Source organism: Chlorocebus sabaeus, chromosome X (genome assembly GCF_047675955.1).
Source record: "Chlorocebus sabaeus isolate Y175 chromosome X, mChlSab1.0.hap1, whole genome shotgun sequence".
Taxonomy (NCBI): domain Eukaryota; kingdom Metazoa; phylum Chordata; class Mammalia; order Primates; family Cercopithecidae; genus Chlorocebus; species Chlorocebus sabaeus.
The window spans coordinates 14,614,675-14,903,032 of record NC_132933.1 but is presented as its reverse complement, the minus strand read 5'-3'; the positions used below and the strand labels follow the sequence as shown (position 1 = coordinate 14,903,032).

General features: G+C 38.0%; 1 long non-coding RNA gene and 1 pseudogene across 1 annotated transcript; both read right to left on the bottom strand.

Annotated features, from left to right (window-relative positions):
- Positions 1-89,072: 89,072 nt before the first annotated feature.
- On the bottom strand, positions 89,073-235,362 carry LOC140710826 (uncharacterized). Its single transcript, XR_012091897.1, has 4 exons — positions 235,262-235,362; positions 160,796-160,897; positions 108,139-108,251; positions 89,073-89,711 (listed from the first exon to the last, which is right to left on the bottom strand). It is a non-coding gene; the product is annotated as an uncharacterized lncRNA (long non-coding RNA).
- Positions 213,521-216,274, bottom strand: LOC140710838 (NADH dehydrogenase [ubiquinone] 1 beta subcomplex subunit 3 pseudogene; annotated as a pseudogene).
- Positions 235,363-288,358: the final 52,996 nt, after the last annotated feature.

Sequence of the window (288,358 nt, the reverse complement as noted above, 5' to 3'; positions counted from 1 at the left end):
TTTGCACAAGAAGAATCGACCTCTTTCTTCCTGTGAACATTTCTCTTCCTTTATATTTTGCTCCATGTCTCTCTTTCTGAAACTCATCAATTATTGAATTTTACCAAATGATTTTCATCCAAAGGTGTTCCTATAGATATTAAGTTGTAATACATTTGCACATTATTTATTTCTTTTCACTGGGAAAATCTTATACTTATTTTCCCTTTCATTTTTATTTCCCTTTTTATTTTTATTTTTGTTCTTTTTTTTTTCTTTTTGTGGAGACAGAGTCTCACTCACTCTGTCACCCTGTCTGGAGTGCAATAGTGCAATCATAGCTCACTATAGCCTCGAACTCCTGGGCTCTAGTGATTCTCTTGCCTCAGCCTCTGAAGTAGCTAGGACTATAGATGCCTCCACAATGCCTAACTACTTCTTGAAATTCTTTGTAGAGATGCAGTCTCACTCTGTTGCCCTGGCTGGTCTTGAACTCCTGGCCTTAAGTGATTTTCGGTATCCTAGAATACTGAAATTACAGGCATGAACCACTACACCTGATTTATTTATTTATTTATTTATTTATTTATTTATTTATATTTTAGAGAGAGGGTCTCACTCTGTCACCATGTCACCCAGTCTGGAGTGCAGTGGGGGGATCGGAGCTCACAGGAACCTTGAACCTTCTACCTCACCACACCTTTACTATCTTTCTTTTTTAAAATATGGATTTATATTTTCTAAAATAGCGGGATAATAAGTGGAGGAAAAAAGTATGCTACTTTGATAATGGCTTTTTCCACTTAGCAAAATGCCTCTGAATGTCACTCAAGTTGTTCTGTGTGTCAATAGTCCATTCCATTTTAGTACTGAGTAGTATTCCACTCTATGGCTGTATCACAGTTTATTTATCCATTCATCCATGGAAGAACATTTGGGTTGTTTCCAGGTTTTGTAAAGCATGGATATAGCCTTTTTTGTGAGTATATTTTTATTTCTCCCAAGAATGGGACTTCTGGGTCATATGATAAGTATAGGTTTACTCTTTCCTGTAAAAGTAGATCGTAGTGTAGTTCTTGGAGGCAGAAAAAGGGTTTCCTACCTCTCCTCCAGAAGCAAACAGATGCTACTTTTACCCCTGTCCCAGAGGTCCTGGGGTTTAGAGAATTAGCTGCCCCTCTCTGAGGGTATCTCTCTCTGTCTCCTGCCATCCACCCATTTTTTCACATTTGTACCCAATGGATGCCCAAGGAAGAGTCCCGTGAGTGAATTTGAATTCTCTTGTGTTTGGGGATCCTAGTTCTTCTATACTCAGACTTTAGAAATTTATTAGAATTTCAGCTATAATTATTCTTAACATACTTCTTTTATTATTATTATTATTATACTTTAAGTTCTAGGGTACATGTGCATAACGTGCAGGTTTGTTACATATGTATACTTGTGCCATGTTGGTGTGCTGCACCCATCAACTCGTCAGCACCCATCAACTCGTCATTTACATCAGGTACAACTCCCAATGCAATCCCTCCCCCCTCCCCCCTCCCCATGATAGGCCCCGGTGTATGATGTTCCCCTTCCTGTGTCCAAGTGATCTCATTGTTCAGTTCCCACCTATAAGTGAGAACATGCGGTGTTTGGTTTTCTGTTCTTGCGATAGTTTGCTGAGAATGATGGTTTCCAGCTGCATCCATGTCCCTACAAAGGACACAAACTCATCCTTTTTTATGACTGCATAGTATTCCATGGTGTATATGTGCCACATTATGAATTGACATTTTTAAGTGTGATAATGGCATAGCAGTTTTGTTTAAAAGTTAGTCTTTATATTTTAGAGATGCACACACAAATATTTGTTAATTAAATAATATTTTGTCTAGAATTTGCTTCAAAATAATCATGATGGGTGAGTGGGCAAAATTTCCTAAGAGTCTCATTTCCTCTTGACATGTACTGTATCAACTCTTTCCCTGGAGTATGGGTGACACCTGTGAATATGAAAAGATATCACGTTCACGATGATGTTATATTATATGGATAAAATACTTTTAAGCTGTAATTGAAGTGCCTGATCAGCTGGCTCTGAGTTTTAAAAAAAAAAAGGAGATTTTCCTGGATGGGCTTCACCTAATCAGTATAGCCATGAAAAGAGACAAGAAGTAGCAGCAGGTGCTTTCCTGCTGTGTTTGAAGAAGCCAACACTTGTGTTGTGAATTGCCTATGTAGAGGGCCATGTGCCAGGGATCTAAGAGCAGACTCTAGGTGCTGATAGTGGTCCCTGCCTGACAGGCAGAAAGAAAATGGAGACTCCAGTCCTGTAACTATAAGGAATTGAGTTGTGCCAATAATTACATGAGCTTGGCAGAGGACCCCAAGCCCCACATGAGATTGCTACTCCAGGCAATACTTTGCTGCCTAGTAAGACCATAACGCAGAGAATCTAGTTACACCATTTCCAGATTTCTGACTTTCTGTGAGGTAATAAATGACCTCTAAGAGTATTAATAATTGACTATATAGTGATAGAAAACTAATACTGGAGAGCATAGCTAAAACAAAATTAGCCATGAGTTTATCATGGTAGAAACTGCGTGACAGCTACATGGGTTTCATTGGGCTATTCTCCCTACTTTTGTATATGTATTCTTTTTTTAATAAAAGATTTTTAAAATTCTCATGATGTTTTATGCTAAATGCTTCAGCTGGTGGGAGTTGGGTGATGAATAGCATGGTTTCTAAGACTGACCGCCTTCTCTGTGGAGAGTAGAGCTTTAGCCTCAGTGTGCACACGGCTTTAAAGGAAGCAGACCTGGTGCTTGCCCCGGAAACTCAGGTTGCCTGTTGCATTGCTGGTTATAATTTTAGTTTATTTTGCAACTTGTGATAACTATGAACTTTTAGTATAGGATTGTTAGAGGGGTGTGTGTGTGTGTGTATGCACGTGCATGTGTGTGTGCGTGTGTGTTTATATGCATATGTGCATGCACACATGAATGTATAAAACTGATAAACAAATAACAAAAAACTAAAGAAACTAGAAATAGAAATTGTATTTAATTTTCGGCATTGTTTACATGGTTCAGATGCTAGAACTCTACTTATACACCTATAAACTCAGTTGAATATAGGTAACAAAGTTGTCTGGTAGAAAAACAAAATAATAGAAGGGACCAGTATTTTACCTGGGTGTCTCAGTATGTTAAAGATGAAACCTTAGGCCACCTAAACTTTGCCTCTTCCTTCTATGAAGTATTACCTGTGTTAATAAATGCTAAAATATGTAACCATAGTCCCCTTGGCTTTTAATTTTTCCTTACCTAAAATAGAACTAGAACCACTGCCTTACCTACCTTATTTGGGGCTTTATGTAAAGTCACAGTAGGCAGAAAATGAAACTTCCACCTCTCCCCCTCCCTCAAGTGGAAAAATTATTTAATAGTTGTATCTAGAATTTATATCACAAACAGACAGAGTTTGTTACATTCTAAAGGAGTCAATTCACAAAAACACAAAAGAATAGAAGCTACTCTAAGCAATAATTCCTTCTCCAATAATTGTACTAAGAAGGTAAACACTTTCCATTTTGAAAAATTGCACTCCCTCCTGAGCAGCAGCAGCTTAAAGGAGTGGCTTGGGGCCTTTAGCTTCCCCCCAATATCTATCACCTTTCCCCAATTCACTGATATGAACAAATAATGTTTTTACAATGTACACCAGTTTCTATGCAAATGTAGGGTCCAATCGAGTCCCTTAGTCATCTACTTTTGACTAGAATGTTATCTCTAAATCTCTCCCAGATAAAAATTATGGAGCTGTCATTATTCTGAAAGTGTAGGCACACCAGACCAATCTGGTTCAAGTTTTATGTAACAAAGTTGTGAGTTGTTTTTCAGTTGCCATGAACTCTTAAGTCATGTAGTCTGAGTATGCCCAGATGAACCAAACATGCATTCACAGGAGGAACTTAAATTCTCAGACCTAGGAGCAGGGATTGAACTAAAAAGTGGACACCACATGGCAGGATCCAGTCAGATTGAATTCAACCAGATTGAATCCTGGTGTCATACCATGGCAGGATACAGTCAGATAATGCCTCCCAGCATTACATAATTGCAAGATCCAATCAGATCATGTCTCATTGCCCTATGCTTATAAAACCTGACCAGCCCCTAGCTCCGGGAGACACTGCTTTGGGAACTGTCCCCAGTATTCTCCTTATTTGTTGCAAGTAATAAAAATCCCCTCGTTAAATTCTCCCTGATTGTGGTTATTGGGTTAACCCCTGCCAAGTCACTGAACCCACTCATTGTGGTAACAAAAGTACACCAGGTCTCAGTCCAGTTTGACTATTAGAAAGAATATTCTGACATTGAGCCAAAGTTTACTTAGCTTTTAATTTTACCCTTTAGTTCCATTTTCCTACCCATATCAAGACTGCTGGAAACAAACAAGCTAATCTTTCTGCCTCCAAAGCTTTAGACATATCTTACCTTCAACTCTCATGTCTGTTTCAAAGAAGAATTTTCAGTTACCCTGAGTAACATGCAAGAAATGGCAAGTTTGGGCATAGATCACATGATCATTGCCTAAGAAGTTCTCAATGGGGCTAGGATGAGTGTCTGGAACAGTTAAGGTAATAATACAAACTTCAAGGAGACCCATCCATCATGTCAAGAAAATCTAAACCACAATTCTTTAGGACGCAGATTTATATTAACAACACAAATCATGTAGCTGTAAACATCTTTGCAAACCTGTTAGAGAGAGTAAGGTGAATCTCCTTGGAGGACTCTTAAGGTAGTCGTTTGAAAGTAATATGTGGCTATGACAAAAAAACCTAGAAATTTCCTGAAAGAAACAATAATCAGTTCAGGGTTATAGTGAGCTATAAATATTTCACATCATGCAGTGTCTGGAAAAAATGTCTTGACTTACCAGCACCCAGGCTCCTTTCTTATGTAACTTTCTCAACATAAATGTTCAGGCATTTTATAAATAGTTGAGACATTCAAAACTAGGGAGAGAAATTTAAAGCTAGGACTTCATGAAATTCCCAAATAGGGAAAAGGATGGCTTACATGTCTCTTTTTTACCTGTGTAAACCTGACTGTAAGATGCTAGTGAGCACTAAAAATAGAAGCAGTTTGTATTTAAAGAAAGTGAAGAGAAAACGAAAATACAAATCCTCACCTTGAAATGATGATGAAATCTGCCTTTTGTCTCCTATAGAAAAGAGCCTGAAGTTAGGAATCTCCTCTTCAGACCTGAGAGCTCATTTGTTTTAATTAAATTTGTAATTTTTAAAAGGGCCATCATGCTTAGTACCAAAACACAGGGAGTGTACAAGTCCCCAGATGATAATATATGGTCCTCTCAATTTGTAGATCATAGAAAACAAGAAGCTTGTACTGCAGGCTAGTGTCTCTCTAAATTACACATCATTTTCACACTAAGCGTAGACTAGGCAGAGAAAAACGCTGCTTCAGAGCAGATGTAAATTAAATTACGTTTAACAAATGTTTCATCTTTCTCAAATTTACCGAGCACCTACCATGAATTAAGCACCATGGTAGGCACTAAATATACAAAATTGCAATTCATATGACTAAAAGGCTCACATCATAGTAGAAGAGACGAAACCTGTAAATAAGTTCTTATAATACACTGACAGAATTGTTATGGACTGATCCAGTGTAGTGCTATAGGAACACAGAGGATATGATGCTTGAAGAACTGAGTCACTGAAGAAATGATGCTCTTGCAGACTCTTGACAAATGATTAGAATTTGGCCAGGAGAAGAAAGAACACTCCAGACAGAAAGACTAGTAGATTTGTAAATGGCACAGAGACCTGAAATAAAATTGTGTGTTGAGAAAATATAACATGTGGTTTTGTCTGACAGGTTGCGTAAGACACATAAGGGGAAAGAGATGTTCCACACCTTTTTTTAAAAAAAAAAAAGCACAACAAGCAGAAAGATGACAGTATGGTGGAGCATATTGATGAAGAAAGAGAGTAGCACAAGATGAGTGAACACAAATGGGCAGGGGACAGATCATAAAAGGGCATTTACAACCACAGTAAGGATTATGAACTTTCATGAGAGCAGTGGGAGGGTCACCTACAAATATTAAGCAGGACAGTGACACAATCAGACCTGCATTTTATAACAATGACTGGTTTCTGTGTGGAGAACAGCTGGAAGATGGCAAGAGTGAAAATGGGGAGACCTGTCAAGAATCCATGTTAATAATAAAGGCCAGAGCGTGTAAGAATCTGAACTAGAATGGTAGTAGGAATGAAAGAGTAAAAACATTAGAGTATAGTCATCAATATTTAATATGGTCAGCCATTTAAATTTTAGCCATTTAGTAAGCGTGTAATGGTATTTCATTATGGTTTTCATTTGCATTTTCCAAATAAATATGTTGAACATCATTTCATATTCTTATTGGCTATTTGTATATCTTATTTGATGATGTGTCTGTTCAAATTATTTACCCATATTTTAAATAAGATTATTTTCCTATTGTTGTTTTGAGAGTTCTGTGTACATAGGTTGGTGCTAACATAATTGTGGGTGTTGTATTATTGGAATTTGCCATTTGATATTGGAATATATTATTAAATAAATGTGGTTACGGTGTACATCATTTTAACGGGCATTTCTCAACTTTGTTTTTTTGCTAATGATTTACTACTTGCTGTTTATTTCATGTTTATTTTAGACTACGGAAATGATGTTAGACAAAAAGCAAATTAGAACAGTTTTCTTATTTGAGTTCAAAATGGGTCGTAAGGCAGCGGAGACAACTCACAACATCAACAATGTATTTGGCCCAGGAACTGCTAAAGAACGTGCAGTGCAGTGGTGGTTCAAGGAGTTCTGCAAAGGAGATCCAAGCTTTGAAGATGAAGAGCGTAGTGGCCGGCCATCAGAAGTTGACAATGAACAATTGAGAGCAATCATCAAAGCTGATCCTCTTACAACTACATGAGAAATTGCCAAAGAACTCCATGTCGACTATTCTATATTCCTTTGGCTTTTGAGGCAAATTGGAAAGGTAGAAAAGCTTGATAAGTGAGTGCCTCATGAGCTGAGTGAAAATTTAAAAAATTGTCATTTTGAAGTGTCATATTCTTTTATTCTATGCAACAACAATGAACCTTTTCTCAATTGGATTGTGACATGCGACGAAAAGTGGATTTTATATGACAACCGGCAATGACCAGCTCAGTAGTTGGACTGAGAAAAAGCTCCAAAGCACTTCCCAAAGCCTAACTTGCACCAAAAAAAGGTCATGGTCACTGTTTGGTGGTCTGCTGCCGGTCTGGGCCACTACAGCTTTCTGAATCCTAGCGAAACCATTACATCTGAGAAGCATGCTCAGCAAATCAATGAGATGCACCGGAAACTGCAACACTTGTAGTCAGCACTGGTCAACAGAAAGGGCCAATTCTTCTCCATGACAACTCCCAACCACAGGTTGCATAATCAATCTTCAAAAGTTGAATAAATTGGGCTATGAAGTTTTGCCTCATCCACCATGTTCACCTGACCTCCCGGCAACTGACTACCACTTCTTCAAGCATCTCGACAACTTTTTGCAGGGAAAACTTTTCCATAACCAGCAGGATGCAGAAAATGCTTTCTAAGATTTCCTCAAATCCCAGTGCACGGATTTTTATGCTACAGGAATAAACAAACTTATTTCTCATCAGAAAAAAAAATGTGTTGATTGTAATGATTCCTATTTTGATTAATAAAGCTATATTTGAATCTAGTTATAATGATTTAAAATTCACAGTCTGAAACTGCAGTTACTTTTGCACCAACCTAATATATTGAAGACAAGTTTTTGATTGGTTATGTGATGTTTCAAATATTTTCTCCCAGGCTTTGACTTGTCTTTTCGTTCTCTTAACAATGTCTTTTGGAAAGATTTTAAAATTATTTTGTTAAAGTCCAATCTGAGGAGAGCAAAAATACCTGGCAACCGTCAAGCAGGCGCTGGAGACAAGAACTCTCTATCAGAGGAATTTAGAAGTAATCAGACTTCCCTGTTATCTTAAGACACCTGTTTCCAGGCCTCTTTTCAACTTAAAATTTATAAGTAACTAGAATTTGTCTACATCTCTGGAATGCATGCATGCCGAAACTCACTGTGCAACCCTTGAACCTTTGTCAACATTAAGGCATCAAAATGTCTACAAGTGTAACCATTTACTGTGCAAATTACATTTCAGCTCCCACATTAAGGTCCATAAATAGCTCTAAGGAGCCGGGCGCGGTGGCTCACGCCTGTAATCCCAGCACTTTGGGAGGCCGAGGCGGGCGGATCACAAGGTCAGGAGATCAAGACCATGGTGAAACCCTGTCTCTACTAAAAATAGAAAAAATTAGCCGGGCGCAGTGGCGGGCGCCTGTAGTCCCAGCTACTCGGGAGGCTGAGGCAGGAGAATGGCGTGAACCCGGGAGGCGGAGCTTGCAGTGAGCTGAGATTGCGCCACTGCACTCCAGCCTGGGCGACAGAGCGGGACTCCGTCTCAAAAAAAAAAAAAAAAAAATAGCTCTAAGGAAAAGTTCACTGTGGCTGGCTCAGCCCTCTCGCGGAGGCGCCCCGCTGCACTTGTCTGCAGCATTCTTTCTTTCTAATAAAACTTTCCTTTTTCAAACCTATACTGTTGTCAGTAAATTCTTCTTACCAACCCACAAGTCAACCACTTTCCTATGCCAGGGTTCTGGCACAATCAATCAGTTTTTTTGTATGGACTTGATGTTTTAGTATCATGTCTGAGAAACTGTCTAACTTAAGATCACAAAGATGTCCTTTCAAGCTCTGTTCTAGAAGTTTCATAGTTTTATTTAAGGTTTACATTTAGGTTTATGGTTTATAGTTCACTTTGAGTTAATTTTTAGATATGGTATAAGGTATAAATCCAATGACTTTATTTATTTATTTTTTTGCACATGGATATCTAATTGTTCCAGTACCATTTATGGAAGAAACCATCATATCACCACAGCATGGCTTCGTATTTTTGTTAACAATCAGTTGTTTATATGAGTATGCGTTTATTTTCCAACTCTGTATTTTGTTCCATTGATATATTTGCTTACCTTTGTGGCAATACCATGCTGTATTGCTTTATAATAAATCTTGAAATCTGATAGTATCTTACAGCTTTGTTCTTTTCAAAGTTATTTAGGCTACTCTAAATTGTCAGCATTTCTGTACAAATTTTATTGGCAGCTTGTGATAGCCGCAAAATGTTTACTTGGCATTTGATAGAGTTTGTATTGAAGTATAGATGAAGTAATGAAGAAATAACACCTTGACAATATTGAGTCTTCCAATCTGTGAACATAGAATATCTTTCTATTTATATAGTTCCTTAAAAAAAAGTCTTTCATCAGTGCTTTTTTTTTTCTTAACAGGAAAAGGGATCCCAATTCAGACCCCAAGAGAGGGCTCTTGGATCTTGTGCAAGAAAGAGTTCAGGGCAAGTCTATAGAGTAAAGTGAAAACAAGCTTATTAAGAAAGTAAAGGAATAAAAGAATGGCTATTCCACAGACAGAGCAGCCCTGAGGGCTGCTGTTTGCCCATTTTTATGGTTATTGCTTGATGATATGCTAAACAACGGATGGATTATTCATGCCTCCCCTTTTTAGAACCTATAGGGTAACTTCCTGACATTGCCATGGCATTTGTAAACTGTCATGGCGCTGGTGGGAGTGTAGCAGTGAGGACGATCAGAGGTTACTCTTGTGGCCATCTTGGTTTTGTTGGGGTTTGGTTGGCTTCTTGAATGTAACCTGTTTTATCATTAAGGTCCTTATGACCCGTATCTTGTGCTGACCTCCCGTCTCATCCTGTGACTTAGAATGTCTTAACCATCTGGGAAGGCAGCCCAGCAGGTTTCAGCCTCATTTTACCCAGCTCCTATTCAAGATGGTGTTGCTCTGGTTCACATGCCTCTGACGTTTCCCCCCTCCCTTTTATAAGAGAACACTTAATCTTAAGGGTTGCAGAGGGAGGAAGATTCATATTCTGGGCCGGGCACAGTGGCTTACGCCTGTAATCCCAGCACTCTGGGAAGCCAAGGCAAGCAGATGGCGAGGTCAGGGGATCGAGACCATCCTGGCTAACACGGTGAAACCCCATCTCTACTAAAAATACAAAAACTTAGCCGGGTGTGGCGGCGGGCGCCTGCAGTCTCAGCTACTCCGGAGGCTGAGGCAGGAGAATGGCGTGAACCCGGGAGGCGGAGCTTGCAGTGAGCCAAGATCGTGCCACTGCACTCCAGCCTGGGTGACAGAGCGAGACTCCATCTCAAAAAAAAAATTTTTTTTTTTTAAATTCATATTCTGTAACTTCTTCAAGCTAAATAAGGGCAATGATATTTTTGCCTAACTATTAGGGTCTCTTGTATTCCGGGTAGAGAGGAGGTTAGTCAGAAAGGATCAATATGCTGAATCATAACTCTTGAGTTCCAACAAAAAGCGATATCTGGAAGATTAATAAGTATTCAGCTGAAGAAAATGTTGAGTAAGTTTATTCTTATTCCTATGCAAAGAGCACAATAGCAATATACTTTACAACAATAAAACAAAATAAGTAAAATCATTTCAAGTAAACTAAATTAGAGGGCTTTCCAAGAACTGAAGAACTGTGCAACTGTTGGAACCAAGCTGATATGGGGTTGCTAGGCAATTCCAATACATGCCCAGAATTAGAATACTGATCTAGATTATTACTTTACCCATCCCTCTTGTTTCTTCTGAGCAGCAGTTAGAGATCACTGCTTGGTTCACAGGAATAAGCAGGGCTAGTCTAAATTGCAGAAACATACTTAAAAACAACTAATGAGACTGGAATTCAATAACAAGTGTACCATGCTTTGTGAAACATAATTTCTCTCTCCAGTTTTTCCATTTTCACCAAAGACAAATCATGGTAAGACTGATTTGCTTTATTATACTTGGCCTGATTCTTTGTATAAAGTGCAGCAAGAATAATTATTTTTCACATAAGCTATTTTTTAAATTGGTTCTGATGGAACTCTGTTCCATAGAAGAAATCTTAGATAAGACTTTTTTAGAGCTGAGCCCAGCCATGGGTTTGTACTTTCAAATACCTATGAGTTGGGTAAATTCCACTCCTCTTGAGGTTCCAAGATAACCTGGGGCTCCCGGACATGTTAGAAAGTGACATTCTTTATTTACCACAGGTCAGAAACCCTGAACAGAGACTGTGTAGGCAAGGTATGAGGCCAGTACCCCAAGGAGCTTTAATTGGCTTTACAAGTTATATTTGAATCCTTAAAGGAAAGCATGCCATTCCAGTCAAAGCCTTGGAAAAATAACCAGTTTCTCCAATTGTGTCCTGTTGCAAAAGAAAAAAGATTCTGATTGAACTTATGCAAATAACTATATTGCCATAAGTTAAGAATACTCACAACTGGTTTCCAAATTCTAGAGAAATTAAGTAGAGAGAAACAAATATGCACTAAATTTTGTTCACAGGAGAGTACTTTACTCAATTGCTAAAAGCTGTAAATGACTTAAAAGTTTCCTTGACTTGGAAAAACAAAACAAAGGATCAGCAGCGTTTTAAGCAAAAAGTTTAAACGATCACTTCAGATTTCCTTAGTTTATGCAGTTAACTTTTGTTCTGCTTATATTCATGAACATTTCAGGTCTCTATGAGAGTTCTAAAAATTTTTTTCCCTTTATTCTGATGTTATAATCTCCAAAGTTACCAGAAATCTGCATTTAAGAACACCTGCTAGATTTCTATAGTTGATTATAAACCACCTTCTAAAGACGACCAAAACAAGGCAACAGTTGTCTGTAGCTGACAAAATGTTTTAGGGCAGCCACAGTCAAAGACACAATTGGCAAGGAAATTTGGTTATGTCTGTGGCATACAAAAATTTATGTAACAATTATAATTGTTAATAATATATACTAAGTTAAATTACAATTACAGGAGTTTCCTATAATTTTGGAAAATATACCAATAATGCATTTACACATATATAGCCCAAGGAAAGCCAAACACCATTTTCTATTTAACAATGCTTCCTGTATGATTTTTATACCAATTAAGCCAAGCATCACTTTTACATTAGTGCATTATTGATGTCAAATCCAATTCTTAATAAAACCTTATAGACAAATGTATTCAATCTTAATCAGTTTTACCATAAGGTATGATTTTCATAAACCTTTTATAACCCTTTACAAATTTTTGTAAAAGAGATCATAAGCAGATTTTTGCTTCAAGAAAAACCTGTTGTGCTCTTATTCCAATGGTTGATTTACTGAAAAACTGAATACCCTTTTAACTTTAGCCAATATGTTCACACACAGAATTTCTTTTACAATTAATTTTTTACAAAACTTCCACAACTTGCTTAAACCTTCAGCCTTATTCTAGCTTAAAACAATCCTTTAGCCATTTAATTTAGGCAAGAAAAATTCACATTCTTGTGACTTTCTATAATCTTTTACCAAAAGTACATTCTACTTTCCTCACACACCTTGTATGTAGAACTGACTTTTCAGTAGTCTCAAATACGTGTTGCACTGTTAACTCTTAGCAACTTTTCCTTTAGGTGAAAACCTTGGCAAGTAAGGGATTTTCATTATGTACTAGGTGTGGAGCCTAGGATCCAGAAAGAAGTGCAGATAAGGTCTGACTCTTTCCAGTGTTTAATTCCACGTGTCTCAGGCTTTACCTAGCTATAAAGCAGGCAAGTTGTACACTGAAGAGTCACAGTGGCATTTTATGAAGCAGTTAGGAGGCTCAATCACCTTTCAATTGTACAACATTTCTTGTATAAATTCCTTTTTTTTTTTTTTTTTTAAAGCAACCAGTCATTTTACTTTAGGACAAGAATTTACCATACAAGATCCTTTCCTATATAAAATGTCTTTTCTTTATAACCTTCGTTGCAAAGTTGGGGGGCATGGCTAATTCCACATATCCCCAGGCCTTATTTAGAATAGGATGCTTCAATGTACATTGAACAATTTTTAAAAGTCAAGGAAGCAGTTTATGACCTTAAAGCATTTAGCAAACCTAATATCTGACCTGCATCATTTAGAACAAATGTTTATTTTTTGAATACATATTTATTTTACCAATAATCTTTAAAACTGTCTTTATTTCCCAAAGATTACTTAAGTTACATGAATGAAATAAAAGGCATTACACTTTTTACTTTTGATTTAACCTCTTATTATTATTAAACCAATTAATCAAAACTCTTTCATATATAAACATCACACACATAATACATATAGATACACAGACAGAAGAAGATAAAGGACTCATCCCCTAAGCCAGGAATCGAACTCTGAACCCAGGCTGCCACTGTGACGGTGGAGACCAAGAGAAAGTACTGCCAGGCGGTTACAAGGTCAAGCTCCCAAGGACATACAAGACCTGACGGAAACCTCATCCACTTTTTTTTTTTTTTTCCAGGAACCTGCAGTTTGCTGGGCCATCTTGAAGAGCAGGCTTACAGGTGTCCTAGGCCACATTCTATCCTAAGGTACTGCTCTCCATTATAAAACCCAGAAAGACACACACAGCATGCCAAAATAGCTACAGCTGAAGACTAACCTCACAAATCCTTTTTTCCCATTAATCCAAACTTTACAGGAGACAAACAGTGATTTTTACCATTCATTCAACTAGTTTGCACACAGAGAGAGAGAGACAAAGAGAGACAGAGGCAGAGAGAAGAGAAAAGCATTACCTGAGGCAGTGTGGGGAAAGCAAGCTGCTCAGGGAGGCCAGAGAAAGACCCACCCATTGCAGTGACACTGAAAAGTTCAGGCGGCCACTTGTCGGTAGCAAAGGGATAGTTTCCAACAGTCCCGTCAGCTCTCACGTTTCCCCTTTTTGGGGAGGAAAAAGTTCCCCATGTCCCACACTCCTGTACATGCCTAACCTTATCACCCACTGCCCTCAGCAAATAGTACACGGCAGGTTAATCCAAAGAGAACAGCAGTTAACATCCCGTATTGCCAAACCCGCTCTTAGACAAAAGGGACTTTACCAATAGGGACTTTACTGAGAGGGGCCTCTAACCGCCTAAATCTTAGAAGGGACTCTAACCCTCCTAAGTTGGGCCTCTAGCCCCAAATCAGTCAAGCATCTTTGCCTTTTATTAAGAGGGGTCTTTAACCCACTCTGTTTTAGGAGACGCTCTAACTCCCCTAAGTTGGGCCTCTAACCCAATCCCATCTTTTACTCAGGTATATGCACCTTACTTACCCAAAGTCAGCCAATCAGTGCTGCAGTCTACTTCCTTTGGGTCAGGAAGTTTCCTCAGTATCGTCCCTTTTGTGGTTCTCAAGAAAGATGTTACCGGACCCCACCACTTACCCAAAGTTAGCCTTTGGGTTGGGAGTTTAGCACTGTAGTCCATTTCATGGTCGCCAGAAAGATATTACAGAAAAGGAGTCCCGATCCAAATCCCAAGAGAGGGTTCTTGGATCTGGTGCAAGAAAGAATTCAGGGCGAATCCCCAGAGTAAAGTGAAAGCAAGTTTATTAAGAAAATAAAGGAATAAAAGAATGGCTATTCCATAGACAGAGCAGTCCCGAGGACTGCTGGTTGCCCATTTTTATGATTATTGCTTGATGATACGCTAAATGAGGGGTGGATTATTCATGCCTTTCCCCTGAATTGAAGAGGGGAAACTAGAAAATTTGAGAAGGTAGTGTGACGTGGCAGTAATATTGCATTTTTACATACATCAGGTAATACCTCAGAACATCTATTATTCCATTTGGTGCTCGTGAGAACTCTGAGAGGTCAGTATTATCATTTTTTTTTTTAAGAGATGGAGTTTCACTCTGTTGCCCAGAGTGGAGTGCAGTGCCACGATTTTGGCTCACTGCAGCCTCCGCCTCCTGTTTCAAGCGATTCTCCTGCCTCAGTCTTCCGTGTAGCTGCGATTATAGGCACCCACAATCACGCCTGGCTAATTTTTGTATTTTTAGTAGAGACGGGGTTTTGCCATGTTGGCCAGGCTGGTCTCAAATTCCTGACCTCAGGTGATCCACCCGCCTCCTCCTCCCAAAGTGCTAGGATTACAGGCATGAGCCACCACGCCCAACCTATTAAATTCTTTACATATAGGAAATCAGAATTCAGACAACAACATGTTCTATCTAAGCGTACATGGCTTCGTGACTCTTCATTTAATATTCTAAGAATAACTGATCTATTTAGACATCCTGATTTATGCGTTAGGGAAGCTCTGGCTTCTTCTGTAAGTACTGGGACCGGTCTATATTATGTGGCAGTTTTGCATATTGTCCTATGGGTGTACAAGAGTTGGAATAAAAGTTTCTGGCAAACTCGTTTTGCCTTTATGTAATCAACTGAACACCAGGGAGCTGTACTTTCTCTGACACCTTGCCCCTTTAAACACGACACTGTAAGTACTGGATTCTTTGATAGCTGAGCAGATAAATGATTTCCACTAAGTTATTCCCCTGCTCTGCCACTCTATAGTTCTGACTGCACAGAAAGTTCAAGGGCGCAGAAGTGTTTATGATACATGAGGCTCTCAAACACAGAGTCTAGGGACCCCAGGGTTGGACTTGATCTTGCTAAAAGGCATAGAAAATGCCATAGCTAGTGTGCTCCACTTTCATTCAGGAAACCTCCAGATGCCTGCTGGGTGAGTTTAGGTATGATTGATGTCTTTTCTTCAGTGATACTGGCTTTAAATAGTAATCTAAGGTTGTCTTTTTTTGGCAAAACCTTCACAAATCCAACTTCTTTTGTATTCTGACCTTTTTTTTTTTTTTTTTTTTTTTAACCTTTAGGACAACACTTCTCACTGCTTTATAATAGAAATATTTGTTTCACAGTTTCTTCCTACCACTCTCCCCTATTAGGCTGTGTGCTTTCTGAGGACTGGCTCCTTGCCTTATTGATCATTGTATCATCAATGTTGAGGACAAGATTTAGAACCAGAGTGAACACTGAATGAATAATTGCTTAATGGAATTGAAGAGTAGGTTTTATATTTGTTCTAGATGCACAGCAACAAAATAATTTTTTAAAGGTTTTTCATTATTAGACTTGTTTTTCTGATTAGTTAAGCAGAAAACGGTATGAGACTTGGGTAGTAGGCAACTGTCGCTTATTCCTCTAGCTATCCTATAAGGAGGAGTAAAGTTGGCATTGTCCTTGCTGTCTCTCCAGTAGAGTTGTCTGTTGTGGGGACAAATTTCTCACAACTCACTGGACCATATAGTCAAGGTGTTCCATATGCCCACAGTATGAAAGACAAGGTCTCTGCCTTCAAACAATTTGTAGTCTCTATAGATAATAAGAAAATAGCCCAATAAGCAAACAAAACTATAATTACAGGCGGTTGTGATATGAAAGACATAGACAGGGTGGTGTTTTAGAGTGTGGTCGGGGAGAAGGGTGGCTGCTTTGGAAAGAATTCTCAGGAAAGACATCTCTGAAGATATGACATTTGTCCTGAGATCTGAATGAACAATAACAAAAACAAAACAAAACAAAAATGCCGGCCACGTGAAGAGCTGAGAAAAGAGCACTCCGGGCAGAGGAGTCAGCAAGCGCAAAGGTGTTAATGTGAGAAAGAACTTTACTTTTTTGAGTGACAGAAAGGAGGCCAGTCTGATTGAGATGATAAAAAGAGAGTTATACAATGAGATTGGAAAATTGTCAGGGGCTAGATCTTAGGAGGCCATGTACCTCATGAGAAGGAGTGGGAATTGTATTCTCAGTGTGATGGAAAAGCACGAATGGGTTTTAAGCAGAAGAATGGCATGAACTGATTTGTTTGGGAATTATCCCACGGTTCGGAGATTAGACTCTTGGATGTGAAGGGCAAGAGTGGAAGCAGAAACATCAATTACGAAGTTGATGACACCATCCACAGTGACGTGGACTATTCTGGTAGCAGTAAGTAAGGAGAGAGGTGAACGGATTCGAGGATATAACTTGAAGTAGGTTGACAAAACTTGCTGATGCATTGTATATGAGTGATTACAGAATAGAAAGAATCAAGGATAACTAATTGATTTTTGGTTTTAGCTACTGGAGGAATGATAGTGCCGCTTACTGACACATGAAAGACTGAGGAATAAGCAGACATTTGTTTGTGGAGTGGAGAATCAGGAGGTTGGGCCATATTAAGTTTGAACTGTAGTAGACAATTATGTGGATATGTTGAGAATATAACAATCTGAAGTTCAGAGAAGGGTGAAAGCTAAGGCTATAAATTTGGTATATGACTGATAGTAAAAGTTATATGCCTGGATGAGATATTTTAGGGATAAAGTATTTTTAGAGAAGAGTACCCATCAACATTGGGATCCCTCAACATTGAAAGGCTATGAAGAAGAGGATAATAATGGTAAACAAATTGAGAAGAAGTATGAAGAAAGTAGGTAGAGTATGAAGAAAATTGGAAGAGTGCAACGTTTTGAATGCGGAGAGATGAATGTGTTTTAAGAAAATGAGTTTTTAAGACAATAATAGGGAAGAGTCACTGAATTTAAAAGCATGAGGATTATTGGTTATTATAAGAAAAAGAATAGGATGCTTAAGTCAATTGCTACTAACTTCGCAAAGCAGAACAAGGCGAGGCCATCTGTTGAAAGTGTGTGGATGAGGCTCTGACAGGTTTGAGGAAAAATATAAAGGTACAAAATGGAGATGATGAAAGCAAATTTACTGGGGGAAATGTAGAATTTCCAGGCACCATATAGTGTCCATATGAGGATTGTGATGATGAATTTAAAGAGGATTTTCTCAGGCAATATTTTTCAAAGCAATATTCAGATGCTTAGTTTTCCATGTGAGAAAATGACATATTTCAGTTCAACCAAGTTTGGAATTTTATTCCTTGCTCAGAAGGATACAAGGACTAGGGTATAAGAAAGGGGGTGACTATAGTGCTTGATGATGAGATATAATCTGGGTAAAGGAGTGAGGAAGTGAAAATGGTGTTGGGACTTAAAAATGTGATGTGGTGAATGGATTGGAGATTACAATGTAGCTGAAAAATTGTTGGAGTAGGGATACAAGAGAGAGACTGATATCGAGATTTCAGATATGGTGCAGTTATGGTAATGCTAAGCATGAGTGTGTATACATGGAAAGTGGGTGACTGAGGTGAGGTGAAAGTAGAGACAACTGGAGGAAGTCAAGAAGCTGTGAATTAAGAATATTGGACATTTCATGTGTGTACTAATTGATATCACTAAATATTATAACTGGACAGAAGTGGAAATGGTGTCAGGGAACCATAGGCAAAGATTTCAGTGAATGAAAAGACACCAGGAGGTCAGTAGTTGGCGGCAACTAGGAGAGGTAGCAGGTGATTTCATTGATGGTGTGAGCTTTTAGAGAGTTGGGGAATTTGAAGAAGAAAAGAGGAGACATGATTTTGAAGTGGCAGTGAGAAATAAGACTGCCCCCAGCTCTGGGATTCCAGGATTATGAGAGGAAAAAAAAAATCACTTTTGAGAGTTGCACACCCTCATGGGACAGGCAGGTCACAATTAAAATGAAGAGGTAGAGGGGTGGTTTTGGGAAGAGGTAGAAGATATACAACAGATTGAATAAGAAATAGGTTCCCAAAAGCTTAGAAGTGATAGGTAGGGGTTTGAGTCAAATTACACAGAGCAGTATAGAAAGGAAAATAAAGATGAGTGAGGTAAGCAAGAATGTGAAGCATTATGGAATTAGTCATTATGGTTTCATATGAGCGGGTGGGCAATAGTTCAAATTATAGATCCACATACCATACTCAATTCAATGATTTGGTGATTATGTGTCTGATTGGCAAGGGGTCAGGTGTTAGAAGTGTTCTTACCAAGAATACAAAGAGATTTGAAGACCTTTGGGGTAAGTGGGCAGTCATACAAGCTTATCATGTTGTGACTTTCTGAAGAAGAAGGCCATGTGATGGGCATCCTCTCCCCCTAGTGAAATACTTGGAACTTTCAAAACACAGATTATCTGTGGGAATCTCTGTGGGACAGATTCTCTCTTTGTGCTTATGAACATGGAGAAATGGTATCTAATTTAGTACAACTGAGCTTTGTATGTTGTGCAGCTTTTGACTTCTTGGAATGTGCTTTTTTTCTGAGAATGTATGATCCATCATAAGCCAAAGTGATATGAGATAAATCCTGTGTCTTCAGACACCAATTTCCATTCCTAAGAAGTGGACTCCAATCCTGCTCAGGTAGAGTTGTCACTGGTGGCTTAAATGTATACTGCAGGGACACGTAAGTCTTGCTAAGGAAGGAAGGTTGCTCCTTACAACCATCCCATGTCTGGGTGGCAGGTATCATACCACTCTTTACAGTGGGATAATTTTTACTGAAGGAAATACAAATATTTTACCCCCAAATATATTTCTTTGACATATTTTGAGATGGCTGTTAGAGGGCCAGCAAACAGAAGTGGTCCTGTAATGCTGTCTTTTGCGGGAAAATGATTTTATCTGCAGAGAATCTATATTAAAGCGGCCATGCATTTTCTTGTCCAGATCTAGAAAAGGTTAACTGAGGGCCTGACACCTTTAAAGGTCTAAAACAAAATTTACCATCTGTTCTCTCTAAGGGCTGCTACCTGTGAGATTTCATTTACCTAACAAGACCACCTTTGCTACCCAAGTCTCCTCTTTTCTCCATCTCATAACCTCTCTTGCCATTATTATCTGATTTACCACCATAACATTTTTGACCATGCTTTGAGCTCCTGTTCTTTTTGTAAGCTCAAGATGATATATAAGTTTCTGCACCTCATTGGGTGTTTGGGTTTTCATTCTGAAGCTTCCCGTGTCGCACAAAACTATAATTAAATAAATGTATATGCTTTTTCTCCTATTAATCTGTCTTTTGTGAGTTGATTTTTCAGTGATGCTTCCCCTTTGTTCTTCACTGGTTCCTGCTCTAGGGTGCCAACTACTCTTATTCTTCTATCCATTTTTCTGTCCATCCTACTCTTACTCTCACATTCTTCTAGGAATGGGAATGGTTTTCCTTTTGGGCCATGTTGGGGCCATCTGCCAGGTTTCCTGGGGGTAGGACTGCATCTGTCTCTACCAGCTCCTGGACATCATTTGCTCATTGTGATTATTTATTTACCTTGACAGCTCTACCTCTGGTGCCCACCCTGACACTGATTTTTTTTTGAGACAGCTTTACTCTTGTTGCCCAGGCTGGAGTGCAGTGGTGTGATCTCAGCTCACTGCAACCTTTGCCTCCCGGTTTCAAGCGATTCTCCTGCCTCAGCCTCCTGAGTAGCTGGGATTACAGGCACCCACCACCACACTGGGCTAATTTTTGTATTTTTAGTAGAGATGGGGTTTCACCACGTTGGCCATGTTGGTCTCGAACTCCTGACCTTAGGTGATCCACCTGCCTTGGCCTCCCAAAATGTTGGGATTACTGGCGTGAGCCACCACGCCCGGCCCTGACATTGATTTAAGTACACTTCTTATTGAAGTAGGCACGGACAATAAAATGCACACAGGTTATAAGCATGTCATTCAATAATTTTTTCAAAAGTAAATGCACTTATTTATGCATCAATCATACCAAACACGCCACAGACCCTCTCCATGGTCCTTTCTTGTCACTACATCCCTCCCTTCAAAGTTATTACTGTCTTTAATTTTATGCCACTCTCAATGTGTATGCTGATATTTATTCTATTGCTCTAATAACAAATGCAGTGTGTCTTTCCTTTAGCTGACTTAACTATTTGAATGCCCAAATTGTGCAACAGGACCTCACCTTGACTGTAGGTGTAGTAGACTTGTGTGATTTTAGGCTTCTTGAAGTAGCCAATCTATTAATGAGTTAATGTATGTTACTACAAGAATTGTCCAAGTTTGTGTACTCTGGTTAAAAATGTTATATTAGCACATTTCTATGGTTTGATAATTTGAATAGACTCTAGATAAGCTGCTTGTGAGGATAAGATCTTCTTTTGTGCTTATTGGATATATAAATTACATTTAGATTTAAGATTTAACACCATTCTGGACCTGAGAAATACACGCTCCAATAAATTCCAAAATCATTTGTTTCCTCACATTCTCACATAACACAATGTCTCCCTTTTATCTCCCCCTGCCTCTACCAGTAAATCTCTAAACTCATCTCCTATTACTCTTGCCCTTGTTCACTCCGCTCCAACCTCAACCATGCCAGGACAACTCCCATCTCAGGTCTTTGTACTTGCTATTCCTTCTGCATGAAGTTTTCTTCTTCCAGGCACACAAATGGTTCACTCTCTCAATTCTTTAAAAAGTTTTAACTTAATTGTCTCCTTCTCTGTGAAGCCTTCCTTGGTTTTGCTATCTACTTTTCCCCTCTTCTGCAATTTAAGATTTTTTGTTTTTCCTTTCTGTACTTTCTTTTTCTCATGGGTGTTGATTAATAACATAGCATGTATTTTACTTTATCTGTCTTTCCCTACCATAATGCAAGCTCCAGGAGTGCACGAATAGGTGTCTGTTTTGTTCATCGCTTTATCTCCAACACCTAGAAGAGTCCTTGGCACATAGTACATACTCGATCTGGAGGTAGAGCCACCATCCTTGTCTCTGCAAGTGAGCCCAGTCTGACAATGAATATTAACAGGATATTCTACTAAAACTGCCATTCACTGCTGCTTCATGGTAGCTAGTTATGTACATAAATAAGTAGGTTATAACCAGTCCATAGTTCAAAAGGTGTACCATACATAAACTCTTCAAACTTAGCTATTCGCCCTTAATCTCACACCAATAATTGTTCTTTCAGTGCCTTATTGTTGGACATTTAGATTTTTTCAGTTTTTGATGCTATAAATACTGCCACAATAGACATCTTTGTGTTGTAACCTTTGCGAGACTCCTATTATATTCATTTTGGTATCCCCTCTATACCTAGAATAATTCCATGCTGATAGAAGCTATTCATAATGATTGATTAAATGAATTAAATCTGAGTGGGTAGAAATGCTCACTGTCCTACATTGATTTATTAATTCTTATTCTCAATTATCTGCCAATGCTAGGACAACCAGTCAGTAATATCTGCCAGTTATTTATTTCTTTCAACGGTAATTTTTGACCACTTATTATATGACACAAGCTATTCTAGGAACTGTGGATACAGTCATAAAGAAACAAAAATGATTTAGGTTTCTATCCCTATGGAGCTTGTAGTTAAGCAGGGAAAATGAACCTTAAACAGGCATGTGTGATGGCTAACTATATGTGTCAACCTCAGTAGGCTATTGTGCCCAGTTGATTGGTCAAACACCAGTCTTGATGTTGTTATAAAGCCATTTTTTAAATATATGGTCAACATGTAACTGTTGTAGTACTTTGGAGAAAGCAGATTACCCTCCATAATGTGGATGGGCCTCATATAATCAGTTAAAGACCTTAAGAGACAAAGACTGCGGTCTCCCAAAGAAGAAATTCTCAAGACTGCAGCAGACATCCTGCCTGTGTTTTTAGCCTGTGGGGTTTGGACTGAAGTTTCCAACATCAACTCCTATCTGAATCTCCAGCCTGACAGCCTGAAGAACACTGACTAATAGAACAGGTGTATAATTATTTAGGCATAAACTGTGGTAAGTGCCATGAATAGTATGTCTATCAATGAGTCTAATCAGGAACCTCATTTTGTTTAATTCAGGGACTGCCTTTTTGAAGAAATAAGACTTTAAAAAATATGCTAGATGCATAGACATATTGCAGGTAAAGAAGGAAGATTTATGCAAGCAGAGGGAACCCAAGATCTGGACATCCTGTGATGAGTGATTGGTTCATTTATAGTTAGAGTGTGTTAAATGAGCAGGTGAGTGCTGTGAGATGAGGCTGGAGAGACAAGCAGAGGCTAGCTGTGCAAGATCTTGTAAGGTTATGATCATGACATTCTTCCAAAGGCAGTTACTAGCTGTCTGACCCTGGAAGTCAGTTAATCTTCCTAAGCTTCTGTTTCTTGATTTATAATATGGGGGCAATAAAACCTCTCCAAGGTAAGAAGTCAATTAGATAATGTATGCAAAAAGACCTAACCCAATGCTTGGCACAGAATAAGCACTCAAGACATGAATACGGTTATTCTCTTTTCATTTAAATCCTATCCTGCCTTTAAGATGCAGTTCAGTACTCATATCTTCCATGTAGATTTTCTTAACAAGTCTGGTATGCCTTGAACTTTTTCTTTCCTGAAATCCAATTATATCAAGAGTCTTTTTGAGTTTCACCCTTATTGTTTCAAACTAGGTTAACGCCTCCAGCTTATTTCTAAGAGATCAAAGGCCAGAACTTGAGGCTATCAATTTTCTGCAGCCTCCACTCCACCATAGTAATTTGGTAAATTGGCTGGTAACGCATGCTGCTCGTTGCTTCTTTCATAGTATTTCTTTCACAGTCTCACTCAGCCTCTCTGGCCACTTTTGCAAGAGGCTCATTTGGGGTTAGAGGCACAGTTAGAGACTCGAAATGTGAGCAAAACTCGATTGGCCCATATGGGGACAGAAGCCAGTACCTTCACCTTGAGCACAGGGTGACATTTAAATGACCTTTTAGGATATGACACAAGCATTTTGGAATGTTTGTCACAGTTTTATGGCATACACCAGAAGACATCATTCAGGCTTATTTTCCATCTTTTGTTCCTTTTTTCTTTCCCCCAGAAGATCTGATTAACTATGCCTCTGATTTCATCTCTTTTCTCTGTGCCATATTTAATGGAATTGTTTTGTATTAATATCAAGGGGTGGGAGTGGGGTCCAATGAATTACATTTGGTATTCTAAACATTTAATTTGTTAACTCCTAAGCAAACTTTCAAGAAGTTAAGCTTTCTGTCTCTCAGTTGGGGAGGAGAAAGAATTTCCCTTTTAACTTACTTGTCACTTGAACATCTTCAGAACATCTTCAGGCTGTTTGTGAATGCCAAGACCAACCTGTGGGAAATCTTGAGGTTTTGCTGGCTCTCTTTCTCTCAGCAGGGTTAGGAAATATGTTTCTATATGCCTGACACTTCCTTCAGCTACTAAGAGACTTGTTTTTGTGTGTGTTAACCAGCATATTTTCAAACTTGAATGGCATACCAAGAAGCCTCGAAATAATAATTTACCTCTTTTCCTTTTTGCATATAGCAAATATTTCATACTAAGTTGAACATGGAATGTGTAAACTAGAAAATTACACAATAGCAAAATTTAAGTTGAAGAATTAGATGCACTTAAATTACTTAAAGGAATGACCTGGCTAGCAGTTGTTATTAAAGTTGCACTCCTGTTCAACATGGAATATGCTTAATAAAGTCAAGTATCTTTTTTTAGAGGAATTTTTATTTGCATTTTTTTCTACCTTGAGTAGCTCTGAATCCTCAAAGGAAGAAACATTAGGTACTATACATGGCCTCGTAAGTCAAGTAGTTACTGTTTGTTGCATTGGCTGAAAATAATACGGGATTTTCAAGCCAGAATTTAATCAGTGTTACCAGATAATTGTTCTTGTGAGAAAAGGATAAAAGGGATTTTGAGTATTTGGGATACGTTGAAAAAATAATTACATGGGAAAGAATGACTAGTTAGAGGAGTGTATAACAATGGTGTCTCAAGCCAGTGTCTATCTTTTAGGCAAAATATTAACATGGAACGGCCTCCACCTTGAGCAAATGGGGACCTTCTCAGTGAGAAGAGAGATGGATTGATCAAGAACCACATAGAGCTCTAATAACCATTGCTCTGGACAGGGAATCTGGGCACCGGAATTTGACTCCCAATTTCACTCACTTACTGCCTTGCCTAATCATAGACAGGTCACTTATGCTCTTGGAATCTTTATTTTCCCTGGAAATGATTAATATATTGAGTATCATGGGAAATAATAGATACGTGAAAACACCTAGCTTAATTAAGAGTAGGCATCTGAAGGCACTTTGGATGTCACAAGGTTGTATTACTATCATTACTATCTTTCATGCAGCTCTTTATTACCTACAAAGCACTTTGAGATAATTATCTCCTTTCACATCTAAAACTTCAGCTTATTGTCACATTTTCACATTTGTTCCCTCATGGCTATCCTGAAGGAAGGTACAAGCAAAGAATAATTTGGCTGTTATCTCAAACCTCTTGAGTTTCCTGTTTGTTTTTCTTCAACAGAGAGATAAAGATTGTTTGTGGTTATTGCAGACATGCCAATTTGGTCACTAACTTAGTTGGTCATTAATTTCCACTGTCTGCCAACCACAACTTTTATTAAAACTTACCGCTTTATGCTTTATTTATCTTTAGGGACATTCTGATATTTCTTTCCTAGTGCTGAGAGAGAAGCACTTGACCTTTTTATATGTCCAATATCATACTGGCTACCCTCTGGGAATTTCATAAATGTATGCAACATCATCTCTATTTTTATTAGTAAGAGTCTTCTGTGTGTCACTGTCTTCTCTGAGGTCATGAATAATCTATATTATATATCCTCTTCCTACAACGACCCTGTTACGCTGCCACAGCCAGGATATACTTCATGCTTTATCTGGCCTTTCTAAATCCTTAAAGGTTTGCTCACATTTATATTACCAAAATTATTCTCACACTAAAATGCTAACACCATGTCCATATCTAATCCGTGACTAAATTGTACCGTTATTGTGAATGTGCCTGGCATCTGCAATCGCTGATACAGTTTTAAAAATATGACTATCACTTTGCTCCCAATAACAATTTTAGATCTTCTGCAAGGCACATAGCTTTTCTCTATCTGCATGTTAATTATTTAATAAATCAATTTTTTGCCTCCTAAAGTAGTTTGCTTAACAGGAGCAACGTATCATATTTCCATATAAAGTGCTTATAAAAATAAGATGGAATGGAGTGTTTCCAGAGGAGAATGATTATGAGGTTGAGCTTTTCACAGCTACAGTATTAATTTATAAAATTATTTCAATATATTTCAAATTGTTAACATTGCACTGAAAGTGTTGTCAGCTACTGGCTGGAACTTGACATAAAATGTCTCATTCATAAAGCAATTTCATCTCACAAGCTTTTGTTAAAATGGTCATTTATTAAACTCAGAAAAGGGAGATATCTTTTCAGCGTATTCTTTCTTTTTATGTATTTCTTTTGACTGTGTGACCATAGATGCGGAAATGTTTTCTCGATGACATGGCATTCTACATTTATTTGCAACAGAGTAAATAATCGCCATTTTTGAAGAAAAATAAACTAGCTTGTCTGATTTGGATCTTAAATACAAAGCTCATCAGAAAATGAATTGTTTTCTTTTTCAGGACCAACAACCAGTCAATCACTTATCAGACCTTTATTGAGCACTCCAGTATTAAAGAGAAAGTGCTAGGTGCTGGTTTCTATGGGAGGCGCAACAAAGTGTGAGACATGGCATATCATAGGCACGAATCTATCTCTATGGGTCTCAGAAATGATTCATAACAAGGATTTATTTCATCATACTTCAATATTCCTTAAGTACCATATCTAAATCATTTTATTTCTGACACCCCATTCCCCTCTGTATACGTGCTTATCTAATGTTTGTGCTTCAAGTGCTTTATGTTGAAACAGCTGTTATGAAATTTTGCAAAAAGCAAAAGGGCTTTAATAAAATCAATTGTTTCTGTGTGAGAGAATGAACTTTAAAACTAGAGTAAGCACTCAGTCCAGCAATGATTTGTAAAGTAGTAGTGTTTTGCATCCAAGTCAATAATTTAGCTCATCCTTAGCTCTAGAAAGAACTGAGGGTCATCTGAGGGTTTGGCAAATCTTTGGTGGTAAGAGTTGGAATGAGAGTCTCAGGGCGAGGGACAATATAATACATAAAAGCCGAGAGGTAGACATGGTGCTGGGAGAGAAAGAGACTCATTGTGTATATTAGGAGGAAGATACATTTTTGATCAGATGATTTGGAACCTAGTCAACTGGATTCATTTACTAACACTCTTAAAATTGGAAATTCGTACTTTGAAAATCCTATTTTTTTCTCTATTTGTGTTTTACGTCAATTTAATTTTTATATTCTCACAGCGTGCATTAAAACTCTTGAATAAATGCTACCCTGCTCAGCTCTACAAAATGGATTCTTGTCAAAAACTACAGTGGAGCTTTAATGAGTGAGCCTGGAATGGTAGTGACAGTAAGAACCAGAGTGATTGACCCTTGTTGGGAAAATAAAACATGAAGGAACAAAGAAGTTAGTTAGAAGCTGACAGTAGATTCATCCCTTTCATCCTGGAGTCTGGGGCACCTTGCTTTGAAATTCAGGGGCATGTGTGTGCTTTGTTTTAAAATGAAGGCCATCTCTTACTTGTGGTAAGGTGTTCTTGGGCTCGGAGCCCAAGTTATCTCATTTACTAGGCTCTAGCCTACACAGGAAAGCCCACGTTAAATATCACTTACACTTTGGGGACAAAGTGGAGCAAAGATCTGCATATGGTTCATACATTCATTTATCGTGTAACAACCAGACAATGTGCCCTTGACTGAGAACAGCACTACTAATAGCCTGCTAGAGACTTCCAAAATCACTTATCATACACTTAATTTAACAGATATTTATCAAATGTCAGTTCTATGTCAGAACTTTTGCTGAGAACTACAGACCAGCATGAAACAAAGTCCTTTCAAAGTTGTCAGTGCAAACCTCTATGAAAATACATGTATTATTTGGGATGAAGAATATGTTTCCTATTAACTTACAGCATCTTAACATAAATGAGGTGATTAGTGCCTGGATAAAGCTGTGCCTCAGTCAAATAATATAAAAAACAAGGAAAAGCTTGTTTAATTAGCTGTGTGTGTGTGATGGAGTGGTAGGGTAGGTGGCAGAGGGAATGGTATAATCCTGAAGTAGGACCAGCTATATAATTTTTGAGGCTTGATGCAAAATGAAAATACAGGGTCCCTTGTTCAAAAATCAGAAAAAAAGTGATGTTAAAGGTATTAAACTATAAAGCTTCTCCTTTTAGAAATATTTTATTACTTATGAAACTTAATAGGGGTAATAGTGACACATGAGTAATGGCATAATCTTTAGAAATGCAAAGAATAATATTTGTTTCATAATTTTATAAATCAGTGCCATAATTTTATATATACAGTAAATAATAACATTTCATTAATGTGACATCTTGATGGAGCACAAGATTTTTCTGGTTCACTTTTCTGCAAATTAATTTATAATATCATCAAAATTTATACTTATAGCAACCTTGTTTTTAGTCAATATAATTGAAACTGCCATCAGTTACTGGTGACAAATATAAGACTGCAAATCCCCTTTGATATGTTTTAATATTGAAAAGGATTTTTCTGCTCATGCAACTGTAACTGATGCTGTTAAGAGTATTTTTAGACAAGGACAACTTTCGGGTAAGGTTTTAACAAATTATTTTAAAATGTAAATTTTAGTACATCTAGAGCTGATGATTCTCATGAAGCTATTTTTCTAAAAAGATTTAACTCTTCATACAAGTCAGTTTCATGTAAGTCAGAATTTAACTTTAAATGTAAATGTAAACAATGGCAGTTTAATGTTCATTTGACATTTCCTGCTACTCATGGAGGTTATATAATTAACCAAAAGTGACTTCATTATTTATAAAACATTCAAAATGCTTGTTTATTCATTCTACCACTCTATCTTCAATTACAAGGAAATGTTAATTTTCAAATTGTCTTCATCTTTAATATTTGGTTCATCCGAAGCTTTATATGAAAATACTTACTTTCTGTTGAATAGGATAATCTTTAAAATTAATTCTTTTCTAAGCCTGTGGATATTTCCTTTGCAAGGCTGCAACAGGTTTCAAACCCAGAAAGTGTAAACTCTGAAAAATCCAAATAACTCTCGGATATGTTTATTGTAATGTACAATGCATTTTATACTTGTTTTATAGTAATTTGCTGGCAAACTTTATTGCCTAAAACAGGCAGTTACCTGTCCCAAAATTCAAGTCAGAGAGTCACTATTCGTGTAGATGGCAGAGGGATGGGCTTTGGGGATGGATAGGTAAGTGAATGGCAACCTTGGTCCCAGTGCTGGCCTCCTATGGAGCACTCCCTCTTTTTTGGGGCTGCAGCCACTGCTACGACAACTGTAGCTTCTGCTGTTTTCACCACTATTGACTCCACCAGTCTTGACCTAGATCCTGGCCACAGCTATTCTTTCAAGGACCTGCAGTACCCTCGACTACCCTGGGTGTCATAGTGCACTGGATGAACTGCTATGTGCTATGTGCATACTACCACCTGGCATATCTTGTATGCTCACACAAATGTTCTGTTGTCCCATTAGATTTCACTTACAAACCACAAGATCAAAGATAAAATTATTCATAATTTCAAGACAGTGACAGCAGGGCATTAAACCAAGCACAGGGCCCTTCGGAGAGTGAGGCCTTGAGGAAAAAGGAAGAAAACTACCTCTCATTCTGATTACTTTGTAACAGAGAACAAACCCCACCATAACACTTCTTCGAAATATCCTGCCACAAGTAGATGAACAAGATTGCTTCCATCCACAAAAACCTCCTTAATGCTTTTGCATCGAATCCTAGTTTTCCTCCTCAGTCATATTATTTTTGCTTGAGCTTTTTACTTCTTTTCCTCCTGCTGATGGAGTTCATTCCAGTTAGTCCTTTGCTATTTTTTTCTAAAAATTTAGTTACGGTGACACTGAGAATATTTGCAGAATGTTGCAGAATGTTCATGTAAGCATGTGTATATGTGTTTTCGGACGTGTAAAGGAGAAGGAGGAGGAGGAAAGACAGAGACAGAGAGACAGAGAGAGACAGAGAGAGAGAATGAATTTCATCTCTACAGAGGCAGGGAGACCTGACTCCCCACTTAGTAGATGAGTAACCCTAAGCAAACCACTTAAATGCTATGACATTTCTTCATCTGTAAAATGGGAATAATAATGGTACCCATTTCACAAAACTCTTTTAAGAAATTAATCAGCAAATACCTCTTGAGAAACTTGTTGGTATCAGGCACTGTTCTAGGTGCTAAAAATACAACAGTAGTTTCTTTGTGGAGCTACATTCTTCTAATGAGACATACAAAATACACAATATGTAAAAAAAAAGAAAGAAAAAAGATTTAGTGTATCAGATGGGCATCGGTGCTATGAAAAAAGCCAGGAAAGGTTAGCAAGGACTGGGGTAGGGAGGAGAAGGTCATTTTAAATAGGGTGGTCCTGGATGCCTTCTCTGGTCAGGTGGTATTTGAGCAGAGGCCTGAATGGGGTAAGGGGAAAAGCCAGACAGATTCTTGGAGAACAGCATTCCAGTGAGAGAGTACAGAGAGCGCAAAGTCCAGGAAGAGGAAAGGAATTGCACAGAGAGCAGGATGGTGGGTCATGGAGGTCTCATAGGCTACTGTCAAGACATTGCCTTTTACTCTGAGTGAAATTGGGAGCCATGACAGAGTTTTGAGCCTGATAGTGACATGATGTGTTTTGAGTTTTCAAAGGATCTTTCTGGCTGCTGTGTTGAAAATAAACTGGAATTGGAAAAGGGGGACGGAAGGAGACTAGTGAGGAAGTGATGGTCATTATTTGGGTGAGAGGTGATAAGGAATAGCATTGAAGGTGGTAAAAAGTGGGCATATTCTTGGTACATGATGATAGGAGAGCTGACAGGATTTTCTGACAGACTGGATGTAGGGTATGAAAGAGTGGAATTGAGGAAACTTCACTGTGTTTGTTTTTCTTTTCCACCTGAGCAGCTTCAATAAGACAATAAATACAAAGTGCTCAGTGTTGCCTCCCTCATAGTTGGTGTCCAATCAGCTGGTAACGTACCTAGCCGATTCCCAGAACCCGTCAACCTACGTGAGGTGAGGAGAGACCAGTAAGATATTTCCTAGTCCGGACAGGCTGAAAAAAAAAAAAAAAAAAAAAAAAAGTCAACAACCAGCAGGTGGCGCCCAACTAAAGTTAAGAAAAAAAACCAGCAAGCACCAGTAGGTGGCACCGAAGGCAACCTCTATTTGCCCTTGCTGCTCATTAGCATAAGACCCTCCCACCAGCGCCATGACAGTTTAGAAATGCCATGGCAACGACCCGAAAGTAACTTTCTGTTTCCATGGCAATGACCTTTAAGAAAGTTCTAGATAACCCATCCTTTCAATTTGCATTAACCCACCCCTTAATTTGCATATAATTAAAAGTGGGTATAAGTGGATACCACTAAAGTTGACAACATCCCATATCCTGCCCACTCTGGGCACATTGCATATGAATTAGCCCTGCTCTGCAAAGAGCACTACAGTTCAATAAAATTACTGTTTAACATCACTGACTCGCCCACTAATTCTTTCCTGGCCAAAACCAAGAACCCTAGCCAGCTAAGCCCCAATTTTGGGGCTCACCTGTCCTGCACCATATGCATATAAAATGGGTCACCTTCGCTGTAATAAGCTACTTAACCCTAGCTCTTTGCTCCACCAACTTAGCTCACCAGTAAGTCTAATTCCATTTGAATTGACATTCAAGGAAAGAGATCCAGGTTGATTGTCAGGAACCCTGGGTCGTAGTCCCATATCACCACTGGCCTGTTGTGTGATCCCAGGCAAGCCCCTCAGCTGCCCAGCACCCAAGGGGTGTTTATCAACATGACAAAATCTAACAACATTTGCACTACCTAGCTCAGAGGATGGTGAGGGCAAAGTGAGGCCAAACTGCCGATCCTGATTGGTTTAAAAATGTGTTGATTATAAAAGTGTTATAGAAATGCCAGGTTTATTAAGTCAGCATATTCATTATAATGAGTATCCTGTGGAGATTTTAATTTCAGATAGTAAAGACTAGGGCTGTAACTCTTTTGGTTTCTTTGGAATAACAGACCTGAAGATACTGCGAAGCAAATATTTTAGTACTGCTCATCTACTACCTTCTATTTAAAAGTCTCACATTTTCTTTGGAGCCATTGTTAATTCACCTCCCAGCTAGTCTCCCTTTAGGCTCGGTAATCGTAGCCCAAATACTCTTTTCTTTATAGAATCTTCTCAACTCATTTTGTTGCTGTAATGCTGGATGGGAAATAGCTTTTATTCCTTTGTCCAATTTCTGTCAACTTTTAGTGGTCGCCTGGAGCACTGACTTCAGAAGGTTTCTGAGGCCTTGTCCAGGCTCCATGGTGAAGAATGTCCTGATTCAGATGTTTTGGAGGAAAAAGGGACTACATGGTCTGGATTTGACATCCCTGATCTGAGGCTTATCTTGGTTTTGCTTCTAACCTTAGAGCTCTGGCAGTATGCTAATCCAAGCTGACTGCTATGGATCTTCCTGTTCTTTTTTTATGCAACAGAAATTTTTGCTAGCAAATCTCTTGTGCATAACCTCCTTCACCTCTTTAAATTTTAACTGCTCTCTGGCATCACTCCACAGATATAATCACTTTTAACAATTTCTTTCATCTTCCTCTGGAAACTCCTTGTGCATATATAAGCTTATATTGATATTCTTTGTCTTTCCCCTTCTTAAACAATAATGGGGTCATATTGTAAGCATTTTTCGCCACTTTCTTTTTCACCTAATAATATAACTTGGAGCTTATTCCATATCAACACCCAACTGATGGACATTTAGATGTTTTGAGGTAGGTATCTCTTTAATAGTCTCTGCTTCACACATGGGGAAACCGAGGTGCACAGCATTTACATATCTTGCCCAAGGTCACCCAGCTACTTAGTTGTGAAGCCAAGATTCAAAAGTAGATCTCTCTATTTCTAGAACTCACTCTTTTAACCATTAGGCTTTACTGACATTGCTGATTGACCCTCGAAGTGGCTGTATTACTGAGTTTCTACTTGCAGAAATGATGACATACTAATGTGTGTCCATTCAAAGCACTTCCCACAGTTCCACAGCACTTCAAAGCTTCAAAGTACATTCACACACAGGATCTCATTTAATTTTAACAAACATTTGTTGAGTTTCTATTCTATGCCAGGCACCATTTTAGGCCTGAACATAAAACAATGAATACAATGAAGTTCTTGGACTCAAGGCACTTATAATGAGGTGAGAGAAACAGACTTGTACATAGACAATTATAACGTCAAACAATAAAGAATATTCTAGTTCTTTAGACCTCTCCTAATATGTGCTAGTGGTTGGTCAGTTCATTTATGAAATTGATTATGGCTGGGAGCGGTGGCTCACGCCTGTAATCCCAGTACTTTGGGAGACTGAGGTGGGTCAATCACGAGGTCAGAAGTTCCAGACCAGCCTGACCAACATGGTGAAACCCCGTCTCTACTGAAAATACAAAATTAGCCAGGCGTGGTGGCACATGCTTGTAATCCCAGCTACTCGGGAGGCTGAGGCAGGAGAATCACTTGAACCCGGGAGGCGGAGGTTGCAGTGAGCCGAGATCACGCCACTGCACTCCAGCCTGGGAGACAGAGCGAGACTCCATCTCAGAGAAAAAGAAAAGAAAACAAAAAAAATCGATGACATTGGGGAATTATAAAAAAATTAGGTACACATTTAAGTGGTTCAATGTTCATTTAAACATGTTAAATATTTAAATGTACATACTTCCTCATCTTTTGATATTTTTGAGGTCTATTGAGGATACTTTCCTACCTCTTTCTTGCATAACCTCACCCATAAAGTTTTACTGATGATTTTGTGTCAGTTTGTTTTACCTGGAACAAGAAATTAAATTAAAGTATTTGCAAAGGATTCAGGTCACAGAATGCAACATTTTAATGATTTTTCACAAATAATGGTTGCCTCACTCACACTTAATTTGACAGCAATTGTTTTAGTGAGTTCCCTTCCAAAGCAATTATCTCAGTTGTCATAGTATAGCAACTTTTTTCTTTTTACACTCCTCTTTTTTTTTCTAGTGGGTATTTACATAATATTTGACTAAATTATGTAATTATAATACAACAGGCATACACAGCTTTCGGAACAAACTGGACTGATTTTCCAAAAGCAAATAACTCACTTCAGGGGAGCAAAAGTGGGCGCTCAGTCTACTATGGGGCAGCATTGCCTAGTGACCGGCTCGAGTTCAAATCTCTGCCTAGCCACCTGCAGGCTTTGTGATTGTGAATAATTGAATCTTTCTGTGCTTCAGTGTTTTCATCAATAAAATGAAAATTATAATAGTGTTCCTGTGTGAAGTATATGAGTTAGTACTTGTAGAGTACTTGGAAGAGTACCTTACACAAACTTCTGCTGTTATTGCCATTTTCAGATGGTAATCTATTCATTGTAAATTTCCTGAGGGCACTTGTCTGTATGTTCGATAGAAGATTTGAAACACTTTAGTTGGTCTAGCAATTCACTTAAATAGAGATTGATTAGATTGAGAATATCAACAAGAAGCTTTTCCTCTATGTTTTCATCTAGTGTTAAAGTTTCAGGTCTTGTGTTTAATTCTTTTATTCATTTTGAGTTGATTTTTGTGTATGGTGTAAGATATGGGTCCAAATTCATTATTTTCTATGTGGATATCCAATTTTCCCAACCCCAGTTGTTGAAGAGAACGTCCATTCCCATTGTGTGTTCTTGGCAGCCTTGTAGAAAATCAGTTGAGCATATTGTACATGCATGGATTATTTCTGTGCTCTCTATACTGTTTCAGTGGTCTATATGTTTGTCTTTATGCTAGTATCCTATTGTTTTAATTACTGTAAATATTTATAAGATATTTTGAAATCAGAAGGTATGATGTCTCTAGTTTTGTTCTTGCCAATTAAATCTCAATCAAACTTGGGGAAAAAATAGGATCAACAAGATAAGAATGAGTTCTGCCACTGTGAGTTGAAATGGATTCTAAACTCTGATTTTGCATTAAAATTACCTGGGAGAAGCCAGGCACAGTGGCTCACGCCTATAATCCCAGCACTTTGGGAGGCCGAGGCGGGTGGATCACGAGGTCAGGAGATGAAGACCATCCTGGCTAACACGGTGAAACCCCATCTCTACTAAAAATACAAAAAAATTAGCCAGGCATGGTGGCGGACACCTGTAGTCCCAGCTACTGGGGAGGCTGAGGCAGGAGAATGGCGTGAACCCAGGAGGCAGAACTTGCGGTGAGCCAGATCACGCCACTGCACTCCAGCCTGGGCGACAGAGTGAGACTCCATCTCAAAAAAAAAAAAAAAAAAAAAGATTACCTGGGAGGCTTTGAACACATTTTTTATGTTTTCAAGTGAGAGCAAGTTTATTAAGAAAGTAAAGGAATAAAAGAATGGCTACTCCATAGGCGGAGTAGCCCCAAGGGCTTCTGGTTGTCTATTTTATGGTTATTTCTTGTTTATATGCTAAACTAGGGGTGGATTATTCATGAGTTTTCTGGGAGAGGGGAGGGCAATTCTGGGAACTTAGGGTTCCTCCTTTTTTGAGACCATATAGGGTAACTTCCTGACATTGTCATGGCATTTGTAAATTGTTATGGTGCTGGTAGCAGTGTCTTTTAGCATTCTAATGCATTATAATTAACATATAATGAGCAGTGAGGACGACCAGAGGTCACTCTCGTGGCCATCTTGGTTTTGGTGGCTTTTGACTGGCTCCTTTCTGCAACCTATTTTATCAGCAAGGCCTTTATGACATGTATCTTGTGCCGACCTCCTATCTCATCCTGTGACTTAGAATGCCTAACCTCCTGGGAATGCAGACCAGTAGGTCTCAGCCTCACTTTACCCAGCCCCTATTCAAGATGGAGTCACTCTGGTTCAAACACTTCTGATATTTGCCTCCTCCCTTATACAAGGGAATCTTTAATCCTAAGATTTGTAGAGGGAGGAAGATCCATCTTCTGTAACTTCTTCAGGCTGAATAAGGACAGTGATATTCCTACCTAACTATTAGGGTCTCTTGTATTCAGGGTAGAGAGGAGCTCTGTCAGAAACTGTCCGTATGGTGAAGGCCATTTGGAACTCCAACAAAAGGTAATATCTGGAAGATTAGTAAGTGTTCAATTTAAGAAAACATTGAATAAGCTTATCCTTCATTCCTACACAAAGAGTACAACAGCAAACATATTCCACAATAGTAAAGTAAAAAAAGGAAATCCATCCCAAGTAAACTAAAGAAGAAGGCTTTCCATGAATTGGGCGGCTGTTGGAACCAAGCTGATGTGGAATTGCTATACATGCTATACATTCCAATATGTGCCCAGAATTAGAATATTGATCCAGATTTTTACATTACCAATCCCTCTTGTTTCTTCTGATCAGCAGCCAGAGATCACTGGTTGGTTCATAGGAATAAGCAGAGTTAGTCTAAATTGCAGGAAAAAACTCAAAAACAACTGATGAGACTATAATTGAATAACAGGTATATCACAGTTTTTGAAACACAATTTTCTCTCTCCAGTGTCCCATTTTTACGAAAGACAAATCATAGTAAGACTGCTTTGCTTTATTATACTTGGCCTGATTATTTGTCTAAAGTGCAGCAAGAATAGTTGTTTTTACATAGGCCTTTAAAATCGGCTTTGATGGAACTTTGTTCCATTAAAGGAATCTCAGATAAGAGTTTTTTTTAAAGCTGAGCACAACCATGGGTTTGTACCCTCAAATACCTATGAGTTGAGTAAATTCCTCTCCTCTTGAGATCCCAAGATAACAAGGGGCTCTTAGGCCTGTTAGAAAGTGACATTCTTTACTTACCACAGGTCAGGAACCCTGTACAGGGACTGTGTAGACAAGATATGAGGCCAGTTTTCCCAAGGAGCTTGTATTGGCTCTATGCCCCACCCAAGATGGCAATTCAGGGTCTCCGGGAGTGGCCCTGGCTTCCTAGGCGATTCCAATGTGCAGCTCTAGGAGTCACTGCCTCACAGGAAGGTGTGATGGTCTTAGCACTTCATACGATTCAGCTGTGTCCCTGTATGAATCCGTTCTCATGCTGCTAATAAAGATACACCTGAAACTGAGTAATTGATAAAAGAAAGAGATTTAATGGACTCACAATCATGGTGGAAGATGAAGGAAGAGCAAAGGGACTTCTTACATGGCGGCAAGAAAGAGAGCATGTGCAGGGGAACTCCCCTTTATAAAACCATCAGATTTCATAAGACATTCACTATCACGAGAACAGCATGGGAAAGTCTTGGCCCCATGATTCAATTACCTCCCACTGGGTTCATCTCATGACATGTGGGAATTACGGGAGCTATAATTCAAGATGGGATTTGGGTGGGGCACAGCCAAACCCTGTCAGTCCCCAAGCAAATCTCATGTTAAATTGTTATCCCCATAATCCCCGCATATCAAGGGAGAGACCAGGTGGAAGTAATTGAACCATGGGGGTGGTTTCCCCAGTGCTGTTTGTGATAGTGAGTGAGTTCTCATTAGATCTGATAGTTTTATAAGAGTTTGGTATGTCCTCCTTTGTTCATTCTCCTTCCTGCCAGCTTGTGAAGGAGGTACCTTGCTTCCCCTTCACCTTCTGCCGTGATTGTAAGTTTCCTGAGGCATCCCCAACCATGCTGAACTGTGAGTCAATTAAACCTCTTTCCTTTATAAATTACCCAGTCTCAGGCAGCTCTTTATAGCAGTGTGAAAATGGACTAATACAGCACTGAGGGATGAGTGGGATTTTAATAGGCGTATGTGTTGGTAATAATTCTTTGATCTAGGTGGTACAGATTCTTTTATCTTCATGTTTTTTGATTAAGAATCTAGGTTTCCAGACACTTGGCTCAGACAGAAGCAGAGCAGGCTTTCTAAAATCAGGTCCAGTGGTCTTTCCAGGACTCCAGGCTGTCAAAGCCAGGAAGGATTGAAGCAATTAATAAAAATTCATATAAATCTGCTCTGTCTTTTCAAAGTAGAAGTAGTCATAAAATGTTTTGTGTGAATTTTGAAATGAAATAAAACATCAACCTTTTTATGTAGGTAAGATTTACATTTATATTTTCTTCCATAATGAGAAATGTTTTCTGTTATCTGGATTACAATTATAAGCTATATAAAAAGAGGGTTTTTTCTTTGAGTAAGTGTCTTATAGCATAAATATGATAAGAATTTGATAGATTTGCTTTTTTTTTTCAAATTTATGCTAGCAATTCTCAGTAAAAACCATTTCTCTTTCCACTGTTATTTTACCTAATGCATAAAGAATATAGTAAATAATGTCATATGTGAAATCCAGCTAGAGCAGTAACATACAAATTGAATAACTTGGTGGTCTACTGAAACAGCCTCTTGCCACCCCCGTATTACACACACACACACACACACACACACACACACACACACACAATCTAAACATAAAAAACTCTAGCTAACTGAACTGGAGCAATAAAAATTAAGTAAAATAGAGATTACCTCAGAAGTGCATCCAAATCATACTGCAAGAATATTAAATGTGACTATTTTAGATGTTTTTTCTTGTTTAGATGTTTACAGACAGGAAATAGTGCATTTTTCTACAACAACCCACAATAGCAAGGCTTAATTGAGTGCATTAAAATAAGCAATTTCTTTGTGGCAATATAATAGTGGGAAATCCAGCTTCTTTTCTTGAATTTAAAAATATTAATTTTTTTTCTTTTTTCTTTTCTGTGCCTCTCAACCCAGCTTTTCCTGACTCCAAGAAGAACTGGGAAGAGAAGGCTTATTGATACATTTCAAGATGTTTCGGAAGTAGAATTACAACTTTACAAAGGCTAGAATTTCCCCCTTGCTTAAAGGTGATAAGAGCTGGTTAGCTTTACAAGGGCTCTAAGAACACAGTGAATATACAGACTTTAATGTGAAAAATGGCTACAAAGTAATTGACTTGAGAATCCCAACTTCCAGTGGCAACAGTCTGAAATCAAGCTCTCCACAGGACCACACTCCCTTTAGGGCAGGGGTCCCTAACCCCTGGGCCACAGACTGGTGGTGAGCAGTGGGCGTGTGAGCATTACCACCCGAGGTCCACCTCCTGTCAGATCAGCATCGCATGAGAGTCTCATAGGAGCACCAACCCTATTGTCAGCTGTACATGCAAGAGATGTAGGCTGCATGCTCCTTATGATAATCTATCTAAAGCCCGATGATCTGATGTGGAACAGTTTCATCCCAAAACCACGCCCCCAACACTTCCACGAGTACGTGGAAAAATTGTCTTGCATGAAACAGGTCCCTGGTGCCAAAAAGGTTGGAGATTGCTGCTTCAGAGGCTCTAGAAAAGAATTTGTTCCCTGCCTCTTCCAGGTTTGGTGGCTCCAACAATTCCTTGATTTGTGGTAGCATCAATCCAATCTTGCCTCCGTCTTTGCATCACCTTCTCCTCTATGTGTTTTTCTCTTCTCTTCTGTTTCTCATAAGGACACGTGTCCACCTGGATAATCTAGGATAATCTCATTTTGAGATCCTTACGTTAATTACATCTACAAAACCCTTTCCTCAAATAAAGCAACATTCATATGTTCCAGGTATTTGGATGTGGACATATCTTTTGGGTTGGGGTCCCTATTCAACCCACCATAGTTTCTTTCAGGGGAATTAGGGCTGTACCATCTGTTCAGAAACATTAAAACAATTCAGAGGAGCATGAATGTACCTCAATATCTTATTTGCAAAATGAAGATAGGGACATAGTTTGGTTAGCTAAGGTAGCATGTTTGGCTAAAATGCCATGTTTACCAATAAAGCATCCACATGTTTAAGGTTTGCTTGTACCCAGTATAATCCCATTTCTTGAAAACCTAATAAGTGAAAAATTGGAGGTGAGGGCATAATAGAGACCATATAAAATGGCAAATACATACGTGCTTCTTTCTTTATTCTGCTTGTTAGTAGTTCAGAACTTCACAAAAACGAATATTACCACTAGCCGGCAGACATCCCCCAAACTCAAAAGTAAAGCATTGACAGACGTGACTGGCTAGTTGGGTGAGACCATTTCCAAATACTACTTGTAGGTTACTGAGTTGGTTAAGGATCAAATAAGGTTCTGCATTTGAGGTTCTTTGTAAATTGTGTAGTATCTTACAAGTGTAAAAAATTACAGTTGCTCTTTTGAAGGGGATAAGAACAAGTCTGATATCATAGATGGACACTATCAAAAAATCTTTCAGTAAGTAGAAGTTAAAGACGTTTTTGTTCAACACACCAAGCATGTTTGCACCTAGTTGGGGTGGTCATTGGGGTTTAGCGTCTGCTTATAAATCAGTCTAGCGGGTTATTTCCCTCTTCAAGAATGAATTGGGTTTGCATTAGAGATAATCTCCTTGTTCAGAAGTAGGTGAGTCAAGAGAAATTCCTTTCTTTCTTTATTTATTTCTTTATTTAGCTGATACTGATTCATTTGGTATGAAAAGACAGATGAAAATCTTAGAGGAAATGATTACAAAATGAGAGAATTTGAGATCCTAGGGAAATAAGAATCTGTCAGCAAGATTAAAAATCACTTTTAAGAAAGTGCATCTCGTATTGGAGACATATAGTTGCAAAGATTCAGAAGAAAAAAAAAATTCATCGCCAATATAATAACAGAGTTAAATGCCATACAGTAGTGGCTTTCCAACTTTTAAAAATCAAACCCCAGATTTTCCCTAAATTAATCTTACCTGGAAGCCCAATTCATAAAAGAGACTAAAATGCAGCTGCTCTGGTTGTACTCTATCAAGGTGAGGGCGGGGATGAGGGGCACAATGGACCTCTCGGGGGACTTGCCACAGTTGCAATTGTTTATTTCCTGTGTGGTTTTTTGATCAGTAGCTGTCTTCTCCACCAGAGAAGACGCCACTCCAGGCTGGGACTTTGATTTTGCTCACAATTACATCTCTGGTGCCTAACACAGTGGCTGGCACTCAGTATATACTTGTGTTAATGAATGAATGGATGATGGAGAAGACAAAAAAAGGTGAATTGAAACAATCTGGTCAGGTCGATATCTGACACATCTCAGATGGCAGTGTTGATCTTTTTTTCATCGTCTTAGCATTTATCAGCAGTACTGGCAGCCAGAAAGAACATTGCATTTTGGTGTCTGGTGCAGTTCCTAGCACATAGTAGATTTCGGTCAATGAAGTAAGTACATATTAGTTGACCAAATGAATAAGGTGCTAAATGATTGAATAAATGAATGACTGTGTTGTGATGGAATGAGGACAAGTGATTCAATTTTCTGTCTTAAAATAATTTCAAAAACAAACCCCAAACTCCATGAAGGATCCTAATGAAAGCCTCCCTCCTAGGTGTCTTTTTAAAAAGCCAAGACTACATTTAATGTAAGTTTCACTTTGTTTATACCGATTTCCTAGAACTGTATTGTCTGAAAGTGTGACACATCATAAAACAACTGGAGCCAATGGTGATGTTAAAGCCAACTTCACTCAGTACAAATTGCTGACTTACAATTATCGCTAGGAGACACTGAGTGCCCCAAATATGAACAGCTCCAAAAGAAGTATTCCTGGTTTGAAAGAATTGCGTGCCTGCAGGAAACACACAGGCTCTTTATTTGAGAAGAAGAGGTATAAATTACAGTTGCTTGAAGGAAACCCTACCTTGTGCCTTAGCTATCTGTGTAAACAATGTGCCATTTGATCTACGGTGTGTATTGTAGCAAGACATTGCCTACGGATGTACTTAAGTGAGGGCAAACCGATTTGCAGTTTATCTAGTCATCCAGAGCATTAGCAGAGTAAGACACCAAACAAAGCCTTATGCCATAGTGGTTTTCGTACAAAAATATCCAAAGCTCTAAGGAAACCATTGCAGTGTGTGTGTGTGTGTGTGTGTGTGTGTGTGTGTGTGTGTGTAGGGGAGAAGGTGGGGAGATCTGGGCAGCAACTATCATTGGAGCCTGCTGAATCTGCCCTCTGAATCTCCATATGTGAGAGCATCAGAAGGCCTTGATTAACTGTCTCAGTGGGTGGGCTTGGCCCTGGGAAGGATAAGCCAATCCATCCTTAAAGTGGTGATCTTAGCTGACTGGCTCTGAGGTGACTTCCAGGTGGCACACAGATTGGGTCCAGAATGAAAACTCAACAAATCTGGGATTTTTTTTTATATATATATATTTCAAAAACAGCCAAATTTACAAATTTATAAAGTGTTCATTATAAAAAATACAACTAACACAAAAGTATATGTAGTAAACACTGAAAATACCTTTTCATAAACCACTCTCATCAACCCTACGCATGCCGCACCCCTCGCCCCTACCACATCCTGCTTTCTTGCCCAGAGGTAAACACTAATACCTGTCTGATGTCATTGAATGTGTCCTCACAGACCATTTTCTATTGAGATACAAATATAGCAATGTGCATACACAAATTTTCAAACACATACATCACATTATACTATGCATATTTCACTATGACATGCTTTTGCCACATAACAATACACCTTTGACGGGGATATTTATAGCTCAAAACAAAAATAAACAACAACAAAGGTAACTTCAGTTAATAAGATTTTGGCTTGTATTCTTTCAGGCCTTTTTCTATACATACATATGCATATATATATACACACACACATACACACACACACACACACTTTATTGAATTTTTAAATAAAGGGTATCATGTTATATATACTATTGTATTTTTCCCTTACTAGCATATTGTGAAGATCATTTCATGTCAGTACACATAGGTCTTCCGCTTTCTTTTAAATTGCTGTTTGATTTTAATAAAATAAGACTGTGTCATGTAATTTTGCCTGTTCTTTATTGATGGGCAATTAAGTTGTCTTCCCAGGGTGTTGTTGCTTGTTAGTGTTGTTGCATTTCTTATAAACCACACTGCTGTGAATAGCCTACATATTCATTTCTATGTGCACAAGTGATATTGTTTCTATAGACAAAAGTCCTAAAGCAATGGATGTGCTCATTTGAAATCAAGAGACACGGTCAAATTGCTCAAAAAGATCTCTTTCCTCAAGTCCTTGCCAACACTAGATATTGCTAAACGTCTTAATTATTGCAAATTGAACAGGGAAAAAGGATTTCATTGTTTTTTAATTTGTATTTTCCAGATTAATAATAAGGTAGACCTGCTGGATCATTTTTAATTTGTATTTTCCACTCTAGATAGTCTACCTCCTGACTTTTGTTTCCTTCTCTAGTTTCTTCCAAATCCAGGTTATCCTATGCAATGCTTCCAGGAGAATTTTCCCAAAGCTACTTTTTTTTTTTCTTTTTTCTTTCAAAGACAGGATATCAGTCGGTCACACAGGCCGGAATGCAGTGGCATGATCACAGATCACTGCAACTGTAGTAGGAGTTATTAAGAAATTATTTTAGGCAGATAGAGAGGAAAAGAGGTCCTTGGAAGGTTTTTTCACAGCTCCAAAAAAACCCCAAAAAACCTTTCTTGTCTAGCATGAGAGCCCTGGCTTTTAGACCCGGGCTAGCAGTCTTTAATATGCAAATACAAGCCATTAGAAACTGGGTCCACCCAACATGGGATTCCCACTGTTGTCCTCTTGCCCTTGCCCCCACGTGTGCCTGACAGCATGGCCACCCCTGCATATCTCCACGTGTGTAGAACCTCAGGGGCCCTGCATTTGCATATTAAAGGATTGGGGTGGGAGGGCCAGGTTTTTCATGGGCTACGCGAACAACATGCCTGGTCAAACCAATCCCCTTGAGCCCTATGTAAATCAGACACCGCCTCCAGCCATGGCATAAAACTGGCTGGGATCCTTCAAATGTGGGGTCTCCTCTTTAGGCTTTGGAGCCTCCCTCCCTCTGTCTCTGTACCAGGGAGCATCTTCCTTCTGCCTTCTCCCTTCTTGCCTATTAAACTCTCGGCTCCTTAAACCCACTCCACGTGTGTCCGTGTCATCTTACCTAATTCGACTCGAGATGAAGAACCTGGTGTTCCTCCACTCATGGGAGCAGTATCACAACCTCCAGCTCCTGGGCTCAAGCTATCCTCCTGCCTCAGCCTCCCAAGTGGCTGAAGCTACAGGAATGCACCACTCTGCCTGGCAATTTTTTTTTTGTCGAGATGGAGTCTTGCCTTGTTGCCTAGGCTGGTGTTGAACTCCTGGCCTCAAGCAATCCTCCTGCCTTGGCCTCCCAACCCAAAGCTACTTTTCATCACTTCACTTTCCTGATCAAAAACCTTTACTTAAAATTTCCAGATATTTAGTGAATTTCTGCTGTGAGCCATGAGCTCTGCTAGCCCACTGGGAAGAGGAGTACTGGTTCATAACCCATCATCTGCATGGTGGCGCAGGAAGCTCTTCTTTCTCTTCATACATGAGGTATTCAACTAGCTCCTAGTTAATAAACCTCCAAACTCCCTTTTAAACAACTTTGGAATAATCCGCTCCATACTTTAGTTCTGTAAAAGCCAAGTTCATTTTTGCTTAGGTATCGAGGGTGTAGCAGTATCCAACTTAACAAGAATGATTAGGAAATTTTGTCTTAATATTTGCAGAAGTGAAATTAAGCCTCTCTCTCTGAGACTCTCAGCACAACACTGCTTCCCTCCTACTCCTGTTTGAGGATTGCTGCTGTCGCTTGTCCACGCCAGCTTCTCTGTCTTCATTCAGTGGAGCTTCTCCCAGACGCTAATGTCATTCAATGGGAATTCAAATAGTAGAATCTCCCCTGATCCTGTAGAACTTCCTAGGTGGGGTGTCTCTGGCAATACCAGGATCCAAGTCCTGTGGATGGACTGAGTCTTTGAAACCCTTCATTTTGGTCTCAAAGAGAATCATAAACCTTTTGTTAACTGCATAATCACCCCGCCTTCCCCCCCAGTGCCTTTTGAGCTGTCATCAGTGTACTTTGGCAACAGTGATGGGAATAAAACTGCGTTTCAAGAGTGAAATTCTAAAATGTGTTGTTTTTCTGCCATTTCTAATTCTAGAAAAATAATAATACTTCTTTTTAATTTTTAATAAAACATCTTAGGTGATAATGTTAATGATATATAGTCTGAACTAAGGGAGGGGAAACATTGACTTCAATGGAGCTGCTTCCCAGTAATTGGTACTTCATAAGTGTCATCTGTGCCTTTGTGACAGAGACGGTGAAATTTATCAAAAAGGTAAATGCTTAAAGAAATGGAATTGGCACTTGGCTTTCTAGCTGTCTCTTTTGAAGTATACTTCAAAAGTTTTAATAGGTAGAAACTGTTTGAATTTGGCTCCTATTTGCTCTAAATTTACTGATATAGTCATTTTTTATGCAGTATACAGATGCTTGTTACTTGAGCTCAATAGTCATTACCACCAACAACCAAAGTTTGTTTCACAAACCTATTTATTTTGTGTGTCAGTTGGAGGATAGGCAACTCCAGAACTGTATAATTCTCTGATCCTCAGCAACTACTAAAGCTAGTAATTAATGATAAAAAACCAGATGTATCAAAAAGAATCACATTCATTCCACAAATAGTACACTAAGATGTTTATAAACACCCACCCAGACCAAGCCAGTAATACATTATATTTCTGTTTTCTTTGCAGACAAAGCCTCAGATTTCTACAACAAAAAGTCTAAAAGCTCAGTGATAAAAATTAATATGAAGTCAGAAGATTTAAGGCTTAATTAGAATTCTGATCCAAAACGGCAGACTGTGTGAACTGCTGTTGCTAAACTGTACTGTGTAAACATTGCATACTGATAGAATTTGCTTGTCAACTCCACTGGCATTTCTGTGCAGTAAGCTTGTCTTTCTGTCAGCGGAGTGCATCATGGGAAAAGATCAGCATCTCAAAGGAATGTGATCTGCATGTATAAAGAGGAGAGAAAAAAACCCTCAAAGAAAAAGAGGTTTTGCTTGTTTTTCTGTTGTGTTCAAAGGTTAAAAAGAAGGTCTTCTACCAATGTGCATTTTGGTTTCAGGATAGTGAGGGTTTTTCTTTCCAAGAATTAAAAGATGAACTTTTTTTTTCTTTTTTTAATTTGAGGGAAAGTATCATTTGTAACTTTGGCTAAGCAGAGCAAGCCATGGAAAGAAGACTGCAGAGAAGGAAAAGAATTTTAAAATATGTTGAGCTTTTTCCTAATCCTTCCTGTGGAACTCTTTGTTTGCTTGTATCTACTACCTCAGCCAATTTATCTAAATCAAGATGCATTAAAAAAAACAAAACAAAACAAAACAAAAAAAACCCTAAGCAGCAACATAGTGCAGGCAATGTAAGAAACATAGGAGCTGGATCGGATAGAGAGCTGTTCAAATCCTGACTCTGCCACTAGATCACCTCTCTGCACCTTAGTTTCTCATCAATTAAATACTGCGTAATCAAAGCCACATCACATCCATATGAGGGTTAAATGATATAATGTTTGTGAAAGTCCTGGTACTCAATGATTAAGAAATGTTTATTAAATTATTTGAGACAGTTTATAATTTAATAAGTTTTTCTTTCCAATGACATTCTAAAGTCATTGTGATTCTCTGCTATATTGTCGGTTGAGTTGTTTCATAAGCTTCTATGACCAGGGATCATGTCCGTGTAATTCTTTGTTCTCAGCTCTGCAGTATGCATAGGGTCTTTCATAAATGCTTTTTGCTTGCCACGCTCAATAAACAAATTTCTGCTTCCTGCTGGTCCTCTGATCCTTGTTTCCCCTTTTACTTTCAGTTGACACATAATGATTGTACATATTTATGGGATACAGGGCAACCTTTGGTACATGTATACAATATGTATTGATCAAATCAGGGTAGTTAACATATCCATCACTGCAAACATTAATCACTTTTTGTGTTGGCAACATTCCAAATACTTTCTTCTAGCTTTTTGAAAATATATAATAAATTATTGTTAACTATATTTACAGTGTTATGAAACACTAGACCTCATTCCTCCTACCTCTGATCCTTTGACCAGTATACTCTCAGTGTTGTTTGTCTGTTGGGTTCAGAGAGTGTCTGTTGCGGACAGTTTTGGACAGGCTTATTTACAGTTAATTGTGAGGAATTTATTTCAACACAAACACTGGAGAAGAGGAGAAAGGGAGGAAGGTGGTTGGTACATATTGGGCATTCAAATATTTGTAGAAAGTACTAGGTGCATGTGGGATGCAAATATAGTCAAAAAGAATGAGGCAAAGAGAAAAGGGGGTAAAAACGAGGCAAAGAGAAAAAGGGGTAACAATAGCTAACATTTGCTATAATTATTGAATGTTTGGTACTTTCAGATGAGAAAACTGAGGCTTAAAGAAGTCAATTAAATTACCCAGGTAACTGATAGATCCATAATATTTTATCTGAAGCCCTTGGGAACAGGTATGTTTCAGGATCCAAAAATTGTTGGATTTTAGAAAGATATATGGTACATGTATCACATATTATACGAAATCATTAGCAGGATTGGTGGCAATACCACCTCATCAAATACATTAATATTAATGCATTGAAATATATGAATATTCACACCTAATGAAATAAATAAAGATTATAAATAGTTCCATACTAGTTCAGGTCAATTCAGGTTTTACTGTCAAATAAGTTACAAAATACCCTTATTTTTCAAAACCTTTTTTAAACTTTGGAATTGCAAATAAGGACTGCAGGCCTGTGGTAAATGGTAGAGAATAATGAATAATGAGTGAGAGCCCAGGTGTGTCAGACTCCAGAGAAGGACTATTGCCATGCTGCCTTAGTTTTCCACTGCTGCTAGACAAGTTACCACAAATTAAGCAGCTTAAGGAATGCAATGTCTTATCTTACAGTTCTAGAGAACAGAAATCTAAAATGGGTCACACTGGGCTAAAGTCAAGATGTCAGCATTGCTGCATTTCTTCTGGAGACTCTAAAGGGGAATAAATTTTCTTACCTTTTCTAGCTTTTAGAGGCCGCCCACATTCCTTGGCTTATGGCCCCTTTCTTCCATCTTTAAAGCCAATGATGGTAGGCTAAGTCCTTACCTCTTATCACTCTGCCCTTCTCTTCTGACATCCTCTTTCATATTTAAAGTGCCCTTGTAACTACCTTGTACTTACCCAGATCATTCGGGATGTATTAGAGCACTCCAGTGGGATGGGTGTGTATATATATATATATATGTATATTCCACTGGGTCTCTCTTTCTGTCTCTCTCTATTACATATATTATATATATGTATATATAGATATATATACATATATGTATATATTAGAGATATTATATATCTCTGTTACATATATATGTTATATATATGTAATATATATAATATATAATATACTATATATATATAAAAATATATGCAATAGAGAGAGAGAGAGCGAGACAGGGACAGAAACAGAGATTTATTTAAGGAATTGTCTCACATGATTGTGGAGACTAGCGAGTCCAAAATCCGAAGTCACCAGTAGGCTGGAGAGTCAGGGAAGATTTGGTGTTGCAGTTCAAGTCTGAAGGCCCTCTGCTGAAGAGTTCCTTTTTGCTTGGTGCTTGGGAGAAATTAGTCTTTCGTTCTATTCAGGTTTTCAAATGGTAGATGAAGCCCAATCAGATGATGCAGAGCAATCCACTTTACTCAAAGTCCATCAATTTAAATATTAATCTTATCTAAAAAGCCCTTACAGAAACATCTAGAATAATGTTTGACCAAATAACATTTGGCAAATAAGCAAAGTTGACACATACCATCGCACAGGTAATCTCTTCATCTCAAAGTCAGTGGATTAGCAGCCTTATTTCCATCTGCAGCATTCATTTTCCATAGCCATGTAATCTATCATATTCTCATTTCCAGGGATTAGGACGTGAACATCTTTGGGGGCCATTATTCTGCCTACCACAGTGTGGTTGCACAAGTTGTACACAGCACAATTCCAAGGGGGCACCATTCACCTAGATTGCAATTTGAACAGTACCCCCAAAGCCATGCAATCTGGAGGTCCTGTTGTAGAACCTACTTGCCTAAACACAGCCATTGCACATCCTGTCTACCAGGGAAGAAGTGTACTCAAACGTTTTCCAGCTTCTGGCAAACAGCGTGATGATGGCTTCTGTATCAATGTATCAGTAAGCTCCACAGGAGATGAGAGGGAGCCAGTGTGGGAATGTAGGGAATGTAGGGAATCACCCTGTGGAACATAGGGGCAGAGTTGTTAGGTTTGCAATTCCAAGTTTTCCTGAGGATTAAGCTGAGATAGTCTCTAGTAGGCTTTTATAACTCAAATAGGATTGTCTCCTCTGGATAACCTTTGAGTGTTTTGTGGAGGGGAGATGAAAAAGCTGCATTCCTGATCACAGGAAGCCTGGTGTGAGGCTTCAAATGAACAGTTTTCAGTTCAACCTCTGAGGCAGGGAATTCTTGGGTCTGGTGTGGCTGAACAGGTGATGAATATTATTTTAATAGCTATGGGGCCAACAGATCTATGACATCTTTCTGCAGAAAAGTATTTTTCAGGAGAGCCAAAAAAAATCCTAGAGTATCTTATATTTTCAATGTTTTTTTTTCCATAGATGTCAGAAAAACAAATACCTTTTAAATAGTCAAATTAGCAGAGAGATGGACCTTTACCACAATTTACTCTATTGCCCTCTCCCCAAACTAAGCTAATAAAACAGACAAGAGAGGAGAGAAAAATCAGAAAGTCTTTTCTAATATGCCAGGGCCATTAATTCAAACTGTTTCAGGAAACCGAGGAGGGAAAGATCCCTCTTTTGTGGCTGATGTGAAAAATCTCATTTATCATTGTTTGCAAAAGCTCAATGAGGCAAACCTCTATCTCTCAACCCTTCCAATTCCTACAGTACATAGCCACGCTCTAGATGTTTCATTGATGTAAAGACAGTCATTACTACAGATAGTTAAGTAAATTGGTAAAAATTCTGCTGTCAGTGTATAATCACTATGTAGTTCTTTGTAATGTCCTCAGCAACTTCTGTTTCTGGCATCCTATTGCTCAGGGCAGGGGCAACAGTCTGGTTTTGATGTTGATTGACTTTTATTAGGAGACAGGAAGTTTGATCTAGATTAAAACAGTGCCTGTGAACATGGAGAACATGAAGAAAGGTCAGCAGGTTAGGTGAGCAAATTGCCACCAAATGGAGGATGTGACCTCAATTTTTCCATTAACAGAGAGGACCCAGAGTTGACAAGTTCTTGGGGACACAGTATTTGTTCAAAACAGAAAAATACAAAAAGGAAATATTTGACAGTTCTTGAAGCTCATGTGTCTTTGTCTGAATGCCCATTGGGTTATTTGTTAATGGGATTAGCCTACATTCTGTCAGATCTCTTGACTCCACAGCCCATGCTCATTCTGTTATGTCACATTATTAAATTATGCTCAGTATCTCCTGCTTAATGTGTAATACATTTTAGAATGGAGAGAGGACAATCTGGCTAAATTTTATAAAGATCTGAAGCAAAAATGAAAACAAATTATTGCTTGAAAGTTGAAGGCTTTGGTTGACAGACAAACCAACATAGAGAAGACCTTACTATATTTTGTTTATAAACACAATTTAATATTTTAATCTTTCCAGATTTTTTTCAGTTGTCAGGTAATCATAGCCTAAGGCAGGGGTCAGTAAAAGTTTTCTGTAAAAGGCCAGATAGCAAATATTTTAGGCTTTGCGGGATAGATAGTCTCTGTTGTAACCACTCAACTCTGCTTCTGTAGCATAAAAGCAGCCATAGACACTGTGTAAATGAGTGTTACATTAAACTTTATTGACAAAATGCTGGAGGGCCATATTTGGCCTGTAGGCAGTGCAATTTTGATAATAAGCTATACAAATTAGAGAGACAATGAAGGTCAGTCACCCAATCTGGTTCGAGATGGGAACAGCTGTCTAAACCATTGTTTCCTATATGTTTTCAACAATACTGGAGTTCTTAAGACCTTTATTTTGTCTCCCTGCTGTTCTGCACTCTGCTAGCATGCCACAGGATCCTTTGGGAGAGAGGAAAAAAATTGGAGGATGGGTGGGTCATTGATTAAGGTGTCTAGGATGCTTGAAAGAGATAGAATGATTTAGCAAAAGTTGCCTTATGTGCATGGGTATAAATCATCCAACAGTTTTAGCTCTTATTTTCTGACAAACAGAAACAAATGACCTAACCAAGACAAAATAAATACATGTTCTTTTCATCATTTGGGGGCATGGAGGGCAGGATCCAGCAAACACTAGGCTCAGTCCTCCTAAAGAAAGCAAGCTTTTGAACTGTGAAGCTTAATTGTGGTTACTCCTCCTTCTTTACTTAGGAAACATGCTCCCCTCTCTCAATATCTCTCAGTTTTAAGTCAATGTAGTTCCAAGGGCCAGATTTTAATCTTAAATGTCAAGTATACTTACAAATGACACGTGCATATATAAATATCAAATGAACCATGTAGTTCCTCATATCCTCTTCTACTGAAGTGTAGAAGACACCATGCAGGAGACTCAAGAATCAAGGATTTCAATTCTTAATGGAGTTCGTTCTTGTGCTAGAGGCATAGCTATTTAGTTAGCTGTTATATTCACTTGACAGCTTCGCAATGAAATTGTAACATTTTTCAGAATTGAAGCTAATGAACCACATTCTTGTTTATAAGAAGTTACATACAGAGTGCAAACCCTCTTGGTGAATTTTTTGAAAGAAAATGGGATCAACACAAAAAAATAATTTTTGAGGAAATTGCCTGTGTGGTCAATATTTTGAAATGCCCTTTGTATTACTTAGTCATGTGACTGGAACACCTTTGCCTTCTTGTCAGGAAGTCTTCCCTGCTTGCGCAATGGGAAGCCATGGCCCCTATTTATATTTTCACAATTTACCTTTTCCTGGAAATGGATCCCTTTTCTCCAAACTCAATTTTTTGAGCTTTTAATAAATATTCAGAAGTTCTATAATATGTGCTGAGTTTCCTGCACATGCGTGGATTCCTTTCTTTATCCATTTAGTAAATACTTATTGAGTGTCTATCATGTTTTAGGTGCTGGATATAAACAGCAACGAATTCAGAGAGCTTACATTCCAGTTCAGGAGACAGATCTTTTTAACAATTAATCATCCTAGTAAATAAATAATTATAAATTGCAGCAAGAGCTATGAAGGAAAAGCACATTGTGCTCTTAGAGCTCAAGATGGGCAGAACTGACCTAGTCTGAGATCATGGAAGACGTTTCTAAGGAAGTGATCATTTGGGCTAAGACTGGAAAAATGAGTAGAGGTCCACTAGACAGAGTGGGAGTCAGAGTATTCCAGGTAGAGAGAACACTAGATTCTAAGGCCTTGAAGGGGGAAAGAACACAGAACGCTACAAATAGACTAATGTGTCCTAATCTAGGAAGGGAGCAGGACAGGGACACAAGAGTCATTTATTCATCAAATGTTCTGGGAGACTACTGTGTATTGGAACTAATCTAGGTACTGGGGACACAAAATGACAAAAAAAAAAAAAAAAAAAAAAAAGAAAGAAAGAAAAGAAAAGAAAAAAGAAGAAAATCCCTGCCTTCACAGAGTTTACATTTTAGTTGGTGAGGAGACTATAAATATATAACAAGGAATTAATTCGATTTTTTATGGTGATAAATGCTAATATGGTTTGGCTCTGTGTCCAGCCTCCACCAAATCTCATCTAGAACTGTAATCCCCACATGTCAAGGGAGGGCTCTTGTGGAAAGGGATTGGATCACGGGGGCGGTTTCCCCTCTGCTGTTCTCATGATAGTGAGTGAGTTCTCATGAGATCTGATGGCTTAAAAGTGTTTGGCAGTTTCCTCTCACTCGCTCTGTCTCCTGCCGCCACGTAAGTCATACCTTGCTTCCCCCTTCACCTTCTGCCATGATTGTAAGTTTCCTGAGGCCTCCCCAGCCATGTGGAACTGTGAGTCAACTAAATCTCTTTTCTGTATAAATTACCCAGTCTCAGGCAGCTCTTTATAGCGGTGTGAAAATGGACTAACACAAACGCTCTGAAGAAAATGAAACCGGATGTTCAGTGAAGGTCTAACTCCGGAGATGCCATTTGATTAAATATTGATTGATATGAAGGAGCCATTCAGATGAAGATCTGAGGGAGGAAAATTCTAGGTGGCAGAATTAGCCTGTAAGAACATACCTAGTGTGTTTTTAAGACTATATTTTATTTAGTGTTCAAAACCAATTCAACAGGCAACTTGTGCTAAGTTCATGGCTACTACCCGTCAGGGTAGGATTTAAACCCAAGTCTATCTATGCCTTCCCTTTTTCCATCATAGAATAACACCTCTTTAGAGGGTATTAAACCATGTTCATGTGCACAGGTCATTTGATCAAATCATCATTTAATCATTTCAGCTATTTATTTAATAATTTCATTTATGTATTTAATCATTTCAGTCAAAAGAGTCACATCTGAGAGTGAACATAACCTTCAGTATGTATCCTAGGTGAAACCCCAAGCTGTTGCTGATAAAGGTGTTCTCACCTTTCTCTGTTGGAAAAGACTCCTGTGAATCTCAGTATGAGGAGAGCCCATGCTTATTGTAGAGTCTGTGGTATGTTTGGGAATCATTGTACAATGTAGAGAAAGTCCCAGGCTAATAGGAGACTCGGGTTTTATGCTCTTACTTCCATTCAATTAGTTGTACAAACCTAAGCAAGTTACATCTTCTCTCTGAGTTCCAGTTTTTTCATCTGTAAAATGGGAATGTTAAAAATGGCTTTTTTTTTTTTACACGTCTCAGACTTCTGAAAATCCAATTAACATGTTACCTCTTCCTTCAAAATATATCCAGAATCCAACAATTTCCCACCATCTTCACTGCTACCATAACCACTTCTTTTCTGGATTATTGCAATAGCATCCTAACTGGTGTCTCTGTGTCCTTGCCACTCCAGCCCTGAATGCCATTCTGAATGGAACAACCAGAGTGATCCTGCTAAAAGCAAGTCAAATGTTAGTGGAACTTATTACTCTCCTTATTCCCCCAGTGACTCATTCATTCACTTGGAATTAAAGCCAAAATGTTAATGTTTACGTGCCCCACCATGATGTGCCTGCCCACATTACCACTCTGACCTCCTCATCTGGTCCTCTCAGATACTCTTGCTCTAGCCTTGCAGGTTTTCTTGGTATTCTTCAACCACACTAGGCACAATTTCAACTCTGAGATTTTTGCTTGCTGTTGCCTCTGTCAGGAATAATGTTTATGCAGAGAGCTGCATAGCCCACACCCATACTTCTTTCAAGACTCTGCTCAAATGCTACCTTGTCAATGACGTTTACAGTGACTATTCTATTTAAAATGGCAACCACTCTTTTCCACATTTCAGACTCCCTTATCCTGCTGTACTTTTTCTTTTCTCCTTTACATAACACTACTCATTGTTTAAATGTACTTATTTATAGAATGATCATATAACATTTTGCAAAAACTGGTATATTTTTGAAAATGAAAGTGGGTACTATTAAATTATATCAGGACAATAGATATAAACATGGACTCAGTAATTTATAATGATTTTTACAATGTTATGTTTCCCTTTGCTGGTTTTCACAAGAAAAATGATCATTGAATGTTTTGTTGTTTACTTATTTATCTCATGTGCCAATAACAATGCCTGACATAGTAGATTATCAATAAATATTCTTGAGTGAATGAATAAATAAAAATAGGTATAAAAGATGTTCATGGCTAGGCACGGTGGATCACGCCTGTAATCCCAGCACTTTGGGAGGCCGAGGCGGGCGGATCATGAGGTCAGGAGTTCCAGACGAGCCTGGCCAACATGGTGAAACCCCTTCTCTACTAAAAATACAAAAAAATTAGCTGGGCATGGTGGTGCGCACCTGTAATCCCAGCTACTGGGGAAGCTGAGGTAGGAGAATGACTTGAACCCAGGAGGCAGAGGTTGCAGTGAGCCGAGATCGTGCCATTGCACTACAGCCTGGGTGACAGGATTGAAACTTCATTTCAAAAAAAAAAGAAAAAAGAAAAGAAAAGGTACACTATCTGTTAGTTGAGGAGTAGACAAGAAGCATGGAAGAATTGAGAGACTTCCTACAAAGGATGAGCTGCATGGAGTGGAAGTGGCATCTGGTAAGAAGATGGTAAGAGTTAAATTAATGGTTGAAGTAAATTAACCCCTGTCAGGCTATACAAAATTCTTGACAACAATTGGAAATAGCCATTTCTGTACTTGTACACACTATGCATCCACTCATCACTCCATCTACTCTATTTATTGACCTGTTCTTGAATGAATTTTTGGCAGAAACCAACATACAATGTGCTATTGTCAAAGTCAATGAATGAACTGAATCCAAATGCAAAATGGTTTAAATTCTATTTTGCTTACTCTGTAGTTTTGGAAACGCTTAGATAACAAGAGTGTGCAGTTTACTTATAAAGCCAAAGGAAAATCAATAGATAAGCTTTCATTCTTCCTTTTTCAGTTGATGATATCGATGGGAATGAATAAGCCAGAGTCTTTGCTTTTAACCAAATTTAAAAACAATAAAGCCTTATTGGGCAGGACTTTGTGGGCCTTTTGTCTTCCTCCCTGGTTTGGTAAATCAGGTTTGGTTGAGTTGGTTTTCCATGCATCCCACCCCAACAACATTTGGAATTTATTTTTCATTTATAATGTTTTTCTTATATTCCAAGGATGTATCATAGAACAAAGGCAACAAAGTTTATTGGGTTCAGATAGATCACAAAAAAAGACATCCAATTTTCTATTTAGGCGTTTAGCAAATCATAGGAGAAATCAATATGCAAAGAAGTAAAACCTTTACAATTCCAGTAATGGAAAAGAGAGAAAGACTGTTTTCTACTTTCTTTTGACTTCTTTTATGATATTTCAGCCTTCTGATAGCCTTAAGAAACTGGCCTCTAGTTCAGATTAATGTTCAGCTTTTGTGGTTTGTATTACCCAGGGTTGCAAAGTCAACTATTTTGTTTAAATATTTTAAAAGTACCGAATTAGAAGTACAAAGCCTAAGCAGAACCAGGCACATAGAAGAAACTGAATATATGTTTTAATTTAATGTGAGATGGTTGATATATTCTGTAAGCATATTCATCTGTCAATCTGACGCTAGTTAGCCTCCTAATATCTGAGTAGCTAAAGAAGAGATATAAATGTGTGAATATCACAGTCATAGACTCAAATATGCTAAAACATAACTTACTTCATTTTTATGTTAGTGAAAGCATTTTTTTTCCTAGTGCTTAATCTACCTTACTAGCAGTAGAAAACAATGACCACCACCATAGCAACAGGAATAAAATCTTTAATTTAGCTGCTTCCAGGTAAACTCAGTCCAAATCTGTGATGTATTTATTAATACAAATTAATAATCTATCCATTTTTAGATTTAAAACATCTCACATTTTTTTCTCCCTTCTTCATCTTTTTGCAGTTTCTTTTAGGCTTGTGAGCATGATGATAATATTGGTGGGAACTTGGCTTACGCTGCTGTTATATGAGGTTTTTGAGGAAAGGGTCTCAAAATGCGCTCTTCTTGATTCTTATCTGTGTTGATCCTATTGGGCAATCCTACTCCAGTTGATCTTCTCTTGTATATCCATTAGGAAGGCCTTTGCCTTAAAGTAACAAAAAACCAGTAGTTCCTTAGAAAAAGGATATTTACTATTTAGTAATAAGAAAATCTAGACACAGATGGCCTCTGGGTTGGTCTGGAAGCTCAACGACCCAGACTCTTATTATTTTTCTTTTCTACCATTCTTTGCATGTTGCTTTTTTCAATTTTGCCCTGCTCACCTAATGATCACAAAACGGTTGCTGCACATCCCAACATCACATAATCTTTCCTAGGCAGAAAGAAATGTAGAAGAACCACCATCAGTAGCTCTCTTCTTGCATATGCCTCTTTTATCAAGAAAGCAGCGAGAACTCAAAAACTTCCACTTAGGTCTTCTGGGCCAGATCTGAGTCACAGGTTATCACTGGCTGTGAAGAAGGTAAGGAAAGTAATGTTTTGGGCTTTACACTCTCTATAATGGGAGATAAGCCAGGGAGATAGAGTTGAGAATGGCATTTTGAGCGGCCAGCCTTCAATTTCTGCATTATTGGTCTGGTTTTTGGAATAGGAAATGTACAGCACTTCCTGAGAGTGTGATTGAGATGATCTGTGAGAGAATGATGCGGTTGAATCAGTGTAAATTTTTTGATGCCTGTGGAGGACCTTTTGTGTACAGGAAATGCTATTTGCAGTTACTTGGTTTTAAATTAATTTATTAAAAAACCACTTAAAAAGTTGTTATTTTTCTTACTTTTAAATGTAATTTAAAACTCTTAGTCTATTCTATAAATCCCGTGTATTTTATCAATCCCTTGCAAGGCAGCCTTTGATTAATGTTGGATTAACTCAAGTTGAACAGACTAAACTCTGCTTAATTAAAAGAACTTCTAAGTGTAAACCCAGATTCCTCAACTATTTTTAGCATTTCAGAGTACATTTTAAAGTCTGATATATCAACAAAGAAACACTGGACTGAAATTGAACTTTAGACAGAATGGACTTAACAGACAATTATAGAACATTCTACTCAGCAACTGCAGAATATACATTCTTCTTATCAGCTTACGGAACATTCTCCAAGACCACAAAACAAGTCTTAATGAATTTTTTAAAATTTGAAATCATACCAAGTATCTTCTCAGACCACAGCAGAATAAACTAGAAATCAATTCTAAGAGGAATTCTCGAAACTGTAGAAATACATGGAAATTAGACAACGTACTCCTGAATGATCTTTAGGTCAACAATGACATTAACATGAAAATGTAAACAACTTCTGAAGCAGAGGAAAATGGAAACACAACATATCAAAATATCTGATTTTCTTTTTAAGCACTTCAGTACCTGACCAGGCAAACTTATGATCCCAACAAACAGAAATTGTAAATTGCTTGAACAACTCTTAAATATTTAATGATTTAAACTTGTAAATATAAAGAATCTCAAGTTTTCTCTTAAATATTCTAACACACTAAAAAGTAAATTTGGTCAAAATATTTTACATCCTTTAATGAAAAAATGACAAACTAATAAAATATTTTAAATGAGAATCTGTTCTCTCTGTTTAAACTGTTACTCTAAAATATGTCATATTCTCTTAAACATCAAAAGCACATTTAATACCAACTGCACACACATTATTCTGAATTTCACATATTGGTATTCATACTATGGACTTTGTTCACTCCATTACATCTGTTTTTTATTCCAAACCTCCCTAAGATTTTTAAGGATACTTAGTAGCACATCATCAGGCCAGGCAAGCTGGTTTTGTCATTACAAGGCAACTGAGATCACTTATGAGGCAGAGATTTGAGGGTAGGAAGCAGTACAGAGTCAACAGCATTCCAGGGAGATTCTATTTGTGTGCAGTTGTGTAAACTGAGCTTCTTGTTTTTGTCACTGTGGTGAGAGGAAATCCAGAGACCATATCTTTTAGCTAGGGTTGGTTTCTTGTAAGATTAAGTTGTACCCTTATTTACATCATTCTTCCACCATCATTATCATCATTTGAATAGATGAGAGTCTTCAAACCCCTCATTCCCCAAATTCATAGCTAATGTCCTTGAACTGATTTCTACTACCTGAGTGAATTCAGGATTTTTTTTTCTACTTTCCCATCTGAGCTGCCATTCTTACGGAGATTGTTATGGCATCTGATTGGATTTTGCATACTTCTTTTACCATTGTCTCCATGATCATAACCATGTATGGCCATTTCTACTCTGGCATGTGGTCATTATGTAACTACCTCTTCAACTGATTCTAAAGAGGGAGTCCTGGTTGCTGGGTTGGATGGAACTGTCCTTATCACTGCATCCATTGTTGCTTGTTTTTTCATCATAGCCATGGGACATTGGACATACCCACTATTTTTATCTGCCAACTTTTATTCTCCATTAGACACCCATGGAAACTCTGGTGCTGCCAAACTTGCAGGGGTGTTAATAGACCCTCTTTTTGCCTAAGTCTCCCGTATACATGATATCCTATGCACTTCGTCATAATAGGCAGGTACCTCTCTCCAAGTCTTGCTCTTCTTTCTTTCCCCAACCCGAATTCTGTGAAGGATGGTGACAAATCTTTGGCTTTCCCCTCTAAAATGCCCTTCTACTCTCCTCAGCTCAAATAGTGGGGGTGAAACAGTAAAGAGAATGCTGCGTGTCTGAATCTCTTGCCTTTTGAACTTAGAGGCTGGACATTTTAATTTCTTTGTTTTTCTGGACCAATATGTCAACTTTCTTCTGGGTTAGTTTTAGCTCCATTTCTCACAGAAGAATTTGTGTGTCAGGCAGGGGGGTGGTATATGGGAGAAGAAAAGTACATCAGTTAAAGACTCATATAATTACTTGGCAAGCCATAGGGGAAGATAGAAGAATTTTTGTCACATCTTCTAAGTAGGCCTATGATTTAATAGCTAAAGCAGCTATAAGGGGATCTTACAGTTTAGGATGAGAGTATCTTGCAGATTTATTGGAACCGAGACCAGTAGCTTCTCTAAATGTAGCTGATTCCTATTCTTCCATGAGTTCTCCATATAAATGCCACTTCACTGAGGCAGTCTTCCCTGACCCCTCTGGCCAGGCAAGGTTCCCCTCTTATATATTCTCAAATTTATCTTGATTTCTCTTTTAGCACAAATTGCACATTTTGTTTTAAAGTTTACCTTAACCAGTAGGCTGTGATTTCTTAGGGTACCTGGACCTTGCGACTCTTCTTTATAGCTCTCCTCTCCAGTGCCTGATACTATATTTGGCCCTGAGTATCTGCTGAACAAATATTGAATGTATGAATAATTATTAAGTTTTTTTTGTGAGTGAAATACAGTAAACATGAACAGTGGATTGTCATGTCTTGAAAGCATGAGCTTGGGCAGTGGACTTTTGGTTACCACATTGAATTCTTGAACTTGCTGGGCAACTTTAATTTTCACCAAGTTTTTCAAAGGTCGTGGGATTTAAGAGGAAGGCATGGTCTCAGGAGATGTGGGCATGTCTTGGCATACACAGAATGTAGCATCCTCACTTTCCAGGAAGGATGACTTTTTTTTTTTATTTCTGTCAATCAAAAACACGTTATCTTCAGTGTTTAGCCAAATAGATTGAATGGAGTGATTTTACTGATCTGTTGAAATTTGTTAGTTGAGAAAGACTTTTATGAACTCTAAATGGGAACTGAGATGAATCTAAAGCTTCCTTTCATTTTGTAAAGCAGGGGAATCTTCCTAGACTTATTTTCTCCCTGACATTCTTTTATATAACGCATTTGAGCAGACTAAAGATGAAACAGAGACTTTTTCATGTCTTTTGACCCTGAGACATTTATATGAGAGAGGCTTTTAAAACATGAATATTTTTGGCTCTAACAACTGCCCCTTTGAAATGGCATGAAACACAGTGTTTAGAACTGCAAATATCACTGACATTTCTAAGTGCGAACAATGTTTAATAGCATGGCAGAAAATTTATTGCTTCTGCAAGAACATAGATATTCTTTCAAAGTTGATGGTATTTAAGAGTTAAACAAGTAAGTGGAAAACTCACTACAGACTAGTCTATGTAACCAGAGGTAGGTATAATAATTAGGAGGATTGCGAAACTCTTAATGCTTCAGTAAATATGCCAAATATCTGGGGCAGCCTTCTGTTCTCTGAGCCCAGATTGCTGCTTTGTAGGTATGTATCAATCTTCACTACTTACTATGTTCAACCTTTCTGAATTTGTGATCAGGATCCATCTGTTCGACTACATTTATTAGTGTGTTTTCTTATGACATAAATCCTTCAAAAATTGTCATCTCCAAGTAGGGTCATGATACCTGCTGGGTTATGTTGTTCAACACAATAATAGTATAATAGTCTTTAACCACAGAACACAGAAAGTAAAACATGCAAAACAAAAAGTTGTGTACTTCTACCAAGGCCAGGGCTGCCTTGGGAGTAAGCAGTGGTGCTCCTGACAGATTTGTCGGAAGGGATGGTAATTATGAAAGATGGTTGTGGCTCGGGAGTAGCAGCCTAACCCTTCACTCAGAAAAAGGAGTTGGGGCATGTGAGCTCACTAAGCATTTCTGAGGCTTCCATCCTGGTGATATGCTTGCTTGGTGTCCAGCCACAGAAAATAAAGTGGAGAGAAAAATGATTGCTTGCAAATGGCAGTGCAGTGGGAGCCAACAGCCAGGGACTGCTACTGTTTTCATTAAGGAAAGAATTTGGTGATCCCTTAAAGATAGGAAAAGTACTTTTTAAAATTTGGACAGATTTTAATTTTGAAAGATGCGATGCTCTATCACCCACTACATTTTTCAGCTCACTGCAACCTCTGCCTACTGCCTACTGCGTTCAAGCGATTCTCCTGCTTCAGCCTCCTGAGTAGTTGGGATTACAGGCATCTGCCACCATGCTCAGCTAATTTTTGTATTTTTAGAAGAGACGAGGTTTCACCATGTTGGTCAGACACAGGCATGAGCCACGGCGCCCAGCTGGGAAAATAATTTCTACTTTTAAAATGACTTGAATATCTCCTTGAGGCCGGCTGTCCAAGAGGCAAGCATTTCCAGCAGTCCAATCTCACTTAAAAAGGCATAAAAAATCAAACCTGGAAAGGACAGTTCTTTTATCATATAGATTAATTTTTTTTCAACAAACATCTTTTGAGTGCTTATAGATAAGCAAACTAGGGCTCAGAAGGGTTGATGACTTAGCCAAGTTCATACAATCAGTCCCATATTTCTTCTTTTATATTTTATACATATCAACTTTCATGTCACTGTTTACAAGTATTTTAAAATTTCTGTTACATCTTTTTTGTTTGTGCTATTAATTTACTCATCAATATTACTGTTATTTTGTATGGGTATGGATTGATCTCATGTTTAACAAAAGCTCACTGTATTCTCTCACATTTCATATCTTCTATTGTGATGATTTTCTTTTTACCTTAAGTTCATACTTTAGTAGTCATTTGATGAAGCTGCATATATGAATGTGCATGTATATACACACACATACATATATATGTATACATATAACAGGTTTACGATTCCTTCTCCTATTTTGCAAATGAATATTCATACTATTTATTCATATTAATTCATCCTTTCATTTATTTATTTCATCCAACAGTTATCTTTATGCATGTGCCTACTCTAGGGTGAATATAGTTTTACTTGCTAGTGAAACAATGGTTAATAAAAATTACCATAATCGTTTTTCTTATATAACTTAACCTCTAATGGAGAAGGCAAACAGTAAAGAAATTATCACATAAATATATAAGTGCAAACTGACAAGAGAGAATAACAAAGGACTTAACATAAATCCAAGAGAGAGGATAGGGAAATGTGGTCTGGCAAGACCTCTTTGAGAAAAATAAGTTTAAGTTGAAAACTAAAATTAGGCTGGGTGCTCATGCCTGCAATCCCAGCACTTTGAGAGGCCAAGGGCGGGGATCAACTCAGGTCAGGAGTTCGAGACCAGCCTGACCAACATGGTGAAACCCCATCTCTACTAAAAATACAAAAATTAGCTGGGCATGGTGGTGTGTGCCTGTAATCCCAGCTACTTGGGAGGCTGAGGGAGGAGAATCGTTTGAACCCGGGAGGTGGAGGTTGCAGTGAGCCAAGATTGCACCGTTGCACTCCAGCCTGGGAGACGAAGCAAGACTCCATCTCAAAAAAAAAAAAAAAAAAAAATCCTTGACTCAGAAGTGGCGTATATACTTCCATTGGCAATCCAATGGCTAGAACTAATCACGTGGCCACTGCACATGCTGCAGAATCTTCTCAGATACAACCTGTCAGTGCCAAAGATGGCCAGGAACACCACCGTAGGGAACAAGTTGGGTTTAGTATTCATGAAGCAGGAGAGAATGCACACCATAGGAACCATGAGGCCTCTCAGGAAGAGGGCATTCAATATGCCTTATTATAAGTTTAAGGATTAAGTTAGGTGATATGGAGAAGGGTTTAAGGAAGTATGACTTTCCTCTGGATTGGGTGTGTTAGAAGGCAGGCAGGGGTAATTTTATGGTTGGGTACCTTAGTAAATCTAATCTAGGAGTGAAGGCTAGAACCAGCTAAGGCTGCAATTAGTGAAGAAGCAGTAATCACTTACGTTGGTCAGGATCAGTGGACGCTTGACCATTTTTGTGACTTCCACAATGTTCATAATTTGTTTGTATTTAAAGGTGACTATGGCATGGTCTTTTCTCTTGACCCATCATGATCACATCACAGAGTGGCCTTGTTTGATGTTGATGTTCTATGATATTGCTCATGGTCAAAAGGAGAACATCAAGACCTTTCTGTGAGTGACAAGCCAGCTCCTAGCAACACCCAGGCCAAGCTGATAGGACCAGGATAGCTCACGGAGTCAGGGCTGCCATTCTGTTTCTCTAACTCTGTACTGTGAAGGGCAGAACAAATTTTTGTGAACAGCTATTACCTCTTACATAGTAACTAGGAATTTAAAATGATGTACATCTGGCCAGCAGGTTTTGTGAATTTCTTCAGTAATACTCAGCTTACCCTGTAAAATTCTGTTTTATGTCTTTCCCTATCACACCTCTTGCTAGACGCTAAAGTCTTCAGTGAATGAGGGAGAGGAACAAGGAGTTGGTGAATGATTGCCATAAAGAGGGGGAAGGACCAGCGTAACTGGAAGACATGAGCCTCTAAGGCACTGGTTTTGTATTTTCCATAAGTGAAGTAGATGGGAATAATTGTCTGGAAGTGATGCTTGAGAAATATAGAGTGAAGGGAAGGCAGTGTCCTCACAGAACAGCCAGGTTCAAATGAGGTTTTGGTGGTGAAACTATCAGTTGACAAGTGGCTTGGGAGCTTCTATTTAAAATGTGTCCCACTGATCAGCAGCATTGTCATCACCTGGGAGCTAAGTAGAAGTGCAGAATTTCAGGTTCAATCCCACACCTACATCAGAATCTGCATTTAACAAGGCATCCAGGTAATTCAAATGCACATTACTGATGGTTTAGAATTTAGAGGAACTCACCAACATAGATTGGGAGTTCCAAAGGTCACAGTGGAAGGCTTTGGGGGTAGGAATAGAGGCAAGAAGATTGAACAGAGTCATAGAACGACAAGAACACATACTTTCTTTATCCCTTCAGGCTGCCTTTCAACCTCCACACTTGTCTCCAACTCTCAGATATGACAGATCTTTCCCATGTCACTGCACTGAACACACTTATTTTAAGCAGTTTGTCCACAATGATTGATTACAAAGGTGTTATATTTTCCCTCCTAATTTTCCCTACTTTCTCAATTTCTGATAATGTTCATGCTACTTTTATAATAGGACAAAATAGTATAAAATATGTATTAAGGAAATATGGAAGTGAAAAGGGGTTAAAATGTTAGGCTGTGCCACGATTTGCTATTCTTCAAGAACTGACCTGTCAGTTGTTACCTGTCAGCTGACCCTTTTACAACGTCCCATTGTTTAGAAATCAGTACTCTCTCTAGAGATAATAATGAGAACTGTGGTGTCAACTGAAGTTTCAGAATTTTTCTCCTGGCTGTGACTTTTCCTATGTGATTTGGCTACCTCCCTGATGCAGACCCCGTCTGAGCAAACCTCTGTTAATCATGTGGTCAGGGATAACTCACTGATTCTGCCAGGGTGTGGGAGGGCTTAGTAAAAGCAATTTCTCTATATATTTTTTCTTTTTTTAAGACGGAGTTTTGCTCTTGTTGCCCAGGCTGGAGTGCAATGGCGCCATCTCTGCTCACCGCAACCTCCGCCTCCCGGGTTCAAGTGATTCTCCTGCCACAGCCTCTCGAGTAGCTGGGATTACAGGCATGTGCCACCATGCCTGGCTAATTCTGTATTTTTTAGTCGAGATGGGGTTTCTCCATGTTGGTCAGGCTGGTCTTGAACTCCCAACCTCAGGTGATCCGACAGCCTCAGCCTCCCAAAATGCTGGGATTATAGGCGTGAGCCACCGCACCTGGCCAGCAATTTCTATATCTACAGAAGGAGATGGTCACTTTTGCGACCATCCATGAAAAAATAACTGTTGGAAAACTTTTGCAAAGCCATCCGTGAAACACAATTGTTTAGAGATGCTCATATAATACTTTTATTCTCAGATGCTTTCAGTTATTGGAGCCATGCACCTACTGCCAATTGGAGTCTTTTCATACTATTCAGAAAGCCATTTCCTTATCCTGTAGCTCAAAATATATTTAGCCATCCTATGACTCAGAGTTACAGTTCCCTTCATCAGTTCCACCTCTTCTGCCGGAAGCAGCTGAACTTCTTTATAATTATAGAGTTTTCTATCATCCAGCTTGCAGAACTGAAAGAGAATCTTATCTCTTGACCCTTTCTCATACCTGACTTGTTCAAATACAGCACTATGAACCTGCCAATGGCACAAAGTTTCTAACTTAAGTAGAAGTAAAGTGTGACTTTTCTTGTGGAGCGATGATTGTTAATCAGGCCAGATCTTGCAAGATTCTTGTAATGGGGATAAATAAAAATTGGGATAAATCCATATGTGACGAGAAAGACAGTATCAGGTAAAATGCTGGTATAAGACAGAGCTAGCTAGAGTTGACAAGATTATCTATTTCCATTGTTTACATCATTCACTGTTAAATACCCAGTGTCTTTCATTGGACAAATAATATTTCCCCCAAAATTATTTCTTTTTAATCCATGTGTGTAAGAATAATCAATAGTTATACTAACTTTGTTTAATACACGTTAATTCTGAAAAGAGTCGTGAACTGTGCTCCTACTTTTGTAATAAAAAATGTTTCTCTTACCAGTGTTTTTTAACATGTGGTCTAAAAATGTGTGTCTATGGCTGGGCTGGGCGTGGTGACTCACACCTGTAATCCCAGCAGTTTGGGAGGCCGAGGTGGGTGGAACACGAGGTCAGCCATTCGAGACCAGCCTGGGCAACAGAGTGAAACCCCGTCTCTACTAAAAGTACAAAAAATTAGCTGGGCGTGGTGGCAGGCACCTGTAATCCCAGCTACTCAGGAGGCTGAGGCAGAAGAATCACTTGAACCCAGGAGGCGGAGGTTGTGGTGAGCCGAGATTGCGCCACTGCACTCCAGTCTGGGCGACAGTGGGAGACTCCATTTCAAAAAAAAAAAAAAGGGTGTCTATGATAGCAGTCACTTGGGGTGCCTGTTAAAGATGCAGATTCCTGGGTTTTAACTCAAATCTACTTAAACAGATTTTCCAGAAGAGGCCTGGTTATCTGTATATTTATTAAACACCTTGAGTAGTTTTTGTTTTTGTTTTTTTGAGACAGGGTCTCACTCTGTCATCCAGGCTGGAGTGCAGTGATACAATCACTGCTCACTGCAGCCTCGACCTCCCCAGGCTCAGGTGATCCTCCCACCTCAGCCTCCTGAGTAGCTGGGACAGCAGGTGCGTGCCACCATGCCTTGCTAATTTTTGTATTTTTTTGTAGAGATGGGTTTTGTCATGTTTCCCAAGCTGGTCTTGAACTCCTGGACTCAAGTGATCAGCCTGCCTTTGCCTCCCAAAGTGTGGGATTACAGGCATGAGCCACTGCGTCCCACCACCTTGAGTAATTCTTAAAGTGCTTGAGAACTTATTAAGCACCTTGAGTAACTCTTATTATCAAGTTAGTTTAGACCAAGTGTGGTGGCTCACTCCCGTAATACCAGCACTTTGAGAAGCCGAGGAGGGCGGATCATGAGGTCAGGAGTTTGAGACCAGCCCGGCCAACATGGTGAAACCCTGTCTCTACTAAAAATACAAAAATTAACTGGGTGTGGTGGCGGGCGCTTGTAATCCCAGGCCCTTGGGAGGCTGAGGCGGGAGTATCGTTTGAACCTGGGAGGCAGAGGTTGCAGTGAGCCAAGATTGTGCCATTGCACTCCAGTAGTCTGGGCGACAGGGCGAGGCTCTATCTCAACAACAACAACAACAACAACAAAAAAAAAAAAAAGAGAGAGAGAGAGAGAGAGAAAAAAAAAAAGAATGGTGGTGGTTTCTTGTTAGATATGCAAATTCTTGGGTCTCACTGACTCTGGGAGTGGGGCTCATCAACAGGGAACCACAGAATTTTTACTGAAGAACTGTATCTTTAGCACTGACTGTTTACCTGATCCCAAAAGATAATTTCTTAAGTGCATCAGAAGTTCAGAAATATTTTCAGAAGGACTCTTCAATTTGAAAATGAAATATTTAAAAGCTTGGAAGTATATTAAATTATATAAATGCTGGTGAATTTTACAGCCTAATAAACCCACACTTCAGAAATAGGTTGAGAAAGTATTTTAAAACATTGATAATATCTACATGGGAATTACAGAAAAATTAAGTAGAAGAACTAATGCAGTATAATCATATAATAATTATGACAACAGCTATTTTTCCAGCCCTTTACATTTTAGAGAAAGATTTACAAAGAATAATTTTACATAAGTCATCTTATTTTATCTTATGGCTACTGTGAAGCCTGTCTGCGTAGATCAGGTTTCATAGTTCAAGAAGTTGGCGTTCAAGATGCAAAAGATAAGTGGCAGTCAGGAATAGAATTTGTCCTTTTTGCCTGAAGCTTCTTCTAATCTACCTATGACCCAGTTCCCTGCTGTTGCTGTAGTTGCTTTCCCATAGCCCAGGGACTGTGCTGCTTGACAGTTGTCTTAGGAACTACTAAGCATGGTGTCTTACAGTCAAACAACCATAACCAGGGAACTTCTAACTTTAGGGATATCCCATGCTTATATAGCATAGCATTGCTGAGGCCAAAGAAAAGAGGTTCTGCTATTCTAGGTCCTCAGATAAGATAGCCTGGAAGAATTTTTCTTCATGTGATTCTACTTCCAAAGAATCCCCACCTTCATTTCTTCAAGCAGGAAATGTTCTGAGAGGAAGTCTGGCTTCACCACCAAATAATTATTATAAACTTGGTGTTTTGTGGACTCCTCTCAAATGGTTACTCGGAATTCAATCTTGTGTTGTCTTTTTCTATATATTCTCTGCAAGGAATGGTGGCAGTTGGTGGGGCAGAGACACGTAGACAGTGACTTGGACATGACTCAACTGACTTGTTATTTTGTCTACTATTAATGCTCTTTAGAAAAAAATAGAAATTTTGTGCACAGTATTAGAATATGACAGAAAACAGAGTTGTATTACCTTGCCAGATCTTCTGTCTTACATTTCAGAAACAGCACCACCTGTCTATATATTTTGGCTGCATTTAAAAGGTAATAACTGTTTCTTTATTGGAAAAAAAACAGCAATAACCTTGGGAAAAGAGTGTAGAAAAATGTTTGAGAGAAGAATGCTGTATACCTCACATAAATATGTCTAAGAAAATGTTTGGGCTGGGCATGGTGGCTCATGCCTGTAATCCCAGCACTTTGGTAGGATGAGGTAGGTGGATCGCCAGAAGTCAGGAGTTCGAGACCAGCTTGGCCAATGTGGTGAAACCCCATCTCTACTAAAAATGCAAAACAAACAAACAAACAAACAAAAAATTAGCTGGACCTGGTGGTGGGTGCCTACTTGGGAGGCTACTCGGGAGGTAGGAGAATTGCTTAAACCCAGGTGACGGAGGTTACAGTGAGCCGAGATAGCGCCACTACGCTCCCGCCTGGGCAACAGAGCAAGACTCTGTCTCACCAAAAAAAAAAAAAAAAAAAAAAAAAAGAAAATGTTTGCTTCTTGACTAGATACTACATGTTTCTACCCGCAGAATTCCTCAATTGGGTATGTACAGCCTTTCTACTTATGAACAGGTCACAGGCTCCTAAAGGCTTTTCTCAAGGCCATTTGTTTCTAAGTTCAAAGTTACACTATAAAAGTGACTGCTATTAGCAATTATTTGTGGTATCTGATGTCACTCTTGCTTTGGAATAACAATAGTTTTATTCTAAGTATTAAAATGGGTACAGTCATCCCTTGGTATTGAGGTAGATTGGTTCCAGGACCCCCTTGGTTACCAAAATACAGGGATGTTCAACTCCCTGATATAAAATGGTGCAGAATTTGTGTATAACCTATGCACATGTTTTCATACATTTTAAATTACCTCTAGATTATTTGCAATACACAATACAATGTGAAGACTATGTAAGTAGTCGTTATACTTTATGATTTAGATAATAATGACAAGAGAAAAAGTCTGTATACGTTAAGTATTTTCAATCCTCAGTTGGCTGAGCCTACAGATGCGGAAGCCACGGATAAGGAGGACTGGCTATTTCCTATAAGTAGATGTCCGTGAGGTTTTCTCAGGTGTTTGTGGGCAAGAGAATAATGTAGACGGAGAAATCCAGGAGTGACTTGTAAGTAATTAAATGCGTCGTTCTCAGATTGAGTTAGTTTTCTCATTTGTGGCTTAACCCTTTTCCAAAAGGGGAAGAAAAGGCAGAAATGTGTTGCAGTCACAGCTTTCCATTCCAGAAGCTCCTCTGAGCAGTGTTAGAAGTAACACTCACTAGGCAGGTTCAGGCTTGACAGAAGAGGGAGTGGGAATCGAAGAAATAGGGGAAAGATGCAGCTGTGTGGAGGCAAAGGCAGGGGTAATTTTTCACCCATGCAATGACAAGTAGTCAAACACTGGTTTAATTTGAGTTGGCTTTGTGAGGACAAAACCTGTTTGGCCCTAAGTAAAAACCTCTCCGTTTTGAAAAACATTTTTTGGGTTACTGCTACAGATCAGGAAACAAAACAACAATTTGAGGTTGAGAGAGAATTATTATAGGAGAAAATGTTTAAATTTTTATTTTATGACAAGTATATGATTAAATGTGCTGACATTGTTTGTGAAAGTTGCCTCAGCTCAAGAAAAATATTAGGTACCTTAACAGAATATAAGAAAACATGGCTTAGATTTAGATATTGCAACACATAAAATGAAAGAGCAGGAGTGTTTCCATGAAATGCTGCTAGGCAAATTCCTCTTGCCCAAAGTAATATTATAGAGGGCTGAGTAAGCTATGATAATTTTCAGTGCTGATTATATCAGCATAGAAAAGCAATCTATTGTGACGTTGAATTCTTGCAGTTAATTACTTATCCTTCCTTAGTAACTAATATTTTTATTTTAAGAATTGATTTTCAATACTTACATTGTGAATATTTGATAGGTGCATGAGTTATGGGTTTAATTACCTTCATGACTCTTGAGAGCTGAATGCATGCATTGGAATAAAAACTGTGATTATTTATCACATAGAATATACAGAAGCCTTTCTATTTATGAACAGGTTACAAGTTCTTAAAGGCTGGTTTTTTTTGTTTTCTTTTTTTCTTTTTTTTTGAGACAGAGTCTCGCTCTGTTGCCCAGGCTGGAGTGCAGTGCTGCCATCTCGGCTCACTGCAAGCTCTACCTCCTGGGTTCATGCCATTCTCCTGCCTCAGCCTCTCAAGTTAGCTGGGACTATAGGGGCCCGCCACCACGCCTGGTTAATTTTTTGTATTTTTAGTAGAGATGGGGTTTCACCGTGTTAACCAGGATGGTCTTGATCTCCTGACCTTATGATCCGCCCCCTCTTGGCCTCCCAAAGTGCTGGGATTACAGGCATGAGCCACCGCACCTGGCCAAAGGCTATTCTTAAGGTCTTTTGTTTCTATGTTCAAAGCTGCACTATAAAAATGACTGCTGGCCGGGTGTGGTGGCTCACACCTGTAATCCCAGCAGTTTGGGAGGCCAAGGGGGTGGATCTCTTGAGGTCGGGAGTTCAAGACCAGCCTGACCAACATGGAGAAACTCCATCTCTACTAAAAATACAAAAATTAGCCCGGTGTGGTGGTGCGCACCTGTAATCTCAGCAACTTGGGAGGCTGAGGCAGGAGAATCACTTGAACTTGGGAGGCAGAGGTTGTGGTGAGCTGAGATCACGCCACTGCACTCCAGCCTGGGCAAAAAGAGTGAAACTCTGTCTCAAAAAAGACAAAAAAAAAAAAAAAGAAAAAAAAGAAAGAAAGGAAAAAGAAAGACTGCTAATGACATTTACTGGTGGCATGCAGTTTTACCCCTTTTTTCCGGCTCATGGCTGCTTCACATCTATGCAGTTTGGTAATTCAAAACTTTGTTAGTAGTTTCTGTAACATGGCAGGAAGCACTGGATAGTGTGAGACCCAAATGCTTGTCCTGGTACCACTAGGGACTAGATTTGTAACTTTGAACAGGTACTTCTATCTCATTGGCTCTCAGTTGATCCTCTGTATTCTGAGGGATCCAGACTAGTTAATTTTGATTCAGGTTCTAGTTGAACTCCTCCTTAGGCTATAGATTAAAGCTAAATCACACACATATATGTCACACTGTCTATACTGAAATATTTTAATGAAATTACAGACAGCATAAAAACTATGCAGTGGCATGGTTTTTCTTCTCCCTTTTTGTATCCTTTTTTGACAAATAGTTTTCCAGTTATTTCTTGGTGTACTGGTCAACCCCCACTCCTCACTCCCACTACCCTGCAACTAAAAACAGGCGGATATTCTGCTTAATGGTATTTATAACTGTAATTAAAGCACACTCCAAGGATGAGAGAAAAAATAAATAGTAATTGTTTAGAAAGACAGGATCTACCTGGATGAATTTACTTAGCCCTTTGCAGAACTTCCTATCTCTGGATTAGAGTGTATCAACTGACATAGTATTTTACAGTAAACAAAGAATTCCCTAGAATTAAAATTGTGCTAAAAATTATGGATTAGAAATCACACTGAAGTTTGTATGCATACACTTTACATCATACTTGGTGCTATGGACTGAATGTTCGTGTCCTTCCAAAATTCATAGATTGAAATCCTAATTCCAAATGTGGCGGTATTTGGAGGGAAATCTTTGGGAGGCAATTAGATTGTGAGAATAGAGCTCTGATCATGGGATTAGTGTTCTTATAAGAGAAAGCTTGTCTCCTGTCTCTGCTTTTTGTCATGGAAGGATAAAAGTAGAAGACAGCCAGCTGTCTTCAAACCGGGAAATGGGCCCTCCGCAGACACCAAATTCACTGGCACCTTGATTTAGACCACCCAGCCTCCAGAACTGTGAGAAATAGATGTTGGTTGTTTTACCCAGTCTATGGCATTCTGTTATATTAACCTAAATGCTATGAATCTTGGTATCTCCATATTAAAACAGTGGTTATATCACAGAAGGTAGTATTATTTGGATTGCACACAACTTTTTAATGGAAAGAATACTTTATTGGAATAAATTAAGTACAGCAGCTGACATCCGCATAAGTAAACATAATAGATTGTGTTCCCTGAAAACAAACTCTGAGATGGAGAGTTAGGAGCAGGTTTATTGTTAAGTCCTCTGGGGCCATCTACTTGCAAGGAGGTGAGCAAGGAGTAGAGGGAGAAGCTGGCCTCAGTTGAATAGGGGGAGAAGCTGATCTCAGGCAACCTTACAGAGAGTTCGGAAGCAGAGATAGACTTCAGAGTTGTTCCAAATTGAGGTAAGGGGGCTAAAGCTTTCCATGTCTTTTTCAGCCAGCCATTAGCCATGAGACAATCCTTGGGGGGAGGCATGAGCTGAGGTTGAGGCAATGGCGTTCAGTCAAAAAGGATGACTAGGGAGGGACTCAGCTGTCAGCTATTAGCATATGATGAATCTATCTGTCCTCCTTTTTCACCCTAATAGCATATAAGCCAAGAAAATATAGGTGGAGCACAACAGTATTCACTCTGTATCCTGCTCTTTTTTTTTTTTTTTTTTTGAGACAGAATCTCGCTCTGTCGCCCAGGCTGGAGTGCAGTGGCACGACTTCAGCTCACTGCAACCTCCGACTCCTGGGTTCAAGCCATTCTCCTGCCTCAGCCTCCCCAGTAGCTGGGATTACTGGCACGTGCCACCGTGCCTGGCTAATTTTTTGTATTTTTTTAGTAGAGATGGGGTTTCACCATGTTGACCAGGCTGATCTTGAACTCCTGACCTTGTGATCTGCCCGCCTCGGCCTCCCAAAGTGCTGGGATTACAGGCGTGAGCCACTGCGCCCGGCCTACCTTGCTCTTTACAGTGTCCCTTATAGTAAGTTTGCTCCACCCAGGAAAGTTTGTCCAGAAATCTGGTTGGCCATACTTATCTTACTTCCTGGAGAGCATTCTCGACATCAAGAAATGTTGGAATGGTTTCTCATCTCCACAACTGACATTTTGGGCGAAACAGTTCTTTGTTGTTGTTGTCCAGAGCATTTAAAAATGCTTAGTGGCATTCCAGTGTCTACTCATTAGATACAAGCAACACGCCAACAATATTACTGAGACAGCCAAATGCCTCGGTGGATAAAAAGGGGTCCCTGGAGAATTTGGACCTGCCTCACAAGTGTTTACATCGAGGCTTTTGTGCAGATGAGGGAACCTGCCCGGGGCTTGTCTGGGCATGCCCATAGTGGACTGGAGCCCAACATGGGCACTGGGGGAAGTGGGTGGAGCCACAGTTTATGTGCACCTGATGCAGGGGAGGAGCCTACTCTCTTCGGCTCCTGTGGTGACCTGGGATTCAATCTGTGAGGTGGAGGGCCTGTTAGGAGGACATCATCTCACTTTGTTGAGGTCGTTTTTTTTTTTTTCCTTTTTGCCCAATAAAATCCTGCTCTACTCACCCTTCAAGGTATCCACATGCCTAATTTTTCCGGGTTGTGTAATAAGAACCCAGGTTTTAGCTGAACTAAGGAGCAAAGTACCACAACATTATGACAATAAAAATGACTTCAGAGATTGCCAAATATTTCTTGGAGAGAAACATTTCTTGATGTCGAGAACCACTTAGGATCACTGAACTTCAAAGATGATTGAATCTCTAGGTAAGTCTGTTATGCCAAGTCCAAGGACCTAGTTAGGAAAACCCGGCACTCCAACACATGAGGTGGAGACGTATGATTGTATATTCTAAATATTTTTGATTCCTGGACTCCACTGAGCCCTGACAGACTGCAGAATGGCCACCCATTGTCTATTAAGAGCTAGCACTACCTCTGTCCCAGAAGACACTGCAGAGCCCTTCTCATCTCCTGGTTATCAGGCTGATAAGTAGGGCTATGTTACAGCTTAATCCAACTGGACATGCAATGAGTATGATAATAGAGGTATGACACTATACCTCAAAGAAACTACAAGAAGTAGCCAGAATGTACAAACAGGAGCTGAACAAATACCTGTGTGACTAGATGTTGAAGATGCTTGACTAAGGAGATTAGATCATAAAACTAGACAAGGAAGAGTTATTGACTTGGGAGCACTCTTCCAGAACACTGAATTTAATATCTATCTTAGTCCTTTCCAGCTGCTATGACAAAATATCAGAAACTGAGTGACTGATAAACAACACAATTTATTGCTCACAAGTTCTGGAGGGTGGGAAGGCCAAGGCCAAGGCAAATCTGGCATCTGGTAAGGGCCTGTTTCCTGATTCATAGATGATACCTTCTAGCTGTCTCCTCACTTGGTGAAAAACAGGAGGGCCTATTTCTGAGCCTCTTTTATAAGGACACTAATCCCATTCACAAGGGCTACACTCTCACAATCTAACCAGTTCCCAAAGGCCCCACACATTGGTGGTTAGGTTTTCAACATATGAATTTTGGGGAGCTCTGAAATTCAGTCCATGGTGACACCCTAGCAAGAACTTCAGGGAATGGTGTCAACTCACTGCTTGGGCGCCCCCTAGAAACATGGAGAAAGCAATGGTCCATTCTGAATAGTTTTTATAACGTTATGATAGACAGCAGACAAAAGCATTAAAAGGCTTAGGAAGGTGGAAATGCAGGAATGGATAGATGAGACAAGCAAGACCTACCAGAGGATTCTATCTCATGACAAGGCTATCAGGAATATGCCGGTGAGATAGGTAACGGCGTCATTCAAAAGTTCAGTGGTGGTTTTCCTCTGTAGACTATCACTGATTGTAAGAGAGGTTGTCATGGAGCTTGTTGATAGTAATGGGGAAGATGGGGTCATGATTCAATAGTGGCCAAATGGGAGACTTAATAACCAGAAGCCACGGAGTCAAAATTACTATAATAAACAGCCATGTCCTAGTGGCGACCAAGAGGACTTGACCTCCAATGAGTATGAAGAAGACTAACAGAATATAATGTCCCTAGGCATCACTAGGAGCAACGAATGTACATATATATATATATTTGATCTGATATATATAATATATATATAATCAAATAAAGGAAAGGATAATTGGTAGGAGGCTGAGAACATTACCTCAATAAAAACTCATGCTACCTTGTTATTGAATTAGAGCCAGATTTCAGACATATAATCTACTGGCTGAAGAGTTGGCTAGATATCTGGAAAGAAGAAACCTGTAACACTATGGCAAGCATATACTGTGAGATTTCCTCTGATTCTTCCCTAAAGGGAGCTCTGGCCATTTACTCTGGTAACTGTACACTAGGAAAAAAGGAATCATGAGACACTTAAAGGACTCCTGGGCACAAGTTCTGATTTAATATTGATACCCAGAAACCCATATCATCATCATATCCCCTTTATTAGAAAGGGGGGCACATGGGGCCAGGTGATAAACAGGCACCTGGTCAAAATCTGGCTCATAGTGGGTCCCACAGGCCCATAGACTCACTTGATAATTACTTCTTCAGTCCCCAACAATATAATTAGTACTGACATACTTCGCATTTGGAGTGTCTTCCATGCTGAGTTACTGGCCCATGGGGTAAAAGATTTCAAAGTCAAGATCAAATGTAGACTTTTGAATCTTCCTTCTTCCCATCCAATCTAGTAAATGAAAAACAATATTACAACCCAGGAGGAGGATACAGCAGATTAGTGCTAATCTTAAAGATCTAAAGGATATAGAGTGGTTGGAACCTATTATATTTCCATTTAATTGGGCGATCAGGCTCCTGCAGAAACAAGATACATTCTGAACAACGACTGAAGACTACTGCAAGCTCAACCAAGTAGCAGCCACAATTAATGCTGCTGTGTCGGCTGCGGTATCTTTGGTATTTCAGAGGGGAAAAAAGGCCAGATTGATGTTAAATTGCTCTAGCATAGACGTATCATATGGTACACCCATAGCACAAGGCTATAAAGGATTGTTATCCAACTTTTCTGTGCACAAAAATAGGCAGAGTGCTTCATTAAATGCAGATTTCTTGGTCCAAAAGTTTTGGAGCATGTGGGAGGTGAAGCCTAAGATTGTGCATTTTAACGAGAAGCCCAGGTGATTCTAATACGGGTGTCCTCAGGCCACACATTGGAATATTGACCTAAAAGCAAGCTCTGAGACTTCACTTAGGGGATATCACTTGACCCCATTGCTAATTTCCTCATCTGCTGAGTAAGGCTCATAATTCCTCCCCTGCCTACCTCAGAGAATTGTTGCCAATATTCTTAGACAACTACTTGGTTAAGTTTCTGGAAGCCCATTGTTATTTATTATGATCCATTCAGTTTTTATAGGCACCTGGCTGATGAATTTAAATGGGGATATGCAGCTGGGCGCGGTGGCTCACTCCTGTTAATCCCTCACTTTGGGAGGGTGAGGTGGGTGGATCACCTGAGGTCAGGAGTTCGAGACCAGCCTGACCAATGTGGTAAAACCCCACCTCTACTAAAAATACAAAAATTAGCCAGATGTGGTTGCGCATGCCTGTAGTCCCAGCTACTTGGGAGGCTGGCCAGGAGAATTGCTCCAACCCGGTAGGCAGAGGTTGCACTGAGCCAAGATCATGCCATTACACTCCAGCCTGGGCAACAGAGCGAGACCTCATCTAAAAAACTAAATAAATAAATGGGGGTATGCTGGGGACCACCACCCTTGCATTTTTTAAGTCTTTGAGAGTGACACCAATTTGTCATTTCTTGCATGAAATGAAATATTAATTTTTTTTTTTAAGAGACGGAGTCTTGCTCTGTTGCCCAGGCTGGAGTGCAGTGGTGCCATCTCGGCTCACTGCAACCTCCGCCTCCTGGGTTCATGCCATTCTCCTGCCTCGGCCTCCCGAGTAGCTGGGACTACAGGCGCCCGCCACCACGCCTGGCTAATTTTTGGATTTTTAGTAGAAATGGGGCTTCACCGTGTTAGCCAGGATGGTCTTGATCTCCTAACCTCGTGATTCGCCCGCCTCGGCCTCCCAAAGTGCTGGGATTACAGGCGTGAGCCACCGCGCCTGGCCTTGAAATATTGTTTTTAATTTACTATTTTGGAGAGTAGGCTCCAGTGGTTGTGGGCAATTAGCAGTGAATGATGCAGCTGTCAGTTATCTGCAGGTGGTATTTCCAGTAGTTGTGGGATGGGAATGTAGAGGCCAAAAGGGAAAGCTTCCCCTTCACCCTCTGAAAGTTCACCGAAACACCAATTCACAAAAGGCAGATTAATTGGAGAAAAGGTATACAGATTTATATAATGTGTACACACCAGAGCCTTTAGAATGAATACTCAAAGATACAAGAAAAAGTATCCATTTTTATGCTTCAATTCAACACAGTATGTGTAACTGAGCAGCTTAGTAGCTTCACCTCAAACCATGTTATAAAACATTTTTCTCCTTTCCTCTTTCCTTCTCCTCCCTCCCCTCAGTTTCAAGATGTAGCTCTGAGATATACTTTACAGCCTCCAAATGTTTTCTTTACCTTCCATTTTCCACTTTATGCCCCCATGCCTTATGCATACCCATTTACCTGGATGCTTGTTAAGCACACACCATACTCACTTGTCTGGTCGTATATTTCCTTACAAGCTTCACAGGTCAGATCCTAATATGGACCAGACACCTCCAGAATTCTCTCTCCAATAAAAGATTACTTGAAGGCCAGAACCCACTCTCGGCTAGAGATTAGCTGCAAGATTGACTGTGATTAATCTGTAACCTCTCTGGGCCACGATGGCCCCTTCACCAGATGAAACAATAATTCAAGATGAGCCATCGGAGCAAGTCACATTGCCTGGCACCTCCTATCCCTGCCTTGCCTCTTCTGCATTCCAAACCCTCAAAAAAAAATACTCCTGCATTCCTTCCACAAATTGAAGAGTGGAATTGTTTTCTGCCCTTCCCCTTGCTGGGACAGATAATAAGGTCTCACCCTTTTTTTTTTTTTTTTTTTTTTTTATCATACCTTGTTATTATTTTGGTTTATTTCTACAAGTGGCAAGCAGCCGGACGCTTTTGCTGGTTACATATGGACAGCCATGTAGAAATAGGATTGGACTAAAAGATATGAGCTAATGATAATGGACTGAGTGGGGAAACTCCGCAGGACTTATCTTTCTAGACTCTTCTTAGCCTCTCTGAGAATACATTCCTTCCTTCTGGGTGTGCGGCGGGGCCTTCTCTGGAACGAGGTTCTTTGACCTGCAGTAAAACAAGGTAGGTCAAATGATTTCTTTATGGCTAGTTTTTACACAGAGAAGTAGAAAGAAAGAGTAATATTTTTGGGTTTTATGTCTGGCTTTAAGGAAAAGGGGTTCTGGTTTCTATGATCCACCTTGGGGAGGAGGGATTCTAGTTTCTACAGCTAGCATTTGGGAGAATGGGACTGAGATACAGGAGGGTAGAAGGTCAGAGAAAAACTTCTGCTTCTGAGGCTATCATTTTGGAGTATTGTTTTCTGAGGCCCAACAGGTTTAAGAACGCTTTAAGAGGAGCTCTGGATGGAGAACCATAGTATCCACCAAAGTAACCAGTAGGGCACATCAATGTGTGTATGCATTTATACATGCGTGCATACGCATGCGCCTACAGGTGCTTGTGTTTTAAGAGGAGACTTTTCTTCTATCTGTGCAATCAAGATGTCACAGCCTTCAGAGTGGTTCTGAGATTCGATATAGTTTAGGTCACAGGTTATGGCACAAGGAGTGCTGCCCTTGAGAGATCGAGGAATATGCAGTTCTTACTCTCAAAGGGCCACTTCGCAATAACACGGCTACTGTAAGTCCTTGTCCACTTTCACAACTCTGGTAGCTGAGGACCAAACTCTGCTGTTTGCTTTGATTTCTGGTGTAAATTGCTTGGCAGTTTCACTAGTATTATCTCAGTTGATCTTGGCAACCATTCTCTCAGGTAGGGAGAGAAGGAATTATGAGCTTCATTCAGCAGATGAGGAAATGAGGACTCAGAAAGGTCAAATGATTTGTGCCAGGTCGAGTTTCAGAGCTTGCTTTTAGGTCAAGGTTTCAATGTGTGTGGCCTGAGAGGGCACCTGAGTGAGAATCACCTGAGCTTCTTATTAAAATGTGCATTCTCTTTTTTTGAGATGGAGTTTCATTCCTGCTGCCCAAGCTGGAGTGCAGTGGCAAAATCTTGGCTCACTGCAACCTCCAACTCCCAGGTTCAAGTGATTCTCCTGCCTCAGCCTCTCAAGTAGCTGAGATTACAGGCATGTGCTACCACGCCTGGCTAATTTTGTATTTTTAGTAGAGATGAGCATGTTGGTCAGGCTGGTCTTGAACTCCCGACCTCAGGTGATCCACCCGCCTCGGCTTCCCAAAGTGCTGGGATTAAAGGAGTGAGCCACTGTGCCCAGCCAAAATGTGCATTCTTAGGCCTCGCCTTCCATATGCCAACTCCAAAACTTTTGGACCAGGAAATCTGCAAGGAAATCTGCACTGATATAAAGCATCCTACCATTCTGTGCACAGCAAAATCAGAGAACAATCCCTCTATGTTTGTTCTATGATTTGAATGTTCTTCCCCTCCAAAACTCAAGTTGAAACTTAATCTCCAATGGGTCCGTACTGAGAGGTGCATTCTTTAAGAAGTGATTGGGTAATGAGATCTCTGCCTCAATGAATGGATTAATCCATTCATGGATTAATGGATTCATGTGTTAATAAATTAATGGGTTATCACAAAAGTGGACTAGTGGCTTTACAAGAAAAAGAAGAGGCCAGGCGCAGTGGCTCATGCCTGTTATCCCAGCACTTTGGGAGGCAGAGGCAGGCAGATCACAAGGTCAGGAGTTTGAGACCAGCCTGACCAACATGGCGAAACCCCATCTCTACTAAAAATACAACTCTCCTGCCTCAGCCTCCTGAGTAGCTGGGCTAATTTGCCGGGCGTGGTGGCACCTGCCTGTAATCCCAGCTACTCAGGAGGCTGAGGCAGGAGAATTGCTTGAACCAGGGAAGCGGAGGTTGCAGTGAGCTGAGATTGTGCCACTGCACCCCAGCCTGGGCGACAAAGCGAGACTCCATCAAGAAAAAAACAAAAAAGAAAGAGAAAGAAAGAAAAAAAGAAAGAGAGAGAGAGGGAGAGAGAGAGAGGAAGGAAGAAAGGAAGGAAGGGGAAGGAAGGAAGGAAGGAAGGAAGGAAGGAAGGAAGGAAGGAAGGAAGGAAGGAAGGAAGGGAGGGAGGGAGGGAGGGAGGGAGGGAAGAAGGAGAGAACTGAGCTGGTATATTTAGCCTTCTCACCATAGAACGCCATGCAACACCTCAGTGTTCTGCAGAGCGTTCCCACCAGCAAGAAGGCCTTACCCAGGTGCATCCACTTGGCCTTGGTCTTCTGTGCCTCCATAACTGTAAGAAATAAATTTCTTTTCTTTATAAATTACTCAGTTTCAAGTACTCTGTTACAAGCAACAGCAAGCGGGCCAAGACACCTCACTACTCAAAATTTTTAGATATCATCTGAGAGCATGTTGGGAATGCAGAATCTCAGGCCTCCCTTTGAATTACTAAATCAGATCTGCATTTTTACAAGACTTCAAGGCTGCTTTTATGCAAACCTAAATTTTAGAGCCATTGTTCTATGGTAGTGCTTCTCCAGCTTCAGAGTGTGTGAGAATCAGCTGCGGTGCTTGTTCAAAGTTTGCTGGGCCCTCTCCTCAGTTTCTGAATGTGAGCATCTGGAGTGGGGCTGGAGAATTCACGTTTCTAACAAGTTACCAGGTGATGCTGATGCCATTAGGACAGAGACCACATTTTAAGAACTGCTGCTCCAGGACAGAGATTTTCAAATAGGAGTACTCATTAGAGTCACCTAGGGAGTTCTTAAAAGTAGCTAGATGCTGGCCGGGTACAGTGGCTCACACCTGTAATTCCAGCACTTTGGGAGGCCAAGACAGGTGGATCACCTGAGGCCAGGAGTTCGAGACCAGCCTGGCTAACATGGTGAAACCCCGTTTCTATTTAAAATACAAAAAATTAGCTGGGTGTGTTGGCGCGCGCCTGTAATCCTAGTTACTCAGGAGGCTGAGGCAAGAGAATCACTTGAACCTGGGAGGCGGAGGTTGCAGTGAGCTGAGATCGCACCTTTGCACTCCAGCTTGGGCAACGAGAGCGAAACTCTGTCTCAAAACAAAAACAAAAACAAAACAAAACAAAAAAACATAGCTTGATGCCTAGGCTGCACTCAGTGAATTAGATAACTGGAGATGGGGCACAGGCATCTAGATTTTTAAAAACTTCTAGGTGATTTTTATGTGCAGCAGAGTTAAAAACTTAAGTTCTGTGGAAGCAGGACTTCATTGTAAGACCATGTGCGTTCCACTATGCCCTGCTGCCTATCTGCAAAACAGAAGCTGTGCAACCACCTCAAAGTGAAAAATATGAATTCAATTTATTGGTGTGTGAATATGGAATTCTTGTATGAAGGCCGCTCATCACCCCACATTGTTAGAAGTATGAAGTAGAAGGTTAGCTTTCTATTAGGTCTCTGTTTTCTCTTTCTGGTTCGTTGTTTGACCATCTAACTTCCCACCTACAACTTGGATAAACTGTCAGTGCAATACATCTTGTTCCTTACATTGTATTATTGTATTTTCGATTATTTTGTCTGATGACTTTGGCTTTAGTCCCGGACAGCCTGTTGGAGTGTTTAAATGAAAGCGTGTAGGTGTGCATTTAATGTAATGCAGGACTGCCCTCTCACCCCCTCCTCAGCCTCATCATTTGCTGTTAAATAAAATTCATAATTCAAGGTCCTCAATTCCAAATTATTTGAAGAATTTCAATTGGTGATTACATTCAGAATTTGATTGACTCTAACAATGCACATATTCTCCTATGTTGATCCATAAAAATGTGTGTTGGCTGTGCACGGTAGTGCATGCCTGTATTCCCAGCACTTTGGGAGGCAGAGGCGGGCGGATGACAAGGTCAGGAGATTGAGACCATCCTGGCTAACATGGTGAAACTGCATCTCTACTAAAAATTCAAAAAGTTAGCTGGGCGTGGTGGCATGCACCTGTAGTCCCAGATACTCGGGAGGAAAGAGAATCACTTGAACCCAGGAGGCGGAGGTTGCAGAGATTGCGCCACTGCACTCCAGCCTGGGCGACAGAGTGAGACTCCGTCTCAAAAAAAAAAAAAAAAAAAAAAATAGTGTGTCTACAGTTTTTCCGTAATATTTTTGTATGTTATCCTAAGAGTTCCCAAATAATTTTGTAGAATGGGAAGACTTTCCTCAGAAGCACTGAGATCACAGGACCATATGCATGTATGCATGTGTGTTGGGGTGTGGAGATAGGGAAAGGGGGCAGGAAGAAGTGTAGATTAGGAGTGCAAGAGGCCATGAGGTGACAGGTGGAGACAACGATGACCCCATTGCCAGAGAAGGGTCAGAGAAGAGATGCTGCTGCAGTTGCTCTACAACTGCGAGATATTATTGAAAGCCCAAGTGAAAAAAGAAAAGAAAGAAAGAAACAAACAAAAACATATAAGAAAAAAAAATACAAGAAAGCCCAAGTGGGGGAGATCTAATAGCAGCCACTGGCTTAGAGAGCTACCGGTAAGACTTTGACACCTGCTGGCATTCTACTACCTGAAAACCCTGACTCCCAGTCAATAGGCAGTGACAGTGTTTGCTACATGCACCAGAAGTCATGTAACTGCAAAGTCTGACCTGTAGCTAGTAATCTTTCTGCATGTGGGTGAAGCTGGATAATTAACTTCCTTTTTTGAGACTTGGGAAGAGCTTGAGTAGGCTATCATGAGACTCTCCTGAGCATAGTGGCTACTGCAGAAGAGCTCTTAGTTTTGATTTTCATTAAGATAAGAATGCTGTGTCAAAGCCAGGCAACTCTCTCTTCCTCACTGTTTCAAGAGATCTGGAGAATTGCAACATTACTGTCACTGCATAATGAATGCCACTATCTTTCCCACTTGCATTTTAAGGGGTGACGAAAAGAATCCGGGGATATTATTTAATGCCGAAATGTCCTGTATTCTGGCTAGTATGACAACAACAACAACAACAAAAAGACAAAGACTAGATGTATTTTTCTGTGATCTCCAGTCTTTGCATCTATGATTCTATTACTGGTGGCCACTGTGGTCCTTTCAGACTAAACAGGATTGGATTACCATGCAAGATTGTTCTCAGAAAGAAAACCTTTTTGAAACATACTATTTAATTTTGGGAGCATAATTGCAACAAATATGATTATCCAGTCATCAGTTTCTGGTTTCATTATGGACCACATGAAAGCCAGATGTGTACACGCACACAAAGATCTCTGGAGACTGATTTATTGTGGCAGTTCAACTGTTTATGGCTTGTACTTTGCGGAGCACTTGAAGGGATTTTCTTCAGAGGAAATTGACTCAATGCATTTGAACATGTTTTTGCTTGTGATTGGTTATGTAGTAGGGATTTCAAGCTCAATTTGGATAAGAATCTTACTCTTTGAATTACTTCTTTAATCTGCCATTCAACTACATCTTGCTTGCAATCCTGAGCGTCCTCCCACTTACCTCTTCAATCATTTTTATCAATAAATACTTTAGAAAAACATTGGATTTTTGTTGAGCCGTGTTTATAATTTTTCATTTTCTGGTTTCCTCAGCTATAAAATGAGATTGATGAAAATGCATATATATGAATGTGGCTGATGTATGTTCTATAAATATAATAAATAGCTAAAGCAATGTCAGTTTCAAAAAGCAATCCTTAGAAAATATTCAAATAGACTCACTACATTTTTTTTCCCTACAATGTCAAATTGTGATTTCCTGGAGGATAGAGTCTATGCCTTCTGTATCATTGGTACACATAGGGGCACTGGATAAAATAGTTTGCACAAAAGTCACTCTGGAAATACAACGAACGCATCTGTGCAACCTAATCTAAATCAATTTATTGGTCAAACAGTTGTCAGGGTTTTTGGGTATATATCAGCAACTTTAGAAAATTAGAGGTACCTGAGAGCTATACGTCTCCCCTTGCTACCAGGTGGTATGTTATAATGAGAGCAAGTCTCTTGCCACATTCTGGCACATAGGCAAACACTCATTAGTGAGCAGGCACAAACACTGTTGCACAACCTATTTCTGTAAATGGTTCCTACTCTCTGTCCCTCTGGGAGTCCTAGGCGCTTAGGAAAAGCACTTTGCGTGAAAGGTTTTTTTCGAGACAAAGACACAATATTATGAAGGCAGAGTCAGTAAGCATGTTAGTAGGCTCAGCTGACAGAATTCCTCATACAGCAGCAGCCTATAGATCACAAGGAACAGAGTTCTAGAATGAGGGTGCTACTTCTAATGTGCAAAGTTGCTGGTCTTTCCAGATTATCCAATTTTCTTCAGAAAAGTCTTGAGGTAAACTCTTTCTAGACAACCATAAATCCTCACGCTAACTAACCAACTCTGGTGCAGATTTAGAAAGCTGCATCTGGAAGGCTTGTCATCGAGACTTTTGGAGTGAGGGCTTCTGAGATGGCCTAGATGGGATCCTTCAGATGCTAACTAATCACATCTGGAGTGCACATTCCTGATTAGGACAATTCAAATGTAACTGTCAGAACATAGTATTTAGGAGAAAATTAATTCACATGCTGCCTATGCTGAAATTTCTAAAATTGAATGATAAAAAACATACAAATTCTTCTCATCCTTTGTCTCAAATATAGTCCGGAATCACTTAATGATGGGAATACATTCTGAGAATTGTGTCATTGACTAATTGTGTTGTTTTGCGAGCATTATAGCGTGAACTTACAAAAACCTAGGTGGTATAGCCTAGAACACATCATCTCCAGCTCCATTATATCATTTGACCACCATTGTATATGTGGTCCATTGTTGACTGAAATGTCCTTATGTGGTGCATGACTGTATCCTCTGAAGCAACCCTGTTCTTAGGATGGTGGATTCTGATGGTTTCTGTCTTTATAATTTGGGGAGAGGAGTCTGAGAACAAGTCTAAAGATGCCAGACTTCTTTCCCTGTCCTGATGTGGGTTTGTTTGGGATCCACTCTTCTTGACTCTTTTTGAAGCCAGTGTCTTATTGGCTCCTTGTGAGTTGCAGTTTTGTTCGTTGGACACATTGCAAAACCAAAGCAAATTGCCTCAGTGATGCAGATTAAAAGACCAAAGTGCCGGACAGAGAGTGAATAATATTATCTACAAGATGCATTTCTGTACTCTAACCAAGTTGTCTGTGGTCCCAGAAATGTCGACGAGAGGTCTGCGAACTCTGGTTCTAGAGTCAAATCGGCACTTCAGCTTTTCTTTACTTTGCAAAGAAAGTTTATTAGAACACGGCCATGTCTGTTCATATATATATTGTCTAGTTCTGCTTTCACATTATGACAGCAGAGTGGAATAGTCGAGACAGAGATGGTACATGTCTTCCAATGCGAAATATATTTATTATTTGACTTTACAGAAAAAAGTTTGCTGACTCCTGCTACAGATTGTAGTGAGGCAGTAAAAATATGCACTTGTGTCTCAATTTTGTCATCTTTAAATAAAGGTAGTAAGATTACTTATCTCATAGGGTGTTGTAATGATAAGTGTTCATTAAATGTTAGCTGTTACAGGAAAGCACATAAACAAACTGTGCTCAATATTCTCAGTGAATAGTTCTCTGGGAGACTCCTTCTTACGTGTGTCTGCAGAATTTTCTTCATCTTCCTCTGCAGTACTACAGGGAAAGACCATTGGTGTCACTCAGGAAGACTTCCCACCATCTCCATCAGGCACTGGAAGTCCCCTGCCTACCAACAGACCTATGAGTGCCATTTGATATGATCTGAATGTTTGTGTCCCTCCAAAATTCATAGGTTGAAGCCTGCCCTCCAAGGTAATGTCATTAAGAGGTGTGGCCTTGGCTGGGCACCATGGCTCATGCCTGTAATCCCAGCACTTTGGGATACCGAGGTGGGTGGATCACAAGGTCAGGAGTTCGAGACCAGCCTGGCCACTATACTGAAACCCTGTCTCTACCAGAAATACAAAATTTAGCCAGGCATGGTGGCAGGTGCCTATAGTCCCAGCTACTCGGGAGGCTGAGGCAGGAGAATCACTTGAACCTGGGAGGCAGAGGTTGTGGTGAGTCGAGACTGTGCCACTGCACTCCAGACAGAGCAAGACTCCGTCTCAAAAAAAAAAAAAAAAAAAAAAAGAAAAGAAAAAGAGGTGTGGCTTTTGGGATCTGATTAGGTCATGATGGCTCTGCCCTCATGAATGTGACTAGTGCCCTTATAAAAAGGCTTACGGGGGTATATACCCAAAGGATTATAAATCATGCTGCTATAAAGACACATGCACACGTATACTTATTGCGGCACTATTCACAATAGCAAAGACTTGGAATCAACCCAAATATCCATCAGTGACAGACTGGATTAAGAAAATGTGGCACATATACACCATGGAATACTATGCAGCCATAAAAAAGGATGAGTTCGTATCCTTTGTAGGGACATGGATGCAGCTGGAAACCATCATTCTCAGCAAACTATCACAAGAACAGAAAACCAAACCCCGCATGTTCTCACTCATAGGTGGGAGTTGAACAATGAGATCACTTGGACACACGAAGGGGAACATCACACACCGGGTCCTATTTTGGGGAGGGGGGAGGGAGGAGGGATAGCATTAGGAGATATACCTAATGTAAATGACGAGCTAATGGGTGCAGCACACCAACATGGCACATGGATCCATATGTAACAAACCTGCACGCTGTGCACATGTACCCTAGAAATTAAAGTATAACTTAAAAAAAAAAAAAAAAGAAAAAGGGCTTACAGGAGTCTGTTAGCCTCTTCTGCCATGTGATGATTCAGCAAGGTGTCATTTACGAAGTAAAGCAGGAGCCTTGACCAGACACCAAATCTGCTGGCACCTTGATCTCGGGCTTTCCAGCTTCCAGAACTGTGAGGAATAGATTTTTATTGTTCTGTATTACCCAATCTGAGCTATTTTTTGTTATGGCAGTCCAAATGGACTAAGACACCATTCACAGGCTTTCTGTCTTTCCCAAGGCTGCACTGCAAAAGCATCTACTTTTATTGTGCCATCTTTCTCTATTACTTTTTCTCTTCTACCTGCTGATTCTGTTCCAACGGTAATTTACAACCTAGTTCATGGTTTGATGAAATGGGTCAGTAGTGCTGATATGGTTTAGATCTGTGTCCCCACTCAAATCTCAAATTGTAAACCCCATTGTTGGATGTGGGGCCCGGTGGGATCTGATTGGATCACGGAGGTGGATCCTTCTTGAATGGCTTAGCACCATCCCCTTGGTGCTGTTTTTGTGACAGAGATCTGGTTGTTTAAAAGTGTGTGGCACCCCCTCCACTCACTTTCTCTCTTGCTCCTGCTCTCTCACCATGGGATGTGGCTGCTCCCTCTTTGCCTTCTGCCATGACTGGAAGCTTCCTGAAGACTCCTTAGAAGAACCCACTATGCTTCCTGTACAGAACCCTGAGTCAATTAAACCGTTTTTTAAAAAATAAATTATCCAGTTTCAGATATTTCTTTATAGCAACGTGAGAACAGCCTAATACAAACGCAACACAATTTTGACCTGTGGCAGATTAGAAATGTGTTAGAAGTTGTGGTTTCTTTATACAGGTATTTTAGATCTAGACACTGTGTTGGGAGGGCAGGCGGGGGGAGTTCAATGCACCTAGTCAGGAGTTTGAACCTCCTTTTGATAGGGAATTCCAGCTTGTGGATGGTGCAGACCTATTTCTGGAGCTGGGGCAAGAGTGTAGTAATCAGAAAAGAAACGCTCTCTACATATGTTGGCTTCCACAGGTAAAAGGCCAGTGGATGAACAGGGAGACGCGGCCAGTCTGTGTTACCGGGCACATGAATAAGCTTGCACAAGATTTGCTTGACTCTTCTCATGTTATCAGACCTCGTTACAGTCCAGACCAGTGGCCACAGCTCAACAGCAAGCTTGCAATTTTAGCAGACTTCATTTTCCAGTTTCAGCCAGTGCTTGAAAAATATTCGTAACTCAGAGAGATGTGCAATTTCATGAAGGATTACAGGTTCTGTATACCAGCTCTTAAAAAAAAAGTGGTTAGTCAGTGAAAGTCAAGACACTGAGATGGAGAGCAACTGAAGAGGTAGGAACTAAGCTGTTGATACTTTTGTAGGAAAAGCAAGTTTTTGAAGACCAGCCATATTGCAATGCATTGATAAGTTTTATTTAAACAGCATATGCTCTGCCGACCCATGAGTTGTCAGGGTTCCCATTCTCCTGTATTAGAGCAGTAAAAGGGATGCGGACTCAGAGAATCTTAAAAACAAAAATCAACCTATTTATTTCTTCACACTGTCCCCTCCCCCACAGACTTCACACAACAGAATTTTATTGCTAAAGATAATTACTGTGTTCTTTCCAACCCTGCAGTCTATTCCCGGTGAAAAATCACTGGCCTCTGGCTGGGTCTGAGTCTTTTATTTTTCCTTTTGGAGGTACTTATCCCCAGTGAGGCCAGGGGAATTATGCTAAGAATAGTAATATCCAGAAAATAAAGGGCCATTAAAGCCTTTTTTAGGTGTGACCAATAGGTAGCATCTGGTCAAGAACAGACCCTCTGCAAAATTCCAGCCTAGGCTACATTTGTAATCTTCGTACAAGGAGTTGGCAGAAAAATAGAGATCCTAATTTTAGCTGTTTAATCATTTCAGGAGATCAATTTATATAAAACTAGCCCACAAAAAGAAAAGTCCAGGAATTATAAAGAGGATGCTTATTTATTTTATTTTATATTTCACAGACCTTAGTTCTCCAGAAAAGGTAATTAACCAGAAAGTATAATTCTGATTATACTTTCATGGGCGGCCTGGAGGCGGATGTTGCTTTCCTGGCTGCACAGTCTGGTACTCTTAAGATGCACACTTAAGCCTCTTTTGGCAGCTTCTCTTCCTCACTGCAGTTTGCCACTATTTTATGACTGCTCTTCTTTTCCATATGCTGCTTACCTTGCCACTAAATTCTGTGTGGGCGAGAAAATCCATGCTTAAAATAAGTAATAGGGATTAATTTTTTAGCTGAAAGATCAGTCTCAGATAAATCTTTGGTTCTTTATCACAGCTCTGTTGCTAACTATAGTGACTCGTTTCCTAACTCCATTTTTTTTTTTGCATTGCAAAGCAATTTAACGGCACTGAAGCAGTTTGAAAAAGAAAAAAATAACGTTCTACTCTTAATCCCATGATCCAAAACAACTTCTTTTATTCATATTCTCTTCCAGATAATGCCCACAAGCACATATCTTTTTTACAGTTGTAAACATTGTGTGCATACAACTGTGTATTCTGTTTTTTATGCTATAGATTATGTTTTACACATTTTGGCCAATTGCTAGTCATGACAAATATATTTGACAACTGTGAAAATTCTGTGGAGTGGATGGGATACAGTATCCTTAACGGTTTCTTTATGATTGGTATAAAATATTTTCCTCCTCTTTTCTCTTCTTCCCTTCACCTTCTTCCTCTTCCTCCTTCTCCTCCCACCCCAAACCTCTTCCCTTCTCTTCCCTCATCCTCCTCCTTCCATCCACCTGTTCTTCCTTTCGCCCTCCTCCTCTTTCTTATTTTCCATCTTCTTTCCCTCTTCTTCTGTATCCTTCTCCTTTTCCTCTTCCTTATCCTCCTCCTGATTGTTTCTGCTCCTCCCTGTTATTAGAGATATAATAAAGAACTTTACATGTATATTATATATGGATATATATACTTATCCATAATTCATATATATGTTTATATATGTGTATGTGTATATATATGTCCTTATATATATATCCATCAGCCAAGAACATAGGTTTCCTTTTTTCCATAGAGATGAACATATATGAGATATTACTAGGAGAGAAAAAGAAACTTGAATTTTGTAACAGTCACCTAGATACAAAAACAACAGGAATGCATACAAATTAACTTGAGAAATGCTAAAGTAAATAATAAAATGTAAGTATTGAATTATTTGAAATTTTAAGTTTCCTAAAAACGGTTCCTATAATAAACAGAATATCGTGGCTGGGCGTGATTGCTCATGCCTGTAATCCCAGCACTTTGGGAGGCCAAGGCGGGCAGATCACCTGAGGTAAGGAGTTCGAGACCAGCCTGACCAACATGGTGAAACCCCGTTTCTACTAAAAATACAAAAATTAGCTAGGCGTGGTGGTGCCTGCCTGTAATCCCAGCTACTCAGGAGGCTGAGGCAGGAGAATCGCTTGAATCCGGGAGGCGGAGGTTGCAGTGAGCCGAGATCGTGCCTCTGCACTCCAGCCTGGGTGACAGAGAAAGACTCCGTCTCAAAATAAATAAATAAATAAGTAAATATAAAAATAAATAAAAGAATATTGCAACTGATACAAAATTTGCTGTATTTGAAACACACTTCACCCTGTAATATTTATAAACAAAATTCTGAAGGTTGACAGTACCCAAAGTACTTTAAAAAGTGCATTTTACAAGTGTATCAACATTTAAAAATATCATTAATAAAATATACACAGAACATGCTGTAAAGTGAGTCCGAAATGAACTGCAAAATACATGCAGCATATTTTATTATTTCAAGTGTTCTAAACGTAGACAGAATTAGGTTTTAGGATTTGAATCTTCATTTCCTAAGAAGTTCTTAGGTTTTCTGCTTCACTATTTCAACTTTTCAACTTGAAGTGTTCTTTGTAGTTGCTTCTGATACTTTTCACCTTTTGGGGGCCCTGACAAAGTATGTGGCACAGAATGAACAGTGGCTCCACGTGGTGTTATAGAGAAAAAATTTAAAAGAGAAAAAGAACCCAACTCTTTCTACTGAAGTTCCAAAGAAAGTTCCATATGTTCCTGATGAAGATTTAAGTTTTTCCTATAATAATTATCTTGTTCTTTCTCCCATTTCAAAATAGACTGACAGGTTTCATAGCAAGCAGCTTCTTCCTAATGCCATCCCAAACTCCTTGTCTGTAATGAAACTCTGCAGGGCTTCTTTTACAATGATTAGGGCATACATGCGTTTCCGCATTACTACTTGAAAACTGAGTTACTAAGAACACACTTTCTATTCACATCCAGCATTCGCAAAGACCCTGTAACCATCAACATCCCTTATGATGGTTCGAAGCTCTGGAGGAGTAGAGTGGCTTTAGTGGGTCTACTTTTCTTTTACATTCGGTTTCTTCCGTCCCCAGTACACTTAACTCCATTCATTACATTTTAAAGCAGCAAGTCCCTTAAAAATACACTTAGCCTGACAAATATTGGGAAAAACCTATTGTTAGTATCCCAACGTTAAATTATCATCATTCTTCTTTTATTTATTTATTTATTTATTTATTTATTTATTGAGACGGAGTTTCACTCTTGTCGCCCAGGCTGGAGTGCAATGGCACAATCTCGGCTCACTGCAACCTCCTCCGCCTCCCGGATTCAAGCTTTTCTTCTGCCTCAGCCTTCCGAGTAGCTGGGATTACAAGCCTGTGCCACCACGCCCAGCTAATTTTTGTATATTTAGTAGAGATGGGGTTTCACCATGTTGGCCAGGCTGGTCTTGAACTTCTGACCTCAGGTGATCCACCCGCCTTGGCCTCCTAAAGTATTGGGATTACAGGCATGAGCAATCACGCCCAGCCACGATATTCTGTTTATTATAGGAACCGTTTTTAGGAAACTTAAAATTTCAAATAATTCAATACTTACATTTTATTATTTACTTTAGCATTTCTCAAGTTAATTTGTATGCATATCCTGTTGTTTTTGCCCGGCCGCATCATTCTTCTTATTCTTCACAGCATCCCCTTTATAGTGAAACAATGAACACATTTGTGAACCATTCATTCAACTGACTTTTTCCTTGGCTGTCCACTGGTTTAGGTTTTGCAATATTTTACCTGAAGAAGAGTTTTGAATAACAGCATTGGCATACAACATCTTCAGGTGTTTGAATGTCTTTCTTTTTAAAAGTTGCATCCCTCACACCTGCATCTTGGGGTTTACAGTTTGCTATCAGGTTAGCCGAATATATTTTCTTATCTTACTAGTTCTTCAGGTTTAGTTCACAGCCTTATTAGGAAGCAAATTATCCTTGAATTTGGTATTCTCTGGAAAATCTGCTTGAAAAATACCTGAAGGTATTGGTTCCGAATGACCTCTAAGAGGAGTGGAGTGTTTTTCTTCAAAGTCATTTTGAATGTACTATATTTTTAATGAAAATAATAACAGGACCATCATTAATTATCTGCTAATTATCCATGATCTCAAAAATTGCCATCACCTCTTAAAATCATCTACCATTTTCTTAATATGGGCTTTATTTAACCTGCATCCTCTTTTGTGGAAACTTGCAAGTTCTGTTGTCCTGAAGTCCAATAGCGATTGCAATGATACGAACAAGTGTTTCTGACGTTCATGCCAAATGGCATCACACTCTTGGAACACTGTTTAGCCGGCAATGTCTGCAGTGACTTTTGAAGTGCATGGCAATCACCTTCTTCTTACTTAGTTATTTTGATTCTTCGCAGCTGGCCTGCTGCTCACTGCAGAGGCCTGCCATTTGTTCGGGGTACGGCAGCCTTGAAGTAGTAGCCCAGATTGAGACACTCAATGTGACCTTGGTCTTAAGGATAATGTTGGGCAGGCCTCAGTGAGCAAAGGAGCACTGAAGAAAGATATGGAGAAGCAGCACTGAGTTCCTGGGAGCTTAACTGAAACCCCAAAGTGGCCCAGGTGGAAGCCAAAGTAGAGAGATTACTGCAGCAGAGGTGGAAGCTGATGTTCCTTCCCGCTTCCTTTGCCCCCTATTGCCAAGCCAAATACTGCATGATAGTCCCCTTTGCCACTTGCTCCAACTAGGCATGACAGAATGACCTTTCTCTTCAGTATGATTCTTTTGCCCATTTGTCCTCTAGGCTTCCTACCACTTAGAAGATCATTTAATACTTACACGCATCAAGCTAGCTCTCTCTAATGCTTTATTTCTCAGATGATCAGAGAGACCTTCCCTGACCAATAAAAACTAAAATAAGCCTCAATGTTTTCCTGATAATTCAAGTGTTTTCCTACTCAGTGTAGCACAGGAGCTTAGTCTCTGCAGTCAGATTGCTTGGTTTGATTCACAGTTGCTCTACTTATAAGCTATTTAATCTTGGGTGAGTTGCTTAATATAGATGCACCTCAAGTTTCTCCTCTGTAAACTGATGTCTACTCTTCGCAACAGTTCCCAACACAAACCTACTCAATAAACTTAGGCTGGTATACTGAGACTCTCACTGCAGTTTGTAATTATACATTTAAGGGTTATTTGTTCATTTTTTCATTCTCTCACTACAGAGCAGGGATTGTGTGTCTGTTATTTGTCGCCGCATACCTACCACACAGCACAGCACCTGTCACATAGGCACTTAATAAACATTTTATTAATGAATCACTCTTATAGCCTTTCGAAGTTGAACAACTGCATTTTATTGCAGTTTTATAACAATTTCACTTAATTATTTTACTTTTATGTACCTTACTTGATTATTTTTAGTTACATCCTTTTTTTTTTTTTTTTTGAGACAGAGTCTTGCTTTGTTGCCCAGGCTGGAGTGCAGAGGCACGATCTCTGCCACTGCAACATCTGCCTCCCGGGTTCAAGCAATTCTCTGCCTCAGCCTCCCGAGTAGCTGGTGTTACAGGCACCCACCACCACACCTGGCTAACTTTTTTGTATTTTTAGTAGAGAAGGGGTTTCACCATCTTGGCCAGGCTGGTCTTGAACTCCTGACCTGGTGATCCACGCACCTCGGCCTCCCAAAGTGCTGGGATTATAGGCGTGAACCACAGTTCCTGGCCAATCTTTTTATTTTCAAATGTTCTGCAAATGTTGTATCTCAGTCATTGTATAAATTCTTTTTGTTTGTGCCTATATATTGTGTATATATAATATACACAAATGTATATAAAGTCTATCATATACAAATGCCATTTTAAAAAATAACAGTAACATGGCAACAAATATGCCTAAATCCAATTTAAGAAATATTACCAGTGCATTTGAAGCTTCTTGCATGTTTGTTCCCAATCTCAGATGCCCCCACTCTCCACCCTGAGATACTGTTTTGAATTACTAATTATACTCATATCACCTGATAGATGTTTATCACAAATGTCTGTATCTTTTCACTGTGGAGTTTTATTTCATTGAATGACTATTCCACTACCTATTTATCTTTTGTACTCTTTATGGACATCTAGGTTGCCATGCATTTTTTTCATTACAAACAGTGCTGCTACGAACGTTCTTGTACATGTTTCCTGATACACATATGCCAAAGCTTCTCTGGCATATACCTAAAACTGGAATTGTGTGCTTTTTGTGTATGCTACCTTAAACTTAAGTAGCTTGTTTTTCTTTTTGTGATGTCTACCTTCATTGATAAATAATGCTCGTATCAATTATTTTTCTACCAGTCTGCAAAAATAGTGATATTTTAATTTTATCATTGTTAATTTCTAGTCTCAGAGTTGCAATATTTCTTTCCAAGGATCCTTGCTTTCTTTTAGTGAGAAATAGTATTTCAAGACCATTCTCTGGGTACTCAGAATGTTGCCCTTATGTTGTTGCTCTTACGTTGATTGTTGTTTTTAGGACATTTCAGTGGACAGAGCTAGGATATATTATTTAAGGTAATTCACATTATGAGTTCACACTGATCTTCTAGTTAAAATTCAGGATTATTCAAGTTTCAGTTAACCATTTTGATCTGTATTTCCTTTTGCTCGTTGTATTAGTCTGTTCTCACACCGCTAATAAAACATACCCAAGACTGGGCAATTTATAAACAAAAGAGGTTTAACAGCCTCACAGTTCCACATGGCTGGGGAGACCTCACAATCATGGTGGAGAGGCAAGTCACATCTAACGTAAATGGTGACAGGCAAAGAGAGAGCTTGTGCAGGGAAACACCCCTTTATAAAACCACCAGATCTCGTGAGACTTATTTACTATCACAAGAACAGTATGGGAAAGCCCTGCCCCCACGATTCAATTACTTCCCACTGGGTCCCTCCCACGACATGTGAGAATTATGGGGCTACAATTCAAGATGAGATTTGGGTGGGGACACAGCCAAATCCTTTTACTCATTTTGAAAATTCCACTTCCCAGTGACACTGACATACTTGTTTGTTTTATCCCATGATACATATACTTGATTCTCAGAATAGCAATCTACAAGTACCTTTATTAATATGATTTCTCAAAGTTTAATTTAATTATATATGTACTATATATAAATACTCAAAAAGACATTATATATTTATGTGTCTTTTATATTTTATATATGTATATTTATATATATACACATATACATGTATATTATATATATATATTTCCTTTTGAGTCATTTTTTTATTTAAAGTCCCTTGCAATGATTCTTTTGTGTGCTGTTTTGCTACCAACTTATATATAGATTCATGTGTTTCATTTTGCTTTCAAATTTTAGAAACTGCCTTCTTTGGATTTAACTTTTTAAATTATGTAAAATAATTATGTAAAGTGAAATCTACACATTAAGATATATTCATAAAAATATAATTTACATTTCTGTATCCTCCATCTTATTCCTTTTCTCCTTAGACACTTTTTCAGTTTTCAGTTTACACTTTCATTAAAAAGATATAAACTATGGCCGGGTGTGGTGACTCACACCTGTAGTCCCAGCTCTATGGGAGGCTGAGGTAGGTGGATCATCTGTGGTCAGAATTCAAGACCAGCCTGACCAACATGGAGAAACCCTGACTCTACTAAAAATACAAAATTAGCGAGGCATGGTGGCAGGCACCTGTAATCCCAGCTACTCGGGAGGCTGAGGCCAGAGAATCACTTGAACCTGGGAGGCGGAGGTTTCAGTGAGCCGAGATCGTGCCATTACACTCCAGCTTGGGCAACAAGAGAGAAACTCCCTCTTAAAAAAAAATATATATATATATAAACGAATGCACACAAATAAGTTCCCTAGTATCCCCCAAAGGTGAAAAATGACTGTTTTTAAAATACCAGTATGAACCCATGGCTTTGAACATATCGTATGGGTGTTAATCCATTGAAATTATTATTTTAATTGAAGCCCCAATTTTTCTATCTTTAGTCAGTGAAAGCCTCTTTAAGTTGGTGCCTGAGGTGGTTTTTTTTTTTTTTTTTTTTGGCACAACCTCAGTTATCTTTGACATCATCCTTGATTTCTGCTATGACCAAGATGCTGCTCCCCCTTTTTCTTAGTTGAACAGTGGCATAATATGCACTTTTATTTACCTAATATAAATGTAATATAGTTTACTCAAATAGTATCCTATTGATGAACATTTTGATTGAGCCCAACTTTTTCCTATTATATATAATGCTGCAATGAATAACCTTGCACTTAGCCTTTCATATTTTTGCCAATGTATCTTTCCTAGAAGTGTGATCTCTTAGTCAAAGGGTACATTGATATATAATTTTATGCACAATGTTTTTTAAAAACACCATTCTAGCAAGTGTAACCCATTTATTATCTTGTTGACCATACTGTTAGAATAGACTTTCTCATGATAGATGACCAATTTCACCTTTGGCCCTAGTGAAAATAGGGAAAACAGTTTAATCAGTCTTTCTTGACAGTCAGCAGGATTTGACTGATGTTGTGTGGAAGATTTGCTCACTGGCTTTGTTTATCAAAATTCTTTCCATCTAGGCTAATCAGGTCAACCTTGAGGCTAAAGCATGACTTTAATACTCACTGGGAACTTGGGTGAATAGGGTATGTGAAATGTTACCACAGAGGCTACATACCCTGTGTGGGTATGCGGTTTTTAGAGAGAAGATCAAGCCCCACAGCCAGTATGTTTGCAAATTTAAAAACAAAACAAAACAAACAAACAAACAAACACTTCTTAGGCACTTAACAAATGAACCCTTGCTGTTTCCTCTCAACTTGTTCCCTTTGCTTTTGCTTTTCCCAAATCCCCATGGACAATATCCCACCTCTCTCTCATTCATTCATTCATTCATTCATTCATTCAACAATATTTATTGAGATAATTTCTATGCATGTTTACACTGGGATGTTATTTTTTCTCAGGGTTCATGTTACTTATTGCAGAGAATTCTAAAGCTTTTGCTTATGATCTTTTTCAACATTAACTTTAGATACAGAGTATTTGTCAACGGATTGCTGAGGGCCTCCCTCACCCCTCACCCCACCATAATACTGGGGCAGCAAAATGCAGGCTGCCTGCATTACTGTTTACTTGGAAATGGCTTCTCTCTTGTTTGTGTGAGAGTGTATCTCTTTATGTGGCTCACACTAATCTGGGCACTCAGTATTACCAGTGGCCAAGAAAAGGTTGTGGATAAGAATTTTCTGAGGTGAAATTTCTCAGGACTGCTTCTTGTTACAGAGAAGCCTTTATTGTATCTCTAACAATTTTTACTATTTATTCATGAGGAAACAGAGGCTGAGAAAAGTTTAATAACTTGCCTAAAATTACACAGTTAAGTGACTTGTAGAGCGTGGATTCAAATTCAGGTCTCTTTGACTCTAAATCCCATGATTTTCAATATTTTAGTAAACTGACTCCTTGAAGTCAGTTTGGCTTGTGTTTGGTTGCTGTTTTACATGCTAACCAAGATCTAACTGGTCCTACGGATTGAATAAATGAACTGTTTGTCTTGGAGAACAAGGCTCAGCTGCAGAATAGGGCTTTTCCAAAGCCATTTGATACTGGGTGGACGTTCAAGGCAGAATTACGTGTTATCCTCATTGGGGAGGTTGCAGGGCTAGGTACGAATTTTGACCCCGTGCTTTCCAGCTAGCAAAATCACAGTTACAAATATTTTACTTTCAGCCAGCCCCTGAGGCTTGATTTCCTTTGTGGCCTGATCTGTGAGGTCATCTCCAAGTAATCAATTCTGCTTTTTCCATTTCTTCTCTTGGAGCTAGGTAAAGGTCTTACACACATATACTCTGCTGGGGTAAACTAGAAATAGCTAAAGGAATGGTGTTTATTAAGTAAAAGGAACACTGTCACAAAACCTTATTTCTCTGTTATAGAAATAGCTGGCCGGGCGCGGTGGCTCAAGCCTGTAATCCCAGCACTTTGGGAGGCCGAGATGGGCGGATCACGAGGTCAGGAGATCGAGACCATCCTGGCTAACACGGTGAAACCCTGTCTCTACTAAAAAAAATACAAAAAACTAGCCGGGTGAGGTGGCGGGCGCCTGTAGTCCCAGCTACTCGGGAGGCTGAGGCAGGAGAATGGCGTGAACCGTGAACCCGGGAGGCGGAGCTTGCAATGAGCTGAGATCTGGCCACTGCACTCCAGCCTGGGTGACAGAGCGAGACTCCGTCTCAAAAAAAAAAAAAAAAAAAAAAAAGAAATAGCTAAGCTTTGAAGGTCAACCAAATTTTTATCACATACAGAGTTCAAACATATTTATGCTTGAGTTTCTTCATTAGTTCCTTCATTAGTAAAACAAACACAAAATTACATATTAAGTAATTCTAATAAGCACTTATAAAGTGCTTCATTGATTTATTTATCAAATATTCAATGTTCATTGTAAGCTCTTAGAGTGATGCTATATTAGTTTGCTAGGGCTACCATAACAAAGTACTACAAATCGGGTAACTTAGAACAACAGTAATTTATTTTTTCGCAGCTCCAGAGGCCAGAAATCCAAAATCAAGATGTTTTCAGGGTTGTGCTCCTTCAGGAGATGGTAGAGTACCCTTCCTTGTCTCTTCTTAGCTTCTGGTCACATTGTGAAGTAGTGGAAGTTAGGACTTTAATGTATCTTTTTTAGGGGGGACACCATTCAAACTATAACAGATGCCAAGATGAATAAAATACAGTCCTTAATTTCAAAATGATTCCTATATAGTAGGAGAGATTGGCTGTACAGAAATAATTGCTCTATAAAGCATCAGGCAGAAGTTTTAAGTGAAGGACCATGACAATTTCAAGGGGGAGAGATCGCCTTAAATGGGGCAAATATGGAAGGCAACATTGGACGTCCCAAGTATATAACATAGAGAACTATTTCCAGTGTAATGTAGATTTTTTTTTTTTTTTTTTTTTACACGGAGCTTCATTCTTGTTGCCCAGGCTGGAGTGCAATGGCACGATCTCAGCTCACTGCAACCTCCCAAGTAGCTGAGATTACAGGCATGCTCCACCACACCTGGCTAATTTTTTGTATTTTTAGTAGAGACGAGGTTTTTCTGTGTTGGTCAGGCTGGTCTTGAAATCCCGACCCCAGGTGATCTGCCTGCCTCTGCCTCCCAAAGTTCTGGAATTACAGGCGTGAGCCACTGCGCCTGGCCTAGAAAATGTTTTAAAAGAGATTGCAATAAATTTCTTTTTTTGTTGTTTAGTCCATAGCTGGTATATCTCTGAACACCCTTGTCCCCACAATAGTCCCTCTCTAGTTCTCTTACTCTGCCTTATTTTTCTTAATACTAAACACAATCTGACATAGTATGTATTACTTGTTTATTTATCTACCTGTGGTAAAATGTAAGACATATGAAAACAGGGCTCTTAGGAAAAGTCAAACCATTTTTCCCTACTCTTTTACACAGTCACTCACAGTCAACACAGAGGACTCCACCTCTAGTCGTCAAAATGTGTGTGAGAATTTCCCCCACACACCAAGAAATTCTCCAGGGGATACCAGCTGTATGTTCTATAATTTAACTTAATTCTGACGCTATCTACCTTGAGGTAGTGTCAGATCCCACATGTTAAGGGCTCAGTCCCATAAGACTGCTCCCACTTCAGACATCAATAGCAAGCTGCTGATGTCGTCTATAGTTCTGGCCGGCCAGCTGTAAACTGGGGTTCCCAAAACTCCTCCCAAGGTTCAACCAATTTTCTCATAGAACTCAGAAAAACACTTTGCTTACACTGACCGATTTATCATAAACGATATCGCAAAGGATACAAATGAAGTGATGCATGTAACAAGGCATGTGAGAAGGGGTATAGAGCTTCCATGCCTGCTCTGGGCAGCCACCCACTTCCATGTGTCCAAAACCATCCAAAACCTCATCTAAGCCATTCAAAGCCATTCAAAACCTCATCTAAACCCTGTCTGTCTGGCTTTTTATGGAGGCTTCGATACTTAGGCATGACTGGCTACATCTTTGGCCACTGAGGATCAATTCAACATTTAGTTTAGCTCCTCTTCCTCCCCGGGGCTGGGGGTCGGGTAGGGCTGAAAGTCCCAACTCTCTAATCATGCCTTGATGATCTTTCTGGTGACCCTCTAGCCACCTGTCATTTCATTAGCATACAAAAGATATTCTTATCACTTCAGAGATTCTAAGAGTCTTGGGAAGTATGTTCCAGAAATCAAGGGCAGAGATGAATTATATATGTCTTATTACAACACAATATTGTAAGGGCCCTTGTCTATCTTATATACTGTAGCATCTCTAGTGACTCTGCCAGTGCCTGGCACATAGTAGGTGCTAATAAATGATCAGTGACTGGACAAATGAATGATTAAGTGCATTGCTTAAAATGGAAACTTGTTTGATTGTTTATTTCACTTCCTTTTCTTGAGAAGGATCAGGGGGTACAGTCGCTATTGGACCCTAACAATTACCTATAGTGGTGAGCGTGTGTCCTTACGCTGTACCAAATTTCAGGATTTAAATTAAGGCTGCTAAGAAATTAACGTTTTAAAGAAGATGATAGGCCCTTCCATGGTGGCCAGACACTGTCCTGCTAGGTACAAGGAGAAACAGAATTTGGCTGCCAGGACTAATTTGTGTAATTTCATTTCTTTTTTGCGTCTTGGCCCTCCTTTGTAGGTGAAAAGCCTACATTGCAGCAAACGCCTGCAATTTACACAGCATGACAGTCAGAAAGAATTGCTTGACCAGAAAGCTCTGCAGTACAACACAAATGGAGGGGTTTGCTGCACTGCAGTGCCGGCTCTTTCATTTCACTTTCAGACAATGACACAATTATAAGCAATTACTTATTAGATGTTTGAAAACTATTGTAAAAAGCCAGCACCATTTGCCAAAAGTAATTTAACGAAATTGGGCATAATTGCACCCTGAACTAAATTTTTCTGATTTGCCCACAGTTAGATGACTCCACGGAAATTATGTAGCAAATGAATGAATAAAATCACATGGATGGAATCTTTACCCATTTGATGGAAATGCATGATTTGGAGACAGAAGTCACAAATCTTTGATTGTTTACGGTGAGATCTTTGACAAATGTGTAAGAAATAAACTAGTTGCTTGATAAAATACAAAACAGTATTATAAAAGAAAATAAGATGTCTTAAGGATCTAGAGCCCATTTGATGTTTTGACTGAGAGTCGAAAACAATTACAAATTTCAAATGTTAATTAATGACTGTCTCACATAGTTAATAAATATGAATAAAGGAATAAAGCAAGTTTTCACCAATTTGGATGAGGAAGGGTCTTCTAAATTTGTTAAAACTCTAATTCATAAGACAATATTGAATAAATGGAGTTTCTTTACTTTCTCATACACATGGTAGCTACATAGACCAAATATTTCCTCTTCCATAAGGCACATTATTTTCTCTGAATAAATGAGAATAATTTATAATGAAATACTTGAATTGTTTGTAAATTGCTGCATGATTAAAGTATGTTTTCTTTTCTTTTCTTTTTTTTGGAGATGGAGTCTCGCTCTGTTGCCCAGACTGGAGTGCAGTGGCATTATCTCAGCTCACTGCAACCTCTGCCTCCTGGGTTCAAGTGATTCTCTTGCCTGAGCCTCCTGAGGAGCTGGGATTACAGGTGTGCACCACCATGCCCGGCTTATCATTATTTTGTATTTTTAGTAGAGATGGGGTTTCACCATGTTGGCCAGGCTGGTCTCGAACTCCTGACCTCAGGTGGTCTGCTCCCCTCAGTCTCCCAAAACGCTGGGATTATAGGCATGAGACACTGCACCCAGCCTAACGTAGGTTTTCTGATGGAGTTTAAATATTCTTCTTCACTTTTGTTCATTAATACATTATTGGTTTAGCAATCCTATCCCTGTGTTTTATTTTCTTTTTTATCAAATGAATTTACTTTTTTAGTAAACACTTGTTTGTTATTTCTTTTTAAAAAATCAAGCAATACAAAGATGTACAACAAAGCGGGGGAGTCACCTCAAAGCCCATTACCTGGAAACAATCATAATTAACATTGGTGAATATCATTTCATATACCTCTTTTTGTAAATACACAAAGGGCTGAATGTCTGGGTAGTTTTATAAAAGTGATACTACACTGTATCTGTTTTGAATTTTAAAGGAGTACATAAATAACTTGAATTTAGTAGAAGAAAAAGAGGTCAGAGTAAAATGGGAAAAATGTTGAAATTAATAAGAATTATTCAAGCTTTTTTGTTTTGTAAGCTCTGTAAAAAAATTTAGATAGTACTTGTTATTTTATTAGTTATTTTGATTTTGACAAAGCTATTAGCATTTAAATTGACTTCTAAAATCCTAACTCTCCCGACTGCTTAATTTTAATTCTCTGTTCCAAAACATTCAGTGCCTGCCATTAGTTCTTTGGCCACAACTTCTCCATCTTTAAGTTCTATATTTTGATTAATCTGTTGGTTGAACTGATGGCATCACCAAGTAATTTTTTCAGATAGGGCTCATGGAGTCCTTTGAATGCAGGCATACTTGAAAAAGATTGTGTTTATATGCAAAGGACAACTTGACTAATGGGTATAGAATTATATGCCATGATTTTTCACCCTCTCAGGATTGCAGACTGCTTTTCTTCTCGCATTGAGTGTCACACTTCTTTTTACCATAACTTCTTTAGTTATCTCTTGTCTGGTTAGATTTCGTCATCAATTAGTTTATATAAGAGCTCTTTATTACCAAGATACCTTTATGTTGAATGTTGCTGTGGAGAAGTCTGAAGCCAGATTAATATACCTATTTTTCCTTTTGTAAGTGCCTTTTCCTCCTTGTCTCCATGCCTGAAGAATTCCTGAAGGCAGTAGGCAATGGCTACTACTCTCAAGAGTTCAGTCCTGACTTTTTTTTTTTCTTTTGAGACTGAGTTTTGCTCTTGTTGGCCAGGCTGGAGTGCAGTGGCATAATCGCAGCTCGCTGCAACCTCTGCCTCCCAGGTTCAAGTGATTCTCCTGCCTCAGGCCTCCCAAGTAGCTGGGGTTACAGGTGTTCACCACCATGTCTGGCTAATTTTTTTGTATTTTTAGTAGAGATGGGGATTTCATCATGTTGGCCAGGTTGGTCTCGAACTCCTGACCTCAGGTGATCTTCCTGCCTCAGCCTCCCAAAGTGCAGGGATTACAGGCATGAGCCACCACGCCCGGCCTAGTCCTGACTTTTCTCTGGGCTGTTCATCCATCCTTTTAGTCTGATTTTGACCACAGGATGGGTATTGGAAAGAATTTTCAGGCTTTTATCAACATCTTTTTTTCTTTAATACTACCTATGTGGGGTTACAGTTGGGTCAAATTCTTTGCTATGTCACACTAGAATATCAGGATTTTTTTTTTTCCATCGGCTCTCATTTTTAAAAGTGCTTGGCAAAAGGCTGTATCCCTATGTTAATTAGATGCTGGTATGGTCACAACCCTTCGCGTTTTTATTGTTTAAAACATTTTTGTTGCTGTTTTTCATTGCATAAAATAATTTTTCTTCATTCTTCTGACTCATCTGGAAATAGAACACAGTAATGATTGTCTGAGATTTTCCGTTATTTTATTTTGAAGTTTTTCAAATATATAGCAAAGATGAAAGAAGTTAGCAGTGAATAATCATATCTGCTTGATCATCAATGTCTAGTCGAGAAACAGAAACTACATCAGAATTTTCAACAGGGAAGTTTAATATGAAGAATTGATAACAAAGTAAAAGGTGATTAACTGTGGGCAGTATCCCACTTTTTACAGTAGCAGGTAGCAATAAAAATGCCAGTACGAGCTGAAACTGTGCAAAACAATCTTAATATATGGGGAGTTATGATTGTTCTATGACATTTATAATTGTTTGTCAAAATATTTTAAGACTTTCTGTTATAAATTTATAGCAGGGTAAAAAATAGCAAAACTGATCTTTAGTATACTGTGATTTAAAACAATAGAAACATGGAGAGTTAAAGCATTTTATTTATTTATTTATTTATTTATTTATTTATTTATTTTGAGACGGAGTCTCACTCTATCGCCTAGGCTACAGTGCAGTGGCACGATCTTGGCTCACTGCAACCTCTGCCGCCCAGGTTCAAGCAATTCTCCTGCCTCAGCCTCCTAAGTAGCTGGGATTACAGGCACCTGCCACCGCGCCTGGCTAATTTTTGTATTTTTAGTAGAGACGGGGTGTCACCATCTTGGCCAGGCTGATCTTGAATTCCTGACCTCGTGATCCACCTGCCTCAGCCTCCCAAAATGCTGGGATTACAGGCGTGAGGCACCACGCCTGGCCAAAGTATTTTATTTCTTTGTAAAAATTTATAAAGGATGGTTTAAATAGTGCTTGCCTTCTTATAGAGAGAGCATTTGCAAATTGCTATGCTCCTTTGTAAGTTTGCATCATCTTTCAATACTGTATCCTTTTCACTTTCAACGTTGTCAAATATCTTCAAGATTTCCTTTAATGTGTATTTTTTTTTTTTTTGCTGGTATCACTTTCTCTGGAACATCTTCATTTTTTTGGTCACAACTACTCATGTTCATGTTCATAATTTAGTTCCTGTGGCTGCATTTCTAGGGTCTCTTGAATGGCATGGCAGCAGTATCAATATTCCTGTGGTTGGCTATTTCTTCTATAACTTCATGTATTTTTAATTCCAATTTCACATATAGCAATATTAAATTTTGTTCTTTTTCTTTCTCTTTTTCTTTTTCTTGAGACAGAGTTTCGCCCTTATTGCCCAGGCTGGAGTGCAATGGTACAATCTCGACTCACTGCAACTTCCACCTCCCAGGTTCAAGCGATCCTTCTGCCTCAGCCTCCCAAGTAGCTGGGATTACAGGTGCATGCCACTACACCTGGCTAATTTTGTATTTTTAGTAAAGACAGGGTTTCACCATGTTGACCAGGCTGGTCTCGAACTCCTGACCTCAGATGATCCACCCGCCTCGGCCTCCCAAAGTGCTGAGATTACAGGCATGAGCCACCATGCCTGGCTTTGCTGCACTTTCATCTTTGTTGACCATTTCTCCTTTGATATCACATTTTTAAAAATGTCACATAAGTTCATATTACTGGGAAAGAAGGATTCAACACAACAACATGCTTTGTTGTCTGTGCATGAACTGAATAACAGATGTGCACTGATCAATCATTGACAGATTTTCAAAGAAGTGACAAGATTGGTCAGTAATAACAACATGCATTTGTTACTTGTGGATTGAAGAACTACTAGCAAAGTTTATATTTTATGCAGTTACTTACAGTTCTTAAACACTTGTAAGTAAAATTCAGACTGTTGTTGGGGAACTCATTTATTTAATTAGACGGTAGTATATTACATCCCTACAAAGTAAGGGCTGTTTGTACTAGCAAAGGTGAAAAAATATTTCTAATGTATAACAGAAGTTGAAGTTGCAAAATGAGGCTACCACCCGAAGTCTGAAGGAAAATTGAACCAGGAAGAAACTTTAACTAAAAGGAAGCTGAGCTCCCTACAAGCTGAGATTCAGATATTTGAGACGTTATAACTGTGAAAAGGAGGGTAACTTCAGCTGCTGTGGATAAAGAAGAAGATGCCCCAGAACCATGAGAGAAGTTTATCCCTATGGTAAAAAAGGGAGTTGCGGCTGGGCGTAGTGGCTTACGCCTGTAATCCCAACACTTTGGGAGTCCGAGGCAGGGGGATCACAAGGTCAGGAGATCGAGACCATCTTGGCTAACATGGTGAAACCTCGTCTCTACTAAAAATACAAAAAAAATTAGCCGGGCGTGGTGGCGGGCACCTGTAGTACCAGCTACTTGGGAGGCTGAGGCAGGAGAATGGCGTGAACCCAGGAGGCAGAGCTTGCAGTGAGCCGAGATTGCACCACTGCACTCCAGCCTGGGTGACTGAGCAAGACTCCGTCTCAGAAAAAAAAAAAAAAAAAAGGGAGTTGCTGGAGGCAAGAACAGCTTGCCACCATGGTGAACACTACAGGAATCAGCCGTATCTGAACTACTCATAGCTGCAGACACAAATTACAAACAGGAAAAAACAAAAAAGCAAAGGAAGTTCTTTATTTTACATCCAGGCTTGCAGTCACCCTCCAGGACCCACTACTGTCAGAGAAAGACAACAAGGATCCCACTGGCAAAGGAGAGATTTAGTTGCAGAGGCCAGAGTAGAATCACAAAATTGGGCCAGGAAGAGTGGGCCTGGGACTATGAAACAATAAATTACTGGCACACCCATTTCCCAGATTCTACCATTAACATTTTGTTATAGTTGTTTTATCACATACCTATCCAATGGCCCATCCCTTTATCCATGCCTCGATTCCTCTTATTTTTGATGGATTTTAGATAGCAATATACTTCCTTCTAAATACTTTAGCGTGCATAGTTAAGAATTCGATATTTGATTTTTTCACTTTTATGTAAAATGTGTGTAAAATAAAATGTATAAATTTATTGATTTTTGCAAAATTCATATTTCTGTATAATCTTAATCCTATTAGCATATAATATACATCCATTGTCCCCAAAAGTTCCTTCATGCCTTTTTCCTAGTCAATCCCCTCCTCTACCTCCTCTACCCCCCCGCAACGTCTGGGGACAAATGTTTTGATTTTTTTTTCTGCTATAGATTAATTTTGCCTTTTGTGGAACTCCAAAGAGATGGAATCAAAGGGTATGTACTCTTCTGTGTCTGAATTATTTCTCTCAGCATGATTCTGAAATGTATCCATATTGTTGGTCAATATCAATTGTTCATCCCTTTAGTATTCCATTGTATGGATATGACAGTGATTTTTTATTCATTCTCATATTAATAAACACCAGGGCTATTTCCAATTTTTGGCTATTGTGAATAAAGCTACTAGAAACATTTTAATGTAATTTTTCTGACTTTTAAAAATGAGGTTAAATCTGTGTATGTGTGCATGTTTTCTTACAACAACACTTTGTATGTGAGTGGGAATGAAGTGGCCTGTATTCTAATGCAGGGACCATCATCTTTATTCTAAAATTTATTTTTAAAAATCATAATTTTTTTCTACGCCTACCTATTAGGCTAGGAGACAGCAGTTGAACACAATCAATAGCAACTGGCTGAAGCAATGCTGTCCCTCACAAACTGATATGTCTCCATAGACGTTGCCTCATTTTGTTATTACTTCTCACTTGCTTTTATTATTTTCCTGTTCAGTGTGTTATCAAACATACAGAACAACTATTGACAGACACATGCATGGAAACTTTCTCTTTCTATTCCTTATTTTAATGCTTCTAATAGTCATTCCCATACAATTATATACAAAATATCATGGAATTTACTCTTAAAATAGTAATTGTAGTATTTTTGTGTTGAAAAATACTTCATAATGACAGTCTTAAAATTTTGATTAACGTGGTGCATGCTCAAGCATTTTTCTTTGGCAAACAATTTAATCAAAATAGGGAAGTTTTGTCTATTTTCATTTTATAGACTGTTGGAAATTCATCAGTGATCTCTCGATAAAATTTTAAAATATGTGTTAAAGGGTGTAGAGAAGAATGAAATGAAGTAGCTAACCATCTCCATGGTAACAGAGAATGCAATGGTGGGTGGCGGGAAAGCTCAGTAGTAATGAATGCAATACTATTTCTTAATGTTGGGAATATGATCTATGCTTTTAAATAAAAGTTTATAAAAATTATTTGGATCATTTTTACTTGACATTTCTTTCTCATTTTGTTTCTGACTTGCACTAAATATGACACAGTTGCATTACAGTGTTTGTTTTAGCATATGGGCTAATGACAACTATCAAATGTATTGAGTACCAAGTATTGAATACCAAATATAACATTCAATAACTTCAGTAGTTTTCAATTCAGAACACATTGTCTCAGAAAAACAGGATTATAAAGGGGTTCGACTCTGAATCATACCTTAATTTAGATCTGCATAACATTTCACCTGGGCCACATACAACAGTCTTCTGTTTTCTCATTCACTATTGTCTCCTTCTAAACAGCCTCCAGAAGAGTCTTCTGAGTCAGTCCTGTGCAAAAACACAAATACTAGCTCCTCATTGCGGAAAGTAAGTCCTAGGCTTTTTGCATTTTGGCCCTTCCTACTACTGCAGCCCTAACTTCCATCATAGCTGTGTGCTGCAGGTTTTCTTGCTCCTGCCAGTTCAAGATCTTTACTCTTTCAGAACACATTGCACTTTTTGCCCTCTCTGCCTTTGCATGTCTTGTTCCCTGCATCCTAGGTGGGTTTGCCTATTCTCTTTTCTGGGCCTTACTTTGGCTTGGATGAAATATTCCTTGTAAAAAGAAAATAAATCTTGGGGCCCCTAAATCACTGAGCTAAAGGGAAAAGTCAAGCTGGGAACTGGTTAGGGCAAACCTACCTCCCATTCTATTCAAAGTCATCCCTCTGAGGCTCACCTGAGACAAATGCATATCTGATTGCTTCCTCTTCCCTATTGTTTATGAAAAATGCAGATTCACGGAGCCAGGCTAAATTGTGTATTCACTGGATGGCTGACCAAGGACTCAAAACAATGCAATCTTTTGTCTTTTATCTACTTCTAACCTGGAAACCCCCACTTCGAGTTGTCTGGTCTTACTGGACTAAACCAATGTACATCTTACATGTATTGATTGGTGTCTCGTGTCTCCCTAAAATGTATAAAAGTAAACTGTGCCCAGGAGCACACTGGCCACACATCTCAGTGAAATGGGAGAGTTCTCTGATCTCCCTCTCAGGATGTGTGACAGGCGTGTGGCTCCTCTGGCTGCCATGCATGTTCAAACCCCTCGTGGGAAGGGGAACACACAGACGGGCAGGTGCAGAAGCTGGGGCAAGCACCCCTGGGCTCTAGACCCATGGCAGCATCCAGGGGTGGGTGCCTGTGAAGCCCAAAGCCCAAGTGGGTATGTATTACAGTGTGCTCTTTTAGCTTTGCCATCCATGGATGGCTTAAGCATTAAACAGCTTAATGGACCCTCTGTCTTTTCACAAGGGCAGAGAGCCAGTGTGACAGCTTTCTGTATCCCAAACTCTTGTCTGGCATCCAGGAAAAATCAGGTCACACATGGATTTGAAGGATGGTGAATGTGGGGGTTTTATTGAGTGGGCAGGGTGGCTTTCAGTGGGATGGATGGGGAGCTGAAAGGGAGATGGAGTGGGAAGATGATCTTCCCCTGGAGATTTGCTGTCCCCAGCTGAACTCCTCTCAATGTTCAGATGCTCCTTCTCTTCTCTCCTTCTCTGCCATTCTTCTGTTTTTCTGTTCCTCTGCTCGTCTGATTGTGGAGCCTAGGGTTTGGCATTTATATAGGTACAGCATAGCGGGGTGTGGCAGGTCAAAAGGCAACTTTTAGGCATGAAAACAGGAATGCCTGTTCCCATTTAGGGCCATGAGTTTCCAGGCTTGAGGGTGGGGCTTTTGCTGGGGAACCACCCTCTTCTACCCAGTATTTTCCTGTCTCCTGTCTGTATCATCAGGACTTCCTGAGGCTGTGTCATGGGTGTGAAAATAGATTTAGAAACTTAGAAACCTTTAGAAACTTAGAGACCTATAGACTTTAAAAACTTAGAAACCTTTAGACTTTTAGACTTAGAAACTTAGAAGCTTAGAAAAGCCACACCAGGTGGCTATCTAAAAGCACCCACCCAATGACCAGGTGGCCATCTAAAGCACTCGCCCGATGTCCGTGTGGCTATCTAAAACACCCACCCAAATTCCTGGAATTCAAACAGAAGAACAAGTCCGGGAAATACCCCGCGCGGGTTCAAACCAGGTTCAAACCAACCAATTAAAGTAAGACATCTCGCTCAGGCCATAACCTGCTCCAATCATCTTGCGCCTCAAGCTTTGTAAAATTTTGTGGTTTTTTGCCTTTATAAACTGTCTGTAACAAGCATTCGGGGTCCTGTGGCCAACTTCGGACATAGGACCCTAGCGCGCTAGCAATAAATCTTTCCACTGTGACTTCCGTGTCGAGTGGTCTCTCGTGACGACCCCTGCCCAGGAAGGAATCTAAAAACTAGGTTCCTACAGGTGCATCCTTAATCTTGGCAAAATTAATTTTCAAAATTGACTGAGACCTGTCTCAGCTATTTGGGGTTCATATTTGGTAACCACAAAGGGATTCTGAGTATAGGTGCCCCTGATCTTTGACAAACCTTCTACTGGTACTTGGTACCAGCTTGAGCTATCTTTATGGCTAAAACCAATAGGACAATTTGCTGAGGCCTGAAAGCCACCCCTCCAAAGAATCCCTGATCTCCAAAAATTTGGTTGCGACCTAAAGTTTATTTGGCTGCACAACTTCTTTTCTGAAGATTTACTTGCTTTCACCAAGAAAGGCAAGTTTTCCTGCTTCCATGACAATGGAAGGCAGATACTTCCTTTATGGAGTTTGACCTTGCTGTCAGCACAGAAGATGAGTTTGAGTTTTTTCCTGCTTCTAGGATGATAGACAGCAGCCTTCAGCCTGAGACCCATCACTAGGTAAGTAGCTCAGCAGGGGTTTTGTCTTGTCTAAAGTTAAGATTAACAATGAGCTAGTCTTAATTTCTCCTTACCATTAGAGTGCTCAGTAATCATATACATTTTGTGATACTTTGTGTTTTGATTAACTTTTTTTTTTTTTTGCTGTTATTTGTTTCTGTTTTTGTTTTTGTTTTTTTCATTGGGAAACAATCCAACTTGATCAAATCTAAAGGAAAGTTCCAAATTATGAGGAACAAGGCCTCTGAAGTGGCTGAATTCCCACAAAAGGTAGGGAGGGCTTGGGAAGAAAAATGGCCAGCAAAAGAAAAAGAAAATAAAGAGTTTTGATTTTGAGAACTTAAGGGGCTTTATGTACATAACAAGGCCACCTTTTTGCTAGCCAGGCCAAACTGAAAGAGTAAGGCTGTCGCCCCATGCTGCAGTTTCATAGCTAAGGTTCTGCCTTCTTTTTTTTTCCACCACAACAGCCCGGGTTTGCTTCCTAAATCAAGCCCTTTCTGGTTTGATACTTGTTACTTTTGAAACATCAGCAATTTTTCCTAGCTAAAATACGGTAATGAGATTTAGAAAGTTTTTTTAAAGGAGCTCAAGGGTTAAAAGTCAGCTTAATTAAAAGCTAACATCCGAGATGTATGTGTGTGTATGTGTGCACAAGTGCATTTGTATTAAAAGGTCTTTATTTTTTCTTCTGTTAGAAACAGATAATCGGTGCCATAAAGACAAGACAAAGGATCTCTCAGCAAGGCAATCTTTACTTTCTGCAGAAAGGGTGCCCCTCGCAGATCAAACAATGGTGAGAGCACACCTGAACAAAGGAAAAGCAGACATATTTATCCTTTACACATTTGGGTCAGCCTTACTGCTGTGTCCTGCATCCACTGGCTGGAACTGGACCTCAGTCTTAAACTGACACCTAATTTGCTAATAACCTAAAACTTTCCTAAACAGGCAGGTAAGTGCAAGGGAGAACAAAAAAGAAAAGGAAGTTGCTTACGAAAGGTTTAAGGAAGCAGTAACTTTTCAAATAAGGAAAGGGCATAAACCATGAGCTAAGACTTGCCTGGGCCTGTCCAGACATGCCTGAGTAAGCCAAAGCAACTAACTGGGCTAAAGTGTAAGAACTAGTAGTAGATAGGAGGTTTTAGAGTAAGGAGCTATTATTCCTAGTGTCTATTATTTTATTTTTAAACCAAGATGAGGTTTGAAGAGAAACTTTTCTATTTTCTACATCTTCTCTCCTAGGACCTTGTCTTTGCTGAGCAAAAGATTTTTTTTCTTCTCAGATGACTATACTGTTTTCTTCATTTACTTCTGCTGTCTCTCCTTTGTTTTGCTACCCTCTGCTGCATGATGGACATAAAATAGTTTACAATTGCCTGGGTTCCTTAAAGAAAACGGAGAAGATGCCACACTCCCTTTTGGGGAGAAACCTCTGTTTTTTCCCAAGAGTGTAAACAGACAAGTTCATCTCAGATCTTAAGTTGCTTGCTTTTGTATTGTGTTACTTGATTTTTTGACTAAAACAGTTATTACAACAGAGGCTACTCTTGGATTATTAAGGAAGAAAGTAACTTGGACACTTAGAAATGTCTTTGTTTAAAAAAAAAAAAAGTGCACTGTAAAAACATTGCTTGGTCTAGCCTCATAGTAATTCTCTTTTTTTGGAGATCTAGGATTCAGTGTGGGCTCTGCCCAGAGCTCAGAGATCCAGTTAAAAGCTAGGTAGTCCCTATCTAAATAAAAAACTGGTCTCCTCATACAATCCTATAATATATTTCTATAATTTGGTGTTTGATTTGGCATCCATCTTTAATCTCCCTCTAACACCACCAGACTCTTTCTCTCTGTGCTTTGAGATGTAAATTTCACTATCTGATTTTTTTTACCTAAGGGTTCCTTTAATATGCAAATTTAGGGCTATCTAGCTGACAATTGCCTAGGGCAATAAAATAGGTTATGAAGAAATTGTAAGTCTAAAATAGGAGGAAAAAATAAAGGTCTTATGAATTTATAAGATCTACTTCTGTCTACATGTCTAATACATCTATGTATTTATGTGTCATGTATATGACATTTCACTACTAAAAATGTATAAAAGAGCTCTAATTAATTGGCTTAACAAAGGCACTTAAATCTAATGCTTTTCAGAAAAACAGAAACTTTAAGCCAAATGCTTTTTCAAGTTCATGTGACTTAAGCAAATCTTCAATAAAAAAGTTGGTTTTAAAAATTTTAGCGAAATTAAATTAGAAATGGCTTTGGAATTGTCAACATACATGATTTATCTCTGCTAGATGTCAAAATCTGGCATAAGGTTTCTAAAGCTATGAATGCAGCTCAAATGAGAATTATCTTTGTTTATGTAAAATTTAATAAGTAAGGAATTTAATATTGTTTGGTTAATGAAAATAGCTAAATCGTGAGCTATTGGCAAAACAAACAAACAAAAAAATGACCCTTTATCTAATCTTAATGTTCTTACTCAGGAAAACTTGAAATTCACAGGTTATAAAAATGGTTAAAAAGGAAATTAAATGAGAACTATCACAGTTTTCATAAGTAATCTAGGTAAACTATTAAAAAATCAATTAATTACACAAATGTAATAAAATAAGTGCTTATAGATAATCTTGTCATATAATTTAAAATCCAAAGTTGTATTAAGCTAAATAATAGATATTTATTAAATGTCTGGGTCATTTCCAATTTTTTTAATTATAGGAAAACATTTTTCTGTAAAAAAGAAATGTGATCTTAAAGGAAAATACTTTTTGTCTAATTCAAAGCTTATTTAAAAGTTATTTATGAAATTAGGTAATCAGTGAATAAGAACAATGTGAAGGAAATTATGAAGAGGCATTTTTGGCACAAAAGGTTAAAAGGAAAATAATTTTATCTGAGAAAGAATCTTGTATGGTAAATTTTTGTTCTAAAATAAAGTAACTGGTTATTTAAGAAAAAGGAAGGCTGGGCATGGTGGTTCATGCTTGTAATTCCAGCACTTTGCGAGGCCGAGGTGGATGGAACACCTGAAGTCAGGAGTTCGAGACCAGCCTGGCCAACATGGCAAAACCCTGTCTCTACTAAAAATACAAAAATGAGCCAGGCGTGGTGGCACGTGCCTGTAGTCCCAGTTACTCTGGATGCTGAGGCGGGAGAATTGCTTATACATTGGAGGCGGAGGTTGCAGGGAGCCGAGATGGCGCCACTGCATGACTCTAGCTTGGGCGACAGAGCAAGACTCTATCTCAAAGGAGAAAAGAAAGAGGAAGGGATAAAACAGGAAGTCCAAGCTGTCATAAATGACTTGTATACAGTTGTCTATAATTAAAGGGAAATTATTTATAATAGTGTTTCTAGATTTAGGTTATGTTATAAAAAGACACTAAAAAATTCATTAGAACAATAAAATTTTCTTAAGGGATTGATTTACTCTTAATAAATTATTTTAATTTTTTTAACCCGAAGTTTAACTTTTATCATATCTCACCATTTTCGGCTTACTCTCCCCTTTTAAAAGGTGCAAAATAATAACTGTCTCTTTCAACTCATTTTCAGCTCATATAAGTTTTTTTCTTCTCTTGTGTTCTGTCTGTTGTGGCCTGATGCTAAAAATGTTTTTTGTTGTTGTTGTTGTTTTTGTTTTGTTTTGTTTTGAGGTGGGGTCTCACTCTGTCACCCAGGCTGGAGTGCAGTGGCACAATCTTGGCTCACTGCAACCTTCCCCTTCCAGGTTCAAGCAATTTTCCTGCCACCACGCCTGGCTAATTTTTGTATTTTTAGTAGAGACAGGGTTTCACCGTGTTGGCCAGGCTGGTCTCGAACTCCTGACCTCAAGTGATCCACCTGTTTCAGCCTCCCAAAGTGCTAGGATTACAGGCATGAGCCCCCCCATGCCAGGCCAAAAATTTTTTCTTAAAGGTCTAAAAAAGTGTTTTCTTCCAACATAATATTCTGTCCACTGCAGATGGTCTTTTATTTTGCTTGCTGGTAGCTGGCCTAAGCGATTTTACATTTTATTGAAATAATTCCTATGTCATTATTATAAGCTTTGGGATTGCTTAGAAAAAAAAAATTTTTTTTTTACTTAAGGTTATTATATCTGTGTAACTTTCTGTATGTGCTTTTAAAGTCCTTGTGCCATTGAGTTTTAGGGCTTTGACTCCTGGGTCTAAAAAGGACACCAAGTCATGCTATATCTTAAACACTGACAGCAATTATAGCCTTATCTTCAGGCCCAGTAGAAGATGCTAATCAAAGTAAACTGCGTTCATGAGATGCAGGGCCAGAAATTAAAACTCTTCAACTCCTCAAGGCCCAAGGACTATTGTGGAAGAGGTGGGCATGTGAGATTGTAAGGACTGATATTAAGAGAAAAGTAGTTCAGTTTATCTAGGAATTAACCATTAATATCAAAGGCACACTTAAAGCAAAACCAGCATCTAGGTTGCTTTGTCAGTTTAACTAGATTTTCTTGGAGCATTAACTCACTCCTTAATGCAAAATTATAAAAGTTACAAGGTTTATAGAAATTCTATTTTGTAGTCAAGATGATTAAACTTTTATCATTAAATTTCAAAAAAACAAATTTAATTTGCCACATCCTGTTTTTATTAGGGCTTATTGTTTGGGATATTAAGTCTCCTCTCTCAAAGAATAAAGATGTTCACCTTTATTTTTGAAATCTTTGAGTTATTGCTTTGGTTAAATGAATGACTTATTTTACAATGACCCATGACCCTCTTTCGTGATATCAAGCATTTTAAACTTTTTATGTTTGACAAACTTTCCAAAGTCAAATTCTGACTTGATTCCTCATTAATTTTTTGATATGAGTCCTCTGAAGTTCAAAAGAGACATATTTGCCTTATTTGGTATAAAAATCATACAAGAAGCATTGTCAAATATAAAATGGTGCTTGACTTTCTTTGGGCTGTATTTATATAAATGTTATTGATATGTGTTCCAAAATTATGGGAAACTTATAATTCTGATATAACTTGTGTATGTTATTAATTATAATTTTTATATTAAATTGTTGTATGCTACAGAAGTAACCAAAATTTCCTTTTCAATTGTGGTTTTAATAATGGCTGTCCTGGCCAGGCATGGTGGCTCACGCTTATAATCCCAGCACTTTGCAGGCTGAGGCAGGTGGATCATGAGGTCAGGAGTTCAAGACCAGCTTGGACAAGATGGTGAAATGCCATCTCTACTACAAATACAAAAATTAGCCGGGTGTGGTGGCACAGGCCTGTAATCCCAACTACTCGGGAGGCTGAAGTAGAGAATCGCTTAAACCTGGGAGGCAGAGGTTGCAGTGAGCCGAGATCATGTCATTGCACTCCAGCCTGGGCAACAAGAGTGAAACTCCATCTCAAATAAATAAATAAAACATAAAAAAGAAAAAAAGCAACAATTACAATAGCATCTTTCTTTATTTGTCCTGAAATGACTACTTTAATAATCAATTGTTTCCTTGCTTTAAGGGTTGTGTCCACACACTACATATATTTTCAAATATAACTGTTAAATTATTGAATAAAGCCTGCAACTCTCTGGATTTATACCTTAAAACAATTCATATGCTTATACATTATTATTATTGACACATTGTATGGGGGCATTTTGATATCATGTTGTCATATAAATTAATCAGTTGTTATGGAAGTTATGAACAATAATTTTGTACTTTTCTGATAAATTGCTCTCCAAATAAGGTGTCCAAGGCCAAAACATTTGTTAAGAAATAGAACAGTATGTCTTAACTAGGTAATTTTTGTAGAAAGTCCCTTTGACATTGTTTAAAAAGATGTTCTTGATCTTGAATTTTCTTCCTAAAGTATCTAATTCCTGTTGATAAATGTAGCCCCACTTTACGAGATTGTTTGCATTTACCTTAAATCTTCATAACAAAATGTTACTTGAAAAGCTAATGTGCAACTTATTTTGGACATATATGTCTCATTTAAAAATATTTTAGCAGGTGAAGTTGAATAAAATATAACGCTGGGTACAGATAATTCATATTTTATTGATGTAAAAATGGGCTGTCTACGTATACTCAGAACAGTACATACTGTAATGTAAGCAAATGCATCATCTTAATAGAAATTTCTAAAGAGGCTTAGCTTAGTGTTTAGTATAGGTTAGCAGTTGAAGATAACTTAAGGAAGAGGGATTTTATGTATATCGATCTTTGAGTCTGGGACTCTGTTCTAAAGTATTTGCTTTATTTTTGAATTTTTAATCAATTATGAGATGAATCATCAACTCTATGCTTCAAGGCCTTTACTCTATAGAAGATGTTAATTATACAGTACATTTGTGCAATTTAAACCTCTATGTCTTCTTTGTGCTATGTGAAATTTATCTTTATAATTTGCTGTGTCTGTCTATGCAAACCAGTAGAGAAATTTTTGCTCAGACTATTATGTGCATCCAGTCAGCCCAGAAGAGTTATTATCATCACCTCTTCAGTGAAAAATATTGTGGCTACCTGCCAGCTACTTTATGATTTTTATTTCACTAGATTATACAAACATCTACTGAGTACCTAAGATATCCCAGGTTCCGCTGAGGATCAAAGGTGAACAAGACAATGTTGCTGCCGTCAAGATTTCACACTCAAGCAAGGGAGATGAGAAATTGGTCAAAATTATTCTATCAGAAATAAGGTGCTAGAATATACCTTTGAATGACCTACAAGGTGCTACAGAGGTTTGAAGAAGGGAGTAGCTGCATCAGGAAGGCTTTGTAAATGAGATATTCCTTCAAGGACAGACTGAGCACAGGAAGGCATTGCAGACAGTGGGAATTTTAGCAAAAGCACTGATGGTGAAGTGGAACACTTGTTGTATACAGGTTGAACACACCAAATCTGTAATACTCCAAAATCTGAAACTTTTTGAGCACCAACACGGTGCTCAAAGAAAATGCTTTTTGGATTTCAGATATTTGAATTAGGTATTCTTGACTGGTAAATACAATGGAAATATTCCAAAATCCAAAAGAAATTAAAAAATCGAAACACTTCTGGTCCCAAGCATTTAAGATAAGGGATAATCAACATGTATTCCTCTGTGTTTGGCTCTGTACTGGGCCTTTACAATTGCTTGCTCATTTAATCCACACAGCCACCCTGTAATGTGCATGATACTATTTCTATTTTGCAGATAGCACCAAGGCCCAGAGCTGGTAAATAAGTGGCAGAGCTGGTATTGAACTCAGGCTGGGGTGACATCAAAGACCATGTTCTTTCCTCACAGGGGTGAGAGAAAGCACCATCTGTTTGGGAAAAAGGAGTGGAGTTACTTAGAAATAGAATGCTGGAAAGGTAGCAAAACAAAAAAGATGATCGGTGGAGTTGATGTAGAACCAAATGTGCTCTAGTAGACACTAACAAGTATTCTCGACAACGTCCCATGGCCAAATATGTATGGAAAATATTGCATGCTACATTCTAGCGCTGCCATGTAGAGGTTGTACACTACATGAATGAATGTCATATAATAGGCTACAACGGGAATATTTACCTCTAGACTTGTACAGTGAACAACTTGCACAAACATATGTTGCCAATCAGCTCTATCTTATTTTTTTGGAAATTCACAAATCACATTAGGATGTGAAAAAACTTTAGAAAGTCTTATAGTAATGAAATACATGTAACCCACTAAATCTCAACATTATTTGACCACAGGAGGGAAATTGCTTTAGTGTCCAATAATAGCTCATGGAATACTAGCATTCTATGAAACACAGTTTGGAAAATGCTAGGCTAGCCAGTCATACTTGACAAGTCAGTATAAAGTGGAGTGACTTGACCACATAGCCTTTGTCTGGAAATTGTGCCAAAGACACTCACTTAGTCTGGATGATGTGACTTCAATTTTCTAATGGTATCCATTTTCCTTCACCAAATTTTTTTTTTGAAATGGAGTCTCACTCTGTTGCCCAGGCTGGAGTGCAGTGGTGTGATCTCAGCTCACTGAAAACTCTACCTCCCAGGTTCAAGCAATTCTCCTGCCTCAGCCTCCTGAGTAGCTGGGATTACAGGCACGCACCACCACGACCAGCTAATTTTTGTATTTTTAGTAGAGACGGGGTTTCACCATGTTGGTCTGGCTGGTCTTGAAATCCTGACCTCATGATCCGCCCACCTCAGCCTCCCAAAGTGCTGGGATTACAGGTGTGAGCCGCTAATGCCTGGCCCGTTCCTTCACCAATTCTAAGTTCAGACGAACAGGATTGTCATGAGCAGAGCTTGTGTGCTTGGTGAAAATGGCTGTGGGTGTAATGAAATATTTATTCCCCAAGCATTGGGGTGGTTTGATGGGACCTGGGGCAGCTGGGTCCCTGGGCCAGTCATTTTCTGCCCAAGTAGCCTCATCTATTTACCTCAGTATGCTGTACAAACATTATTTTTAAGGTATGCTACAATGCGGCAAAGGTTGAGAAGCAATGATTTTGAAAATGCCAAGTTACTTGTTAAGGACTCCAGTCTAGATTTATAAGATAGCTTTTTCTTGTCCCATTCTGTTTAGCAACTCCAGAAATAGTAACTGGTACAACTAGTGTTAGAAAAAAACATCATTATTACAAAATATACTACAAGGAAAGAAGAATTAGATATTTGAGAATTATCTTTTTTTGTTATTTTGCTTATCTAGTTGGGAACATCACATTAATCTGTTTTCCCCTCATGATTAAAACTTTTTGGGGCCGGGCGCGGTGGCTCAAGCCTGTAATCCCAGCACTTTGGGAGGCCGAGATGGGCGGATCACGAGGTCAGGAGATCGAGACCATCCTGGCTAACACGGTGAAACCCCGTCTCTACTAAAAAATACAAAAAACTAGCCGGGCGAGGTGGCGGGCGCCTGTAGTCCCAGCTACTCGGGAGACTGAGGCAGGAGAATGGCGTAAACCCCGGGAGGCGGAGCTTGCAGTGAGCTGAGATCCGGCCACTGCACTCCAGCCTGGGCGACAGAGCGAGACTCCGTCTCAAAAAAAAAAAAAAAAAAAAAACTTTTTGGGATAACAGCAATTATTCATTTATGTGCAAATATCTAGGAGATGAGCAATGTGAATCTATAACAGTAAAGGAGGCATTCAGGATGAGGTGGCAGAATTCCTTAAATAGTCATACTTCATTTCAATTGAAAAACTGCACAACTGAAAGAATGACAAAAATGCTATTGTTAAAGTAAAAAAAAAAAAAAAAAAAACAACTTTGGAAAGTTATGAATGTCTAAAATTTCCTGCAGTTATTTTTGCAAAGATTGATTCATATTCAGATTAGCTTCCTGCCAGATGGAAGAAACACACAGTAAATCAGCTTTTGCAGGAGAGAAATCAAAAAGAAGCATAAGCTGCTATTTAAAAGGGTTTCTTCCTTTTTTGCCATATTAATAGCACATTAACCCTTAGGGAGTGTTATCGCAAGAAGCTAAACCATGGAGGTTTCATTCCATCCTTCAGGAAGAATAAATCTTTTTCAGCCCACTAGGTTGGGGGAAAATAGCTCCTTGGATTGCACACTCAAAAAAGGGTTTTGTTTAATGATGGTCAGGTCTCATGCGCTCCAAGGCAGAAATGAAAGAGTAAATGTATGGAAATAGGGAATGAATTCCTCCTCTTGCACCCAGTGAAACCCCGCTTTAGGTAATTGCTCCTGGGATGCATTAAGGATACAGTAGATGAGATGGATCAATGTCCTTGGGGGTCTTCTAAACCAGGTGTGTGTTGTTTTGGGGGGTGGGGAGTGGTGCTGGTGGAGCCCATACAGTACCTTTAAGGAGCTCCCTTTATTATTCTGGCCATGTGATCCAAGTGCATGAGAACGCAATCATACCACATGGTTGTACCAGTGCTGGAGACTAGGTTTTCTCTCTGAACCAGGAGTCACTCTTCCTACTTAGTTCTCTCTTTGTCCTTCCTTCTCATCTTCAACTTGTTCTTGTCCTCGTGACTTTGCCTCACAATTTCAACTCTATGCCCTTTTTGTTTCACATGTGATCTAAGCATTCCTTGTGATAATACTCTGCTCTCCACTGTAGTTGAATAAAATAATCTGGACTCTGACCCTCTAGACTTGATCCATCCTCCAGTGTCCTCTTTCCCCTATATGCTGACTTCATGGGGACAGCTTTTCACCTCTCCTGTTTCAGCCTTGACACTTTGATGATAATAGTAGCAGTGTAGCTATAACATGTGTTTACTGAGCACCTACTGTGTGCCAATCTTCTCAACCGCCCTATGAGAGAGGTATTATTACTATTCCAATTTTACAGCTGAGGAAATTAGGCATAGATAAGAAAACTGCTCAAAGATGACAGAGCTTGTAATTGACAGAACTTAGCTTCTGATGCACATGAGTCTGAATTCAAAGCCACTCTTAACCACTAGGCTATATCAGAGTCTTAAACTAAAATGCACCAATTAATCACCTGGGAATCTTGTTAAAATGCAGATTCTGATCCAAATGGTCTGGAATGAGACTTGAGAATTTTCATTGTTTTACTAGCTCCCAGGAGACGCCAATGTTGTTGGTTTAATGTACCAGACTTTGAAGAGCAAGAAACTATATAGGGTGCAGCATTTCAAGAAAACAGATGCTTTGGAAATCTCTTCCACCGAAATTTCCAGAAGAAATGCTACAAATTCACTATACCACACCTGTGCATTTTTCGTGGTATTTGAGGGATGAGAATGCTGGCTCTTCCATGCAATACCAAAAGCTGCCACCATTTAGTGAGTGCTTTCTCACTTGCAGTCACTGTTGTAAGTGCATTTCAGAAACCAACTCACTTAATACCTACAACAGACTTATGCAAAAAGTCATACAACTAATACAATAGATGGAACTGGATTCATACCTAAAGAATCTAGCTCTAGAGTCCACATATAACCAATATACGCTTCTTAGGTATAGCAGAGTGGTCTGAGATCAGCTTGGGGCAGTGGTTGACAGTGGGCTTTGACATTAGTTTTGAGTCTGGATTCATTACTTCTTAGGTGTGTAACCTTGGATATGTTCTTAACATTATTCTGTTCATTTTAATTTCTACCACTTCTGGTGTCTGGTCTAACACGTAAGGAGCTTGGAAGTCGTTACTCCTTCCTATCAACATGTAAAGAGCTGAACAAAAGGGAAAATCAACAACTATTCTTAGGTTTTTAGATTCATCAGAGAAGTGAGGTCACAGGGTAAATTGCCGCCCCCAGAATTGGAGACAGAAGCAGGCAGACAAAGGGAATCACAGCTTACTAGAGCAGAGACCCCAAAGCATAAACCTCCACAAGAACCAATGCCATAGTAAGAAAACATCAACTGTAATTGGTGAATGCTGGAGGCTCAGAGTGGACAAATCTGAAAGTTAAAAACTTCAGTTATATGGTTGCCCTTACACTTCGTGAGTTTTTACCTTTTGGAGCTCTATTGGGTCTTCATAATGAGCATCAGAAGCATCCCCTCATGCTTTAGAAAAAGAACCATTCTGAAATACACCAAAGCATTTTGTTCTTCTTCACAAGGAATGTCCTTAGGAGAAACTACAGTATTTTACAAGAGTCTAACCTGCTGGGATTATTTCAAAACCTAACCTACTTGTGGGAAGGAAAATACCCAATTCCAGCTCCCTCTAGCCTTTCATGTGAGGAAAGGGAGATGCTCAGCTCTCACCACTATAAACATTCCGTCCTATCTAAGCAGGAAGAAGCTGAGAAGTACTGGCTAAGTTCACAGTCTAGGGGTACAGGTTCACCAAAAGACAAAGTTAATCATAAAGCTATAGAACACTTCACACGCCACCTTCAAACACACACCACTACATTATTCAGAGCCTATTTATTGCAGTTTCTCTCACCCAGTACACTATGTTCATCCTTCAACAAAACATTACAAGAATATTACTGGCGAAACATACAGTTTGAAGAGATTGAACAAACATCAGAACAAAATTTAAATATAGCAGGAATGGTGACATTATCAGACCAGTACTTTTTTTGAAAATACTTATTATTGTACTAAGAGCTTTAATGGGAAAAGTAGACAATATGCAAGAACAGCTAGATAATGTAAGCAGAGAGACAGAAATTCTGAGAAAGCATTTAAAAGAAATGCTAGCGGCCGGGCGCGGTGGCTCAAGCCTGTAATCCCAGAGGCCGAGACAGGCAGATCACGAGGTCAGGAGATCGAGACCATCCCGGCTAACACGGTGAAATCCCGTCTCTACCAAAAAATACAAAAACACTAGCCAGGCGAGGTGGCGGGCGCCTGTAGTCCCAGCTACTTGGGAGGCTGAGGCAGGAGAATGGCGTAAACCCGGGAGGCGGAGCTTGCAGTGAGCTGAGATCCGGCCACTGCCCTGCAGCCTGGGCGACAGAGCGAGACTCCATCTCAAAAAAAAAAAAAAAAAAAAAAAAGAAATGCTAGCGATCAAAGATACTGCAACAGAAATGAAGAATGCCTGTGACGGGCACATTAGTAGACTGGACGCAGCTGAGGAAAGAATCTCTGAGCTTGAGGGTATGTAATAGACACTTTCAAAACTAAAAAGAAAAAAGAAAAAAATACTGAAAAACAACCCCCAGAACAGAATATCCAGGAACTGTGGGGCAACTACGAGAGGTATAACATACACATAATGAGGATCTCAGAAGGAAAAGAAAGAGAGACAGGGACAGAAGAAATGTGTGACAGAATAATAACTGAGAATTTCCCCAAGTTAATGTCAGACACCAAACCACATATCCAGTAAGCTTGGAGAACCAAGCAGGATAAAAGCCAAAAATAAAAATTAAAACAAAAGTACACATAGGTATACTTTTTTTTTTTTTTTTGAGACAGGGTCTTACTCTGTCACCCAGGCTGGAGTGCAGTGGCACCATCTTGGCTCACTGCAAACTCCGCCTCCTGGGTTCAAGCGATTCTCCTGCCTCAGCCTCCCGAGTAATTGGGATTACAGGTGCCCACTCCATGCCTGGCTAATTTTTGTATTTTTACTAGAGATGAGGTTTCACCATGTTGACCAGGTTGGTCTCAAACTCTTGACCTCAGGTGATCCACCCGCCTTGGCCTCCCAAAGTGCTGGGATTATAGGCATGAGCCACCATGTCCAGGCATGCATACCATTTTCAAACTGCAGAAAATCAAAGATAAGAAAAGAGTCTTGAGACAAGCCATAATAAACAAAAAACATCTATATAGGATCAAAGACAAGAATTACACTTGACTTCTCAGAAACCAGGCAAGCAAGAAGAGAGTGGAGTGAAATATTTAAAGTTTTGATAGAAAAACAACTTCATCAACCTAGAATTTTGAATCCTATAAAATTATCCTTCACAAGTGAAAGAGAAATAAAGACTTTCTTAAACAAACAATAATTTAGAGAATTTGTTGCCAGAAGACTTGCTTTGAAAGAAATGTTAAAAGTTATTCAGAGAGAAGGAAAATAATACAGATCAGACACTTGGATTCACATAAAGAAATTAGAGAATGAATAAGTAAAAGTAAAATAAAAGCTTTTATTTTTCTTATTTGTAATTGATATAACATATAATGGTTTGTTTAAAACATAATAGCAACAATGTATTTAAGTGTATATACTTGTGTATTTATATGCTTATGTATAAGTAAAATAAATGATAGCAATGTTGCAAAGAACGAGATGGAGGAATTCGGATTATTTTGTTATTTTAAGTTACTGTCATTACCCATGAAGTGGTATAGTGTTATTTGAAAGTGGACCTGGATTGGTTGTAAACATATATTGCAACTTTAGGGGAACCACTAAGAAAAGATTAAGAAGGACTATAACTAACATATTAATAAAGGAGAGAAAATGAAATCATAAAAATATTCAGTTATAACTACAAAAGGCAGAAAAAGTGTGGGAGACAAAAATAGAAACAGAACATGGGCAACAAATAGAAAACAGTTGCAAATGTGTGAAATATTACCCACCTGTATCAATAATCATTTAAACATCAATGGTCTAAATATAGCAATTAAAAGACAGATATTGTCATAGTGTATCAAAAAACAAAACCCAGCCATATGCTTTTTACAAGAAACTCACTTTAAATATAAAGACACTTGTAGGTTAAAAGTAAACAGATATAGAAAGATATACCGGCCAGGCGCGGTGGCTCATGCCTGTAATCCCAGCACTTTGGGAGACGGAGGTGGGCAGATCACCTGAGGTGAGGAGTTCGAGACCAGCCTGGCCAATGTGGTGAAATCCTGTCTCTACTAACAATACAAAAAAAAAAAAATAGCCAGGCATGGTGGTGGGTGAAACACTGTCTCTACTAACAATACAAAAAAAAATTAGCCAGGCATGGTGGCGGGCACCTGTAATCCCATCTACTTGGGAGGCTGAGGCAGGAGAATCGCTTGAACCCAGGAGGCGGAGGTTGCAGTGAGCCGAGAATGCACCACTGCACTCCATCCTGGGTGACAAGAGTGAAACTCCATCTCAAAAAATAATAATAATAATAAAATAAAATAAATAAAAATAAAGATATGCCATGCTACCACTAATCAAAAGAAAGTGGGACTATCTTTATTAATTTCAGACAGAGCAGACAACAGGGCAAGGTAAGGTATCACGGATAAATTGAATAATTATATAATGATAACGGAGTCAATTATCCAAGAAGACGTAACGATATGCTATGGTCTGAATGTTTGTGTCCCTGACCCACCCTCCCCCAACACACAATTTAAATGTTATAATCCTAATCCCCAAATAGAGGGTATTAGGAAGTGTGGCCTTTGGTGAGTGATTAGATCAGGAGGACTGAGGTGTCATAAATGGGAATAGCGACCTTATGAGAAGACCCCAGTGAGATTCCTTCCCCCTTCCACCACTTGAAGACACAGTTAAAAGTCAGGGGCCAACAAAACAGGAAGAGGCCCTCTCTGGACACTGAATTTATCAGCACCTTGATCTTGGACTTCCCAGTCTCCAGATGTATGAGATTAATGCCTGCTTATAAACCATCCAATGCATGCTTTTTTGTTATAGCAGCCTGAATGGACTAAGACACAATCCTTAACGTGTATGCACCTACAAACAGAGCATCAAAAGGCATGATTCAACAACTGATAGAGTTACAGCAAGAAATAGATAAATTCAATGTTATACTCAGAGACATTTTTTCTTTTCTATAAAACAGGAATAATACTAGTGCCTACTCAATAGAATTTGTGTGAAGATTCAATGAGTTAATGGGTGTAAGGGCCTTAGAATAATACCTGACACATTCTAAAAGCTTGAACAATGCTGACCATTATTGTTACTATTACTATTCTTATTATAGTCTACACGGAACCATTGTTTATTTTTATGTTTGACACACAAATCACTATACTAATCTCTCATCTTTGCTTTTCTTCTGGAAATCTAGTAAAAAGGGAGGAAGAAAGAGGAGTACAGAGATGTTATAAAACATAGATCACAGAGAGAAGCCATTTATTTTTCCACCACTACCCTTGACATGACTGCTGCCGAACTGAAGGAAGAAAGAACATTGCGGAGGGAAGAGATCAATAAAAATTATTCTTTTCCACCTTCTTTCCCTGCTGTTGGAATTCAATCTTTAGGCTAACATTATGGCAAGATTTACGATGCAGAGGAAATGGGATTCTTCCCTAGTACCTCACTCATGTTGCCCTTTGTCCAGTCTTGGCAGAAATACTGCAGAGTAGTAGTTGAGGTGCCACATGAATTCAGGAGGAAATTAGAAAGGTGACAAATCCCAAATCTCATGACAAACTGTAATTCACAGAGTTGGAGGAGGGGCCAGGTAGAAGGTGATTTAATCATGGGAACCGACTTCCTTTCTGCTGTCCTTGTGATAGTGAGTGACTTCTCACAAGATCTGGTTGTTGTAAAAGTGTGTAGCACCTCCCCCTGTCTCTTATTTTCCTGCCGGCCATGTGAAGATGCACCTCCTTCCTCTTCACCTTCTGCCATGATTGTAAGTTTTCTGAGGACTCCCCAGCTATGCCTCCTGTACTGCTTGTAGAACTGTGCATCAATTAAACCCCTTTTCATTATACACTACCCAGTCTCAGGTATGTTGTTATAGTAGTACAAGAACTAACTAATACAGATGGTAAATATAAATTTGAAGTAAGAAAGATGAAAAAAAGAGAGGTACAATATATATTTGTTTATAATAAAGACAGTATTTTGTTACTCTTAGGGAAACAAAATTCACGCCTGGAGGAAGATTTTGTTATTGTTATTGCTGTTGTTGTTCTCTAATTTTTGTGTATGAAGTTTCATTTTATAGATAGCAGTGCCCTTGTGATAAGAAGTAGGGAGGAGCTAACACTTATTGAGCACCTACTATGGGAAAGATGCCTAAGTTTAGCCATCCCCTGAACAAACCAGCAAGGTAAAGTTTGTCCATTTCATAGATGACAAAACTGAAGTGCATCCAGGTTTAAGTCAATTGCTAAAACATGCATAGTAAGTAAATTGCGTATCTGGGATTCAAATCCAAACCTGTCTGATTTCCAAACTCTGATGTTCCCATACTACCTACATTTTAAAAAATATGTGCCCCAAAGAGAAATATAGAGTTCCCCTAGAAAGCCAGTGGGTGATATAAGTTGCACTTCTTCATACATGATCAGCCATAGAATATGAGTTCTGGTCCCTGGTGCCTGGAGACTTCAGTACCTCTCAGAGCTCATCTCCATTCTGAACTCTTCAGGAATATCAGGTTGACTCCTTTGAGACCATACAGATTGATACAGCAAAAAGAACGTGGAGTTGGAATCAGACAGTCCTGAATTCCAGTCATAGTTTCATAATTTCCTCGTCTACAACTTTGGGCAAGTTTCTTGGGCTCTCTGAGCTTCAAACCCCTCCTTATAATTCTCTTTTCTAACTTCCTTCTTCCTAATCTCACGTGGGGTGCGTAAGAGGCATCTTCTTCTTATCTTTGGTCAGTTCCCTTGTGTGAGTTAAATATTGCCACAATAATTAGGTGTAACAATCCTCCAAATTCTATGGCTTATAGTTGTCTATTATTTTCATCAATCTGTTAATTGGCTGATGTCTCTGCTTCAGTGGTACAGCAGCTGGGGATATTTATCTCCAGATCTGTTTTTCTTGGGCTCAGACTGAAAAGTGAACAGCTATTGCAGGGATTTTCTTCTCATGGTCATTGCAGAGGCATAGGAGGGCAAGCAGAAACATGAAGACTCCTCTTAAGTTATTGAATGAGAACTGGCATACTGTTATTTATGCCCTATTCTATTGGCCAGTGCCATACACAGGGCCAAACCCCAAGTTAAGGGAGACAATGTACATTTTCTGCTCATCAGTGGCATGGCCAAAGTGTAGTTGTAGGGGAGGGTGAAGAATTGGGGTTGACAAGTCAATCCCTCTTAGAAACTACGACTACTAAGTTTCTAAGTAGTTTCCTTTATCATTCTCAGACTTACTATTCTATTGTACCAGGAATAGAATTCTTTAATTTCCTGACTTCCTACTTAAAAGCTTTCTGTATCCACATTTACCAACCATTTTCTCTTTTCTTTCGGTCCCGGATATGCCATTCAACCTGTGTTTTGAATTGTATTCCCTTCTTGCTGCTCTGGAAATTATCAGTTATCTTCACTGCCTCCCATATACTCAACTTACACTTCTCTGTTGTCCTCATCTTTTGAAACACTGTAGTTCCTGCCCACTTCACTTAAACAAAATATAATTAAAAACAAACAAAAAAGTTTATTTGATCCAACACCTTGCCTTTAGCAATTCCCCTACACTTCTCTTTCCTCAGTCAAGATTCCAGTTACGCCATTTTCCTAAATTTCATTTATTCCTCAATATATTTAAATCTGGCTTCTGCTCCCCTCAATTTGCTGATAATGTTCTCTAAAATATCACTGTAGATCATTCCTTTCCTGAAATGCTCTTACCGTGCTTTACATGATTTTACACTTTTCCTGTGCTCTTCTTACATCATTGTATGTTGTTCCTCGATTTCTTTCACTGAATTCTTTCCCATGTTTGATTTTTAAAATGTTGTTTCCTAGGGTCTTCATCTGATTCATTACATTTTCTACAAATTATCTAAGGTTTTCCCTTGGTTTTAATTATGTGTAAATGCCTCCAAAGCCTTTATCTCTTTTTTTCTTTTCTTTCTTTTTTTTTAAATTTTTATTTATTATTATTATTTTTTAGATGGAATCTCGTTCTGTTGCCCAGGCTGGAGTGCAATGGCATAATCTCGGCTCACCACAACCTCTCCCTCCTGGGTTCAAGTGATTCTCCTGCCTCAGCCTCCCGAGTAGCTGGGACTATAGGCGTGCACCACCATGCCCGGCTAATTTTTGTATTTTTAGTAGAGACAGGTTTTCACTATGTTGACCAGCCTGGTCTCGAACTCCTGACCTCATGATCCACCCGCCTCTGCTTCCCAAAGTGCTGGGATACAGGCATGAGCCATGGTGCCTGGTCTGCCTTTATCTTAATTTAAGATAACTCTCTTGACCTCCAGATACCTCCAAAACAGATATCACACAGATATAAACCCAACCTGCTCAGTTATAAATCCACTAACTCCTACGCAATACACACAAACTCTTTTAGTTCATATAGAATTAATATTGCCAGCTATTCTCACCCAGTCTTCCAAGTAGAACCTTACACTTATCCTTGCTTCTTCTTTTGTCATCTTTACATGTCCAACTAACCACCAAGTCAGATTGAAGTGAAACAGATTCTTCACTACCACTGTCATTTGTTGCTTTATTGTTTCGCTTGGTCGTTTGGGGCAGGAATCATTTCAGTAGCTTCCTAGTTGGCCTTTTTTTCTTTGTCCTTTAGGGGTAACACTTTTTTAAATAATCAAGTGCCTACCACAATACTTAATACACCAAGCTTAGGTGCTCAGTGTTAGTTTAGTCTCTCCTGCTCTCTCATCCGTAAAGCAAACCCATAGAAGTGGGTTTGGCACAAAATGAAACTCATCTGATGACTCAATGAGTTGATTCTTCTTTTAAGGTTTTTCTTTGAGCCTTAATATGTAAGGGTTCATTCTCTAAGATCCTTCTGCGTTTCTTTTAGTTCATAGACAATTAGTATTGCCATTAATTATATAATTAACAGAAATACTAATTATCAAATTATAATCCATTAATTATAATTCTTATAAATTAATTATATTCAACATTCAAAACAATATTGCTATGTTTCTAAGCCACCATGGTTTTCTTCTTCAAGGTCACCCAAGATGCTGCAGAAACATCTCTGTTTTGTTGCAGCCAATCAACAAACAGTGTAATCAACTCCCTTCAAACAAACATCAAGGATATTTTATACAGCATGCTCCTTTGCATCTCTCTGTGTAGAACTCAATCACACCTGCTGCAAGGCAGACTGGGAAATGGCAGCAAATAACATTGTCATCTTCATTTTCTCAAATGAAAAAATATTTGGGAAGCCAGACCGTAGTTTTACCTGTGGGTGGTAATGTACCCAGCTTGCACCTGGGGTTCTGTGACTAAGGAAGAAGAAAAGAAATATTGAGAGGCAACCAGCAATCTCTGTATATGCCCAGTACCTTGCAAGGTATCTGGCCTATTGACAGGGCCCAGCAAATGTTCAAAGATGGAAGGTTTCTTAATGTACTTTATAAAAATAACTGATCCTTATTTGCCAAAAGTGTCTTTGAACCACCAGCCTTCCCTTTGTGGCTTTTAAATCTGACCTTTCTTCCATATGTTGCTACTTATGAGGTCTTAGCTTACTTTCCAAAAGGGTTTTGTTTTAGTTTGTTTTCAAAGTGAAAATTAGGCTTGTTTCTGGAATCTCTGACCTTCCACTTACTTTTTGCCTGGATCTCACTGTACTCACAGTTTTTCCACTTCTCTTTCTCTAGTCCTGCTCTCAGGATAGGATATGATGAACACCATCAGCATGATTAAGCTTAGAGTACGACTTCACTCAGAGTTAATGTTTTAATAGGCTCCAAAGCCTTTAATTAAAGACATCCTCCAATAGCAGAATTTCAGGACTATATAACTGGTTAATGGAGGTGTTTGTGGATGGGATTGGGACTACTCTGAAGTCACAGCCTTCCCCCTGGCATGCTCCCATTCTCAGGATGGGTCTGTATCTTGTTACGGCACTACTATTATAAACAGTGATTATTTAACAGTCTTTTCTTCTGTTTGGAACTGCAAGGTACATTGCACTGGTAGCTCAAGTGACTTCTGCTATCATGTTCAGATGGAGTTCAGTTTCCTTCAGTGGCTCCCAAATTGTTATTTTAATTAGTCAATTCATATGCCTATTACTATTGGTAGATTACAATAAAATATCTTGTTGACTAAATAAATTCTGAAACAAATTGGACTCAGAAAGTAAATTTGTTTATAAATCTAGACTAAATTTGAATTAATTTGAAAAATGATGTTTAGGACAACAACATGAATTTTGAATATATAATAATGAAATTAAACAATCTTGAACAAAGGTGATGTTAGAAAAAAATAGGTTACATGAAAAAATAATGACTAGCGGATAAAATTTATGAAAGACATGCTGCTAATTTTGACTACTGATCTAAAATTTGAAATGGCAGCAAATAACATTATCTTCATTTTCTCAAATGAAAAAGTAATTGAGGAGCCAGTTTAATTTATAAAGCATGCTGAGATTATGTCTAGTAGACTGCTTATATTGTTTTCTTAGAAATCAGGAGAAAAGGTCTCCTCGGTTAAATATTTAAAGGAATTAATGCCACTGTTGGCTCTGTATGCTATTTTACCATTAAGTTTTTATGAAAGTCTCTTCTTTTGTTCCATCCTTGGCCTTTTCTTATTGGCAGAGGTTGAAAAGAAAGTCTTTATTTAAGAAGAAAGGCTACATAAAAGAGAATCTAGATGCAGTATTAGGCAAAATATATCCTTGAGTTCCTTCCTTTTGTTAAAAAATGACTGATGAAGTATTAATTTCAGATTTACAGTGCTTCAATTGGCATTACCTGGGGATAAACCCTCAAAGTGAAGAGTAACAAGAAAAAAAATACTCAAACCATTACATAGATTTGATGCCACATAATTTTAGGTCAGTAAATTTCTCATTATTTTTATATGTTAGCCAGATACATGTGGATTTGAATCTCAACATTGCTACTTATTCTAAGTGGTTTGGGCTAAATCTTTGATCACAGTTCCCCATTTGTAATATAAAAATGGTCTGACTTAACTTATGAAGATGTTCTGATGGTTAAATTTGATACTTTCTGGAAAATATAGGTATTCCTTAAATACTAACCCCCTTAAAGCTCCTGTCTTCAACCAGGCCTTCCTTTCCTCATAGATAAGCAATATTCTTGATATTTAAACAAATAAATGTGATCTTATATAGTTAAAAACATGTTATCGGCCGGGCGCGGTGGCTCAAGCCTGTAATCCCAGCACTTTGGGAGGCCGAGACGGGTGGATCACGAGGTCAGGAGATCGAGGCCATCCTGGCTAACACGGTGAAACCCCGTCTCTACTAAAAAATACAAAAAAAAAACTAGCCGGGCGAGGTGGCGGGCGCCTGTAGTCCCAGCTACTCGGGAGGCTGAGGCAGGAGAATGGCGTAAACCCGGGAGGCGGAGCTTGCAGTGAGCTGAGATCCGGCCACTGCACTCTAGCCTGGGCGACAGAGCTAGACTCCGTCTCAAAAAAAAAAAAAACAAAACAACAACAACAACAAAAAAAAAAACATGTTATCCACATCAAACTAGGTCTTTCGGCAGTCAACTCACTTTCTAGTGATATATACAACATTCAAACGTATCTTTAGTTGCTCTTTGAAAATTCATTTCGAGTCATTCTCTGCACAAGTAAACCAGTTTTATTACTTCAAAACTGTAACATTTTTAGCAGAAAGCAGAGAGTAAAATTATGTAACCAAGTTTCTTCACCTGCTTTACATATTTTTTTGTGTGTATTCCCATCTCTTCTTTTTCCCTTGGACTGCAAAGATACATGTATTATAAGAATTGATGATGCCCCCAACTCACCATGATTTCATTTTTTCAGTCTTTTTTTTCCCCCTCTGCGTTTTGGTTTGGATAGTTTCTATTTCTATCCCTTCTAGTTTACTGCTCTTTTTTCTGTAGTTTCTAATCAATTATTAATGCCACCCAGTGTATCTTTTATTACATAGATTGCACTTTCAATTCTGGAAGTTCCATTTGGTTCTTATTTCTAGTTTTTTCTCTACTATTCTCAAAGGCATAGGATTACCTATATAATCTAATGTTACAACTTAAACTTTAGTTTCAATTATTTTGTACTCTTATTGGAATTGGTTACTCTTCTTTGAGTACTGATCTTAGTAATTGTTTTACCAAGAGAGCCTCTTAGACCTCCCTTGTTAGTACAAATCCTCTCTGGAAGAAGTACTGCTTCTTCATATTATCCATCAGTGCTGTAATAATACACGTTTGGATGCAATTTTATTAATGTCTGTCTTGTGTAGTAGATTGTACATTCCATTTGGGTATGCAATTACATTTATTTTTGACCAGAGATATATCTTCAATACGTAGCACATTATAGTGCCTGGCATATTGTTGGCACTCAAATATTTCAACAATGCTGCCAAGAAACTGCAACACCTAAAAATGTATACTCAGCTGATGTCCATGTGAAGCCTTCAGATTTTTTTTGAAAAAGCTCCAGAGTTAATGGTGAACAGCCTCAAATGGAATGATCATGACCATCATGGATCATGAGGTCTGATTTTATACTTTTTCAGAGCTTGAAAACTGTAATTTGTAAAAGTCCTATAAGGCATATATCCAATTTATTCACTGATTTTGCTGTTTGTGAAGTACATTTCTCTCAATTAAAAAAGCAGACAGCTATAACAAACCGTATAATGTATGTATAATCACATTTTCATGTAGTCTTTTGAGAATACACAGAATTTTAACTTTCTCTCATGTTAAACTAGGAAAAGTAAAACTTTCTGCTCAGGAAATCGAGAAAGGTATTATGCTACTTAATTAGTTTTTGTTTTAGTTGACCAAGCTAAATTTTAGACTTTAGAACTGCCAGTATAGACCATGATGTACCATGCCATTACATTACATCATACAATGCCATTAAAACCATCAGTATTACCACCACCCCACCAGCACTGCAATGTACTGAATATCTGTTAATGCTCAGGTCAGTACTGTATCCGTGTATGCTATTTGGAATCATTAGAAAACTCCTACATGGTTGGTATTATCTCCATTTTGTAGTCTTGGACAGTGAGACATAGAGTGGCTGGTAACTTGCCCAAGATCATGCAGCTAACAAGTGTCCAAGTTGGTATTTCAATCTATCAATAAAGATCAGAAGAATTAGGTTTTATTTAACCTGGTAGCATGTACATAACGTAAAATTTACCATTTAAACCAACTTAAAATGTGAAATTTAGTCATATTTAGCACATCACAATATTGTGCAACCATCACTACTATCTAGTTCTAGAAAATATTCATCACTTTAAAAGGAAACCATATACCTATTAATCAGTCATTCCCCATTTCCCTATCTGATTTTTGAGTATTAATTTTGTACACTGAAATTTTTTTATTTTTATAGATTAAGGGGTATATGTGCAGGCTTGTTACATGGATATATTGTGTAATGATGAGGTTTGGGTTTCTAGTGTACCTATCACCTGAATAGGAAACATTGTATCCACTAGGTAATTCTCAATCCTCATCCCTTTCCCTCACTCCCTTTGGAGTCTCCAAGTGTCTATTATTTCCATGTTTAAGTTCACATGTACACACTGTTTAGCTTCCACTTGTAAGTGAGAACATGCAGAATTTGATTTTCTGTTTCTGAGTTATTTCACTTATGATAGTGGCCTCCAGTTCCATCCATGTTGCTGTGAAAGACATGCTTTTATTATTTTTTTTATGGCTACATTGTATTCCATGGTGTACATGTACTACCTTTTTTTTTTTTTTGAGACCGAGTCTTGGAGTCTTGCTCTGTCGCCCAGGCTGGAGTGCAGTGGTGCGATCTTGGCTCACTGCAAGCTCTGCCTCCCAGGTTCACACCATTCTCCTGTGTCAGCCTCCCGAGTAGCTGGGACTACAGGTGCCCGCCACCACACCCGGCTAATTTTTTGTATTTTTAGTAGAGATGGGGTTTCACTGTGTTAGCCAGGATGGTCTCGATCTCCTGACCTTGTGATCTGCCCGCCTCAGTCTCCCAAAATGCCACATTTTTTATACAGGTATCTGTTGACAGGCACGACTTTGATATTATGAATAGTGCTGAAATAAACATAGGGGTGCATGCATCTTTTTGGAGAATGATTTTTTTTGGGGGATAGATACCCAAGAGTAAGGGGGATTGCAGGGTTGAATAGTGGTTCTCCTTTTAGTTCTTTATGAAATCTCCATACTGTTTTCCATGGGAATTGTACTAATTTACATTCCAACCAAGAGTGTATATGTGTTCCCTTTACTCCACATCCCCACCAGCATCTATTGTTTTTCATTTATTCATAATAGCCATTCTGACTGGTGTGAGATGGTATCTTATGGTGGTTTTAATTTGCATTTCTCTGATGATTACTGATGTGAAGTATTTTTTATGTGTTTGTTGGTCATTTGTATGTCTTCTTTTCAAAACTGTCTGCTCACGTCTTTTGCCTACTTTTAAATGGGGCTACTTAGGTTTTTCTTGTTAAGTTGTTTGAGTTCCTTATAGATTCTGGATATTAGTTCTTTGTTGGATACATAGTTTACAAATATTCTCTTTCATTCTATAGGTTATCTGTTTACTTTGTTGATTATTTCTTTTGTTAAGTTTTTAGTTTAATTAAGTCCCATGTGTCTATTTTTTGTTTTTGTTGCATTTGCTTTTGAGGTTTTAGCCATAAATTTTTTGCCTAGGCCAATGTCCAGAAAAAATTTTCCTACATTTCCTTAAATTTTTCTAAGTTTAGGTCTTAAGTTTAAGTCCTCAATCAATCCTGAGTTAATTTTTTTTATATGGTGAGAGATATGGTTCTAATTCTATGCAACTGCATAGGGCCATCCAATTTTCCCAGCACCATTTAAGAAATAGGTATCCTGCAACTTTTCTGCAGTCGTTTATTTATTGTAATACATTTTGGTGGAAATTTTAAAGGATTCTTTAGATAAAAGATCATGTCACCTGTGAAGAGAGATTGCCTTACTTCTTCCTTTTCCATTTGGATGACTTTATTTCTGTTTCTTGTGTAATTGCTCTTGTTAGAACTATCAATACAGCGTTGAAAAGCAGTGGGAAAAAATGGTTATCCTTGTCTTGTTCCTAGTCTTAGGGAGACTGCTTTCAGTATTTCACTATGAGTATGGTATTAGGTTTGAGTTTCCCCCAGATGCTCTTTATCGTGTTGAGAAAGTTCCTTTCTATTCCTAATTTGCTGAATTTTATCTTAATCATGAAATCGTGCTGGATATTGTCACATGTTTTCTCTGTATCAGTTGAGACTCATGTGTATGTTTTTCATCTATTCAACTACGGTGGTTTATTACATTACTTGATTTTCATATTTTACCCATTTTTTAATTGGATCATATTTTGAAACTTGCTTTCCTTCTTGGGATACATTCCACTTGGTCATGTTGCATAATTCTTTTAATATGCTGCATTTTTTGGTTTGCTAGTATTTTGTTGAGGAAATTTGAATTTATATGTAAAGGAACACTGGCCTGTAGTTTTAATCTATTGTGATGTCTTTGTTTGGTTTTAGTATGAGAATAATGATGGCTTCATAGAATGAGTTAAAAGGTGTTCCCCCTCTTATTTTTTGAAAGAGTTTGACAAGGACCGGTATTTATACTTTAAATTTTGGAAGAATATTTACCAATAAATTCATGTGGTTTTGGGCTTTTCTTTCTTTTATGTTGTTTTCTTACAGATTCAATTTCCTTATATGTTGTGGTTCTATTCACACTTTCTATTTCTTCTTGAGTTTATTTTGATAGGTTATGTGTTTCTAGGATTTTGAGTCTTCTCGCATTTTCTTTTAGGTGGCTGTAATAATGGTTTATCAATTTATTAATCTCTCCTACGAATAAACATTTTTCTCTATTATGTTTCTTTTTTCTATTTCACTGATCTCTGCCCTCATCTTTATTATTTCCTTCTTTCTGCAATTATCGGGCTTCATTTGTTTTTCTCTTTCAAGTCCCTTAAAGAGGAAAGTTAAGTTATTGATTTGAGATCTTTCTTTTAAAAAATATTCATCCACATCTATAAATTTCCCTCTGTGAACTGCTTTTGGTGTATCCCATAAACTTTGGTATGTTGTATTTTTATTTTTGTCTCAAAATATATTCCAATTTCTCATGTAATTTATTCTTTGACCCACTGGTTATTTTAAAATATGTTATTTAATTTCCATATATTTCTGAATTTTCCAGTTTTTTTTTTTCTGTTATTGAAAGACAGCTTGTATGATTTCAAACTTTTTAAGTTTATTGAAACTACTTTTGTGGTCTAACATAGTCTATCCTGGAGAATGTTCTGCATGCACTTGAGGAAAATGTATGTATTTTGATGTTGAGTGGAGTGTTCTGTATATTTCTGTCAGGTCTAATTGGTTTACAGTGTTAATTTAGTAATGTATTTCCTTATTGGTCCCTTATCTGCTTGTTCTACCTATTATTGAAAATGGAGTATTGATGTCTTTACATATTATTGTAAAGCTGTTTATTTCTCCTTTCATTTCTGTTATTTTTTCCCTCATATATTTTGAGCTTATTGTTACATGTGTACATATTTATAATTGCTGTATCTTCTTGAAGGATAGACCCTTTTACTAGTATGTAATGCCCTTCTTTGTTTCCTGTTGTAATTTCGGGCTTAAATTGCATTTTGTCTAATAATAGTATATCTATCCCATGTCTCTTTCGGTTACTATATGGAGGGAATATCTTTTTCTTTCTTTTTTTTTTTTACTTTAAACTTATTTGGGTCTTTGAATCTAAAGTGAGTATCTTGTAGACAGCATGCAGACAGACTTCTTAAAAAATCCATTCTTCAAATCTCTTTTAATTGGAGAGTGTATCATGTTTATATTTAAAGTAATTTCTAAGGAAGGACATACTTCTATTATCTTGCTAATTGTTTCCTGTACATCTTAAAACTTTTTTATTAATTAAGTCCTCTATTACTGCTTTCCTTTGTGTTTAATCAATTTTTGTAGTTTACCATTTTGATTCTCTTCTCATTTCCTGTTCTGTACACTTTTACTTATTTTCTTAGTGGTTAGCTTGAGAATTACAATTAACATATTAAACTAATAGCAACCTAGTTTGAATTAATAGCAATTTGGTATCAATATTATATAAATCTCTGTTTCTGTTCATCTCCATCTCTTGCCCTTTATTTTGTTATTATCATAGATTATGTTTGTACCTTGTGTGCACATTAATATAGATTTATAATGATTGTTTTGTGCATTTATCTTTTAAACCAGGAAATGAATAGAGGAGTTGAAAACCAAAAATATGAGAATTCTGGTATTTACATTTACCTATAGTTAGTTTTACTAGTGTTCTTTATTTCTTTATATGGCTTTGATTTGCTATCTAATGAGCTTTAATTTAAACCTGATGAACTTCCTTTAGCATTTTTTGTGGGGTAGTTCTATTAGTGATGAACTCCTTCAGTTTTCGTTTATCTGGGAATGTATTAATTTCCCCTTCTTTTTTTTTTTTTTTCTGAGATGGAGTTTCACTCTTGTCGCCCAGGTTGGAGCGCAATGGCACAATCTTGGCTTACTGTAACCTCCGCCTCCTAGGTTCAAGTGAGTCTCCTGACCCAACCTCCTGAGTAGCTCGGATTATAGGCACACGCCACCATGCCCAGCTAATTTTTGTATATTTAGTAGAGACAGGGTTTCGCCATGTTGGCCAGGCTGGTCTCAAACTCCTGACCTCAGGTAATCCGCCTGCCTCAGCCTCCCACAGTGCTGGGATTACAGGCGTGAGTCACTGCACCCAACCTCTCCTTCATTTTTAAAGTATAGTTTTGATCAAAATAGAATTATTGAACGATAATTTTTCTTTCAGAACTTTAAACATGTTGTTGTCTTCTGGCCTCCATGGTTTCTTTCTTTTCTTTTCTTTTCTTTAACTTTTACGTTAAGTTCTGGGGTACATGTGCAGGATGTGTTGGCTTGTTACATAGGTAAATGTGTGCCATGGTGGTTTGCTGCACAGATCATCCCATCACCTAGGTATTAAGTCCACCATCAATTAGCTATTCCTCCTGATGCTCTACTTCTCTCCACTCCTGGCAACAGACCCCAGTGTGTGTTGTTTCCCCCCATGTGTCCATGTGTTCTCATTGTTCGGCTCCTACTTATAAGTGAGAACATGTACTGTTTGGTTTTCTGTTCCTGTGTTAGTTTGCTGAGGATAACAGCTTCCATCTCCATCCATATCCCTGCAAAAGACATGCTCTCATTCCTTTTTATGGCTGCATAGTATTCCATGGTGAATATATATCACCTTTTCTTTATTCAGTCTATAACTGATGGGCATTTGGGTTGATTCCATGTCTTTGCTATTGTGAATAGTGCTGCAGTGAACATAAGTGTGCATGTATCTTTATAATAGAATGGTTTATATTCCTTTGGGTATATACCCAGTAATGGGATTGCTGGGTCAAATGGTATTTCTGGATCTAAATATTTGAGAAATCACCAGTCTGTCTTCCACACTATGGGTGAACTAATTTAGACTCCCGCCAAGAGTGTAAAAGTGTTTCTTATCCTCCACAATCTCAAGAGTATCTGTTGTTTCTTGACTTTTTAATAATTGCCATTCTGACTGGCATGAGACAGCATCTTATTTTTGTTTTAATTTGCATTTCTCTAATGATCAGTGATGTTGAGCTTTTTTTCATATGTTTGTGGGCTGCATGACTGTCTTCTTTTGAGAAATGCCTGTTCATGTCCTTTGCCAACTTCTTAATGAGACTATTTGTTCTCTTCTTGTATATTTGTTTAAGTTCCTTGTAGACTTTGTATATCAGACCTTCGTCAGATGAATAGATTGCAAAATTTTCTCTCCTATTCTGTAGGTTGTCTGTTCATGCTGATGATAGTTTCTTTTGCTGTGCAGAAGCTCCTTAGTTTAATTAGATCCCATTTGTCAATTTTTGCTTTTATGTTGCAATTGTTTTTGGTGTTTGAATCATGAAATCTTTGCCCCTGCCTATGTCCTGAACGTTGTTGCTTAGATTTTCTTCTAAGGTTTTTATAGTTTTGGGGTTTACATTTAAGTCTTTAATCCATCTTGAGTTAACTTTTGTATAGGGTGTAAGAAAGGGGCCCAGTTACAATTTTCTGCATAAGGCTAGCCAGCTTTTACATCACCATTTATTAAATAGGGAGTCCTTTCCTCATTGTTTGGTTTTGTCAGGTTTGTTGAAGATCAGATGGTTGTAGGTGTGCCATCTTATTTCCGGTTTATCTATTCTGTTCCATTGGTCTACGTGACTGTTTTTTGTACCAGTATCATGCTGTTTTGGTTACCGTAGTCTTCGGTGTTTTTTTGTTTTTTTGTTTTTTTTCCTTCCTTCCTTCCTTCCTTCCTTCCTTCCTTCCTTCCTTCCTTCCTTCCTTCCTTCCTTCCTTCCTTCCTTCCTTCTTCCCTCCCTCCCTCCCTTCCTCCCTCCCTCCCTTCCTTTCTTCCTTTCTTCCTTCTTTTCTTTTTGAGACAGAGTCTCACTCTGTAGCCAGGCTAGAGTCCAGTGGCACGATCTCGGCTCACTGCAACCTCTGCCTCCTGGGTTCAAGTGATTCTCCTGCCTCAGCCTCCCGAGTAGCTGGGACTACAGGTGCGTGCCACCATGCCCAGTTAATTTTTGTATTTTTAGTAGAGACAGGGTTTCGCCATGTTGGCCAGGATGGTCTCAATCTCTTGACCTCATCATCCACCTGCCTCAGCCTCCCAAAGCGCTGGGATTACAGATGTAAGCCACCACGCCCAGCCTACTGTAGCCTTGTAGTATAGTTTGAAGTCGGGTAGCATGATGCCTCCAGCTTTGTTCGTTTTGCTTAAGATTGTTTTGTCTGTTTGGGCTCTTTTTTGGTTCCATATGAATTTCAAAATAGTTTTTTCTAGTTCTGTGAAGAATGTCAATGGTAGTTTAATGAGAATAGCACTGAATCTATACATGGCTTTGGGAAGTATGACCATTTTCACAATATTGATTCTTCATGAGCATGGAATACAAACAACCATCAGAGAACACTATAAACACCTCTATGAACATAAACTAGAAAATCTAGAAGAAATGGATAAATTCCTGGACACATACACCCTCCCAAGGCTGAAAGAGGAAGAAAGTGAATTTCTGAATAGATCAATAACAAGTTCTGAAATTGAGGCAGTAATAAACAGCCTACCAATCAGAAAAAGCCTAGGACAAGATGGATTTACAGCTGAATTCTACCAGAGCTACAAAGAATTGCTGCTACCATTTCTACTAACACTATTCCAAACAATTGAAAAGGAGGGATTCCTCCCTAACTCATTTTATGAGGCCACCATCATCCTGATACCAAAGTCTGGCAGAGACACAACAAAAAAAGAAAACTTCAGATCAGTATCCATGATGAACTACAATGCAAAAATCTTCAGTAAAATACTGGCAAACTGAGTCCAGCAGCACATCAAAAACCTATTCCACCACGATCAAGTAAACTTCATTCCCAGGATGCAAGGTTGGTTCAACATATACAAATCAATAAAAGAAATTTATTGCATAAACAGTACTAAAGACAAAAACCACATGACCATCTCAATAGATGCAGAAAAGGCCTTTGATAAAATTCAACATCACTTCATGTAAAAACTCTCAATAAACCAGGTATTGAAGGAATATACTTCAAATAATAAGAGCCACATACGACAAACCCACAGCTAATATACTGAATGGGCAAAAGCTGGAAGCTTTCCCCTTGAAAACTGGCACAAGACAAGAATGACTTCTGTCATCACTCTTATTCAACATAGTAGTGGAAGTCCTGGCCAGGGCAATCAGGCAAGAGAAAGAAATAAAAGATATTCAAGTAGGAAGAGAGGATGTCAAATTATCTTTGCAGATGACATGACTTTGTATCTAGAAAATCCCATTGTCTCAGCCCCAAAGCTTCTTAAGCTGATAAGCAACTTCAGCAGTAGCAGGATACAAAATCGGTGTGCAAAAAAATCACTAGCATTCCTATACACCAACAACAGGTAAGCAGAGAGCCAAATCATGAATGAACTCCTATTCACAATTGCTAAAAACAGAACAAAATACACAGGAATACAGCTAACAAGCAAAGTGAAGGACCTCTTTAAGGAGAACTATAAACCATGGTTCAAGGAAATCAGAGGATAAAAACAAATGAAAAAACATTCTCTCTCTCTCTTTATTTTTTTTATTTTTTTATTTTTTATTTTTGATATGGAGTCTCGCTCTGTCACTAAGGCTGGAGTGCAATGGTGTGATCTCAGCTGACTGCAACCTCTGCCTCCTGGGTTCAAGTGATTCTCCTGCCTCAGCCTCCGAGTAGCTGGTATTACAGGTGTGCACTACCAGACCAGGCTAATTTTTGTATTATTAGTAGAGACAGGGTTTCACCATGTTGGCCAGGCTGGTCTCGATCTCTTGACCTCAGGTGATCCACCCACCTCGGCCTCCCAAAGTGCTGGGATTACAGGCGTGAGCCACCGTGCCCGGTCGGATCTTATCTTTTTCTTTGCTAATCCAGCTAGGGGTCTATCAATCTTATTTATTTTTTCAAAAAACCAAGTCTTGGTTTCATGGATTTTTGTATGGATTTTAGCATCTCAATTTCATTAAATTCTTTAATTTTAGTTACTTCTTTTCTTCTGCTAGCTTTGGGATTGGTTTGTTCTTTTTTTCTCTATTTCCTTTAGGTGCAAAGTTAAATTGTTAATTTGAGACTTTTCTAACTTTTTGATGAAGGCACTTAGGGCTATGAACTTTCCTCTAAACACTGATTTGGCAGCATCCCAGAGATTGTGGTAAGTTGTGTCCCTATTTCATTATTTTTTATTTCTGCCTTAATTTCTATGTTCACTCAGGAGTTTCTCAGGAGTAAGTTGTTTAATTTCCACGTATTTACTTTGTTTTGAGAGACCTTGGCATTGGTTTTTATTTTTATTACATTGTGCTCTGAGAATGTACTTGGAATGATTTCAAGTGTTTTGGATTTATTGATGCTTGTTTTATGACCAAGCATGTGCTAGCTTATAATACGTTCCATGTGCAGATGAGAAGAATGTATACTTCATGGTGGTTGGGTGGAGTGTTCTGTTGATGTCTTATTAGGTCCAATTGGTCAAGTGTCAAGTCTAAGTCTAGAGTTTCTTTGTCATTTTTGCTTTTGCCTCAGTGATTTCTCTAATGCTGCCAGTGGGGTTTTGAAGTCTCCCACTATTATTGTGTTCTTGTCTATGTCTTTTCATAGGCCAAGAAGAACTTGATTTTATCAATCCAGATGCTCCAGTGTTGAGTGTATATGTATTTAAGATAGTCAAGACTTCTTGTTGGATTGTATTCCTTATCATTATATAATGCCCTTCACCGTCTTTTTCAATTTTTATTGGTTTAAAGTATGTTTTATCTCATATTAGAATAGTGACTTCTGCTTTTTTTTTGTTTTCCATTTGCATGGTAGATCATACTCCACAATTTTACTTTGAGCCTATGGGTGTCATTGTATGTGAGATGAGTCTCTGGGTGAGAGTGGGTAGCTGAGTCTTATCTTTTTATTCAGCCTGATACTCTGTGTGTTTTAAGTGAGGCATTTAGCCTATTTACATCCAAGGTTAGTATTGATACATGTGATTTTGATCCTGTTATGGTGTTGTTAGCTGGTTGTTATATAGACTTGATTGCATAGTGGCTTTATAGAGGCTGTGGGCTATGTGCTTCAGTGTGCTTTTCTGGTAGCAGGTGTCATTCTTTTGAATCCAGGTTTTACATTCCCTTAAAGACCTCTTGTAAGGCTAGTCTAGTTTAACCACATTCCTCAGCATTCACTTGTCAGAGCAGAATTGTATTTCTTCTTCACTTATTAAGCTTAGTTTGGTAGTATATGAAATTCTAGGTTGGAATTTCTTCTTTGTTATGAACACTAAAAATTGGCCCCCAATATCTACTGGTTTGTAAGGTTTCTGCAAAGAGAGCTGCTGCTAACCTTATGGGGTTCCCTATGTAGGTGACCTGTCCTTTCTCTTTGCTCCCTTTAAGATTTTTTCTTTTGCATTTACCTTGATGAATTGGATGACAATATGCCTTGTGAGTGGTTGTCTTATATTGTATCTGACTGAGGTTCTCTGTGTTTTTTGGACTTGCATGTCAACCTCTCCAGTGAGATTAGGAAACTTTATGTGGACTATATCCTTAAATATACTTTCCAAGTTGCTTATTGTTTCTCCTTTCCTCTAAGGAACACTAATGAGTCATAGATTTGGTCTTTTTACATAATCCCATATTTTTCAGAGGTTTTGTTCATTTATTCTTAATTCTTTTTTCTTCATTTTGGTCTAACTTAGTTGATTTGCAGAACTGGCCTTCAAGCTTTGAGGCTCTTCAGCTTGAGCTATTCTGCTGGCAACACTTTGTATTGTATTACGAAATTCTTGCAGTGAATTTCTCAGCTCAAGAGGCTCAGTTTTGGTCTTTATTAAAATAGAAACTTTGTATTTCATCTCTTGAATCATTTTACTGTATTGCTTGGCTTCCTTGGATTGAGTTTCAACTTTCCCCGTGAATTCAGAAGAGATTCTTCGCCATCCAGATTCTGAATACCATATCTCTCATCTCAGACAATTCAGACTGGTTAAGAACCACTGCTGAAGAGCTAGTGGACTCATTTGCAGGTAAGGGAGATCTCTGGCTTTTTAAATTGCCAAAGTTCTTGCACTGATTTTTTTCTCATCGGGGAGGGCTGGTTTTCCCTTAATTGTGTTGTAAATTGAATGTCATTCATTGACTTTGTTTCTAGAAGTTTTCAGAAGATTAAGGTTGTGTATCAGGTTTTAGTTAGTTGTACAGTTCTTGCTCCCTTCCCCCAGCACCATTTGGGGTGGGAAACTAGCCATAGAATTCAAGCACCCCAGTTCCTGGCTTCCTCCCTCTTCAGCCTCAATGACTGTGTCTTGTCTCCATCCACATTCAGTGTTTTATCTTCAAAGATCTCAAATTATGTTGGTGTAGTCAAAATCCTGGTCTCTCTCTCTCCACAAGTGGAAATTTGCAGCTGCATTTGGTCAGCCATTTTGGGAGCTTTCTATACAGAATAACTTTAACTATGAATTTACCCACCATGCCACCACTGGTATGAGTGTGTCCATGGACCCTGTGCCCCTGTCACCACTGCACTGCCACTTCTGGTGTTCTGCTCCTACCAGTACCTTACACCAGCTGAAGCATATGTATCCCATTGTGCTCCTGTGGCTGCTGGCACATACAAGCAAGCACAGGTCCTGCTGCCACCACCTGTATGAAGCACTTTGGTTGGCATCCCCCATCAGAGAGTTGGGACCAGCACACTGGGAATACCTTGGCCCCTCCAGTCCAGCAGATTCCTAACCTCGACGGGCAAGAGAACAAGGCCAATGCCCAGTACCAGTCCTCTAGAGTTAGAGCATGCCACCTAGGAGTGCTGAGCTGAGCCTTGGCCCCCTAAAAGTTTCCAGAATTGAAGCTAGTCCACTGAACCCACCTTATACCACAATCAAGCCACCAAGGGCATCAAAGAAGATAAACGCAAAAAGCATCATCAAAAGGACAGCAGCTTGAAATATTAAAGGAAAATCACCCCACACAGATGAGAAAGAACCAGGGCAAGGACTCTGGCAACTCAAATAACCAAACTGCCTTGTTATCTCCAAACAACTGCACTAGTTCCTCAGCAATAGTTCTTAACCAGGCTGAAATGGCTGAAATGACACACGTAGAATTTAGAATATGGAAAGGAACGAAAATGACTGAGATTCTTGAGAAAGTAAAAACTTCGTCCAAGGAATCTAAGGAATACAGTAGAATGATACGGGAGCTGAATGACAAAATGGACTTTTTAAGAAAGAACCAAACTTATCTGTTAAAGCTGAAAAACAAAGTATAAGAATTTCATAATAAAATCAGAAATATTAACAGCAAAATAGAGCAAGCTAAGGAAAGAATCTCAGAACTTGAAGATTAGTTCTGTGAATTAACTCAGACAAAAATAAAGAAAAAAATACAAAATAATGAATTAAACCTCTGAGAAATATGGGATTATCTAAAGAAAACAAATCTATGACTCATTGGCATCCCTGAAAGAAAGAGAGAGGAAGCAAGAAATTTGGATAGCATATTTGAGGATATCATTCACAAAAATTTCCCCAATCTCACTGGAGAGGCCAATATTAAAATTGAGAGAATCCAGAGAACACCAGTGAGATCATATATAAGATTACCATCTACAGGACACATAGTCATCAGGTTCTCCAAGGTCCACATGAAAGACATCCATAAACTTAAAGTAAAGGGATGGAGACAAATCTACTGAGCAAATGGAAAATAAAAAAAGCAAAAGTTACTATTCTAATTTCAGAAAAATCACACATTAAATCAACAATCACCAAAAAAGACAAAGAAGGACATTACATAATGGTAAAGGGTTCAATTCTACAGGAAGACTTAACTGTCATAAGTACATATGCACCCAATACAGGAGCACTCAGATTCATAAAACAAGTTCTTAGAGACCTATAAACAGATTTAGGTAACCACCTAATAATAGTGGGAGACTTTAACATCCCACTGACAGTACTGAACAATCATCAAGGCAAAGAACTATTAAAGATATTCAAGACCTGAACTTGATATTTGGCCAAAGAGACCTAACAGATATCTATAGCGATCTCCATCTTGAATCAAAAGAATATATATTTTTCTCATTTGCACATGTTATGTACTCTAAAATTGACCACAAAATCTGCCATAAAGCAATTCTCAGCAAATTCAAGTGAAATCATATCAACCACACTCTCAGACCAAAGTGCAACAAAAATATAAATCAATACTAAGAAAATTGCTCAAAACCATACAAATACATGGAAATTAAGCAATTTGCTCCTGAATGACTTTTCAGTAAAGAAAAGATTTAAGGTAGAAATCAAGAAATTCATTGAAATGAATGAGAACCAAAATACAGCATACTAGTATCTCTGGCACATAGCTAAAGCAGTGTTAAAGGAAAAGTTATAGCACGAAATGACCACATCATAAAGTTAGAAAGATGTCAAATTAAACAACCTAACATCACACCTTAAGTATCTAGAAAAAGAAGAACAAACTGACCCCAAACCTTGCAGAAGACAATAAATAACTAAAATCAGAGCTGAACTGAATGAAATTAAGAAATGAAAAACCATACAAAAGATCAATGCACACAAGTTGGTTCATTGAAAGAATGAATAAGATAGACCACTAGCTATACCAATAATGCAAAAAAAAAAAGGGAAAAGATCCAAAGAAACACAATCAGAAATGACAGAGGGGACATTATCACTGACACCAGAGAAATAAAAAAAAAAAAAAAAAAAAAAAAAAAAAAAAAAAAAGCCCTCAGAACCCCTGCATGCAGACAAACTAGAAAATCTAGAAGAAATGAATATATTCCTGGGAACCTACAACCTCCCAAGATTAAACCAGGAAGAAATTGAAACCAGAAATATACCAATGGTGTGTTCTAAAATCGAATCTGTAATAAAATGTGTACCAACTAGAAAAAGCCAAGGAACAGATAAATTCACAGTGAAATTCTACTAGACATGTAAAGAAGAGCTGGTGTCATTTCTACTGAAACTATTCAAAAAATTGAGGAAGAGGAACTCTTTCCTAATTCATTCTATGAGGTCACAATCATTTTGATAACAAAACCTGGCAGAGACACAAGAAAAAAAAGAAAACTTCAGGCCAGTATCCTTGATTAACATTGATGCAAAAATCCCCAATGAAATACTAACAAACTGAATTTAGCAGCACATCAAAAGGCTAATCCACCAGGATTAAGTAGGCTTTCTCCCTGGGATGCAAGGTTGGTTCAACATATGCAAATCAATGAATGTCATTCATTACTTAAGCAGGACTAGAAACAAAACCACATGATCATCTCAATAGATTCACAAAAGGCTTTTGATACAATTAAACACCCCTTCATGTTCAAAACCCTCCACAAACCAGGCATTAAAGGAATATACCTCAAAATAATAAGAGCCAACAAACCCACAGCCAACCCACAGCCAACATAATACTAAATGGGAAAAAGCTGGAAGCCTTTCCCTTGAGAATCAGAACAAAACAAGGATGCTCTCTCTCACAACGACTCCTATTCAACATAGTACTGGAATTACCAGCCAGAGCTATCAGGCAAGAGAAAGAAATAAAAGGCATCCAAATAGGGTGAGAAGATGTCAAACTATTTCTGACTGGAGATAATATTATTTTATAATAGAAAACATCATATTCTCTGTCCAAAAGCTCTTTGATCTGACAAACAACTTTAGCAAAATTTAAGGATATAAAATCAATATACAAAAATTAATACTATTTCTATACATCAGCAATGTTCAAGCTTCATGACAATCAATAATGCAATTCCATTCACAATAGTCACAAAAGGAATATAATACCTAGGAATACAGCTAACCAGGAAGGTGGAAGATCTGTATGAGAAATACAAAACACTGCTAAAATAAATCATGGATAACACAAACAAATGGAAAAACATTCCATGTTCATGTAAAGGAAATGGCCACACTGCACACAACAGTTTAAAGATTCAATGTTATTCCTGTCTACCAATGGTATTCTTCATAGAATTAGGAAAACCTATTCTGAAATTTTATATGGAACAAAAAAGAACCCAAATAGTCAAAGCAATCCTAAACAAAAAGAACAAAGCTAGTGGCATCACATTACCTGACTGCAAACTATATTACCAGTATACAGTAAACAAAACAGCATGGTACTGGGACAAAATCAGACACATAGACAAATAGAACAGAATAGAGAGCCTAGAAATAAGGCCGCATACCTACAACCATCTGATCTTTGACAAAGCTGACAAAAACAAGCAATGGGGAAAAGACTCCCTATTCAATAAATGATGTTGGGGGAGCTGGCTAGCCATATGCAGAAGATTGAAACTGGATCCCTTCCTTAGACCATATACAAAAATCAACTGAACATGGATTAAAGATTTAAATGTGATAAAAGAAAAACTTCAGCCAAATTAAATTTAAATGAATTTAATTGAGCAATGATGGATCAATGAATTGCGCAGCCCCCCAAATCACAGTTAGATTCATAGAGACTCCAGGAGTGCCTTGTGGTCAAAACAAACATATAGACAAAAAAGGTAAAGTGACATACAGGGATCGGAAGTGAGGCACAGAAACAGCGAAATTGGTTACAGCTTGGCCTTTGCCTTATTTGAACGCAGTTTGAACATTCAGCAGCCTATAAGTAGTTGAAGTATGGCCTCTGGGATAGGCCAACATTCAGCTATTGTTACAGGTGTATACTATTAAGTTAGGTTTTTGACTTTTTCTGACTGTCCACAAGGTTAAAGTTCATTCACAAGGACTCAAATATAAAAGTACAGAATCCTTCTCAGGCCATATTTAGTTTGCCTTAACAAATGTAAAACCTAAAACTACAAAAGCCCTTTTAGAAAATCTAGGAAATACCATTCTACACATAGGCCTTGGCAAATATTTCATGGCAAAGATGCCAAAAGCAATTGCAACAAAAGCAAAAATTGACAAGTGGAATCTAATTAAACTAAAGATTTCCCGCACAGCAAAAGAAACTATCAAATGAGTAAACAGACAACCTACAGAATGGGAGAAACTATTTGCAACCTTTGCATCTGCCAAATGTCTAATTTCCAGAATCTATAATGAACTTAAATATTCAAGCAAAAAATAAAACCACCCCATTGAAAAGTAGGCGAAAGACATGAACAGACACTTCTCAAAAGAAGACATAAACCCAGCCAAAAAGCAAATGAAAACAATATTTAACACCACTCATCATTGGCTACATGGAAATCAGAACCATCTCACACCAGTAAGAATGGTTATTATTAAAAAGTTCAAAACAACAGATGCTTGTGAGTTTTCAAAGAAAGGGGTATGCTTATACACTACTAGTGGGAATGTAAATTACTTCACCCACTGTGGATGGTGATTTGGCAATTTCTCAAAGAACTTTAGAGAACTACCATTCAACCTAAAAATGTCATTATTGGGCAAATACCCAAAGAATATAAGTTGTTCTACCATAAAGAGACATGCATGTGTATATTCATCGCAGTAACGGTCACAATAGCATAGACATGGAATCAACCTAAATGCCCATCAACAGTAGACTGGATAAAGAAAATATAGTACATATACACCATGGAATACTATGCAGCCATAAGAAAGAACAAGATCCTGTCCTTGTCAGCAACATGCATGGAGCTGGAGGTCATTATCCAAAGCAAATGAACATAGGAACAGAAGACTAAATACTACATGTGCTCACTTACAAGTGGGAGCTAAATATTGAGTACACATGGACACATAGAGGGGAACAACGCATGCTGGGGCCTACTGGAGGGTAAAGGATGGAAGGAGGGTGAGGATCGAAAAACTACTTATTGGTACTGTGCTTATCACCTGGGTGATGAAATAAATCCCAGTGACATGCAATTTACCTACATAACAAATCTGCAGATGTACCCCTGAAAGGAAATAAAAGTTTAAAAAATACATATATAATCTGTTGAATTTCCACTCTCATGAAATTAATGACTTTGTTGGGCTCTACACCTTGCTGTGAATTTATCCCACCTAGTATTGTAATACAATGTGTATCTTCTGTTTACTGGTAAAAATACTGTCCATTTCTCTCTAATTAATCAACTTTCTAATAAAGTTATTTAGCATTAAAATATATGAATTTAATTTCTCTAATTGATTTAGGATTTGTCAAGTTTACTGTTTTGTCTAGGGTCTTTTTTTTTTTTTTTTTTGATACGGAGTCTCACTCTGTCGCCCAGGCTGGATTGCAGTGGCGTGATCTCGGCTCACTGCAACCTCCACCTCCTGGGTTCAAGCAATTCTCTGCCTCAGCATCCACAGTAGCTGGGATTACAGGCACCCACCACCATGCCCGGCTAATTTTTGTATTTTTCATAGAGATGGGGTTTCACCATCTTGACCAGACTGGTCTTAAACTCCTGACCTCGTGATCCACCCGCCTCGGCCTCCCAAAGTGCTGAGATTATAGGCGTGAGCCACCACGCCCGGCCTGTCTAGTGTCATTTTTAATAATCAGTGCTTTCTAAGAAATTGTCAATTTCATCTAATTTTTCAATTTCATGGCATGAAATTATTCACAGCATTTTTTATTAGCTTTTCAATAATATAGGTCACTCTTTTGGACCTGATAATGGTAATTTATGTCTTCTTTTTTTAAATCTTTTTCAATCTAGTTAGAGACCTACCAAAATTATTATTTTCAAAGAATCAGACTTCAGTGACATCAATTTTTTTCTCTATTATTTTTCCAATTAATACTTCGTTTATTTTGTTATTACCTCTATTATCTCCTTCCACTTTTTTCTTTGGCTTTGATTTACTCATTTTTTGCTCATTCTTTTGTGATGCAAATTCAAATCACTTATATTAGATCTTTCCTATTCTTAACATGATAATTTAAAGCTATAATTTCCCTGTAAGTACTGCTTTAGCTATATACCAAAAAGTTTTCTGTTATTCCTTTCAAAATAGTGCCTAAATCACCTTGGTATTTCTTGTCTCTTGTATTGCTTTTGCTCATTATTAATTTAACCAGTATTTAGTGTTTGTCTAGTTATATTATTGATTTCTGGTGCGATTTATTTGCGGTAAGAGAAAAGACTGTGTTATTTAAATCTTTCAAAAATTATTTAGATTGCTTTATCACCGAACATATGATCTTAATATAACATATGCCACTGAAAAGAATGTGCTATTCTACCATTGTTAGGTGCAGTGTTCTGTAAATATCAATTAAGCCATTGTGGTTGATAGTGTTATTCAGAATTTCTATGTTGAACTACAGTACTTCAAAATGTGAATGTATTTTCAGATAGGTCTTTAAAAAGGTAATTAAAATAAAATGAGTTCATTAGGATGGGTCTTAATGCAATATGTCTGATGTCCTTTTAAGAAGAGGAAATTAAGCAGGGCATGGTGGCTCGTGCCTGTAATCCCAGCACTTTGGGAGGCTGAGGTGGGCGGATCACTTGAGGTCAGGAGTTTGAGACCAGCCTGGCCAACTTGACAAAACCCTGTCTGTACTAAAAATACAAAAATTAGCCGGGTGTGGTGGCACAGGCCTGTAATCCCAGCTACTCGGGAGGCCAAGGCAGGAGAATTGCTTGAACCAGGGAGATGGAGGTTGCAGTGAGCCAAGATCGTGCCACTGCACTTCAGTCTGGGCGACAGAGCAAGACTGTCAAGAAAAAAAAAAAAAAAAAAGAGGAAATTAGGATACAGACACTTACAGAAGAAAGACCATGTGAAGACATAGGAAGGAGACCACCATTGCCCAACCAAGGAAAGAGACCTCAGAAGAAACCAATCCTGCTGACTCCTTGATCTCAGACTTTTAGCCTCTGGAATTGTGAGAAAATAATTTTTTGTTGTTTAAGGCATCTCGTTCATGGTACTTTGTTATGGCAGCCCTAGCAAACTAAAACAGTAGGTTTCAGTCTACCTTTTACTTATTTGCTTTTATTTCTTTATTTATTTTGTTTTATTGTCTCTCTGTTACTTTTTTCCTGCCTTTTAATAAGATTTTTTACTTTATTTTCCAAATTGTATTTTATTTTTCTTATTGAGTTTTTAGCTACACTTTGCAGTTTTAAAAATTCTCCTCTAGAGATTCTAATATACATCCTTTACTTTTTATAGTTAATTTTCAGTTAACATCACATTACTTCACATAAAATGTACAAGCCTTGCAACAGTCTAGGATCATATGCCCCATTTCTTCTATTATTCTACAGTTGTTGTTATATCTATTAAATGTATTTACATTTTAACACTACAAAGCAATATTATACATTTACCTTTAAATAGTCACATATATTGCTAAAAAATAAAGAGGAAAGGAAGCCAATATAATAGCGATTTGCATGTATTATGGCACTTATTGTTAACGATATTCTGAATATTCACACCACTTTATGTACCACATGATCAACTGCAATCGATCCTAGGATACAATCCACCAAAGCAGAAACTTCTTCATGGAACTACCCACCTTCCCTCTTCTGAGTATGTACTCCTACCAGAGTCTTTTGCTTCCATTGACAATCCAGTACCTCCAAGTACTTGGTTTTTATATCAGGTTTACATTTTATAATTATTTTCTGCAAGTGACTTCCATGTGGTAGGGTCTTAGTGTGTCATTACAGAAATCCTCTGGATAGTTTTATTTGGATGAAGTGTTGGGTTTGAGTAGACAGTTGTAATAAACTGGGAGTATATAGCTAATTTTTTTTTTTTTTTTTTTTTGATTCGGAGTCTCGCTCTTGTTGCCCAGGCTGGAGTGTAATGGCACGATCTCGGCTCACTGCAACCTCCACCTCCTGGGTTCAAGCAATTCTCCTGCCTCAGCCTCCCAAGTAGCTGGGATTACAGGCGCCTGCCACCATGCTCGGCTAATTTTTTGTGTTTTTAGTAGAGACGGAGTCTCACTATGTTGACCAGGCTGGTCTCGAAGTCCTGACCTCCTGATCCACCTGCCTCGGCTTCCCAAAGTGCTGGGATTACAGGCGTGAGCCACAGCGCCTGGCCAATTATTTATGTGAAAGTTTATTAAATATCAGGGTGGTGGGGGATTGTGTTAAATTTATAAGGTGACGAAGAGCAACTGTAGAATGGCAAGTTACTGTTATATTCTTTAAATATACCTGTATGATTAACTTAATTACAGTAGTACACAAGAAGTCACTTGTGAAAATAGATATGTTTGAATAGAATCTGTATTGATATGTATTCCTCTCCCCAGAGTTTATGAAAAAACTTCAAGGAGAAGCACAAACACACTTTCCTTCTTCCTGTAGCAACCAACACTCAGGCGAGAGCAGCAGATAGCTAGCACATTGAAATTCAGGAGCTGATTTTCTATTTCACAGACCATCATTCTGAACTGACAGGAAGCAACGGGACTCAAACTAAAGCCTTTAGTGAAGAGGGACCAGTATTTATGTGGGGTGTTGCATGTTCTACTTTTGTTTGTGAAATAATAGGACACTCCAGGGTGCTCTCATAATTACTTCACAGTCATTCACACAATGCAGTCCACCAGCTACCGACCTTGAGCATTCTGAGTTGTTTCTAGCCAGGTAAATGAAAATGAGGGAAGAAAATAATAACCCTCAATTGTATAAAGCCCTTAGGAAAAATTAGTTTTATTAACCTGATGTCTGACTCATCACAGGTACTGATTTTGAAAGATGTTCTGTAATTTAGTTTTATACAAGAGCCTTCTTTTTGTTGTTTTAAAATTAGCATCAGGGTAACCAATGTTGGTTAGCAAAGGGACACTAAAGAAAGAGATTTGGGAAAAAGAGTAATTTTATCATTATGCTTTTATTCTTCGTAATCACCTTTTCCATTAGTAAAACTCCCAAGGATAGCAATGGCACACAAGCTTTTGAAGTGTCAGTGAAAGCTGAAATCAGCTAAAATAATAGTTTGCTGCATTTAAGATATAACAGAGGCAGCAGTGCATCAAGGTTACTGTGAAGGTGAAAATAATTGGATACAATTGAAAAATAGATTTCTTTGTGGTTACTACCCTGGAATGGGAACAATTACTAACTTACAAAGAGACCTTTATCACTTCTGTTCACCTTAGGGAACCATGAGGCAGCTTAACATGGCCCATAAGGCCTAAGAAAAGCATTTGTAATCATGAGATTGCATTTACTTTTATATAAGTTAGACCTTGTTTATCCTGGATTCAGTTATCCTTCACTACAGCTTTGAAAATCTAAAATGTTTCTCTTATACTTGTCCTCCTCTTAAACACTATCACAGTCTCACAGTCTTCTATTGAAATTTTACTTCTGTCAGCCTTTAAAAAGTATTTGATAGCACACAGGGTGACTGTAACCAATAATAACTTAATTGTATATTTTTAAATAACTAAAAGAGTATAATTGGGTTGTTTGTAACTCAAAGGATAAATGCTTGAGGGGATGAAAACCTCATTCACCAAGATGTGGTTATTTCACATTTCATGTCTGTATCAAAACATTTCATGTACCTCACAAATGTATATGCTTGCAGGGTACCCACAAAAATTAAATAAAATAATTTAAAAATAGCTTTACAATTGTTTGCAGAAATGGTACATCATATATTTTGTAGCAAATAAATCTTAATTTGAATGTTAATGCAGTCTTTATATGCTAATTGTTTGACTAATAGGGAGCCATGTTGGAGAAATAGCACCCTTAAAATATACTGATGCCTAAACATGAAGTATGGATGATGGTGCTTTTATAAATAGAGTGATCAACCATATGCTTCATTGTGCAAGCTGGGAAGCATAGGGGAGTATAATGGTTTTTTTTTTTTTTTTTTTTTTTTTTTTTTAAAGATGGAATCTTGCTCTGTCGCTAGGCTAGAGTGCAGTGGCGTAATCTCGGCTCACTGCAACCTCCGCCTCCTGGGTTCAAGTGATTCTCCTGTCTCAGCCTCCCGAGTAGCTGGGACTACAGGCATGCACCGCCATGTCCAGCTAATTTTGGTAGTTTTAGTACAGATGAGGTTTCACCATGTTGGCCAGGATGGTCTCGATCTCTTGACCTCATGATCCACCCACTTGGGCCTCCCAAAGCTGCTGGGATTACAGCTGTGAGCCACTGCACCTGGCCAATGGGGCATTATTAATAATGATGTCAGGAAAATGGGTATGAAGGAGGACTAACCATGAATTATATGGGAATATATATATATATATTGCTATCCTCGGGAGGCTGAGACAGGAGACTTGCTTGAACCCAGGAGGCGGAGGTTGCAGTGAGCCGAGATTACACCATTGCACTCTAGCCTGGCGACAGAGTGAGATTCCATCTAAAAAAAAAAAAAAAAAACACCCCATTATAGTCCCCTGTGCTTCCCAGCTTGCACAATGAAGCATATGGTTGATCACTCTATTTATAAAAGCACCATCATCCATACTTCACATTTAGACATCAGTATATTTTAACGGCGGTATTTCTCCAACATGGCTCCCTATTAGTCAAACAATTAGCACATAAAGATTGCATTAACAAATTAAGATTTATTTGCCACAAAATATATGATGTACCACTTCTGCAAACAATATATATGTGTGTGTGTATATATACATATACATATATATACATATACATATGTAAATACATATATACACATATATACACATACACACACACATACACACACACATCCATCCCCATATGTGTGTGTGTGTGTATCTCCCCACAGTAATGGAATAGAGCCCAGAGAAAGAATTTATTGATGAGAGAGAATGAACAATTATTTAAAACTAATAATGTTCATTTTTTGTTACTTACATGGAAATAATGCATGCTAATTTTATAAACTTTAGAAAATATAAAGCAAAAACATATTTTATGTTCACTACTGTTGATATGTCTCTTCAACTTGTAGCAGTGTCACACCGTTTAAATTTGTCTATTAAGATACATTTTTAATGTCTGGTTGAATTCCTTAAATCCTGTTACATCACTTTAAAAATGATATATAAATGTTGGGCATTTACTCTGCCCAATAAACTTCAAAAAGTTTCACTTCTTTAAACTTACAAATTAATGTGAAAGGGATTAAACAGATTTACAATATTGAATCTTTCCATCCAGGAGCATGATGCATATCACTAATTTTGCAGAATGTCTTTTGTTTTCTTCCATAAAGTTTTGTAGTTCACTTCACATATATCCTACACATTTCTTGTGTATTTGTAAACATTTTACAGTTTTATTATTATTGCAAATCAACTATATTTTTCATTAACTTCCAAACTGATTTTTGCTAATATATATATATACACACATACATACACACACACACACACACACACACACATATATAAATTTTTCAATGCATTTTCTTCTCTTGTGTTTCACAGGGGACATATTGTCCTGTCATTTATGAAAGTTGCCAAATAATTCTCTAAAACTTTCTTTGGATCCTGTAGTAGATAATATTCAGTAGCATGAGATTCCTCTGAGTCATTAGTATTATTTATTTTCTTTTCTTCAATGTTTTTCATAAGTCTCTATTTTGTTTCCCTTGGAATAAGAGGTAATCGCTTCAGAACTAGTGTTCACCAAACACAGGCCAGAAGCAACTTTCTCTTGCCATTGACCAACTGAGTTGTCTTATTTCAGGAGGAAAGCTTCTATAGGTCACTAATTGCGCTTTTTCTTTCAAAAGCAATGACCTTGTACTTATTATGAATTGCAATGCAATTCTCATCAAAACACCACAATCATTCTTCACAAAACTAGAAAAAACAATCCCCAAATTCATATGGAACCAAAAATAAGAGCCCACATAGCCAAAGCAACACTAAGCAAAAAGAAAAAATCTGGAGGCATCACACTACCTGATTTCAAACTATACTATAAGGCCATAGCCACTAAAACAGCATGGTACTGTTATAAAAATAGGCATGCACACCAACGGAACAGAATAGAGAACCCAGAAATAAACCCAAATACTTACAGTCAACTGATCTTTGACAAAACAAATCAAAACATAAAGTGGTGAAGGGGCACCCTATTCAAGAAACGGTGTTGGGATAATTGGCAAGCCACATATAGGAGAATGAAATTGGATCCCCATCTCTCACCTTATACCAAAATCAACCCAAGATGGATCAAGGACTTTAATCTAAGACCTGAAACTATAAAAATTTTAGAAGATTACATCAGAAAAACCCTTCTAGACATTGGCTTATGCAAAGATTTTATGATCAAGAACTCAAAAGCAAATGCAACAAAAACCAAGATAAATAGGTGGGACTTAAACTAAAGAGTTATTGCAAAAGGAACAGTCAGCAGAGTAAACAGACAGCCCACAGAGTGGGAGAAAATCTTACAATCTATACATCAGACAAAAGACTAACATCCAGAATCTACAACAAACTCAAATTAGCAAGAATAAAACAAACAATCCAATAAAAAAAATGGGCTACGGACATGAATAGACAATTCTCAAAAGAAGATAGACAAATGGTCAACAAACATATGAAAAAATGCTCAACATCACTAATGATTAGGGAAATGCAAATCAAAACCACAATGTGATACCATCTTATGCTCACAAGAAAGGCCATAATTGAAAAATTAAAAAAAAAATTAGATGTTGGCATGGATGTGGTGAAAGGGGAGCACTTCTACACTGCTGGCAGGAATGTAAACTAGTCCAACCACTATGAAAAACAGTGTGGAGATTCCTTAAAGAACTAAAAGTAGAACTACCATTTGATCCAGCAATCCCACTACTGTGTATCTACCCAGAGGAAAAGAAGTCATTATACAAAAAAGATATTTGCACATGCATGTTTATAGCAGCACAATTCACAATTGCAAAAAATGTGGAACCAACCCAAAAACCCATCAATCAACGAGTGGGTATATATACCCACTGTATATATACATGATATACACATATCTATATATATATATATGATAGAATACTACTCAGCCATAAAAAGGAAAGAATTAATGGCATTCACAGCAACCTGGATGGGATTGCAGGCTATTACTCTAAGTGAAGTAACTCAGGAATGGAAAAGTAAACATTGTATGTTCACACTCATAAGTAGGAGCTAAGCTATGAGGATGCATAGGCGTAAGAATAATACAATGAACTTTGGGGACTAGAGAAAGTATGGGGAGCGGGTGAGGGATAAAAGAATACAAATTGGGTTCAGTATATACTGCTTGGGTGATGGGTGCACCAAAATCTCACAAACCACCACTAAAGAACTTACTCATGTAACCAAATACCACCTGTTCCCCAAAAACCTATGGAAATAAAAAAGTTTTTTTAAAAAAAGAATTGCAAGCATTGTGGCTCATGCCTACAATTCCAGCACTTTGGGAGGCTGAGGTGGGAGAAACACTTGAGCCCAGGAGTTCAAAACCAGCCTGAGCAACATAGTGAGACCCTATCTCTACAAAGTAACTTTAAAAATAGCCTGGCATGGTGGTGTACCTCTGTGGTCCCAAGCTACTTGGGAGGCTGAGGTGGGAGGATTGCTTGAGCCCAGGAGGTCGAGGCTGCAGTGAGCCATGATTGTGCCATTGCACTCCAGCCTAGATGACAGTGAGGCCCTGTCTCTAAGTAAATCAATAAATAATTGCATGCAGTTTCTTACGATTGTTTATTTTTAGTTTCTCTTTTATGTCTCCTTTAGTATTTTAGTGGGAATTTGGCAGAGACACTTTCAAAAGACTCTGAAAACAAGTAATTCAAAACCTAAGCTGTTAGAACTCTAAATTATTTTGAGCCTTAAAGGTATGTGATTATGGGGCCTGAGTCATGTGACAAGCAGCTATAACCTAGACAGTTGTAACCTTTCTTTCTGTGATTATAGATGAAATCTTCTTCCTTACCTGCATTGTTTTGTAAAATGTTGTAAATGACTTAAGAAGGCCAGGAAAAACCCTTTCCCTCTTCACTTAATTTTCATTATAGATTAACTTCCCTCTTATCTTTCTCACGCAAGGCTTCATGGCTATCACATTGTCTTCAGATTAAATGTTAAATACACTGTTTTAAATTGGAAAGGAAATGAAAACCAGCTGTAATGAAAAGAAAACAAGTCTTATGGGAAGAAAGCAAACTGTTACTTTTGGTAATTCTTAAACCAGCCTTGTACAGAAAGTGTTTCAGTCTTATTAAATTTCTTTGTCTTCTGCCAATATAAGCAAGAACTCAACTTTTAATTTTGGAGAACTGATCCTTTTTCTCTGGAGTCTGTGTGTACCAAATGATCATTTCCAGGTTTTCAATTGAATAAACTCTTTAGAACTGGACTCTGATCTTTCTGATTATTTAAAGCTGACAAGGTATATAACTGGGTAACATTTTGAACAAAGTGTGAGAAACAGGCTGTTAAATGTTTCTCAAGTTCTCCCATGTTTTATACTCTCAAATAACACACTCTCTATTTCTCCAAGGGAGTTTGAGAAAAACAGATACAATTTAAGTTTTAAATAATTTTTTTAAGAAGAATTAAGAACTTCTTCTTAAATATAAGAAAATATAAGAGAAATGTCAAATGGTAGCACCTCATTCTGATTTACCTCCTATAATCCTTTCAGATTTATTCATGTGACCTTTTCTGAGTTAATAAATGTTCAATTTGCTTTAGTGAATAGATTCTGTTGAGTTTATTACTGAAAATTGTACTTAAAAAACCAATATATTAATTAAAACTTTATGGTTTGTAGATGGCAGAGAAGCAACTTGAATTAGCTTAGGCTGTAAATATAGTACATTGAAAGAAAATAGGGGAATTTCTCAGAGCTAATAAAAGTATATATTAATTAAACCATGGTAGCAACAAGGCTTCAGAACAACTGGCAGCAGAAGTTTGTTCTGGCTGTCATTTGATTTTTCTCTTTACATCTGGTTATCGTTTTCTACCTTATACTGGCTTGCTTTATATGGTGAAGAGCATAGTATCTCAAATTTGGGATCTCAGACCCCAGATTTCACGTATTATTGTTCCTGTTATCCAAGAGGGACACTTTATTCAGGTTGGAAATATTCTAGAGAAGGACTATCATCTTATGGAGTTTGTGGGGCATGTGAATTCAATATTTCCAATTAATCATTAATCATCATGATTTAGGATAAAGCAGAATTGTAGGAGTTCTCATACTTACATATTTTTTGACCTCACAGCGTTAGAAACACAGGATTCTGTTTTGGCAGAACACAGTAGTAAACATCAAGGTTGGGGTACAACTCTGTGCAGTAGAAGTGTCCTGTAAATAAAGAACTTAAGTCATTTTTTTAAAAAATCTGGAGTGGCAACAAATCAAGCCTGTGAAATACTGTTTGTTTCTTTTTTGCAAAACTTGACCTGTCAAGAGCTGAATTTGGAGCTAATCATCAATGATGCTACTATATTGTGGCCAAATAATAATCAATTACTACGGATTTCAGGAGATGTTACATATTGACGACATGACAGTCATGAAAAGTTTACATAAACACTTCAGGAAATTTTACATTGTATTGTTTCCAAATGAATATAAGCTATTACCGTCAACAGTGATCAAGGAGAAATAGAAAATTAGAACTTTCAGTTTCTCTTTTTTAGATGATGGTATTTTTTTTTTTTTTTTTTTTTGAGGCGGAGTCTTGCTCTGTCGCCCAGGCTGGAGTGCAGTGGCACTATCTCGGCTCACTGCAAGCTCTGCCTCCTGGGTTCACACCATTCTCCTGCCTCAGCCTCCCGAGTAGCTGGGACTACAGGCGCCTGCCACCACGCCCGGCTAATTTTTTTGTATTTTTAGTAGAGATGGGGTTTCACCGTGTTAGCCAGGATGGTCTCGATCTCCTGACCTCGTGATCCACCCAGATGATGGTATTCTTGATGTACAGACTTTGTTTAGTCGCATTTCCTGTTATGTTTTATTCAGCCATCCGTACCCCACATTGTACTATGTACCAAGGACCCTAGGTATAGTATTGAATGAAACACAGTTTTAGAATTCAAGGTCTTTAAAATCCAGTGTGGGTTGTTGGGCAGCTCCTTGTGAAAAGTTGGTACATAAGGAGTTTATGGTTGAATGTTGTATTGCACATATTTTTATTGTTCACCAGAAATTCATGGGAACCATTACATTTTCTAGATTCCCTTTCAGTTAGGTTACAGTTACATGACTGGGCTCTGGCCAATGGAATGTGTATGGAATTGACATAGGACTATTTTAGGACTGGCCCTTTAAATTTTCACATCACCCCTGCTCTTTCTTCTCCTGCTGTAGAAACCTAGAAGGCTATATTTTCAATATAAGATGATATTAAGATAGAAGAAGATGACTTGACTTAATTTGAACTGTATGTTAAAGATAAATAAAGTTTCATTTTGTTAAAACACTGCCTATGTCAGAAGATTCCAAAGTGTGGTCCAAAGAACATTGGTATGGGGTCCCCAGGATCCTTTAACAAGACCCACAAAATAACAATTATTTTCATCAAAATTCTAAAATATTTTTTGCTTTTTCCACTAATTTGTCGTGAGTTTACAGAGAATGCTCCAGAGGCTACATGATCTGTAATAACATCACTGCCCTTAAGGCTACTGGAATGTGTGCTCATGTATTCTGTTTTGTAGAACTTTAGAAGGTAGTATGTTTAGGATGTAAATATGTACTTCAGAGATAAATTCCATTTGTTCTTGATGCTTCTTTTCTATTACTATATATCTTTGGGTTGTACCTGCTCTAATCTCTGTAATTTCAGAATCGTACATTAAATTAAATTTTAAAAAATTTTCATTTCTCTTGGGCCTAAGGAGAAACACAACTAGAAATGAATACATAGTATTGTTTTGTTTTTGCAATATATTTAAAAAATTTTTAAATTACTTTTTACATTTTGTGTACAGTTATTACTTTATAAGTTAAACCATATGTTTTACTAAAACAAAATATATTTATAATTTCTTATATTTAAAGATACACTCTTGCCTTAAAAAGAAAGACTAGAATTCCTTTCTCAGCTCACAATGTAATATGTACACATAAAGATGCTGAAAAAATATTAAGCTGACATTCTAGATAATTGTCTGTTTTAGGGAAGAGAAGAATCTACTCCAAAGAAACCGTGAAAAACTAGTAAGACAAAATACATGATGAAAATTTGTTTTCCTCAGTCTTACATGTGGCAATAAATCCCTTAGTTTTTCATATGCAAAACATTTTGAATAGTATTATGGAGTCTGCTAAGTTGTGGCATGATTTTAAAACCAATAATTTAAAATTTTTACAAAGAAGTATGTTGTAGTCATTAATGATGGATAAGATCTAATTTACATCACCAGGGCTATAGTTAATAATTTCATACTGTGCCTTGGAAATCTGAAAAAGGATTAGATTTTAGGTGCTCTTACCACACCTACGTACACACACTCTCAGACAAAGGTTACTATGTGAGAAGACAGATATGCTAATTGGCTTGACCTTAGTAATCTTTTCACCATGTATATGTATATCGAAACATGATATTGTACACCTTAAATATGTACAATAAAAATAAAATTAAAATAACTAAGGCATTGTATATTTTAACATAGACATGATAAACTATTTAAAAGTCAAAAATTGCTTATTACAGACTTTTAAAGCATAAATGGAAAAGTCACTAAAGGATTTGATAGGGAAGTTCATGGCGTTTTATTGTCTGGAGAAGTACACACAACTTTTTACATTTTACTTTGCCTAATACCTGCTCAATGAAAAGTCAGTAAAAACAATAATAGTGCTGCTCATTGTCTTAAATATGTAGCTGCAAACATTAAGACTGAGTTAACATCTTATCTTCAGAAGTGTACTTTTGCCTTACAAATGAACAAACCTAGGCCGGGCGCGGTGGCTCAAGCCTGTAATCCCAGCACTTTGGGAGGCCGAGATGGGCGGATCACGAGGTCAGGAGATCGAGACCATCCTGGCTAACATGGTGAAACCCTGTCTCTACTAAAAAAAAAAAAAAAAAAAAATACAAAAAACTAGCCGGGCGAGGTGGCGGGCGCCTGTAGTCCCAGCTGCTCCGGAGGCTGAGGCAGGAGAATGGCGTAAACCCGGGAGGCGGAGCTTGCAGTGAGCTGAGATCTGGCCACTGCACTCCAGCCTGGGCGACAGAGCGAGACTCCGTCTCAAAAGAATAAAACAACAACAACAACAAAAAGAATGAACAAATCTACAGCTGTAACTGGGCTTCCTGTTTTGCTTATGTTCATCTGGTATGAGCATGGACTAATCAGCAAAGTATATCTTCTTTCATTTGAATGCTGGGCAATAAACACAATGGTGATAAATATTAAAATAGAATAATATTTTTGACTCTCAGGTTCTATCCTGAAACAAGTGTGTTTACGGTTGCACTGATGGTGCTAGAGCAATTGTGGATAAAACTGCTGGTGCATTGGCACAAATCAAGGCAATGGTTCCTGCTTGTACTATTGGTCTTTGAGATATATATATATATATATATATATTTTAACACCATACACTGAAAGTGAAAAGAAAAAATTACCAGTTTTACCTGAGAATATCCTTTGTAAAACTATAATAGTATTAACTTTATGAGATTAATATTCTGTGTGAAGAAATGGAAAGTATGCATAAAGCACTTTTTTTCTGCATGGCATAGGACAATGGTTGTCTCAAGGAAAAGTGCTTTTGCAATTGTTTGAGTTGTGAGATCATTTTACTTAAAAGAGAAACTATTGGGATTTATGGCTTTTTTGACTTAGGTATTTTGCAGGACATTTTTTTCTGAAATTAAAGTGAGCTATTACTTCAAGGAAAACAAAGGATGGTGTCTTATTCATTGTAAAATTTGAAATTTCAAGTAAATATGATAATTTTGAAAAACTTGTATCCATTGCCTTGAATTTAATAGCTACCCAATACTTAGACTTTTCTGATAAGATTGATGGTGATACGAACAAATGTGATGTTTTTGATATTGTATAATAAAGATTTGCTTAACTTGCGAACTAATAGTTTCAAAGTGACTGTTGAATGATGTTACAAAATCAGGCATGGGTAAAAGATTCTTTCAAGATGCAAAGTAGACCAAAGAATTTTTCTGTAAACGAATATTTTACTGATATATTTTTCGATTCCACATTCAAACTAACTTTTAAGAAACCACTCCCCGCCGAGTTTTCGTACAGTGTCCATGGACACACACAATTATTTTTAAAGGCTATTAAACTGCTCCTCCCTTTTCTGATTACATATACAGGTGAGGCCAAATTTTCTTCATATACTTCAACCAAAACAACATGTTAAAACAGATTAAACACAGAAGCAAATTAGGCACTGCACCAGCATTTTATTAAGTCAGATATTAAAATATTTGTAAAAATGAAAACAATCTGAGTCTTTAACTCATTTGTTGTTTTGGAAAACATGTCAGCTTTTCATAAAAATAAATTGTTAGCATGGAATGAGTTTGTCACTTTTGTAAATGAACTGATAAAGTAATATTTTAAAAAGTTTCAGTTTCATTTTAAAAAGTGGTAAGATTCAATACATAGAATCCAGTAAAAAATGTCTTTTGGGTCCTCAGTAACTTTTATGAGTGTAAAAGGTCATAAAAAATGAGAGTCACTGACTTACATTATCTTGATTAATATGTACTTTGGTAGAAGTTCTAGAATATTGTGTAGCCATGTTTCCAAATAAATGATTTTAGAGTTTGCTGTATATCATGTGATTACCTTTCTATACTCATCTTACTATATGCAGTAAAATATGCATAATCTATGGAGTGGTCTAAAGTGCTAAAGCTATTCACAAAGACCAGTAGGCCCTTTCTGTTCTCAAGTAATGCTCTTCTTTTTCTGTGGAAATGGAATTGTTTTTATTACAAGATGGTCATCACTATATCTTGCCCATACCTCATTCAACAAGCTATTTTTGTATGACTCTTCCCGGATAAGATCATCTTGATTATGGTCAATGCTTTTTCAAAGTGGCTTAGAGTGGTACTTATTTGATTTCAAATCTCTGCTGAACAACTTTTGCTTCGATAAAGTTGATTGCATAAGATGTCAGCATTATTTTTACAAAAGTTTTGCATTCATTTTAGTTGAGTTTAAGGAATTTGTGGATGGAAATGTTATCCACTTTGTCTCCATCTTGTTTAATCAAGCAAAAACCATGATGCAGGTGAACTTGTCTGAGCCCAGATACTGTTTGACTTTTCAGGAAGTGAATTCGGACACCTTTGTATGTTTGTGGAAATTTTATCTTGTGGCTAGAAGAATTTATTAAAAGGAACAATATATTTTCAAGAATAATCTTAATTATACCTTTAATATTACTCTTCAACAAACATACATCAATCTCCTGCCATATTTAAGGAATTGTGCTAGGTCCTGTCCTTACAGACACAGCTGAAGGTAGTAAGTGCCAAAATAAAAGTTTAGTTTTCAGGATATAGTATGACAGAGATCACCATTTTTTACATGAAGATTGTATCACAAAACGAGGTAGATTATGTGCACATAGAAGCCAGCTACTGATGGCTCATCATTCTTAAAGAGAATATGGGATTTTAAAAAAGATTTTAAGGAGATGAGATTTGAACTTGACTTTGAAAGAATGTAATTAACAGAGATGTTGCAGGGGAGTGTGTGAGTGGGGGTGGGGTGAAGAATCTCTAGGTGAAGGGAAATGCATAATGGGCCATGAGAAAATACCAAGCCTTTGGAAGGCTTTCTGGTGGAGCATAAGAATCTGGGAGTGGAGGTGCAGGGGCTGCTGTTACATAAAGTGAGCAGGTGGACCGTGGCCAGGTCCAGACCTAGGTCACAGAGGAGAAAAAAAAAATATGAAAAGTTAATGAAAGGGAAACCTCTAATTAAGGATGGCATTATAAGACCAGAACAGATGTATTGACGCGCCCTATGCTATTGCCTGTTGTGCTACTCTTGAACTTTTGTCTAAAGGCATTTTGGTGCTACGAATCACAAGAAGCCCAGAAAGGCTATTTTAGACATTCAGGTGCCCATTTTATTAAAGAGGCAATTGTAAGGCTGGGTGCAGCGGCTCATGCCTGTAATCCCAGCACTTTGGAAAGTCAAAGTGGGAGGATCACTTTAGCCCAGTAGTTTGAGACCAGCCTGGGCAACATAGTGAGACCCTGTCTCTACAAAAAATTTAAAACAAAAAAATTAAAAATTACCAGGGCACAGTGGCAAGAATCTGTAGTCCCAGCTACTTGGGAGGATGAGTTGGGAGGATTGTTTGAGCCCAAGAGGGCGAGGTTGCAGTGAGCCATGATGGCACCATTGCCCTTCAGCAGCCTGGGTGACAGAGAAAGACTGTCTCCCCCCAAAAAAAAAAAAAAAAAAAAAAAGGGAAATTTGATAAATAAATCTCAACCTTACAGAAAAATTTAAGCTTTTTTCCATAAATAATTAATTTGTATTTTTTCAGGTTCATGCTAATTTTATGCTAATTTTATGTAAACCAAGCTATTTTCATCTGCATTATTTTATTTGTTCTTCATGTGTACCAATGTAATGATGCCATCTGGACATAATATATATATTTGGTCTCTGCCAACCACCCCCCTTTCCTGGCGCACAGCTTCTAAAACCCTTGGAATCCACCAAGTGGTAAGTGTCTTTTGTCTGCTAATGAGATGACTGGTGGTTGGAGGTTCCTGGAGAGTTTAATGATGCGGACTTATTTCTAGGGAAACCAATCATGTGATTAGACAGTTGGAATTTTCAGCCCCACTGCCTGATCACTGAAGAGGGGAGAGAGACTGGAGATTGACATAATCAACAACGGCCAATGATTTAATCAATCTTGCCTACTACATGAACCTCCATAAAAATCCTAGAAGTGTGGAATGCAGGGTTTGGAAAGTTAAGCTGGTGAATGCAACCACGTGCTAGGAAGGTGGTGCACCCCAAATCCAGGGGGACAGAAGCTTCTCAACTTGGGACCCTTCTGGACCTCACCCTATCTACTCCTTCATCTGGCTACTCATCTATGTCCTTTATCTTATCCTTTATAATAAACCAGTAAACAAAAATGTTTCTACAAGTTCTGTGAGCTGTCATAGCCAACCTGAAGAGGGAATCATGAAAATCTCTGATTTGTAACCATGTTGAACAGAAATGTGGGTAACTGAGGACCTATTAATTGGGTTTGGCATTTAAAACAGACAACAGTTTTGTGATATTGAGCCCTTAACATGTAGGATCTGCACTAACCCCAGATAGTATCAGAATTGAATTGTAGGTTACCCAGTTAGTGTCTAGAGACTAGAATGGGTCAATGTGTGGAAAAACCCACACATTAGGACCCAGAAGTGTTGAGTGTGTAGAGAAAAATAGTGAGTTTTTCCTATAAATATCATGCCCAAGAATGCCTCTGAAATTGACACTTACTTTTTCCCTTGCTTCAGGTACATTGTTTTATATAACGTACTAAGAATAATATGTGATTTATTTTGTTAAAAGTAGTTAATAAGATAGTTAAGTGTTCATGATTCTGTTCATTATTTCTTGTGGGTAATAAGTATATCATGGAATCTACTTGAATCCCTCGTTCATCTACCACATGTATGGTGCTATTTCTTTTTTCTTTTTTTTTTTTTTTGAGACGGAGTCTCCTTTTGTCACCCAGGCTGGAGTGCAGTGGTGTGATCTTGGCTCACTGCAACCTCCACCTCCTGGGTTCAAGCGATTCTCCTGCCTTAGCCTCCTGATCCGGAGTAGCTGAGATTACAGGTGCATGCCACCACGTCTGGCTAATTTTTGTATTTTTAGTAGAGACAGGGTTTCACCATGTTGGTCAGGCTGCTCTTGAACTCCTGACCTTGCGATCCACCTGCCTCGGCCTCCCAAAGTGCTGGGATTACAGGCATGAGCCACTGCCCCGGGCCTAGGGTGCTATTTCTTAAGTCTTCTTTTCAGATACACCATTTTGGTCTGATTTTATGACAAAATTCTAAAATATACAGGAAGTCTGTCTTCTTGAATCTATTCTGATATAAATTCTAAATAGCTAAATAAATTCTAAACAGCTTCACATTGATTCCAGAAAAATACTCAGCATCTCCTTTAGGCTTTCTAACTAGTCTTCTTCCTCAGGAAGAAAAAGCTACCATTCACTGATTGCCAAACTGTGTCAGAAGATAGGCTAGGTATATCATTTAATTTAATTCACATAACAACCTTATGAAGTTCATTATTATTATTGCTGTGTTTTACAAGTGAGCAATGGCAACAAAAGCCAAAATTGACAAATGGGATCTAATTAAACTAAAGAGCATCTGCACAGCAAAAGAAACTACCATCAGAGTGAACAGGCAACCTACAGAATGGGAGAAAATTTTTGCAATCTACTCATCTGACAAAGGGCTAATATCCAGAACCTACAAAGAACTCAAACAAATTTACAAGAAAAAAACAAACAACCCCATCAAAAAGTGGACAAAGGATATGAACAGACAGTTCTCAAAAGAAGACATGCATACAGCCAACAGACACATGAAAAAATGCTCGCCAGCACTGGCCATCAGAGAAATGCAAATCAAAACCACAACGAGATACCATCTCACACCAGTTAGAATGGCGATCATTCAAAAGTCAGGAAACAACAGGTGCTGGAGAGGATGTGGAGAAATAGGAACACTTTTACACTGTTGGTGGGATTGTAAACTAGTTCAACCATTATGGAAAACAGTATGGCGATTCCTCAAGGATCTAGAACTAGAAATACCATATGACCCAGCCATCGCATTACTGGGTATATACCCAAAGGATTATAAATTATGCTGCTATAAAGACACATACACATGTATGTTTATTGTGGCACTATTCACAATAGCAAAAACTTGGAATCAACCCAAATGTCCATCAGTGACAGATTGGATTAAGAAAATGTGGCACATATACACCATGGAATACTATGCAGCCATAAAAAAGGATGAGTTCGTGTCCTTTGCAGGGACATGGGTGCAGCTGGAAACCATCATTCTCAGCAAACTTTCACAAGAACAGAAAACCAAACACCGCATGTTCTCACTCATAGGTGGGAATTGAACAATGAGATCATTTGGACATGGGAAGGGGAACATCACACACCGGGGCCTATTATGTGGAGGGGGGAGGGGGGAGGGATTGCACTGGGAGTTATACTTGATGTAAATGACGAGTTGATGGGTGCTGACGAGTTGATGGGTGCAGCACGCCAACATGGCACAAGTATACATATGTAACAAACCTGCACGTTATGCACATGTACCCTAGAACTTAAAGTATAATAATAAAAAAATAATAATAACAAAGGCAAAAAGTTTGACCCTTTCAGGTCATAGAGAATTACTTTCTCTGAAAAGCCCAGTCTTCTAGATTAATATCCAAGACGACAGGGATTTTGTCTGTTTTGCTCTGTAACATATTCTCAGCACCTAGAACAATGCCATACCAAGGCAGTCATTAAATATTAGATGAATGAATGAATAAAGGTTTAGCCTGAATAAAAAAAAAAAATACATGAGATCTATCTTCTTAACAAATTTCTAAATGTATAGTAAAGCATTGTTAAGTATAAGAATAATGATGTATATAGATCTCTAGAACATATCCATTTGCATATCTACAATTTTATATGTGTTGAATAGCAATTCATCATTTACCTCTCTCCCAAGCCCTTGATTAACAACCATTGTATTCTCTGCTTCCATGAGTTTGACTATTTACATACCTCATATAAACAGAATCATAAAGTATTTGTCCTTCTTTAGTTGGTTTATTTCACTTAGTGTAATGTCCTCCAGGTTCATCCATGTTGTCACATATGGAAGTATTTCCTTCCTTTCAGAGGCTTAATAATGTTCCTTTGTGTGTGTAGATGATAGATAAACAGATACCACATTTTCTTTATCTGTTCATCAATCCAAGGACATTTAGCTTGTTTCTACATCTTGGTTATTGGTTATTGTGAATCATGCTGAAATGACCATGGAAGTTCAAATGTCTCCTCAGGATCCTGATTTCAATTCTTTTGGTTAAGCACTCAAAAGTGGGATTGTTGAATCATATGGTAGTTCTATTTTTAATATTTTAAGGAACCTCCATGCTGTTTTCTATAGCAGCTGCACCATTTTTTATGTTCAGACTATATTTCATTCTCACACTCTTATAAAGAACTAGCTGAGACTGGGTAATATATGAAGAAAATAGGTTTAATTGACTCACAGTTCTGCAGGCTGTACAGAAAGCATGGCTGAGGATGCCTCAGGAAACTTGTAATCATGGCAGGAGGGTAAAGGGGAAGCAAGTACCTTCTTCACATGACGGCAAGAGAGAGAGAGAGTAAAGGGAGAGGTGCTACATACTTTTAAACAAGCAAATCGTGTAGACGTGGGTTCTTGCTATGTTGCCCGGGCTGGTCTTGAATGCCCAGCCTCAAGTGATTCTCTTGCCTTGGACTCCCAAAGTGTTGAAATTACAGACCATCGTGCCCAACCAAGATATTCCTGATGACTATAGAATTCTTGGTTGATTTCTTCAATATTCTTGAAATTTTTATTTTCTTTGATCATTTTAAATATGTTATCTCACTGCCTTCTAACTTTCATTGTTTCTGATAAGAAGTTAACTGTCAATTATATGGAAGTTTCCTTGTATGTGATGAGTCACTTTTCTCTTGCCAATTTTAATATTTTTTTCTGTCTTATATTTCAACATTTTTACTATGGGTCTGTGTGCATCTCTTTGAGCTGATTGTTCAAAATTTGTTGAGCTTCTTGGATGTGAAGATTGATGTTTCCCAAAAACTTCAGGAAGTTTTCAGCCATTCTTTTTATTTTCCTTTCCCTTCTTTTCCCTCTTCTTCTGGTACTCTCATTACATATCTGTTGGTGTGCTTAAAAATGTGCCACATTTCACTTTAGGTCTATTTATTTTCTTTATTCAATTTTATATTTGTTCTTTAGATTGTTTCATCTCTATTTGTAGTCAAGTTTCTGATTCTCTCTACTTTCAGTTCAAATGTACTGTTGAATCCCTCTATTACATATTTTTTATTTCGATTATTGTAATTTTTAACTCCATAATTTTCATTTACTTCTTTTAAAATAATTTCTCTCTCTCTTTCTTTGAAGAGATTTTTTTCTCACAGCTTCTTTTAATTCTTTAAACATGGCTACTATTAGTTCTTTGAACACATTTATAATGGCTACTTTGAAGTGTTAATTATAACATTTTGTCTTTCTCTTAGTTATTTTCTGTTGCCTACTTTTTTTTCTTCTGTATGGGCGACTTGTTCCAGTTTCTTTGCAATATACCATAACTTTTTGCTGAAAAATGAACATTTGAGATAATTTCTTTTGGCAATTCTGTATACTGATTCCACTTCTTCAATACTAGGGCTTATTTGTGTTTTCATTTGCTTATTTGTTTTGCTTGCTTGAGTAGGGTATTTTTGTGAAGTCAATTTCTCCTGCAGCCTGAAACCTTTTGTGTTGTTCCTCAGAAGGTGCAGCCTTGGGCATGCACAGAGTCACCAGGAATGACAGAGGTTTTAGAAGGTTTCTGTTTCTGATCTTTTTTTAACCTGTCTGCTTCAATTCTATTCTATCCCATCCCACTTTTAGGCTCTGCTAATTATTTTTACTTCTTTTTTAATTTTTTTTTTTTTTTTTAGTGTTTTACTGGTTTATTGTTTTGACAGTGCTCTGGGGCATAAATTGTTCCACCGTCTGATCCAATTATACCTAGGCAGGGATAATTTTTGAGGTTTCTTTTCATCCCAGTAGGGCTCTATGTAGATGTCTCTTTTCCTGGTTCTGGTGAATTAGCTTGTGTAAGGTTTCAACTTGCTGCTTTTAATTATAATGTTTTTTTTTTGTTGTTGTTTTTTGAGAGTGCTCTTAAACTTGAATACACACTGTGTCAAATAAAATTATCTTCTTTATGACTTACTCAGAGCTTTCTTTTTATGTGGACTGCTGCTACCCCCGGAAAAACTCTGATGACATTCAGCACTATGTGGCGTAGTAGCTACTGGTCTTTTCAGCTTGTATCTCCAAGCATGGAATCCACGCCCTAAGAGAAAGGTGCAGTGAGGGTCACTAGGGCCCCAGTATTCTTTATCTCTGCCCATCGAATAAAGATTGAGTGAAGGAGCGTCCGGGCGCCGTGGCTCACCCCTGTAATCCCAGCACTTTGGGAGGCTTAGGCGGGCGGATCACGAGGTCGGGAGATCAGGACCATCCTGGCTAACACGGTGAAATCCCGTCTCTATTAAAAATACAAAAAAACTAGCCGGGCGAGGTGGTGGGCGCCTGTAGTCCCAGCTACTCGGGAGGCTGAGGCAGGAGAATGGCGTGAACCCGGGAGGCGGAGTTTGCAGTGAGCTGAGATCCGGCCACTGCACTCCAGCCTGGGCGATAGAGCAAGACTCCATCTCAAAAAAAGAAAAAAAAAAAAGAAAAGATTGAGTGAAGGAAGGGATTAGTTACGTAAGCTCTATACTGTACTCACTGGGAAATTAACTTCTTCTACTCTGCCCTATGCACTCTAGTTTTCTTATACTTGGGTTTCCAGCTCTTTCTCCTTACCTCAGGGATATTGTTGGTCTCTGCCCAAGTTCTCCCTCTAAGAGTCATAAATTAGAAAATCTCTTCAGGCAGTAAGCTGGGGTAATTGTAAGACTCACTTCAATTTTTCTTTCTCTTTCTAGCATCACTACCCTGCATTGCCAGATATCCAGTGCCAGAAAGCCTTTCTTTAATAGACTTTGTTCTCTTCTTTATTAGTTGTTTTGAGGAGGAAGGTAAATTGGGTTCCTGCTGCTTCATTTTGGCTGCAAATGAGTCACTTTTGGTCTGCATATTTAACAGAAATTATAGCATGTACATACCCCTGAAAACTCTGTAGCATAAATCCTTATTTTTCTAATGGATATTTGCTTGAAACACATCTGCATTTCAGGTTGTGAAAACATGTAAACAGGCCGGGCACGGTGGCTCACGCCTGTAATCCCAGCACTTTGGGAGGCCAAGGCCGGCAGATCACGAGGTCAGGAGATTGAGACCATCCTGGCTAACACAGTGAAACCCCGTCTCTACTAAAACAAAAACAAAAACAAACAAAAAAAAAATTAGCCGGGCGTGGTGGCGGGCCCCTGTAGTCCCAGCTACTCAGGAGGCTGAGGCAGGAGAATGGCATGAACCCGGGAGGCGGAGCTTGCTGTGAGCCGAGATCGCGCCACTGCACTCCAGCCTGGGCGATAGAGGGAGACTCCGTCTCAAAAACAAAACCAAAAAAAAAACAAGAAAACATGTAAACAAGCACATTCTTTACTGAGGTAAATATTAAACACCACATCTACTTAATGTTAAAGTGACTAGTCATTTTTGTGTAAAAAGCATTCAAAATGATTGGCATTGTAAAACAAAGATCTCAAGTTGATTAACTGTGTTCTAGGTATTTCTATCAGTTTTTAATGTGTTTAAAATTTATATGACTGTTGAACTTCACATACAATTTTTCTCGAGTACATATTACAGAACAGAATTTTTAGGAATTGTAATTATCGGCCGGGCGTGGTGGGTCACGCCTGTAATCCCAGCACTTTGGGAGGCTGAGGCCAGTGGATAACAAGGTCAGGAGTTTGAGACCAGCCTGACCAACATGGGGAAACCCCGTCTCTACTAAAAATACAAAAATTATCCAGGCGTGGTGGAGCATGCCTGTAATCTCAGTTATTTAGGAGGCTGAGGCAGGAGAATCGCTTGAACCTGGGAGGCAGAGGTTGCGGTGAGCCGAGATTGCACCACTGCACTCCAGCCTGGGCAACAAGAGCGAAACTCCATCTCAAAAAAAAAAAAAAAAAACCCCTGTAATTATCATATTTTTAATTTTTTTAATAGACCATTATAATCAGGTAATATTCTGGCTTTAAAAATATTGAAGATTTTCTTCCCATCTATGTTCTTTTAGATATTTTAGAAATGAGGAAAATAGTCTCTATTTTCTAATACTATTCTCAGTCAGACAAGTTTTCAAAAAGGGGAAATAATCCTGAAAAATAAGACACCATTGAGGTATGTAACATCCATACTCTCTAAAAATGCAAATTTTGCACATACCAATTAGGGATTCATTGGGTTACTTGGAGTGACACTCTGGTTCTTGCACCCTATTGTACCAAGAACAAAACACCAAAGGATGACAGAGCTGCCTCAACTAGCATAGTTGCTTGTAATTTTAAACTCTTAATTATTTTAATTCAATTCAATTTTAGTCTTTCTTCTTACTGGATAGGTGGAGGGTAAAGCAGAAAGACATACAAATTTGAGCTTTATTGGCTTTTGTTGAAGAACAAACACATTTTGGGAACCACCATTTCAGATTTCAGAGGTTTTGGTAGGAAAAACTAATATATAAGATCAAAAAATACAAATAAGGACTGTGTGGTGGACTGAAAATAGCACTGCACTTTAGATTCAGATCTACTCGTCTCCTGTGACTGTGAACAAGTTGCCACCTCTCTCTGATCCTCAGTTTTCTTATCTGTAAACTAAGTTTGGAAATACATAATCTGTAAAGGAAATGCCTTTGTAATGCTGCAAGCAGATGCTTCTCTGAAATGCTTCATTTTAGTGTGCAAAGATACAGGTAGTTTAGATACAATTGGATATTACCCCTGGCTAATTGGGAAGTTACATATGAGAGAAGCTTCAGGAGACTGAGTACCTTTTTCATTTTCATTGTTTCATATTCTTAGGGAAGATTTGGCTCATAACCCACAAAGACATTATGAAAATGACCCTACTCGTTTTGCCTATGCCATGTGCTTTTAAATAATGATGACTTTTCCCATTTAATTATGTAGCTAGATATGCTTTGAATTGCATATTAACTCCTTCTGCTCATGCAATAATTTTCTCTGTAATATTCCTGCACTATATTACGTGTACTTATAGAACAGTAAAATTTCTATATTTTACTCTTCCCACATAACTGTTTTAAATATGCTTTTTTTTCATTGGAAATTCTTTCACAATGATGTATTAATTAGCCAAAATGTTATCTTTACTTTTAAATCTGCAAAAGCAATTTTATGGGATGTATCTAGCTCGTTCTCATTTCCAGGGTTTCAAAAGAAAGAGAACCATAAATGGGATAACTCCTGTGGTGTGAGGCACTAGGTAGCGGGGGCACAAAAAATGCATTTCTTCCTAATAGACCCAGCAAATGGGATGCTTCCTACCCTGTGTGACTTTAGAAAGGCGGCTACACTTTGAAGGTTTAGTAGAAAGTCAGGTTTGTAATACAAACAGACTCCAATTCATATTTCTTGGTTCTGATTTGATTTTGTTTCAAGTTATACAAATAAGGTGGTTAAAAGATAAAATATATTTCACCACTTGGAGTCCCTGTATACTAACAACTCTCAGATCGTTAGCATTCAAACTGATTTTGTTTTTTTAGCAGCTCGCCCCCAGTGTCCACTTGTCTATTAAACATTCATAAACATATGCCAATTATTCCTATTTGTATACCATGTTGTAGTTTATAGCACATTTTCATATCTATCTACTTAAATCTTTATAATGACTCTCTGAGATAGGCTAGGCTATAATTTTCAACCATCTTTAATTATATTCACTATTATAAATTCAATTTTACATGGTGTTTTACTTTCACAGTTGAATTTTTAAAAATAATCTTTTATCTTCCTATTAGATTAACTACAAAATAGCTGCACATGTAATAAACATATATGCCAGACACCAACAATTCAAATTCAACATGTCTAAAATGGAATATATTTTCTCCCTTCCCTCCCCATCTTCTGCTTACCATCCATTTCACATACACCAAAGATGATCAATCCTCCTCCTTTTGGTGTTACTTCAGTTCTTAATGACCACCATTTCCCAGTTCTTCTTATTCAGAAATCCCTTTCTTTACCTTGCCCATCTGAGTTGAATTAGCTCTCTGGTTCTATAGCAGCAATTTCAGCAACAGCTACAGTACATTTCCCCTCTTCTCCACTGCCACTGCCATAATTCTATTGCAACAGCCTTATAATTGGACTCCCAATCTCTAATCAAGGAATCCTTCATTTCTCATGCTGCCAAAAATGTGCTTTTCTTAAAACACAGCTGAGAATCCACCACGCCCCTTATCAAATATTCTGTAATGAGCAGTGCAGCTTAATGCTATGAAGTACAATGCCCTTAAATTTATTTTTTTTCTCTGCCACTTAGTAGTTGCATGATCTTGGGAAAATCACTCAACATCTCCCAAACTTATTTTCATCATCTTTTAAAAGGGGGTTGAAAATAGTATTTTGCTCTCAGCATTGAGGATTAAAAAACAATGCTTGTAAAGAGGTTAGCACAGTGGTTGGCACATAGTTTTTGCTTAGAAAGTGTTAGTTGTATCATATGTGTAACATTGGAAAGAACACATTGTAAACTGCTTTGGGTCAGACAGCTAGTAAAGTGAATATTCCAACCTGTGTGTGTCTGAATCAAAAGCATAATTGTCTCCAGTATATTATGCTGATATTTTGACCTTCAGTTTGAGCAGGGAATATAAAATTGGGCCTTAAAGTGGGGAATCAACATCCTTAGTCTTCATATTAGTGTTCTCTAGTGCTGCTTGCTAGATTAGTCCTTGCCCATCTCTGTGAATCTCTGCCTTACCCTGTGGCTAAGAGCTCTTGAGAGTCAAAGAAAGAGCTCTTGCTCTAACTATATTCCCCATCTTGATTTATCTTGCCTTTTTCTGTCCATTTCCTTAGATAAGGCATGATAAATCTTATCCCCAAATCTTTTTACTTAGCTTAGTATTGAGGATGGTGTACAAGTGAGTTTGCTTAATGCTCACTATTTGCTTCACACTATCTGTGTAGAAAACTTCACGAGAAACTATCACCATTGTTTGCTTAGCGGTTCTGTGATATAGTGAACATATACAGGCTTGGAATCACACAGACCGAAGTAGGAATACTAGGTCCTCTACTAGCTAGCTGCAGAATTTGGAGTCAGGTCATTTTTCTCTCTCTAAGCTTCAGTTTTCTCTTCCCAACATAAAGTAGGTATGTGTTACTATCTAATGATTGGGAAAATATCCAATGATTAAAATGCTGTCCAGAATTAAATAATATTTCTAAATACATTTACATTTTATTATATAACAGTATATCTAGGAGATAAACTGTTTGTTCAATCTCTAGTTAATACTTGGTATACACGTGAATTTGTGGTCTGTTTTCCATAACTGTCTGATCACTTGAGCTCCACAGAACACTTGTTGTGACAGAGACCGCTGATTGGCTTTCAATACCCATTCTCATCTTCTTATGTGATCAAATAACTTTTAGTTGGCCACAGAGCTGCCTAATGATTTCACTCTGTGGCCTGTCCACAAATTATGCAGCTAGCTAATGGAGGACTTAGGATTCCTACTTAGGTCTGTGTGATTCCAAAGCCTACTTACGTCCCATACAACTATGAGTGGTCATGTGTCTAAATTCTGATGAATGGAATGTAAACATAAGTAAAATGTGCAACATCTGGGAATGCTTAGTAAGAAAAAGCTTTTTAAAACATGTTTTTTCTTTTTTTTTCTTGAGATGAAGCCTTGCTCTGTCCCCCAGGCTGGAGTTCAGTGGCACAATCTGGGCTCACTGCAACCTCCACCTCCCGGGTTCAAGCTATTCTCCTGCCTCAGCCTCCATGATAGCTGGGATTACAGGTGCCCACCACCATGCCCAGCTATTTTGTGTATTTTTAGTAGAGACAGGGTTTCACTATGTTGGCTAGGCTGGTCTTGAACTCCTGACCTCGAGTGATCAACCTCAGCCTCCCAAAGTGCTGGGATTACAGGCGGGAGCCATGGCAGCCAGCTGGACTCTGTATCTTTTGTTCCCTTGGCTACTGACTGGAATGCAGGAGTTGTGTAGAATATGGATCAGTTGTTTTGGATCATGAATGGAAAAGTCATGTTGCAAAAGGTAGAGCGATAAGACACTGTGATCCTGGACCCCTTATTGTGGAGTATCCATACTAGTCTGATCCACGAAACTGGACCATTATGTGAAAGAAATCAATTTTAAGCCACTATTATACTATTTTTTTTCATGATAACAGCTGAAGAAAATCCTGATAAATACAGTTGAAAACCATTGAAATAATGTATATGAAATAGCTGATCCGTTAATTCATTCTTATAATTGCATTTGATCAGTTCCTTCCTTTGTTGAGCAATCTTTCATTGTGTTTGTTTTATCACCCTAAAATAATGTTGGGTTATGGACTCATGGGCCTCTGCAAGACCTAAATACTTCCCTCTCCCTGAACAGACATATTTTGTGCTATATTAATTATTTTGACCTTCATGAACAGTCATGCATAGCAATTTTCTGAGATGCTCTCTGAAGTCTCTGAAGCTATAATACGCAGTACTTTTTATAAGAGGCACTTTTGATTATTAACTTCACTGAAAGTAATAGGCAGGAAGATTTGTGGTGCTGTCTGTTTCCATGTATTCAAGATTGCATTGCCACTTCATAATGCTTCTTGTTATTGCAAGCTGATTAGATAGAGTGTAGACTCTATGGAAAATGACACAACTTAATACCTTTACAGAGTAAATTACAAAAGTATTATAAACAATAAAAAATTCTTCAGAATTAATTGAACGTAAAGCATCCTTTTTTCCCTCAGCATAAAACTATAGGTGGAATTGGATCGTATCTGGATAGTAATGAAACATCCTATTAGCTTTCAGTTATGGTCCTGAACAGCAACTCTTGCTCTCAAGCTCTCTTGCTCTCTCCTTTTTGCTCTGTCTCTTTCACTTTCTTTCTCTTTTTCTTTATCCTCTTTCTCCCCTTTGCTCTGTTTTTTGTTTTTTGTTTTTTTTTCTGTTCATTGGTGAGCTAATCTGGGACTCTGTGTTCAGGACTCTCAAATCAATAGATATTAAGGTTTTAGACCAGAAGATAATACAATTGACCAAACATTAAATGCATTACATGATAATAATTGTAATTTCATACTTATTATGCACACGCAAATGTACTCAATTATTACAAAAGAAAAAAACTCATTCAAACCAAAAGTTTAATTACAGTGGAAAGAGGCATATTGGTTGGGCTGCAGATAATAAAATATTATTACATTCCCTTGTTTTTATGTGGTGCATTTTTCCCTCAACTTTACAGTGTTGGTTTGGGGTATTTAATGCTATTAACTGTTGCAATGAGATACTGAGAAATTTTATTCTTTTTCATTAGGATTGAGGATATATGCCTACAACTAAATACTTAAAGAACTCTGTGCTTAATGTTCTGCTCCTAACTACAACAGTGCATCACTGCGGCATCTCCATTAACTTGTTCAATATTCCAGAGACTGCTGTGCCTGGCAGTTGGAGAGCATCAAGAAGATAAACTATGTGAGCTATTTTTCACTCATATATAGAGCACATCTGTTGACATCTTAAATGCTAATTAATAAATAAAAAACTTGGGCCTCATTCAGAATTGATAGAAGATGAATTACTTCATTTTCTCTTTCCAAATATAGAACATGAATGGGAACTGAAGCAGAGTTCTCCCTTCAGTAAATCAGTTGTGCTGATTTACACGTGCCTACTTTATGTTGGGAAGGGAAAACTGAAGCTTACAAAGGTAAAATGACCTGCCTCCAAATTATGCAGTTAGCCAGTAGAGGACCTAGTATTTCTACTAACGTCTGTGTGATTCCAAGCCTACATACGTTCACTGTATCACGGAACCTCTAAGCAAACAATGGTGATAGTTTTCAGAGTCAGAATAACAATTCTCAAAGCTTAGGTTACTTTCAGAGAAAGAGAGAAAAGAGTTTTTTGTTTGTTTTTTTTTTTAAATGTCATTTGTCTGTCTCTGTAGGAAAATGCATATTGATTTTTAGGCTGTGCCAAGAGAAACGGGGACACTTTGAGGGCCATGTAGGCCCCTTTGCTAATTAGAATGTTATCTGTGAGCTATTTCTATTGGTTTCAGGGCCTATATTGACCAATCCTATCAAAGAGCTTTAAGAAAAGGCCATTATCATGCGCAATAGAAAACATACGCTGAACATTGAACACCTGCATGGCTATGACTTATTATTATTATTATTATTATTTAAAAAACACCATTAAATGGCAGCCTTGTAAAAAGCAGAAAGAGTTCTACTCATGTGATAGAAAATACTTCATGGCAATATGTTTTAGTGACATGAGCCATTTTTCTCTCTTTAGATTTTTGGGATAAAGATATTGTTCTGTAAAGTCGTAACACAAGCATACACTATTACTGGAGCAAAGAGTGTGATTAATCCATATTCTGCAACACTTCTTCAGTAAGCTATATTTTATGTAAAAAGACAGAAGTCTTAGGCTTCTTTGTGCAGTTGTAGTTGCTGGACTAGAACTGAATCTGTAGGTGTCCTGATCCATTTATTGGAGAGAAAAAGTGATTCCATATTATATTAAATCATAAGGGAGTTTGTTCTGGTATCTCATAGTGGCTCATGCTCTGGTCTTGTTTTCTTATTATTTTTTAAAGAAGACTGTGAGATGAGGGATTTGTCAGAGTTAGAGATTTTTATCTAGTTAAAGGTCAGGTCCTGAGCCATTGATTTGATTACTGAGGCATTGGGTCATTAAGTTGCCTGAAATAGCCTTGTTGCAAATGTTCACTGGTGAGCTAATCTGGGACTTTGTATTCAGGGTTTGCATTACCTACTATGGAAAATACTAAGATAAAATTGTGAAAAAAACTGTAGTCAGAGATGGGTAGGTCACAGGAGTACGAGATTAGTACATGAAACCATTTGTGATTGGAGGATATACATTCACTTCCTTTCCAAGCTCTTTTCTAAGGCTTGAAATTCCACTATTGAAGCTTTCTTATTTTTCATTAAAATCTGTGACAACCTTAAGGAGTGGAATGACAAAGGTCTGGGATACGCAACATTGCCCAGAAGGATTGGACTGTGTGGAGTGCAGCACTTCTGAGCTTGTGAACAAAACGAAAATGCTGTGGGAAGCCAAGACCACACTGAGCCTCCTTCAAAATGTTTTCAAGGAACATACTTTTCTGATCCCATTTTACAAAATCTAAAGAAACCTAAATTATAGCTAATAAAAAGAAGAGTGCTGGACTTGGAGTGCTGGGATCCTAGCTGCAGCTGTGCTTACTTATCATGGGACCTAGGACTAATCAGTGAACCCCTATGTGGAAACTCTGCTTCCTCATGTAAAGCCTGCACATTTCCGAGGATGCTCTCTAAGCTCTAACATTCTACATTTTATAATGTAGATAGCTAGAAATTGGTTCAGTTTTCAGGGAAACGCATAACACTTAGCAAACAGATGAATTGTGTTTCCATTTCAACTACCATTGCGCAAATTAATTGTTTAAACCATAGAGTCCTAATTATTGTCGAGAGTGACTTTCAAGTTATTATTCTGGTTTGGAATTTGGGGAGGAGCACTGCAGAATGTATTTCTATATACATCATAGTAAAAAGGGCATCCAGTTTTAACTGTGCCACTGTATCAGTAAATTCCACTTTACTCTTTCTGCTTTCGTTTCTTTATTTCTAAGGTCTTTTGAACTACTTTATTTTATCCTTTTCTATTTGCTCCACATAACAGCTCATTATAGATGTATACATTTTAGTGTTTATATTTTTTCAAGGAAAATCAGAATTTAATCATTCTAAATAATTGTTATATAATCATGATTTAAAAGGACAACTTTTTACATTCCCTAAAATATTTCTAATGTAGCCGTATTTAGAAGCTTTCACAATCCTGCTCATAAAATACATAGTGGAGTTTTATAGTCTCTGAGAGAGTATATCCTCATGCTAGATAGTTTAAGTGTCCAAGTCATAGCATTTTGGTGACTCTTAGTCATTTCCTTGTCAGTCAACCATCTCAGGCTGCTTACATGCTTTTATGTTCTTCCAACTTCCATGACCAGAGGATGGATTAATTTCCTGTAAATATATAATTATACACATGCCCACTTGTTCCAAAGTGACATCAAATACCTCTTATCAATAGCAGTGTCAGAGCAAGCTTTCATTAAAGCACAGGAGAAGAGCTACTTTAAGTGTTTCTGAGAACAGGATCATAGGTCTATGAAATAGAGAGGGAGAGAAAGAGAGAGAGAGAGAGAGACTGCTGAGGCAACCTCTGTTTGCTCCCTGAGGTCACTCCTCTGCAGGTGTGGGAGAGCTGCATTTACACAATATTGCACACCACTGGATTGAGGCTGGTAGCTAATGTTTATGGAACAAATAAATCTCTCTCAGTAGCATAAGCAGAAAATGACTCATGGAAATATAATTTGCTTCGGTGCTTTATTTTCTACTGGAAAAAGGATGAAAGCAAGTTATTCCAAAAGAATCTCACCAATAATCCATTTACCTTAATGTACAAAAAAAAAAAAAATGCTGTTTTTCATATGTCTCAATCCTTGTCCCAGCTATCTTATGAGCTGTGTGACCTTAGGCAAGTTTCTCTTGGCTTCCTCATCTTTAAAACAGAGATACTAACAGTACTTATTTTATAGTCTCATGGTAAAGATTAAGTGAAATAAAGTATTTTTAAATGGTTTAGCACAGCATTGAGGTGATAGTAAGTGCATCATAAATGTTATTGTTTTTAGTTATCTACAACTGTGGGAGACTCATGAGTTCCTGGAGAGTGGAAAATGCTTCTGATGTATTATTCATCCTTGTATTTGATTGACATTGTTTTAGTGAGGTAAGATAAGCATTAGGTTTGGAGCCCTGGCTTTGCCATTTACTATTTCTGTGCCTTTGGGAGAGTTCCCCTCTTCTTCTCTTCCCATCCTTGCCTTAACCAGTGAGCTTCAGTAATAATTGTAATCACATTACATGTCTGATATAGGAATTCAATCAGATAAAGTACATGGTGCTATTAGAGATCTTGATAAAGTATAGCTATTATTTATTTATGTGTGCTCCACTAATGGTAGATACATTACATTATTAAGTACATAAGTTATTTTCCATTCTGCTTCTTTAGGTTAATTTATCATAAATAGTTTCCATGTTTTTTCCCACTGTAATGATTTTATTGCAAGACGTCTTAGTCCATTCCTGCTGCTATAACAAAATACCTTAGTCCAAGAAATTTATAAATAATAGAAATTTATATCTCACAGTTACAGAGATTGAGAAATCTAAAATCAAAACACTAGCAGAGTCATTGTCTGGTAAGGGCTCACTCTCTGCTTCCAAGATGGTGCTTTGTTGCTGAATCCTCTGGTGGAAGGGATAAAAGGGAAAAAAAGGAGTAGGGGGCCCCTTTCAACATGTTTTATAAGATCACTTGTCCTATTCACGAACACTCATGACTTAATCACTTTCCCAATGGCTCCACCTCTTAATATTATCACAGTGGGTATAAAGTTCCAACAAACAAATTTTGGAAGGACACTGCTATGGTCTAAATGTATCCATCCAAATTTATACGTTGGAAATTAAATCCCCAGTGCAACAGTTTGGGTAATTTAATTGTCTAACTTTTTACCATTATTATATAGGAGTCAAGAAAATCTGCATCAGTTCATAGTCCTGAGACCTACACAGGTTTTATCAACAAAAATAAGAAGACTCAGTTGGAGATTCGAAGATAGTTGACTACATGCAGCCAGATGGTATAGCTGCCACTGAGGGATCAAGACGACTGGTGCACTCCTAACAGATCTTCAGAAGGAAGGCACTAAGGTGGATGGAGGGAAGGCACAGAAGATGGGCTGAAGAGAAAGGAAGCTGGGAACCCTGCACGGGGCTACCATATCCTGGGACTCATTCCCGGCCCGTGTGGCACAAATGAATGAGTTGAACTGGCAAGGAGCAACCTGGGCCTCTGGAATCCTGGCAGGAGGAAATCCCTAGACCACCATGGACACTTGAGTTGGCAGGGAGAGCTTCTTAGAGAAGTGCTAAGGTGAGCACACCAACCTATGCGGAGCCCAGTGGGTTTGGTTTGGGAGTGTCTGTAGTGGAGCACAGCCAGGGATGCCCATCCTTTTAGCCTTGACTTGCTCCCATAGGAGACTTTAGCCTTAGGGGAGCTGTTGGACCTGAACTCTGCAAGGTGATCTTGCCCATCAAATGGGGCTGGTCCAACCTGAAAACCCCTTGGTCTGCTGGCCTCTCTCAGGACCCCATCCTGGTTGCACTTGCTTGCAATGCAGCATTGGGTGCCCCAAGGCACCGCACCATAACTCCTGCACTAGTGGACTGTGTCTGACGGATGAGAGCTTCAGTTGGGCAGCCCCCATGGCCATGCACCACCCTGCCTACTCCCTCCCGCCACTGTAGCTTCCCCCAGGTCTATGGCTGCCCTTTACATCTGTCAGCATGTGTGTCTGTAAGTGGATTTTGCCTTACCTGCCCTGCCAGTGAACATTTGTGTGCACACCCTGCCCTGCTTCTGCTGCTGGTGGGAATGCACTCTGCCCCCACTCCCTTTCCTTATCATCATTTCATTCAGAGTTTTGGCAGGCACAGATTCTGCCAGCCCTGCCCCCATCAGCACCCTGCCCCTGTGCCAACACTGCTGCTGGAGTGAAACTAGGCATGCAGAACAGCAAGCCCTCCACAACCCTGAGCAGCCAGAGGGTGCACACAGACCTGTGCCCTCCAATGCTCTGCCCCTGTGCTAACGCCACAAGTGTGACAGCATGCACAACCTCCAACAGGCCCCCTTTCTGCTCGCCCTATACCAGCTGTGCTGCCTCTGCCACTGCTGTGAATGCTGCCAAGAAGATAGGCACCCTGGCACCCACTAACACCCTGCTGCAGCCAGCTAGCATGCACCCCTCCAAGTTGCTGCTTGCATGCACCCCTCCATATGTTGCTGCCACTGCTGCTGGGACATGCAAATTAGAAAAGATCCCACTACCTTTGCCCTAAGAAATGCTTTGCCTGGCACCAACCATCAGAGTGTAGTGACCACTGGTCCAAAAGCATCTTGGTCCCCTAGTGCAGTGGGTTGATACCTCAAGGAGCCAGAGAATGACATTGGGGTCTGATATAAGTCCCTCAGAGTTTGAGCATGCGGTACAAATGTTGAAAACTGAGCCTTGGCCCCTAAAATTTTCCAAAAATGAAGCTAGTTAACTGAATCCACCTGTGATAGTTAAAAGTGAGTGTCAACTTGATTGGATTGAAGGATGCAAAGTATTGATCCTGGGTGTGTCTGTGAGGGTGTTGCCAAAGGAGATGAACATTTGAGTTAATGGGCTGGGAAAGGTAGACCCACCCTTAATCTGGGAGGGCACAATCTAATCAGCTGTAAGTGCGGCCAGAATATAAGCAACAGAAAAATGTGAAAATACAGACTGGCCTAGCCTCCCAGCCTACATCTTTCTCTGGTGTGGATGCTTCCTGCCCTCAAACATCAGACTCCAAGTTCTTCAGTTTTGAAACTCAGACTGGCTCTCCTTGCTCCTCAGTCTGCAAATGGCCTATTACAAGACCTTGATTGTGTGAGTTAATATTTAATAAACATATATATACATATATATATATATTCCATTAGTTCTGTCCCTCTAGAGAACCCTGACTAATAAACCACCTTATACCGCAATCAAACCCTCAAGGTCATCAAATAAGATAAAAGAAATAAAAGCCCTTCCAAAGGAGAGTAACTTCAAAGACTGAAGGAACACCAGCCTACAAAGATGGGAAACAACCAGTGCCAGACCTCTGACAACTCAAAAAGCCAGAGTGCCTTCTTTCCTACAAACGATTGTGCTACCTTTTCAGCAAGTGTTCTGAACTGGACTGAGATGGTTGAAATGACAGAAATAGAATTAAGAATATAGATAGGAACAAAGATCCCTGAGATGCAGGAGTACATTGAAACCCAATCCAAGGATGCCACAAATCACAACAAATGATATAGGAACTGACACACAAAATAAGCAGTATAGAAAAGAATGTAACTGACCTGATAGAACTGAAAAACAGACTACAAGAATTTTATAATGCAATTGCAAGTATTCATAGCAGAATAGACCAAGAGAAAAAACAATCCCAGAGCTCAAATACTGGATTTCTGAAAAAAGACTGTGAAACAAGAACAGAGAAAAAGAATGAAAAGGAAAGAATGAAATCTCTGAGAAATATGGAATTATTTAAAGAGTCAAAATCTATGACTCATTGCTGTCCCTGAAAGAGATGGGGAGAATAAAAACAATTTAGAAAACATATTTTGGGATATCATCCAGGAGAATTTTCCCATTCTAGCTAGAGGGGTTAACACTCAAATTCAGGAAATGCAGAGAAGTTCCACAAAAATATTCACAAGAAGACCATCCCAAGTCTATTTATTTAACCATTATCATAAAGGAGTCAAGGATATCTACATTAGTCTATAGGCCTGAGACCTACACAAGTTTTGTCAACAAAATAAGAATAGTCAGTTGAGGATTCAAAGGTAGCTGCCTGGACATAGCCAAGTGGTACAGCTGCCACTCAGGGAACAGGAAGACTGTCAGAGTTCTTGCACAGATTCGCCAAGGTCAAAATGAAACAAAACATGTTTAAGGCAGCTAGAGAGAAAGGCCAGGTCACCAGCAAAGGGAAACCCATGAAACTAACAGTGGACCTCTCAGCAGAAAGCCTACAAATCAGAAAAGGTTGGGGCCAATATTCAACATTCTAAAAGAAAAGAAACTCCAATCCAGAATTTTGTATCTGGCCAAACTAGGCTTCATAAGCAAAGATGAAATAAGATCCTTTTTGGATCAGCAAATGCTGAGTGAATTTGTTGCCACTAGATCTGTCACTAGAGCTCCTGAAGGGAGCACTAAATGTGGAAAGGAAGGACTGTTACCAGCCATTCCAAAAACACACTTAAGTACACAGAGTGACACCATAAAGCAACCACACAAACAAGTCTGCATAATAATCAGCTAACATCATGCTGACAGGATCAAATCCACACATATCAATGCTAACCTTGAATGTAAACAAGCTAAATGCTCCAAGTAAAAGGCACAGAGTGGCAAGATAGATTAAAAAAAAACCCAAAATCAATCAAACAAACAAAAAAAACCAAGCCCCATTGGTATTCTGTCTTCAAGAGACCCATCTCACATGCAATGATGCCCATATGCTCAAAATAAACAGATGGACAAAAATATGCCAAGCAAATGGAAAGCAGAAAAAAAAAGCAGAGGTTGGAAACCTAATTTCAGACAAAATAGACATTAAACCACCAAAGATCAAAAAAAGAAAGAAAGAAAGGCATTACATAATAATAAAGGCTTCAATTCAACAGGAAGACCTAACTATCCTAAATATATAGGCACCCAAAAGAAGAGCACACAGATTCATAAAACAAGCTCTTAGACACCTTCAAAGAGACTTAGACTCCCATCCAATAAAACACTGGAGACTTAAACACTCTACTGACAATATTAGACAGAACATCAAGGCAAAAAATTAACAAAGACATTCAGGACCTGAACTCAACACGAGCTTAAACGGAGTTGACAGACATTTACAGAACTCTCCACCCCAAAACAACAGAATATACATTCTTCTCATCTGCACAGGGCACATCCTCTAAAATTGACCACATATTCAGATATAAAACACTCCTCAGCAAATGCAAAAGAATTGAAAACATAACAATCACTCTCTCAGACCACAGTGCAATCAAATAAGAAATACTACTAAGAAATTCACTCAAAATAATATAATACCATGGAAATTGAATAACCTGCTCCTGAATGACTTCTGGGTAAATAATGAAATTAAGGGAGAAATCAAAAAGTTATTTGAAGCTAAAAAGGACAAAGATACAATATTTTAGAATCTCTAGGACACAGCTAACACAGTGTTAAGAGGAAAAATTATAGCACTATTTGCCAAAATCAAAAAGTTAGAAATGTCTCGAATTAAAAACCTAACATCCCAACTAGAGAGAAAAGAGAAGCAATAGAAAACCAACCCCAAACCTAGCAGAAGACAAGAAATAACCAAAAATCAGAGCTGAACTGAAGGAGATTGAGACATGAAGAACCATTCAAAAGACAACAAATTTAGCAGTTGGTTTTTTAAAAAATTAATAAAATAGACTGCTAGCTAGAATAATAAAGAGGAAAACAGAGAATATCTGAATAAATAAAAATACAAATAACAAAGGGAATACTAACACTGACCTCATAAAAATACAAATAACCACTATAGAATATTATGAAAACCTCCATGCACAGAAACTAAAAAATCTAAAAGGACTAGATAAATTCCTAGACAAATACACCCTCAAAAGACTGAGCCAGGAAGAAATTGAATCCCTGAACTGACCAAAAACAAGCTTGAAAATTAAGTCAGTAATAAATATCCTACCAACTGAAAAAAAAGCCCAGGACAAGAGAGATACACAGCCACATTCTACTAGATATACAAAGAAGACCTCGTGTCATTTCTACTGAAACTATTCCAAAAAAATTGGAGGAGAGACTTCCCCCTAACTCATTCTATGAGGTTAGCATTATTCTGATACCAAAACATGGCAGAGACACAACAAAAAAAAATAAAATTCAGGCCATATCCTTGATGGATATAAATGCACAAATCCTCAGCAAAATGGCCATATCCTTGATGGATATAAATGCACAAATCCTCAGCAAAATATTGGCAAACCATATCCAGTAGCACATCAAAAAGCTAACCCATCACAATCAAACCAGCTTTATATCTAGGATGCAAGGTTAGTTCAACATATGCAAATCAATAGATGTGATTCATCACATAAACGGAACTAAAAGCAAAAACCAAATAATAATCTCAATAGATGGAGAAAAGGCTTTTAATAAAATTCAACACCACTTCATGTTAAAAACTCTTAATAAAGGAAATGTTGAAGGAATATACCCAAAAGTAGTAAGAGCCATCTATGGCAAATCCACAGCCAAGATCATACTGAATGGCAAAAGCTGGAAGCATTCCCCTTGAGAACTGGAACGAGACAAACAAGGATGCCCTCTCTTACCACTCCTATTCAATGTAATATTTGAAGTCCTCGCCAGAACAATCAGGCAAGAAAAAGAAATAAAGGGCATCCAAATAGGAAGAGAGGAAGTCAAACTATCTGTTTGCAGATGACATGATTCTGTGTCTAGTAAACCCCATGGTCTTGGCCCAAAAGCTCCTCAATCAAATAAACAACTACAGTGATGCCTTAGAATACAAAATCAATGTACAAAAGTCACTAACATTCCTATACACAAACAACTGTTAAGCTGAGAGCTTAAACTTCCTCTATAAAACTAAATCTCCCTGGATGCATAGAACGACTTAGCATCTATTCTAGACTATCATGGGAATTAAAAACAAAAGCCAGAGTTCATTCCAGACTCTGGAATCCTATGTAATTAGTATTGGTCAAACAGTTTCACATAAACCACATCTTAAAGGAACTATATTATTTCTTCCAACGATGATCATAGAATAATATTTCAGTTCAAATTTAGAATGGACCAAGAACTCACACCTCTCAGTTTTAAAGCATCTTTACAGTTTTATTTATATTATTGGTATCTATAGTTGATGTAACTTGAATCAAATCCAGGACGTTTTGCCTCCAGTCCATGCTGTTGATTACAATCACATACTTCCTGTTCTGTGTCATTCAAAAGTGTAAATTTTGCCCATAGAATTTATGAAAACAATTATAATCAGGATAGCCAGGGTTTGACTATTATTTTGATTAAGCCCTGTAAACTAGCTGTAGCTGTCATTACTTAATACTCTCAGATAGGACTTCTACAATATTTTAAAAATTCAAATTTATCATTGAAAATGTGCCATTTTGAACAACTGTTTTTATGAAATAGTTCATAAATGCACAAAAGTATATGTAACATATAAAGAATAAAAGGTAGTAAATCCCTAGGTACTCACTATCTATCTTAAATGAAGCCATTATCCTAAATTATATTTTCAAACATTTTACCCTATGTATATGACTTGTGCAATATTATACCATCAAATTTTGCATTATCTTAAAATATGGTATATGCTTGCTTACCTTTTTTCAATATCATATTTAGCAGCAGACATTCCATGAATGAGATATGAAACTCTGCTTTATTAAGCCACTGAGATGTTAAGATTGTCTATTCCTACAGCATAACCTAGCATATCCTGAGTGATAAATATAGCCACTTTCATTTTCTTAAAAGATGATGTTAAGAGCATATAAGAAAAAAAGCGTAAGTAATAGGCCAAGGTAAATGAATTTAAGGCTGCAATTGCCTGAATCTTTATACCTGATAATTACAGTGATGTAATTCAACCAAGTTTAGCATTCAGTCTCATATAAATACACGGTGTCAGATTTACAAATGAAACTTCTTTGACTAATGGAAGGGTATACCTGTAGCAACTCAGGAAAAAGAGATTCCAAAACTGAACTCAGACTGAATCAAACCACTGAAGAAAAATAGCTTTTAACACCATCAGCTTGCATCCCTTTGAGATATTTGGGTGGGATGGCTACTTTGTTGTGCAGACACCATTTAATGTTCTTTTTGTTTTTGTTGGGTATACTGAATTACAGATCTAAACCATTTTGGGGGGCTTATCATAATACTGAGTCTCCTGGCTTCACAAGCCATTTCCTTTATAATATGAGGACTCTAGGGAAATCTGGCAGCCATTTCACTTTGTCTCTAATACTGAAGTAGAACACATTGAAGCCATATGGTGGTATCTGGTTTGTGAAAAGCAACAAAAAATCAAAACAAAAAAATCCCTAAGTTCATAAAAATATTTTAAAATAAATTTGGATGGGGGTTTCAGAAACTTTTGCCACAATAGTAATATTGAAAGGGGAACTCTCTTGCTTCAGATTTCTTGGAAATAATTTTAATTCAAAAATTTTTTTGTTTGGTTTTGTTTGCTCTTTGTTTTCAATACTAGGACATGCCACTAGAGAAAGAAAATATGGAATATTCAACAGCTTAACAAGTTACTGTTTGCCAAGGCTTAAGGAGGGATGGGGCAGGACAAAAATGGGTGTGGCTATAAAAGGACTATATGAAGGATTTTTGTGGTGATGAAAGTGTTTTCTTATATGACTATATCAATGTCAATATCCCAGTTGTGATATTGTATTATGATTCTGCAAGATATTACCATTTTGAAAACTGGAGTATATGGGACTTCTCTGCACTATTTCTTACAATTGTGTGTAAATCTACAATTATCTCAAAATAAAAAATTTAATTAAAAAAGACAAGAAATAGAAAGGAAAATATGTATAAACGGGTATCTGGTAAGGTATTTGTACCTAGAATGTACAAAAACCTCTTACACCTCAATTACAAATAAACAATCCAATCAAAACATGGGCAAAAGATTTTAAAAAATGCTTCACCAAAGAAAATATTCAAATAACTACTAAGTACACAAAAGGATCCTCAACATCACTAGTCATTATCAGAATGCAAAAATAAGCCACAATAAGATACTCCTTCACATCCATTAGAATGCTTTAATCAAATGACAGACAATAATGTGTGTTGAGAAATTGGAACCTAAATCTAATCCTGGTTGAAATGTAAAATGGTACAATTGCTTTGGAATACAGATTGTTAGTTTCTCAAAAGTTAAACACAGAATTGCCATATGACCCAGCAATTTCACTCCTAAGTATGCACTCAAGAAAATTGAAAATATATGTCCACAGAAAAACTTATACACAAATGTTCAAAGTAGCATTACTCATAATAACCAAAAGATGGAAAACATCCAAAAGCCCATCAATTTGTGAATGAGTAAACAAAATATGGTTCATACTTACAATGGAATATTCAGCCATAAAAAGAAAGACATGCTATCACATCTCAAAAACAATATGGTGGTGGGGTGCAGTGGCTCACATGTATAATCCCAGCACTTTAAGAAGCTAAGGCACAAGGATCCCTTGAGTTCACGAGTTTGAGACCAGCCTGAACAAAATGGCAAAACTCCATCTCTACCAAAATACCAAAAAAATTAGCTGGGTGTCATGGCCCATGTCTGTAGTCACAGATACTTGGGAGGCTGAGGCAGGAGGATTGCTTGATCCTGGGAAGTGGAGGTTGCAGTGAGCCAAGATCTCACCATTGCACTCAAGCCTGGGTTGCAGAACAAGATTCTTTGTCAAAAATAAATAAATAAAATTAAAACATTATGCTTAGTGTAAGAAGCCAAACTGGAGACCACATATTTTATTATTCCATTTATATAAAATATCCAAAAAGCTAAAACTTTAAAGATAGAAAGTAGGTAAAGAGTTGCCTGGTGATATGGTTTGGCTCTGTGTCCCCACCCAAATTTCATCTCATAATTCCCATAATTCCAATGTGTTATGGGAAGGACCCAGTCAGAGATAACTGAATCATGGGGTTGGAACTTTTCCGTGTAGTTCTTGTGATAGGGAATAAGTCTCATGAGATCTGATGGTTTTTAAAATGGAAGTTTCCTTGAACAAGCTCTCTCTCTTTGCCTGCTGCCCTCCATGTAAGATGTGACTTGCTCCTCCTTGCCTTCCACCATGATTGTGAGACTTCTCCAGCCACTTGAGTAAGTCCATTAAACCTCTTTCTTTTGTAAATTGCTCAGTCTCTAGTATATCTTTATTGGCAGCATGAAAACGGACTAATACACCTGGTGTGATGGTGGTGGGTAACAGGGATTAGTAGTAAATGTGCATGAGGGTTCACATTGAATGATGAAAATGTTCTAATACTGATTCATGGAGATGGCTTTGATAATTTTACCAAACTTGGTAAATTTACCAAAAAAAGAATATACTATAAACTTGAAAAAGGAGAAATATATAATATGCTAATATGCTTCCATAAAATTATTTCAAAACAATGATAAAATTCTATGTATTGACAGTTGTATTAGTCTGTTCTCACATTGCTAATAAAGACAAAACCAAGACTGGGTAATTTATGAAAAAAAAATGGTTTAATGGACTCACAGTTCCACATGGCTGGAGACGCCTCACAATCATGGCAGAAAGCAAGGAGAAGAAGCACACGTCTTACATGGTAGCAGGCAAGTGAGCAGGGGAACTGCCCTTTATAAAATCATCACATCTCATGAGGCTTATTCACTACCACGAGAACAGCATGGGAAAACTTGCTCCCATGATTCAATTACTTCCCACCAGGACCCTCCCATAACATGTGAGGATTATGGGAGCTACAATTCAAGGTGAGATTTGGGTGGGAACACAACAAACCATATCATTCCCCCCTGGCCCCTCCCAAATATCATATCCCACATTTCAAACATAATCATGTCTTCCCAACAGTCCCCCAAAGTCTTAACTCATTTCAGCATTAACCCAAAAGTCCAAGTCCAAAGTGTCATCTGAGACAAGGCAGGTCTCTTCCACCTATGAGCCTGCAAAATCAAAAGCAAGTGAGTTACTTTCTAGATACAATGGGAGTATAGGCACTGGATAAATGCTCCCATTCCAAATTGGAATAATTACAGGCCCTATGGAAGTCTGAAGTCCAATAGGGCAGTCATTAAACTTTAAAGTTCCAAAGTGATATCCATTGATTCCATGTCTCACATCCAGGTCACACTGATACAAGAGGTGAGCTCACACAGCCTTGAGTAACTCTGCCCCTGTGGCTTTGCAGGGTATAGGCCCCCTCCCAATGGCTTTCATGACTGGCGTTGAGTGGCTTTTCCAGGCACATAGTGCAAGCTGTCAGTGAATCTACCATTCTGGAGTCTGGAGGATGGTGGTCCTCTTCTCACAGGTTCACTAGGTAGTGTCCCAGTAGGGACTCTGTGTAGGGGGCTTCAACCCCACATTTCCCTTCTGCATTGCCCTAGCAGAGATTCTCCATGAGGGTTCCACTCCTGTAGCAAACTTCTGCCTGAACATCCAGGCATTTCTATTCATCCTCTGAAATCTAGGTGGAGGTCCCCAAACCTCAATTCTTGACTTCTTTGCACCCACAGACCCAACACCAGTGTAAGCTGCCAAGGCTTGGGTCTTGCACCCTCTGAAGCAACAGCTTGAGCTGTACCTTGGCCCCTTTTAGCCACTGCTGGAGCTGAAGCAGTTGGGATGCAGGGCACCATATCCTGAGGCTGCCCAGCACATAAAACCATTTTTCCCTCCTGGGCCTCCAGGCCAATGATGGGAGGGACTGCCACGAGGTTCTCTGATATGCCCTGGAGATATTTTCCCCATTGTCTTGGGGATTAACATTTGGCTCCTTGTTACTTATGCAAATTTCTACAGCAGGCTTGAATTTCTGCCCAGAAAATAGGTTTTTCTTTTCTATTACATCATCAGGCTGCAAATTTTCCAAACTTTTATGCTCTGCTTCCTCTTGAATGCTTTGCTGCTTAGAAATTTCTTCCACCAGATACCTTAAATAATCTCTCTCAAGTTCAAAGTTCCACAGATCTCTAGGGGAGGGGCAAAATGCTGCCAGTCTCTTCGCTAAAGCATAACAAGAGCCACCTTTGGTCCAGTTCCCAACAAGTTCCTCACTTCCATCTGAGACCACCTCAGCCTGGACTTTATTATCCATATCACTATCAGCATTTTGGTCAAATCAATTTGACAAGTCTCTAGGAAGTTTCAAACTTTCCCACATTTTCCTATCTTTTCCTGAGCCCACCAGACTGTTCCAACCTCTGCATGTTGCCCAGTTCCAAAGTTGCTTCCACATTTTCAGATACTCTTTTAGTAGTGTCCCACTCTTGGTACCAATTTACTGTATTAGTCCATTCTCACACTGCTAATAAAGACATACCTGAGACTGGGTAATTTGTAAAGAAGAAGAGGTTTAGTGGACTCACAGTTCCACATGGCTGGGAGGCCTCACAATCATGGCAGAAGGCAAAGGAGGAGCAAAGGCACGTCTTACATGGTGGCAAGCAAGGGTGTGTATGCGGGGAACTGGCTTTTATAAAACCATCAACTCCCATGAAGCTTATTCACTATCACAAAAACAGCATGGAATAATTGCCCCATGATTCAATTACCTCTGACCAGGTCCCTCCCATGACATATGGGGATTATGGGAGCTACAATTCAAGATGTTTGGGTGGGAACACAGCCAAACCATGTCAATAATCTATCAGAGGTTACTGGGTAGTGTAGGTTTACTCGTAAAAATACTGATTATTTGGTTCTTTTTTCTTCATGATCATTCTCTCAGTTGAAGTCTATCAGGAACTCAAATCAGATGCAGAATTTGTAGTGCAGTTAGTATCTTGAGAATTGTTAGGTGATGAGTTATTGGTTCTTCCCTTGGTGTAAATGATGGAAACAAGTACAAATATGTTTTTTAACAAATATATCAGCTACATATGCTAAATAGATTGATTTTGCCATTCCACAATGTATACATACATCAAAAACATCACGGCTAACATACATTTATTTAATTTTTACTTGTCTATTAAAAGAAAAAATCTCAATTATGATGTTTTAATTGCATTTCAAAACTATTGAGTAAAATTCTTCCTCAGATGCATTAACCAGGTGCTGTGCTTTCATTGCTTCAATAGCCTCTCACTGAAAATCTATAGAATATGTCAAAAAGTAATTATTTTTATCTAATAGTTCCAAAGTGCTTTTATGGATGTGTTTTAAGTATTTGGTTTGTTGCAGGCATATACCAAAGATGACTTTGTTTTCTACATGTAGCCAATAATTGTCATTTAAAAATATACTCTATGAAAGGAATTCACAGTAACAAAAATTCATTATGGAGATAACTTTCAAACATTCTCATCTTTGTTACTTAATGAAATAGAAACATTCCTTCAAGGTCCGCTGGAACTGATTGTGTATGTGTGTGTGAGAGTGTGCCTGTGTGTATGTGCACATGGATTGGAAAGGAACAAATAAATGTCTCTACTCACAAACTATCTATATAGAAAAACATATATATATATATAAACGTTGCAGAAAAAGTAAATGAATTAAGGTTTTGCAGTATAAGATCAGCACACAAAAATCAGTCATAATTCTATATACTGGTAATAAATAATTGGAAACTACGATTTAAAACAAAATTCAATTTATAATCACTCAGCTACAACATTACATATTTATTGATAAATCTAATAATATATAAATAAGAGCTTTTAAAAATGTTATTGACTTTTTCTAGTGAAGTTTTAGGTTTACAGAAAAATGAGTAAGCAAAATGTATAACAATTGACATATTTCCCCCTTATGCCCCCATTTTCCTCTTTCATTATCATTGTACATTTGTTTCAATTGATGAAAGAATACAAAAAGATTATTAATTAACATTCACAGTTAGCATTACAGTTCATTCTTTGTGTTGCCCATTCTAAAGGTTTTGACAAATACATAATATTACATATCCACCATTATAGCATCATGCCAAATAATTTTCCTGTCCTAAAAATCCCCTGTGCCCCATATATTCATTCATTCCTCCCTCAAGTATAAACCTTTGGAAACTACTAATGCTATAGTTCTATAAGAATTATAGTTCTTACTTGTAGTTCTATAGAACAAAATCTCTATAGTTACACATTTTTTCCAGAATGTCATAGAGTTGGAATTATATAATATGTAGCCTTTATGAATTGGCTTCTTTCATTTAGTATTATGCATGTAAGATTCTTACATTTTTTTGTAGCTATGTAGCTAATTTCTTTTTTATAAGTTTTTTGCTTTTAACTGACATATAATATTTGTACTTATTAACAGAAAACAGTGTGATGTTTTGATACAGTATATTTATTTTTTATTTTGCCCTAAATTTATCTTTATTTTTTACATTTAATTTTTATGAGTACATAGTAGGTGTATATATTTATGGGGTACATGAAATTTTTTATTGCTGAATAATTTTTCACTGCGTACATGTACCACAGTTTATTTATATTTTATAATATTTATCATATACAGAAGGATATCTTGGCTGCTTCCATGTTTGGCAATATGAATAAAGCAGTTATAAACCTCTGTGTGCAAGGTTTCGTGTGAACATAACTTGTTTTCAACTAATTTGGGCAAAAACCTAGAAGAAAAATTGCTGGAATGTATGGTAAGACTACATTTAGCTTTGTAAGAAATTGCCAGACTGCCTTTCAAATTGACTGCACCATTTTGCCTTCCCACCAGAAAAGAATGAAAATTCACATTGCACTGCATCCTCGGCAGAATTTGGTGCTACCCATGTTTTGGACTTTGGCCATTCTATTAGGCATACTTAATATGCACTGCTGTTTTAATTTTTAATTCCTTAATAATATCTGATGTGGAACATCTTTCCATATGCTTATTTTCTATTTATATATCTTCTTTGGTAAGGTTTCTGTTCAGGTCTTTTGCCCATTTCTTAATGAGGTTGCTTGTTTTCTTACTGTTGAACTTTAAGAGTTTTTTGTATGTTTTGGAAACCAGTTCTTCATCAGATATGTGCTTTTGCAAAGATTTTCTTCCAGTGTTTGGCTTGTATTTTCATTCTTTTTAAGTGTCATGAAGAACAGCATGTTTTTATTTTAATAAAGTTAATTTATCAAATTTTTCTTTCACAAATTGTACTTTTGGAGTTGTATCTAAAAAGTCACATCTGAACCCAAAGTCATCTAGACTTCCTCCTATGTAATTTTCCAGCAGTTTTATATTTTTGCTTTCTACATTTGGGTATGATTTATTTTGAGTTAATTTTTGTGAGAGGTGTGAGGTCTATGTCAACATTCATTTTCCTTTTGAACGTGAATTTCTACTTCTTCCTGTATCGTTTCTTGAAAGTACTATCCTTTTTTCATTGAATCGTGTTTGCTTTTTTGTCAAAGATCAGTTGATTATTTTTGTGAGGGTTCATTTCTTGGCTCTCTGTTCCATTGATCTGTTTGTCTATTTGTTCGCCAGTACCACATTGTCATAATTTCTGTAGCTTCATAATGTATTAGAGTCTGGTAATTCAGTCCTCCCAGTTTCTTATTCTCTTTTAATATCTTGTTGGCTATACTAGGTCTTTTGAATTCTACATAAACTTTAAAATTTGTATGCTGACAACCACAAAATATTGTGGGGATTTTGACCAGGATTGCATTGAATCTGTACATCATGTTTGGTATATCTGACATCTTAATGATTTTGAGTCTTTTTATCTGCCAACGTGGACTATTTTTCCATTTATTTAGAACTTCTTTGATTTTTTTCTTCAACAGTTGGAAGAATTTGTATTTTTCTTATGTATAGATCTTATGCATATTTTGTTAGATTTATGTATTTGTTAGAATTTTGTACATACATTTGTTAAAATTTTATTTTTTGTGCTAATGTAAAGACCATCATTATTTAATTTCAAATTCCCAATGTTCATTGATAGTATTAAGATAGTAACTGACTTTTGAATAGTAACTTTGTATTCTGCAACCTCCTCATAGCCAGTTATTAGTTCCAGGAGTTTTTGTTGTTATTGTTGGTGGTGGTTCTTTTGGATTTTATTCTTAAACAATCATGTCATCTGAGAATAAAAGCGGCTTTCTGTTTTTCTTCCCAAATCACCATATATCTTTTATTTTTTTCTATTGTCTTTTTGCATTAGCTAGGACTTCCAGCATGATGTTGAATAGAAGACATGAGATGAAACATCCATGTTAGTGATCTTGCCTTGACCTTGGTTATGTGGGGAAAGCATCCAGTTTCTCACTATGAAGTATGGTGTTAGTTCTAGGTTGTTTATAAATATTGTTTATCAAGTTTGAGGAAGTTTCCCTCTATTCCTAGTTTGCTGAGAGATTTTTTTTTTATCATGGATATTTGTTGGATTTTGTCAAGTACATTTTCTGCATTTGTATGATCATATAATATTCTTGTTCAGCCTGTTGATGTGATGGATTGCATTAATTGATTTTTGAATCTTAAACCAGCCTTGCATAACTGAAATAAATCTCAATTGTAATACAATTCTTTTTATACATTGTTGAGTTTTATTTGGTAGTATTTTGTTGAAGATTTCTGCAACTATGTTTATGGGAGATGTTGTAGTTGACCTTTCTTGTAATATCTTTGTCTGGTTTTGTTAATAAGACATAAACAGGATCTTTATGCTGAAAACCACCAAATGCAGCTGGGACATATCGAGGAAAACTTAAATAAATCATGTGACTTTGGATTGGAAGACTCAACATAATAAAAACAGACAATCTTTTTCAAAATTTATCTGTATGATTAATGCAATTTCTACAAAAACACAACAGGATTAATTGTATGTATAATACAAGCTTAATTTAAAATGTATAAGAAAAGGCAGATAAACTAGATTAACTAAAACAATTTTAAATATGGAAAATAATGTTGGAGGAACCACACTACCTAATTTTAAAACTTTCTATATAGCTACAGTTATCAGTATTAAGACTGTGGAATTGGTGGAGGGATAGGCATGTAGGTCAATGGAATAGAAGACACAGTTCATCAATACGCCTACAAAGTACTACAGACTGAGAGCTGACAAACTTGCAAAGGCAATTTGAAGGAGGTAGGATACTCTTTAACAAATATATTGCAACAATTGGACAATCACAGACATACAATGAACATCGACTTAAATCTCATATCTTACTCAAAAATGAACCTAAAATAAATGAATCACGGATCTAAATGTAAAATGACAAATGATAAAACCTTTAAAAGAAAAATGTAAGATTTTTGTTAGTTGCTGAGGGTTTCATGAAAAGTTTAGAAATGACATTGTAAACAAGATCCACAAAAGAAAAGTGTTAATATGGCCCTCATCAAAATTAAAAAAGCTTCTTCAATCTGTGAAAAACCCTGTTAAGAGAATGTAAAGACAGGCATACCATATACCCAAAAAAGGACTGGTATCTAGAGTACATAAAGAACTCTCAAGACTCAGTGGTTAAAACATAGGCAATCTAAATAGAAAATGGGCAAAAGGGTAGAACTTACACTTCACCAAACAGGATATGTGAATGACAAACACATGAAAAAAAGTGTTTAAAATTGTTTGCCATTATTAAAATGCAAATTAAAGCCAGAATTAAATAGCAGTACATGCTGATTAAAATGGATAAAATAAAAAATGCCTATAAAGTCAGGCGCTTAAAAGTAAGCTGAGGAACTGGATCTCTCATACATTGCTGATGGAGATGCAAAATTTTACAGTTATTTGGAAAGCAGTTTTGCAGTTTCTTTTAAAGTTGAACACATACTTACTGTACATCCTGGCAATTGTACTCCCAGGAGTGCAATTTAACCTGGAATAATGAAGTTGTACTAAATTCGTTTCTTTTGGCTGCTATGACAAATTATCACAAACTCAGTGGCTTCAAACAACAGAAATATATTCTCTCACAGTTCTGCAGAGGATAATAGGAATGTAAAATCAATTTCATTGGGTTGAAATCAAAGTGTTGGTAGAGCTGTACTTTCATCAGAAGCTCCATTGGAGAATCTGTTCTTCGGTTCTTTCAGTTTTTGGTGGTTGCTGGCATTACTTGGTTTTTAGCAACATCACTCCACTATCCGCCTCCATGGTCATACTACCTACTCCTCTTCTTTCTGGGGCAATTTTTACTCTGCTTCCCGCTTATGAAGATGCTTATGATTAGACTTAGGGCCTACCAGGATAATTCAGGATAATCTTCCAATCTCAAGGTCCTGAACTTAATCACATCTGCAAAGTATGTTTTGCCATATAAGGTAACATATTTAGTGGTTCTGGGGATTAAAACATAGATACCTTTGGGGATTGTTATTCAGCCTGCCACATTTATGTTCACACAAACTCTTGAATATGAAAGTTCATAGCAGTTTTATTCACAATATACCAAAGTGGAAACAATCCAAATGCCCTTCAATGGATAACAATAAATAAACTGTGGTATATTCATACAATTAAATACTACTCAGTAATAAAAGAAATTAAACTACTGATTCGACAAGAGTTTGCTAGTTGGCATTAATATCAAACTATTATGCCAAGTGGAAGAAGCCAGTCTCAAAATATATGATATTGTCTGATTCCATTTATGTAATGTTCTTGGAAAGGCAAGACTACGTGACAGAGACTATATCAGTGGTTTTTCTAGGGGTTAGAGTGGTGGGGAAGGTGTGACTCTAAAGTGATAGTGCTAAGAAGTATTGGGAGTGATGGAGCTGTTTTCTATCCTGATGGTGGTAATGTTTACATGTATCTATACATGTGTTAAAATGTATAGAACTAAGTATCAAAAATAAGCCAATTTGTTTGTTCATTTGAACAAATTGGGGCAGAAAGATTTTTTTCACAGAAACAGTGTCTACAAAGGACTAGAGGTTAAAGAGACCGTCATATTTATGTAACTTAGTAATGCTTTAATTTTGAGTGACAGAGGCATAGAGCACAGGGATGTGGATGGAAAGAGAGAGAAAATGCTGGGATTTCAGTGGCTTTTTAATAATCATGGGATCAAGAGTGCAGAACATTGATACTAACATTGTGTCTGACAAATCTAATGACTGACAATAATAAATTAATATTCTCATCTCCCATGCTGATTTCCTTCAATAACTGAAAGCTGGTGTCTGTAATAGGACAACCTGTACTACGCCGCCACCACCACCACCACTGCAAACATCTGCAAGGAGACTGGTACCCCTGTGCCCACCAGCAGCCCAACTCATTCAATAAATGTGCACCTCACTGTGCTGCCACTGCTGCTGGCACAAGTGAATGGGCATAGATACCACCACCACAGCCTGAAAAAGTGCTTTAGCAGGTGCCACCCATCTGAGTGTTGTGACCAGCGGTCTGCAAAAACTTTGGTCCCTTTGATGTGGAAGGTTCATAACCTTGAGAGGCCAAAGAACGAAGCCAGGTGCTCAAGAATAGAGAACCCAGAAATAATTCTGTACACCTAACCTACACACAGCTGATCTTCCATAAAGTCACCAAAAACAAGCAGTGCGGAAAAGACACCCCATTCAATAAATGATGCTGGGATAACCAGCTAGTCATATGCAGAAGATTGAAACTAAACCTATTCCTTACACCATATATACAAATCAACTCAAGATGGATTAAAGACTTATATGCAAAACCTAAAACTAAAATACCCTGGAAATAACATTCTGGACATGGCAAATATTTCACAATGAAGATGCCAAAGGCAACTGAAACAAAAACAAAAATGGACAAATGGAACCTAATTAAACTAAAAGATCTTCTGCACAGAATTAAAAACTATCAGCAGGGTAAACAGACAACTACAGTATGGGAAAAACATTTGCAAACTATGTGTCTGACAAAAGTCTAATATCCAGAATGTATAAGGAACTTAAGCCAATTTACAAGCAAAAACACAAGCAACCCCATTAAAAAGTGGGAAAAGGACATGAACAGATACTTTTCAAAAGAAAACATTCATGCAGCCAACAGGCATATGAAATAAAACTCAACATCACTGATCATTACAAGAAATGCAAATCAAAACCACAATGAGATCATCTCACATCAGCCATAATGAGTATTATTAAAAAGCCAATAAATAACATGTGCTGGTGAGGTTCAGAAGAAAAGGGAACACTTATACACTGTTTGTGGAAATGTAAATTAGTCCACCCATTGTGGAAAGCGGTGTGGCTATTCCTCAAAGACCTCAAGACGGAAATACCATTTGACCCAGCAATCTCATTACTGGGTATATACCCAAAGGAATATAAATCATTTTATTATAAAGGCATGTGCACATAAATGTTCTTTGCAGAACCATTCATAATAGCAAGCACATGGAATCAACCTATGTGCCCATCAACAGTGGACTGGATAAAAAAAATGTGGTACATATACACTATGGAGTACTATGCAGCCAAAGAAAATAATGATATTATGTCCTTTGTAGCAACATGGATGGAGCTGGAGGCCTTATCTTAAGCAAATAAACACAGGAGAAGAAGATCAAATACTGCATGTTTTCACTAATAAGTGGGAGCTAAACATTGAGTACATATGGACACAAAGAAGGCAACAACAGATACTGAGACCTACTTTGGAGTGGAAGGTGGGAAGAGGGTAAGGATATAAAAAACTCCCTGTGGGGTACTATGCTGATTACCTGGATGATGAAATAATCTACACACCGAAACCCTGCAACATGCCATTTACCTGTATAACAAACTTGCACATACATCCCTGTACCTAAAATAAAAGTGAAAATTAACATATGATGGCAGTTGTCTTAGGAATTGCAATCGATATTGTGCTCCATACTCAATAAAAGTTGGGTTTATGTTTTAGTTAGGATTAAGAAAAAAATGGTAATATTAAGCCTGACTAAAGGGCAAAAATTTTCTGATAGAATTAAATTATTAGTATTTTACTTCATTCTGTTCATGAATGATGTACCTAAGGAAATGTGTTTTCTGCCTCTATCATCACAGAATATAGAGAATCACTCAATGTGTCCTCTTCATGGACTTATATTATCTCAATATTTTCTCATTCAGCCTGCCTCCCCAGGCATTTACTTAAACAATTTCCTTATTCCCTACTTAGGATTAATTTTATAGTATTACACATAGATTTGCATAAAATTTTGAAAAATAAATGATGATATAAATGTATTAGAATGAATTACTTATAGATCATGAAAAGTTCTTCTGCCTTGTAGTAATAAGGAGCAACTGCACAGGATAGAAAAATAAAATAGGTCATTTTGCACATATTCTTTTGATATCTTGTGCAGGTATTGCACAAACCAAGGCCCTGCCATCAGTTTATTTGGCTACATATTTCTTTCACATATAACATGCTTTAGTTATATTGAGCTACAGCTTAAGATTAAATGGTTAATTTAGAGTTCTATATACGTTTATTATTGATGTTATCATACCAGTTTCTCAAAAATAAATCTTTTTGGTGGCGTTTTGTATTGATTACTATCTTAAATACCAGAGTATGTTGAAACTATTTGTATTATTTTGAGTAGCTTCTGTCATTTTTCCACCTATTAGTAGAAATCAGTTTTTATTTGGCATTTCTATTAAATCATTTTTGTACTACCAATAAAGATATATTCCCATTTCTTGATTATCATGTACAAGGTACAATTTAACAAGGTATAATATAACATATAAATAAATACAAAAAACAATCCCTACTTTTTAATAGCTTACAGTCTAACTAAGGAGAAGAAACAGGTGTGCCAATGCACACATGTATACACCTACATAAAGATTAATAGCAAAACAAAGATGTCACGGCAAAGCACAGATCTTGGAAGACTAAAATTTAATATTTGGCTCTGCCTCTTGTGTGACCATGAATAAGTTACCTAACTCTACCAAGTGTCTGGTTGCTTTATCCTTAATATAGCAGTAATAATGCACAGTGATATTGTTATTACTAATATTTAGTGAATTGTTCAAAGAATAGGCAACAGATGTTTGGGGAAGCTGGCTGAGTGGGAAAATATTCAGGAAATATAGGTCCACGAACAGGACTTCTCACTCCATTCACATAAAGTGATTCTCGTGATTCTGAGGTGATAGCAGTAAACACGTTTATTTCCTTAGGCCCATCATTTGTGACTAAGCAGACAGGGAAATTATATAGAATAATGTGTATGAAAACATAAAGTATCTCATACCCAAACAGATGTAATCCTTTTATTCTATTCAAATAGAACATCAGGACAATTACTGCAACCATTTAATGGACCTTCAGTTCAGATACTGTTTTATAGTACTTGAAGTTACCATGCTATTGTGGAAAGATTATAGGTTTTGAAGTTAGATCTATTAGATTTTGAATCATTACTTGAATAATGGATGATTGTATAACCCAGTGTACGTGACAATCTGATTCTTAATTTTATCATTTTCAATGAGGATATCATTATCCATTTATCTCAGAGAGACATTGTGAGGATTAAAATATTATCTAAAACAATGATGTGGAACATATTTTTATTAAAGTGCACTCTCTTCACAGGACTTCACAAGGACCCCAGAAGTCTCAGCTGAGAAGTGTGAAATCCATCCTTTGAAATAGATTATGAAACATTAGTAAGTTTCTCTATGTATGTTAGAGTGTGTGCAATTATAAATTGGTTTATAGCAAATCACAAGAACACAAAGGCATAACTAAGATGCCCTTTTGTTGTTAGCCAACAATACCCACTCATTAGCAAAGACAGGGTATGGGTAGAGTGGCGCTTGTCCTTATCCACATCTTATTGTTCCATTATACTGGCAGCTGCTGTGGCAGACAGGCCAATGAGGGAAGAGAAAGTCACCAGTGAAAAGGAGCCATTTGATGGTCCTTCTTGTCCTCTCCTAAGTCAGGGTGTTTCCTGCAATCTGTTTTCAAGAATATTTAAAGGTCAGTGGCTTGTCGTAATTCTGATTTATTACTTTGTCATTTTGAGCAAAACTCCAATAATTTTGTTATTGTTTTTCTGTGTATCCTTCCTTCCACTATTTAGAGATTGTAAATGTTTTTCTTGTAAGAAAATGGACCAAATACCAATGACTCGGGTTAGACTGCATTTGTTATGCAAGTTTTTTGGCAGGCACCTGCCTGTGAAAGAGAAAGAGCCAAGCACCACTTTATTGGACTTACTAATTTTAGGGTTGCCATGGCTTTAATTTGATTGTTATTTTTTGAGCATTCAAACTGTGTTAGGCAGCATAAAGAACACATAGAAAGCATGATGTGGATATTAAGAATGCTATGCCCTAAAAAAGGAAGTCTATTAACTCAAATACAGAATGTATCCAATTCTGTAATTACTTGCAAAATCTTGATTGGGGAATTCATTTAGCTAGCTTTATATTTAGAAGGTATTTTTTTATGTCTTTCTAGTTTAAAATTGTATTGCTCCAAATAGCATTTCAAGACACTGTAGTGTGCTGATGTTCACATATATGAAGTTATGGCTCCTCTCTTGTAACTTAATCAACAAATATCTCGTGAGGTGCAGAATACTTGGCAGATACAAAAGACCCTCAGTAAACTAAGTCATCAGAGAATAAAGCTATATTCATTCTGGATTAGTGTTGGAAGAGTTACTAGGTAAGGATAATGAACACTATAAGAATAATGAGGCTCAGTGGGGAGTTGAAGGAGGAGGGGTAAATTTGAGGTTGTCAGAAGAAACAATTCAGGGTTATACTGCAGCTCGATATAGAGGAATATGAAACGCTGCCCATTTCTGCTCCACCAATCTCAATTGAGCACCAAGTGTGTCTTAGGTCCCCTGCAAAACACTGTAGATATAATAGTGAAGACAGACATGCTCTTTCTGTTTTGAGAAATTCACAGTCTAGCTGCACAGATAGACAGGGAAATGTAATTATTCCTTTGTTCAACAAATATTTATTGAGTTCTCTTTTCAGACACTGTTTCTGGGGATGGGAAAGACAGTGAATAAAAGACACAAAAATTTCTGCCCTCATGACCACATTATAATTTAGACAGACTAATACAAAGGAGTATGTGTGTGTAGATATATCTATATTTGTATATATATCTAAGTAGATATAATTTTATATGTAATATAAAGAAGAGGAAGGGCGTGTGCTGCTTCTATAGGAAGGTAGAGGAAGGCCTCAGTAGTAAGGTGACATTGCAGCATTTCATCTGAAGACATACTTACTCTATACAAACATGAAAAAGTAAGCAATGTAGATATGGGTGTGAGGTGAAACAGCATTCAAAACAGAGGGATTAGAAAATTTAAATACTTTAAAGAACTTGGACATTTTGTCTGTTGCAGATATAGCAAAAAGTCAGTAGGGCTGGAGGGAGCTGATAGGAAGATAACATAGGGCATGTCCCATATCTTATTTATTTTTGCATTCTCAATGCGTACCACTAATGAATGACTCCATGGAATGATTGACAAGGTAAGAAGTGGACAAAAGAGAAATTGATTCTGAAGTTTGGGGCAATGGAGAGTGAATAAATACTATAGAAATATATAGATTCCATACCTAGGAAACCCTAAATACTCCAGCAAAAGGCTCCTGGAACTGATAAACCACTGCAGTAAAGTTTCAGGATACGAAATCAATGTATAAAAACCAGTAGCATTTCTATACATCCATAATGTTTAAGCTAAGGACCACATCAAAAATGCAATCCCATTTACAATAGCCATAAAAAATACCTAGGAATACATCTAACCAAGGAGGAGAATGATCTCTACAAGAACTACAAACACTGCTCAAAGAAATCATAGATTACACAAGCAAATAAAAAAAATTCCATGCTCATGAATTAGAAGAATCAATATAGTTAAAATGGCCATGCTGCCCAAAGAAAGCTACCAATGCAATGCTATTCCTATCAAACTACCAACATCATTTGCAGAACTAGAAAAACTGTTTCAAAATTCATATAGGACAGAAAAACAGCCTAAATAGCTAAAGCAATCCTAAGCAAATAGGACAAAGCCTGAGGCAACTCATCACCCGACTTCAAACTATATTATAAGACTACTATAATCAAAACAACATACTACTGGTATAAAAACAGAGAAGAACACACAAAAATAGACCAACCGAACAGAAGAGAGAACCCGGAAATCAAGCTGCCGCTAGACATTTTATCTTCAACAAAGTCAACAAAAATAAGGACAGGTAAAGGACAGTTTTTTTAATAAACGGTGCTGGGATATTTGGCTAGCCATATTCAGAAAACTGAACCCCTACCAGTCGCCATATAAAAAAATTAACTCAAGGTGGATTAAAGTTTTAAATGTATGACCTCAAACTATAAGAACGCTAGAAGAAAACCTAGGAAACACCATTCTGGACATTGGCTTTGGGAAAGAATTTATGACTAAGTCCTCAAAAGCAATTGCAACAAAATAATAAATTGACAAGTAGAAACTAATTAAAGTAAAGGGCTTCTGTACAGCAAAAGAAACTAGCAACAGAGTAAGTTGACACCCTACAGAATGGGAGAAAATATTCACAAACTATGCATCTAACAAAGGCCTAATACCCAAAATCTATAAGGAATAACTCAACAAACAAGAAACAAAGAGCCCCATTAAAAAACGAGCAAAGGACATGAACCAACACTCCTCGAAAAAGACATACAAGCACCCAATAAATGTATGAAAAAATGTTCCACACCACTAATCACCAGAGAAATGCAAATCAAAACGTCAATAAGATACCACCTTACGCTAGTCAGAATGGCTATTATTTAAAAGTCAAACAATAATAGGTGCTGTGGAAGCTGTGGAGAAAGGGAATGCTTATACAATGTTTGTGGGAACATAAATTAATTCAGCCAGTGTAGAAAATAGTTTGGAGATTTCCCAAAGAACTTAGAACTACCATTTGACCCAGGAATCTTATTACTGAGTATATATCCAAAAGAAAATAGATCATCCTACCAAAAAGACACATGCACTCACATGTTCATTGCAGCACTAAGACATTGAATCAACTTAGGTGCCCAAAAATGGTGGATTGCATAAAGAAAATGTGGCAGAAATACACCATGGATTACTATGCAGCCATAAAAAATAATAAAATCATGTCCTTTGCAGCAACAAGGATGCAGCTGGAGGACATTATCACAAGTGAATTAACACAAAAACAGAAAACCGAATACTTCATGCTCTGACTTGTAAGTGGGAGCTAAACATTGGGTACTCATGGACATAATGATGGGAACCATAAACACTGGGGACTAGTAGAGGTGGGAGGGAGGACAGGGGGCAAGGGTTGAAAAACTGTTGGTTACTATGCTCAGTACTTGGGTGACAGAAAATTCTGCATCGCAAACCTCACCATCACCTAATATGCCCAGGAAAGAAACCTGCACATATACACTCTGAATCTAAATGGAAACCCTAAGAATAAACCAGAAGTAAGCTAAGAGAGGTGTGCACAAATGTGCTGTTTGGTATTATATTGGGAGGCTGTGGGAATTGGGAACTGCTTCTTAGAGGAGATAACCTTTGAAAACCCTGAAAACACGTAGATGTGCTTTAGGCTTCTTATCTGCCATCTAGCTACTGTGTGTTACCTCCTTTTGTCATTTCTAAAATGGGACTAACATGAAAAATCCTGTCTAGCATGGTCTTCTTTTAAATTTCTTATTGTAAATGACAATTTACAATTGCATATATTTATGGGGTACAAAGTGATGTTTTGCTTTATGAGTAGAAAGTGGAATAATTAAATCAACTAGTTAACATATCCATCACCTCAAACAGTTAACATATTTACGTATTGAGAACATTTGAAATTTACTCTTTTGTCAATTTAAAAATGTACAATACTCTATTATTAACTATATTTAGCCTCCTGTGCCATAGATCTCAAAAATATATTTCTCCTGTCTGAGATTTTGTACCCTTTGACCATTATCTTCCCTTTCCTCTCACCCTCCAGCCTCTATAACAACCATTCTACTCTCTGCTTCTGTAAGTTCAATTATTTTAGATTTTACAAATAAGTGAGAACAGGTAGTATTTGTCTTTTTGTGCCTGGCTTATTTCGCCTAGCATAATGTTCTTCAGGTTTATTCATGTTGTCACAAATGACAGATTTTTCTTATTTTAAAGGCTAAATAATATTCAATTGTCTATATATTCCACATACTCTCTATCCATTAGCCTGTTGATGGACACTTAGGTTGATTCCATAATTTGACCACTGTGAATAGTGCTGAAATGAACATGGTTGTGTAGATATTACCTCAACAAAATGTGTTCAAACCTTTTGGGCAAATACTAAAAGTGAGATTGCTGGATTATATGGTACTTCTATTTTTACTTTTTTGAGGAATCTCCAGGAATTTTTCCATAAAAGCTTTCAAAATTTATATCCCCATCAAAAGTGTACAAGGGTTTCTTTTCTCCCCATTCTCACCAATACTTTTTGTCTTTCAACTTTTTGATAATATCCATTGCAGTAGACATGCGGTGAAAGCTCATTGTGGTTTTAATGTGATTTTTAAATGATTAGCAATATTAAGCATTTTGCTCATATATCTGTTGGCCATTTGTATGTCTCCTTTTGAGAAATGTCTATTCAGGTCCCTCGCCCGTTTTTAAATTGGGTATTTTGTTTACTTGCTATTGAACTGTTTGAATTCCTTGTATATTTTGATTATTAACCCTTTATCTGGCATATGGCTTGCAAATATTTCCTTCCTACTTGTAAGTATGTTGTCTCTGCACACTGTTATTTGCTTCTTTTAGGTTTGATGTCATCCCAATTGTCTATTTTTGCTTTTCTTGCCTTTACTTTTGGGGTCAAATAAAAAAAACCTTTGCCTAGACAAATATCATGTATTATTCCCCCTATACATTTTACAAGTAGTTTTATAGTTTCTGGTGTTGTGTTTAAATCCTAAATCCATTTTGAGTTGATTTTTTTATATGGTGTTGAATAAAAATCTAACTTCATTCTTGGGCATATGAATATCTCATTTTCCCAATGCCACTTATGGAACAGACTGTTCTTTTTGCATTGCGTATTCTTGGCACCCTGATTGAAAATCAGCTGAATGTACATGCATGACTTCATTTCTGTTACATTGGTTGATGTGCCTATTTTTTTTTCCTTTTGCCAGTACCATGTTGTTTTTATTACTATAGCTTTTTAGTGTAGTTTGAAATCAGGTAATGTGATATCTTCAGTTTTTTTCTTTTGCTTATGGATGCTTTGGATATTTGATTTTTGTGTTCCATATAAATTTTAGGATTGTTTTTCTATGAAAAATCACATTGTATTTTTGTCTTTATTTCAATAGTTTTAGCGGTATGAGTGGTTTTTGGTTACATGGATAATTTCTTTAGTGGTGGTTTCTGACATTTTGGTGCACTCATCACCTGAGCAGTGTACACAATATCCAATATGTAGTCTTTTATCCCTTATTCCCTCCCACCCTTCCCCCAAGTCCCCAAAGTCCATTATATTTATTGTTCTTATCTCATAGCTTAGCTCTCACTTATAAGTGAGAACATATGATATTTAGTTGTCTATTCCTGAGTTATTTCACTTAGAATAATGGCCTTCAGCTCCATCCAAGTTGGTGCAAAGGCCACTATTTCATTCCTTTTATGGCTGAGTAGTATTTCATTGTGTATATGTACCACATTTTCTTTATCCACTCATTGGTTGATGGTCATTTAGGTTGGTTACATATTTTTGCATTTGGGAATTGGGCTGCTATAAACATGAATGTGCATGTGTCTTTTCCATATGGTGACTTCTTTACCTTTGGGTAGATAGCCAGTGGTGGGACTGCTGGATCAAATGGTATTTCTACTTTTGGTTCTTTAAGAAATCTCCATACTACTTTCCATAGTGGTTGCATTAGTTTACATTCTCACCAGCAGTGTAAAAGTGTTCCCTTTTCACTACATCCATTACAATATCTATTATTTTTTGACTTTTTAATTATGGCCATTCTTGCAGGAGTAAGGTAGTATCTAATTGTGGTTTTAATTTGCATTTCCCTGATAATTAGTGTTGTTGAGCATTTTTTCATATGTTTGTTGGCTCTTTGTGTATCTTCTATCGAGAATGTTCTATTCACATCTTTTGCCCAATTTTTCATGGGATTATTGGTTCATTTCTTGCTAATTTGTTTGAGTTCCTTGTATATTCTGAATATTGGTCCTTTGTTGGATGTAAAGATTGTGAAGATCTTCTCCCACTCTGTGGATTGTCTATTTACTCTGCTGATTTATTATTATTATTTTGCTATGCACAAGCTTTTTAGTTTAATTAAGTCCCATTTATTTATTTTTATTTTTGCTGCATTTGCTTTTGGGTTCTTGGTCATGAAGTCTTCGTCTAAGCTAATACCTAGAAGGGTTTTTCTGATGTTATCGTCTCACATTTTTATGGATTCAGGTCTTAGATTTAAATTGTTAATCCATCTGGAGTTAATTTTGTATAAGGTTAGAGATGAGGATCCAGTTTTAGTCTTCTACATGTGGCTTGCCAGTTTTCCCAGCACCATTTATTGAATACAGTGTCCTTTCCCCACTTTATGTTTTTGTTTGCTTTGTTGAAGATCAGTTGGCTGTGAGTATTAGATATGGCTTTATTTCTGGGTTCCCTATTCTATTTCACTGGTCTACATGCCTGTTTTTATACCAGCACCATGCTGCTTTGTTAACTATAGCTTTGTAGTATAGTTTAAGTCAGGTAATGTGATGCCTCCAGGTTTGTTCTTTTTGCTTAGTCTTGCTTTGGCTATGCAGGCTCCTTATTGGCTCCCTATGAATTTTAGAAATTTTTTCTAGTTCTGTAAAGAATGTTGATGGTAGTTTGATGGGAATTACATTGAATCTGTAGATTGTTTTGGGCAGTATAGTCGTTTTCACAACATTGATTCTAACCATCCATGAACATGGGATGTGTTTCCATTTTATGTCATCTATGATTTCTTTCAGCAGTGTTTTTTTAGTATTCCTTGTGAGATTTTCACTTCCTTAGTTAAGTATATTTCTAAATATTTTATTTATTTATTTTGCAGCTGTTGTAAAAGGGATTGAGTTCTTGATTTGATTCTCAATGTGGTTGTTGGTGTATAACAGTGCTACTAATCTGTGTACGTTGATTTTGTATTCTGAGACTTTACTGTATTTGTTTATCAGATAAGGAGCTTTTTGGATGAATCTTTAGGACTTTTTTTTTCTTTTTTTAAACTTTTTTTTACTTTATGAAATCTTACTAACATGTTTTAAGGGACAAACTCAGATGAGTAGGCTACAGTAAATAACTCTTATTTTGGAGAGTTAAAAACCAACTAAGATACTTCCAGATATTATCTTCAGTGATGCTTCTTATTTTTATTCTGGGACTCCAGGTAGTATTCAGCCCCTACAGCTACCACAAATGCAGCAAATCCTCATTTGAAAGCTTTTAATAAGGCACCAACAAAGGAAATACTGTTTGCAAAGCCACCCATGTATTTCCAACTTCATTGCAGCCCCATGGACACCTTAGCCCTGATGCAGCCAGCTTCTTCTGGACAGTTTCTAATGGTGTCCCTTCTATTTTCCATTGTTTATAATCTGGAAGTCCCATTTTACTCTGTTCATGTTCATGTCCATGTCGATGGGCCACGTCTGACAACAATCTGACCTCTCAGGACACTCAACTCAGGATTTTCTAGATATACATTCATATTATTGGCAAACAGTGACAGTTTGACTTCCGCTTTTCCAATTTAGATTTCCTTTATTTTTATCTCTTTTCTGATTGCTCTGGCTAAGACTTCTAGTACTATGTTGAATTGAAGTGGTGAACGTGGGCATTCTTGTATTGTTCCAGTTCTCAGGGGAATGCTTTCAACGTTTCCCCATTCAGTGTGATGTTGGCTGTAGGTTTGTCATAGATGATTTTTATTACTTTGAAGTTTTTTTTTTTTTTTTTTTTTTTTTGAGATGGAGCCTCACTCTGTCACCCAGGCTGGAGTGCAGTGGTGTGATCTTGGCTCACTGCGACCTCCACCTCCCAGGTTCAAGTGATTCTAGTGCCTCAGCCTCCTGAGTAGCTGGACTATGGGTGTGCGCCACCACGCCCAGCTTTTTTTTTTTTTTTTTTTTTTTTTTTCGGATTTTTAGTAGAGACAGGGTTTCACCATGTTGACCAGGCTGTTCTTGAACTCCTGACCACAGACTTCAGGTGATCCACCTGCCTCAGCCTCCCAAAGTTCTGGGATTACAGGCGTGAGCCACTGTGCCTGGAAAAGTATGTTTCTTCTACGCCAATTTTGTTGATGGTTTTTAATCATGAGAGATCCTGAATTTTATCAAATAATGTCTCTGCATCTATTTAGAAGATCATATAATTTTTTAAAATTCTATTTATCACATTGCAATTTTCATACGGATTGTACTGCATCTGTAGATGGGGTAGTATAAACATTTTAACAATATTTCTTCTTCCACTCAATAAACATGGGATATCTTTCCATTTATTCATATCTTACTCAATTTCTTCCATCAGTGTGTTGTAGTTTTCAGTGTACAAGCCTTTCACCACCTGGGTTCAATCTATTGCTATATTTTTTTTTGGTAGCACGTGAATATGAAATTGGTCTCTTGATCTTTTTTGGATAGTTTATTGTTAGACATGCAGAAATGCCACTCATTTCTGTGTGTTCATTTTGTATTCTGCAGGATTATTGTATTTGTTTATTAGTTCTAACAGGTTTTTGGTGGAGTCTGCAAAGTTTTCTATATATAAAATTATATCATCAGCAAGCAGTGACAATTTCACTTCTTTCTTTCTTTTTTAAATGCCTTTTATTTCTTTCTTTTGCCAAATTGCCCTGGAAAGGACTTCCAATACTATGATGAATAGAAGTGGCCAGAGTGAGAATTCTTGTCTTGTTTCAGACCTTAAAAGAAAGGCTTTCAATTTTCCACCATTGAGCATAATATTAGCTGTGAGCTTCCATGTGGTCTTCCTGTGTTCAGGTACATTTCTTCTACACCTAATTTGGTGAGCATTTGTAACAATGAAAATATGTTGAGTTTAGTCAAATGCTCTTTCTTCATCAAAAGAGATGATCATATGAATTTGTCCTTCATTCTGTTAACGTGATGGATCACATGTACTGATTTGCAAATGTTGAACCAACTTTGTATGCCAGGGTTAAATTCCACTAGATAACTCTTTTAGTGTGTTGTTGAATTCGGTTTGCTATAATAGTATTTTATTGAGAATTTTTGCATTTATATTCATCAAGGTTATTGACCTATAATTTTTTTTTCTTATAATGTCCTTGTTTGGCTTTGGTATCAGGGTAATGCTGACCTTGACAAAAAGAGTTTGTAAATATTTCCTCTTGTTTAAAGTTTTAGAAGAGGTTTGAGAAGGATTGGTATTATTTCTTTTTTAGATGTTTGATATAACTCAACAGTGAAGCCATCAGGTCTTGAGCTTTACTTTGATGGAAAAGCTTTTATTACTGATGTAATCCCCTTACTTGTTATTGGCCTATTCAAATTTTCTATTTTTTTTTTTTATAATTCAGCCTTGGTAGGTTGTATATGTTTATAAATTTATCTATTTCTTCTATGTTCTGAAATTTGTTGGCGTATAGCTGTTCACAGTAATCTGTTACAATCTTTTGTATTTCTGTGGTATCAGTTGTAACATCTCTTTCATTTCTGATTTTATTTGAGATATCTCTTTTTTTGTTAGGTAATCAAGATAAAAGTTTATCATTTTTGTTTATCTTTTCAAAGAATAACTTTTTCTTTTGTTGATTTTTCATATTGTTTTTCTAGACTTTGTTTCATTTAATTCTGCTCTGATCTTTATTTCCTTCCTTCTGCTTTTTGTCTTTCTTCTCCTTCTGCAGCTCTTCTTATGTGGTGTTTGGTCTCTTGATGATATTCCATAATTCCTGTAGGCTTTCCTTATTTCATTTTATTCTTTTACCTTTTTGTTCCTTTGACTGGATACTTTCAACTGTTCTCTCTTCTAGTTCAGTGGTCCTTTCTAGTGCTTGAGAAAGTCTGCTGTTGAAGCTTTCTATTGAAACTTTATGATTTTCTTTTGGAGGAGTCATGTTTCTCCATTTTTTTTTAGTACTCTTTGTGTCCTTACATTGTTGTCTGCACATTTGAGGGGACGACGTTTCTGGACTTTATAGGTGTTCTTTGAAGGGACAGTCCTTCATTATTTAGTCTAGCCTGTGCTTCTGTTATGATCAGATGGTGACAACCTTGGACAGGCAGAGTTTCTTGTAAGTTCTATAGTTGGCTAAGCTGCTGCCGCTGTTCTGATTGTGAGTGGGGCTGCTTGTTGGGCTGTGCTATCTGGTGAGACCACTGGCTGGGCTCTACTGTCAGACAGAGCTGCTGGCTGGGTATAGTGATGATTTCTGTTGAGGCTGGTCACAACACATATATCTTAGTTGGGTAATTTTACTACTTGGGTTCTGCAGTTGAGCAGGGATGCTGGCTGGGCTTTGAGGTTAGGTAGAGTTGCTGCTCAGGATAAGCAGCACAGGAAGCTATATTCCTTAGAAATGCACAGTTTCAGATTGCCTCCCTTCAGGGTGGAGGAGTGGGGTGGGCTTTTGGTTGAGTTAAACAGTTGTTAGATGTTCCTGGTCAAGCAGTTATATTCCCTCTACCTCTATGAAATGCACAGAAGTGAGAGTCTCCCTGTCTGAGCAGGGACACCGAGTGAGCTTTTGGCTAAGTAAAGCCACTGCCTGACTTCCTGGGTCAAGCCATCTAATCATTTTGCTTCTCTGAAATATGCGAAGGTGGGATTCTCCTTGCTTGGGCAGGGTCACTGAGGTGGGATCTGAAGCTGGGCGTGGAGACTAGCTCTCTAGAAATTCAAGCTAGATTGAACTTTCCACCGTGTTTTTGATGCAACCAGCTCATCTTTGCATATGTGCTATGACGTTGGCTAGTATCTCTGATCTGGCACCACAGCTGACAGAAGCACAGAGGTACCACCAATATCTGCATGCTGTTCACTGTGACCTCTGCCTCCTTTCTTTGTTTCTATCTAACATGCAATGGTGTAGCCATAATGTTTCCCCTCATATTCCCTATCCGGTGAGAACAGAGTGATCCTTGGAAGTGTCTCTTGTTCTCTTTCCCTTCTATAGCAACCTTGGGACCAGGGAAATCCTCTTTGTGGTGTGTCAACTTGAGGGATTGGGAGGGGTGACATGGTTGGAATAAGGGCATTCTTTTTACCCTCCAATTTGGATTTCATTCAGTTTTTCGACCACACTTGTGTCTTAGGATTGTTTTCATGTAGAGGAGTTTTCAAAAGATGTTCTGGTCTGTGGGTAGTTGCTAGATGAACTTTCTGTGGCAGCAATGGAACCAAAGATTTTCTGTTCTGCCATCTTGCTGATGTCATCCCCTAGCATGGCTCTCTTGAAATGTTACCCTACATTGTGGCAGTCTGAGTTTACATTAAAGGGGAATTCTACAACATTGTTAAGGTTTGCAGATACCAACATTTCTGAATCAATTAGATTCATCCACTTTTCATCCTTATTCTTTGACAAAGTACATCAATTTCCTTGGTCTGTACCTCCTTATTTTCCTACTGTCATCATGGCACTTGGATATATAATTTAGTTTGTTCTTGCTTGTGGCCTTGAGTTTCTCCTAGCCCCATTTGAAAAGTCCTCCTTGATTTGGCGTGTTTCCATAGGACACTTAGTTTAATGACCCTTCCTAATCTCTAGCTTCTCTCTGTCTACCCATATACCTTTCTGGAGAGTCATAGATAGTATCTACCTCATAAATTTATTGTGAAACCGAAAGGAAATAATATATATGTAAGTGCTTTATAAACTCTGATTTCTTTATACTTGTAAAGAAATCTTTAGTTTTAAGGCCATGAATTCCCAAACAAAAAGATTACAGCAAAAGTAGGGCACAGGAAAAAGAGTAGGTAGGTAGAAAGTTTATCTCTGTCAGTGTTAAGATAAATCAAAAGCATGAAATAGAGTGGCCTTTGGAAGAGTCAGGGCAGCTAGGTTAGGTTGTTCTCATCAGTCCAATAGAGAGCACCACACAATTCATCTTCCTCTCTGCCCCTCCATCTCAAACAATTTGTGGATCCCTCTTCCATTTTCCTCATGCCAGATTTTTTCCTTCTTAATTTTTCCCCATGCTAGATTTTTTCCCTACCCTTAGTTTAGGACATTTTATCCCTTTATTTCTCTCCTTATATTACTTTCCTGCTTCTTCTGCCTTATGATTTTCTAGTTCTTGCTCTTTATCCTTAAAGTGGGTTTTGTTATGGTTTCTGGGGCAGCTGCTCTAGACGCTTGTAGTACATGTCATACCAGGAGTCAACCTGACCACTTTGCCTGCTCAGAGAATATTTTTTTGCCATAGTAAAGAGACCAGAAAGAGGAGCTGAAAAGCATGGTGAAGGGAGTGATGCATAAGGAGTCAGGAAGTCTGGATTATACCATGCATATGCTGGGTAAACTTTGGCAAGTCCCTAGCCTCATGGAGGTCTCAGGTTTACCTATTTATACATAGAAGGTGCTAAACTAGATAATGTCTAAGAGCTCTGATGTGCTGGATTCTGAAAATGTCATCTTAACTTGCAACACAGAGAATTATTTTTTGTGTGTGGGGAGAGAGGATAGTAGGACTTGAGCTAGTGATTGGCCGATTGGAATAAATTAGCTCTCTTGTTTCCTAGCACATTGCATCATGTTTCCATTCTTAGAGTCTCTAATCAATGCCTGAAAATACAGATTGGAGACCCTGCTTCCCAAAATAACTTTGTACTGTGTCAGCATATAGTGTCTGCACACTGAAAATAATTGACTGTATTGTGAGCTGGAAAACTCTGAATAAACTTTTTGTTTCCAAAACATGCAGTTGGCAGGTTTCCTAGGATGTGATGAAAGGGGATAAAGAGCTTCCAGGTGGCTTAGCAAAATGGCCCAGGAGTTTTACAGTCCACTAAGCTCTAGATTAATCAGAATCAAATATCATTGATTCTACCTTCAATTTTATCAAAGATTATGGGACCTTTTTCTCTAAAGCAAACCATTCTACAGCCACTGCAATAAAAATAATTTCCAGAGAATTTGGAATTGCTTTCAGCAAATTAGATTGTGAAATGAAAACAAGTACTTACTGACTTAATTTCTCTAACACATGCTTCATGAACATATTTTGAATGTTATAATAACTTGTGCAAGAGTATATTCAGCAATGACTTATAACTAGGGAGTCTGAGTCAAGGTCTAAGCTAGATGTTTGAATTTGTAGAACTGATTACAATAATCTTTTATGCCCCTGAATTGTTTTCACTTGCATAGCTAAATCAGAAATTTTGACATCTTTCCAAATCCCAAACTCTCAACCTCCCTGCATCCGTATCAAAACTCCTTTAAATTAACTCTCAACCTCCCTGCATCTGTATCAAAACTCCTTTAAATTCTTCCTGCTCTTGTGAAAGTAGCACTTGATAACTATCTAAGACTAACCCCTCAACTGCGTTTTGGATTTCATATCCTCTCACCCTGTTGAGGAAATCACTCCTGCAATAAACGTTTCCTTCTCTCTTGTATATCAAACATTCCTCCCTTTCTACTATGTCATTTCCATCAGAAATGAATATAGAAAAAGGACAAACAATTAAAAAAAAAACTAAGTATCTTTTCTATTATTAGAAGCAAAAATAAAAATGTATTTTACTCTATATCACCCTCCAGCTACAGCCCAATTTCTCAGTTGCCTTTTACAAAAAAGCAATACTTTTCAAAGATGCCTTTTTATCTAAAATCTTTCAACTCCCCTTTAGAAGGCCCACTCCATTCTTCTTAAAACATTTTTAATTTATTTTGGCTTCCAAGATGCCACTTTCTTCTGTTTATTTCCTATATTACGGGGCACACTGTTTCAGGCTTCTTTCATTGTCTGCTTGCTTCTCCTCTGCATGATCTCTAAATACTAGAGTATCTGCAATCTGCCCCTAACCCTCTACCAACCTACATTCTTACCTAACCAATCTCAATCTATTCCACAGCTCTACACATGCCCCAAGTGCAGATCTCTCTCTTCAGTTTTAGACATATATGAAACTGCCTAATCAATATCTCTACTTGAATGTTCAGTAGGCATCTGTATTAGTCCGTTTTTATGCTGCTGATAAAGACATACCAGAGACTGGGAAGAAAAAGAGGTTTAATTGGACTTACAGTTCCACATGGCTGGGAGGTCTCAGAATGATCACAGGAGGCGAAAGGCACTTTTTACATGGCGGCGGCAAGGGAAAATGAGGGGGATGCAAAAGCAGACACCCCTGATAAAATTATCAGATTTCATAAGACTTATTCACTAACACGAGAACAGTATGGGGGAAACTGCCCCCATGACTCAAATTATCTCCCAGTGGGTCCCTCCCCCAACATGTGGGAATTATGGGAGTACAATTCAAAATGAGATTTGGGTGGGGACACAGAGCCAAACCTATCAGCATCTCAATCCTAAAATTTGTAAACAGGACTCTTAATCCACGCCTACCTCACAGGCAACCTGGTCCTCCACAGACTTTTTCTTTACAGTATCATCCACCCATCTTCTCAGTTCAAATACCTAGTTATGTCCTCATCTCTTCTAACTCCCCCAATGCCCACATCCAATCTATCAGTAAATCCAGGAGGTTCTACCTCCGAAATATTTCCTGAATTCAACCTCTTACTCTATGCTACAAACCTAGTTTCGATCACAAACCTAGTTTCTGAGTTTCTGTTCTATACTACAAACCTAGTTTTGAACACAATCATCTCTTTCCTGAACTCTTGCAATAGCTTCTGAATTGATCTACCTGCTTATTCCCTTGCCCTTTTTTGGCCAATTTGCCACAAAGCAGACAGGATGATCCTTTTAGAAGTTAGTCAGATCATGTCATTCTCCTGCACAAAACACTATTTTGTATTTTCATTACCCTTAGAATAAAATCTAGACTCCTTACCATGGCCTTGAATACGCTGTAGGATCTGGCTTCTGGCCACCACTTTTATCTCATCTTCCACCCCTTGTCTACTGTCCTTGGGCTACATCATATTATTTTTCCTGAAACATGCTAAGCTTGTGGCTATACTAAGACTTTTGCACTAGTTTCCTTTCATATTTGTCATCTATTTTTATCATTATTAAACCCAATGTGTGTGGAGGTAGAACCGTAATTTGCATGTGAGATTTGATGAGATCAATCTACAGACTTTGCAGCTGCAGTACAAAAGATGGACACAGTGAGACTTGGAAAGAAAATCAAATATATTAAACTGCCAATTCACTCAAAAATAATCCCCTAATATTCTTTTATGAAGAGAAGCTTGTTGAATTATATGTTACTCTTAGTTCTCTATCATATAATTACTTTTGAAAAGAATTTTGTACTGTAATTAAAAACATGGTAAAATCATAATATTTATAAAAATAATTTTCCTGCCATTATAACACTTAGATTGGTTTTTATTCAGTAGAAATACTGTAATATAATTGACCTTTTGTGCAATCCTTGATTTCCTTAAATTAAAAAGAGAATATAAGATGAAAAAAGTAAATATTATAAGGAAGTAGAACATTTCTATAATTTTTAAAAATTTGCATTTTATAAAGCTTTTTGTTGAATATTTCTGGGTTAGGATTGATAGACATAAAACCTGATTTGATTGCTTTGCAAAATCCATTTACTGAGAATAACTCTTTTTTTTTGTTATCAGAATTGATTAAATCTAGCTATTCATTTGGGATGACACAATTAGACAAAGAATGAGCCTGTCTGTGTGACTAAATTGGGACCACCACAATCAATGCATCCAGTGACCTTTCTTAATTCTTTTACCCTGAACAATAACCTGAATTGAATTTTAGAAAGAACTTATAATCTCGAGACCAGTTGTTTTTAAAGTGTCCTTTAAGAAAGCTACAGTATCAGTCAAGATTAGTTCCTCTAGCATTATGCTGCTGCAATATGCAATCAGTCAACTATCTTGTGATGAGATTTAGCCAGGAGAATTTGCAGGACTATACTTAGGATTTGCAATGAAAAATTGATTCATTAGCATATGAGCCATACGTTATTGATTTTTGCTTAGGAAAAAATCATCAGTTTTAAAATCAGTTTATTTGAGTAGTCTAAATATAATTTCCTTTTCTGAATGAAGGAAAATTTCCAAGAGTATTTATACATCTCCTGTCCTTTTAAATGTTCTTCACATACTAAGACATATTATCTGTTACCCACCTAATTTTGTCATAATGAAAACTGTTATTACAAAGAAACTTTTTAAAAACACATATTTTTTATGTGGATGAAGGCAAATGTGCACCCTGAGACACATTTTTTGAAATGTGTTTCTGGCTTTTGGGGTTGGCATGGGTATTCTGAAAAACAGGTGTTTTCTACTGATTATCATCAAGGTGTAGGCTTGGTAGGTTTAGATCCTGCTAACAGTGTGTTCCAGTACTGGGAAGTTGACGTTGGAGTAAAAGGAACACAAACTCTCAATAAGTTACATACATTTTTTTCCACAAGCAACTCTTGCAACAAGAATTTATGAAGTGACGCTGGTCTTGAGAGAGTAAGAATGGAATGAAAATAAGTCAAATAGAGTGTGAGCTTAAAGAAAAGCTGAAACCATATCATGGTGTATCCAACTCAAAAAGTGTTATGGGATTAAGGAACATATTCTTGTCAGTACAGTTGTCTTTTAACAATATTTTGAAAATAACAGAATTTCAGTTATTTAAAATATACTTTGTTGCAATGTTTAGTTCTCTTACAATAAGATAACACTACATACCTATTAAAATGACTTTTTAAAATTTTACTTAAGTTCCAGGATACATGTGCAGAACGTGTAGGTTTGTTTTTTTTATATATACATACATACACACACACACACACACACACACACACACACACATATATATATATATGCCATTGTGGTTTGCTGCACCTATTGACCCATCCTCTAAGTTCCTTCCCCTCGCCCCACACCCCCAATAGACCCTGGTGTTTGTTGGTCCCCCTCCATGTCCATGTGTTCTCACTGTTCAACTCCCACTTATGAGTGAGAACATGTGATGTTTGGTTTTCTGTTCCTATGTTAGTTTGCTGAGAATGATGGCTTCCAGCTTCATCCATGTTCCTGAAAAGGACATGATCTCATTCCTTTTTCTGGTTGCACAGTATTCCATTATGTGCATGTACCATATTTTCTTTATCCAGTCTATCACTGATGGGCATTTGGGTTGGTTCTATGACTTTGCTATTGTAAATAGTGCTGCAATAAACATATGTGTACATGTGTCTTTATAGTAGAATGACTTATATTCCTTTGGGTATATACCCAGACATGGGATTGCTGGGTCAAATGGTATTTCTGGTTCCAGATCCTTGAGGAATCACCATACTGTCTTCCACAAAGGTTGAACTAATATGACATTCCCACCAACAGTGTAAAAGTGTTCCTATTTCTCCACAGCCTTGCCAGCATCTATTGTTTCTTGGCTTTTTAATAATCACCATTTTGACTGGCGTTAGATTTATCTCATTGTGGTTTTGATTTGTATTTCTCTAATGATCAGTGATGTTGAGCTGTTTTTCATATGTTTGTAGGCTGAGTAAATGTGTTCTTTTGAGAAGTGTCTGTACATATCCTTTGCCTACTTTTTGATGGGGTTGTTTGTTTTATTCTTGTAAATTAGTCTAAGTTCCTTATTCATTCTGAATATTAGGTCTTTGTCAGATGGGTAGATTGCAAAAATTTTCTCCCATTATGTAGGTTGCCCGTTCACTCTGATGATAGTTCCTTTTGTTGTGCAGAAGCTCTTTCATTTAATTAGATTCCACTCATCAGTTTTGGATTTTGTTGCAATTGCTTTTGGCATTTTCTTCATGAAGTCTTCATTCCTATGTCCTGAATGTCTATTGCCTAGGTTTTCTTCTAGGGTTTTTATGGTTTTGGGTTTTACATTTAAGGCTTTAATCCATCTTAATTTTTTTATGAGGTGTAAAAAGGGGGTCCAGTTTTGGTTTTCTGCATACGGCTAACCAGTTTTCCTAACACTATTTATTGAATAGGATATCCTTTCCCCATTGCTAGTTTTTGTCAGGTCTGTTGAAGATCAGATGGTTGTAGATGTGTGGCATTATTTCTGAGGGCTCTGTTCTGTTCCATTGGTCTATACGTCTGTTTTGGTACCAGTACCATGCTGTTTTGGTGACTGTAACCTTGTAGTACAGTTTGAAGTCATGTAGTATGATGCCTCCAGCTTTGTTCTTTTTGCTTAGGATTGTCTTGGCTATACAGGGTCTTCTTTGATTCCATATGAAATGTAAAGTAGTTTTTTATAATTCTGTGAAGAATGTCAATGGTAGTTTGATGGGATTGGCATTGAATCTATAAATTACTTTGGGAAGTATGGCCATTTTCACAATATTGATTCTTCCTATTCGTGAGGATGAAATGTTTTCCCATTTGTTTGAATCCTCTCTTATTTCCTTGAGCAGTGGTTTGTAGTGCTTCTTGAAGAGGTCCTTTACATTTCTTGTTAGCTGTATTCCTAGGTATTTTATTGTTTTTGTATCAGTTGTGAATGGGAGTTCATTCATGATTTGACTCTCTGCTTGTCTATTGTTAGTGTAAAGGAATGATTTTTGAACATTGATTTTATATCCTGAGACTTTGCTAAAGTTACCTATCAACTTAAGGAGTTTTGGGGCTGAGATGATGGGGTTTTCTAAATGTAAAATCATGTCACCTGCAAACAGAGACAATTTGACTTCCTCTCTTCCTATTTGAATACCCTTTATTTCTTTCTTCTGCCTGTTTGCCCTGGCCAGAATATCCAATACTATGTTGAATAGGAGTGGTGAGAGGGGGCATCCTTGTCTTGTATGGGTTTTCAAAGGGAATGCTTCCAGCTTTTGCCCATTCAATATGATATTGGCTGTGGGTTTGTCATAAATAACTCTTCTTATTTTTGAAATATGTTCCATCAATGCCAGCTTATTGAGAGTTTTTAATATGAAGGGATATTGAATTTCATCAAATACCTTTTCGGTGTCTATGGAGATAATAGTGCGGTTTTTGTTTTTGGTTCTGTTTATGTGATGGATTACATTTATTGATTTGCACATGTTGAACCAGCCTTGTATCCCAGGGATGATGCTGACTTGATCGTGGTGGATAAGTTTTTTGATGTGCAGCTGGATTCGGTTTGCCAGTATGCAAGGATTTTTGCATCAGTGATCCTCAGGGATGTTGGGCTGAAGTTTATTTTTTTTTGTGTGTCTCTGCCAGGTTTTGGTATCAGGATAATGCTGGCTTTATAAAATGAGTTAGGGAGGAGCCCCTCTTTTTCAACTGTTTCAGAAGGAATAGTACCAGCTCCTCTTTGTACTTCTGGTAGAATTTGGCTGTGAATCCGTCTGGTCCTGGGCTTTTTTTGGTTGGTAGGCTATATATTAATGCCTCAATTTCAGCACTTGTTATTGGTCTATTCAGGGATTCAACTTCTTCCTGGTTTAGTCTTGGGAGGGTGTATTTGTCCAGTAATTGATCTATTTCTTCTAGCTTCAAGTTTGTTGGCATAGAGGTGTTTATAGTATTCCCTGTAGTTTCTATTTCTGTGGGATCAGAGGTGGTATCCCCTTTATCATCTCTTATTGTGTCCATTTGATTCTTATCTTTTTTCTTCTTTATTAGTCTAGCTAGCCATCAATTCTATTCATTTTTTTAAAAAAAAAACCAGCTCCTGGATTTATTGATTTTTTTGGAGGGTTTTTTGTGTCTCTATTTCCTTCAATTCTGCTGTGATCTTAGTAATTTCTTGTCTTATGCTAGCATTTGAATTAGTTTGCTCTTGCCTCTCCATCTCTTTTAATTATGATGTTAGGGTGTCAATTTGAGGTCTTTCTAGATTTCTGATGAGGGCATTTAGTGCTATACATTTCCCTCTCAATACTACTTTAGCTGTGTCCCAGAGATTCTGGTACAGTGTCTCTTTGTTCTCATTGGTTTCAAAGAACTTCTTGATGCCTTAATTTCATTGCTTATCCAGTAGTCATTCAGGACCAGGTTGTTCAATTTCCATGTAATTTTGGGGTTTTGAGTGAGTTTTCTAGTCCTGACTTCTAATTTGATTGCACTGTGGTCTGAGAGACTGTTTGCTATGATTTCAGTTCTATTGCATTTGCTGAGGAATGTTTTACTTCCAATTATATGGTTGATTTTAGAATAAGTGTCATGTGGCACTGAGAAGAATGTATATTCTGTTGATTTGGGATAGAGAGTTCTGAGGATTTCTATTAGGTCCACTTGATCCAGAGTTGAGTTCAAGTCCTGAATATCCTTGTTAATTTTATGTCTCGTTGATCTAATATTTACAGTGGGGTGTTGAAGTATCCCACTATTATTGTGTGGGAGTCTAAACCTCTTTGTAGGTCTTTAAGAACTTTTTTTATGAACCTGGGTGTGCCTGTATTGGGTACAAATATACTTAGAATAGTTAGTTCTTCTTGTTGAATTGTTCCCTTTACCATTATATAATGCTCTTGTCTTTTTTTTTTTTTTTAACTTTATTGGTTTAAAGTCTGTTTTGTCAGAGACAAGGATTGCAAATCCTGCTCTCTTTTCTTTCCATTTGCTTTGTAAATTTTCCTTCATCCTTTTATTTTGAGCTTATGTGTGTCTTTGCGTGTGAGATAGGTCTTCTGAGTACAGCATCAATGGGTCTTGACTCTTTATCCAGCTTGCCATTCCGTGTTTTTTAATTAGAGCATTTAGCCCATTTACATTTAAGGTTACTATTATTATGTGTGAATTTGATCCTGTCATCATGATGCTATCTGGATATTTTGCACACTAGTTAATGCAGTTTCTTCATAGTGTCATTGGTCTTTATATTTTGGTGTGTTTTTGCAGTAACTGGTACCGGCTTTTTCTTTCCATGTTTAGTGCTTCTTTCAGGAGCTCTTGCAAGGCAGGCCTGCTGGTAACGAAATCCCTCAGCATTTGTTTGTCTGGAAAGGATTTTATTTCCCTCTTGCTTATGAAGCTTAGTTTGGCTGCATATGAAATTCTGGGTTGAAATTTTTTTTTCTTTAAGAATGTTGAATATTGGCCCCTGATCTCTTCTGGCTTGTAGAGTTTCTTCTGAGAGGTCTGCTGTTAGTCTGATGGGCTTCCCTTTATAGGTGACCTGGCCTTTCTCTCTGGCTGCCCTTAACATTTTTTCCTTCATTTTAACCTGGAAAATCTGATGATTATATATCTCTGGATTGATCTTCTCATGGAGTACCTTAGTGGTGTTCCCTGTATTTTCTGAATTTGCATGTTGGCCTGTCTTGCTAGATTGGGGAAGTTCTCCTGGATAATATCCTGAAGTGTGATTTCCAGCTTGTTTCTCTTCTCCTCATCTCCTTCAGGTACTCCAATCAATTGCAGGTTCAGTCTTTTTACAAAGTCCCATATTTCCTGGAGGCTTTGTTCATTCCTTTTCATTCTTTTTTCTCTAGTCTTGTCTGTATGCTTATTTCAGCAAGGTGGTCTTCAACCTCTGATATCCTTTCTTCTGCTTGGTCGATTTGGCTATCAATACTTGTGTATGCTTCACGAAGTTGTCATGCTGTGTTTTCAGCTCTATAAGGTCATTTATGTTCCTCTCTAAACTGGTTATTCTAGTTAGGGTATCCTCTAAACTTTTTTTTTTTTTAAGACGGAGCCTTGCTCTGTCACCCAGGCTGGAGTACAGTGGCACGATCTTGGCTCACTGCAACCTCTGCTTCCAAGGTTCAAGCAATTCTCCTGTCTCAGCCTCCTGAGTAGCTGGGATTACAGACGTGAGCCACCATGCCCGGCTAATTTTTGTATTTTTAGTAGAGACAGGGTTTTGCCATGTTGGTCAGGCTGGTCTCAAACTCCTGACCTCAGGATCTGCCCTCCTCAGTCTCCCAAAGTGCTGGGATTACAGGCTTGAGCCACCGCGCTCAGCGACTCTAACCTTTTATCAAGGTTCTTATATTCTTTGCATTAGGTTAGAATGTACTCCTTTAGCTCAGCATAGTTTTTTATTACCCATCTTTTGAAGGCTACTTCTGTCAATTGGTTTACCTCATCCTACATCCAGTTCTATATGCTTGCTGTAGAGATGTTGCGATAATTTGCAGAAGAAGAGGCACTATGGCTTTTTGTATACGTGTGTGTGTATATATATATATAAATTTATGTATTGACTTCTTGGCTTATCTCTTCATATTATTGTTAATTTTTAGTATTTGCTCAAGGGATTAGAATATACATACTTAACCATTCATAGTCAACTTAACATTTACCAACCTCCAGTGAAATATAGGCCTTTCAACCACATATTTTTATTTACCTTCCCCCTTTAAGTTACAGTCATCATATTTACTGCATCTATATACATCGAAAACTCCACTACATAATATTTTTTGCTTTCAACAGTGATAAATGTTTTTTAACAATTTAAGAGAATAATATTATATTTTTCCACATAATGGCAATTTCTTTTACATTTATTCAGATATTGGCCATTTCTGCAAAGCCAATGGACAGTTCTTGAGTCAATGTTGCCTATCAGAGGATTTATGTGTCTAACAATACTGGGCCTAACTTAGTATTTTTGCTGCATTCAGTCACAGGCTGCGAGCAGCACATGGAAAGTGTGGCATGAATATGATGAATTTTACAGCATGGCAGCTGGGGACTTTGTTCAACTATGTTTACTGCACTCAGAGATTTGAGAGGGAGGTTTTTAAGGACATCACAGTAGGATTTTTGTAGATAGCTCATGGTAGGGTCTTGCTTTTATATGCAATCTAATAGTGTTTTCCTTTTACTTGGGTTTAGACAATTCACTTTCATTGTAATTTTTGATAGAGTTAAGTTTAATTCTACCATCTTAGTATATGTTTTCTACTTGTTTCAACTATTCTTTGTTCATTCATTCCTTTATTCTTGCCTTTTTCTTTGGCTTTGTTTAAGTATTGTATTTGACGTCCAATATTAACTTTTTAGGTATACTTTTTGTTCAGTGTCTTCAGTGGTTGCTGTAGAGTTTGAAACATACCCCAATTAACTTATGCCCATCTATCTTAAAGTCATATAGCACTATAGCATATATATATATATATGTCATATATAGATATGGTGTTATGTAAGATCCTTACAATGGTGTACTTCCAGTTATCTCCTCAAATCCCTAGTCTTTGTCATGCATTTTAAATCTACATATGTTAAATCCCAAGATATATCATTTTTACTTGCTATAGTCAATTATTTTTAAAATAAATTTAACTTTTTTCAATGAGGAAAGAATTCTGAATATCTTTGCACATATTTATTATTTCTGTTGCTCTAATCTTTTTATGTTGATCCAGGGTTTTCTGTAGTATCTGTGTGTTCTCACTTGAAGAACTTTCTTTCACATATTTAGTATTACATATTTGCTGGATAAATTCAGTTTTGTCTGTCTGAGAAATCTTATTTGTCTTGATGTTAAAAGGATTTTCTTTCTGTATATTGAATTCTAGGTTGCACTTTTGTATCAGTAATTTATAGATGTCATATCATCTCCTGGCTTGCATAGTTTCTGATGAGAAGTGAATGTTTATTTTTACCTTCCTTCCTTTGTATGCAAGCTATTATTTTCCCCCCTTTGGCTGCTTTATAATTTTTCTCTATCATTGGTTTTCAACTATTTTATTACAATGTATTTTGATGTGTTTTGTTGTTGCTGTTATTGTTTATAGTTTTTTATGTTTGTTAAACTTTGTGGGTCTATGGTTTTATAGTTTTCATGAAATTAAGAAAAATAAATCAAATTCTTCAAATATCTTTTCTGTCTTCTCTAAGTGCATTTAATATAATGACACATATGTTAAACCTGCTTTATATTGTCCTGCAGGTTTCTAAGATTCTGATTTTTTAGGTCCTTTTTCTTTCTCAAGTGCAGTTTGGAGAGTCATCTATTGTTGCATCTTCGTCTTTTATTCTGCAGTAACTGAACTGCTTTTAAGCTCATCTTGTAAATATTTTGTTTCAGATACTGTATTCTTCATCTCTACAACTTCTTTTTGTTTCCAGTTTAAACCTCCCATTTATCTCTTCATGGTGTGCATGAGTTCCTTCAAATATTTGAACATATATATAAAAATTATTTAAAAGTCTTTGTTTTTTAATACAGTAATTTTTGTCATTTCTGAACATTTCCATTAGCTGATTTCTCTCCTGCTCATGTATTTCTTCTTTTACTGCTTTGCATGGCTAAGAATATCTGATTGAATACTGAACATTTTATATGGCTAAATATCAGAATCCCACTGTGTATCTTTAAGAAATGTTGAACTTAGTTTTGTCAGTCAGTTAAATATAACTTTCAAATCAATTTTGTTAGGGTGGATCTAAAGTATCCTTTACTTTAAGTCTAGTTTCACCTCTACTAAAATGTGATTTTCTGGAAGTTGCCTGAATGCTCCAGTTTTTCAACAAAGTATCTCCACTTGGTTAGAATTTGAAAGACCTCCATGTTGTATGCTGTAGGAATAGTTCAGTTTACAGCTCTCCATAAGTGCTTTGCCCAGCATCATGACGTTTCAGCTTACACACGCACATTTTAGTATTCAGCAACTTTCTCAGCAAAACTTCTGTGAAGATTTCTCAAACTCATTCTCTCTGTAGCTCAACAACCTTGTCTCCTGAACCATTTCCCATAAATTCCATATGCATCTGCTTCTTCAAACTTTAATATCTGTATTTCCAACTGACAAAGATTGTTATGTGTTGCTTCTTGTCTTCCATTGTGTGCCACAGTCTGGAAGTACCTGTGATATGATTTGGCTATGTTCCCCCCACAATTCTCATCATGAATTGTAACTCCCAGAATTCCCACATGTCATGGGAGGAACTTGGTGGCAGATGATTAAATTATGGGGATGGGTCTTTCCTTTGCTGTTCTCATGATAGTTAATGAGTCTCACAAAGTCTGACGGTTTTAAAAATGGGAGTTTCCCTGCACAAGCTCTATTTTTGCTTGCCACCATCCACATAAGATGTGAGTTGCTCTTCCTTGCCTTCCAGCATGATTATGAGGTCTCTCCAGCCGTGTGGAACTGTAAGTCCATTAAATCTCTTTCTTTTGTAAATTGCCCAGTCTTGGGTACGTATTTATCAGCAGTATGAAAACGGATTAATACAGTAAATTGGTACCCAAGGAGTGGGGCATTGCTGAAAAGATATCTGAAAACATAGAAGCGACTTTGGAAACAGGTAACAGGCAGAGGCTGGAACAGTTTGTAGGGCTCAGAAGACGGGAAAATGTGGGAAACTTTGCAACTCCCTGGAGACTTGTTGAATGGCTTTGACCAAAATGTTGATAATGATATGGACAATGAAATCCAGGCTGAGGTGGTCTCAGATGGAGATGAGGAACTTGTTGGGAACTGGAGCAAAGGTGACTCTTGTTATGTTTTAGCAAAAAGACTGGTGGCATTTTGCCCCTGCCCTAGTGATTTGTGGAATTTTGAACTTGGGAGAGACAGTTTAGGGTATCTGGTAGATGAAATTTCTAAGCAGCAAAGCATTCAAGAGGTGACTTGGATGCTGTTAAAGGCATTCAGTTTTAAAAGGGAAACAGAGCATAAAACTTTGGAAAATTTGCAACCTGACAAAGCAATACAAAAGAAAACCCCATTTCCTAAGGAGAAATTTGAGCCAGCTGCAGAAATTTGCATAAGTAATGAGGAGGCAAGTGGTAATCCCCAAAAACAATGTCTCCAGGGCATGTCAGGACCTTTGCCACAACTTCTCCCATCACAGGCCCAGAGGTACTGGAGGAAGAAGTCATTTTGTGGGCCTGGCCCAGGGTCTCTCTTCTGTATGCAATCTAGGGATTTGGTGGCCTGTGTCCCAGATGCTCCAGTCATGACTAAAAGGGGCCAAGGTACAGCTCAGGCTGTTTCTTCAGAGAGTGGAAGTCCTAAACCTTGACAGCTTCCATGTGGTGTTGAGCCTGCAGGTGCACAGAAGTCAAGAATGGAGGTTTGGAAACTTCTGCCAAGATTTCAGAGGATATATGGAAACATCTGGATGCCCAGGGAGAAGTTTGCTGCAGGGGCGGGGCCCTCATAGAGAACCTCTGCTAGGGTAGTGCAGAAGAAAAATGTAGAGTTGAAGCCCTCACACAGAGTCCCTACTCAGGCACTGCCTAGTGGAGCTGTGAGAAGAGGGTCACTGTCCTTCAAACCCCAGAATGGTAGGTCCACTGACAGCTTGCACCATGTGCCTGGAAAAGCCACAGAGACTCAGCACCAGCCTGTGAAAGAAGTCAGGATAGGGGATATACCCTGCAAAGCCACAGGGACAGATCTGCCAAAGGCTGTGGAAGCCCACCTTTTGCATCAGTGCATCCTGAATGTGCGATATAGAGTCAAAGAAAATCATTTTGAAGCTTTAAGATTTGACTGCCCTCCTGGATTTTAGACTTGCAAGTGGCTTCTAGCCCCTTTGTTTTGGCCATTTTTTTTCCCCATTTGGAATGGTTGTATTTACCCAATACCTGTACCCCCATTGTATCTAGGAAGTAACTAACTTGCTTTTGATTTTACAGGCTCACAGGCTGAAATAAGTTGCCTTGCCTCAGATGAGACTTTGGACTGTGGACTTTTGAGTTAATGCTGAAATGATTTAAGACTTTGGGGGACTGTTGGGAAGGCATGATTGGTTTTGAAATGTTAGGACATGAGATTTGGGAGGGGCCAGGGACAGAATGATACGGTTTGGCTGTGTCCCCACCCAAATCTCATCTTGAATTGTAACTCCCAGAATTCCCATCTGTCATGGGAGGAAATAAGTGGGAGATGATTAAATTATGGGGGCAGGTCTTTCCTCCACTGTCATTGTGATAGTGAATGAGTCTCACAAGATCTGATGGTTTTAAAAACAGGAGTTTCCCTGCACAAGCTCTCTTTTTTGCCTGCCGCCATCCTCATAAGATGTGACTTGCTACTCCTTGCCCTCTGCCATGATTGTGAGGCCTTGTCAGCCATGTGGAACTGTTAAGTCCATTAAATCTCTTTCTTTTGTAAATTGCCCAGTCTCCAGTATGTCTTTATCAGCAGCATGAAATTGGACTAATACAGCCTCCGAACAGAATGTTGAGGCTATTGTATACCTCACCACATTTATTTATCTTATGCCCTGGGTCAAAGTCCTCTATTGTCTATTATCTAATATCTGAAACAGCTGTTTGATATTTCATCTTTTTTTTTTCAGTTTTCTTGTTGTTTATGGCTGGGTGGCAAATCTGAAATCAGTCATTTCACCAGGGCTGGAAGGTGAAGTCTAATACTGACATTTTTAACAATTTTTATATTTCTTTTATTCTTATTTTTTCTGATTATAAAAATAAATATGCTCACATAGGAAAAGTACAGATGAATACAGAAAAGAAATCTAAATCACTCAAAGATAACTGAAATATAATTTTAATCCTTGTCTAATTTATTTCTATATCTGAACCTAGGGTAGTCAGATTACATGCAGAGCTGTTTTACTCATTGTTAATCCTGCAGTCGGCTACCCAGCTGCCTACCAGAGACATATGTTTTTAAAACAATGAAGGAATTTTTCTGAAGGAATTGTCTCCTTGTGGTCACTAGTCCCATGACAAATGAGGGAGGGATTGTGGGAGAGAACTGTTGTCAGAGGCAACCTGTCCTACTGTTCCTGTGTTTTTTGAAAGCTCTTCTATTCCCTGTCATTTCTCTTGTATGGAATTGCTCACTGATTTTTATCTCAGAATCTGGAGATGTAGTGTATTCAACAATAGATTGTAAAAGAAGTATATCCTCTGTCACCTCTGTATTTCTGCAGGAATTAAGAAGTAGAACAGAATTATTCAATAATATATATCTAATTGCACGAAGGCATTATGCTCCCTTAAAAGAGAAAACTGTAGTTTCTTCAGATAACTTGTATCAGTGGTTCCTAAATATGGGTACAGATACTATCCACTAAAGAAGTAAATTTCTGCTCCCTACCCTCATCCCTTGCCTGAAAGATTCTGAGCAAGATACAAACATCTCTCAAATTTATTACATTCAATTGAAATTAATTTTAAGACTTGAAGATCAAGGTCACATTTAGTGTAATTTTCAAAGAAAGTTATCAAACTAGTGGGGTGATAATAGCAATATTTATACTGTCATAGGTGACTATATAAACCAGATCAACACTTCGAGAGGCAAGTTTAACAGTGGGGTTTTATATAAATTTGGTGAAGATTTTGAAGCTGCCAGTACAAAATGTGAGGTCTTAAAGTATATATACCAGACAGCAAATAATATTCTTTATCCGAAATTAATTATGAATAAATGCTCAGGATCAAATGTAAATTTTTCCCACAATACCTAATGTACAGGAATTGTTGTGCTTCTTTGCTTTTTGAAATCAAATCAAATGTGGCTCCAAGACCTCTACTTGTCAAATATGGTGAACAGTTCATTGAATCTCTATTTTTGTTCATGTCTTTCTCCTCATTTGGCTGTACCAGGATTGAATAGCACAGGGCAGTAGATTAGAGGTCTTTCTAGTCATCATTCCATAGTCACTGCTGAGGATGTTGCCTAAACTTAAATGCTCTTAAAGGTATGTGGTGCTACTGGTGCTATAGTTCCTCTAAGTCAGAATGATCTGAAGGACCCTTAGCATTTAACATGGTCTTTGGTGTCATCCAGGCAGGTATACTCATTTCAATACACCAACGCCTCTAGGATGCTTCATGGGATTTGGGCATAAGTCTCAACCACTTTGCCAACTCACCTTTCTCCTCTCCACTCCTAAAAGATTCACCTTCCAGGCTGGGCATGGTGGCTCACACCTGTAATCCCAGCACTTTGGGAGGCCAAGGTGGGCAGATCACCAGAGATTGGGAGTTCAAGACCAGCCTGACCAACATGGAGAAACCCCGTCTCTACTAAAAATACAAAATTAGCTGGGTGTGGTGGCGCATACCTGTATTCCCAGCTACTCGGGAGGCTGAGGTGAGAGAATCGCTTGAACCCGGGAGGTGGAGGTTGCGGTGAGCCGAGATGGTGCCATTGCACTCCAGCCTGGGCAACAAGAGTAAAAATTCCATCTCAAAAACAAAATGAAACAAAGATTCACCTTTCCCTGTCAGTCTCCTGTTAAACCATGTCTCTCTGCTACCTCTAAAGAAAGAAAAAGAAAGACCCAGTTTCCATCTGGGATCATCCAGATTATTTGCTCTCAGTGGGACCTAGACCTTTGAAAGTATGTGTCATTATGCTTATGTGTCATTAATATGTGTCATTATTAAATACCATAATAAATGTATTTGCTGTTACATTGCCGTTCATTTATTTAATATTTACTAGATATGTCCGTTATGCTAGGCACTGTGTTACAAAATGCCTGCCCTGATGTTTATAAGGGCTGCCATTTGCTCAGTATACTCTCGTCTAATTTTAGAACATCAGAGAGATAATTTTGTAACTACACCAGCTTTCTTTAATACCTCTGCTCTACCCCTGCTATTCTGATTATTTATAATTACAGTATTGGCCTGTTCGATAGTAGCTTCACAATTACTATAACATGGGCTTAAGTTGAGGACTGCTAGGGCATTTTCAATCTCAGTACTTTTGCTAAGACTGCAGATGTGTTCAGGGTGGTTTGGGAAGTGGCTGATAGAGAAGGGCAGAGGTAAAATCTATTTATCATTCATCACTTAATGATGCCACCACTTTATCAAACTTCTTGAGTCACTTTTTTTTCCTGATTCTAAAACCATCAAATTACACTCACATCTTTTTTTCTGTCAGAAATCAAATGAATCTAAACAATATGGCACTTCCCAAAGTGTATCATTAATACACTTCATTCCATTGTATGTCAATGGCTATCTATATACTTTAAGAATATTGTGAAGCTAAATAAGTTAGGAAACATCAGGTTAAATGAAGGTAAGAAAAAAAAATGAAGGTAAGTTTCTTGGAGCCTTTAGTACACATAAGTACATTAGGTGTATTTTGAATCATCAAGAGGAGAAAACAGTATGAGGAGTCTCACTCTCATATTGTGTGTGTGTGTGTGTGGTTCGTTGTTGTTGTTGTTGTTGTTGAGACGGAGTCTCACTCTGTTGCCCAGGCTGTAGTGCAGTGGTGTGATCTCGGCTCACCACAACCTCCACCTCCCGAGTTCAAGCAATTCTCCTGCCTCAGTCTCCCAAGTAGCTGGGATTACAGGTGTGTGCCACCACACCCGGCTAATTTTGTATTTTTAGTAGAGACAGGGTTTCACCATGTTGGTTACATTGGTCTCAAACTCCTGACCTCAGGCGATCCGCCCACCTAGGCCTCCCAAAGTGCTGGGATTACAGGTGTGAGCCACCACGCCCAGCCTCACTTTCATATTTGATTGCAGAACTCTTTGTGCAAGGAACATCTCTTAGGGCTTATATTTCATAAAACTTTCTTTGGGAAATGCTGGTCATGGATGTATTAATTATTAGTATTAGTGTTCTATTCTTGACTTGAATGAGCCAGAGAGAACATGGAGTTTTTCTCTGATGGTGTGTGGATTTCCCCAAGCCCTCTATTTTGTTCAGAATTAGGTCCAGAATAGTAGCAAGTCCCCTAGCTGCACCTAGATCTGTTTTGGAGGTGAATTTCTTAGCACAGCAAGTCAAAACCTTGTCAGATATTCTGATCTTTGCTGAATTGCACTTCCAACTGTTTTCCAGAAAAGTGAAAGGTTATATCTGAAATATATTTAATTTCTGGGTAAGTTTTGGAATCTGGGCCAGGAAGGCATCATCTGCATCTGCCAGCTGGTCTGTGCTAAACCTTATTCCAGCGTTTCCTAAACTCCAGCTATCAATTCATGTAGCAGAATCACAAAAATATTTCGCAGAACAAATCACGTGCAGAGAAAATGCAAGTCTTTTATTTTCTCCGTATCTAGCTTGGCCTTTCTCTAAAGCTCTCTCCCCACTTTCTGATGGGGAAAATAAGTTTCAGTCTTCTTTGCTTAAACCTCATTGAAATATAATAATTTAAAGAGTTATTTTCAACTAATGCCCAGTTCCTTTAAGAAGAAAAAAAATCTCATCATCTCAGATTTCTCATTCTTTCACATCTCTACTTCAGCTTATTTTAAAAATGATATCTGGGTAAGATGGCGCGCGCGCGTGTGTGTGTGTGTGCATGTGCTATGATTTCATGTGCCTAATATAAGGAGCAGAATATTAGAGTTCTCTGCTCTTGTCACATGGTGATATCTCTGGTCTACCTTGGTGATAACTCTGGCAGCTGCTTGTTTTGCTGGTATTTATGTTGAAGGCTACCTATAGCCTGCACCTTGCTCTCTCTTGGCTTGTTCAAAGCCTGAGAATCCTCCCTGGCACGTTCAGTTGGCTAAATATTACTCAGCTTTCCCTGGGTACAAGGTCTTGAGGTCTCTGTCATGTCCTCTTTGTGCCTCTATTGCCTAGTGTAGTTTGCTCCCACCTCCATGGTGGTGGGGTTAACTTGTTCTACCATAATGGTTCCCATGGCAGGCCCCTTCAGTGTGCATGCCATATACAAATTGAGCAAAGCTTGGAGACACCTCAGAGCTTCCATTTGCCTGACCACACTGCATGACCAAGTGTGTTTTGATGCAGGTAGCCCCTACCTGAATGCATACTAGAGTGCCACATTGGAAGTGAGGACAAGAGACCCTCTTTATGCTCAGCATTCCTCTTCCTAGTTGGGACACATGTCTGACTGCTGTGCCCTTGTCCTTTACACCTCTTCTTTATCACTTATTCCCCCTATGTCATATACATTTTCCAGACTCCAGCTAATCCAGGAAATATTTTCTACACTGCCAAAATGTTAACTGAGTCCTAAAGGTTAAAAAAGGGAGTAAGGAACTTAAAAGTTCCCATTTTAAACCATGAGTTTGGTTTATAAAGATACTGGCTCACTGCACCGAAAGCAATGTGATATATTCTTGGTTCTTTCCTTCTACAACAAATCTTTACCTCCTTCGAGGAAAATGGATGCTTCAGGCCACTTAAGAAAAAAGCCTTATAGTTAGAAACACAAGTGGATGAAAAATCTACCACATTTTAAAAAATCATCTCAATTATACTTAACCATCTTCCCATTATCTATTATTCATGCAAATTATAGTTATTCAGTAATTTCTTTATTCTCTCCCCCTTTTTAAGCTTATTTTAAAAGAAAATGTATCAAGCATAGGTAAAGAGCTTTCCCTAATTGTTCCTCAAGCCAACTTTCTCCTTAACTGCATTTAGGTGAACTGAAAGCTGGGGCTCCTCAGATCCCAGGAACAGGCAATAGACACAATTTTTTTCCATCTTGGAAGAGGCGTGTGCCACCACCAACTTATTCATCTGCACTTTTAGCTCTCTCTGCTCAACTGTGTCTTCATTCCTTTCTCCTTTCCTGCTCTGAAACCAAGGGCTATGAATGCCCCTGCCTCAAGTGGTAAACACAGCCAGCTTCCCGGCCCTGATCAAGGACCAGTTGCTTCTGGATTGTGCCGCTGGATTTGTTTGGGGAGAGAAGAATTACCTACACATCATTAAAATCTTTTTTGCATTTGATATTAGGAATTTTTTCACACCCTTGGAAACTGTACATACTAATACCACTTATCTCATTTCACCATTTCATGAATGCTCTCCTGAATGCCACAAAGTATCAAGGGTATAGAGAATAGCTTTTATCATGAATTCGACTGTAGATTCTCTTCCTACTAAAAGTTGATACTACATATGAGACCATTTTCATCACATTATTTGTATAAACTCGGGTTCATCCTGTTTATTATCTTTGTGTGTATGTTGGCATCTACAGATTTGAAGCCCTATATTCTCTCAGATTTTTTTTCATGTTAATCCCTAGTACCTCTCGCATGAGCTTTTAAAATTTTATTTATTTATTTATTTATTTATGTATGTTTTGGAAATGTTCTTTTAGTCCCTTTAGTAACTAGTTTCATGTGTTTATCAGGTCATATTTTTTTCCTCTTTTCTCACATTCAATCCACACAGCTATATTTATTCTGATACCTTTGTGATGTATTCTAGCTCTAACAAAGAACCCACTCGTCTGGTATCTAAAGTTATAGTTCCAAAACTCATACCTTTTTTCCCAACTGACAAGCATTACTGAGTATCCACTGGGCTTGCCAGGCACTCTTCTGGGTCCTGGAGATACAGTGCTAAAAAGGGCAGGTGAAGCCATTGATCTCACAATGCTTACATTCTGAAAGCAGGAGACCAACATACAAACAAATAACTATCACATAGCAATTAATGTTGGGCAGATGGTAAAATAAGGGAAGGGGATGATATTGTACCTGACAGGGGCATCTTATTTCTTATCAGGAAAAGAATCTCTGATAAAGTGGTGCTGGAGCTGGATCTGAACACAAGGAGCCAGCCATGCGAAGATCTCAGAGAAGAGCCTTCTAGAGAGAGTGCTCAGTTACTGCAAATGTCTTAATGTGGGAATGAGATTGAACTTATTTAATAAATATAAAGAAGGACAGTAGAGCAAGAGCAAAGTGGGAAACAGGAGGAAGAAAGATAAGTTTTAAGAGGTCAATAGCAGCCAGATTATAATGGGGCTGTGGCAGTCACTGTTAGGACTGTGGGTTTTATTCTAGGTCCATAGGAAGCCAATGGATAGCTGTAAACAGGAAATGGTGGGGGCATTGATGTAATCTGATTTAGGTTCTAGGAAGTTTGACTTTCCTGGAAGCCTTTCACCAACCAAAGCCACCTCTCTTTTCAGATCTCAAGGGGCAACAGAAAAGAGAGGAAAACACACAACTTGTGTTACCAAGTAATATGGTTTGGCTGTGTCCCCACCGAAATCTCATCTTGAATTGCTGTCCCCATAATCCCCACGTGTGGTAGGAGAGACCCAGTGGGAGATAATTGAATCATGGAGGTGGTTACCTCCATGCTGTTCTTGGGATAGTGAGTGAGTTCTCATGAGATCTGATGGTTTTGTAAGGGGCTTTTCCCCTGCTTCACTCTACACTTCTCCTTGCTGCCACCATGTGAAGAAGGATGTTTTTCCTTCCCCTTTCCACGATGATTGTAAGTTTCTTGAGGCCTCCCCAGCCCTGCAGAAATGCGAGTCAATTACACCTCTTTGCTTTTAAAATTACCCAGTCTGGAGTATTTCCTCATAGCAGACTGAGAACGAACTAATACACCAAGTCTTTTTGTTTCTTATCTAAGCCTGATGTATCCTTGGTCTTTGCTGATAATCACAGGATGCCATACAAATAAGCAGAAGAGAATATCGGACAGGGTGTTTGGTAAAATATTCTGTGCCCTCCATCTTTGATATATGCCCTGGGATAATGACACATTTTCCTGCAAGGAGTCAGGTCTGTTGAGGTTCTAATCTATTCAGGTGTGATCTGAGGAATGCTAGGCAGCTCACAACATAAAAGCTGAGTACCAAGTTACAAAGATTTAGTGAGAAAGATCATTTATTCAAGAATACAGAATTTAAATGGAGATCCAAATGTCACCTCCAGTTTGTTTGGCATCTGTGTCACCAACTGCTATTATTTTCTGTTCTTTCTCTTTGGTTCTGAAATTTGTCTTTTCGAAACAGTGACCTGAGTCGCATACAACCTGTAATTTAGAAATGTTCTGTGTTGTAAATTGTACTTTGCTTTCAGTAAAAGCCTTCATGTGTCAAGTAGCAAAACAAGAGTGTCATGAAAGAACGTGAAGTTCCCCATTACAGAAAGAAACATTGGGTAGAAACCTGCTAATGTGCAATGCAGAAAATAAAAGAGATGCTGATATGAATATGCCCATCAACTTTATAATATGACGATTTTCAAATGATAGAGGAACATTTGTGAGCCTGTGTTGTCACAGTGCAATAGTCCCAGAGGATGCTGTTTTCAGCAGGTCAGAGTCCCACAGTTGCTCAATGAATATGTTAAGAATTGGTCTTTAATCTTCTGGCTTCTTTTAGTAGTTCTGACATCATATCATTTCTGTTTTGCTACGATGGAAACATCCCCGAGGCAAACAGTGTTTCTGGTTGTACTGTGACGTTTACCCTCTTCTCTTAATAATAATGACAATAATAACAATAATAATAACAGCCGCTACTATTTATAGCGCACTAGGCATGTTGCATCGTGATTTTACCTAATCTTCAAGAGTCCTGCAAGTCAGGAGTTGGGCCCAGTTTCCAGAGGAAGAAAATAAGGCTACTTTTATGCCATGACGGTAAGGCCATATTCAGGAAGAGGTTAGAAAATGGGAGCCTCTAGTAATTTTCCCTCCTTTTCAGCATCATAGAGCTGACCAAGTATGTCCAGCTTGGTACCCTCTATAAGAACTTTATTGGTATTAACAAGAAAATTCAATTCTCACTGTCATTCAAAGTAGGGACCTTTATTTATTTATTTATTTTTATTTATTTATTATGTCCAAATTTTATTTTAAGTTCAGGGTTATATGGGCAATATGTGCAAGTTTGGTTATACAGACAAATGTGTGCCATGGTGGTTTACTGCACCGATCATCCTATCACCTAGGATGCCCAGCATCCATTAGCTATTCTTCTTGATGCTCTCCCTCTTCCCAACCCCCACCCTCTGACAGGCATCAGTGTGTGTTTTTCCACCTCATGTGTCCATGTGTTCTCATAATTCAGCTCCCACTTATAAGTGAGAACACATGGTATTTGATTCTCTGTTCCTGGGTTAGTTTGCTAAAGATAATGGCCTCCAGCTCTATCCATGTCCCTGCAAAAGACATGATCTCATTCCTTTATATGGCTGCATAGTATTTCATCATGTATAAGTACATTTTTTTTTTATCCAATCCACTGTTGATAGGCACCTAGGTTGATTCCATGTCTTTGCTATTGTGAATAGTGCTGCAATGAACATACATGTGCATGTAACTTTATAACAGAACAGTTTATATTCCTTTGGGTATATACCCAGTAATGAGATTACTGAGTTAAATGGTCTTTCTGCCTCTAGGTCTTTCAGGAATCAACACACTGTCTTCCACAATGGTTGAACTAATTTACAGTCCCACCAACAGTGTAAAAGTGTTCCTGTTTTATCCACAACCTCACCAGCATCTGTTGTTTTTTTGATTTTTTTAGTAGTAGCCATTCTGACTGGTGTGAGATGGTATCTCACTGTGGTTTTCACTTGCATTTCTCCAGTGATGAATGATGTTGAGCTTTTTTTCATATGTCTGTTGGCCACATGCATGTCTTCTATTGAGAAGTGTTTGTTCATGTCCTTGGCCCACTCTTTGATGGGGCTGTTCGTTTTTTTCTTGTAAACTTAAGTTCCTTATAGATGATGGATATTAGACCTTTGTCAGATAGATTGCAAGCATTTTCTCCCATTCTGTACGTTGTCTATTTACGCTGTCGATAGTTTCTTTTGCTGTGCCAAAGCTCTTCAATTTAATTAGATCCCATCTGTCAATTTTTGCTTTTGTCGAAATTGCTTTTGGTATCTTTGTTATGAAATCTTTACCTGTGCCTATGTCCTGAATGGTATTGCCTAGGTTTTCTTCTAGGGTTTTAATAGTTTTGGGATTTACATTTAAGTCTTTAATCCATCCTGAGTTAATTTTTGTATATGGTGTAAGGAAGGGGTCTAGCTTCAATTTTTTGCATATGGCTAGCCAGTTCTCCCAGCACCATTTATTGAACAGGGAGTCTTTTTCCCATTCCTTGTTTTTGTCAGGTTTGTCAAAGATCAGATGTTTGTATGTGTGCAGTCTTATTTCTGGGTTCTCTATTCTGTGCCATTGGTCTATGTGTCTGTTCCTGTTCCAATATCATGCTGTTTTGGTTACTGTAGCCTTGTAATACAGTTTGAAGTTGGGTAGCCTGATGCCTCCAGTTTTGCTGCTTTTGCTTAGGATCGCCTTGTCTATTCAGGCTTTTTTTTTTGGTTTCATAAAAATTTTTAAATAGCTGTTTTTTTCTAATTCTGTGAAGAATGTCAATGGTAGTTTAATGGGAATAGCATTGAATATATAAATTGCTTTGGGCAGTATAGCCATTTTTATTATATTGATTCTTTCTTTTCATGAAGAAGGAATGTTTTTTCATTTGTGTCATCTCTGATTTTTTTGAGCACTGGCTTGTAGGTCTCCTTGAAGAGGTCCTTGTTAGCTATATTCCTAGGTATTTTATTCATTTGTGCCAACTGTGAATAGGAGTTCATTTGTGATTTGGCTCTTGGCTTACCTGTTGTTGGTGTATAGGAATGCAGCAATTTTTGCACATTGATTTTATATCCTGAGACTTTGCTGAAATTGCCTATCAGCTTAAGAAGCTTTTGGGCTGAGACAATGGGGTTATCTAGACATAGCATCATGTCATCTGCAAACAAAGATAGTTTGACTTCCTCTCTTCCTATGTGAATACACTTTATCTCTTTCTCTTTCCTGATTTCCCTGGCCAGAACTTACAATACTATGCTGAATAGGAGTAGTGAGAGAGGACAAACTTGTCTTGTGCCGGTTTTCAAGGGGAATGCTTCCAGGTTTTGCCCATTCAGTATGATATTGACTGTGGGTTTGTCATATATGGCTCATTATTTTGAGGTGTGTTCCTTCAATACCTAATTTATTGAGAGTTTTTAACATGAAGGGGTGTTGAATTTTATCGAAGGCCTCTTCTGCATCTATTGAGATAACCATGTGGTTTTTGTCTTTAGTTCTTTTTGTGTGATGAATCACATTTATTAAGTTGTGTATGTTGAGCCAGACTTGCATCCCTTGGGTGAAGCCTATTTGATTGTGGTGGATAGGCCTTTTGATATTCTGCTGGATTTGTTTTGCTTCAGTGTTCATTAAGGATATTGGCCTAAAGTTTTCTTTCTTTTTTTTTTTTTTTTTTGCTGTACCTTTGCCAGGTTTTGGTATCAGGATTTTGCTGGCCCCATAAAATGAGTTAAGGAGGAGTTACTCCTCTTCAATTTTTTGGAATAATTTCAGCAGGAAGGGTGCCAGCTCTTTTTTGTACCTCTGGTAGAATTCAGCTGTGAACGTGTCTGGTCCTGGGATTTTTTTTCCCCCTCATTTGGTAGGCTATTTATTAATGTCTCAATTTTAGAACAAATTATTGGTGTATTCAGAGATTCAATTTCTTTCTGGTTCAGTCTTGGGTGGGTGCATATATCCAGGAATTTATTTGTTTTTTTCTAGATTTTCCAGTTTAGGCACATAGAAATGTTTCTAGAGTTCTCTGATGGTTGTTTGTATTTCTTTGGAGTCAGTGGCGATATCTCCCTTAACATTTCTGATTGTGTTTATTTGAATCTTCTCTATTTTCTTCTTTATTAGCCTACTAGTGGTCTATTTTATTAATTATTATTTTTTAAAAAACCAGTTCCTGGATTTGATGATTCTTTTGAAGTGTCTTTTTGTGTCTCTATCTCCTTCAGTTCAGCTCTGATCTTGGTTATTTCTTTTATTCTGCTAGCCTTGGGGTTTGTCTGCTCTTGGTTCTCTAGTTCTTTTAGTTGTGACATTAAATTTTTAACTTGAGATCTTTCTAGCTTTTTGATGAGGGCATTTAATGATATAAATTTCCCTCTTTCACACAGTTTCAGTTGTGTCCCAAAGATTGTGGTACATTGTATCTTTGTTCTCATTAATTCCAAAGAACTTCTTGATTTCTGCCTTAATTTTATTATTTACCCAGAAGTTATTCAGGAGCAGGTTGTTCAATTTCCATGTAGTTGTGTGGATTTGAATGAATTTCTTAACCTTGTGTTCTAATTTGATTGCACTGTGATCCAAGAGACTGTTATGATTTCAATTCTTTTGCATTTGCTGAGGAGTGTTTAACTTTCAATAATGTGATCAGTTTTATAGCAACTGCCATGTGGTGATGAGAAAAATATATATTCTGTTGTGTTTGGGTGGAGAGTTCTGTAGATATCTATCAGGTCCACTTAATCCAGCGCTGAGTTCAGGTCCTGAATATCTTCGTTAGTTTCTGTCTCGATGGTCTGTCTAATATTGACAGTGCGGTGTTAAAGTCTCCCACTATTATTGTGTGTGAGTCTAAGTCTCTTTGAAGGTCTGTAAGAACTTGCTTTATGAATCTGTGTGCTTCTGTATTGGGTGCATAGACATTTAAAATGGTTAAATCTTTTTGTTGAATTGAACGCTTTACCATTATGCAATGTTCTTCTTCGTCTTTTTTGATATTTATTAGTTTAAAATCTGTTTTTTTTTTTTCAGAAACTAGGACTGCAACCCCAAGTAGGAATCTTTAAAACCTCTGGTCCTATTCAGCTTGCCATATTCATATTGCCTATCTGGCAAGAAGTAGATTCTCTCAATTTTCAAATTGTTCATATATAAAAAGCTTCCCCATAAACAGAAGACATATCACATGTAATTATTTCCCAACAGCGATGATTTGCATAGAGTAATCTTGTATATTAAGTTTTTTTTCTGTTGCCTCTCAACTATATTAAAGTCAGCTGGAAGGTTGTACTTCTGGCAAAAATTATAGCTTTTCCTTCAGTGAGAATACTTGGTGCTCAAGCACTTATAACTAGAATTTCTAAGAAGGAAATTTGTAAAGAGAGAAGTGCAGTTGCTGGCACTGATGGGAAGGAAGCTGTGCTTTTATCTCTACATTCTTTTCACTTGAGAATGGAACGGAGACAATGGAAGGGTACAACTCATTTTTTTTGTTTTGTTTTGTTTTGGTGACATTAGAAGACATGAGAAAAGTAATGACTGGGCTCTCTGAACTGGTTTGCAGTTGCATCCTGTCTCAGATATGTGTGAACACAACAAAAATACTGATGCCTTCACTCTTGAGATAAGGCCACATTACTTTCAATTTAATACTGACTATTTAATCTCAGGACCTCTCAGAAAAACAATGTATCCTATTATGTGTGAGAAAAATGTGTATATTAACAGTGGGAGGTCTGATGTATACTATATATTTGAAAGCCACCAGCCTTAGCACAGTCTCTGCTGTCAGTGGAATCAGTTTCTTCATTCTTGTTGACACACAGAATATTCCTTCTGATCTTGCAAAATCACTTCTGTTTATTACAAGGTCTGTATCTTGTCTATGTTCCCCACTGTTTATACACTACTTTTCTTGAAGCAACTACAGAGCTTTATACTTATATTCCAAACGGCATCTAGTACTGAAGTGCTTGGCAACATTACAACATGGAATAAATAGTATTCATTATGAGAGACTCCTCAGGATTCATTCATCTGATAAACGTTAGCAACATTACATAGAACTAATTTGATACTTTGTCTCCAAAGTGTATTGACTCTTTGATGCTGAAAATTGCATTTGCAGAAGTGATCATCTGAAGTTACTGCAAGGCTCTGAGACAATGCAGTGTCCAGGTCTCAAAGGAAGAAAAGTGAAATTCCTTCAGAGTGATTACTGGGGCCTCCCTGCCCAAGGCTTATTCTGGCCTGAGAGATAGCAAGCTTGGCTTCTTGTCTCTTCTACTCAGCAGCTTCCATGGCTTTTTATATTGACTCCCTGAGGTCCAGAGATGAAATAGTAGCCAAGAGTCTGATCAAAAACCACCTAGTGAATTATGCGGCCAAATGTCTGCTGGGGAAGCAGATGTATTGTTTTACCTGAATGGAGATTTCAGTGGTGTTATGAAAACAACATGCCAGCCAGGGTTCAAGTCTCAGCTCCGCCACTTAGTGGATGCATTTGTCTCCTAACTTATCTGCCCCTCAGTGTCCTTGTTTATGAAATGAGAATGATGAAACATATCTTTTGGCGTTATTGTAAGAATTAAATGATATAATGTGTGAACGTACTTCACATAGTACCCAGAACATAATAGGCACTCAATACATGTTAATGTAGTCTTCTCACCCACGAATTAGGAAGAATACTGTTTTTCCTGCTTATCTCAAGCCTATTATTCACTTCAATGGTCATTTTTCCCCTCTAGGTTTGTTCAGAGATAACAATGATGTACTGTAGTCAATTAAAAATGTTTCCTTGAATCTGGACTTGATTGTCAGAGCAAAAAGAGCAGCAGTCACTTAAGGAGAGATAGATTGTGAAGGTAGCCTGAAATGTATCTACCTACTGATACACAGCTTTTCCTGCCGTAGTCCATGCTGGTACATACGGAACAATTTTCTTCCTAGAGACATATTTTCTTCCTAGAGACAGACATATGGGCCCCCCTATGTATCAATGTTCTTATTTGTCAGGAACAAATATGTTACATGTAAAAACATGGGTTGACCCACATGACCCATTTTCTTTAATATATATGAAGTAATATAATAGTATTTTATTATGTATTGTTTCCTACAACGCTGTTGGCTATGACAGTGATAAGTATTAAGATTTCTTGGCCGGGCGCGGTGGCTCACGCCTGTAATCCCAGCACTTTGGGAGGCCAAGGAGGGTGGATCACGAGATCAGGAGATCCAGACCATTCTGGCTAACATGGTGAAATCTCGTCTCCACTAAAAAAAAAATACAAAAAATTAGCCGGGTGTGGTGGCGGGCGCCTATAGTCCCAGCTACTCGGGAGGCTGAGGCAGGAGAATGGCGGGAACCCGGGAGGCGGAGCTTGCAGTGAGCCGAGATCACGGCCACTGCTCTCCAGCCTGCACGACAGAGCAAGACTCCGTCTCAAAAAAAAAAAAAAAAAAAATTCTTTCATCCTCTGCATCCTGCCCCACAGCAGTACCTGCCACTGTGTAGTGCAGGCTGTCCTGATCCCTTGTTTGGAATACTGCAAAACTGTTTGCCCTTCTTTTCCTTCTCTCTTCTCTCCAACACACCCTACACTACAGCCTTTATGATGCTTCCGAAACAAAAACAAGGCCACGTTGACTCTTATTTATAAATCCTTCCATGGTTTCCCTTGTCCTTGGGGCAAAACCTAAGCTTCTTAACCTGGTTGAAAAGCATTTTTTTTGATCAGGCATAAATCCTAGCTCAGGATACATTAATGTGGACAGAGGTGTGGCGGTAGAGGGGGCGCAAAACCGACATAACAGATTTTATCTACATTATCGGCACTCTCCGCAGTGGCAATTTTTCCTCATTTTCATTTTATTTTTGGGCTCTTTTTAGGCTCTCTTACCCTTCCTGATAACAATTGCTCTGTCCCTGAGTTTTCCTTGAAAACTTTTAAGAGCTGGGCATGCTCAGTAGCCATAGCCAGGGTTGTCTCTCATTTTTAAAACATCACTAAGGCTGCAGTGTGAAGGATGGACACACTTTGGGGCCTGTTGGGGGGTGGGGGGCAAGGGGAGGGAGAGCATTAAGACAAATACCTAATGTATGCAGGGCTTAAAACCTAGGTGATGGGTTGGTGGGTGCAGCAAACCACCATGGCACATAAATACCTATGTAACAAACCTGCACGTTCAGTACATGTATTCCAGAACTTAAAATAAAATAAAATAGAAAAAAAATGCATCAGTGAGAGCCTTTAAAAAACCAAGAAAGAATCTAAATTTCCTTTATCACAACTCTATAGATATTCCATTGAATGGGTTTACTTAAGTGGTCTGAAATGTAGAGTAAGTTGGAGAGTGTCACCAAACTTCCCTTTTTATTCAGAAAAATAACCTAGGGCCATGTGGTAGCCTGTGGTCCATACATGAACTGCCAGCCGGCTGCATCTCTGGCCTCTCCTCTTTTACTTCTTCCCTTTTGTGGTGGGACAAAAAATGACCCTCCTAAAGATATCCATGTGAAATTCCTAACACCTGTGAATGACACCTTATATGGCAAAGGGTTTGATTAAGTTAAGGATCTTGAGATGAGGCGCTTCTGGATTATTCATGTGGGCCCGATATAATCACAGACTTCCTGTGATTAGGGAGAGGCAGAGAGAGAGACATAAGAAGGAAAGGCTGGGGTGTGAAGATGGAGGCAGAAGACAAGGCAAGGAAAGCTGGCAGTTACCAAAAGCTAGAAGAGGCAAAGTACAGATTCTCCCCTAAAGCCTTTGCAGGGAACATGGCCCTGCCAACAAATTGATTTGGGATTTCTGGACTCCAGACCCGTGAAAGGGTAAACTTCTGTTGCTTCAAGCCACCCAGTTTGGGGTAGTTTGTTATAGCAGTCCTAGAAATGAATTCATCTTTCTTCTAACCCCACTGGCTTCCTTAATTTTCCTCAAATAGGCCACATGAGCTCCACTTAAGGACTCCTGTGCTCACTTCTCACTTGGACTCGAAAGTTCTCCCACTAGATAGCTTCCTACTGAGAGAGCTCCATGGCTTTCTCCTTCACTTCCATCAGGTCTTGTGCAGAAGTCACTTTTTCAGTAATGATTTTCATGACCCCGTTATTTGAAATAGGCCCCTTGACATTCCCTAACATTCTCGCCCTATTTTCTCTTCATAGTACTTATCTCTCATCTGACATACTAATCTTTTAATGTTTACTATTTACTCATTTCTTATTGCCTGCATTTGGTTGTCTATACATGCAGCAGAAGATAGTTTCCATACTGTCAGAGCTGATTGTCTGTATCATTTATTGCTGTATTTCCAGCGCATAGAACCATGCCTCAGCACCTAGGACAAGGCCCAGTATACATAAGCATTAGATGAACACTTAAAGGAAAGATCACATAACATCAGAAATTTTAAAACAGTTAGTAATAAACAAAGCATTTTATAACTTATCAGTCATGCTCCCCAAACTGCCATTGTCGTTAACCATGCAACTTCTGTAATGCCAACAGATCACTTAAATTTCCCATTTTCAAATGTGGAAGTCTGAGGAAAGACTTCGAGACATTTTACGTATTATAGTTGACTGGAGCTACTTTTATTCAGTCACATATTTATTCAACAAGGTTTTAATAATCAAAGTGAAGTTATCAAGCATTTTCTGCTGTATCATGCTGGAATCCTAAACACAGTATATCCTGTGTTTGATATGACCAAAACTATGTGTATATTTATTTTTATGGGCTTGTACTTTTCTTTGGGAAGAGGGAAGGTGAGGACAGATGTCAGCAAAAGTACAAAAAGAAATCCCCCAGGAGCTCCCATATGTTTCTACCTTGCTGAGTCCATGTAAGATAGATTACCTTCATGGCTGTTTCCAGTTAAGAGGATAAATGGAGACGATACAAAGGCAGAATGTCACCTCTGCATCCAGGAAGATATGCAAGCAAAGGTCAGCCAGAGGCTGGTTTTCTGAGTGAGCATGGTTGGGAAATCAAACAGACTTTCATTTTGATCTGAGAGTAAAGCACGCTATTGTTTGAGCTTCTTGGTTCCATTTATCAGAGGAAATTTGTGCCAGAGATAGCAGAAGGGAGTTGGAAGACATCCGAGAAAGGATTCCAAGATTGTAAACCGCACTCCAGCCCAAGCACTATTGCTGCCAATTCTAAGAATTTCTTCATGATTAGTCACAGTACTTAATGTTGCTATTATAAAATGTCAAGTGGAAGAGTCAGAGTCAGGCTATTGATGACTTGGAAGCTTGCTTTGCTGAAATAAAGTTTCTCTTAAAATGGAAAAGCCGAATTTACACGAGTAGAATGAGTTGGAATAATTTGTGAAAATTTTGTGTTTTGATGTTGCAAAAGTCCACGTAAATTATTGCCTTAAGCATTCAAAAAATGCTTGGAACACTTGTGGCTAATTACTAAAAATATTTATGATTAAATTGGGCTACTTGGGAAGAGAAATGATGGAAATAATAGTTTTAATTGTTAAACTAATGTTCATTTTAAGTAAAATTGGTTACCTGAAAAAATGATATGCATACAAAAAAGAACACTTATCGTAATTGTGTAGCTTGATGGCTTATCCCACAGTAAAATTATTAAAATTATTCTGAAACTACTATTCAGATTAAAAAAAAAAATACTAACTATACCCTGAGAAGTTCCCCTGCCGTCCCATCCCAGACACTATCGCCTTCTATCGTGAAGTTGTTTTCTCTTTTTGATCAGTTTTAAATGGTTTTGAATTTGACATAAATGGAGTTATACAGTATGTTCTTTTTAGCATTTGATTTCTTTTCATTAAATTTATGTTTGGAAGATTCATGCATGCTGTTGCCTGTAACAGTAGTTTGTTAATTTTCACTGTTGTGTAGTTTGCTGTTTATGAATATGCCACAATTTATTCAGTCATTTTATTATTCATGAATGTTTGGATTGTTTCTCATTTATGCCACTACAAATAGCACCAATATCAACATTTTTTGCAAGTATGAAGTAAACATATATATACATGTATGTTGTATATGCATATCAAAACATCATGTTGCTTACCTTGAATATATACAATTTTTATTTTTCAATTATACCTTAATAAATCTGAAAGTGAAAATAAGTTGTGTTTGAATTTTGTCAAAAGCTTTTTTATTATTTAATATTTGTAGGCTGTGTAGTTATATCTGGTTGTTTATTCCCAATATGTAAAATTTGTGTCACCTCTTTCTTGGTAAGTATATTTAAAGCTTTATAAATATTTAATTTTCATCCAAGAATCAGATTTGGGTTCAGTGATCTCCTGTATTGATTTTCCACTCTCAATTTCATTGATTTTCACTCTTACCTTTATAATATCCCTTATTATATACGATTTGGGTTTAATTTCTCTTTTTCCCCAATTTTCTTAAGGTAGAAGCTTATATCATTGAGTTGAGCACTTTCTTCTTTTCTAATGTAAACATTTAATAATATGCTATAAACTTCTAAGCACTACTTTAAAGACATCCTACAAATTTTGATATGTTGTATGTTCATTATTTTCTGTTCAAAATATTTTTCAACTTCCCATGTGATTTCTTCTTTGATCCATGTATTGTGGAGCATGTTTTTAATTTCAAAATATTTGGATATTTTCCTGATATTTTTTACTGATTTCTAGTTTAATTCTATTATATTCCAGGAATATGCCTTTTACTATCTCTTTTTAAAATTTTTATAATTTGGTATATAGTGCATATTATAATCTATTTTATTGGATTATTTTTAAATGCAGTAAAAAAGAGGTATATTATTCTGTTGTTGTTTAGGGGTGTTCTATAAATCTCATCGTGTCAAGCTGGCTGATAGCACTGTTCTGATGTTCTATATAACCTTACTTATTTTCTGTTTATTTGATTAGTGAGAGAGGAATGTGGGGGTCTATGAGTGAAAATGTCTCTGTTCAATTCTAGCAATTGTTTCCTCATGCAATTTGAAGCTTTGTTATTAAGTGCATATGCATTTAAGATTGTTGTGTCATGTTAAAGTGACTCATTTATAAATAGTGAGACAGTAAACTATCTAAACATACACTGATATAGTTTTAAATCTGTGCTTTGGAATTTTTGTTCTATTTGCATAACCTGCAGGAAAAAAAATGTAATTCCATCTTTTGTCTCTTCTTACAATCCTGAGAGATTAATCTTGAAATTCCACATTGATCAAGTCATCTATGAGTTTAAAAATACAACAAGAAAAAACTTTGACTCCAATATTGCCTATTGAGTTGGTATGTAACACCTTCTTCAGTGTGACCTTCTTCAGTGTGACCCTAAATGGCCTTAAGTTTTCACCACTTAGTCCCTATCCAAATTAGATGGACTTCGCTTAACTAGAAAATAGATCCCTTACCTACTGATTCAGCATTTATTGGGAAACAATTATTTTCCTAAATGCTATAAAATTATTTTTAAAAAGTGTTCCCTATTCTTGAGATGATTATAATCCAATGTAAACAAAAAAATGGAATTGAGGATGGACTAGGAGGTAGAGAAAGGCTACAATCATGAACGTAATTGAATAGGGCAGAGAGGCAGAATATTATTCTGTAAAATCTGTAGCAGCCTCAATGTGAAACGACTAAGGGATATGATTGTCAGGGCCTAAAGGTATTTTGTGATCATCAGTTCCATGAAACAAAGGGTAAAGAAAAAAGTTAAATCAGAAGGTATTATCATCATTGTCTATAATACCAAGAAAGACATCAGCAAAGAATGCAGTAATTGGCTTTGGGGGCATCGATCCTAAATAACGCCATAGTAGAATAACTTACATGTTTGCTGACTAGAAGCTTCTGGGGTTTTAAATAGCATTACTACTAAACATTCTTGTTCACAGATGAATTTGGCTTAGATTTGAGTCTGTATTAAAGACCAAATATTCATTTTAAAAATTATGTATTTGGAGAATAATTTATTCATATGAAATCCAGACCCAAATATGAAATTCAGCACAAAAATTAATAATAGAAACCCGAGGAACCTCATGCTTCAGGCATTTAGCATCTGATATAATTTTACATTCTTATAAAGTGCACTGAAATGATACTGAATACACAGCATGTGGGTGCAATGTATCACTCTGTAATTAGAAGTATCAGGTCTATGAAAGCATTTTTTAAATAAAAAAAGGAAATGTATATTTTAAAAATAAGTGTGTATTTGAAAGTTTTTCATTTTTTTCTTAACCTTATCAATGATGATCGAGTTGACCTCATAACCTTTGGTTACTTATGTGCCAGATGGGCTATTAATGAAGACTATTATAAGTAATACATAGTCTCTAGAGGCCAGGCCACACTACCTCCAAAAAAAAGGTAGTATGATGTTTCCCTCTAATTCCAGCATAAGTCTTTTTTTCTTAAAGCACCAAAATGATAGACTACCTATTCACAATAGAGGAAAGGGTGTATTGTGTGTGTATGTGTGTCTGTGTGTGTATGTATATGTCTTAGTCCATTCCAGCAGCTGTAACACAATACCATAATCCAGGTGGCTTCTAAACAAGAGAAATGTATTTCTTAAAGTTCTGGAGGTGGGGAAGCCCAAGATCAAGGTCCAGACAGATTCAGTGTTTAGTGAGGGCCATTTTACTTGTTCATAAGTAGCCGTCTTCTCATTGTGTCTTCACACGGTAGAAAGGGCAAGAGAGCTCTCTGGGACCTCTTTTATAAGGGCACTAGTGCAATTCCTGAAGGCTCTGTTCTCATAACCTAATCACCTCCCAAATCCCTCATCTTCTAATACTGTCACATTGGGCATTAGAATGTCAATATTTTTTTGGGGGTTGGGGGGCACTAAAAACATTCAGTCCATACCTGTGTGTGTGTAATGTGTATGCATATGTGATTTTGTTGTTGATTTTGTATTTGAATTGCATTTCTTAAAAGTAACTAGAAATTCTTTTGGTAAAGTGCTGAGTATTTAAGAGAACCAGCACCCAGTGGATTGTTAGCCTTGGTTGTTCACATGTATTCTTCCCCAATACAAGTGGTTTTCATGTTGAATATTGGTTAGGAGCACAGGCTTTGGCTTCAGGCCCACTTCCATCTGAAGCCAAGTTCCCTCAGTTATAAGTTCTGTGACCTTTGAGCAGGTTCTTCAAATGTCTGTGCCTGATTTCCTCAGCTATGAAATTGGCATATTAATACCTCCCTCACAGGGCTGTTGAGAAGACTGGCACACAGTAGGTGCTCAGTAAACACATGTTATAGCTACACTGCTACCATTATCATTGAAGTGTCAAGGCTGAAATGGGCCAGGTAAAAAGCTATCCCCATGAAGTCAGCATATAGGGGAAAGAGGACACTTGAGGATGGCTCAAGTCTGGAGGGTCACAGCCCAGATACTTTATTCAACTACAGTGGAGAGCAGAGTATTATCACAAGGAATGCTTAGATCACATGTGAAACAAAAAGGGTATAAAGTTGAAATTGTGAGGCAAAGACATCAGGACAAGAACAAGTAGAAGATGAGAAGGAAGGACAAAGAGAGAACTAAGTAGGGAATGTGACTGCTGGTTCAGAGAGAAAACCTAGTCTCCAGCACTGGTACGACCATGTGGTATGATTGCGTTCTCATGCACTTGGATCACACGGCCAGAATAATAAAGGGAGCTCCTTAAAGGTACTGTATGGGCTCTGCCAGCACTGTTCCCCAGAAAAACCCCACACACCTGGTTTAGAAGACCCCCCCAAGGACATCGATCCATCTCATCTACTGTATGCTTAATGGAGCCCAGGACCAATTACCTAAAAAAGGAGCTCACTGGGTGTAAGACGAGGAATTTATCACCAACTTCCACACATTTACGCTTTTACTTCTGCTTTGGAGTGCATGAGACTTGACCTCATTAAACAAAAATACTGGGTAGAAGAGGAAATAACGTTTCACCCTAATTTGGTAAGTGTCTTCAGAGAGCTTTCTGTTCTTGCCTAATCTAAGTAGCACCCTCTCCATCTCTATCTCAATTATCTCAGATAATTATTTTAATTATCTGCATATTATTTATGATTGCTGACTGTTTTCCTTTTTTTTTTTTTTTTTGGTGAATATTTCCTCTGATTTAAATGGACAAGTTCCATGTCAGATCATGTCAGATCTTCGGAGATTTTGTTTGTAAGTCTTTCCTCTAGGCCTAGAAGAATGTCTGGTATGTGGTACATTCTCAGTATAGTTCTCAGTATAGGTATCTGTTGAATGAGTTAATACATTTCCTGAATTTTTTTTTTTCTATACTCTCACTTCCGTGACTTATTTCTTGTTCCCTCTTTCTGTAACTTTCTCCATCATATTTTTCTGTAGGTGTCCTTTCCATTCTTGAAAATCTAGCTCAAATAGCACTTCCTCCGTAAGTCTTCCTGTATTATCCAGTCAGAAATAAGGTGTTAAACTGTGTGTGCATGTGTGTGTGTGTGTGTGTGTGTGTGTGTATGTGTATCTCCATTCTTGTTCCAGGAGAACAGTTAGGGGTAGAAAGGGGAATAATTCCTGGAAATTATTGCATTCTGCTTTGAGCCAGAAATATTGATGCCAGAATTTCTCAAAACCTACCAAATCCAGAGCTCTTGCAGAGACATAAGGTGTCACCTCAGTTTTCTCTATAGAGGAGGCAGTACCGTATGCTAGGTAAGCATTTAGTGCATGGATGAGGCAGCATGCGGTCAAATCCCACTTGGTAGCTAGATGATCTTGCATAAAATATTTAACTTTAGTTTCTTCCTTTGGAAAAATGGAGATAGGTAATGATATCTGCCTCATAGGATTAGAGTGAAGAAAAAATATGATCATGCATATGAAGCATTTAGTATGGTGTCTTTTACTATAGCAGGCATTCCATAAATTTTAGCTATTATTATCATAATGACTATTATTAATAATACTGTTAGAGGCTCCAGTGGTGGTTTTTATTCTATCATAATAAAACTAAGCCTTACAGTGTATCAGTTTTGTTTCAATGCAAGTATTAAGTTCAATCATTAATCTGAATGTCTGTAATAATTAATTATCATATTTGAAAAAACTTTATCACCTAGGTAACATTCATGTGCTTTTTCCTGGTGATTAACAAATGGAGCAAACACAAAAAGAGAAAGTACTTTATAAAATTGAGATGTCTAGATACAATGTAATTAACTGCATTTGGGCACCAGAGTATTTACATTTACTATCCTTTGAAAATAAATATAAAATACATTTGCATCCTGTAGCATCTTTAAATACTATTTTTGTAGTATCAAAGTATTTTTTGTAGTAAGAACATTTGAAATGTACTTTCTTAGCAATTTTGCAATATACAACTATTAACTGCAGTTACCACAGCTGTTCAATAGATCTAAAAAAATTTATTCCCGTGTCTAACTGAAACTTTGTACCCTTTGATCCACATCTTTCCATTCATCCCAGCCCCTTGGCTCTGGTAATCACCGTTCTACTCTCCAGTTTTATGATTTAAATTGTTTTAGATTCCATACATAAATGAGATCATGTGGTATTTGTCTTTCTGTGTCTGGTTTATTTAACTTGGCATAGTGTCCTCTGGGTTCATACATTTTGTCACAAATGACAAAATTTCCTTCTTTTTGAAGGCTGAATAGTATTTTGAAGGTCAATTTTTATTAGAAAGTATGTTGATTTTGGCTGCCTTAAATAGATGCTGTGAGATGAGTGTGTGTGTGCAGACACGTGTATGTGCACTTGTGCATTTGTGTGTTTGTTGATGTGCTCCTGAATGTCTGAATGTAAAGTCACACATAAAGTTTGAGTTCGGAAGAAGCATCCTTTTGCAAATAAATAAGCATGTATACAAAACATAACATATTCCCAACTCATGACGACATGCTTATGCAACTGATATAGTTATGCACTGCATAATGACATTTTAGTCAATGACAAACCATAAATACAATGGTGGTTCCATAAGGTAATAAACAGAACTGAAAATTCCTATCACTTAGTAATGCCGTAGTTGTCATAATATTGTAGTGCAAAACATTAGTCACATGTTTGTTGTAATGCTGGTGTAAGCAAACCTACTGAGCTGTCAGTCATATAAAAGTACATCACATGCCATTATGTATAGTACATAATACCTGGTGATGATAATAAATGAATATATTACTGGTTTATGTATTTAATATACTATACTTTTATTGTTATTTCAGAGTATACTTCCACTTATAAAGAAAAGTTACCTGGGCCGAGTGCGGTGGCTCACGCCCATAATCCCAGCACTTTGGAGGCTGAGGTGGGCGGATCACCTGAGGTTGGGAGTTCGAGACCAGCCTGACCAACATGGAGATACCCCGTCTCTACTAAAAATACAAAATTAGTCGGGCATGGTGGCACATGCCTGTAATCCCAGTTACTTGGGAGGCTGAGGCAGGAGAATCACTTGAACTGGGGAGGCGGAGGTTGCGGTGAGCTGAGATTGTGCCATTGCACTCCAGCCTGGGTAACAAGAGTAGAACTCTTGTTCTACTGTCTCAAAAAAAAAAAAAAAAAAAAAAAAAACAAGAAAGAAAGAAAAGATAAAAGAAAAGTTAACTGTAAAACAGCCTCAGGCAGATCCTTCAGGAGGTAGTCCAGAAGCAGGAATTGTTATCGTAGGAGATGACAGCTCCGTGTATGTTATTTCCCCTGAAGACGTTCCAGTGAACAAGATGTGGAGGTAGAAGACAGTGATACTGATAATCCTGACCCTCTGTAGGCTTAGGCTAATGTGCGTGTTTGTGTCTTATTTTTTAACAAAATATTTAAAAAGAAAAAATAAAAATAGAATGAAAAGCTTAAAGTAAAAGGCTGTACAAAAGAATACTGTTTTTGTACAGTTATACAATGTGTTTGTGTTTTAAGCTAAATGTTATTACAAAATAATCAAAAGTTAAAGAAAATTTAACAGTAAAATGTTACAGGAAGCTAAGGTTAATTTATTATCAAAGGAAGAAAAATATTTTTAATATATTTAATGTAGCCTAAGTGTACGGTGTTTGGAAAGTCTACAGGAATGTACAGCAACGTCTTAGGCCTTCACATTCACTCACCACTCACTCACTGACTCACCCAGAGAAACTTTCAGTTCTGCAAGCTTTATTCATTGTAAGTGTCCTATACAGGTGTACCATGTTTTATCTTTAATACTGCATTCTTACTATACCTCTTCTATGTTTAAAGATTTTTAGATACACAAATACCATCATGTGACAGTTGCTTACAGTATTCAGTATAGCAACATGCTGTACAGGCTTGTAGCTTAGAAGCAATAGGCTATATCATATAGCTTAGGTGTGTACTAGGCTATAGGTTTGTGTAAGTACACTATAACATTCACATCTTGGCCGGCCGCAGTGGCTCACACCTGTAATCCCAGCACTTTGGGAGGCCAAGGTGGGCAGATCACAAGGTCAGGAGATCGAGATCATCCTGGCTAACATGGTGAAACCCAGTCTCTACCAAAAATACAAAAAATTAGCTGGGCGTGGTGGCACATGCCTGTAGTCCCAGACGCTTGGGATGCTGAGGCAGGAGAACCCGGGAGGCGGAGGTTGCAGTAAGTCAAGGTTGCGCCATTACACACCAGCCTGGGCGACAGAGCGAGACTCTGTCTCAAAAAAAGAAAAAAAAAATTCACACCATGATAAAAACTGCCTAGTGATGTATTTCTCAGAGCATATCCTCACCGTCAAGCAGTGCATGACTGTATATATGACCACCATTTGATCATTCCTTCCTTCCTTGCTTCTCTTCTTAGATGAGTCATTACCTTCTCTCGAAAGCCATTATAAGCCACCTGATCTAGAGTAACTCCCTCTGCTTCTCCCCCTAGCCAGTCCCATGCCATGGGATATTCTCTTCTTTCAAGGAAACCCTTCCCAATAATGTAAGAAGATTGTCTGTTTTTCTTACATTTTTTTCCTGTTTTCTGTTAAATGCTATATAATAGATGCTCAATAAATATTTGATAAATGAGGAAGTATTTGCTGCTCACTGATAAAGATTTAGGAGGCATTATACTGGCCCAGTTCTTCCTAAACCCAGCTGTGTATCAAAAATTACCCAGGAAGCTTTCAAAAATCTCAGTTATCAGGAACCCATTCCTGGAGATTTGATTCTGGTAAGTATGCTTTATTCACTGGTATTTCCGTAGAACAGCATGTGCCATATAACTAGACTTCAATAAACAGTAAGTATTCGTACAATCATTACTCATTATGAGTAATTTTCTTGGGGTAACCTTCAACCTGGTTTCCTGCCTCCAGTTGCTCCCCTATCCTGAAATGCTCTTACCCTTCCATTTCACCTTCCATCTCACCTGTGGAATGCTTTTCTGAATCAGCAAGCTGAACACGACACTATCCTGCATAAAATTGGTCCATTATTCTGTTTTCTTCAGGATGAAGTCCAAAAGTCTTACCAAGTGAGCAGGACCTTTTAAAATCTGGCCCAGGTTACCTTTCCAACACTGAATTTCTCCCAGAACACCATGCTTGCTTATTCTTCCATTCCTTTGCATATGTTATTTCTTTGGCCTAGAATGTTCTTTTTCCATTTTTATATGTCAAAATCCTTTTACTTCTTTTTAGACATAAGTCTAACGTCACCTTCTCCAGGAAGCCCTTTCTGAATTTCTCAGGCTTGGTCAGCACTTAGCACAAAACTTGTTTTACATTAAGATCAGAGCAGAACTGAAGGAGATAGAGACACAAAAAACCCTCCAAAAAATCAATGAATCCAGGAGTTGGTTTTTTGAAAAGATCAACAAAATTGACAGACCACTAGCAAGACTAATAAAGAAGAAAAGAGAGAAGAATCAAATCGACGCAATTAAAAATGATAAAGGGGATATCACCACCGACCCCACAGAAATACAAACTACCATCAGAGAATACTATAAACACCTCTACGCAAATAAACTGGAAAATCTAGAAGAAATGGATAATTTCCTGGACACTTACACTCTTCCAAGACTAAACCAGGAAGAAGTTGAATCCCTGAATAGACCAATAGTAGGCTCTGAAATTGAGGCAATAATTAATAGCCTACCAACCAAAAAAAGTCCAGGACCAGATGGATTCACAGCTGAATTCTACCAGAGGTACAAGGAGGAGCTGGTACCATTCCTTCTGAAACTATTCCAATCAATAGAAAAAGAGGGAATCCTCCCTAACTCATTTTATGAGGCCAACATCATCCTGATACCAAAGCCTGGCAGAGACACAACAAAAAAAGAGAATTTTAGACCAATATCCCTGATGAACATCGATGCAAAAATCCTCAATAAAATACTGGCAAACCGGATTCAGCAGCACATCAAAAAGCTTATCCACCATGATCAAGTGGGCTTCATCCCTGGGATGCAAGGCTGGTTCAACATTCGCAAATCAATAAACATAATCCAGCATATAAACAGAACCAAAGACAAGAACCACATCATTATCTCAATAGATGCAGAAAAGGCTTTTGACAAAATTCAACAGCCCTTCATGCTAAAAACGCTCAATAAATTCGGTATTGATGGAACGTACCTCAAAATCATAAGAGCTATTTATGACAAACCCACAGCCAATATCATACTGAATGGGCAAAAACTGGAAAAATTCCCTTTGAAAACTGGCACAAGACAGGGATGCCCTCTCTCACCACTCCTATTCAACATAGTGTTGGAAGTTCTGGCTAGGGCAATCAGGCAAGCGAAAGAAATCAAGGGGATTCAGTTAGGAAAAGAAGAAGTCAAATTGTCCCTGTTTGCAGACGACATGATTGTATATTTAGAAAACCCCATTGTCTCAGCCCAAAATCTCCTTAAGCTGATCAGCAACTTCAGCAAAGTCTCAGGATACAAAATTAATGTGCAAAAATCACAAGCATTCTTATACACCAGTGACAGTCAAACAGAGAGCCAAATCAGGAATGAACTTCCATTCACAATTGCTTCAAAGAGAATAAAATACCTAGGAATCCAACTTACAAGGGATGTAAAGGACCTCTTCAAGGAGAACTACAAACCACTGCTCAGTGAAATCAAAGAGGACACAAACAAATGGAAGAACATACCATGCTCATGGATAGGAAGAATCAATATCGTGAAAATGGCCATACTGCCCAAGGTAATTTATAGATTCAATGCCATCCCCATCAAGCTACCAATGAGCTTCTTCACAGAATTGGAAAAAACTGCTTTAAAGTTCATATGGAACCAAAAAAGAGCCCGCATCTCCAAGACAATCCTAAGTCAAAAGAACAAAGCTGGAGGCATCACGCTACCTGACTTCAAACTATACTACAAGGCTACAGTAACCAAAACAGCATGGTACTGGTACCAAAACAGAGATATAGACCAATGGAACAGAACAGAGTCCTCAGAAATAATACCACACATCTACAGCCATCTGATCTTTGACAAACCTGAGAGAAACAAGAAATGGGGAAAGGATTCCCTATTTAATAAATGGTGCTGGGAAAACTGGCTAGCCATAAGTAGAAAGCTGAAACTGGATCCTTTCCTTACTCCTTATACGAAAATTAATTCAAGATGGATTAGAGACTTAAATGTTAGACCTAATACCATAAAAATCCTAGAGGAAAACCTAGGTAGTACCATTCAGGACATAGGCATGGGCAAAGACTTCATGTCTAAAACACCAAAAGCAACGGCAGCAAAAGCCAAAATTGACAAATGGGATCTCATCAAACTAAAGAGCTTCTGCACAGCAAAAGAAACTACCATCAGAGTGAACAGGCAACCTACAGAATGGGAGAAAATTTTTGCAATCTACTCATCTGACAAAGGGCTAATATCCAGAACCTACAAAGAACTCAAACAAATTTACAAGAAAAAAACAAACAACCCCATCCAAAAGTGGGCAAAGGATATGAACAGACATTTCTCAAAAGAAGACATTCATACAGCCAACAGACACATGAAAAAATGCTCATCATCACTGGCCATCAGAGAAATGCAAATCAAAACCACAATGAGATACCATCTCACACCAGTTAGAATGGCGATCATTCAAAAGTCAGGAAACAACAGGTGCTGGAGAGGATGTGGAGAAATAGGAACACTTTTACACTGTTGGTGGGATTGTAAACTAGTTCAACCATTATGGAAAACAGTATGGCGATTCCTCAAGGATCTAGAACTAGATGTACCATATGACCCAGCCATCGCATTACTGGGTATACACCCAAAGGATTATAAATTATGCTGCTATAAGGACACATGCACACGTATGTTTATTGCAGCACTATTCACAATAGCAAAGACTTGGAATCAACCCAAATGTCCATCAGTGACAGATTGGATTAAGAAAATGTGGCACATATACACCATGGAATACTATGCAGCCATAAAAAAGGATGAGTTTGTGTCCTTTGTAGGGACATGGATGCAGCTGGAAACCATCATTCTTAGCAAACTATCACAAGAACAGAAAACCAAACACCGCATGTTCTCACTCGTAGGTGGGAACTGAACAATGAGATCACTTGGACTCGGGAAGGGGAACATCACACACCGGGGCCTATCATGGGGAGGGGGGAGGGGGGAGGGATTGCATTGGGAGTTATACCTGATGTAAATGACGAGTTGATGGGTGCAGCACACCAACATGGCACAAGTATACATATGTAGCAAACCTGCACGTTGTGCACATGTACCCTACAACTTGAAGTTTAATAATAATAAATAAATTAAAAAAAAAAAAAAAAAGAATTAAAGGCAAGTATTATTATTATTTATCCAGGTATGGTATGAGTTGTGATTATTTTGGAGATCTGTTTAATTATTATTCTCTAATGATAAACTACAGGCAAAAGCTGAGTAAATTGAAGATTAAACTGTAACTACTTAGCTAAGGAATTTGCTTTGCTATCCTATCTTTCTTTTTTCTTTTTTTATTATATTTTAAGTTTCGGGATACATGTGCAGAAAGTGCAGGTTTGTTACACAGGTATACATGTGCCATGGTGGTTTGCTGCACCCATCAACCCTTCATCTACATTAGGTATTTCTCCTAATGCTCTCCCTTCCCTTGCCCCCGACTCCCCGATGGGCCCCAGTGTGTGATGTTCCCCTCCCTGTGTCCATGTGTTCTCATTGTTCAACTCCCACTTATGAGTGAGAACATGCAGTGTTTGGTTTTCTGTTCCTGTGTTAGTTTGCTGAGAATGATGGTTTCCAGCTTCATCCATGTCCCTGCAAAGGACATGAACTCATCCCTTTTTATGTGCATAGTATTCCATGGGTTATCCTACCTTGCTATTGACTCTCCAACAACAACGTGAAACCTTGAGGAAATTTTTCTCTCAGAAACATACTTTGTGACTGTCAGGTCAGTGTATTCTCATAAACAGTATCATGATGTATCATTTGAAGATGAAAGTGAGGTATTTGAATGGTTCCTAATTAGATGTGGTCTTGCCATGAGACAGCACACTTAGCATATGCCATTTCCTGTGAATTAGCATGCCGTGGGGCAAAACTTTTCCTGAAATAATCTAGGTTTGAGTCATAGTTCTTATGCTACCTAGCTTTGTGCTCTTGGGCAAGCCATTTTCTATCTCTGAGCCTGTTTTATCATCCGCCAAATTAGGATAATGACTAAATAACTGCCCTCCCTGCTTACAGTGGGTTTCGTTTCTAGCCTCCAAATTCTTTAGTTTTTTGAACCACATTTTAGAGAAGGCTTTTTTACAAAAGTATTCTGATATAAGTTGAAACACTGTAAAATTTTATGGCTTAAAACCCAGAAAAATTCTTGGAGCTAGGGAAGTATGTTCATCACAGTGATTTGAAAATTCTTCCAAGTAAAAGTTTCCAATGGCAGAGGAAAGTGAATGTATACTCCTGACGGAGTTAGGTACGGCACGAAGCAGCAGCAGCTGCAAGCCCTGAAATTTTTGAAGACTTCTCATTATCTTAAAAAAATATATGATTTAAAAAATTTACCCTACAATATATTCATTTTCATTCCACATAGAATGTCTTTCCACTTCAAACCTTCAAGTGAATGTAATATTCTAGGAAGATATTTCATGTTTATCTTTGAGGGGCACGTCCAGTGATATGAGAGGCCTGGTTTTCACGTGTTATCATTAGTGGGTGATGCAGAGAGGAAGGTGGTTATATGTACTACCTAAAAATTGATTTGAGAAAATTGTGTATTTGTAGAACGTGTCTTATGTTTTTCTTCACTCATCCATTTTATCACTTCATTGAAGCATCTAAATAGCTCTCTTATTTCCCTTAATAGGGAAAAAAAAGCATGACACTATGGTTACTTGTGTTCTTATATGGAAAATCCTGCATGTTTTGTTAAATTTGGTTTTCTAGCTGGTCTATGATCTGAAAAATCAATGTGAACTTTTACTTCCTTGGGCTAGGATTTTAGCTGGCAATGTTAAGCCTTCAAAGGGAAGGCCTACCTTCATCGTTGCAGGGAATATTTGGAGGAGTTTTTCCCATTTTCCCTCTCTGCTTCATGCCTACCCTTGCCAATGCCTTGAATGGCAGGACACAGAATTTTGGGGAGACAATTTCCTAGTTTCAAGGTTACCAAAATATAAAGGCTGATGCTTCCCATGCAAAGACTTTCCAGTTCTTTCAATAAAGCAAAAACCAACTGCCACCTTTTTGAAAAACTGTGGCAAACATGTATCAAAGCTTCATAATATAAAAGCAACTAATCAATTTCACTTTGCCAAGGTCAAGGCAAAGCAGGTTCCAGAGAGGTATCTGGGCTGCCAATAGTACATTGCTTTGTACATGAGCATTTATCTACTCTTGGTGCCAATATCTCTACATCTGGCTGAGGGTCTGGGATGCAAAGCTAATAAAGAGAAGCACCAGGGAGCATCTTTGCACTAATGGGATGCAGGATTTCATTCTTGGAAACTCCCTTTCAAGTTAACATGAAACAAACAACTACTGGGCTCTGGAGCTGGCTCTTGGAGGTTCTGCATATTCAGTGGCACGTGTTTCTATATGCGGCTCATGGAGGCAGGTGTGCCAATCTCTATCGTGTAACCAGCCATCTATTAGGTACATTTTTGGAGGTAGTGTGAGGAAGCAGCTATGTGATGGCTGATCATCTTGCTGACTGGAATGCTGTGCTTCTGCTATTTGACTGTATCTGAAAGACTCTCAATCATGCTAGGCCAAGTCTGCCACTGAGGTATGACTCCTTGCTCTGCTGCGTCCCCATAGCCTGTCAAGAAGCTCATTTGAGGACTGTACAAAGACTTTGGATTTCCAGATGAGCTTTTCAAATATGGCATACCTGCAACGGTGACGACTCTCCACTCCATAAACACAGCTTTATGTGGGAGGATTGAAAAATGAATAAACATTGGCTATGAAGACTTAGAGACCTCATTTCCTTCCCTAAATGCTATTCAGAGATTGTCCCTTTTAGGAACAACCATTTTCTCATCACTGATGTAACAAGACCAGGGGACTAGACATAAAGAGATGAGGAGCAGTGGAAAATGCTGGGTTAGGTGTGCAGCCTGGATCCTCTTGGCATAGATGTGAAGTTCGTAGTCAGGCCCAACTGTTTGCTAGCCTAAGTAAACTACACATGATGACTTTTCCACATGAATTTTAAGAAGCAATCCGTGCAACACACACACACACACACACACACACACACACACACACAAAGTTCTAATTAAAACTAATTTCATCTTACATTCAAGGTTCTTTTTTTTTTTTTTTTAAAGAATTTCCAGGTTCCTTTAACCCCGTGCTAATGCAAGAGCATTCTATATATACCACTGTTTCCCTTGCCTCTTCTCATCACTTGGAGAGAAAATTCACCTTAATCAACAGCAATTCTCACTAAAAGCTGAGCTTGGTATTTGTGAACACAGCTGGTTGGCTCCAACCTATCTTCCTAGCCTCATTCTTTTAATCTTCTTCACTCAGTGACACTTTGTAAATTTTTACCTCTAGTCCTTCACTCATCATCTTTGAGAAAGTAACATGGGAAAGTACATGGCATGGTGCCTGGCAAATAGTTGGCATTGTGTGAATGGTATCTGGATGTTTTCCCCTCACCTTAGCCCTTGCCCACTTGGCCCATCTTTCAGTTTCTTATACAATAGCCACCTTCTTTATGAGGACCTGCTATTACTAATAAAACCTTTATAGCTCCCCAGGTTAGAAAGTAAAATGACATCCATTTCATCCATTTTATCCTCATAACAATTATAAAGGTAGGCTTGCTTTCTCTATTTCACATAAGGGGAAACTGAGGTTCATGGAGTGAAGTAACTGGCCATGCCCATATAACTAATAAATTATAGAGCTGAAAATTGACCATGAGTTTGTATAACTGTAAAAGAAAAAAGTATAGAACCAACATCACCAAGTACTACTCAGAACTTGGGGTAAAGATTCAACTTCTAAGTTTTGTTTCTTTTCTTTCTCACTGAAGTGAATGCATTGAATATTTGTAAAATTTTAACAAACTGCCAGATTATTTTTAATGAAAAATGAAAATAAGCCTTTGCCTTTCTCGCTCTGAGTAGATAATTGAAGTCTAGACTGTAAAAAACAAAGAAAAGGTCACATCATATCACATGACTTGACTTCTGACTTTATTTTTTGTATCTTTTCATCTGCTCATTCTTCTCCTATATTGCCAGTCAGCCTGGTTGCTGTGTCGGTGAAGTATGGCATATTTTTGCTACTGTTATCACATAAGAACTAGAGATTTTAAGAAAAGGAGTTTTTCTGTGTACTTAACAGTCTCTCTTCAAAAAGGAAAAAAAAATGTATATCAAGATTGCCATTGGACAAAAGATGTGTCAGGTAAACTTTAGTAGTGCTGGTGATGAGCATGAGTGACCCCTTCCAGAGATCACGATATCTGCCCAAGATGACATGATCCCATAACTAGAAAACCACATCGTCTCAGCCCAAAAGTTTCTTAAGCTGATAAACAACTTCAGCAAAATCTCAGGATACAAAATCAATGTGCAAAAGTCACTAGAATATCTATATACCAACAACAGGCAAGCTGACAGTCAAATCACGAATGAACTCCCATTCATGATTACCACAAAAAGAATAAAATACCCAGGAATACAACTAACAAGGGAAGTCAAAGACCTCTTCAAAGAGAACTACAAACCACTGCCCAAAGAAATCAGAGATGACACAAATGGAAAAACATTCCATGTTCACAAATAGGAAGAATCAATATCATAAAAAGCAATTTATAGATTCAATGCTATTCCCATTAAACTACTATTGACATTCTTCACACAATTTGGAAAAAAAAAAAACTATTTTACAATTCACATGGAACCAAAAAAAGAGCCCAAATAGCCAAGGAAATCCTAAGTAAAAAGAACAAAGCTGGAGGCATCATGCTACCTGATTTCAAACTATACTGCTATAGGTCCACAGTAATCAAAACTGCATGGTACTGGTACAAGAACAGATACATAGACCAATGGAACAGAATAGAGAACCCAGAAGTAAGACCATACACTTACAACCACCTGATCTTCTACAAGCCTGACAAAACAAGCAACGGGGAAAGGATTCTCCATTTAATAAATGGTGCTGGGGGAATTGGTTGGCCATAGGCAGAAAATTGAAGCTGGACTTCTTCCTTATACCATATAGAAAAATTAACTCAAGATGGATTAAAGACTTAAATGTAAAACCCCAAACTATAAAATCCCTACAAGAAAGCCTAGGCAGAACCATTCAGGACGTAGGAATGGGCAAAGATTTCATTACAAAGACAGCAAAAACAATTTCGACAAAAGCAAAAATTGAAAAATGAGATCTAATTAAACGAAAGAGCTTCTGCACAGCAAAGGAAACTATCAACAGAGTAAATAGACAACCTACAGAATGGGAGAAAATGTTTGCAATCTATGCATCTGACAAAGGTCTAATATCCAACATCTATAAGGAACTTAAACAAATTTACAAAATAAAAACAAAAACAAAAACAAACCCAAACCCCATTAAATGTGGGCAAAGGACATGAACAGACATTTCTCAAGAGAAGACATACGTGTAGCCAACAAGCATATGTAAACAATCTCAACATAACTGATCATTAGAAAAATGCAAATCAAAACCACAATGAGATACCATCTCACACCAGTCAGAATGGCTATTATTAAAGTCAAGAGACAACAGATGCCGGCGAGGTGGTGGAGAAAAAGAAATACTTACACACTGTTGGTGGGAGTGTAAATTAGTTCAACCATTGTGGAAGATGGTGTGGCAATTCCTCAAAGACTTAAAGGCAGAAATACTATTCAACCCAGCAATCCCATTTCTGGGTATATACCCAAAGGAATATAAATTATTCTGTTATAAAGATACATGTGTATGTTGATTGTAGCACTATTTACAATAGCAAAGGCATGGAATCAACCCAAATGCTCATCAATGATAGACTGGATAAAGAAAATGTGGTACATATGAAATACTATGCAGCCATGAAAAGGAACAAGACCATGTTTTTTACAGGAACATGGATGGAGCTGGAGACCATTATCCCTAGCAAACTAACACAAGAGCAGAAAACCAAATACCGTGTGTTCTCACTTATAAGTGGAAGCTGAATGATCAGAGCACATGCACACATGAGAGGGAGTAACACATGGGGCGGGTCAGAAGGTGTGGGTTGGGAGGAGGGAGAGCATCAGGAAGAACAGCTAATGGATGCTGGGCTTAATACCTGGGTGGTGGGATAATCTGTGCAGCAAGCCACATTGGCACACGTTTACCTATGTAACAAACCTGCACATCCTGCACATGTATTCCTGAACTTAAAAGTTGGAAAAAAAATCTGCTCAGTCTGATCATTATCTGATCACTATCTTTCTTCCCAGCTGGGAAGCTATACAATATAAACTCACCAAGGGAAGATGAATAAATGAATGAAATAGATACTATTCCATTGCAAAATATGGATGAAGTAAAGTTACAACTTCAGGAAAAATGATGCCAATTTCTAGATTCAGAAGGAGAATATAAAGCAAGTCATTAATGTGCAAAACAGATTTGTAAGAGATAACTGAGCATTTCAAAGTACAATTGAGGTGCTAGCAAATCAGAGGGAAATTTTTACTACTCATTTTCTGAATGTTCAAGGGAGAGCTGATGATAAAAATATGACACAATTCTTTCTGAAATTTCTGAAAATGTTGAGACCGAAGATGGCTTTTTTAAGTCGGAAAAGGATTTAGCAGAACAGCTATGGAAAGGAACTCAACCCAAGGTTACTGGTCATGATTATGTTTTTCATCACCAGGCACTTTAATGATGAAAGAATTTTAATGAGTCAAAACACTTATTTCCAGTCCGGAAATTTAAGATTTGTGGGTGGTGGATGTAGGGGTGGAAATAAGTAACTCCAGAATTTAAACAGAGTTGCATTTTGGTGTAATAACCAGGTGTCACTGACGGGATTTGGAATGTGCACATACTTATGGAAACTAAATAATACCAAAGTATTTTGACATCTTTATTGACATTGATTTGATTTGTTTATTTAATGTTGCTAAGGTAGTTTTCCTTGGGAAACAAGGAGCTAGTATTTGGTCTGATTTAATATTCACAACAACCTCTTGTGGTGAAAGAAACTGTTACTAATGTATTTATTTTACAATTGAAGGCACTGGAGCTCAGAGAGGGCAAGTTATTTGCATAAGTTCTATTTTTTATTAAATAAGCATTTTTGAGCCCATAATATATGCAAGAAACTGCGATATGAAGATATGAACATGAATAATTTCAAAATGACTAAGCTAAATGCTTGTTCTCAAGGCAATTATCTTCTACTACAAAAGACACACAAGTAGAAAAATAGCCGCAATGCAATAGATGCTAAAATAAAGACATAATATGAAGAGAGTGAAGAGAAGTGAGGATATTTAGCTCTACATTTTGGAGAAATTTGGGGGGGCTCTTTAAAAAGGTTTCACAGAAGAAATAAAACCTTAGCTAACTTTCATAGAGTAACAAAGCGATTGTTAGGAAAACATAATAGGAAATGGTATGATAGATGAAATAGCTCTAGAGATCTGTGCTTTTTTTTTTTTTTTTTTTTTTTTGAGACAGAGTTTCACTCTTGTTGCCCAGGCTGGAGTGCAATGGCACGATCTCGGCTCACCGCAAGCTCTGCCTCCCGGGTTCAAGCGAATCCCCTGCCTCAGCCTCATGAGTAGCTGGGATTACAGGTATGCACCACCATGCCCAGCTAATTTAGTAGAGATGGGGTTTTTCCACATTGGTCAGGCTGGTCTTGAACCTCTGACCTCAGGTGATCTGCCTGCCTCAGCCTCCCAAAGTGCTGGGATTCCAGGCATGAGCCACCGCATCCTGTGCTTCTTAGTGCATATGAGTAGTCTGGAGATCTTGTCAAAAAACTGATTTTGAGTCAGTGAGTGTGGTGTGTAGCCTGTGACTGTGGATTTCTAACAAAGTTCTCAGGTGATGCTGATGCTCTCTGTCTTGGGCACCCGCTTGGAATAGCAATGTGTTAAAGCACAGAGGTAGATCTGAGAAGTCCTCAGCAGGTTTCAGCCTGAGGTCCACCAGTGTTAAGACAGCCCCAAGGAAAACTAAAATGTAAGGTTTGAGAAAAGGGAAAAGACACTAAGAAGCAGTAGAAAGATAGCAGGGAAACCAAAAAAGAATGGTATTTAAGAACACAAAGTTCTAAGACAGAAGCAGTCAATTGAGTTAACTCTTCTAAAAAGTTCAAGTTAGTAAGAGTTAGAAATACTCATTGAATTGAACATGTAAATGATCAATGTTTTCCATCCCAAATAGTTACTATGTAATACCCTTGGACTGTGCTATTGGGTATGATAGTGACTAGACATACGTGGCTACTGACTACTTAAAATGTGGCAATTGTATATTAATTAAGTGAGCTGAAAGTGTAAAATACACAGTGTTTTTGAAAACTTAGTAAAAAGTAATATGTAATATTTTCCTTGTAGTTTTTATATTGATAACTTATTCAAATTATATTTTTGCTACACTGTACTAAAATATGTTATTGACCTTAACCTGAATTGTATCTATTCTTTTCATACTTTTAAAATGTGGCTACTAGAAGTTTTTAAAGTACCTATGTGGCTCACACAGTGACTCACATTGTAATTCTATTGGATGGTGGTGATCTAGGCAGATAAAAATTGGGCCAGGAGTGAAAGGAAGCAAGAATGTACATACAGTGACTTAAGGGAAATTTAGGATCAATGTAGGAAAGGATTTTCAGATGGCAGAGATGGGAGCATGTTTATATATTAAAGGTAAAGAGCCAATATAGGGAAAATGTTAAAGGTAAACAAGAAAGAGGTCACAACTGATAAATTATGGAGTGGTTATTGAAAACCATGCCTGATGCAAGAGCCAGGACTTTTAATTCATTATGCAATATAAATTACTCAGATTTGAAGAGAAAACATACATCTATTCATATGCTCTAGAACAATTTAACAGCACAGAAATTACTTATTTATGTATTTATTTATTTTTGAGACAGAGTTTCACTCTTGTCACCCAGGCTAGAGTGCAGTGGTGCGATCTTGGCTCACTGCAACCTCTGCCTCCTGGGTTCAAGCGATTCTCCTGCCTCAGCCTCCTGAGTAGCTGGGATTACAGGTACTTGGCACCACACCCAACTAATTTTTGTATTTTTAGTAAAGACGGGGTTTCACTATGCTGGCCAGGCTGCTCTCGAACTCCTGACCTCAGGTAAACCACCTGCCTCAGCCTCCCAAAGTGCTGGGATTACATGAGTGAGGCACTGTGCCTGGCTGAAATTACATATTTATTAAAGATTTAAACAAATTGTAAAACAACAGGGATCTGGTGCTTTTATTGAGATGGTTTTGATAATTTTTTCAATTCTTCCACATTTATTACAAATTTTCTACTTCTTGAGCCAGTTTTAATAATTGTTAAATAAATTTTATCTATTTCCTTGATAAATTTGTACCATTTAACATTACATTATAACTACTGTTTTTACAAAATAATGTGGCACGGTGGTTATAGCCTGTCCCCCAACCACGTTATTGCTGATCCTGAATGGATTAAACTTGGCAGATATTTGTCCATTTTATTAGTATTTTGAAATGACCAGTTCTTGGATTTCTTACTTTCTGCTGCTCATTTCTGTATCCCAATTGCTGTTCTTTCTTTTATCATTATTGGCTCCTTCCTACTGCCTTTGATTTTGTTTTCATGTTAAGCTGTGTAATTTTTACTTCTAGATTCATTTTTTTTTTTTTTAGATGGAGTCTCGCTCTGTCCCCCAGGCTGGAGTGCAGTGGTGTGATCTTGGCTCACTGCAACCTCTGCCTCCTGGGTTCAAGCAATTCTCTGCCTCGGCCTCTCGAGTAGCTGGGATTACAGGTGCCCATGACCATGCCCAGCTACTTTTCTTTTTTTTTTTTTTTTTTGTATTTTTAGTAGAGATGGGGTTTCACCATCTTGGCCAGGCTGGTCTTGAACTCCTGACCTCGTGATCCACCCACCTCGGCCTCGCAAAGTGCTGTGACTACAGGCGTGAGCCACCGCATGAGCCACCCGGCCTATTTCTAGATTCTTTAGTATTGATTTTATTTTTAGCTTTGTGAGTAGAATGCTGAATGAAAGTTTTAATTTAAAAAATTGGTATTTATAATAAAATTATTTAAAGTTGTAAATTTTTCTTTAAATATATCTTTGATGGTAGCTCAAATGAGTTAGCATGCAGTCATTTTATCATTATGTACCAAAGAGCTTGTATTTGGCATTCTGATTTTCTTTCTTCAGCAGTTATTTTAGAAGAGCCTTTTAACATTTTTCAAGTGATTTTTTGCTTTATTTTTTAAAATTTAGCCTCTCATTTTATTTCACGTAATTTAAATATTTGGTTTGTAATATTACTACTTTGACTATATATATATATATATATAAAATTTATACATATGTATAAATTCTTTTTGAGACAAGGTCTCACTTTATTGCCCAATCTGGAGTGCAGTGGCATGGTCCTGGCCCCTTGCAGCCTCAACCTCCCCGGGTTCATGTGACCCTCTCACATCAGCCTCCCAAGTAGCTGGACTATAGGTGTGCACCACCATGCCTGGCTAATTTTTTAATATTTTTTGTACAGACGGAGTTTCACCACGTTGTCTAGGCTGGTCTAAAACTTCTGGGCTCAAGTGATCTGACTGGCTCAGCTTCCCAAAGTGCTAGGATGACAGGTGTGAGCCACTGTGCCTGGCCTGATCTACATATATTTAATGTTCGAAAATATTTACTAGATTTGGAAAAAAACATTTCAGGGTAAATACGAAAAGGTTCCTGTTTGTCTTTTGTTAATCTTTAAATCATTTGATTGTCTTTTTGTCATCTCCAAGAAGGACAGACATACCTCATTTTATTGCATTTTGCTTTAGTGTGCTATGCATATATTGCATTTCTTACAAATTGAAGGTTTGTGGCAACTTTGCATCAAGCAAGTCTATTGACAACATTTTTCCAACAGCATGTCTTTGCTTTGTTTCTCTGTGTCACATGTTCTTAATTCTCAAAGTATTTCAAACTTTTTCATTATTATTATATCTACTATGGTGATTTGTGATCAGTGATCTTTAATGTTACTATTGTAATAGTTTTGGAGCACCAAGAACTGCACCCAAATAAGACGACGAAGTTAATAAATGTGAGTGTTCTGACTGCTCCACCGATCAGCCATCCCCTGAATTTATGTCACTCTCCTTAGGCCTTCCTATTTCCTGAGACAGAACAGTATTGAACCTAGGTCAGTTAATAACCCTACAACGGTTTCTAAGTGTTCAAGTGAGAGGAAGAGTTGTACATCTCTCACTTAAATCAAAGCTAGAAATGATTAAGCTTAGGGAAGAAGGCGTGTCAAAAGCTGATACTGGCCAAAAGCTAGGGCTCTTGCACCAAACAGCCAAGTGGTGAATGCAAAGGAAAAGTTATTGAAGGAAATTTAAAGTGCTTCTCCAGTGAACACATGAGTGATAAGAAAGAAAGGTAGCATTATTGCTGATATGAAGAAAGTTTTAATGATCTGAATAAAAAATGAAATCAACTACAACATTCCCTCAGACCAAAGCCTAATCCAGAGCAAGACCCTAACTCTCTTTAATTCTACGAAGGCTGATAGAGGTGAAGAAGCTGCAGAAGAAAAGTTTGAAACCAGAATAAATTGGTTTTTGAGACTGAAGAAAGAAGCCATCTCCATAACATAAAAGCACAAAATGAAGTGGTCAGTGCCTATGTAGAAGATCCAGTAAGTTATCCATATGATCTAGCTAAGATCATTGATGAAAATGGCTACATTACAAAACAGATTTTCAATGTAGATGAAACATCTAATTCTGTTAGAAGAAGGTGCCATCTAAGACTTTCATAGCTAGAGAGGAGAAGTCAATCCCTGGCTTCAAAGCCTCAAAGAATAGGCTGACTCCCTTGTTAGAGGCTAATATAGCTGGTGACTAAGTTAAAGGCAATGCTCATCTACCATTTCAAAAATCCTAGGTCCCTGAAGAATTATGCTGAATCTATTCTGCTAGTACTCTATAAGTGGATCAACAGAGCCTGAAAGATAGCCCATCTATTTGCAGCACGGTTTACCAAATATTCTATGGTTTACTAAATATTCTAAGCTAACTGTTGAGACCTACTGCTCAAAAAAAAAGATTCCTTTGAAAATACTACAGTTGATTGACAATGCACCTAGTTACCTAGAAGATCTGATGGAGATCTATAATATGATCCATGCTGTTTTCAGGCCTGCTAATGCAACATCCATTCTGCAGTCCATGAATAATGGAATAATTTTGATGTTTGAGTCTTATTATTTAAAAAATATATTTTATAAGGCTAAAAGAATGATTCCTCTGATAAATGAGTCTAAACAAAGTAAGCTGAAAACCTTCTGACTAGGTTTCATCATTCTACATGGCATTAAGAACATTTGTGAGGCTGGGCGCGGTGGCTCACGCCTGTAATCCCAGCACTTTGGGAGAGTAAGCCAGGCAGATCACGAGGTCAGGAGTTTGAGACCAGCCTGGCCCAACATAGTGAAGCTGTGTCTCTACTAAAAATACAAAAAATTAGCTAGGCATGAAGGTGGGCGCCTATAATCCCAGCTACTCGGGAGGTTGAGGCAGGAGAATCGCTCAAATCTGGCAGGCAGAGGTTGCAGTGAGCCGAGATCACGCCATTGCACTCCAGCCCAGGCAACAGTGCGAGACTCCATCTCAAAAAAAAAAAAAAAAAAAAAAAAAAAAAAAAAATTGTGATTCGTGAGAGAAGTTCAAAATAAAAACATTAATAGGAGTTTTGAAGAAGCTGATTCCAACTCTCATGAATGAAGAGTTCAAGATTTCAGGGTAGGAAGTAACTGCAGATGTGGTGGGAAAAAAAACTGGAATTAGAAGTAGAGTCTGAAGATGAGACTGAATTGCTACAATACAACTTTTTAATGGATGAAAAGTTGCTTTTTGTGGATGAGCAAAGAAAGTGGTTTCTTGAGATGAAATCTGCTTTTGGTGAAGGTGCTGCATAAACATTGTTGAAATGACCACTGAGGATTTAGAATATTTCATAAACTTCATCAATAAAGCAGTGACAAGGTTTGAGATTTTTGACGCCAAATTTGAAAGTAGTTCAACAGTGGGTAACATGCTATTAAACAGCATCACATGCTAAAGGAAAATCTTTAGTGAAAGGAAGAGTCAATCCATGAGGCAAAATTAGTTGCTATCTTGTTTTAAGAAAATGCCACATCCATTCCAACCTTCAGCAACTATCACTCTTATCAGTCAGTAGCCATCCACATCAAGGCAAGACCCTTTACCAGGAAAAAATTATGACTGGCTGAAGACTCAGATGATTGTTAGCATTTTTTATCAATAAAGTATTTTTAAAATTGAGGTATATACTTTTTTTAGATCTAATTCTATTGCATATTTAATAGACTACAGTATAGTGTAAACCTAACTTTTATGTTGATATAGTTTGGCTGTGTCCCCACTCAAATCTCATCTTGAATAGTCACTCCCATAATTCCCAGGTGTAGTGGGAGGGAACCAGTGGGAGATAACTGAATCATGTGGGCGGGTTTTCTCTATGCTGCTCTCACGATAGTGAATAGGTCTCACAAGATCTGATGGTTTTAAAAACGGGAGTTTCCCTGCACACACTCTCTTGCCTGCTGCCATGTAAGATGGGCCTTTGCTCCTCCTTCACCTCCTCCATGATTGTGAGGCCTCCTCAGTTATGTGGAACTGTGAGTCCATTAAACCTCTTTTTCTTTACAAGTTACCCAGTTTTGGGTATTTCTTCATAGCAGTATGAAAACTAACTAATATGCACTGGGAAACCAAAAAATTTGTGTGCCTTGCCTTATTGCCATATTCATTTTATTAAAGGTTCTGGAACTGAACTTACAATGTCTCTGAGGTATGTTTTTTATTAATTACTGCCACTTAAAAATTAGCAATCTTGTTTTTGTCTTTCAAAATATTTTTTAGTCTTAGATTATCATCATATTTGTTTGCTCTTGTTATTTTCTAATTGCATTTATCAAAAACTAAAATTACATGTACAAGACTTAATAATTCAGAGCTCTTTCCATTCAGTCAGTACATGAACTTAATATTATGTGGAAAGTATAGATCAGAAAGGAAAAGTATGAACTAGGAGGAAAGAAAAGTATTTGGGTTAGTTAATAGGAATAGAAGGAATGAAATTAGTAAATTGAGGACTAATTATTCAGGTCAGCTGGACCTTGAGGCAACACAGATACCTCCGGGGGGAAAAGACAAACATACAGAGTAAACAGAGCTGAGGAATGACTTGCGTTCTTCTAATGACAAGAATGCTGATGGTCAAGAGGAGAATAAGAATCTGAATACACGAGGTTGTAGGTCTTGGTCAAAGCTGCACAGCCCATATTTCATTCTCAGTTGTTTTAGCACTAGATCTTGCTTTTTATGTTAATAGCATCAAAATAAGAAAACCACATGTAAATAAAATAATCAATAGTTGGGGCTGGAGTGACACACGTTCTATTGAGTTCCTCTTTGAGGAAAGGAGTTTGGGAGAGGTACATGCTGAAGAAAACAAAAGTGTCTTGAAAGGGAATTTAAGTATAAAAGAGTCAACTTGAGCCTCTATTCCTGAGAGGACTTCCAGATACTTACTGCGTTGTTGTGCCTCTCTCTGATTTTGGTGGAATCAGTGTTAGCTAAAAGTAATGGAGTTAGAAATCCCTTGTCCCTGGGTTACTATGGCAACAGTACTTGGAAAAAAACCCCAGAGACTAGCGAATTGGGAGAAGTTCCCTTATCCCACTTGCAGGGCGTGCAACAGGGGTGTGGTCCGCCTCTTCAGTGCCCTACTGCTCAAAGCCCTAGGGGGAGCATGCAGATAAGCAGGTTGTGGGGAGCATTTTCAGGCTCCAATCCCACAGTAGTGCTAAAGTTTAAGTGTTCACAGCTCCCGAAGCCCCAGTGAACGTGTGTTACAGTGTGCTCTTTTAGCTTTACTGTCTGCAGGTAGCTTGTGTTAATCAGCTCAATTGGGTGGCTTGTGTTAATCAGCTCAATTAGACCCTCTGCTTTATTACAAGGACAGAGGGCTTTCTGTATCCCGGGTTCTTGCCCTAGTGTCACACCTGGGCTTGGAGGATGGGTGCAAGGATTTTTTGAGTGGTGGAGGTAGCTCTCAGTGAGGTGGATGAGGAGCCAGAAAGGAGATGCCATGGGAAGGTGGTCTTCCCCTGCAGTCGGGCCGCTCAGCAGCCAGATTCTACTCCAACCTCCCCCAGCCAAGTTCCATGTCATCCCACCACTGACGGCCTGCGATGTGTGCTGGTGTCTGTTGGTGTGTTATTCTGTTCCTCTCAATGTCCAGCCACCCGTGTCTGTGCCTGCTAGGGTGTTGGGTTGTTATGGGCACAGGATGGGAGGCACGACAGGCCAGAGTGGTCTTGGAAAATGCAGCATTTGGGCATGAAAACAGGAGTGACTGTTCTCATTTAGGTCTGTGGGCACAGGCCCAAGGGTGGAGCCCTCGCCAAAGAACCCGCCCTACTCTACTCAGCACTTCCTGCCCCCCTTCCGTATCATTAGGACACCTGGATTGGAAAAAGAGATGCTCACTGGCCTGATACACTGTATGCAGTTCACAATGATTTAGACAGCCCAACGTTTGGATTGCTCTCCATGCCCACCATCACCCTGAGGCAGGCCAACCAGGCAGAGGAGTAGAGAGTAGCACAGTAAGTCTACATTTACATCTTTCAGTTGATTTTTGTGAGACTGGATTATTCAAGTAACAGCTGAAATGTATGCGTGCAGATCCAACTGGAAGAAAAGAATAACTGAAAAAGACTGAAGCATAGCACACACAGATAAATGACCAAATAAATATAAGAATCCAAAATACAATGTATTGGGGTTCTGTCCCAAGATGTTAAAACAATATTGCTATTATAGGTACGGATTCCTAAAACTAACAAGCTATAAGCAAATGATCACATGTGCATTCCTTACGAATCATATCACAAGACACTGAATGAATAGTATTGCTTTATCTCTTCATGTTCGGCATTGATTTTAGTGAGGGTTGAATACCCCATCTATACACAATGATTATTATGAATTTGGGGAGCAAACCTAACTTACAAATAGGAAAGGTAAAGATAAAATAAGTTGTTAATATTAAAAGAGGGTGTGATTTTTTTTTTTTTTTTTTTTTTTTTTTTTGAGACGGAGTCTCGCTCTGTCTCCCAGGCTGGAGTGCAGTGGTCGGATCTCGGCTCACTGCAAGCTCCGCCTCCCGGGTTTACGCCATTCTCCTGCCTCAGACTCCCGAGGAGCTGGGACTACAGGCGCCCGCCACCTCGCCCGGCTAGTTTTTTGTATTTTTTAGTAGAGACGGGGTTTCACCGTGTTAGCCAGGATGGTCTCGATCTCCTGACCTCGTGATCCGCCCGTCTCGGCCTCCCAAAGTGCTGGGATTACAGGCTTGAGCCACCGCGCCCGGCCAAAAGAGGGTGTGATTTTAAAAATATTTTTAAAATGTGGATATTTGAGAGTTACCTTTAAAAGGAGTATGTAAATCTTAGGATAGAAATGTTGTAATATTTTCTAGCCTCGAGAAAGAGTTAGACATTTGGATTTTATTTGTACTTCTAAATTTCCCCTGGCTGCGGTAAGGTTTAGTTTTTCATCCAACTGTATATCTCAGTGATGTACAAGGTGGAGGTAAAAGAGAGAGTGATGATGACAAAGTAATATCTTTGACGGAAAAAAGAAAGAAGTCTTCCTTCTCTATCCTGAAGTATCCTTCATGAATAAATAAGACCAATTCCTGGATTAAGGTACAGTGGCCTCACTGCATCACATAACTTAAATTAAATAATCAAATTATTAAGTACAGTCATGCTCTGCATAATGATGTTTTGGTCAACAATGGACCACATCTACCATGGTAGCCCCATAAGATTATAATGGAGCTGAAAAATTCCTATCACCAAGTGATATGTTGATAATTCTGACCCTATGTAGACCTAAGCTAATGTATCTTTGTGTCTTAGATTTTAAGAAAAAAGTATGAAAAACAAATAAATGTATAAAAATTTTTAAAATAGATAAAAGCTATAAAATGAGGACAGAAAGAAGATGATATTTTTGTACAACTGTACCACGTGTTTTAATTTACGTTTTATTACAAAACGGTCAACAATTTAAGCTTATAAAGTTAAAAAGTTATAGTAAGCTAATTTATTATTGAAGGAAAAAGGTTTTAAATAAATGTAGTGTAGCCTAAGTGTACAGTGTTTATAAAATCTACAGTAGTGTACAGTGATGTCCTAGGTCTTCACATTCATTCACTCCTCACTCACTGACTCACCCAGAGCAACTTCCAGTCCTGTGAGGACCATTCCTAATGAGTACCCTCCCTATACAATGTACCATTTTTAATCATCTATATTGTATTTTTACTGTACCTTTTCTATTTAGATACATACCATTATGTTCTAATTGCCTTCAGTGTTCAGTACAGTCACATGCTGTACAGGTTTGTAGCTTGGAGCAATAGGCTGTACCACAGAGTCTAGTTATGTAGTAGGTTACACCATGTAGATTTGTGTAAATACACTCTACGATGTTCACACAATGACAAAACTGCCTAATGAAGCATTTCTCAGAATGTATCCCTGTTGATAAGTGACACACGACTGTAATTAATAATATTTTGTTTGACTAAAGCCTCCTGATTGACCTTCAAAAATTATTTATGTAGATGGAGAGGTAAAAAGCTTCTACCTCCCTTGATCCAAAAGAAAGTTTAAAAAGGGTGTAAGGCAATTTTTTTTGAGTGATGCCTAATTTTAGCTAAATTGTACACATATTTAGATACAACTCTTCCAGTTTCACTAAGTGTAGGTATTTTTCCAAGCAAAATCTCAGGAAGAGAGAAACAAGATTGAAAGATCTTCCTCTTCTGAAAGACCCGTAAGTGTCATATGGACAGGTATCTATTTCTACTTTTTGATTCAGTTTTGTAGTGTGTCAGATAAATTGAGTAACAAGAGATGTCATTTGAGGATCATGCAGCACAATGTGTGGCTCTCATGGTACGCTACACCGATCCTGCCCTGTACTTACATAATCACATTTTATGCTTATTGAGCCTCCAAGTTTAATACTCAGGGTATAAAGTTTGTTACCTTTTCTGCATATTTTATTAGCAAAAAGTTATATTACGCTGATCCAATTTCATATTTCAGAGATCCAGCTGCAAAGTTGCTGATGAAGCTACACAACTTATTAGCTTAGCCAAATGCATAAACAAGCATTTAATCAATAATCAGGTTGCATATTTTAATGGAACCGGTGTAATGACTGTAATCATTTAAAAATACACATCAAACAAATTTATGTTAATAATTTATTCTCAAGGGCAGGTTAATGCCATTTAGGCTATTATTTTCCCATCCTGGCCAACATGGTGAAACCCGCATCTACTAAAAATACAAAAATTAGCTGGCCATGGTGTCACGTGCCTGTAATCCCAGCTACTCGGGAGGCTGAGGCAGGAGAATCACATAAACCCAGGAGGCGGAGGTTGCAGTAAGGCGAGATCATGTCACTGCATTCCAGCCTGGTGACACAGCGAGACTCCATCAAAAAAAAAAGAAAAAAGAAAAAAAAGAAATAGATATTTATAAACTTAAAAACTGAAAAATAAGAAATAGATATTTATAAACTTAAAAATAGAAAAATACCAGAATTTTTCTTTTGCAATTTTTGTTGTTTACTCCCCTTCTCCCCAAAAAAAGTCTTCAGAAGTTACGGATTGCCTTCTTTTAGCACAGAAGCTCTGTTTACCAGATGGGCAGGAGAACCATCCCCAAACCTATTCAACTATGAAGCTGTCAAACATAGCAGCTGGGGACCTTCTGGAAGAATATGATTGACAGAGACTCAGGAATGTAGACCCCTAGGTTTATACTGCTGCATGGATGCACCATGGCTGATTGGTTTCTGACTAATAGGGTCAGTTGAATTGTTAAAAAATAGTTTATTCAATACACATGTTGACACAGTAAGTCTTCAAAGTTTTACTGCAAAAATGTCAGAATGATTGGCTTAAAGAAGATTTTAAATTCTAGTATCTAATTCAGTAAGCCTCTATTAAATACTGCTATGTGTCAGAAACTATTTTAGATATTGGAGGTTAAGGATCCTGGTCCCTGTCTTTCAGGACCTTCTAATTTACTAGGGAAGACAGACGAATCCTAGAGTAGCTAGTAGAATGTAGAATGATAATCACTAGACAATAACCCAGGGTTATAGAAAGCAAGGGGAGGGAAAATTCACTGTGACAGGAGTTGAAGGAAAAGGTGAAATTTGAGATGACCTTGAAGGCTAGAAAGAATGCTGACGTGGAAAGTTGGAAATAGAAAGCATTCTGGGCAGAGGGGAGAATATCAGAGCAGCATTCTTTATATTCCCTGAACATTGGAATCCTTTGTCATTGAAATGAGGAAAAAACTATTTTTGTCAAGGTTAAATATTGTATGTTTAGCACTATTTTCATTATATATATTTTGTACTTTTAAGAAAACAAAGCTGGCTGCTGCTAGAAATCAGTCTTGACATACTTCTGTTTTACTGATGGTTTTTGGAGGGCATTGTTGCCTATATTGCGTGCTTCAGCTCAAACCAGGAACCAGGCCCCAGCCATGTAGACGAGAGCAGAATAAATGAGGCAGATGTTTTACTGACTTCTTCTCATTTGAATCTACTCAGTGCAGAAAGGAGACGTTGTTTGCCTCAAATTATTTAAGTACCAGCATTTGTCACTCCTGTAATTCACTTACCACTACCAGATATGCAATTACTTTAACTGCAAACCACTTACATCTTAGTCAGTTCTACTGTCTAAAAATATGTCTGCTTTTATTTGAAGAGCTAAGACTGAAACTGTCACTTGGGACCATTCCAAAACTTTGCTAGTAGTGCACTTCAAGTGGAGCAATATTTAAATTAATTTTCCATTTGAATTGTAAGAAAAATGATTACTCCTATCATTTTAAATTTAACATTATCATTTTACAATATTCATTTAAGAATAAGAATTGAAAATTGATGGGCCTGAAAGGCTACAAAGCTTACTCTGCTGTTGATCCTTGAGTTACAACTTTGACATACCTAAATGTATTCTTTCTTGATGATTTTCCTGAGGATTTGATCAACTTCAGTTTATACTGTAATCCTCACAGGTCAGCACTTGTGTTGACTTCCCTATTGTTGAAGGCACAGAGGCTCAGAAAACAATTATTCAGTGATTTATGCCTATTTTATATTAAATGTGCCCCTGCGAGATTGCATTTCACCATTCATGATCAAATAGAGAATGTCCAGAGAAGAGTTTATTAACCTAGGAACTGAGCGGGCTGACCCTTCTAGGTTTAGTTCAGGTGATGGATACTCAGAGTGGATTGAAAAATAGACGACCGAGGTGGGTGGATCATGAGGTCAGGAGATAGAGACCATCTTGGCCAACATGGTGAAATCCCATCTCTACTAAAAATACAACAATCAGCCAGGTGTGGTGGTGTTGGCTACTCACAAGGCTGAGGCAGGATAATCGCTTGAACTCGGAGGTTCAAGTGGAAGGTTGGGGTCTCTTTTGAAGTGTGTTTTGGGGGTGGGGGGTGATGCTGGCACTCCCTTGGCTGCCCCAGCTGGTGTCTCAGTATGTTGTGTGCCTCCCTGAGTCCACTGTCTCTGGGCCTTGTTCAGCACTGGGCCATGCCTAAGAGTTGCTGTCCTTGTGGCCTAGACTGCCTTTCAAGTTTACTTGGAGAAAAACAGTGCCATAGACCGTGGCAGTGAGGTTTGTGAGGATTTCAGTTCTCACTGCTGGGATCCATGGTTCCCCTCTGGCCAGGCGATTTAATGCTCCCTCTGTGTATGGGGGTCAGCTGAGTTTGGTCTGGTTTTAGTTTCTGCTCTACCAGGACAGCACTGAGTTTAATGTCTCACAATTGCTGTGTTGTTCTCCCTTCCTCTGTACCCAGAGATGCTCTCTGCACCATGTGGCTGCTGCTAGAGGGTGGGTGGAGGGGAGGTGCGATGTCAATTCAGGAATGTTTATTCTATCTCTTCAGTGCCTCTTCCAGCAATATTAAGTTAAAACAAGGTACTATGAGTGATCACTTGATTTTCAGTTCTTGTGAAGGTGTTTTTTTCTATGTAGATGGTTGTTAATTTGGTGTCCTTACTGGGGAGTGGGGAATCGGTAGAACTTTCTATTTAGCCATCTTGCTCTACCCTCCTGTGGCTTTTCTTTTAACTGGATAAATATAGCTATCAAAATATTTCACAAGGTAAAGGAATAACCCATATCCCTCTACCATAATTAAATAGCACATTTTAGTTTTGCATATTCACTTTTTGTCTTTATTGCTGTGTGTGTGTGCATATATACATGTATATATATGTACACATACACAAATAGTTAGAATGCATTCACCATCTTGATATTCGCCTCTATATTGGTTTGCTAGGGCTGCCATAACAAAATACTCCAGAGATATATGTTCTCACAGCTCTAGAGGCTGCAAGTCTGAGATCAAGGTGCTGGCAGGTTTGGTTTGTTTTCTCCTTGGCTTGAAGCTGGTTGCCTTCTTGCTGTGTCTTAACATGCTCATTCCTCTGAGTGTATCTGTGTCTTGTGTCGCTCTGTGCCTACTTCTCCTCTTCTTAGATGGACGCCAGTCATGTAGGATTAGGGCTCACCCTTAAGGCCTCATTTTACCTTATTACCTTTTTAAAGACCTAATCTTCTTTTAAAGACTTGTAGGACCTAAGAGATTAGGTCTTTTTTTTTTTTTTAACTAATTTATTATTATTATTATTATACTTGAAGTTCTAGGGTACATGTGCATAACGTGCAGGTTTGTTACATATGTATACTTGTGCCATGTTGCTGTGCTGCACCCATCAACTTGTCATTTACATCAGGTATAACTCCCAATGCCATCCCTCCCCTCTCCCCCCTCCCCATGATAGGCCCCAGTGTGTGATGTTCCCCTTCCCGAGTCCAAGTGATCTCATTGTTCAGTTCCCACCTATGAGTGAGAACATGCGGTGTTTGGTTTTCTGTTCTTGTGATAGTTTGCTAAGAATGATGGTTTCCAGCTGCATCCATGTCCCTACAAAGGACACAAACTCATCCTTTTTTATGGCTGCATAGTATTCCATGGTGTATATGTGCCACATTTTCTTAATCCAGTCTGTCACTGATGGACATTTGGGTTGATTCCAAGTCTTTGCTATTGTGAATAGTGCCACAATAAACATACGTGTGCATGTGTCTTTATAGCAGCATGATTTATAATCCTTTGGATATATACCCAGTAATGGGATGGCTGGGTCATATGGTACATCTAGTTCTAGATCCTTGAGGAATCGCCATACTGTTTTCCATAATGGTTGAACTAGTTTACAATCCCACCAACAGTGTAAAAGTGTTCCTATTTCTCCACATCCTCTCCAGCACCTGTTGTTTCCTGACTTTTGAATGATCGCCATTCTAACTGGTGTGAGATGGTATCTCATTGTGGTTTTGATTTGCATTTCTCTGATGGCCAGTGATGATGAACATTTTTTCATGTGTCTGTTGGCTGTATGAATGTCTTCTTTTGAGAAATATCTGTTCATATCCTTTGCCCACTTTTTAATGGGGTTGTTTGTTTTTTTCGCATAAATTTGTTTGAGTTCTTTGTAGGTTCTGGATATTAGCCCTTTGTCAGATGAGTAGATTGCAAAAATTTTCTCCCATTCTGTAGGTTGCCTGTTCACTCTGATGGTAGTTTCTTTTGCTGTGCAGAAGCTCTTTAGTTTGATGAGATCCCATTTGTCAATTTTGGCTTTTGCTGCCGTTGCTTTTGGTGTTTTAGACATGAAGTCTTTGCCCATGCCTATGTCCTGAATGGTACTACCTAGGTTTTCCTCTAGGATTTTTATGGTATTAGGTCTAACATTTAAGTCTCTAATCCACCTTGAATTAATTTTCGTATAAGGAGTAAGGAAAGGATCCAGTTTCAGCCTTCTACTTACGGCTAGCCAATTTTCCCAGCACCATTTATTAAATAGGGAATCCTTTCCCCATTTCTTGTTTCTCTCAGGTTTGTCAAAGATCAGATGGCTGTAGATGTGTGGTATTATTTCTGAGGACTCTGTTCTGTTCCATTGGTCTATATCTCTGTTTTGGTACCAGTACCATGCTGTTTTGGTTACTGTAGCCTTGTAGTATAGTTTGAAGTATAGTTTGAAGTCAGGTAGCGTGATGCCTCCAGCTTTGTTCTTTAAAAAGGTACTTGGGGTTAGAATTTCAACACATGCATTTTGGGTTATGGGCACATTTCAGTCCATAACAGCCTCTTTCGATTTTTGTTTTTCACCATTTATTTTAACATCTGAAAGATTTTTTGTGGTCACCACTGTAGAAAGCATGTTTTATTTTATTTTTATGTTTATTTATTTATTTACTTATTATTATTTTTTGAGACAGAGCCTGGCTCTGTTGCCCAGGCTGGAGTGCAGTGGCACGATCTCAGCTCACTGCAAGCTCCGCCTCCTGGATTCACACCATTCTCCTGCCTCAGCCTCCCGAGTAGCTGGGACTATAGGCGCCCGCCACCACGCCTGGCTAATTTTTTTTGTATTTTTAGTAGAGACGGGGTTTCACCATGTTAGCCAGGATGGTCTCGATCTCCTGACCTCGTGATCTGCCCACCTCAGCCTCCCAAAGTGCTGGGATTACAGAAAGCATGTTTTGATGAGAGGCAGAGGGTTCCATCTGTTTGATGTACAGAAATGTTCTTAATCAGTTCTGCATTATTGGGCAGTTTTGGTTATTTCCATTGTTGCTGTTGCAAATAATGCTTCACTGAGCATCTTTGTGCAACAGGCATTTTGTTTCTTCTCAATTATTTCCTTACGATAAATCCCCAAGAGTGAGAATACTGGGTCATTTTTATGACTCTTGATATATTTTGCCGTATTGTTTTTCAAATGGGCTATGACAATTTTTACCGCTACCAGCAGTATGGAAGTATACAGCTTTATTATAATATAGGCATTTGTTGTTTTGGTTTAAATTTGCTAATTTAATATGTGTAAAATGTTATATTATTGCTGTCTTAATTTGCAATCCTTAAATTACTACTGAGGTTATACACAGTTGGTTTTTGTCACAAATTCTAATTGTTCATATAAAATATCAGAAACCCTTTATTCAAGCGTTAATTTCAGAGGGCGAATTAATTCAAACTAATTTATTCATTTACAAAATTATTTCAGCACACTTTTATTGAGCCCCATCTCTGTGCCAGGCACTATGTTAGGAGTGAAAGATACAAAGGCAAATAGGATCCTCGTGTCTAGAATAGGAGGTGCATGTTGGCTCTTAACAATCACTTAGAAATTTTAAGGAAAGGCTAGGCACTTTGGGAGGCTGAGGTGGGCGGATCACAAGGTCAGGAGATTGAGACCATCCTGTCTAAAATGGTGAAACCCCCCCTCTATTAAAAATACAAAAATTAGCTGGGCGTGGTGGTGGGTGCCAGTAGTCCCAGCTACTCGGGAGGCTGAGGCAGAAGAATGGAGTGAACCCAGGAGGCGGAGCTTGCAGTGAACCGAGATCGTGCCACTGCACTCCAGCCTGGGCGACAGAGCGAGACTCCGTCATTTTAAGGAAAAGAGAACTTTATAGGTATCCAACAGTGACACAGTGAAGTTAAAATTGATTAAGCCCTTGTGTCAGGATACCACTAGAAATATATGGCACATTTGAAAAGAGTATTTATTAAGAGAGGTTAGGAAAGGAACTATATAAAGGCAAGGTAACCAATAAGGATAGAATTATCCATGGTGGAAGCCTTGGAAACCATTATCACCCCTGGGTCTAAAGGAAAAATGGGAGGCAACCATTACTGGAACGAAGTGAGAGTTGAATAAGACAGGCCTTCACACAGGCTTAGTGGCTTTAGGTAGAGAAATATAGCCACTGCCCAACAATACCCACTGCTGACTCTCCAGTATTTTGCCAGAGGTCCCCATAATGAAACCCAAATAAGAGCCAGAGGTTAAGGGCCTGGATCAGCTGCCCAATAAGTCAGTCTTTCAGAGATTAAAACAAGCTAGAGAAGGGTAGAGAATGTATCTAGATGGGCAAACAGAG